Source organism: Mirounga angustirostris, unplaced genomic scaffold, assembly GCF_029215605.1.
Source record: "Mirounga angustirostris isolate CCGP_5_RB_7025 unplaced genomic scaffold, mMirAng1.0.hap1 SCAF_11, whole genome shotgun sequence".
NCBI lineage: Eukaryota > Metazoa > Chordata > Mammalia > Carnivora > Phocidae > Mirounga > Mirounga angustirostris.
The window spans coordinates 56,678,230-56,914,039 of record NW_026991719.1 but is presented as its reverse complement, the minus strand read 5'-3'; the positions used below and the strand labels follow the sequence as shown (position 1 = coordinate 56,914,039).

At 42.0% G+C, this 235,810-nt stretch overlaps 8 protein-coding genes across 11 annotated transcripts; 4 read left to right on the top strand and 4 right to left on the bottom strand.

The window, feature by feature from the left end:
• Positions 1 to 3,454: 3,454 nt before the first annotated feature.
• Positions 3,455 to 120,258, bottom strand: KIF4A (kinesin family member 4A). Of its 3 annotated transcripts, XM_064574206.1 has the most exons (32): positions 120,132 to 120,172; positions 119,900 to 120,027; positions 119,657 to 119,797; positions 119,432 to 119,546; positions 116,310 to 116,500; positions 114,842 to 114,934; positions 111,716 to 111,882; positions 111,382 to 111,476; positions 75,781 to 75,897; positions 74,984 to 75,159; positions 68,979 to 69,040; positions 59,820 to 59,952; positions 57,855 to 57,913; positions 57,644 to 57,749; positions 52,612 to 52,668; positions 51,427 to 51,612; positions 46,619 to 46,722; positions 45,290 to 45,434; positions 44,433 to 44,543; positions 37,009 to 37,092; positions 36,398 to 36,511; positions 25,622 to 25,777; positions 25,399 to 25,499; positions 20,124 to 20,253; positions 17,961 to 18,131; positions 17,481 to 17,588; positions 16,387 to 16,464; positions 15,950 to 16,048; positions 15,110 to 15,295; positions 6,185 to 6,301; positions 4,492 to 4,614; positions 3,455 to 4,216 (listed from the first exon to the last, which is right to left on the bottom strand). In XM_064574206.1, exons 3-32 carry the CDS (start codon positions 119,774 to 119,776, stop codon positions 4,013 to 4,015), a joined length of 3,708 nt encoding a protein of 1,235 aa, XP_064430276.1. In that variant the 5' UTR covers positions 119,777 to 119,797; positions 119,900 to 120,027; positions 120,132 to 120,172; the 3' UTR covers positions 3,455 to 4,012. The 3 variants fall into 3 exon arrangements, with proteins under 3 accessions (XP_064430276.1, XP_045735215.1, XP_064430275.1); XM_045879259.3 differs by lacking the exon at positions 119,900 to 120,027 and having other exon boundaries at positions 120,132 to 120,258; XM_064574205.1 differs by lacking the exon at positions 120,132 to 120,172 and having other exon boundaries at positions 119,900 to 120,121.
• LOC123847321 (ATP synthase subunit f, mitochondrial-like) lies at positions 19,384 to 19,800 on the top strand. The gene has a single exon (XM_045879258.3). The coding sequence runs from the start codon at positions 19,404 to 19,406 to the stop codon at positions 19,665 to 19,667; it is 264 nt and encodes an 87-aa protein (XP_045735214.1). The 5' UTR covers positions 19,384 to 19,403; the 3' UTR covers positions 19,668 to 19,800.
• LOC123847305 (large ribosomal subunit protein eL43-like) lies at positions 49,981 to 50,256 on the top strand. The gene has a single exon (XM_045879257.1). The coding sequence runs from the start codon at positions 49,981 to 49,983 to the stop codon at positions 50,254 to 50,256; it is 276 nt and encodes a 91-aa protein (XP_045735213.1).
• Positions 120,259 to 120,927: 669 nt separating the features above from the next.
• PDZD11 (PDZ domain containing 11) lies at positions 120,928 to 136,208 on the top strand. Of its 2 annotated transcripts, XR_010406146.1 has the most exons (7): positions 120,928 to 121,027; positions 121,478 to 121,561; positions 122,055 to 122,111; positions 122,429 to 122,527; positions 122,760 to 122,820; positions 122,986 to 125,203; positions 133,967 to 136,208. XR_010406146.1 is itself a non-coding variant. In XM_045879256.3 (6 exons), exons 1-6 carry the CDS (start codon positions 120,941 to 120,943, stop codon positions 123,018 to 123,020), a joined length of 423 nt encoding a protein of 140 aa, XP_045735212.1. In that variant the 5' UTR covers positions 120,928 to 120,940; the 3' UTR covers positions 123,021 to 132,097. The 2 variants fall into 2 exon arrangements, 1 of the variants encoding a protein (XP_045735212.1); XM_045879256.3 differs by lacking the exon at positions 133,967 to 136,208 and having other exon boundaries at positions 122,986 to 132,097.
• ARR3 (arrestin 3) lies at positions 128,383 to 141,211 on the bottom strand. Its single transcript, XM_045886810.1, has 15 exons — positions 141,138 to 141,211; positions 140,821 to 140,851; positions 140,610 to 140,670; positions 133,844 to 134,043; positions 133,657 to 133,716; positions 133,413 to 133,480; positions 132,620 to 132,755; positions 132,346 to 132,430; positions 132,008 to 132,080; positions 131,478 to 131,615; positions 129,838 to 129,921; positions 129,548 to 129,571; positions 129,306 to 129,358; positions 129,014 to 129,023; positions 128,383 to 128,476 (listed from the first exon to the last, which is right to left on the bottom strand). The coding sequence occupies exons 1-15, from the start codon at positions 141,209 to 141,211 to the stop codon at positions 128,383 to 128,385; spliced, it is 1,191 nt and encodes a 396-aa protein (XP_045742766.1).
• Positions 141,212 to 153,973: 12,762 nt separating this feature from the next.
• Positions 153,974 to 155,262, top strand: P2RY4 (pyrimidinergic receptor P2Y4). Its single transcript, XM_045895333.3, has one exon. It carries the CDS (start codon positions 153,974 to 153,976, stop codon positions 155,069 to 155,071), a length of 1,098 nt encoding a protein of 365 aa, XP_045751289.1. The 3' UTR covers positions 155,072 to 155,262.
• Positions 155,263 to 177,414: 22,152 nt separating this feature from the next.
• AWAT1 (acyl-CoA wax alcohol acyltransferase 1) lies at positions 177,415 to 184,599 on the bottom strand. The gene is made up of 7 exons (XM_064574836.1): positions 184,524 to 184,599; positions 183,246 to 183,353; positions 182,666 to 182,736; positions 181,466 to 181,670; positions 180,617 to 180,788; positions 177,978 to 178,177; positions 177,415 to 177,807 (listed from the first exon to the last, which is right to left on the bottom strand). Exons 1-7 carry the CDS (start codon positions 184,597 to 184,599, stop codon positions 177,653 to 177,655), a joined length of 987 nt encoding a protein of 328 aa, XP_064430906.1. The 3' UTR covers positions 177,415 to 177,652.
• A 20,436-nt stretch (positions 184,600 to 205,035) lies between these two features.
• Positions 205,036 to 234,198, bottom strand: DGAT2L6 (diacylglycerol O-acyltransferase 2 like 6). Its single transcript, XM_064574204.1, has 7 exons — positions 232,551 to 234,198; positions 210,462 to 210,572; positions 209,867 to 209,937; positions 209,350 to 209,554; positions 208,510 to 208,684; positions 206,096 to 206,307; positions 205,036 to 205,661 (listed from the first exon to the last, which is right to left on the bottom strand). The coding sequence occupies exons 1-7, from the start codon at positions 232,633 to 232,635 to the stop codon at positions 205,507 to 205,509; spliced, it is 1,014 nt and encodes a 337-aa protein (XP_064430274.1). The 5' UTR covers positions 232,636 to 234,198; the 3' UTR covers positions 205,036 to 205,506.
• Positions 234,199 to 235,810: the final 1,612 nt, after the last annotated feature.

The following is a 235,810-nucleotide window of genomic DNA, read 5'->3' as shown; positions in this document are numbered from 1 at the left end:
TGGAAAGTCAGTGGGACACCCAGGAGATCCAGCCTCTTTGCAGGCAGGATGCATACCCACCCTCCCCAACTCCTCCCCATTTAACAGCATCCATCCAGCTCTGGGGATATCGCGCTCGCCCAAGGGTGGGGACCCGGGAGAAAGTGCCCAGGGTGGGGCAAGTTCAGTTCGGCAAGTTGAGGCAGATCTGGCCAAGCTTCAGGCAGCCTCATGGTGGGGAGCCTTCCACCCCAGGAACCGAGAGTAACCTGAAGCAGAGGTTCTAGTTCTGACCTGGGGCTAAGGAAGGCCCGGCTAGTTGGTCAGTTGCTATGGATACAGAGATTGCACACACCACAAAGCCCTGACTAAAAGATTCTCAGTCTCCACCTCCCAAGGGGCAGGGGGCACTGTCAGTAAGAGGAAGACTGGAGGGAAAGAGGCTCCTGGGTCACCTCCCAGCCTTCCAAAGGGGCCCTTTTCCTGCCCGCACACACCTGGAAAATCCAAGCCCTTTCGCCCCAGTCGTGTCCCTTCCTGCCCAGTCACCCCCCGCCACCCCAACCAGGAACCCAGTCTCCACCTTCTCCCTTTTAGGGGCCCCACCCTCTGAGCTCGCTTGGGTGAAAGTACAACAAATATCGGTCAAAGGTGTGTGTGTGTGTGTGTGTGTGTGTATGCGTGTGTGTGGCGGGAGGTGTGGTTGCGTTGGGGCCGGGGAGTGTTAGACCTTGGGCTTTCGGGTCACACTGAGACCCAGCAGGCTTACGGATGCCCGAACTAGGCTGGGTGTTCGTCCTTCTACCTGAGAGGGTGTGTGATTTGTGTCAGCCTTCGTATGCGAGCGCGCGCTAGTGGCTGTCGGCGCTAATGGGTTTCTAGAGGACTTGGCGTGTGTAGAGGAGCCCCTGGATACACCCAAAGTGTGTGTGGTCTGAGGGACACGAGCCCTTGTCATCTGGGCTCCCTAAGGCTGTGGAGTCTTGGAGGGGGACACAGTGGCCGGACCCCTGAAAGGAGGGAGGGTGTGGCTGCCCCTGAAACTGCCCTCCTTACCCCACCGGGGCCTTGGGAAAGGAGGATTAGGGTAGGGAGTGGAGGGGTGAGGGGGCTGTAGCTGGGGGAAGGAAAACTCTCCCTTATCTGAGACCCCTCCCAGGAAAAAAAAAAAAGAAACATCCTAAAGGGAGGCCCCTGCTTCTTCCCATCCCGGACTGGCTCCTAGTAGCGGGCCCTGGGCTCCATCCACACTTCCTGCCTCCCTGCAGGTCCTGCCCCTGTATCCCAGACGCGGTCTTCCAGAGTCCCACCTCCCTCCAGGAGCTGTCTGTAGGCTGGGGTCAGGATCCAAGCCGTCTGAAAACCCCAATCAGGGGAGCTGAGCAGGGGTGCTCCTCCATCCCCGGGCCCGGTTGGAGCCGGTCTCCACACCCCTCCCCATTCCCGCCTGTCACCCCCAGCCTTCCCCAGCCTTCACACCTTGTCTCAGCGGCAGCTCTGCTCAGCTCTGCGCTCTGCTCTGCACTGCACTGCTTCCCAGCTCCTCTCCGAGTTTGTCTGCCTCCTCCCTCTTCTAGTCCTTGGCTCAGCCCCACCGGTCAAACAGGTGGCACTGTTGCCACCTACAGGAGGCTGTGTGGCTTATGTCCGAAGGGCTTAAGCCTGCTCTATGGCCAGTGCCCAGCCCTGGGGGTGGGGGGGTGGGAAGGGGGAGGGAGAGCAGATCTGCTTCTTTACTCGCTGCCGGTCAGGGGGCTTGGCGTGAGGAATTCCTTCTCCTTTGTGCGGCCCTCCCCATCCCTCTTGTCCCTCCTCCTGTTCCCCTCTCAGTCACTGCCGGGGCTTTGTCCCGGGCTCAGGGAGGCGAGGGCCGAGGGCACTGGCGGGCGGGAAGCTGGGGGGAGGTGACCACACAACTCTGCAACTTGGCAGTGAGAAGAAGGGGCCCAGCCAACCCCCTGGGAAGAAGGGGTGTGTGTGTGTGTGTGTGAGAGAGAGAGGAGAGAGAGAGAGAGAGAGAGAGAGAGCGCGCCTAGCATTTCCCTGAAGCTCCCTGGGAGGATGGCCTTGATTCATCAGCCTCCTTTTCCTCCTGGGAGCCTACTTCCACTTCTATAAAGTGCATCGAAAACTCTATACAGGGTTGCAAGCTACTTCCTGAACTCTGGGCAGCAGGTCGCCCTGTTTCTGGACCCGGGGTCCCCATGGGCTTTGTGAATCTCGGGTGACACTAGCAGCCTTCCCCTTCCCCCCATCACCCCAGACAGGAGATGATCATTCAGGATGTAGCGAGATGTGTGTCATTCCTGCGGTCTTGTCCCCAAGGTATCTAGAGTCTCTTTCCAGGAATCATCTGAAGAGTGGAGTGTTAGGGTCACAAGCTTTTGGAAGACGAACACGTGCAAAAGATGCTGTTACTATACATACCATCCACAGGAGAAGGCTGGCTATCATGCTATAGTCAGCTTAGTGCTAAAGCATAGGGCTCTCTCTGGGTGGGATGAGGGTTTGCGGGGGGGTGCTGCTGGCTTGACTGACCTCCCCTCTCTACCCTTTGGCTGATGCAATGGCTCAAAGCCTGGGAGGCTTCCACAGCGTTGGTGGGAAAAAACATCTTCTTTGGGAATAAACTCGCTTACCCCTCCCCCAACACGTACTGGATTTGGAACAGTGAGAAGGAAGACTGGCTCTCTTCTGCCAAGAGCTGGCCCCCCTCCCTCTGCCTTCCCATTGTATCCAGGGGCTCTAGTTGGCGACGGCAAGAGGCTCCCTTGCTCCCTTGTCATTAAAATGCAAAGAGAAGCAGGGCTGCTTGCTGGCGGGAGGCCAGGGAGGGCTGCCCGGCCACCTAGTCCTCCTGCAGGCTTCATTTTAGACAGGTTGTCCATCAGTTTCCTTCTCTTGGGGTCTGGTGGATTCTAGAGGAGTCCTGGATTTTGTGGACCCGGTGCTGGGGGGTTGCTCTGGGAGCTTTCAGTCAGGTGGGGGGAGGGGACTGGGATTCAGAATGCAGGGAGAGTTAGCCCTGGGCTCCCAAGCTCCTCAAATGGCTGCGAGGCCAGTCAGCAGTCTGTTTGGCAGGCCGGGGCTGGCCTCATTTTTTAGCTTTAAGCAGAGCTGGGGAACCCTGATGCATAGTAAGGAGTAAACAACACCCCCCCCTCCCCTTTCAAAGGAGACAGCAGGCAGCCAGGACTGTGCTGTCCTGGGACTGGGCAGCAGTGTGGTCCCACCGGGGCTAAGCCAAGAAATCGGGCTGCAGGGCATTTAGAACAGCTACCAATGCCACCCCGGAGTCACACAAGAAGCTTCGGTGTAAGCCAGCCCTGGGTTGGGTGCTTGCACTGATTCTCCTCGAGAGCCTTCCCAGGGGCTGAGGAACACAGGCATATTTCTGCTTCTGGCACAGAGGGCCTTTCCAAACAGTAGCTAGACTAAGATTTATTTATTTACTTAATATTAACATTTTAAAAGATTTCATTTACCTCAGCAACATGGAAGACAATTGAGGGCACTGTTTAAAACACTTAAGATCCAGAGATGGTCAGGGCAGGAAATATCCCAATATCACCTCCATTCCTGATGGGGAATGAAGGATTGGTGCCAGGCCTCCAACCTTGGCCAGGCTCTGCCATTAAGCTGAGACAACCTAGAGGTAAGACAGCCCTCAGCCTCATCCCCATCGGGGAGGTGGGGGGCAGGCAGCCTTACCTGCTCACAACTAAGAAAGAGCTAGATTGTACTGAGGTTTGGCTCCTGATGAGTCATCAAGAAGGTCAGTTGGTTCTTTCTTCAGCAGGTGGCTTAGCACCTTTCTGGAGAAGACAGAGTAGTAGTCTGGGGCTAGGGGGCTGGAGAGTAAGGGCCAACATCCAACAAAGATTTCCTCCCTTGTGGTAACATGCTGTCCCCCCTTTGTTTTTTTCCAACAGCAAGAACCCTGAAATCTAGAGGAGTCATTAAAGAAACTCCTTCTGGCTGCAACCTGAAAGCATCTCCGAAGCCAGACAGGGGAGAGATGATAAGTCCAACTTCAGTGGGCTTCTTCTTCAATAGGGGAGCAGCCGGAGAAGAAGCTGGTATTGCTGGCCAGAGCTCGTTTCTTTTTCTTCCCTGGAGCTTTATTTTCTTGGGATTCTGTTGCTCCGTGTTTCAATTCTGTGAGGCCAAGGGAGGAGGCAGCTGGGTTTGTCTTCTTTAACAGCACCTGCTCCACATCACACATCTCTTTCAGGATCTAGGAAGGGCAGAGACAGGTATGAAGAGATCTTGGGTCGGGGCAGAGGTTCTGCCCAGCCTTGCCGCTACAACTGCTCAGCACGTTGTAGTATGAGGTATCCCCCAAGATTGGTCTCTTGGAAAAAAAAAAAAAAGACTCTGGCCTATGCCTGATTCCCACCTCCCAGCAAGCTAATTATACCTCTACCCCCTTTCCTCCCACCACACTCTGTCACAGCTAATGCAGAGATGAATGCTAAGACAGTCGGAAATGCCGGTCTTTAGCCCACCTACCTTGCTGTTGGGAGTGGCACAGACAGGGTTAAAGAAGCTCAATCCTGGGGTAACCTCTGTGGGATCCTCCAGTTTGAAAGAGCCTTCGGAATCCTGGGTCCGCTCAACAGTGCCCAGGCCATCCTGAGAATCAGACAGGCATATTAGAAGTTCAGCTACGGAGGTTACAAAAATCAGTCTGCTCCCCTTTCACCAGTGAGGTACCAGCTCTGAGGCCCTCATCGGTCAGTCGAAGTAAGTCTCAGGGAGACCCTGCTTGCGGTTTCTTGCCGTTGCAATGCTTGAAGGCAGCCTCCGAAGGCAAAGGACCGGGTAGGGGAGCGGCTGAGGGGACATCACAAAGCAGCGTTTAAAACAAGGCCAAGCCGTGGTCATTTCTTTGATTCGTCTTTCGTCCTCTGTAATCTGCACTATCCTTTTTAGCATGTCTACAGGGTGTTGTCTGTATCAGTCTTCCTTTCAGAGAAGGGAACTCAAGGCCAAGAGTGAAAAGTTACTTAGGTAACAGGGCGACTCTGTGGTAGAGCTTGGATTAGAATTATAGCCTGTTGTCATGGCAACAGAAGTGGACTGAGAGTCAGGAAGCCCGAGGTCTAATCTTAGCTGTCATGCCCAGCTGGGTAATATTCGGTGAGTCACTTAAGCCTATCTCTGGGTCTCACTTTCCTTCCCCATATAATGGGAGCATGGGCCTAAATAAGTGGTTTGACAACTGACATCCTCAGAGGAAGCCCAGTATAGAAAAAACAAGTAGAGAGCAAGTTGCTCTGATCGACACCGGGTTGAACCGAGCCAGGCCATGGCCGTCTGTTCAAGAAGCACGTCCACGAAGCCACCGAAGGACTCCGGAACCTAAACTGGAAGAACCACGGGGACAGAGAATCCTTAAGGTCCCTGCTACTTCTACGATTCTCAGCCTGACCCCCAACTTGCCACATTAGTCCTCTAATGACTACCTGCCTCGGAAGTCATTTTAATGGAAGACCCAGGGCAGAACTGCTCATGTGCAGATGTTCAAGAAACGCACGGTGGAGGATCATTATACCAAGCTTGCTAGAGTTGTAGATCACCGAGAGAGCTAGAGGAACAAGCTTCTGCCATGGGCACAGGGAGGTGTAAGGCAGTCTGTTTCCCCGAGTTTGCTCTTCCCGGGAGCAATATAAGGAGGGCAGCTACAATTAACTTGGTCCACAACGGTGACTATTGGAAAGACCAAGCTCCTGTGGGTCTTTTCCTAGAGCCACGGGGTAGTTGGTTCCCATGGAGAGGGTCTAAGCAACTAATGTCTCAAGATGTCAGAAGGATTAAGTTCCTTCCTGGAAGCCGCCACGTGGCCCTTAGAGTTCCAGCTAAGCCTCTGGACTAGTTTGGTCCTGCATGTCTATGTGCCTGTAGTTGCCTGCTTCCCTGTTCTTTGTTCCGGCCTCAGAAACTGTACCCAAACTTCACAGCCAAGGCTGGGCATGGGGAGCTGCATATCTGGAAGTCTCCCGCGAAGGGCTGTGGGTTTCTGAAGGGGCTACGTCGACAAGGCTAGCAGAGAGCAAGAAGGACCGAGAAGTGAAATGGCTCTGGTTGCAGAGGGCGCGAGAAGGGTCGGGGGAGCTGTGCAGGAGACGCCAGGCTTTAGGGTGGCGGGAACCGGGGCGGGGAGGCCCGAAGGGATGGCGAGGGCCAACAGAGCCGGTCCTACCTTGTCTTGCGGGCGGTTCCTGCACTTTGTGGGGTCACAGCTGCAGTCCACGCCACAGTCTGACTTATGTCTCCTGCACCCGCACTGCTTATTCCCACACCAGCCCTTGCAGGAACACTGCAAAACCAGGTTTGGAGAAACACACGTCACTGAAAGGCCGAGAAGACCAGCGTAAAGTGCCTCCCCTTCATTTGCAAGCCTTTTTAGAAGACATGGAAAGCGGAAAATGGAAACGGAAACTTGGCCAAGCTTCTTTCTCCTCGGTCCCCTCTTCTTTAGGGAAACAGTGATCCCCAGAACCATGAGAGGTTGCCTAACCACATGTCATGCTAGACAAATCCATTTTCTTGTTTGGATTGTATACTTGAAAGACAGCTTGGAGGGATACCAGAATAATGCAGGGTAACTGGCAAAGCCTCTCATGATGATTTTTTTTTTTTAAAGATTTTATTTATTTATTTGAGAGAGAGTGAGTGAGAAAGAGAGCATGAGCAGGGGAAGAGCAGAGGGAGGAGCGGAGGCAGAGGGAGAGGCCTCTGCTGAGCAGGAAGCCCAATGTGGGGCTCCATCCTGGGACTCTGGGATCATGACCTGAGCCGAAGGCAGACACTTAATGACTGAGCCAACCAGGTGCCCTCACGATGATTTATGGTCAAAGCGACGAACTGCAAGTTGGACGGTAGTAAGGTCATAGGTGTGTATAAGGGCTGAGTATACTTGCTTGATATCTTTAGTTCTACCCAGCGGTAGTTTCACCCAACTCACATTTCTGCACTTTGTTCAGCGTCAGCCTGGGCTACGTCCTCAGCAGTTTAATCATTTGACATTTTAATAAATCACCAAGGATATGAAATAAAATCATTTACATTTGTATAGCACTTTACAATTTCCAGAGTCCTTTCATATATATTAATACCAAATCTCACTTGATTCTCATAACCAGTCTACAGGGTAGGCATGTTTATTGGCTGTTAACAACGGCACAAAACTGGAAGGATGATTAATAAGTAAGATAACAGAATCACAATCCAAAAATATTTTGACAGGCTGGAATTCTGGGCTGCAAGTCGAAGGAGAAGTTCTAACAAGGATAAACTGAAGTCTGGCATCTGGGTTCTCCCCACATCAGCCATATAAATATAATATGGGGGGCGAGCTGGCTTAAAAGTACTTGGTGCAAAAAGGGCCTAAGGATATGGGGTGTCAGCAAGCTCCATGAGTCAACAGTGTGAAATGGCTGTCCACAAGCAGATCAGTCAGGCAAAAATTGTCCAAGTTCATCCTTGATTATGACATCCAGAAATGAGCATCACTTTCTAATATTGGTATGGCCATTGGGAGGTAGGCGGACACAACACAACGCCCTTGTTTGGAAATCATGGGGAGCAACTGCTTCACTAGACTCTGGGTCAGTCAGACCCCATTTGATAGAATGTGCCGTATATTAGGGCATCATAATTTTTTTCGGGTATATAAAAGCACAGACAACAACGACAAAATCCACTCATGTTCTCACTCTTCCCTTAATAACTAAAATACAGATATAACTGAAACTTCCTACCTACCCTTTCCTGATCCCATTTACCTCCCTCTCTCCCCGAGGCAAAGTCTCTTGAATTAGGTGTTTATTAGTCCCATGCAGGTCTTTTTTTTTTTTTTTAACCACATATGAGTTTCCGTTAAAAAATAGAATGATCTTACATGTTTTGAAACTATATAAGTGGTATCTTATTATATAGCACTGTTATAAGTGCTTTCCATGTATTAAACCCACTTAATCAGTAGGTATGTTTCCCTGTGCACACATTCGGGAGTTTAGTGTGTGTATGTGTTTAATAAAGAGGACATTAAACAATAAAAAAAAGGCAGGTGACCAGTGTTATAGGAAGCAATGTTATAAGAGAAATGGTGGAAGAAGGGGGGATAGTTTGGCTTGGAACAAACATAGGTGGCAGAGCTCACAGAATGATGGATTAGAGCCAGAAGAGACCTTGGCGACCGTCTGGAGCCTGATTTGATGTCTGAAGCCCCTCTCTAATGTCCCTGGTCTAATTATCTGAAGCTCTATTTATCCTGAGACAAGGATAGTTTCTATATAACTTCTGACCACAGGACCCAGTTCTGCCATCTGGAATGATAAGGAATCAGTTTAACCACACTTGCATAGCATTCTTGTTCAAACCCTGAACGTAATTTCCACTACCCAGTCCCCCTCTGTCCAGATCTTCTCAAAGCTAAATATACGTAGCTTCCTCAATGATCCACCACATGACATGGTTTCCAAGAATCCTCACCACCTTGGTCATACACCAATTAGTCCAAGTTCATCCTTAATTGTGACATCCAGAAATGAACATAACTTTCTAATTTTGGTGTGGCCACTGTGAGGTAGACTGACACAACACAACTCCCTTGTTATGGACCCAACGGTCTTGTTCATGAGGCCTAAAAATCACAGTAGCTTTTTTTCCTTTGTCCTATCTTTGTGAATCCATACTGAGTTTACAGTTAAATACAAGCCCTTAAGTCTCTCTCATAGAACAACCATCATCGTTCTGTTAGTTGTAAAGGTAAAAGAAACCATTATCTTTTTTCCTGATTTTGAGATTAATATATATCACTTTAAAAATCTGAAAATCGAAACCATGATTTTAAATATTTAATAGCTGTAGTTTCTTCATGTAGAAATGTCCATGTATTTAACCAGCCCCCTAATGTTAGACATTAAGATTGTTTTCAAAGAAATTGCTTCCTATTACCAATCACATTACCATAGATTCCTGCTACATAAACACAATCTAAATCTTCCCGCTATCGACAAGGCTCTCCATGATCTGGCCCCTAACTACCCCTCTGGCCTGACTTTGACTACTCTCTCCCACTTTTCAATACTCTCCAGCTACCTTGGCCTTTTCAGCTGTTCCTTGATAAACCAAACCCATTCTTGCCTGAGGTCTTTGCATTTGCTGTTCCCTTTTCCTGAAATGTTTTCCCTCTGGTTCTTTCCCTGACTTGCTCCTTTACTTTGCTGAGATCTTTTTGCTTAAGTATCTCCTCCTTGGAGAGGCCTCTCCCAAGCACTCTTTTAAAGAACTCTTTTCCTACCCCAGAATTTTCTATGACTTCACTGTATTTTCTGTTTATCTCTTATCATCATCTAAAAATTACTTTATTTGGGGGCACCTGGGTGGCTCAGTCAGTTAGGCATCTGCCTTCAGCTCAGGTCATGATCCCGGGGTTCTGGGATCGAGTCCCATGTTAGGCTCCCTGCCCAGCTGGGAGCCTGCTTCTCCCTCTGCTTGTGCTCTCTTGCTCTCTCTGTCAAATAAATAAATAAAATCTTTAAAAAAAATAAAATTATTTTATTTGTTTTTCTGGTCATTGTGCTGTCTCTCTCCATAAGAATGTGTTTAGTTTCGGGGCGCCTGGGTGGCTCAGTTGGTTAAGCGACTGCCTTCGGCTCAGGTCATGATCCTGGAGTCCCTGGATCGAGTCCCGCATCGGGCTCCCTGCTCGGCGGGGAGTCTGCTTCTCCCTCTGACCCTCCTCCCTCTCATGCTCTCTGTCTCTCATTCTCTCTGTCTCAAATAAATAAATAAAAAAAAAAAAGAATGTGTTTAGTTTCATAAGGCCAAGGATCTTACCTGTCTTGTTTGTTGTATCCTCAGCACCTAGAAACAGTGCTTGATATATAGCTAGGTGCTCACAAAAGTTTTGTTGAATGAATACATCTTTTTACACACCAGTGACTATTTCCTTAGTATAAATTCCTATGTGTAAACTTACTGAGCCAAAGGACAGGAACATTTTTAAGATTTTTGATACATACTTTTTTATTTTTATTTTTATTTTTTTAAATATTTTATTTATTTATTTGACAGAGAGATAGAGAGTACAGGTAGGCTGAGAGGCAGGCAGAGGGAGAAGGAGAAACAGGCTCTCCGCTGAGCAGGGAGCCCGATGTGGGGCTCGATCCCAGGACCCTGGGATCATGACCTGAGCTGAAGGCAGACGCTCAACCGACTGAGCCACCCAGGCGCCCCGATATATACTTTTTTAAAAAAGATTTTTATTTTTTATTTTATTTATTTATTTTTAGATTTTTATTTATTTATTTGACAGAGAGAGAGACACATAGCGAGAGAGGGAACACAAGCAGGGGGAGTGGGAGAGGGAGAAGCAGGCTTCCCGCTGAGCAGGGAGCCTGATGTGGGGCTCGATCCTAGGACCCTGGGACCATGACCCGAGCCGAAGGCAGATGCTTAATGACTGAGCCACCCAGGCACCCCAAAAGATTTTTAAGTAATCTCTACACCCAACATGGGGCTTGAATTTACAACCCTGAGATCAAGAGTCACATGCTCTACCAACTGAGCCAGCCAGGTGCCCCAGATTTTTGATACATATTTTCAAGTTGCCTTCCAGAAGTACCCCAATTTGCATACCTAATAGCAATAGACAGGAATGCCCACATTAGTCACCCTTGCCACTACTGGACATTATAATAAAAAAATCTTGCTTCGTTGAATACAGGACAAAAGACAAGAGTTCTGTGACATGTCCTAGAGACACCTTACCAAGATGACATTGATCCATTGACTGCGACAGCCTGGGTATGGTCCTCTGACATTTACAAATTCATCTAAATGCCTCCAAAACATTCTATTATCCTGTCGATGTGTCTCTATTTTATCTAAAGGGATAATAGAATGAGAGTGGTATCCGAAGGGCTGTCATAAGGAAGAACAATTAGACTTCTACACAGTCACCCCCCATTGGGATGATTTATAGCATAGTACATTTTGGCTCGACAAGGAACAACCTCCTAACAGTTAGTGGACTACAATGGGCTGCCCTATGAGACTGTGAGCTTCCCAGTACTAGAAGTTTTCAAGCAGGCAGAGGCTAGATAAACACCTGGTAGTGGTATTATGGAACAGTCATGACACACATGACAGATGTATTCATCACATGAATGCCATTTCACTAGCTTTAACTTCATCCTGTTCTCTTTCACACCCAGGACCCAGATCAGAATGTAAGAGAGGGAACATGACCTTGCCCTGGGCATGACCTCAAATATATATGTATGTGGTACACGGTGTGTGTGTGTGTGTGTGTGTGTGTGTGTGTGGTGTCACAACAGCTGGCAACCCACCAGCATGTCCCAAGACCACAGTTGAGAACCACTATAATAGAGGGATTCTTTATATAGAGTGGAAAGTAGAGCTGAAAGATCTCTGGGGTTCCTTTAAGCCAGTGGTTTTCAACCCTGGCTACACATAAGAAATCCCTGGGGAGCTTTTCAAAAAGGCTAGATCCCACCTCAGACCAATTAAATCAGAATATCTGGGGGTGGGGTCCCAGGCTCCCTATGTTGAAAAGCTCCCTTGGGGATCCTAATGTGCAGCCAGGGCTGCGAACTATTGCTTTAGTCTGTAATTCTTCTGGCACTGATTTCAGTGTTACGCTGTGTCTGAGAATAAGATCTGGTAAAAACTTTAACATGAAGAATATCAGACCATGACTTGGGAAGAGCCACACATGCAGTCTCCCTTGGATTCAGCTGCCTCTGCCTTTTGTAACTCCTATATCTATATATGCCCCAACTGACCAATGTTGGCCCATAGGTAGGGGCATCTCTACGCCCCTATTCGGCAGGAAGAAGTTACAGAAGATGAGACCTTCACCCTCAACAACTTTAAAGATTTAAGGGTCAAAACTGTTAGAGGGGGATGATGTGGGAAACAAAGGCAGAAGAAAAATTATTAAATTTCCTTACTACCTACAGCCCACTTACAAGTCCTTGAAACAGGCAGAGTGATCTTCCCCTAGGGACTCAACTGTCTCGATGCTGACACTTTGCTAAGGGCAAAAGGCCATCCTAGCCTGAGCACCCCCCGCCCCGATCCTGTAAGTCTACTTTAACATATAAAGAAGTTTAGAAATCTCCTTTTTCTCTAAACCCCTCAAGATACAGGTTAGCAATCATCTCCCAAGCATATGGCCCACCGAGATACATCTGAAGGGTCTCATGACTGAGGTTTTATCAGACGGTAATAAATGACCTTTTCCCAACAATAGCTAGCCCCCTTAAGGTCCCGGAAACCTGGCTTCCAAAATTCCTTAGAGACTTATGCTATCCCTAACCCCCTCCCAACTTGAAAATATAGAATGGGCCACTCCTCGTGACCCCATTGCAGCTCTTTCTGCCCAAGGGTCCTGTCCCCGTGCTTTAATGAAATCACCTTTTTGCACCAACCCCCCCCCAAATAACCCAAAAATCAAAACAAAACAAAAACCCAGACTATGACAGGAGACCCAGGCTCTGGTCTTATATTTAATATTTGGTATGACCTTGGACAAGTCACTTCACTCAAGTTCCTCTCCATTCTTTCATCACCAAGGAAGAGATAAGAATTCCTGCTCCCTCTTTTCTGCCAAATTCTCATTCAAATGAGAATGTTTGTAAAATGCTTACCGTGCTTTAGTAACAATACCTGCATGATATTTTCTTCTTCACAAAGTGCTTTTGCATATATTCCTTCTTTTAACTACTCAGACACCATAAAGCACCATATACAGGTAGTATTATTAAAACTCCTTAATTAATTAAAAAAAATTTATACAACTTTGACTGTTACTTTGACTCAGGATATTAGTGCTGGAAGGGACCTTGCACATCATTGATTCCAGTCTAATCCCATCATTGCATAGGTAAGGAATTCGAAGCCTAGGGAGATTAAGTGACCTGTTTCAGGTCATCCAACTTAGCCAGTGGCAAACTCAAGACTAGAATCCATGTCTACCTGGCTTCAAAGCTATTACTTTTACTATAGCACGTGGCCTGTCCCTCAGCATCTCCTTAGTACATATAGGAAACATGGTTGAGTGAGGAAGCCTACTTTTTCAGCATTAGCTCTAGCCGGGTCATTAGTCTGGTGACTGCTGCAGTCTCCTTTAAAGCCATCTAGTGATAACGCCAGCCCATTTCAGCTGGGTTGGAACTACAGATAGGATGGCCTTCGTGCAAAGCATTAAGGTCTCCAGCTAATGTGTCTACGAGCAGCCTAATCAGAGAGCAGATAGCTCTCTGCTATACATAATACATAGCATCCATGTACTTTGAGGTTGCTAAAAGGAAGAAACTAGATCCTGTGCCTGTTCCCCTAATGCCCAGTTATATTCTCTTCTCAAGTTATTAAATCGGGGAAAAGCCTAGAAAAGAATAATCTCTCACGGTTTTAGACATAGATTTTATCACTGATAGCAAATACATACTTGCAATTTTTACTAGATTCCTCTATTTCCCTTTTATACGTGGAGCAACATTGCTATGATACACACAGTAAGCTTGCTTCGAGCACAAGTAAACACATATTTGCTTCACATTTGGACCCGTCTTCCCAGGGGTTTTAGGTCCCCTACCATTTGTTTCTGTGTGTACTTCTCAACTCCGCTTCCTATTACTTAGCTGACCCTCGTATCTACATTCAGCTCATGCTCTCTACTTGGGTCATAGTAGAGTCCGTAAACGTTTGTTGAATAACTGAATGAAAGTCAGACATGTTCTGCCCCATTTTCTGTAAGTGCCCCAACCCCCTGTCCTCTACAACTAAGTCTTTGCGATATGCTATTCAATGTGCCAGCAACGGCCTCCCACTCGCTTCCAAGACCGTATTTCCCTTTCCGTCTCATGATGCAGTAATAGTCGTCTCTTTTATGGTATCTTCCTAAATTATATCTTCTTGGTTTGGCCTTATAGTCACTCTTAAAAATCCCTCAGTCCGTCTCCCTGAGATGAATATGCTGAGGTTCTTTGGTATGCTTCTATTTCTTTGCCTGGTTTTCCCCCTAGATTATAAGCTCTCTGAGGCTAAGGATGAGCTCTTACTCCCACTAAGAGCATGTGGTATGTCACATCCTGATGACTCTTTCCAAATGATTTAATGCCACCATGACTAGCTATTCCTCACAACTTGCTTCGCTCCGGTGTTGTGGCCTTCTAAGGCTCAGTCCCCTATGTGGTGCTCAAGCAGCTAACGAAATTGAGTTAACCTTCCAGGAAGCCGGCTAGGATCCTTTATGAACTGTCCTCCTTCAGTGGAATGTGGCCACAGGGCACGGTTGGGGTAGTGGTGAATTCTAGTGCCTGGGAAGTTAATGTTTCAACATAAAACATCTAGGTTTGATAATTACGTAGGACTATCATTGTGGAAGTAAACAAAGCATGCCTCAAAGTCACTCTGTTCCTAACTAACCTTAACGTGGTGTGTTGGATCTTAATTATTAGCCCTTTCTGTAATTCCTATTGCCCCTTAGCCTAGGGAGCAAAATTACTCTGAGGCAAGGAAGATAAAGTTCCCACTTAGCTTCTGGTCTGCAGTTTTTACTGATAGAACCATGACATGGTAGAAACAAACTGGACTTGGAGTCAGAATATTTGGTTTCAAGTCCTGACTGTTCTTGGTTTTATGACCTTGAGCAAGGTCATTTCCCTCCTGTGGGTCTCAAATCCATCTGTAAAATGCAAACAATAAATACCTCACTGGATTTTTTTTTTGTGATGAAAAAAGGAGATAACCTATATGAGAATGGTTTATAAACTGCAAAGTACTATGAAAATATGAAGGATTATTATGATCGCTTTGGAACCAGCCTCAATGAAATGGTACAGAATACTACCACCCGTTCAGACCTCGTAAGAACCTAAAAACACAAAGAGAGCCATCTTGTGCACTCAGGCAGCCTTCTCTGCTAACCCCAGGTTCCATACAGAGCTGGCCCAACAAGGACTCCTCGGTGGAGCCAGTGCCTTTGAACGGGACCCAGGGGCTCAGGTGCAGGGCATGGGGCCAGCAAATCCCCACTGGCAGTGAAGACCAAGGACTAGAACCCCTGACAGAGATGAGAGCTGCCTCCTACCCCTTGGATGTTCTTCTTGGACACCTTAACTAATTTTGTTGGCTTCCATTCCTCATCATCCCCATCATCGTCATCATCACCAGCACTGTCCTCAGGCTCATTCACAGAATGCTCTGAATAATATTTTAGATCCTCGATGTCCATGCTTTGCTCCAGGAACTTTTCTTTAAAACGGGAAGGTTTCGGCTAAGAAGAAAGGTTTGGAATGATCAGTTAATAAAATTTTAAAAACACACGTAGATCAAATCTTCCCAGTAGCTGCTGCCAGCTATCTTCTCAGAGCCGAGATTTCAGACTCCCTCAAATACAGCCCCTTGGCTTTCCCAGTCAGAATTAATTCTGCTGTAGCCTTTGGCCTTACAGAGTCTTTGAAGGGATGGAAACTGAAGGGGTAGAGGCTGAGCAATCTGAGGGAGGAAAGAAGGACTCATGATATGATGAGATAAGTATCTTTGGATGGACAGCTGAACACTGCTCTTTTCTCCTGCTCCCCCTCCATTGTTACATAATGCCTCTACATGGCCAAAAGTCAGCCTTCTGGGGAGGGAGAATGCCTATTTTCCTCAAGAGTGGACTGTAGTTTTATTTGGGACTCCAGGGCAAACGGAGATGCTGGAATTTGGGATTTTTTAAAGATTTTATTTTTAAGTAAGCTCTGCACTCAATGTGAGGCTCGAACTCACAACCCTGAGATCAAGAGTCACATGCTCTACTGACTGAGCCAGCCGGGTGCCCTGGGGTTTGGGGTTTTTCACCCTCAACCTCTTCTGAAAGACGAATCTAGCACACTCACCCCCAACCATGGCCACACGAAGGTATGACCAGCACTGAGCAGTTTACCTTAGGTGGGATATATTCGAAAGAAGAGTCTGGAGATAGAAGGGTATCCTTAGGAAGAGGAGGTTTCTGTCTGCTGGCTACCTGGAGGAGGGTCAGTTTCTGTTTGAAAAGAGAATGCACAGTGTATACTGCAGGGCAGCTTCCGGGAGCGTTAATGGCTAAAACATAAGGATTCCTAAGTTAGCCGCATTGAAACCATAGTAAAGCGGGCTGGAGGACTCTCACTTTAGAAGATCAGTATTAGATTCAGAAAAGAGCCGATTAAAATATGTGTGTTTATACCATTTTGAAATGCACATGACCATATCATACGGAAAGTCGCTATAGACCTCAAAAATAGAGCCGACTCCTCATACTCGGGGCTGTTCCCAAGAGCTGCCCTCAGTTGCAACAGGGTCTCCCAGGGCTTATTAGAAGTGGGTGGGAAGCCGTGTTACCTGCTTGATGATTTCATTCTCTCGGAGAAGCTGCTGATTTTGCTCGCACACTTCTCGCATCTTCTCAAGTTCTTCATCCTATTTCCAGATAGCGCAGTGATAGGTGGGGTTATTTTCGGCACTACATGTGGGTTACCAAACAACTCACATAGATGAAAACACAGAGCTGCCAAGTTGCTGGAGCAGATGGTTTTTGCACAGCAGGCACCGGCACCCAGAAAAATGCCTGATTCCCACCAGTGCCGAGGTGTCCCGAATGCCACTTCTAGTCCAACGCTCCCAAGCGGTCCTGACCGCACTCAGAGGAGCCATGCGCTCTGCCCTAAATGCTCTCCTTATTCTCTTCTATTCTCAAGCCTTACGTCCCTTACACATTCACATCAGGATGCTGATTAAGAGACCCACATGGACGGTTAGCTTTGTTTCTTTCAAGTCTACAGATGCTTTTGTTTACCCTTCTAAACACAGACTAGGCAGTTTATTTGCTACTCTAATAACCCTGATTAAACTTCCTGGCACTTAAGACAACCAGATTCACAATTCGTGCATACGACTTTAACTAGTTTGGTTATGTCTTTGATGGGAGGTGCCAAGGAAACCCTAGAGACTTGTGCTTCAGGAAAAAAAAAAAGGATTCTAAGTTGGACAAAATAGTGTTCCAACATGCTGCTAAGGGGTGTGGTGTTCCCAGGCTCTGGGAGATATTCAGACCCCAGGCACTTTACAAACATGTCAGGTCTCAGCTCAGAACAGGCTCAAAAAGAGAAAGCTGAATGCCCTTAGGATTCTATGGGATGACTGAACTTTCTCAACCCTTTTGGAGCTCAGGGCTGAGGCAAGGAACCAGGAGGCCTCAAAGTCTGGTGTGGAGTACGTAATGTCATTTCCGTACCAAAAAGGAGGTTATGCTATGCATGGTTACATTCTAAACACCCCTAAATTGATCAAATAGGGCCCAAAGGCCATAGAGGTTACTATTATAAACCCCTTTTCAGTAGTTACTCTCCGCTGCAAGTACAATGGTGTAAATCAGCCAGGATTCGCAGCCGGGCTTGCGGACCCCATCTCTAGAGACCCTCGCCCCATTATCATACCTGGCACTTGAGTATGCTCAGCAGCTGCTGCTCCTTCTCACTCACTGACTCCTCTAGCTGCTTCTCTGCCATTTGGCTTTGCTGCAGCTGGCTGAGAAGGTAGAGCACCTAGAGAAAGACACGGCCCAATGGGACCAACAGCATGACAGGAGAAAGGAATTCCGGCTTAGTCCAAGCGGTGACCCAGAGGAGTCCTCTGACTTAGAGGTCCCTGCTATCTTTCCTTCTCATGGCTTGAAGCAGTAAGCGCAGCCTCGATGTTAATCTTGGTCTCAAAGGTGGAGGCTAAGAGCCACCGTGTGTGTCCGCTTCGACAAGTAATTTCTCTCTTTCGGGTTCCTCGTTTGCAAAATTTGGAAAAGACGACTACACAGGCCTTCGGAGGCAACTTCATACCCTACCCCTCACTGTCTTTTCAAAACTAACAACAAAAATGACGCTCTGTTTCTCAGTATAGCTTCTGGGCTTGCCAGAGCTTACCTTCTCTTGGTGCTGCTGTTCCACCCTGACCAGCTCTGCCTGTAACTCGGTCTCGATTTCGGCAAAATGATTTCGTTCCTCAAACAGCATCTTCTGCATGTCAGCGCAGCTGGCTTTGTTCTGTTTCAGGCTGCTTTCAAGCTTGCTGACCTGTATTTTGGAGGAGACCAGCTGGAAGGGATAAAAGAAGATGAGTTTATTTGGAGAATGGCCACCTTTCCCCATTCATTCGGCAGGAGAATGTCAGCTTTCCTGAAACGGACTGAGAAAAGTTCCTCCATGTCCCGAGTCCATTTTTTTCCTATGTCACATGGATTCTACCAGTGAATAGGAACAACGCCACCCAGGCCAAGAGTCCAAGAGTCCATATTTCTGTTGAAATCGAGCTCTTTGAGCTAGGAGCCAAACAGTATCTGACAACTCCAGATACTGATACAGTCAGGATACAAACAGTATCTGACAACTCCAAATTCTGATATTTAAGACTTTCTTCCTTCATTCTGAAGAGGAATCCATAGGACACACCCTTATGGCCAATTAGGTCCCATGTCAGAACATCTGAATTCGCGTGTTGAAACTAGTAGACACGTTAGCTGGTGCTGTAGGTCTGGCTCTTCAGGCTAGACTGATATCCTATGCTGGCCTGGTTTTATAGTCTCTACTAGCCCACACAGGGAACATCATAAATACCAGTGTTCACAAGACTAATCAGGATTTCCTACTTGGTAGGACGAATCTGCTAACCCCATCCAAAAACATATAAAGGATAACATTGCTCAAACTTCCAGAGTTGGAGTTTGTATGCTTGTCTCAAAGTGAAGATGCCTCAGTAACAACGTAAGATGATATATTATTATTATTATTTTTTAAAGATTTTATTTATTTATTTGACAGAGAGACAGCAAGAGAGGGAATACAAGCAGGGGGAGTGGGAGAGGGAGAAGCAGGCTTCCCACAGAGCGGGGAGCCCGATGCGGGGCTCGATCCCAGGATCCTGGGATCATGACCTAAGCCGAAGGCAGACGCTTAACGACTGAGCCACCTGCGTGCCCCGATATATTATTTTAAAGCCAGTGAAGATGTACTTTCCTTAAGATGAATATATGTGAAAAGATGATTAGGTTTCCTCTTTTCTAGATTGTACCTTAAACTTTTTGAATACACATCTCATAGGTGTTTTTTTCTTTTTTTTTTAAAAGATTTTATTTATTTATTTGAGAGCGAGAATGAGAGATAGAGAGAGCATGAGAGGGGGGAGGGTCAGAGGGAGAAGCCGACTCCCTGCTGAGCAGGGAGCCCGATGTGGGACTTGATCCTGGGACTCCAGGATCATGACCTGAGCCGAAGGCAGTCGCTTAACCAACTGAGCCACCCAGGGGTCCCTCTCATAGGTGTTTTAAAAAGTAGTGCAGTATATGCAGAGCGGACACCCAGGACTCCAAGATGGCGTCAGTCGTACCAGTGAAGGAGAAGAAGCTCATGGATGTGAAACTGGGAAAGCTGCCCAGCTGGATACTGATGTGGGATTTCACCCCTAAGGGCATTGCTGGAGCATTTCAAAGAGGTTACTACCAATATTACAAGTATGTCAATGTGAAGAAAGGGGGTGATGCTGGGATTTCTATGGTGCTGGTAGCTTATGTGCTTTTCAACTACTGTCATTGTTACAAGGAACTCAAACACGAGCAGCTACGCAAGTACCACTGAAGAGGGCCCAGTGTGGAGGCACATTCGGCATTCCTGACCATGACCTTTGCCTGGCACCCTTAAATCCTTTCATATTCTAATTCAGAATTAACATCCAATAAAAGATGACTGGTACTTGGAAAAAAAAAAAAAAGTAGTGCAGTATAATAGTTTATGTTTAACCAGTGGCCTACTATGGCATCCTGATTATTTTCCCAATAATAATAGCAGACATTTATGGAGCACTTGCTGTACGCCAGGCACGACAGGTATCAACTTGCAAGTCATATATTTTTCTATGTGACTGGCCTGTACTTGTTCACACCAACGTTTCCCCATAAAACTCTCTAATACTAGTGTCATTGCGGCTTCTACCATGAAAAGTGGCAATAACACTACGACGGTATTCCCGGCTAACATCTTATTTCAACCTATCTAGCCAGACCCCTAATTGCTGGTAGGAATAGTGATGCTTACCTCTCCAATTAAATATTTCAGGGCACACTTGGCTTCCAGGATGGTAGCAATATTCTCCCAGCGGTGTTTTGGCCTGTCTTCACTTTCTGCATCCAGCAGCTTTTGCTGTAGGTCAGCAATCTGAGCACTCCTTCAAGGAAAGAAACGGTGAGACTTACTGCTAGCATCCTCAACACCAAGGAGGAGAGCTCTGTGGGGCTCTTCAGATAGGTTTATGGATGGCGGTATGGGTGAAATAGCATTTAAATAATGACTGAATCGGGGCGCCTGGGTGTCTCAGTCGTTAAGCGTCTGCCTTCAGCTCAGGTCATGATCCCAGGGTCCTGGGATCGAGCCCCACTTCGGGCTCCCTGCTCGGTGGGAGGCCTGCTTCTCCCTTTCCCACTCCCCCTGCTTGTGTTCCCTCTCTCGCTGTGTCTCTCTCTGTCAAATAAAAAAATCTTAAAAAAAAAAATAATGACTGAATCATCTGGCTAGGATCTTATACAGTATCTCAAATCCTGACGCAAAAGGAACCTGAGAGACTATCCAAATGGTTTTATTTTATTAAATACTGGTTGCAATAAATGGGTCATATAGTGGGACTTGGAAAGATTTGTTTTAGTAGGGCTTCTGTTGCAGTGCATTGACTGCAATGTGACTTTGTCTTGAGGCCATGTAAGTTCAGAGTGTGATATAGTGGCTCAACTATGCAAGGAGAAGAGTCAGGTTGGAGACCTGAAGGAAAAAATTCTCAAATGTACAAGCACTGGGGCGCCTGGGGGGCTCAGTTGGTTAAGTGTCTGCCTTTGGCTCAGGTCATGATCCCAGGGTCCTGGGATGGAGCCCCGTGTTGGGCTCCCTGCTCAGCGGGGAGTCTGCTTCTCCCTCTGCCTCTGCCCCTGCTCGTGCTTTCCCTCTTTCTCTCTCTCTCAAATGAATAAAATGAAATCTTTAAAAAAACAAATAAAAAAAGGACAAACAGGTAGATGTTCTTTGCTGGAACCAAATACCAAATTGAGACCGATGGCTAGTGCTGTGAGAGGTTATCTTGAAGTGCCTACCACAGAACAGAGAAGTTTCTTTTTTTTTTTTTTTAAAGATTTTATTTATTTATTTGACAGAGAGAGAGGCAGTGAGAGAGGGAACACAAGCAAGGGGAGTGTGAGAGGGAGAAGCAGGCTTCCTGCGGAGCAGGGAGCCCGATGCGGGGCTCGATCCCAGGACCCTGGGATCATGACCTGAGCCGAAGGCAGACGCTTAACGACTGAGCCACCCAGGCGCCCCAGAACAGAGAAGTTTCTGAGAAGACTAGATACCCTGACCCCGGTTATAGCTTACAGATGCTTTCTGATCAAGTATGGCCTGAGAGCAAGGTTTACATAGTATTTCAGTTTCATTAACAGCTTCCTTCTCAAATTTGCAATGTATCCAGTGAGAGGTAGTATGCCAGCCTATGTGAAACAGACTGCTATGTAGGGTACTATAAAAGAAGATGGGGACCAAAATAATCTAAGGTAGCAGTTCTCAAATCTTAGAGTCTCAGGACCCTTCTACACTCTTAAAAATGACTGAGGACCTCTGAGAAATTCTGTTCATATATATTACAGTATTGAAGGTAAAACTGAGAAAAAATTAAACATTCATTAATTCACTTAAAATAATAATAATCCATTGTAATATATTTTATGAAAGATACATTTTCTAAAACAACAAAATAATTTAGTGAGAAGAGTGGGACTCTGTCACAGTTTTACGAATCTCTGTAATATCTGACTGTGTAGAAGACAGCTGGATTCTCACATCTCCCTCTGCAATCAGTCTTTTGTGACATGTTCTGGTTGATGTTAATAAAGACAATCTGGCCTCCCAGGGATATGTAGTTGGACCAAAGAGGAGCATTTTAATAGCCTATTCAGATAACTGTGGATATTCTTCTTTGAGACCACACTAAAACCCAACAAGTGGTAGTTCCTTAAAAATTAGTTGAAATGTGGCATCTGAAACCACTGCTAAGTAAACTTCTCTTACTTTCTTATATTAAAATCCGTTGGTCTATCTTGTAATCTGAATGGCTCTTTTATCCACACATGATTCTGTAACATATCATTTGTACAATGTTGAGTGATGCAAAGTCTCCAAATGTTAACACATTTCATTATATAATATAAAAAAAATAAACAACTCTTAGTAATCACCACTGGTCTCCTCGGAAAAGTTAAGAAAAACTGTCAAGCCCTTGGGGGCAGATAAAAGTTTTCCAGAATTCTAAGTTTTGCTTGAAAGCTCAATTCTATCTTTAGTGACAAACACTACCAGTTGTTTTTCTTGAAGTGACAAGCTCACTCTGTTCACTTTTGAAAAAATGCCTGCCAAGTACTCAAGCCTGAATAACCATAGTTCATCAGTGCTTCTTCCGAATACAACGGATGTTCCATGGAAAAAGAGGCCTATTGAGCTCACACCTTCAACAATTGCACAAGTGCTTTTCCTCTGGACAACCCTCAGACTTGAGCAAAACAGCACAAGTGCTCTGCGTGTTCTTCCTGTCCCGTCACAGAGAATACTAAATAGATTTGAACTCAAGGGTTGAAATTTAATAAAATTAACAATTTGTACTGCTTTATCAAAGCCATTCTTTTTTTTTTTTTTTAAAGTAGGCGCTATGCCCAATGTGGGGCTTGAACTCAAGACCCCGAAATCAAGAGTTGCATGTTCTACCAACTGAGCCAGCCAAGCGTCCCTATCAAAGCCATTCTTAGGTAAAAGTGATTTAAAGAAACAAACAAACAACTGAGAGTGTGTGGTGGTGAAGTACACAATGACCACTAGCACAGACTGGTGCCCACTGCTTTAATTCAAGCTATGGTATGAACATTTTTTGTCCACTGTTGCTTGGCACCATCATGGCAAATGTCGATGGAGTAAAAACAGCAAATGAAGTCTTCATATTATAAAAATCATTTTAATTGCTCAGAGACCCCCAGGGGTTGCAGACAATACCCCAAGAACTCTGGCCTAATATATAGTCCTTTCCTCCAACAAGCTTATGATCAATTTATATTGACAAGACTAATAAATGTAAAAAATTAATAAATATAAAGATAATATACATCCACTGTACCACATACACGATTGACTACTGTAAGTTCTGACAGGGTTTAGAGAGGAGGATGAGTGGGGGATGAAGTGTCAGGGAAGGCTTCTTGGAAGAGGTAAGCTAGAACACTTCAGGATTGTTGTCTGTCATATGGCCTTTCCTGTCTCCTCTGATAATTCATGTCCCTTAGGTATTTTTAAAATTTAGTTTATGTCTCAGGATGCCTGGGTGACTCAGTTGGTTGGGCGTCTGCCTTCGGCCCAGATCGTGATCCCGGAGTCCTGGGATCGAGTCCTGTGTCAGGCTCCTTGCTTAGGGGGGAGCCTGCTGCTTCCCCTGCTTGTGCGTATTCTCTCTCTCTGACAAATAAATAAATAAAATTAAAAAAAAAATTCAGTTTATGTCTCATCAACTTTAGGGAAATTGCCTTGATTAAACTCACTTCTGTTTAATTGCTCTCTACTTGGCACCTGCCTAACATTTAATCATTTAATTATGCACAGTGGTGTGCAGGTGAATGTTTCACAACCAGCACTTAAAAAACCAGACCCGATTTGTAATTTTGCTATTTCTGTGGTATAAATGTGGTAAGCTATGAAGGGTTCACAACATTCCTGCAATTTTAACAAATGATTCCAACACACCACTGTGGCATTATACTATTTCCACTTGAGAGCAAGGGTGATGCCACCTACTTTCTATATATCCCAACTGCATGCATCCAGTGCAGCATAAAGCAGACACTCAAATGTTGGGTGACTTATAGATGTATCCAAAGATAAACAGCTAGTACGTGTTGCTAGAAAAAAATTTAAATGATCATTAAGGTCTTCTGGGCACTACAAATCTATTATCCTAAGACACTATAAAATCTCTGTGAAAGTTCGATTCCTTCTAGATTTCACAGATACTTAGAAGACAGTAATAGTGATTAGAGCAGCATAATTTCTGGTCTTAGAGCCAGAAAAGGAGAAAGAGAGAATGTTCACTGAGCACTTCTAATATGCCAAGTATTTGCTATGTGCTTTACGTACTAATCTAATGCTCATGATAACTTTACTTATACATTATTATATCTACTTTGCTGATGATCCCTAACGTTCTCTTCCTTCTGTACTGTTGCTCTTCTGCCATCAGTTCTTGATTTCCTCTAAAGTTTTGTTTTTAGCCAATTCTACATTTCAGAGATACTAACATGTGGTGCAACATAAAGAGCATGGGCTTTGGAATTAGATAGACCAGGTTTTTTTTTTTTAAGATTTTATTTATTTATTAGAGAGAAAGAAAGCACAAGCAAGGGGAGTGGCAGGCAGAGGGAAAGGGAGAAGCAGGCTTCCCGCTGACCAGGGAGCCCAATGTAGGGCTCGATCCCAGGACATGACCTGAGCCAAAGGCAGACGCTTAACCAACTGAGCCACCCAGGCGCCCCGATAGACCAGGTTTTGAATCCCAGCTCTGTATAACCTTGAGCACGTTCCTTAAGATTTCTGAACTTGTGGGGCGCCTGGGTGGCTCAGTTAATTGGGTGTCCAGCTCTTGATTTTGGCTCAGGGCATGATCTCGGGGTCATGGGATAGAGCCCTGCATTGAGTTCTGTGCTTGGCAGGGAGTCTGCTTGGGATTCTCTCTCTCCCTCTGCCCCACTCCCCTGCATACTCTAAAAAAAAAAAAAAATTAAGAAAAATAATGAAAAAAGATTTCTGAACTTCTGTTTAAATCTTTAAAGTCAGAAGAATGATACTTAGGGGCACCTGGGTGGCTCAGTCGGCTGAGCATCTGCCTATGGCAGCTCAGGTCATGATCTCTGGGTCCTGGGATCGAGTCCTGCATTGGGCTCCCTGCTCAGCTGGAGAGTCTGCTTCTTCTCCCTCTCCCTCTGTCCCTCTCCCCACCCCCAGATCATGTGCTCTCTCTCTCTCTTACTCCCTCTCAAATAAAAAAATAAAATCTTAAAAAAAAAGTGATATTTACCTCGTAAGGTATAATAATACTTCACAGGGAAGGATTAAATGAGAAAATGTATCTAACGTGTCTAGTGAACTGTATGGTTCAAAAAAATTGCTACGTTTTCTCACTTCTCTATCATCACAAAGCCTTTGAAAAACAAGTGTTTGAATCACTGGATTGATAGGTTCTATTTTGAGTCCAGGCATAGATTTTTATAAATTACAATGCCTTAAGAGATAGTCACATTACCTGAGTTCCATTTCAGTTTCTAGGCTTTCAATCTGCTTTGTAATGGAATCCTCTGACTCAGAAACTTGACCACGTAGTTCAGCAAGCGAGAATGTGCGCCTCTGTAAAGAATAGTGGGAATGAGGACGAAGTGCTAAAAGGAAAGTAATCCTCCAAAGTTGTGAGGGTTTCTGGGGGGTGCAGAGTCTGATTATTGGTAATGTATTTCCATGAGGGTGCTTACCCGGAGTTTAGGAGGTGGATTCTCCCCAGATTCCTTTTTTTCTTTGAGTTGAGCCACATCCTGAGCCAGGATCTTTCTATCTTCAAGAAGGTCATTCAGATGGCGTTTGGCTTCCTCAGTACTAACCATAACCTCAATTTCATTTGCAAGCCAATTCTAGAAGAGAAATTGGTGATGTTGGGTTAGGGATGAGGGATCTCTGGCCCATGGGCTAGATTCAGCTCCAGACTTAATTTCACTCAGAACAGAGCCCACACAAGTAGAAGTGAGATTTCCATTCATGCCTACACTCACCCAAAATTGTAATAGCTCTCCAAGAGCTCTTAACAGCAATATCCTAAAAGGTCATAAGAAAGGCTTTCTGCAGAAAATCTTTCTCTAGATAACCCTAGTATTTCTAAACACTGTCTTTGCCTTCTCCATTTTCTCCTTGACTTGTCCTTAACTAGTCATGATAAGGAATTGAAATATATTTTGATTATCTGTTCTATTTAATACACAGGCACCCATTCTTTTTTAAATTTTTTTATTTGAGTATAGTTGACACATAATGTTACACTAGTTTCCTGTGTACAACATAGTGATTCAACATCTCTATATGTTATGCTGTGTTCACTACCAGTATAGCTACCATCTGTCACCATACAACGCTATTACAGTATCATTGACTATATTGATGCTATTCTTTGTATTCCTGTGACTTCATTCCATAACTGGAAGCCTGTACCTCCCACTCCCCTTCACCCATTTTGCCCATGCCTCTACTCCCCCTTTCCCTCTGGCAACCATCCGTTAGTTCTCTTTATTTATAGGTCTGATTCTGCTTTTTGTTTGTTCATTCATTTGTTTTTTAGATTCCACATATGAGTGAAATCATATGCTATTTGTCTCTCAGTCTGACTTATTTCACTTAGCATAATACCCTAGAGGTATTAGGTCCATCCATGTTGTCACAAATGGCAAGATCTCATCCTTTTTTTATGGCTGTGTAACATTCCATTGTGTGTGCTGTGTGTGTGTGTATCATATCTTCTTTACCCATTTATCTATCAGTGGACACTTAGGTTGCTTCCTTATCTTGGCTATTGTAAATAATGCTGCAATACACATGGGGTGCAAATATCTTCAAGTTAGTGTTTTCATTTTCTTTGAGTAAATACCCAGTAGTGGAATTACTGGATCATATGGTATTTCTATTTTTAATTTTTTGAGGAACCTCCATACTGTTTTCCCCAGTAGATGTACCAATTTACATTCCCACCAACAATACACAAAAGTTCCTTTTTCTTCACATCCTTGCCAACACTTGTTATTTTTTGTCTTTCTGATTTTAGCCATTTTGACAGGTGTAAGGTAATATCTCATTGTAGTCTGATCTGGTGAGTAGTGATGTTAAAGCATTTTTTCATGTGTCTGTTGGCCATTTGTATGTCTTCTTTGGGAAAATGTCTATTTAGGTCCTCTGCCCATTTTTTAATTTGATTGCTTTTCTGGTGTTGAGTTGTACAAGTTCTTTATATATCTTGGATATTAACCCCTTATTGGATATATCATTTGCAAATATCTTCTCCCATTCAGTAGGTTGCCTTTTTGCTTTGTTGATGGTTTCCTTCACTGTGCAAAAGCTTTTTATTTTGATGTACTACCAATAGTTTATTTTTGCTTTTGTTTCTCTTGCCTTAGGAGACATAATTAGATATGCACTCTTAATCTTTAAAGTCAATGAATGAAATTTTTTAAGCAAACAAAACTAAATTTATTTTCTAAAAAGTAACCATCTCTGAGAACATTTTCACTTTTTTTTTTTTTTTAAAGATTTTATTTATTTGACAGAGAGAGCACAAGCAGAGGGAGAGAGAGAAAGAGAGAAGCAGACTCCCTGCTCAGCAAGGAGCCCGATGTGGGACTCGATCCCAGGACCCTGGGATCATGACCCAGGCCGAAGGCAGCCGCTTAACTGACTGAGCCACCCAGGCGTCCCCATTTTCACTTTTGATGGAGACATACAATGCTTAAAAGTAATCAAAAGGAGGGTGGAGTGAGTGAATATATTAACATCAGATAATGTAAAATTCACATCAAAGACTATTACTGAGGATAAAAAAGATTATTTCATAGTGGTAAAGGAGTCAATTATTCAAAAGGACTTAATCCTTAATGTTTATATCTATAATTTAAGCACCAAAATCATACATAAGCCAACAAAGGAGATAATATGAAATCACAAAAATACTCAGTTGATCCAAAAGAAGCCAGAAAACAAACAAAATAAAAGGAATGATGAACAGATGGGACAAATAGAAAATAGCAAGATAATAGAGTCAAACCTACCCATATCAATAATCATAATAAAAGCAAATGGTCTAAACACCCCAATTAAAATGCAGATTGTCAGACTGTATTATAAAAGCTAGACCCAACTATATGCTGCCTAGAAGAAACACATTTTATTTTTTTTTAAGTTTATGTATGTATTTTAAATAATCTCTACACTCAATGTGGGGCTTGAACTCATGACCCTGAGATCAAGAGTTGCATGCTCTTCAGGGCACCTGGGTGGCTCAGTTGATTGAGCATCTGCCTGTGGCTCAGGGGTCATGATCTCAGGGTCCTGGGATTGAGCCCTGAATAGGGCTCCCTGTTCAGTGGGGAGTCTGTTTCTCCCTCTGCCTCTCCCTCCCCCTGTGCTCTCTCTCAAATAAATAAGTAAATGAGAACCTTTAAAACAAACAAAAAAAGAGTTGCATGTTCTTTTGACTGAGCCAGCCAGATACCCCGGAAACACACTTTAAAAACGAAGGCACAGATAGGTTAAAACCAAAGGGATTAAAAAATATATACCGTTTTAGGGGCGCCTGGGTGGCTCAGTCGGTTAAATGTCTGCCTTCAGCTCAGGTCATGATCCCAGGGTCCTGGTATGGAGCCCCATATCGGACACCTGCTCAGCAGGGAGTCTGCTTCTCCCTCTCCTCTCTCTCTCCCTCTCATGCACACATTCCCTCTCTCTCAAATAAATAATCTTTTTGGGGTGCCTGGGTGGCTCAGTCAGTTAAGTGTCTGCCTTTGGCTCAGGTCATGAACTCAGGGTCCTGGGCTCAAGCCCTGCGTCGGGCTCTCTGCTCAGCGGGGATTCTGCTTCTCCCTCTGTGCTCTCTCTCTCTCTCTCTCACAAGCAGGGGGAACGGGAGAAGTATATATATATATATACACACACATACATATGTATATATATACCATTATATGTGTATATATATGTATATATATACCATTCTAGCATTAGTAAAAAAAAAAAAAAAGCTGGAGGGCCTACATTATTATCAGAAAAAGTAGATTTCAGAACAAAGAATATTACCAGGAATAAAAAAGATCATTTCATAATAATGAAAGGATCAATTAATCCTAATTATTTACACCCCTAATAACAGAGCGTCAAAATACATGAAGCAAAAGTAGAACTACAAGGTGAAAAAGACAAATCCATAATTCAAGTTGGAGATGTGAATACCCACTTCTCAATAAATGATAGAATAAGTAGGCAGAAAATCAGCAAGGATACAGTAGAAATGAACAGCATAATCAAATAGAAAAGATTGACATTTATAGAACACTCTCTCCAACAATAGCAAAATACATGTTCTTCTCAAGTACACATAAAATATTTGCCAAGATTGACCATATTCTAAGCCATAATAAGCCTCATTAAATTTGAAAGGATTCAAGTCACACAATGTTCTCTAACCACAATGAAATTAAATTAGAAATCATAACACAAAGATATCTAGAAAAATACCCCAATATTTGGAAACTAAGTAACTCACTTGTAAAAAACCCTTGGGTCAAAGAAGAAATCAACAGGGAAATTAGAATGCATTTTGAATTGAATGAAAATGAAAATATAAGTATCAAAATTTGTGGGATGTCATTAAAGGATTACTTAAGGGGAAATTTATAGCACTAAATGCCTATATTAGAAAAGAAGAAGGGGCACCTGGATGGCTCAGTCGGTTAAGCATCCAACTCTTGATTTCAGCTCAGGTCATGATTTCAGGGTTGTGAGACTGAGTCCTGTGTCAGGCTCTGCTCTGGGCATGGAGCCTGTTTGGGATTCTCTCCCTCCCACTCCCTCTGCCCCTCTCCCCGCCTCAAAAAAAAACAAAAACAAAAACAAAAAAACAACCCTCAAATCAATGACCTCAGCTTCTACCTTAAGAAACTAAAAAAAATAAAAGCTAATTAAATCCAAGCCAGAAGTAAGGAAATAATAAAGATCAGATTGGAAACTAATGAGTTGGGGTTTGGGGGACATTTTTAAAATTTTGGTAAAATACACATAACATAAAATTTACCATTTTAACCATTAGTAAGAATGAGCTGGTTCTTTGATAAACCTCTAGCCAAACTGATCATGAAAAAGGAAAAAGGCACAAAATATCAATAACGGGAATAAGATATTACCACAGCTTTTACAGACTTTAGAAGGATAATAAGGGAATATTATGAATAACTTTATTTGACAACTTAGATGAAGCACACAAGTTCACCAAAACACACAAACTACCAAAGCTTACTTAAGAAGAAATATATAACCTGAGCAACCCTATATCTATTTTAAAAAACTGAATTTTAGTTAATTTTCACCTACTCCCCAAAGCAAATCTAACAAAAAAACCCTTCAGGCCCAGATGACTTAACTTGTGAATTTTACCCAACTTTTAAAGAAGAAACAATATTAATTCTATACAAACTCTTCCAGATAATTGAAAAAGAAGGAATACTTCCCAACTAATCCGAAGAGGCCAACATTACTTTGATACCAAAACCAGATGAAGACATTATAAGAAAACAACAGACCAATATCCCTCATGAACAGAGATGCAAAATTTTACACAAAATTTTTATTTTAGAAAAATTTTAATTTTATATACTGCTGATTTCAACAATACATAAAAAGGATGATATATCACAACCAAGTGGAGTTTATCCAAGGAACGCAAGCCTGGTTTCATAATTGAATATCAAAACACAGAATAAAACCTTACAACAAATTAAGAATACATAAGAACTTCCTCAATCTGTGGGGTGCCTGGGTGGCTCAGACGGTTAAGCATCTGACTCTTGATTTTGGCTCGGGCCATGATCTTGGGGTCCTGGGATCAAGCCCTGCAAGGGGCTCTGTGCTCAGCAACTCTGCTCCTCCCCTACCCCCCGGCTTGTGCTCTCTCAAATAAATAAATAAAATCTTAAAAAAAAGGACTTCCTCAATCTGATAAAGGGTATCTATGAAAAACCTACAACTAACATCATACTTAATGGTGAAAGACTGAATCCTTTCCCCAAGATCAGGAAAAATAGAATGGTTTCTACTGTCACCACTCCTATTCAACATTATCCTGAAGGTCCAAGCTGATGTAATAGGACAAGTAAGAGAAATAAAAGACATACAGATTAGAAAGGAAGAAATAAATCTGTATTTACAGATGGCATGACTGTTTGTGTAGAAAATCCCAAAGAACCTACAAAATAGTTACTAGACTAATAAAGTCAAAAGACAAAAGTTAATATACAAAAATCAATTGTATTTCTATAAACTAGCAATGAACAACCAGATAAACAATTTGGCAGTTTCTTATAAAGTTAAACATACACTTACCATATGACCTAGCAATTCTACTCCTAGGTATTTACCCAAGTGAAATGTTTACCTATGTTTACACAGAAACCTGTATATAAATGTTTTTATAGCAGCTTTATTCATAATCACCAAAAACTGGAAAAAAGGGGCGCCTGGGTGGCTTAGTTGGTTAAGCATATGCCTTCCGCTAGGTTCATGATCTCAGGGTCCTGGGATGGAGCCCTGCATCGGGCTCTCTGCTCAGTGGGGAGTCTGCTTTTCCCTCTCCCTCTGTGTTCTCTCTCTCTCAAGTAAATAAATAAAATATAAAAAAGATTAAAAAAAAACTGGAAAAAAACTCCAAGATATCCCTTAATAGGTAAATTGATAAACTGTGGGATATCCATACAATGGAATACAACTCAGCAAAAAAAAAAAAAAAAAAAAAGGCAGAAACTACTGATTCATGCAACATTTATAAATGAGTCTCCAATGCATTATGCTAAGTGAAAGAAGTCATGCTATATGTTTCTTTTTTTATATGTTTCTATTTATATGACACTGATGCAAAGGGAAAACAATTATGACAGAATATACATCAGTGTTTGCCAACGGCTAGGGTTGTGGGAGGAGCTGATCACAAACAGGTAGAGAGGAATTAGGGAGGACAATAAAACTATCCTATATCTTGCTTGTGATGGTGGTTCTACAACTGTATGTGTTGTCAAAACTCTCAGAATTGCATACTACAAAAGGTAAATCTTACAGTATGTCAGATATGCCTTAATAAAGTTGAAAAAAATCAATGTCATTTGCCATACTAACAGAGTAAAAACAAACCATAAGATCATCTCAATAGGATTCAGAAAAAACTTTTGAAAAAACCCCAACATCCATTCACGATAAAAACTTTCAGCAAGCTAGGAATAGACAGGAACTTCTTCAAACTGATAAAGGACATAAACTGAAACCTGTAGCAAATATCATATTTGATGGTGAAGGATTGAATGGTATCTCCCCAAGATTGGGAGAAAAGCAAGGATGTCTCTTTTCACCTACTCAATTAAATATTTTACTGGAGGTTCTAGCAAGTGTAGTAAGACAAGATCAAGTTAAAAAAAGGGGCATACAGAGCTAATAAGTAAATAAAATTGTCTCTATTTGCAGATGACATGATTGACTATGTAGCCTCTATAAAAAAGCTGTAAGAGGGGAGCCTTGGTGGCTCAGTCAGTTAAATGTCTGCCTTCGGCTCAGTGTCATGATCCCAGGGCCCTGGGATTGGGCCCCCCATCGGGTTTGGGGTCCTTGCTCAGTGGGGAGCTTGCTTCTCTCACTCCTTCTCCCTCTGCCTGCTGCTCCCCCTGCTGTGCGCTCTGTCAAATAAATAAATAAAATCTTAAAAAAAAATTTAAAAAGGGGGCGCCTGGGTGGCTCAGTCATTGGGCATCTGCCTTCAGCTCAGGTCATGATCCCAGGGTCCTTGGATAGAGCCCCACATTGGGCTCCCTGCTCGGCGGGTGTCTGCTTCTCCCTCTCCCACTCCCCCTGCTTGTGTTCCCGCTCTCACTGCCTCTCTCTCTGTCAAATAAATGGATAAAATCTTCAATTAAAAAAACCCAAAAGAGCTATAAGAACCAATGAATATGTCCAAACAATTGGAAATTGAAAAAAACATTTCCGATATCATAAAAATATGAAATACTTAAGAATATATTTGACAAAAGATGTGCAACACCTGTATACTGAAAACCAAAACACTACTGAGAGAAATTAAAGATTTAAATAAATGGAGAGATGCATGGTGTTCATAAATCAAAAGACTCAATACTGTTAAGATATAAATTCTCCTCAAGTTTATATATAGATTCTATGTAATCCTAATCAAACTCCCAGTAGACTTTTTTATGGAAATTAACAAGCTGATTCTAAAATTTATATGAAAATGCACAGCACCTAGTTTTCCCAAAACAACTTTGAAAGAGAATAACAACTTTGGGGGGCTTATACTACCTGATTTCAGAACTTATTACAAGGCTAGTCTGATGAAACATGTTGGTATTCGTATAAAGATAGGTCAATGGAATAGAATCTAGAAATTGATTTATGGACAATTGATTTTGACAAAGGTGTCATGTCAAAATGAATCATAGACTTAAATGTAAAGCTTAAAACTGTATAAAATAAAAAGCTTTTGCACAGCAAAGGAAATAGTCAACAAAACTAAGAGGCAACCCACAGAATGGGAGAAGATATTTGCAAATGATATTACAGATAAAGGGCTGGTATCCAAGATCTATAAAGAACTTCTCAAACTCAACACCCAAAAAACAAATAATCCAGTCAAGAAATGAGCAGAACACATGAACAGACACCTTTCCAAAGAAGACATACAAATGGCTAACAGACACATGAAAAAATGTTCAACATCATTAGCCATCAGGGAAATACAAATCAAAAGCACAATGAGATACCACCTTACACCAGTTAGAATGGCAAAAATTAACAAGACAGGAAACAAGTGTTGGTGAGGATGTGGAGAAAGGGGAGCCCTCGTACACTGTTGGTGGGAATGCAAGCTGGTACAGCCACTCTGGAAAACGGTATGGACGTTCCTCAAGAAGTTAAAAATAGAGCTACCCTATGACCCAGCAATTGCACTACTAGGTATTTACTCCAAAGATATATAGTGAAAAGAAGGGGCACCTGCACCCCAGTGTTCATAGCAGCAATGTCCACAATAGCCAAACTGTGGAAGGAGCCGAGATGCCCTTCATCAGACGAATGGATAAAGAAGATGTGGTTAATATATACAATGGAATATTACTCAGCCATCAGAAAGGATGAATACCCACCATTTGCATCGACATGGATGGAACTGGAGGGGATTAGGCTAAGTGAAATAAGTCAAGCAGAGAAAGACAATTATATGGTTTCACTCATATGTGGAACATAAGGAATAGTGCGGAGGACCACAGGGGAAGGGAGGGAAAACTGAAGGGGAAGAAATCAGAGAGGGAGACAAACGATGAGAGACTCTGGACTCCGGGAACCAAACTGAGGGTTACAGAAGGAGGTGGGTGGGGGATGGGGTAACCGGGTGATGGGTATTAAGGAGGGCATGAGCAATAGGTGTTATATGCAACTAATGAATCGTTGAACACTAAATCAAAAACTAATGATGGGGGCGCCTGGGTGGCTCAGTCGGTTGAGCGACTGCCTTCGGCTCAGGTCATGATCCTGGAGTCCCGGGATCGAGTCCCGCATCGGGCTCCCTGCTCAGCAGGGAGTCTGCTTCTCCCTCTGCCTCTGTCTCTCTCTCTCTCTCTCTGTCTCTCATGAATAAATAAATAAAATCTTTAAAAAAAAAAAAACTAATGATGTACTGTATGTTGGCTAATTGAACACAATAAAAAAATAAAAATTAAATTAAATTCAAACTTAAAAAAAATTCTAGAAGAAAATTTAGAGGGAAATCTTAGTGACCTTGGGTTTGGCAAATATTTCTTAAACAGGGCATAAAACCCATTAAGCATAAAAGAAAAAATGTCAATAAATTGGATGGCATCAAAATTAAAAAGCCTTGCTCTTCAAAAGACCCTGTTAAAAAGGGGAAAGGCAAGCTACAGACCAGGAGAAATTTATAAAACATAAAAGTCCTTTGTTGGATATATCTAGAATATATAAAGAATTCTAACTGAAAAGTAGTAAAAAAAGATAACCCAATTAAAAAATGGGGAAGGGGGGGTGCCTGGTGGCTCAATTGGTTAAGCATCCACCTTTGGCTCAGGTGGTGATCTAGGGGTCCTGGGATCTAGCCCCTCTCCCTCTCACTCTGCCTCTCTCTCAAATAATAAATAAATAAAATCTTTAAAAAAATGGGGAAGATTTAGGGCGCCTGGGTGGCTCAGTCGTTAAGCATCTGCCTTTGGCTCAGGTCATGATCCCAGAGTCCTGGGATCGAGCCTCATGTCGGGCTCCCTGCTCAGCGGGGAGTCTGCTTCTCCCTCTCTGGTTGTGCTCTGTCTCTCTCTCTCTAAAAAAAAAAAAAACACAAAAACAAAAAGCAAACCAAACAAACAAACAAAAAAATGGGGAAGATTTGAACAGATATTTCACATAACATACGTATGGCAAATAAGCACATGAAAAGATGCTCAACATCATTAGTCATAAGGGAAATGAAAACTAAAATCACAATGAGGTACCACTACCCATTCACTAGAATACCTAAGATTTAAAAGACTGATCATACTCAGTATTCCTAAGAATGTACAGCAACAAGAACACTCATAAATTGCTAGTAGAAAGGTACAACCACCTGGGAAAACAATTTTTGCAGTCGCTTAAAAGTTAAAACATACACCTACCATATGAGAGAGCCAGCCAGTCCACTCCTAGGTTACCTACCCAAAAGAAATAAAAACCTATATCCACACAAAGACTTGTATATATAAATGTTCAGTACAATATTTGTAATAACTAAAAACTGGAAACACCACAAAATGCCCACCAGCAGGTGAATGGATAAATGAATTGTGGGACAGCCATATAACAGGATGCCATTCAGCAATAAAAAGGAAAGACGTATTGAGACACACAACCACAGGGATGAATCTTGATATAATTATGCTGAATGAAAGTCAGAAAAAGAAAACATACTGTATGATTAATTTTTTATACATAGAAAATAAAAACTAATCTATAGTGACAGAAAGCAGATGTAATGGTTGCCTGGAGATTGGGAAGAAGAGGGGTGGGCTGGGGAGGGGAGAAAAGGATTACCAAGGGGTACAAAGTATGTTTTGGTCATGACGGACGTTGACATTGTCTTGATTGTGGTGCTGATTTCATGGGTGCATCTGTGTCATAGCTTATTAAATTGTACACGTTAAATATGTACGGTTTATTGTAGGTCAGTTGTACCTCAGTAAAACTGTTAAAAAAATTAACTGAACTTCAGTGGAGGCAGGGACGGAAAGGGTTCTCTACTCTTGGTCTTTAACATCTGTTCAAAGATATTCAAAGGTATCATTAGGAAATCAGGCTTTCGGGGAGAACTTCAGATTTTGAAGTGTTTAATTCTGAACCAAAAGAAAGCTATTTTCCACGTCTTCCCTATCCCCAGTGTAGATAAGAGAAATGGCAGCGCAAGCTGTCCATACCTTCACTCGAGCTGCAGTGCCTTCCATTCCACGGCTCTGAGTCTCTTTCCGCTTATCTGCGACCTCCTGTTGTTTTTGGAGAGCATCCTTGAGACGCTTGTTGGCAGCTGCTGCCTAAATAAAAATGGCTCACAGTAATGTTGAATTGAAGGTTGACCAAAAAAAAAATGTTTTAATTTCCATTTTACTTTCTTAGTAAAGAAAAATGAAAAAAATTCTATGGGTTTGAGTTCCTATAGGAATCAACTTTTAAGTCTCCGTGCACATAATACTGGAGAACAGCTACTGCTTTAGAGCCTAGGAGAGGTACACATTTCAAAGAAGTACTGTGGACTGAAAGTGTCTGGCAATGTCACTTCTCAATATTACTCTGTATTTTTTTTTGGAAAGAAGAAAGCCCAATTGGAAAAAAAAAAATCCTTATTTGAACAGTACAATTTTCTTCAGATTTTTATCTGCTCACAGTTCATGACATATAAACAGGGATTAAGACTTAGGAATTGCTGGCCAAGATTGGTATCACTGGTTTCTCAGGACACTGGCTCATTTAAGGGATACTACTTTGTCAGCACCTAAGCCTGAAGGTGACCTAGTAGATTGGATTTTCTTACCTCCTCAGTTTTACGTCTGAGCACATTAGACTGTTTCTGGAAGTTTCTTTCAAGTTTGAGCAGTTCATATTGCCTCTTACGGTCCTGAGAAGAAAAAAGTCAGACTTTTAATTGCGATTCAGCTAGCTAACATAAAACCTTATAACATAACTAAAGAGTCTTTCAATGTAACAGTCATTATGGAAAACATTATGGAGGTTCCTCAAAAAATAAAAATAGAACTACCATACAGTCTAGCAATCCCACTACTGGGTATATATTCAAAGGAAATGTAATATGAAATCAGTATCTTGAAGAGGTATCTTCATTCTCATATTCATTGCAGCATTATTCATAGTAACCAAGATATGGAAACAACGTAAGTGTCGACAGATGAATGGATAAAGAAAATGGGGCATATGTATACAATGGAATATTATTCAGCCACAAACAAGAAGGAAATCCTGCCATTTGCAACAACATGGATGAACCTAAAGGTCATCATGGTAACTGAAATAAACCAAACTAAGAAAGACAAATACTGTATGATCTCACTTACATGTGGAATCTAAAGAAGTCAAACTCATAGAACCAGAGAGTAATGGTGGTTACCAGGAACTGGGGGTGGGGAAAATAGGGAAAAGTTGGCCAAAGGTACAAATGAGTAAGTTTTGGGGATCAATATATAATAGTGACTATAGTCAGTAATACTGTATTGTATACTTGAAATCTGCTAAGTGTTAGGGTTAGTGTTCATCTTAAATCTTAAGTGTTCTCACCACACTGAAAAAAACTATGTGAGGTGATGGATGTATTGCCAACAGGAAATGTGACATCTCCAAACTTATTCTTCTCTTTCAAGACTGTTATGCCTATTCTGGATCACTTCCATTTCCATATGAATTTTAGGATCAGCATGTGAATTTCTGCAAATAAGCCAGCTGGAATTTTGATAGAGATTGTACTAAATCTGTAGATCAATCTGGGAAGTAGTCCATCTTTTTTTTGGGGGGGGGGAGAGTATTCCATCTTAAGCATATTAAGTCTTCCCAGCCATGAACATGGGCTATCTTTCCATTTATTTATTTCAATGATGTTTTATAGAATTTAGTGTATAAGTTTTACATTTGTTAAGTTTATTCCTAAGCATTTTATTCTTATTGATGCTATTATAAATGGAATTGTTTTCATTTTCAAATTCGTTTCTAGTGTAAAGAAATACAGCTGACTTTTGTACATTGAACTTATATCCTCCAACCTTGCTGAACTCATGTATTAGTTTTCCTAGTTTTTTAGTAGATTCTCTAGCATTTTATTTTTATTTTTTTAAAGATTTTACTTATTTATTTAACAGAGAGAGAGACAGCGAGAGAGGGTACACAAGCAGGGGGAGTGGGAAAGGGAGAAGCAGGTTTCCTGCCGAGCAGGGAGCCTGATGCGGGGCTCGATCCCAGGACCCTGAGACCATGACCTGAGCCAAAGGCAGTTGCTTAACCGACTGAGCCACCCAGGCGCCCCTCTCTAGCATTTTATACATACACAATCATGTTACCTGCTAATAGAGTTTTGCTTCTTCCTTTCCAATCTGGATGCCTTTTATATATTTTTCTTGCCTAAGTGTCCTGGCTAGAACCTTCAGGACAATGTGGAATAAAAGTGACAAGAGTGGATATTCTTGTCCTGTTCCTGATCTTAGGGGGAAAGTATTCTTTCTTTCCCTATTATGATGTCAGCTGCGGGTTTTTCATAAATGCCCTTTAACAGGTTGAGGAAGTTCCCTTCTACTCCAAGTTTCCTGAGTGTTTTTATTATGAAAGGGTGATGGATTTTGTCAAATGCATTTTCTGTCTGCTGAGATAATCATGTGGTTCTTGTCCTTTATTCTACTGATATGGTGTAATATATCAACTGACTTTCAGATGTTAAGGAAGGCTTACATTTTTTTCAGATGAACCCTACTTGGTCATGGTGTATCATTCTTTTTATATGTTGCTGGATTGAATTTGTTAGTATTATGTTGAAGACTTTCACTTCTAGGGGCGCCTGGGTGGCTCAGTTGGTTAAGCAACTGCCCTCGGCTCAGGTCATGATCCTGGAGTCCCGGGATGGAGTCCCGCATAGGGCTCCCTGCTCAGCAGGGGGTCTGCTTCTCCCTCTGACCCTCCCCCTCTCATGCTCTCTGTCTCCCATTCTCTCTCTCAGATAAATAAATAAAATCTTTAAAAAAAAAAAGACTTTCACTTTTATATTCATAAGAGATATTGGTCTATAGTTTTCTTGGGATGTCTTTGGTTTTGGTATAAAGGAAATATTGGCCTCATCGAATGAGCTGGGAAATGTTTCCCCTGCTTCTGTTTTTTGGAATTGTTTCCGAAAATTTGGTATTATTTCCTCTTTAAATGTCTGATAGAACTCACCAGTGAAGCCATCTGGGCCAGGGCTTTTCTTTCTGGTAAGTTATTCATTCATTCATTCATTCATTCAAGAGAGCGAGCGCACACAAGAGTGCAGGGGGATGGGCAGAGGGAGGGGGAGAGGGAGAGAGAGAATCCTCACACAGACTCCCTGTTGAGCGCGGAGCCCAACTCAGGGCTTGATCCCAGGACCCTGAGATCATGACCTGAGCCGAAATCAAGAGTCAGACGCTTAACCTACTAAGCCACCCAGGCACCCCCTTTCTGAAAAGTTTTAAACTAGTAAATTAATCTCTTGTTATGGGTCTATAAAGATTTTCTATTTCTTCTTGAGTCACTTTCAATAATTTTTATCTTTCCAAAAATTTTCCCATTTCATTTAGGCTATTTAATTTGTTGGCATACAGTTGTTCATAGTATGCCCTTATAATCCTTTCATTCTGAAAACCAGTAGTGACATCCCCTCTTTATTCCTAATTTTAGTAATGAATCTTCTTTTTTTCTTGTTAAGCCTACCTAAAGATTTGTCAGTATTTGTTGATCATTTCCAAGGTCCAATTTTTGGTTTCACTGATTTTCTCTATTATTTTTTCCATTCTCTATTTCATTAATTTCCACTCTAACCTTTAACATTTCTGTCTATCTGCTAGCTTTGGGTTTAGTTTGCTCATTTTTTTTTTTTCAGTGTCTTAAAGTGGAAGTCTAGGTTACTGATTTGAGATCTTTATTCATTTTTAATATAGGCATTAACAACTACAAATTTCTCTCTAACACTGCTTTAGCTGCATCCCACAAATTTTGGTATATTATGTCTTTGTTTTTATTCATCAAAAAATTTCCATGTGATTTCTTCTTTGATCCATTATTTAATTAGGACTATGTTGTGTAATTTCCTCATATTAGTGAATTTCCCAAATTCCTTTCTGTTATTGATTTCTTATTTCATTCCATTGTGGTTGTAAAATATATTTTATATTATTTCATTCCTTTTAAGCTTATTTTTTTCCTTTTAAGCTTACTGAGGCATGTTTTATGGCCTAACATATGGTCTATCCTGGAGAATGTTCTACGTGTACTTGAGAAGACTGTATACCCTGCTGTTGGAGTAGTCTATAGATGTCTATTAGGTCTAGTTAGTTTATAGTATTTTTAAGTCTTTGATGTCCTTGCAGATCTTGTGCCTAGTTGTTCTATCCATTTTTGAAAGTGAGGTATTGAAATGTCTAAATATTATTATTGATTTGTCTATTTCTCCCTTCATTTCTGTCAGTGTTTGCTTCATGTATTTTGAGGCTTTGTTGCTAGGTGCATATATTTTTTAATAATAGTTAGCTTCCTAATGGGTTGACTCTTGTATCATTATAAAATGTTCCTTTCTATTTCTAGTAATATTTTGTGTTTTAAAGTGTATTTTGTCTGTATAGCCACATCAGCTCTTTTATGGTTGGTGTTTGAATGGTAGATCTTTTTCCAACCTTTTGCTTTCAACTTATTTGTATCTTTGAATCCATCATGTGCCTTCTGTAGACAGCATATCTTGTTATAGATCTTGTTTTTTTTTTTTTAATCCAGTCTGACAATTTCTACCTTTTGAATAGATGGTTTAATCTACTCACATTATGTTTATTGATATGTTTGGATTCATCTTTTCAAGTTTACTTTTTTTAAAATGTCGTATCTTTTTTGTTCCTCCATTCTTTCCTTACTGTTTTCTTTTACATTAAGTGAATGAGTATTTTTTAGGGTAGCATAGTGATTCCTTTAATGATTATTTCACCCTATTTCTGAGCTATTTTCTTTTTTAAAAGATTTTATTTATTTGACAGAGAGAGAGCAAGCGCACAAGCAGGGGGAGCGGCAGGCAGAAGGAGAAGCAGGCTTCCCGCTGAGCAGGGAGCCCAACGTGGGGCTCGATCCCAGGACTCTGGGATCATGACCTGAGCTGAAGGCAGACGCTTAATGACTGAGCCACCCAGGCGCCCCTTGAGTTATTTTCTTAATGATTGTCCCCGTACTTATAATAAACATCTTATCAGAATCTACTTCAGATTTATATTAACTTAATTCCAGTGAAATATAGAAACATTATTCCTATACAGCTCTGTTCTCTTCCCTTTTTGTGCTATTATTGTTATGTAAATTATATCTAGATGTAACCACATAATTCATTATTACTATTACTTTATATAATTTGTTCTCTAAATAAGCTGAGATGAAAGAAGAGCAAATATATATTTATAGAATTTGTTCTTATTTACCATTTCTGGTTCTCCTCATTTCTTCCTGTAGATTCATGTTACCACCTGATGCCATTTCTTTACTCAAATACAACTTTGCTCCCAGCCACCTCCTTTGTCAAATATATTACATTTCTATGTTATAGGGTCCATCAATATAATTATATAAACATTATTTTATATAATTGCTTTTTAAATCAGTTAAGAGAAGGGAGAAGAAATACGCAACTATACTCTCTTTTAGAATTACCTACATAATATCTTTACTGGCACTCTTTGTGTTTTCTGTGTGTGTGTGTGTGTGTGTGTGTATGTGTAGATTCAAATTACTGTCTGATATCACTTGCTTTCAGTCTAAAGTTCTTTTAGTATTTCTTGTAAGGTAGGTCTGCTAAAAACAAGATCACTTGGCTTTTGTTTATATGGAAATGTCTTTATTTTTTTAAAGATTTTATTTATTTGAGAGGGAGTGAGAGTGAGAGAGCACAAGCAGGCAGAGGGGCAGATGGAGAGGGAGAAAGAGACTCCCCACTGAGCAGGGAGCCCGAGTTCGATCATGACCTGAGCCAAAGGCAGACGCTTAACTGACTGAGCCACCCAGGTGTCCCTTGTCTTCATTTTTGAAAGAAAGCTTCGTTACCTATACAATTCTTTGTTGATAGTATTTTACTTCAGCACTTTGAGTATGTTGTCCCACTGTCTTCTGGCCTCCATTGTTTTTGATGAGAATTCAGCTGTTAATGGGGCGCCTGGGTGGCTCAGTTGTTAAGCGTCTGCCTTCGGCCCAGGTCATGATCCCAGGGTCCTGGGATCGAGCCCCGCATTGGGCTCCCTGCACCGCGGGAAGCCTGCTTCTCCCTCTCCCGCTCCCCCCGCTTGTGTTCCCTCTCTCGCTGTGTCTCTCTGTCAAATAAATAAAATCTTAAAAAAAAAAAAAAAAATTCAGCTGTTAATTTTATTGGGGTTTGCTTGTATGTGATGAGTCATTTTATTTTGCTGCTTTCAAGTTTTTTTGTCTTTGTCTTTCAACATTTTGACATAATGTGTTTTGGTGTGGATCCCTTTGCATTTATTTTGGAGTTTATTGAACTTCTTCGATGTGTAGATTTTTTTGCAGCAAATTTAGAAAATTTTCAGCCATTATTATCTTTGAATATGTTTACTGTTTCACTTACTGTTCTTGCGGAGCTACCAGTTTCTTAATTGCTCACCACCAAAATTTCCATTATTTTTGACAGCTCCTTTAGGTGTTAACTTCCCCAAACTCTGTCCCCAAATAAAGAGAGCCCCTTAGGGAGGGCTGCATTCCTATGGCTGTTCCAATGGCCTGCCTCTCCCCCCACGACAGAACCTCTGTATCACTGCTCAGGACTGACTGGGGAGTGGGGATAGTAGCCCACTTCTCTGAGTGACTGCTCTGTTCTATGAGTAGGGTGCTGGGCAGGGGCAGTACGCTCTATTTTTCTTGGCTTGCCTCTCCTGACATGGAACCTATATCCTACCATTAGATGGGTTGGGGTAATCAGGCCCCAGCATTCTTGGCCTTTTGTAGCAGGAGTAGAGCTTCTGCCCTACACATAGGGGCTAGGCAGAAGAAAGGATCCCTAGACCATCTTGGTTGCTCTTGCCTGAAGTGGAACTTCAACAACCTGGAGCTATGGGGGATGAAACAGAAGAAACCATGGCCACAGACTGGAAGGTGAGGAGTGAGGGGAGTGCCACGGACCCTTGCTTCTTACTGAGGTTTAGTAGATTTCCTTGAATAGAGTTTCTTTGCTATATGCCCTTCAGAACATATAGAGACTTTCAATGCCTGTTTTTATAAATTTCACTAGTTAGGCTTCTTTTGCCAAGAGTGTTCACAAAGCTCCTCTTGCCACCATTCGAAAAGTACCTCTCCTCATTTCTTGACCCAATGCATCACATTCTGGCCAATTCTAGTATATGTGCTGCCCAAGCAAGCACAACATTCTGGCCAATTCTAAAAATGTCCCCATATCAATGTCCTTTCCAAGAATACTGTTACTACTCTAATTCAGGCCCTTACTATCTTTCTGGATGACATAATATGTTCTTAACTTGTGTTCTGCCCTCCAGTTTCTCAGTACTTCAGTTTGTTAAACACATTACTCTCAGATGTATCTTTTTAAAGCAGTACTTGGCTGATATCACTTTGTTTCTCAAAAACCTTAAAAATCTTTGCACTGCTAACAAAATAAAGTTCAAACTTCTTAGATCTTTAACAATCCAGCTTCATTTTGTCTTTCTGATGGAATCTTCTACCATCCTTCATCCCACCAGGACCATTCATCACTCCTTGAATATGCTTATAAAGTTGTCATCTCTGTGTCTTTGCTCCTGCTGTTCCATCTATCTGGAATGCCTGCACCTGTCTCTATCAAAGTCCTCCCTATTATTCAAGGCCTGTGTCAGCTGTCATGTTTTCACTCTAACTGGAAATATGCTTTTCTTTCTTAATTACCTTGGTGTTTTAGGCCATTTGTAAAGCACAGATCTCTTTATTCCTTCAATTAGAGAAAACCATGCTTATGCCTCACCTTCCCCTTTAGATTAAGACATTCTTCAAGGGCAGAGCTCATATACTACTCATCTTTCTATTTTCCATGGTATCTAGTGGGTAGCACCTGGCACATGGTAGACGTTTAAGAAATACCTGTTAAATTCATGAATGTGTCACATTTTTTGGAGAGAACCAGTTGTTTGAAGAAAAGCTTTAGTGTTAGCCCAAAGAAGGGTTTATTAGGTAGGCCTTTGAAAAATTGTAGTTACTTACTCGTTCTTTTAACTGGATTACTTCTTTGTCTTTTTGTTGTTTCCACTGTCTAAACTTCTCAGCATCCTCTTTCATCTGACGCATTAACTGTACCCGCTGGCTTTTCATCACCTGTAAAAACAAAACCCCGTACAAGTATTAGTCATCTGCACTTACTCTAGGCTGATGTGCAGATGGATAGACTAACTATTAAGAAGAGAGAAAACCCAGAGCTAAGCTGAGAAGGCTGCCAACAGATTTTCTGATTAGGCTTGCAATACCCCTTGCTATGCTTGCACAGGGTTTCCAAGTATAGACTACACAAATGAACATGCTGAAGAAACTTAAAAAAAAATGTACCGACAGCTAAATCCAGCCCTAAATTCTTTGTATATAAATGAAATTTCAAGGAAATATCTACTAAGCCTCAAGGACAAATCCACCTAGCAACCAGTGTATTCTAAAGGTGCCAGTATAAGCGGCCTGTGACTCCACTTTGCAGATGTCAGAAGTCGAACATTCAAAAACTGAAAATATTTTCCAGGTGTCGCCACTTTGCAACTACTCTACAAAATTATTCTACATAATCATGGAAGGTGGTCAGGTATCACCACAAAATATCGAGGTATCTTTCTCCTTTGTTTTCTGAGACTCTAACATTAAGCTCTGAATGCTCAAGCAGGGTTTTGTTATTCAGATTCTAGATGACTACCAGGACAATGTCCTGTAAAAGGGACATTGGGGGAGAGTCACACATTGGAAATGATGGCCCTGCCTCCTACTTTCTCACCTGACAATGCCTCTGTAGTATAATTCTAAATGGAACACCTATGTTTGTAAGTTTTAATGAAATAAACCCAAGGATGAGAGTTTATTACCCGTATCTCCTGGTTCAATTTGGAAACGGTATGCTCTGTGGATTCTTTCAGCTTCAGAAGTTTGGACTGCTCATTCAGTTTCTTCTTCAGATCGGCCATTTGACCCTCTAGGTCCTGGAGACGTTTACGGCGGCGCTCACTCAACCTAAAAACAGATGCTACAGGAGTGAAGACTAGCAGAGTGAAGCCTGACTTCAAAAGACAGAGCATTCGACTCCCAGGTTCACAATCCTGATATATATAAAATAGGTGATCAGTCACATAGCCATCTTTAAATAATGAATAACCACCCAAACAACCAAAACCGTCTCAATTAACGGGAGCTCAATAACAAAGAGTAAAACAACAAATTTTTTGAGTATATAACAACGCAATTGACTCAATACATCACTCCCCACCACTATGTTAAAAGGATGGTTGAGGATATTTCACTTTAGTTTAGCTGTAAAGGAATAATTCTGATGATTATTACACTAGTCTGAGATTATTACTCTCGGTGGGAGGCCTGCTTCTCCCTCTCCCACTCCCCCTGCTCATGTTCTTGCTCTCGCTCTCTCTCTGTCAAATAAATAAATAAAATCTTTAAGAAAAAAAAGAACATGAACTTGAGACTCAACAGAGATAGAGTCACTGAGTAAAAAGAAGGTAGAATAGCCAGTAAGGAAGAGGTCTGAGGAAGAGTAGGATATTCTGGTTATCTGTCTTGGTTTTATGCCCTTTTTTTTTTTTAAGTAGGCTCTATGCCCAGTGTGGGGCCCAAAGTGGGGCTTGAACTCATAACCCCAAGATCAAGACCTGAGCTGAGATCAGGAGTCTGACGTTTAACTGACTGAGCCACCCCAGGCACCCCTGTCTTGATTTTATTCTTAACTGACTAAGGGATGGCTAGACTGGTTTTTCATTTACTAGCCTGGACATTAATTCTACTGACAAGCTAATCTGCCATCAGTGCAGGGACAAAGAAACGGTAGCTGTCTGGTAGGTCTGATAATCTTTCAAAATCCAGCTCAAATGCTAACTTCTCATAGAGACTTTCTTGATCATGCTGGGCTAACCTGCTATCTCCTGACTCTGAACTCTTAAAGCAATTAACCACCTAGGAAATTTATCTAGCTACTAATCACATGCTGTTATGGCTTTCTTTTACTGTCGTTAGGAGGTACTGTTTAAAATCTCAATTAACTTTTCTTTTGTTTAGATCTCCTCTCCACAACTAGGTGTAAATCCTGTGGGGGGCAGGAAATGGCTCTTTTACTTCTCTATTTCCTTTTGTAACTCCTCACACATAGTAGGGACTTGAAAAATAATACTTATTGGATGTATTCTCACTTGGCTTGGTTGACATCCTTCTTTGTTGTCTGGAGTTCAAGAACCAATTCTTCTTTTTCCTTTTGCAGATTGATGACTTCCAATTCTAGATTTTTTATGTTATCCTAGAAATGTTATAGGTCAGAGAGAAAGCATTAAAAGGCACGGGAAGAAAATCACTTAAAATAAAGAAAGTCACTTCAACATTCCACAGCTTAAGGAACTATGTATTCAATTTTACCACTTCAATCGCACACTATAAACATCTGTACTTGATTTAAGGAGATTAAAGTTATGTGGAATCCAAAAGCCTGGGTTTGAACCTTGAGTCCAGCACTTAATATCTAAATATCTTAAAGGAAGTCATTTCATCTCTTTTTAGCCTTAGTTTCTATGCAGAAAAGAGTTAATATAGCCCGAGATTGCTGTTCTTAAAAAAGGGCTGCTTGCAAGATTGGTCCTCGGCTCAGGTGGGTCTTGGTAGGGTTTCCATCATTTTGATAAGAGTGGCTCATTATGCCAAGAAACAGACTCTTAACCAGAGAGAACAAACTGATGGTTACCAGAGGGGAGGTGGGTGGAGGGATAGGTGAAATGGGTTATGGAGATTAAGGAGGGCACTTGTTGTGATGAGCACTGGGTGATGTATGGAATTGTTGAATCACTATATTGTACACCTGAAACTAATATGTATGTTAACTAACTGGAATTAAAACTTAAAAAAAATCCCTGGACTCCTAGACTCCAGGGAGCTTCCCTGATAGACAACATTTCACACATGTTGTCACAACCCATTGCTAGAGGAATTAAATTCATATTGTGTTACTCCACTGGGAGAAGACTCTTAGAAGCTTGCATCTGGTTTCCTTCAGACTTTGCCTTTTCCCTTTGCTGATTCTGTTTTGTATCCTTCCACTGTAATAACTCATAGCTGTGTGACTATATGCTGAGTCCTTTGAGTCATCCTGGCAAATTGTTAAACCTGGGGGTGGTCTTGGGGACCTCGGAGAGTTTCCCTATCTATGTAAACAATTAACAACACCACTTACTTCACAGGGTTGTTGGGAAGATCAAATAAGATAAAAAAGGAATGACATTTTGTAAATAGTAGAGGGCTGCACAAACATCCTTATATTCAGAACTTTCAAACATATATATTCAATACCAAGTGCAGTTCTGCATGCATTTAGGAAATGAATTCCAGAAACTGAATTTTAGTAGTTTCCAAGATTAGAAAAATCCAATAGATTCCTTCCTGTTCTCATAACCAAAAAATTAAAGGAAACTGGCTGAATGAGTGGTTGGTAGCCAAGAAGATTCTGTGCAGGTCTTAGACCAGTACTGAAATGACACAAAGAGTCACGTTAGGTGGGGCTGTATCAGAGAAGCTTTCTAAATAGGCAAGAGCTGTTTTCCACAAAATCTCCTGGCCATGCTAGTACCCAATGAAAATCAATCTCATTGCTTTATAGTTACCCTGCATATTTAAACCAGCAATAGTGTGTGTGTGTGTGTGTGTGTGTGTGTATACTTAGGGAAGTAACACATGGAAACATTGTGGTAAAAAATAATCCAGATAATATATATAAAGGGCAAGTTCCTCTGCTGCCCTACTCTTCCAAAATTCCAGTCCCCTATCCAGAACTAACCACTGTTATCAGCCTGGTCCAGATCTTCCAGACAATTTTTCTAGACATTTACACATATATGTAAATACCTTAAAATATGTGTAGCTAATAAATACATAAATATATTGTGTCAAATGTCTATAGTATTTATGTAAATAGATACAAAAGTAATATATACATACACACATATACATGTGCATATTTGTGTGTGTACCTATTGAAATGTGTTAAAGATAAGTAGAATTACACTATATGTATATATTATTCTATAACTTGCTTTTTTCCAGTCTTAGAGATTTATTTATATCATTGCATATAGATCTAACTCCTGTTTTTGCCATAATGAAATATTCTTGTGCATGTCTTCTGTGCATATGTGCAAGGTTTTTCTAGGGTAAGAACAAGTGGAATTACAGAGTCATGGTGGTACACACTTTTAATCTTAATAGATACTGCTGCTAAATTTTCCTCTAAAGTGGCTATTCCAATTTACACTCCTGCTAGCTGAGTACTTGTGTCCTTGCACCCTTACCAACATTTGATATTACTACACTTCAAAATTTTTACCAATCGGATGGGTGAGAAATAGTATCTTTTCATTATATATGCCACATTTAGTCAAAACTGTCTGACTCCACAAAGGGAGTTGAGTCCTGGGTTACTATAACTCATGGCAATCTTCATTAATCAGAACCTATACCTCCTCAAATTTTTCTTTTCTTTCTTTTTTTTTTTTTTAAAGATTTTATTTATTTATTTGACAGAGAGAGACACAGCAAGAGAGGGAACACAAGCAGGGGGAGTGGGAGAGGGAGAAGCAGGCCTCCCACAGAGCAGGGAGTCCGATGCAGAGCTCGATCCCAGGACCCTGGGATCATGACCTGAGCCGAAGGCAGACGCTTAACGACTGAGCCACCCGGGCGCCCCGTTCCTCAAATTTTTCTACAGCAATTCTTCAGTGATAGAAAAAATACTTAGAACAAGAAACTACCTTTATTTATTAGAAAGAGATAGTGATTTACATGTGATGAAAAGGTACTGTTTACAATAAGAATTTGTTTCCTCCTTTTAAAAAATATTTTATTTATTTACTTGACAGAGAAAGAGAGACACTTGACAAGCAGGGGAGCGGCAGGCAGAGGGAAGGGGAGAAGCAGGCTCCCCACTGAGCAGGAAGCCCGACATGGGGTTCAATTCAGGACCCTGAGATCATGACCTGAGCTGAAACCAAGAGTTGGTCGCTTACCTGACCACGCCACTCAGGTGACCCTATGGTAATTTTATTTTTAATCCTTTGAGGAATCTTTATACTATTTTTCCCAGTGGTTGTGCCAGTCTGCATTCCCACTAACAGTGCATGAGGTTTCCTTTTTTTCCACACCCTCGCCAACACTTGTTGTTTCTTGTGTTTTTGATTTTAGTCATTCTGACAGGTGTGAGGTGATATCTCATTGCAGTTTTGATTTGTAATAATGTCTAAAATTTTTAAATTAACGTATTATACTACCAAATCTTCTCTACAAATATAAGGTAAGTGTCAGAAGGAACAGCTTTAAAGAATTTGAAGTATAAGCCTAGGGAACAGGGGAGAAGGTAGTAGGGCAGGAATTGCTTTTATTTTACTGTTTGGCTTTTACAAATGATATACATGCATCTGCCATAAAGAAAAATTAAGTGTAAAAAATGTTAAACAAGACTGTAATAAGAAAAAGGAAATAAAACCGCTCTCTGGGTTCAGACCTAGTTTGCAGCGACATGGCTAAATGCACCAAGAAGGTCGGAATCGTGGGTAAATATGGGACCTGTGAGGGTGCCTCCCTCAGGAAAATGGTGAAGAAGATTGAAATAAGCCAGCATGCCAAGTACATTTGTTCCTTCTGTGGGAAAACCAAGATGAAAAGAAGAGCTGTGGGGATCTGGCATTGTGGCTCCTGCATGAAAACCATAGCTGGTGGCGCCTGGACCTACAACATGACTTCTGCCGTCACAGTAAAGTTCATCAGAAGACTGAAGGAGTTGAAAGACCAGTAGAAGCTCCACCATTTGAAACACTGCTAGCCTATGGGGCGCCTGGGTGGCTCAGTCGTTAAGCGTCTGCCTTCGGCTCAGGTCATGATCCCAGGGTCCTGGGATCGCCCTGCTCGGCGGGAAGCCTGCTTCTCCCTCTCCCACTCCCCCTGCTTGTGTTCCCTCTCTCGCTGTGTCTCTGTCTGTCAAATAAATAAATAAAATCTTAAAAAAAATTGTTAGAAACACTGTTAGCCTATAATAAATGGGTTAATTTATGTAACAAAATTACTTTGGCTTGTTGTTAAATTTATTAATTAGATTTTCAATTTGTGTTGCATTAGTTTTGCTTTCTCAAAGGATTTGGAAATTAAAAGTTCTTCTAATTTTTATTGGAAAAAAAAGGAAATAAAACCTCTAATGGCAACTCAGCTATTATTTTGGAATACCCAAGGGGAATTCTCTACCCTAAGGAAAAAAAGCGTTGAAAATTCTTTGGGACAAACACTTTTCTTGTTTTTAGGGGAGCCTGTGGTAGAAATGCATGAATACTATCAGGATTTCTTGATTACCAGCATATAGAACCTGAGGGTGGTAGGATATAGCTAGACGGGGAAACAATCAACCCTTTCCTCTACCAGCACAGCCAACATCATTTTGTGGATGGGAAACACTGAGCTACAATGGAAAATAAGGTCTGAAGCAAGGGTAACTCTGTGGAATAACCTGAAAGCCAAGTCTTAAAGGCCTGATTATTAATTAGCAAGGGCCAGATAGAACTACCACTAGGAAAACCAGTTTAGTCATTTGCCAAGTCAAGTGATATCCATTATAAGTCTCTTCCTAATTCACACTATAACCAAGGCCATCTACTAAGAGATCTATCTTCCTTAGAATGTCAGTACGGTTATTAGAACAAAATTTCTCCACAAGTAGGGACCACATTTATTATTATGTTATCAAACTATTTATTAAATACCTATTGCATAAGGTAAGGTATTAGATTAAATGAAACAGAATTGCAGGTTCCCTATCCTGAATGTATCCTTTTTTGGAAAACAACAATGCAACTCCATGTATACTAGGCACATTATGTTCTCTCATCATCATCAAGAACAGTGTGCCCATTCTCTTCCCATACAATTAAAGAGAGATGGTAGACATGAACAAATGCTGCTCTTGTAAATATTTTACCTGGTACTGGAAATGAATGGGCTGTAGTTGGCTGTCATTCTGAGTCATCTTTCTGGCTAGGGCCTCTTTCAGTGCAAGGGCTTTATTCAACTCAACCAGCTCCTTAGACATCTGAGCTTGACGTAGGGCATGCTGAGTAGTGAAAGCATCAGAAGATCTACTGGTCTCTGGACTGGTTTCTACTTGCTGGAAAAGATCAGGATAATGATTTGTAAGAGAAACAAGCCATTGGAGTTCCTTAGGTCCTGCTTCATCAGGTCTCACAGCCACTTCTCCATTGTTAGTACCTCTGTTCTTTTAAAAATATGGCTTCTCATACATTTGCATTAAACATATAAGATGAATCGAGCCTACCTATTTTCCCGCTCTCACGGCACCTTATTTCTTATATCCTTTAACTGACTCTTCTAGAGTAAACTAAATTTCTTGCTCTTTCCTTTATTGATTGGGCTAACATTTCTTAACTTTGACGTCATCCTAAGGGGTCTTTACAGGAGAAAGAGTTCTGGAAGTGGCACTTTAGGAATGGTGGAAATGGAGAAGAGGCTTTGTTTATTCTTACAGAGCTTGCCTCTGGCACCCGATTTATCTCCTATCTTTCTTCTTTCAGAATATAAAAAATACCGATACATGTTTGTTTCAGGGGGAAAAGACGTCTCAAGCAAACCATTGTCTAGCCTTCCATTTTGACTTTACTCTATAACCTTTAGCCAACATCTAATACGTTTTATCTATTCTTGCAACGCAAACACTCCAGATATTCTCCTTGGTTCTTTTAGCTCCTACCCATCCCAACCATAGAAAAAGTATGATGAGAAAAAAATCTCTTCCATGTCTTCTCTGATGCTTTTTTGACTTTGCCAGAATTTCCTGATTTGTTCCTTTCTTCATTCCAACTTGCTAGACAGCTGATGCAGAATACTAACATCTAACAAGGAATCGGTAAGCCAGATTGCAAATAAAGACAATGACATCCCTGAGATGCCCTACCAGTTATACTACTAGACATGGATCCTATGCAATTTAGGGTTTTCCAAAGCTGACATTTACACTCAAGATTTCTGGATTTCCAAGGTATTCTATGGAGGATGGTAACCACTGGGGACACTCATCCTCAGCTGAGTGATAAATTACAGGAAATGGCACAGTTAAAGCTCCCAGTTCCACACAAAGCCAATTACTTACAGCTTCTGGTTCCACTGCAGTATCAATGGCTGCAGCCATGCAAGCAACAGTTTCGTCCTGCAATGACAAATGATGTTTCAGTTTAGGAAAAGACTCTGAAGTGAAGCTTACTAGGGGATTTTATATTGGTTATTCAATTTTTTTCAAGTGTATATAGAGACCGTTTAAGGTGCTGGGCCCATTTTGTGCACACATACACCCCAAACCACAGATTTCCATGTCCCACCTCTTAAGAGTCTATCCTCGTTACAAGGTCAATTGTGTAGTCTTTGTAAAAAAAAAAAAAAAAAAAAAAAAAAGGGTCATGTGGCAATTGACCTATATCTTGCACCTCTCCTGCTCCGTCAGAGATCAATGGGCCAGAGTGAAACATTAGCCGTGTTCTCACAGACCAAAGTTCAACCCGTTTTATAGATTCTACTCTTTATGTTTTTACCACTAAGTCTACCTCTGTAACGTACAGGTCTAGCCAGTTCTCATGGACATACCACCCTAAAAACAGACATACAAAATAAAGGCAATGCAGTAGAAAAGTGAATAGAATGAAAGGTTATTTGGTATTTTTATTTTACAGTCAGTCAAAGTAGCAAGAGCCTACTCTAGAAGGAAATACATTCCACAGGTCGACACCCCAGAAAGATGTGCTCGTGAAGTCAGACAAATATTCTGCAGCTCCTCTCCCTCATATACAGAAGAACCAAGCAATCATAGGCAGCTATTCCAGGTAGTGGTTACTTGAAGGGAAAGGGTAAGCACGGATTCCCTTCCAGAGAAGGGCTATTCCTCTTCTGGGCTCTGGAACAAAAGCCATCTAAAAGGGAAACCTAAAACCACTTATTGGGACTAATTTGTTTATAGGCTATCATACGAGCAAGCTCTGTTCTCCCCACTGGAATTTAAGCTTTATTTGGCATTGGACCATATGGATTACCACCTCTGTTCAAGTGATTCTGCAAGCCCTGGGAAGAAAGGATTCTTTCCAGGAAGTCACATGATTTTTTTTTTTTTAAGATTTTATTTATTTATTTGACAGAGAGAGACACAGCGAGAGAGAGAATACAAGCAGGGGGAGTGGGAGAGGGAGAAGCAGGCTCCCGGCTAAGCAGGGAGCCAGACGTGGGGCTTGATCCCAGGACCCTGGGATCATGACCTGGGCCGAAGGCAGACGCTAAACGACTGAGCCACCCAGGTGCCCCCAGGAAGTCACATGATTAAAGAGGTCATAGGTCAAAGAGCTATTGGCTCAGTAGTAAGGAAAGAATTTAGGGTGAGCACACGGAGTGTCTGCATCGGCCCAGTGAAAGATTACATAGTTGTTGAAACTTGAAGCTCAGTACCTTCAAGGCAAGGAGCAAAGAGGCCTTAGTAAGTGCTATTTGTAAAGCACGTCTCTTGCCCAGAAATTCCCAATCAGTGAGACTCAAAGAAAATTCAGAGGAAGCTCCAGTGTTACCACATGCCTTCTCCTCATGATTTACAATACTGGTGATTCTCCAAGGGCCAGACATGAGATCCTTCTTGACAAATAGCACTTCGATATACTATACGTTAATGGTTACCCTTTCTTCCCTCCCATATTTTCGGTTTCAGTAAATGGACTACTTACAGACCTATCCTAGATTAGTAAAGCCTGTAACACTGGCTTTTGGAGACTTTTTAGTCTCCAAAAGACTTTAGACTCTAGTACCTTCCAGGGGGTCAGGATCAAAGTAGATGGGTTAATCTTTGAAGAAGACATGTTACTGTGGGTTTACCTTTTGGTCTGTGGCCCAATAAAATTTTATAATGCGAAAGTTTAAGCTTTGGTGACATGTTCTACATGAACATGGTAGGATTCTGTCTTCATAATCCTAAATATAAATATGTAACAATAGGATTTATTTCAATCTAACAGTCTCTCTCTCTCTCATTCTAAGGCTGCAACGGAGAACCTCTTGTAAGGTAAAAATACATGATTTGCTGAAGGCGATGGTCAAGGAAACAAAGCTAGGGTACGCTGAGCTATATTAACCAGCAATACCTTCCCATATGAATTTCGCACTTGGAGGCTGTAGGCAATACCATTACTGGGCATGCAAAATGCTTTTTATGGAACTGGTCTTAGAGGAGGGAATAAAAGCAGCAACAACAAAATTTGATTTTGTGGGAACTGAAAGGACTGCATGAATTTCCTCACAGGTGACTGTAGCAAGGAGGTTTGTTTGAATTGTATTTTAAAGGAAGAAATGGTACAGTTTAGTGCTTAAAGCCCCAGGAGGAAGATTCGGGAACAACGGCTGCCTTCATCACTGAAAAGGGGGTGTTCACCCGTCACTTAAAATAAAAATAGTTTTAATCCAGAACGAAGGGCACAAGCACTTACATTTGAAACATTTTGCTTTCACTGTAGTGAGTCTTAATAAAAGCCACAGGATACATTGTTGTGTATTTCCAAAAAATATATAGCTGGGAGGGTCCCAAACAATAGACATGGAGAACTCTGATTCAAGAGTCCAGCAGGAGCTCTGGGCCAAGGGGTTTACTCTGCCTAACTGTGACAGTGGAGGGAAGCCAGGGACTTTATCAGCTTGTGGCAATCTTTAGTACCTTTGTGCTTCACGAGCCAAGTGAATGTTAGTGGCAGAATTCAGTGATTCTACAGAGTTCCTCTGAGTCAGCCCCCACTAGCAACTTCCTCTAGAGGCACACCAGGCACCAGTCGTATCACCAGATCCTCACCGCAGATATGCCTTCTCTTCTGTTAACAACTTGTTTCCATGGGTTTCCTTCATCATTCCCACGTGACTCGAAGCCCCAGAAATGAGGTGGTGGGAAATCCTCTAAGATCGGTGTGGTGGCCATGAACAACGGTGGCCTGGGTCACTCTTCTGTGATCATATAAGCTTTAGCTCCAGTACGGTCCCACAGCCTAGATTATCTTAATTCCGAGGCAGCTCACACAAGGTGTTCATACATCATATGTTTCAGCTATATTTAAGTGGAATTATCGATGGTGAAATTTCACCTTGTGATAGCCATTCTCTGGTGTACACTCTGTAATTTAGCCACAATGAAGTCCTTATTATGTTCTAAACTTTCATCCCTTTTCGCTTTGCCATATACCTTTTTCTTTACATAGATTGTCTTTTTCCCTTTGTGGGACAAACTTCTATTCATTTTTTAGAGCCCAGTTTCTTCTGTACTGACTTCTTCAGTTTTCTAGGCAGTTAATCACCCTTTGCTCATACTGCTAATGTAAGAGGATTAAAACAGAGAGAGAGGGTTCTTAGTTTTCCTTGCCTCCTTTCCCCCTTCTTTGCCACCTCTCCCACTTGTGTACCTTAACCAACGAACAAACTTTAAGGCTTGCAAGAACGACCCTTGAAAATAACTGGACAGTTAGCAGGATGGGGTTGCACCAATGTTCTTAATTTAAGCAAGAGGCACGAAAACTGGAAGAGCCTCCAACCAAAATTTCATGGCAGTTAGCCAGAACTGCTACCTGAGCCAAACCACAAGGACACCCGCCCCTTCTCGCCCTACAAAACTCCAGTCCTGCTTTGACTCAGGGAGTTACCTGGAGTTCAGGAGCTCCCCAAGTGCCTTGGCCGAATAATGCCTTCAGCCGCTTTTGGAGCCACTTAGACTATTTTCTTTTGGATAGTAATACAGTACTTAGCAAGGTCACACAGCTAGTGAGTGGCAGAACTGGCTTCCAACCAGGGTCTGTCTGGCTCTGGAGCCCAGGTTCTCAACTGCTGTGGTCTGGGTGTTGGACAAATGAGCTGTCATCTCGGACTGCTCTGAACAGTTTTGTACAGTACTACTTGTTCTAAAACACTGCTTTCTAGTTTTTTGGGGAGTTTACTCATTTAATTTATTGGCACTCATCCTAACCCTTCCTCCCACAAGACTGCATGGTATTTTTTAAATTTACTCTTTCAGAGTAAAATGCAGGTGTAGATGATTCTGTGATACTGTTTTGACAAGTCTAGGAAACACTGGGCAAGCCCTGAGATGAAGAATCACTGTTCTGGTAAAGTTAAAGCCTCTCCCCAAGAGCTAGAAATTACCACCAGTCATTTATGAACATGTCACGGGTTCAGAATGATAAACAAGAGGGTATAGATGGAACAAAATCAACCATAACCCCTTAACCAACCATCGTCCCTTAACATAACATGATTTCAACTTCAAAAAAAAAAAAGTATATATGTCTAAGGGCTAAAATAGAGAAGGAACACCAACAATAAAAGGTCTTTAGGGTGGTAGGATTCTAAGAACTTTTCTTCTGGGAAAAACAAGAAATAACCGCCGCCCAACCCCCTCCCCCCCACACTACTACTATTGTAGTTCTAAAACTAAATAAAAATGGGAACTTCTAGAATGATCATTCAAACTAATTTATTACTGGTTAGAAAGGAGAGCTATGGTATTCCCTGGTTGCTCTAAGTTATCTGTCAGAAGAACCCAGTGTGTTTAAAATTGAGGTATGGCACAAGGCCTCTTGTTAAGCTAGCCTACACTGAAGGGACAGCAAGTCAATGACCGCCGCCCGGGCTACTAGGCAATTTTTTTTTTTTTTGAAGATTTTATTTATTTATTTGAGAGAGAGAGAGAGAAACAGCATGAGAGGGGATAGGGTCAGAGGGAGAAGCAGGCTCCCCGCTGAGCCGGGAGCCCTATGTGGGACTCGATCCCAGGACTCCGGGATCATGACCTGAGCTGAAGGCAGTCGATTAACCGACTGAGCCACCCAGGCGCCCCAACTACCAGGCAATTTTGCAACTGCTCTGTTGCTGCATCCAGCATTTGATTCAAGCACTGAAATACGAATGTGCCATTGCATATGTAACCTGTGAGTGTCTTGATTTAACGAATTCAGTATTCAGATCATATCCAATGATCCATGATCTCCATCCTCCAACAGCTCACAATCTAGTTGTTTCGGCAAAAGGCAGAGTTAGATATGTTTATATGCAGCAAGAGAAACAAACGAAAGCAGTAAGTCTATTTACACTGCCTCCCCGCCCCCCCCGCAACCTTGGCTTACCGATAGCTGGGTAATCACTTGCTGCAGGTTACGAATTATCTCTACGTTTTCTTTTAATTCCTGGTCTTCCAAAGTTTCCACTAACTTTTGAAGATCCACTTTGAGGCTGAAAATTCAAACAAAGGCACCTAAAGGTTAATCATACTGCAAAGACCAGAGGATCGATGATTATATACTAAGGTCACTAACAGACATTTGGTATGAAACTTACGCTGCATGCTGCCTGAGTTCCTCTAGCTTGGCGTTCATCTTTTCATTCGCTTGTTCTGTCTGCAACAGAGATCCAGGAGATCATCAGTGATGATGCCTGACAGCTTCACTTAATTATGTCCTCTCTCCTACCCCTAATGCATTAAAACCTAGGTAGAGGTTGCCTCCTTTGCTGTAATCAAGGATTTAGTGGGCTTTGGTGATCTAGTGAGAAATGGTATTTTTTTTTTTTAACAGTCATGGAAATTAGCCCTTCAGTTAACATGAACTACTAAAAATAGCATCCAAGCAGCTGGGTCTTATGCTTGCCATGAAGCTCAGACTATGGTGTGGAGTGTGAAGCCTTAATTCCATATAGAACTTTGCAACTGGGGGAAAAAGCAATACTTCCTGGCACGCTACTCACCGCTGTTTGCAAAAAACCCACTTACTTTAAACTGCCTCCTACACTATACAGTTCCCTAGCCCCAGCATAAGGGCACTGAAAATGTAAAAGGGCCTCACACTGAATTATGAGCTGAGCTTTTTTTTCCAGTTACACTATCTGATATGGTAGGCTGGTTTTAGTAAGAGAAAGCAAGAAAAAGGGTGAGGCACAAGAATATGGCCGAGAAGAAATGGCAGAGGGAGACACATTTTGGGAAGGGTGATTGATATTTTCCATTTTATCTCACTCACAGGATCTGTAACATGCGAGACGCTGCAACAGATTTGGGAAGGACAGCTTACAGAGGACAAAAATGTTGTTCTTGTTATGACATTTAAAAAAAAAATTATTTATTTATTTATTTGACAGAGAGAGAGAGATAGTGAGAACAGGAACACAAGCAGGGGGAGTGGGAGAGGGAGAAGCAGGCTTCCTGCCGAGCAAGGAGCCCAATGTGGGACTCGATCCCAGAACCCTGGGATCATGACCTGAGCCGAAGGCAGACGCTTAACGACTGAGCCACCCAGGCGCCCTTGTTATGACATTTTAATGGGACATCAAGCAATAAGCCTTCCCGTAGCCATTATAGCAACCTTATAAAGTTCAGATGGGTATGTGGCTAGAGTAACAGGTTCCATCTGTTACGTCAGCCACACTCGCATATGTGTGAAACACAGCTTCTAGAGTTACTTTAAAGGTACAGAATGCAGCACTGGAGACAGAAAACTGTATATAAAAATCCTCCAGTTCCCATTTTCACCCTTCCAGTAGCAATGGACAATGGATATAGAATTTGGTCCCCTTTAAAGAATCCTGAAGCAGCATACGCCTCCTTGACTAGAGAGCGCATGGATGCGTGAAGGCGTGTAAATTACAGATGTTCAATTACATTTTGGTGGAAACTCATTTTCGCTTTTGGCAATAGTTTGCACAATTAAAAACTGAGTTGTATTTAGACTAGTAGAAAAATGTTAGCGGCAGAGCCAGCACGCACTGATCCGGGTTACTTTCAGACAGGTAGTAGATACAGAACTGGAGTAATCAGTTGAGTAGTGATCCACTATTTGGAAATTAACCATATGTGAAAGGAATTAACATGAATTTCCTAGCTGTTCTATCTCACCATGGCAGCTGTTAGGACAGAATATGAAATATGACAACATTAGGGGAAAGGAGGTACAGAAGACCTAAAATCTCACTGAGGGGATAGTTACTTGATATTACGGATAAAGATTAGGCAAGACTTTAGGTGACAGAAGGACCTGGTTCTTTCCTCTCTGGTATTTTAGAACAAATCTACTTTAAAATGAGATCCATGTGGATTCTCTGTGGTGGATTTATACGATTCTTTTAACTTTTCTGTATGTTTGATTATAAGCCTATGTGTTTACCCTGGAGGGGCTCCATGGCGGATATGGTGATATTAATCCATTCCTTTCCACATAACTTGTCTCTCATAATGAGAAGCATGTTAAATATTTCAGAAACCAAAGCTAGTAAGTGTCCAGATTGCTAGTGGCTCAGTCGTGGGGGCCTCACCAAAATGATCCTCTCCAACATCTGGGCTGTCTGACCAGCTGCCTCGCTCAGACCACGACTTAATTTTTCATTCTCTTCTACCAGGGACTGATTCTTCTCCATCAGGGACTGTAGACTTTCTGATGGTTCCACACTAAAACAAAGAAAGTAACATAAGAAACAGACCTGTTAATAACACCGATATCAAAGGTGGATAAAAATATATCCCATAGACCTTTTAGGTGTGTGTGTGGGGTTTGGTTTAAAATTAACCCCCAGGGGCGCCTGGGTGGCTCAGTCGTTAAGCGTCTGCCTTCGGCTCAGGTCATGATCCCAGAGTCCTGGGATCGAGCCCTACATCGGGCTCCCTACTCCCCGGGAAGCCTGCTTCTCCCTCTCCCACTCCCCCTGCTTGTGTTCCCTCTCTCGCTGTGTCTCTCTCTGTCAAATAAATAAATAAAATCTTTAAAAAATAATAAAATAAAATAAAATTAACTCCCCAAAGCCTGGAAAAAAGTGTGTCCATTCCAATTCCAGTCAGGTCGTATACTGAATGAGTAAGAAACATATGCCTGAAATACTTTGAATTAATGGTTTGCAGGAAGGTAATAATTCAGAGCCAGCCATAGTGCAACAGAAATGACTAACCTCTACCCTTAGCTCTTAGTTTAAGATCTTTCTATTTGTACCATGTAGCTAAGAAGTGAAGGCTAAGCAAAATAAGTCAATCAGAGAAAGGCAATTATCATATGATCTCATTCATATGTGGAGTTTAAGAAACAAAACAGATGAACATAGGGGAGGGGAGAGAAAAATAAAGCAAGATGAAATCAGAGAGGGAGACAAACCATAAGAGACTCTTAACTCTAGGAAACAAACTGAGGGTTGCTGGAGGGGAAGGGGTGGGGGGATGGAGTAACTGGGTGATACACTCTATGTTAATTGAATTTAAATAAAAAACAAACAAACAAAAGAAGTGAAGGCTAACTGTAGCTAAGATACATGTGTCTCCCTCCTCTTCCCACTCTCAATCCCTCATTAACGATTTAGGGCAGCAAGGAAGGAAGAGGTACGGAGGACGCAGAAGTGACTCCGCTCAGGGCTGAAATTTAACCTCATCAATATAAGTCAACTACCTATTTACTGAAGTTTAGGGAAACAGCAATTAAGAAGTCAGAGATTTGATATAATGACCAGTGGCCACTGACAGCACATTTCACAATTCTCCATAAATGTTCCCTTCTAAATGCCTGCCTTGCTTGAAACCTCTTGTTCATTTGTCTATCAATTTTAAATTGCTTAGAGTGGGTGGTGGCAACAATGGTGTCCATATCAAGTAGGAGTGGAAGGGAGGAACAGAAATAGCTTGAAGGAATACATATAGATAAGAACCTTTGGAACTTATGCAGATTACTTGGTATCAGTTCCAGGCTAATGGAAAAGACCAACAAGATGGACAGTTTTGTTTTGTTTTGTTTTGTTTGGAATCCACTGGGATTCCTTGTTCAAAAGACTGGAAAATAGGACTGGTGAAAAAAGATCAGAAGAAATATGAAGATTTGGATCTGAAGGAGACTGAAGGGAAAAATGAATAGTTGTCAAGGCTATAATAAAGAGAAAAAGAAGGACAGGGAACAGCTGTTCTCAATCTCAATAAAGAACTGAAAAGGATTTCAGGAATAGATGCCCTCTCACCCAGCTTAAGACCTCCAGGAATTCTTAACAGAAAATCTTAGCATGCTCTTTATCATGAAGTTAATAGCAAGGCCACAGTATAAGGTCTAAGGTTATACTACTGAGAATTTACTAAGACTCTTTTTAAAAATTATTTTTAATTAAATTTTTTTTCTTAAAGATTTTTATTTGTTTATGTGAGAGAGAGAGAGAGAGAGCGCGCAAGTGCACAAGCAGGGGGCTGAGTGCAGAGCCTACACGGGGCCCGGTCTCACCAACCCAAGATCATGACCTGAGCCGAAATCAAGAGTGGAACACTCACTAAATGAACCACCCAGGCGTCCCGAGAATTTAAGACTCTTATGAAAGAATGTTCAGTTAAAATGTGGATTATAAAGATAAACAATTGGCAAATTTAGTGTTCTTTTAGATTGCTCTGATATTTTCTTATTGTTATTAAGCTGAAAACTTCCATGCATCATTTATGTAAGTTGACAAGCTCCAAAGTAATGATACTTTTAACTCAATAGTTTTTTCTCCTAAAAATTTCCAGGGTTTCTCTAAATGGGGGGAAATACAATGGAAAACCAGTGTTTCCTCTTTTGCAGGCTATTTAATTGTCAATGTTTGGAATTCAAGTTAGCTGAGCATATGCATATTGATAAATGCTCACAGAAAATCAATGCAAAATCTTCCATGACACACATTCAAAAAGAAAAGAATATAATCGTAGGACAAAAAGCAAAAAAAAAAAAAAAAATCCATTTGTATGAACTGTACATTTTGTAAAAAGCCTTTATGAGATGTCTCTTTTTTTATTTGAGAGAGCGAGCGAGTGAGAGAGCACAAGCAGGGGGAGGGGCAGAGGGAGAGGGAGAAGCAGACTCCCCGCTGAGCAGGGAGCCCGATGTGGGACTCGATCCCAGGACCCTGGGATCATGACCTGAGCAGGTCATGCAGGTCAAGCAGGCAGAGGCTTAACTGACTGAGCCACCCAGGCACCCTGAAATGTCTCTTAAAATATACATTTTTGAGAAAAGAAGTAGTATCTTTATTTCTCTGTAAAATGTTGAACAGCTGAGTTCACTGTTTGATTCATCAACTGTTTCTTAGAATCTATCTTTGTGTAGCTGAAACTATATCCTGTAGTATATTCTTGGTGGTTGGAAGTCTGGAATAGTTTTCTTTTTCTTTTCTTTAAAGATTTTATTTATTTATTTGACAGAGAGAGACACAGCGAGAGAGGGAACACAAGCAGGGGGAGTGGGAGAGGGAGAAGCAGGCTCCCCGCAGAGCAGGGAGCCGGATGCGGGACTCGATCCCAGGACCCTGGGATCATGACCTGAGCTGAAGGCAGTCGCTTAACCAACTGAGCCACCCAGGCGCCCTGGAATAGTTTTCATTAGTCTTGTGTTCATTAGTCTTGTCTTACATAAAACAGGTCTGTGCTAAACTGAAAGGAAAGGAAGATGGGTCAGTTGCTTCTAAACTGGTTAAACTAGGGGCACCTGGGTGACTCAGTTAAGTGTCCGACTCTTGATTTCAGCTCAGGTCATGATCTCAGGGTTGTGAAATTGAGCCCCGCATTGGGCTCTGCACTCAGCGGGGAGTCTGCTGGAGATTCTCTCTTTCCCTCTCCCTTTGCCCCTCCCCCTGCTTGTGCTCTCTCTCTCAATAAATGAAGTCTTAAAAAAATAAAATAAAGTGGTTAAACTAAATTAGGTCTTTAAGAGATCCTTTAAGAGATCCCAGCTTTCCTCAGTTTCTTTATCCAACATTCTTAAATTATTATCAGGAAACCAAGATTAAATTACCCAAAGAAGGAAAATTACAAAGAGAAGGGTGGTCATCTTTGGGTGATAAAATTATGGCAATTTTAAGAGTTATTCTTTATACTTTTCTAAATGTTCTACAAGAAGCAATGTACCCCTTTAAAATGAGAAAAAATGATTAAGAGTTATTGAAAATAAGGATATCAAAAGAAAATAAGCTCACACATACATAAGAATAAACTCCAAATGAAAACATGAAATGTAAAAAATAAAACCAACATAAGTTCTAGAAGGAAACATGGGCAAATGCCTCTTTAACCTTGGTGTAGGGAAAGGCATTCTAATTATGAATCAAAATCCAGAAGCATGAGGAGGATGTAAACACCAGAGCCACTCTGGAAAACAGTTTGGCAGTTTCTTGAGAAGTTAAACATGCAACCCAGCAATTCTACTTTTAGATATCTGCCCAATATAAAAGATATGTACATACAAAAACTTGCAAGTAAATGTTCATAACAGCAAAATTCATAATAGCTGAAAAGTTGAAACAACTCAAAAGTCCATCAACAGGTCAATGGATAGACAAAACGTGGGTTATCCAGACAGTGGAATACTACTGAGGAATAAAAAAGACATGAAGTAATTATACATGCTATAACATGGACGAATCTGAAAAATGTTATAGGTGAGAGGTGAGCATAGCATAATGTTTAGAGAAGTTGAATCACTATGTTGTACATCTAAAACTAATATAATATTGTGTGTCATCTATCCTCAAAAAAATAAGAGATGTAGTCTATATATACAAGGGAATATTACTCAGCCATAAAAAAGAATGAAATCTTGCCATTTGCAATGACATGGATGAAGCCAGAGGGCATAATGTTACGTGAAATAAGTCAGACAAAGACAAATACCACTGCTTTCACTTATATGTGGAATCTAAAAAACAAAACAAAACAAACAAACAGAAAGCAGAAACAGACCCACAAATACAGAGAACAAACTGTGGTTGCCGGGGCGGGGGGGGGGTGGCGAGAGTATGAGTGAAATAGGTGAAGGGAATTAAGAGGCACAAACTATTCCACCTCTGGGTCTATACCCAAAAGAATTGAAAGCAGGGTCTTAAAGCATTCATGGCAGCATTATTCTCTATAGCCAAAGGGTGGAAGCAACCTATGTCCCCTGACAGATGAATGGATACACAACATGTGGTATACATGTACAATGGGATATTATTCAGCCTTTAAAAGAAAGGGATGTATGGTGATTAACATAACATAATAATAAAAAAAATTTAAAAAAAATAAAAGAAAGGGAATTCTTTTTTTTTTTAAAGATTTTATTTATTTATTTGACAGAGAGAGCGAGAGAGGGAACACAAGCAGGGGGAGTGGGAGAAGGAGAAGCAGGCTTCCCGCTGAGCAGGGAGCCCGATGCGGGACTCGATCCCAGGACTCTGGGATCATGACCTGAGCCGAAGGCAGACGCTTAACGACTGAGCCACCCAGGCGCCCCAAAAGAAAGGGAATTCTGACACATGCTACAACATGGATGAAACTTGAGGATATTATACTAAGTGAAACAAGACAGTCACGAAAGGACAAATACTGTATGATTTCACTCATATGAAGTGCTTAAAATAACTAAATGAAAGTAGAACGGTGATTGCCAAGACTGAGGGGAGAGGGGGAATTGGGGTGTTATTGTTTAACAGGTACAGACTTCCAGTTTTGCAAGATGAAAAAAGTTTTAGATGATAGATAGATGGTGGTAATAGCTGTACAGTATTGTGAATGTACTTAACGCCACTGAACTGTATACTTGAAAATGGTTAAAATGGTGAATTTTATTTTATGTATATTTTACCACATTTTTTTCAAAAGGTCCAAAGGATCAAAAAACCTGATAGAAAAATGGGACATATGAACAGATAATTCATCAGAAAGAGATAAAAGTGGCCCTGAAACATATGAAAAAAAAAAAAGCTCAAATCTGCTCATAATTAAAGAAATGAAAATTAAAACAAGATACTGAGATAGCATGTTTCACCTATCAGACTGGCAAAAAACTGAAGAAGTATGACAACACATTCCACTGGTGAGGCTCTGGGGAAACAAGTGCTCTCATACATTGCTGTTGAGAATGCAAATTGGTATACCCCATATTCTGGAGGGGAATATGGCAATATGGCAATATCCAACAAAATCACACATGCACTTACCTTTTGCCTCAGCAATCCCATTTCTAGAAATCTACCCTGAAGGTAAATCACTAATAATATGAAAACTGAATAACACAAGGTTATTCATTGCAATGTGTTTGTAATTACAAAATACTGGAAACATATCTACGTCCATACCACCCTGAACGTGCCCTATCTCGTCAAAATACTGGAAACAACCTAAATGCCCCTACATAGGAAAGCTGTTGAATTAATATGTTTGGCACATTTACACTAACAAGAGTACCATGCAGCTGTAAAAAAGAATGAGGAAGACATCTAAGAACTGGTAAGAAATGATTTCCAGGAAATGCTGAGAAGAGGAAAGCCACAAAGACTATCTGTAGTATACCACCATTCATATATGAAGAGGATATGAAAAAATATAGAAGTATATGCTCATTTGTACAGGAGAAATACAGGAAGGCTATGCCAGAAACTAAAGAGAATGGTTAAATACGGAGGAGGGAGAAAAGTGGTAGAAATAAGGGTGTGATGGGGATAGGGTGGCAGGGATGAAGAGGGAATGACATTTCATCGAATATTTTTTTTTTAAGATTTTATTTATTTGACAGAGAGAGACACAGTGAGAGAGGGAACACAAGCAAGGGGAGTGGGAGAGGGAGAAGCAGGCTTTCCGCTGAGCAGGGAGCCCGATGTGGGGCTCGATCCCAGGACCGACCTGAGACGAAGGCAGATAAACGACTGAGCCACCCAGGCTCCCCTGAATATTTTTTTTTTTAAATATTGTGGTAAAAAACATGTAACAAAATTTACCATCCTCACCATTTTTTAAGTGTATATACAGTTCAGTAGACTTAAGTATATTCACATTATTGTGCACTGGATCTCCAGAACTTTTTCATCTTGCAAATCTGAAACTTCGTACCCATTCAACAATTCCCTCCCTGTTCCCACCCCCACCCCAGTCTATTCTTTCACAGTTTTCTGCCATTGCTTTTATTTCTACACTGTTCTTTATGTTCCCCTATATGGACATAGACCTTTACCTATGTTTTCCTCTAGTTCTTTTGTGGGTTTTTCTGTTTTTAAAAAAGTGTGTAAAAACATATAAAACTGGGGCGCCTGGGTGGTTCAAACTGTTAAGCGTCTGACTTTTGGTTTCAGCTCTGGTCATGATTTCAGGGTCATGAGATGGAGCCCTGATTCAGGCTCTGTGCTCAGTGGGGAGTCTGCTTGAGATTCCTTCCTTCTCTCTCTGTGCCCCCCACTCACTCATGCTTTCTCTCTCTCTAAAATAAATAAATGAATCTTTAAAAACAACATATAAAACTGTCTTAACCACTGTTAAGTGTACAGTTGAGTAGTGTTAAGTATATTTACATTGTTGTAAAACAGATCTCCAGAACCTTTATCTGGTAAAACTGGAACCCTATACCCATTAAACAACAACTCCCTTTTTGCCCCTCCCCCCCAGCCCCGGCACACCACCATTCTACTTTCTGTTTCTATATCTCATATAGGTGGAATCATACAGTATTTTTTTGTGACTGGCTTATTTCACTTAGCATAATGTCTTCAAGTTTCATTCATACTGTAACATGTAATAGGATTTCCTTCCTTTTTAAGGCTGAATAATATTCTACTACTACACACACACACACACACACACACACACACCCCATATTTGCTTTATCCATTCATCCACTGATGGACATTTGTGTTGCTTCTACTTCCTGGCTATTGAGAATAGTTCTGCTATGAACATGGGTGTGCATATATTTCTTTAAGACCCTGCGTTCAATTCTTTTGGCTATATACCCACAAGTGGGATTGCTGGATCATGTGGTAGTTCTATTTTTAACTTTCTGAGGAACCTCCATACTGTTTTCCACAGCAGTTATACTATTTTACAACCCTTCCAGCAGTGTACAAAGCTTCTAATTTTTCCACATCCTTGCCAACATTTGTTATTCAGTTTTTTTAAAGGTTTTCTTTTATTTGAGAGAGAAAGAGCGCATGAGCAGGGGGAGGAGCAGAGGGAGAAGCAGACTCCCCGCTGAGCAGGGAGCCAGATGTGGGGCTCAATCCCAGGACCCTGAGCCAAAGGCAGATGCTTAACCAACTGAGCCACCCAGGCGCCCCTCAGTCTTTTTTATATTAGCCATCCTAATGGGTGTATGGTGATATTTGATTGTGGTTTTGATTTGTATTTCACTGCTATTTCTTTTTGTAGAATTCTGACTCTTAGAGCATTATAATATTTCATATACCCTTCACATACCTGAAACAGAAACAATTAAAACCAACCAAGTCGTAGGGGGAACCCTAAAATGGAATACAAATAGTAACTGTGGGAACCAGTATCTTGCCTGGATACTCTAAGCCTAAAGACAAAAAGAACTGTACATAAATGCTGTAATCTAGTTCATAAAAGTGTTTCTCACAGGGGTATGGGCTAGCAATTCTGAAACTACTTTATGTGTATACTGGAACTGAACAAGTCAATAGATTGCAGATAATGAGAGCTGGTTTCTCACTGTTGGAAAAAGGAGTTATAAATAAGGGGAGGAGGAAGGCTAAAATGGACTCTGTAGTGTTGGACTGGAATCAAAGGTATCAGTATAAAATCATGGCCTTTAATATATATACTGATGGATATGAAAATATACATATGAGTGTATGTGTGCATTACTAGACATACAGATATTTCCTAGCTCTACCCACTGAGAGGGCCTCAGTGACACCCTAGTAACAATGAGCACACCTAGCACCCAGATTGCGTTTATAAACACTATTTTCCAATAAAAAAAAATCAGGGCTCTTTGGAGATATGGTTGATTCTAGAACTGGGGCAAGGAAAATATAAGATCGGTGTGGAACATCTCCTGAAAATGCTTAAAAACTAGAGGGTGGGGGAGCCTGGGTAGCTCAATTGGTTGAGTAGCAGACTGTGGATTTCGGTTTGGGTCATGATCTCGGGGTCCTGGGATTGAGCCCCACGAAGGGGCTCCACACTTGGCAGGGAGTCTGCTTGAGGATTCCCTCTCTGTCTACCCCTGACCCTCCCCCACTCATGCTCTCTCTCTCTCTCTCTCTCTCTCTAGAATGGATGAACAAATCTTAAAAACAAAAAACAAACAAAACTAGAGGGTGTATTAAAGAACATAAGAACCACCCTGAGAGAGCTCCTACTGGACAAAGCAGGAACACTTTGAGCAATAAAACAAATATTGATAGTATTGGATGTTAACCCATAGAATAAAATAAATACCCATGTGTCTATATGGATATAAATAAATAATCAAATAAATGGGGGAGAAGAAGCAGCTCTTCCTCACAGTAGAATTCCAATGAATGAATTTCTGAGGCCAGAACCCATGTTCTTTCTATCACATCAGGCTGCCTCAAAGCTAACTAGCAAGTTTGACAAGATCCTTACCTTGATACCAAGTGCTATCAGAAACTTGAGTATATCAGGGGAAAACAACTATCAGGAGAAATGGCCTCTACTAGAATATACATTTAAAATTAATCTATAACTCTTACGTTATAGATCCAGGCAGGGTACCTCCATGGGCTTGTAGCAACAAGACCTGTAGCTGTTGTACCTGGGAAAAGCAAAGAAAAATAGTCAGCTAATCACCAATCAAAAGCTACTTATCCCTTATCAGCTAAATTACTACAATTAGCCATACAGTAATTTTACTTGATACCTATGAAATTGAAAGCATATCTTAGGCATTACAGAAAGCATCAGGGTTGATGATTCAATGACAAAAGTCCAAACAGCATTATATGAATGACTAGTACTTAGAAGATGAGTTGTCCCTTTTACCCAAGCATCTTAATGACTTTTTATTGAGCATCTATTTTTTTAAAAAACCAAACTCAGCACGGGGCTAGGTAATGTGTGGGGGGGATATGAGAATAAACTCTCATGTTTTTTTTTCAAGTTTACAATCTAGTTGACAAAGACAAGCCTAAGGCTTGAAATGGTAAGAAACAATACAGGAGAGAAGATGCTAATTCATAAAGTACAGTTAAGTACTCTAGGGTTCTGAGAAGAAGCAAAGTAATGAAAATTCCAAAACAGTCAAAAGGAGGCTTCCTGTGGCTGGATGTTAAACTGGAGTGCACGCACGATGATTCTCTCCCATTCCCTCCTATGGCAAAGGAGGAACTGTTCTGCCTCCTATGACCAGTCTCGCTGCTTACACTCTGGATCCCAACTCTTCTTGCCTCCTCATGAATCATACTTTGTTATCCCTTCTCTTTTCTGTATCTTCAACTTCTCCCTTTCTACAGGATCCTTTCTATTAAGATTAAAACATGTTCGGGGTGCCTTGGTGGCTCAGTCGGTTAAGCGTCTGCCTTCGGCTCAGGTCATGATCTCAGGGCCCTGGGATCGAGTCCCTTGTCAGGCTCCCTGCTCAGTGGGGGAGTCTGCTTCTCCCTCTCTCTCTGCTCCTCCCCCCGCTCATGTGTGCACGCTCTTTTTCTCTAATAAAAATTAAAAAAGAAAGATTAAAACACGTTCACGTCTCTCCCATCTTAAAACAAAGCAAAGGCACCTTTCCCAATCCCATTACTGATCTTTTTTTTTAAATTTTATTTTATTATGTTATGTTAATCATACATTACATCATTAGTTTTTGATGTAGTGTTCTTATGATTCATTGTTTGTGTATAACACCCAGTGCTCCATTCAATACATGCCCTCTTTAATACCCATCACCAGGCTAACCCATCCCCCCACCCCCTCCCCTCTAGAACCCTCAGTTTGTTTCTCAGAGTCCACAGTCTCTTTGCCCTATTTCTCCCCTTCACAAAGTTTGAGAGAACAGTCTAAACTCACTGCCTCCATTTCCTTTTGTTCACCCCTCACACTTGCTCCTCAAACTCCTCTAATCTGATTTCTGCCCATAGCATTCCACTAAAATAACTCTTGCTAAGGTCACCAATGATCTGCATGTCACTATATCCTCTGGGCATTTTTCAGTCTTCATTGTACTTCACTGTTTGGTAGCATTTGGTTTACCGGACACCATGCTTTCCTGCCTTTCCTTCTATTCTTCCAGCTGTTCTTCTAAGGCTCTTTCTTGGTTAACCTTTGTGCCAACTGTCCTTTAGATGATAAACCCTCAAACCTCAGTATCAGTCTTCTTGCTTTATACTCTCTCCTTCAAGTCTCCTCTCTGCCTGATGGTTTCAATTACCATCTGTAAACTGGTGACTCCCAAATTTATCTCAAACACAAATCTTTCTGAATTTAGAGCTTTATATTTAACTATCTACTTAATATTCCCACTTAGTTGTCTGCTATCCCGAAACCTGGCCCTTTTCTAGTGCACTCCAGGTCAGGGAACGTGCAGTTTCACATGCAGAAATCTGGGTGCCAAACCCTCATCCCCTTATCTAAGCCACTGGTCATTTCTTTCCATCACCGCCACCACCACCCTAAGTCTGAGCCACCATTTATCTCTCACGTGGACCACTGAGTAACTTCTTAACATCGTCTCCATGAATCTACTCTTGCTCCACTATAATCCATTTCTACACAGTAGCCAGACCATCATTTCAAAATGTAAATTATCACTGTTACCACCCTGCTTATCATCATTTTTAACACTGTCCATGAGGCCTTGATCAGGTCTCTGCTTCTTCTCCAGTCTCGTATTGGAATACTCTTTCCTGGCTCCCTCAGCTCTAGCCACACCGCCATTCCTTCAGTTCTTCAAATGCACTATATACCTTCCTAAATCAGGACCTTTTCAGACTTGCTATATGCCTGGCACTGTTCTAAGTGTTTTCTGTGTATTAATTCACCTAACCCTCACAAAAACCCTACGAGGCAGGTACAATTATTTCCATTTTATTTTATATATTTTTTAAAGATTTTATTTATTTATTTGACAAGGGAGATAGAGAGAGCCAGAGAGCACAAGCAGGGGGAAATGGCTGAGCAGGGAGCCTGATGCGGGGCTTGATCCCAGGACCCTGGGATCATGACCTGAGCCGGAGGAGGCAGACGCTTAACCGTCTGAGCCACCCAGGCATCCCAATTATTTCCATTTTATGGATAGGGTAGCTGAGGCACAGAGAACTTGGCCAGGGTACATAGCCAGTGAGTTATAAAGCCAGCATTTGAATGTGGGCAGTCTGACTGCAGTGTCAAAGCTCTTAACCACTACACTTTGCCACAAATGCTTTTTCTTCTCCCAGGAAGCCTCTTCCTTCTTTTCTGCATAGAGAATTCCTACTCAATTCCTCAGATCTCAGTTCAAACATTGCTACTTCAGGGAACCCTTCTCAGCTTCGATATATAACAGAAGACCCTATTCCATAATGTCATACTACCCTAATATAGCACACTATCTCATATGTTGGTATGCTTATGTGTTTGGCATTTGCTTCTCCCACTTAGGCAGTAAGTTCCACGAAGGCAGAAACCGTGTCTGCTTTGTTCAGTAATGTATCCCAACACAGTACCTGGCACATAGTAGTGTTCAATACATATTTATTGTTGGAATGAATGAACAAATAAGTGACTAGGAAGAAGAGCATTCTTGGCAATAAAAATAGACGTGAAAGAAAGCAGAGGGGCAGGACTGAGTATGGTTTTTTATAATTAAGATGGTCCTTTTTTTTTAAATATTTTTTTTTTAAGATTTTATTTATTTATTTGAGAGAGAGAGAGCATGAGAGGGGGGAGAGTCAGAGGGAGAAGCAGACCCCCTGCCGAGCAGGGAGCCCGATGCGGGACTCGATCCCGGGACTCCAGGATCATGACCTGAGCCGAAGGCAGTCGCTTAACCAACTGAGCCACCCAGGCGCCCCAAGATGGTACTATTAACAGGTAAATTACTTGTATTTTCTATAGTGACCCCTAGGAGGGAGGGAGGGAGGGAGACAGAGGAAGAGAAGGGAAGGGGAAGCTTTAGACTAACTGAATAGTAGCTCTTACCACCAAGGAGGAAGGCCAGAGACGGAGTAAGCAGTACACACTGGAAAGAGTACTATATCCTGGAAGGCAAGAAAACTTGATCCCTCCCCCAAGCCTGGGTCAATCCAACTACCTCCCTTCTCATCTCCTCTACCAGAGCTACTGAGTTGTTACACAACAATTTATATTGATACCAGCACAAATGCATGTGCCTAGTCTGTTACCTCTTCCATTCCCATGATTTTAAGCCTCTGGTCTCTTCAATCCCTCTACCCTATTATCTGGTTGCTTGCTTGTAGAAGATGACTTTGCCTCCTACTACACTGAGAAGGTAAAAGTTGTCAGGCTGAAAATCCCTCAATTTCCCTTCTTCTCCCTCTAAATTATTATCGCTGTAGTCTTCCTATCCTGACCTTTTTTCTTCGAGTCTTGGGGGCAGGTCTCCCCTTGACTGTCTAAAGCCAATCCCTCTTTATTTGTGCTCAGGATCTCAACTACTTAGAGATGGTCCCTTAGCAACTAGCCCCTATTCTCAGTTTCAGTCTCTCCCAACTGGTTCTTTCACTTGTTCAAGTTTCTTCCATATTTTTTAAAAACAAACAGATATATATCCTTTGGTCCTTGACTATCTAGCCTTTGCCTTCTTTTATCTTGCCTTCTCGAAAAAAGAGCCTACCAGCTTCCTTCACTTCCCTATCTAGCATTCACTGACCAGCGCACAACAATCTGCTCCTGTCATTCCCCTGACCCTCTTTCTCACCGAGGTCACCTTGTTGATAAAAAAAAAAAAAGCAAAAAACCCCCACAAAATCTGGGGCGCCTGGGTGGCTTGGTTGTTAAGCGGCTGCCTTTGGCTCAGGTCATGATCCCAGGGTCCTGGGATCGAGCCCCACATCGGGCTCTCTGCTCGGCGGGAGGCCTGCTTTTCCCTCTCCCACTCCCCCTGCTTGTGTTCCCTTTCGCTATCTCTCTCTCTGTCAAATAAATAAAATCTTAAAAAAAAAAAAAAGGACACTTTTCAGTCCTTATTTTACACTTTATAAATTTGTACTTTTGATGGTCCTCAAAACTTTCTTCCCTTGTCTCCCATGATATCATTGCTTTTCTTCCTACCTGTTGGCTCCTTCTTAGTCTCTCTTTTTGTCTTCCCTCTTTTCCCCATTCCTTAAATACTGCTGTTCCCCCAGAGTTCTGTCTTTGGCCCTCTTCTCTTCTTGGCCATTCACTCATTCAGCAAATATTTAGTGAGTACCCTGAATGTGCCATGCACTTTTTGATGTCGTCCACTCTGTAATTTCAGATTCTATCTAAATGCTAATGACTCAAATCTGTTCAGACCTCTCTACGTTAAACCCAAATGGCCAGCTATGTTTGAACAACTGTACTTAGATGTCCCCCAAGCTCTTCAAATTCAAAATGCCCCAAACTGAATCTCATTGTTTCAATTTTCCCACCTGACCTTGTTTTTCCTCCTCTATTCCCTGACTCAGTGATTGGTACTACCATTTAATCAGTTGTCCAAGCAAGAAATCCAAGAACAGCCTTGATTCTCCCTGCCTCCCCTTCCACCTCAAATTTGTTACCAAGCAAGCTCTATACATTCTACTTCCTTGGTTTTTTTTTTTTCTTTCTAATTTGCATTCTTCTCTTTATTTCTATGGCTACTGTCTTTAGTTCAGGCCATAGTTCTCACCTGGGTTATTATAATAGTAGATCTGTGGGGGATATGTTCCAAGACCCCCCCCGCTCCAGTACCTGAAACAGTGGCTAGTACCAAACTCTATATATACTATGCTTTTTCCTATACATACATATCTATGATAAAGTTTAATTTAGAAATTAGGCAAGTAAGAGATTGACAGTAATAACTAATAATAAAATAGACCAATTATAATAATATTAACAGTTATGTGACTGTGGTTTCCCCTCTCTCAAAATATCTTATTGAGATACTGTCCTTAGCCTTTTTCTTGTGATGATATGAGATGATAAAATATCTATGTGATGAGTATCTAAGTGAGGTGAATGACATAGGCATTTGTAGTGTTAGGCTACTATTAACTTTCTGACAGTCCGTGAGAAGGAGAATCATCTGCATCCAGACCATGGTTGACCATGGGTAATTGGAACTGTGGAAAGTGAAACCATGGATGGCCGGGGGGGTACTAGTGTAATTTATTTTCTTACTTCTAGTCATACCCACTTCTAATCTAATTTCTCTACACTTGCTAGAGTGATCTCCCTAAAACACACATTTCACCATTCACCCCCTTACTTAAAATCTTTCAATGGCTCCCCACAGCTTTCAGGTTGTATTCCAAATCCTCTACTAGGTCATATAAGGACTTTAAGGATCTGATTCTTGCCCACTTCTCTTGCCTCACCTCTCACTGTTCACTTCTTTATCTGCAAAATCTCCAATGCCACCCTCAAACCTTACATATGACGATAAACATGTCAATAGGAATTACTTTAAGATTTTCCCAAACTAAAGGATGCTTAGCTATCATCTCTAAACCTCTGGCAGAGGAGAAGCTGAGAAACAGAAGATCCATCATTCCACTCACATACTTACAATTTTTCCCAACAAATTTTAAGGCCCTTGTACCTGTTGCTTCAGATGATTAAGTTCGGCTGTCTGGGGATCAATATTAACAACAGGTTTGTTCTTGATTTTTCTTGCTCTGTCAGCATAGCGAAGGGTATTCAATGTTTCTTCTAGATTGGAGTCAGCAGGACTCACACAGGCTATCATAAGAGTATGGCTATTACCTCCTAGAGAATCTGAAAAAGAACAACGGGAGGAAATAAAATCAAACAAGTAGGATGCAAGCAAAGCTGTCCATTTGGGTTGGTGGCTTCAAACTCAGAGCTCTAAGAAAAAAATTCTTAAGAATCTGCAAATTTCCTATTTGTGTCGATAGAAAAACACTAAGATTTTTGGTGTGTAAATGATACAGTTTAGAATCCTATTCCATGTGTCCCCACTGTTAAGATTGTGATTTCAGCACTCAATCAATTTAAAATAACTGGGGCCTGACCCAAGTAAGTTAGCAGCCACTCTTGGAATTAAACATTCTTAGGATGCCCCCTCTAGGTAGGTTTTAATTCTTCAGGGAATTCTGCTTAACAGGCACTAATAAAGAGTAATCAAGTTCATTTTCAGGGACAGAGGACTAAGCACTGTTGTCATTCTATAGATTGCTTGGCTCGCAAAGCCATATATGAAGACATCTTTCCAGTATCATAGAAGCCTGCTTGCCAACAGGTCTCTTGCAAAGCTCTTTATCAGTTAGACAGCTCTGTATGTGATAGTCCAAAAATCTGTTTGCCTGTCCCATCTTCACCTTCTCAGCACCATTATTCTGAGTTACTCTCTTATTTTTAGAAACACTTTGGGCTTACCTTGAAGCAGTCGAGTCAACTTGGAATCTCTGTAGGGCACAAAGCCACCCTTTTTGTCATCTCCAAGAGCACTGATTACATTTCCCAAGCACAGGAGGCCTCGGTTAATATTAATACCTAATAGCAGGAAACAAAATTTACATTGCTTGGTAAAGCATCGAACACATACCTGCACAAAATAAAAAGCCTGCAGAAATATTAAATCGTCAATCAAGGAAACTTCTTGATCCTGTTCACTTTTCTGAGGACAAAAGTCTAAATGTTGGATAGGCACACGGAATTTGCTGGCACTTCTTGCCCTTTCCCATGGAAACAAAGTATACACACAGATAACTATCACCATGACAACAATATTTATATATTTACTTTTTATATACATTATCACATCTAATTCTTAAATTAACACTGAGTAATTAGATGAATAGCTGTTTTTTTTTATTGTCATCTTGCTAAAATATTTTTACTATCATTCTCACCTTACAGATAAGGAAACCAGCACAGAGGTTCACTGACTTGTCTAAGGTCAAACAGCTGGTGAGTGGTAGGCCTGACATTCCATTTCAGGACTTCAGTTAAGTCCTATGCTCTTTCTATGACACCACACAGGAATACATTTTCTCTTGTTGCTTTAGAAAGGGTAAAGATTCTTTTCCACTTCTTTAATTCCAAGGTTTGCTTTTTAAATCCTGTAATAATCTCTGAGGTCCTTCTAAAGCCCCTGATTTTCCCATGATTACATTTATTGTGTAAAGGCTATATAGTATAGTGGTTAAGTGCATGGGCTTTGGTGTCAGATAGACCAGGTTCTAATCCTGGCTCTACCACTGACTACCTATATGATTTGGGTAAAGTTCCGCTCTAAAATGAGGCAAATATACCTACCTCATTGGGTTGTAGTGGGGAATTAAATAAGATACTCATACAAAGTTAAATGCTAAAGAAATGGGATCATTTTTGTTAAACTTTTACTTACTCAGCCATACTTTGGACTCCCCTATAACCAGAAACAATCATATCTACAAGATCCTGAGCTCCAGAATTCCTGACTGCATCCCACAATCCTTTCATTTCTTTCATGAATCCTGTTCTTTACCCTTACTGTGACCACCAATTTACTGACACTTTTTTAAAGATTTTATTTATTTGACAGAGAGAGAGAGAGCACGCACAAGCTGGGGGAAAGGCCGGCAGGGGGAGAGGGAGAAACATGCCCTCCGCTGAGCAGGGAGCCCGATGCAGGGCTTGATCCCAGGACCCTGGGATCGTGACCTGAGCTGAAGGCAGACGCTCAACCGACTGAGCCACCCAGGCACCCCTGACACTTTTTTTAGAAGATTTACTTTATTTATTTGAGAGAGAGAGAGAGAGAGTGAGTGCCAGTGGGGGGAGGGGCAGAAGGAGAGGGAGAAGGAGAGAAATCTCAAGCAGACTCCCCTCTGAGTGCAGAGCCCAACTTGGGGCTTGATCTCATGACCCTGAGATCATGACTTGAGCTGCAATAAAGAGTCGGGCACTTAACCGACTTAGCCACCCAGGCGCCTCTACTGACACTTTCTTTCTTTCTTTTTTTTAAAGATTTTATTTATTTGAGAGTGTGCAAGAGAGTGCGTGAGAGAGAGCACAAGCGGCGGGGAGGGGCAAAGGGAGAGGGAGAAACAGACTCCCTACTGAGCAGGGAGCCTGACGTGGGACCCGATCCCAGGATCCCGGGATCATGACCTAGCCAAAGGCAGACGCTTAACTGACTGAGCCACCCAGGTGCACCCTGCCACTTTCTTTTCCTTTTTTTTTTTTTTTTTAAGATTTTATTTATTTATTTGACAGAGAGAGAGACAGCGAGAGAGAGAACACAAGCAGGGGGAGTGGGAGAGGGAGAAGCAGGCTTCCCGCGGAGCAGGGAGCCTGACGTGGGGCTCGATCCCAGGATCCTGGGATCATGACCTGAGCCGAAGGCAGACACTTAATGACTGAGCCACCCAACCACCCCACCCTGCCACTTTCTAATACTCCCAGTAGATCATTCTCTCCTGGGCCTTAAACTGGACCCTGTGATCAATCATTTCAATTAGGCTTTCCCAAACACTCACCAGACCCATGACCTTCTGCCTCCCTATCATGTTAACTCCCAGTCACAAGTTAAATCAAGTATGTGTGTGTGTGTGTGTGTGTGTGTGTGTGTGTGTGTGTAAGTTTCTGTAGGCTGCAATGCTGAAGAAAGTCACATAACCAAATGGACTAGATCCATTCATTATAAAACATTGCTATCTGATTTTAGGTGAACCTTTCGTCAATTGAAAATCTTTTCTTCCTCATCCCCTACTTCACCACGGCAGCTATTCTAAACATTCATCATTTTCAAGACTGTAAATCCCCTTTCACTCTATTAGTGGATGATTTCAACAAATACACTGTGGAGATCAAAGTTATCCACAAGGGAAGATTTTCCCTCTCCTCAACTCACAGTCTTTTTCTTTGCAGTGGTTCATTCATCCCTCTCCTTGTTTCAGAGGAGTAAATAACCACCTTTATTTCCCCTTCAGCCTCTGCTGGTTTGTTTCTGTTCCTTCCATTTTCTCTGGGACGCTGGATCCTTGGATCTTCTCCCTCTCTCTTAGATCTTCAACTTATTTTCCCTTCATGAATTCCTTCTTTTCAGTCTATATACATGCTCAAATCACCCCAATCTCAAACAAAAACAATTCCCTCAAGCAACCATTCCTTTCTTTTCCCTTTATTGCTAACTGAAAGGGATACCATTTTCAGGGCCATTTAGCCTATCCAGGATGTGAAGGAGAGTCTGCGGAGATTTACCAAAGCTGCTCGCCAATACCTGTACTAATTCTTGTATTAGTTCATTCTTTTCTTTTCTTTCCCCTTTGAGCCACACAGAACACTGTGCCATCTTATTGGCTCATATCCCATCTGGGATGTAAAGGAGAGATGGGGAGGTTTTTCAAACGTGCTGAGCAAAACTTCCATCTATAGTTTCATGCAAAAACAACAATAAAAAAATCTAGATGAACCCTGAGAAGAATCTATGGCAACTAGGATCTAAGCAAGAATCATACACTTGGTATGTATAAATAGGCTGTTTTTTTCTTCTTCAAATGAGAATCGGGGCTTTGGGATAGAAAGGAGCAAGGGAAATGAATCTCTAGAAGGAAACCATCACAAAACGGGATTTGATTTCCTGTTGTTAAGAGATTTTAAAATGACAAATTCTTGACATGGATGGAGTACACATCATAAAGACTGGGAAGCACATGTTTGCAGAGATTTAAATTTCTGATCGAGGACGGGGTATGGAGAAAAATGTCCAGATAACATTATAAAATCAGAAGGTATTCTCTCTAAGACTGAGAACAGATCAAACAAGGAGGATCAAGAATACTATTTGACATTTTTGGGTATTTATTTACTATGGCAACAAATAAATAATAGAGATCTTAACTTAAAAGGGAAATATAACTTGTATCATGGAGGCATGTTGCAACAGGTTTCAGAACTAGAACAGAAGTAACAGGGGAGAACAACCAGGTAGGAGAGAAATGAAGTAGCTCCATATGCAGCAGCTCTCAAATGGGGATACTTTAGCTTTTTTTTTTTTTAAAAGATTTTATTTATTTATTTGACAGAGAGAGAGAGATCACAAGTAGGCAGACAGGCAGGCAGAGGGAGAGGGAGAAGCAGGCTCACCGTTGAGCTGGGAGCCCGATGCGGGGCTCGATCCCAGGACCCTGGGATCATGACCTGAGCCGAAGGCAGACGCCCAACTGACTGAGCCACCCTGGCACCCGATACTTTAGCTTTTGAAGGGATATTTGGCAATATCTGAAGACATTTTGGTTGTCACAATTTGTGGGTGGCAGTGAGTGCTACTGGCATCTAGTGGGTAGAGGACAAGGATGCCACTAAACATCCTACAAGGCACCAGACAGCCCCCCAAATTATTTCATCTAAAATGTCAATACTGCCACAGCTGAGAAACTCTGCTCTATAGGTGAAGAAAATATCTGTGAGCCTAAGGCAGGTAGCCGAGTAAAATAGGGTGAAAAACAGAAGTAATATTATAGTATCAATATGGTCCACCTAGTTAGAGAGAAAGGGAATGATCTGTTACTGCAATGGCTCACAAAACTCACAGGAATAAATACTGAGAAGGGATAGAGTGAAAGGGAATTTGATTAGGAGACAGAATCTGAGTTCAAACTCTGCCTCTGCCACCTACTGATATGTGTGACCTTGGACAAGCCACTGAAACTTTCCTTTATTCATAAAATAGGTGTAATACATACCTTACCACATTTTCATCCAATGTGATCTACAAAGTGCTACCTACACATAAGTTTTTATTAATAGGGTGGACAAACTTGGATAATTTGGGTATCTACTAAGCTATGTGAGGCTGAAAGTAGAGCACCTGATAAATTCCTAATCCACTCTGACGACCGTTTCTTCACTCAAAAGATACTGTGAGTGAGTAAGGAAATGGCTGCTTTGGTCTTCAAGATGACACACACAGAAGAACTGCTTATTTAAATAAAATGATGGGGATCTGTTTGTTGGGGACCAAGGGGCATGGTTATACACCAGTATGCTAGCTGTTATGAAAACAGATCTCCAAAATTTGGGGAAAAGGCAGCCAACTTTCTGGGAACAGGATGTCTAAAGGGGAAAAAAGGACACAAGGCTTTCAAAACACAAAACTGTAATTATCTAGTCACAAATTATTTCAATAAAAAAAAAATCAACGTATTGGGGTGCCTGGGTGGCTCAGTTGTTAAGCATCTGCCTTTGGCTCAGGTCGTTATCCCAGGGTCCTAGGATGGAGCCCTGCATCGGGCTCCCTGCTCCGCGGGAAGCCTGCTTCTCCTCCCACTCCCCCTGCTTGTGTTCCCTCTCTCGCTGTGTCTCTCTCTGTCAAATTAAAAAAAAAAAAAGAAAAACCAACATAGTTTCATAGAAATCAACGTGGCAAAGAAACTCACACAGAAAAAGAACACAGAGCATCATAGGAAGTTCTGTTCAAACACAGGAGATTGGCCACCAGCATTTCTCTCCTCTCCCTCCTAAAACACCACTAAATGGTTTTTTTTTTTAAAGATTTTATTTATTCATTTGAGAGAGAGAGAATGAGAGAGAGCATGAGAGGGAAGAGGGTCAGAGGGAGAAGCAGACTCCCTGCTGAGCAGGGAGCCCAATGTGGGACTCGATCCCGGGACTCCAGGATCATGACCTGAGCCGAAGGCAGTTGCCCAACCAACTGAGCCACCCAGGCGCCCCACTAAATGGAATTTTAAAAGTACTTTACCCACCAGATCACAGAACATAGGAGAGAAATATTAGTAGACAGGAGGTTTCAACATATTTTTAGAGTACTGGTAGATAAGCAATAACTAACTTAGCAAGATAGAAGAAGCTTCAATCTAAAGAACCTGCAGGGGGACAATAATGGTGATAGTGATAATAACAGCTGAGTTTATATAGTGTTTACATAAGCTAGACACTATTCTAGGTACTTTATACATAGTAACTCATTTCATCCTCACAACAGTCCTATAAAGTATGATTATCGTTATACTGACATATAGGAGAGTTGAGGCACAAAAAGGTTAGGGAAGTTGCCTAAGGTCGCACAGCTAAGAAGTGGCTGAGTCAGAATTCAAATATAGGCAGTCTGGCTCCAAAGTCCATGGTCCTAATCTCTATGCTCTATGGAAATGAGCTGATAGGGTCACTCAGTGGCAGCACCAGGTACATTGGAAATCATTCCCAGTCTCCTTATGGGATTGTTTTTCTAACACCCACCCCATTAAATGTTGATATTCTCTTGAAACCGTCTTGAGCTCTTTTCTCCCTATATATACTCTCCCTAGGTTATTTTATACAGCCTAGAGTTCCAATAAAAACTATAATGAATGAGTTACACATCTGCATCTCCAAACAAGACCTCTTTCCTGTTGCCCAAAGCTGTATGTTGGCTGCCTACTGAATAACCTCCAGTAGGCTGTGCTCACAAGGCATTGCATGAAAATACCAAACAAAACAGAATTCATCTTTCAGTGCCAATCCATTTCACTTCCAGCACTGTCCTTTTTCATTTTCTTGCCGTCTAACAAGTCATGCAACAACCAGCCAACCTGGAACTCTTCCTCTTCTCACCCCACACATCTGAGTCCTTTTCATCAAATACTTAGTGAGTAGGTACAATGTTCTAGGCACTGTGCTACTTATTAGAGATACAAAGATGACTAAGTCACAATCCCCACTCTCAAGGAGTTCATAAATTAAAGGGAGAGAGGGACACAAACAAAAATAATTGCAAATAGATAACATTAAAGGAAGAGATATGTATAGTAAAAATGGGTTCTTGTAAGAGGGAGTGGTAAATGTTACCCGGGAAGGTAAAGGAAGGCTTCAGCAAAGAATTAAAAATTTGAGCTGAAATGCGAAGGATGATTAGTAGAACAGTGCCAATGGAGGAGAAAAGGGTAGGAAAGAAGAATGTGAGGGCATTCCAGACAGAGGGCATTCCAGACAGAGAAAGTAGCACATGTCAAGGCACGTATTTGTGAGGAACTATGGGTAGTTCAATATCAATACAATGTGCCTAGGTAGGAGAAGAAGAGTGACAAATAAGGAGGTCAGAGGACAGCTAGGGAGAGATCATAAGTGCATGACAGATATGTCAGTCTCAGGTGTGTGTATTTATCCTGTAGGTCAGTGGTTTTCAAACAGTGTTCCTCAGAACCTTAGGGATACTGTAGGGAACAGCAGAGATGCTTCAGAGCTTCTGCAACTGTAATTCGCCTTTTGTTTTTTAAGCTTTTTTTATTGTAGTAAAATATGCATAATATAAAAGTTACCATTTTAGCCATTTTTAAGTGTACATGAAGTTTGGTGGCATTAAGTACATTCACACTGTTGCATAACCATTACCACTATTTACAAATATTTTAACTATTTTAAGAACTGCCTTTAAACAGCTCACTCCAATGTGCTATATTTCAAATCTCAACATACTGGAGTCTACCAATACATCTTGTGCGGTGAGGTTAGTTAAGTTTCCTGCAGTCTTTGAAAGTACCTCTAACATTTGTGCATACGTTTGACTTTTCTGCAAATGTGGATTTTCAGGTTATGGCTTTGCATAGACTCTTTCCTGGTCACATGCTCGCGCATGGAAAATTGTGCAAGTTATCATACCACTATACACGAGTTTGTACTGAAACACCAGACAGAGCAGTTCCTCAATTCATGCACTCTTCACTGCGTCATGGTCAGTTGCATAGTACCAAATGGATGTTCGCAATCTACATGTCCACCGATGGATGAATGAATACACAGAATTCCATGCGTGCACACACACATGCACATACACGTACAATGGGATATTATCGAGCCACAAAAAAGAAGGAAATCCTGCCTTTTGCAACATGGATGAACCTTGAGAACATTATGCTAAGTGAAATAAGTCAGATGGAGAAAGACAAATACTGTAGGTTCTCACTTATAAATAGAATCTAAAAAAGCTGAACACATAGAAAGAGAGTAGAATGGTGGCTGCCAGAGGCTGAGGGGTAGGAGAAATGGGGAGATGTTGGTCAGAGAATATAAACTTCCAGCTATCAGATAAATAAGTTCTGGGGATCTCATGTAAGGCATGGTGACTAAAATTAACAGTACTGTATTCTATACTTGATAGTTAAGAGAGTAAATCTTAAATGTTATCACCACACACACACACACACACAAATGGTAATTATGTGAAGGAGTGTGTTAACTAACCTTATTGTGGTAATCATTTCACAATATATATGCATATCAAATCATCACACTGTATACCTTAAACTTGCATATGTTATATGTCAATAATATCTCACTAAAGCTGGAAAAAAGATTAAATGAGATCATGCATATGAAGAACTTAGCCAATGGCACTCAAAAAAAAAAAGTTTCAGTGCTTCTTGTAAACTTTGCAAGTATCCTGTTAGGCATTTATAGTTATTACATAACATAAACTAGGGAAGGTATTGCTAGTGATACAACTTTGGATTTAAATGTCCTATCATTTGAAACTCCTGGATCAGTTTAATAACTGAATTGAATCCTGAGGTTGTAAAGTGGGCTGTTAAAAAGTGTTTATAATTCACAACTACATATCAGTATGAATCAGGATTTTCTTGATAATGTGTCATCAGAACAAATTATAGGAAAAATTAGAGCGAAACCTTAATTAAGATTCTGTCATCCAGAATCCCCATCAATGTCATATACTAAGAATTAAGAATGTTCACTAGAGCTTAGTTTGTAATAGCAAACGTCTGGAACCAACCTAAATGTTCATCAGTAGGGGAACGGTATAATAAATATGATGGTATATCTATACAATATATAGACATGAAAAAGAACATGGTAGAGATGTGTAAGTTAACATGGAACAAACTCCAACATATATCATTCAGTGAAAAAAATAAAGGGTAGACTAGAATAGACTACCATGTATGCTTCCATTTGTACAGAAAGAGAAAATATCTAGAAATGTGGATTAGAGATTTGGGAAAAGAGGAAAAATTACTCTTCATTATACTACATTTAAAAAAAGCTTTTATTTCAAAATAATTATTCAGATTCACAGGAAGTTGAAATGTATAGGAAGGTCTTGTGCTCCATTCCCCCAGCCTCTCCAATGGTAACGTATTGCACAGCTATAGTTAACGTTGGAAAGTTAACATTGGCACAATCCTGAGCTTATTCAGATTTCAGCAGTTTTTACAGGTACTCGTGTGTGTGTGTGGTTCTGTGCAATTTTATCACATGTATAACTTCATGTAACCATCACCAAAATCAAGATACAGAACAGTCCTATCACCACACGGCTCTCTTGTGCTACCCTTTATAGGCATACCTACTCTTTTACCCTCCAATGCCCAACCCCTATTGACCATTAATCTGTTCTCCCCCATAATTTGGCTATTTCATGAATGTTTCTTTTTTTTTTTAAAGATTCTATTTATTTGAGATAGAGCAAGAGCAAGAGCAAGCGAGAGAGAGAGAGAGAGCGCACACAGGGGGAGAGACAGAGAGAGAGAGAGCATGAGTGGGGGGAGCGGCAGAGGGAGAGGGAGAAGCAGGCTCTCCACTGAGCAGGGAGCCAAATGTGGCTCGATCCCAGGACCCTGGCATGACCTGAGCCGAAGGCAAATGCTTAACCAACTGAGCCACCCAGGCACCTCTATTTCAAGAATGTTTAAATGGCATCATACAATATGTAACCTTTTGAGACTGGTCCCCCTTTTTTTTTCCAACTCAGCATAACAATAATCCATCTAAGTTGTTGTCTGTATCAAGAGTCATTCCTTTTTACTGCTGAGGAGTATTACATGGCATGGATGTACCATATTTTGTTTAACCATTTGCCTACTAATGGACATTTCAATCATTTCATTTTTCGTCGTTACAAATACAGCAGCTATGAACATTCATGTACAGATTTTTGTGTGAACATATACTTTCTCTGGGATAAATGTCCAATAGTGCAATTGCTGTATTGTTTGATAAGAACATATTTAGTTTTAGAAAAAACTGTTTTCCAGAGTAACTGTACCTTTCTACATTCCCACCAGCAATGTATGAGACATCTAATTTCTCCACATTCTTGCCAGCACTTTGGTACTGTCACTATTTTTTGTTTTAGCTATTATGAGAGGTGTGCAGTGATACCTCATTGTTGTTTTCATTTGTATTTCCTTTTTTTTTTTTTTAAAGATTTTATTTATTTATTTGAGAGAGAGAGAATGAGAGAGAGCACATGAGAGGGGGGAGGGTCAGAGGGAGAAGCAGACTCCCTGCTGAGCAGGGAGCCCGATGCGGGACTCGATCCAGGGACTCCAGGATCATGACCTGAGCCGAAGGCAGTCGCTTAACCAACTGAGCCACCCAGGCGCCCCATTTGTATTTCCTTAATGACTAAGGATACCAAACATCTTTTCATGTGGTTATTTGCCACCTGTATGTCCTCTTCAGTGAAATATCCGTTTGTGTTTTTTGCCTACTTTGTAGTTGGATTGTTTTTTTACTATTGAGTTTTCAGAGTTCTTCATATATTCTAGATACAAGTCCTTTGTTGTACTGTATTTTTTATCATGGAAAATTTTATGATATACCAGTTAATATAAAGAAATAAATTGTGATTATAAACTAGTTATAATATTCTTATTGTTTGAAGACTTACACAATGTTATAAACCTGAACTTATAAATTTATGTGAATATAAAACCCATTCTTTGATTTATTTCAACTGTTAGAATTTGTTGTAAGATTTCATTTAAAAAAAGAGTTCTTCTGCTTTAAAGGGAAGGCAGATAAAAAAAATCTGCTGTAGATGATGGAAACAAATGAAAGTGTTTTGGGGGGGAGGGGCAGAGGGAGAGAGAAAATGTTGAGCAGGCTCCACGCCCAGGGTGGAGCCCAACCTAGGGCTCCATCTCATAACCCCAAGATCATGGCCTGAGCCGAAATCAAGAGCTGGAAGTTTAACCAACTGAGCCACCCAGGTGCCCCACAATTGAAAGGTTTTAAAGAGGGGGTATACAGGATCGAATTTGGATTTTATAAATATGACTTTGGTCGTCAGTTGGAAGGTAGATTTGGGAGTCAGAAACTGGTGTTTAAGAAACCATTTAGCAGGTTATTTTAATAGTTCAAGTGAGAGATCTCTAAGGACTGGAACAATGGAAAAGGAATGAAGGAGATAGAAGTCAAAGGTATTTAAGACATAAAAATGACATGACCAAGCAACCTTTTCAATGTGGGAGATGAGAAAGAGAGAGAATGAATACAACATGTGCTCATATTCTGGGAATAAGGCAGATACACATTCATCTGGCCAGCCAACACTTACTGAGCACCAACTGTGTACCAGGCACAGTGCTTGGCACAGGTGGCAGGAAAATAAGAACCAATCTTTCCGTTCAAGGAACTCAAAGTCTAATGGGAAAAACAAACAAGTAATTACAACGAAGAAAAGAGAGGATGCAGTGAGACTTGGCAGGGTGGCAACTGACTGGGAAGGGAAGTAATCTATATCATGATAAGATTTTAGGTTATAGGCTTTTAGGTAAATGCCTTTGTCAAAACCCAGCTAACATACAGTTAAAATTTGTGCTTTTCATTATAAATTCTACATTAAAAAATATAAACAAATATTAAACCCCAGTTAATAACATGTACGCTTGAGTATTTAGGAGGAAGTGTACTAATGTGTGAAATTTACTTTAAAATGCATTTAAAGGGGCGCCTGGGTGGCTCAGTCATTAAGCGTCTGCCTTCGGCTCAGGTCATGATCCCAAGTTCCTGGGATTGAGCCCCACATCGGGCTCCCTGCTCCGTGGAGAGCCTGCTTCTCCCTCTCCCACTCCCCCTGCTTGTGTTCCCTCTCTCGCTGTGTCTCTCTCTGTCAAATAAATAAATAAAATCTTTAAAAAAAAATAAAATGCATTTAAAAAAGAATATGGCTAAATGAGTGGATAGATATGTAATAAAGTAGATATAGTAAAATGCTAATGGTGGAATCCAGATGCTAGGTATAGGGCTGTTCCTGTAAAATCTTTTATACTTTGCTGTGTCTTTGAAAAATTTCATAATGAAATGTTAGGAAAAAACACTATGGAACACCAGCTGATGGACTGACCCATATTAGAGGTTTCCTAGGTGGGTGACATCTGAATTGTGAATCGAAATATTAGTAAGAATTGTCAGTCAGACCAAAAGGGAGGAAGAACTCAGGCATTCAATCAGGACCAACTATGAGTCAGGCACTATGCTGGGCCCTAAGGATTCAAAGACGAATAAAACACCTTTGCCTGGCTTGCTGTCAAGTCAGCCATTTTAGGAGATGACAGTATTACAGAGTTGGGTTAGTGTTAGTGCAGCAAAGAGGTAAGCACGGGATGCGGGTGGGGGATTAAAGGTGGTCAAAGAGAGTTTCTTCAAGGGGATGAAATCGGAGCTGAGTATTGAAGGGCAAAACAAAATTAGCCATGTGAAGACAGAAGGAAGGCATTTCCAGCAGAGGGAGCAGAATGTACAAAGAAGCATAGAGAAGAGAGAACTTGGCACACTTCGAATGGCTAAGCAGATTGCAAGGAAGGGGTGGGGAGAGGGGAAGCTGGCCAGGTAGGCAGGGCTAGAGCACAAAGGTCATGCCAAGCAGTGTGATACAAAATGAGGAGCTATGAGAAGAGCTTTAAGCAGGGATATCCAGTTTGGGAAAACATCTTGGCTGCTGATTGGTAGATGGCTTGGAAGGGTGCCTGGCTGAAAAAGATAGGGAAACCAGTTGGAAAGCTTGCTCTAAGCTAAGAAATGCTAAAGGCCTGAACTAAGGTAGTGGTAGTAGGGTCAGAGAAAAGAAAGTGATTTGAAAGATGAGAAAGTAAGGGCGCCTAGGTGGCTCAGTTGGTTAAGCGACTGCCTTCGGCTCAGGTCATGATCCCGGAGTCCCGGGATCGAGTCCCACATCGGGCTCCCTGCTCGGCGGGGAGTCTGCTTCTCCCTCTAACCCTTCCCCCTCTTGCGCTCTCTCTCTCACTCTCTCTCTCTCTAATAAATAAAAAATTAAAAAAAAAAAAGATGAGAAAGTAAGACTGAAAGAGATTGGTGACTGATGGGATTGGGAGGAGGAGCCAGAGTGCAGGAAGAGCATGGCTTGATGACCCGGTTTCAGGCATGGGTGACTGAGGGGATGTCGGTGTTATATACTGAAGGTGATGGAAAGGGCAGGTTTAACAGAGGCAGGGAGAGATGAGGAGTTCAGTTTTAGGTATGTGGAATGGGAGCTGTCTATGGGACATCCATGAGATGCCCCACAGGCAACTACATTTATAGGCTGAAATGTAGCTGTGAGATTTGGGCTGGAGATAAGAGGTTTGGGTGGGGCAGGATATAGGCAGGAGTTATAAGCATCTAAGTGGGTGAGACCACCTAGGGTGGTGCAGAGGTGGCAAGGTGATGGGCCTGAACAGTGGGAAGAGAAAGAAAAAAATTGCAGGACAGAACCTGGGCTGTTGCAGGTATGGGTGGATGGAAGAAGAGGAGCCTGAGAGAGTCCTCAGAAAAGAGGACACCCAGGAGACGGCAGTGTCACAGATCTGAGGGAGGAAGGAGACTGTTCAGATGAAGGGGCAGGGTGCCAGACACTGTGGAGTCACCACGTAAGAGAATGACTAAAAAGAGCCTAATGGATCCAGTCTTTCAGGTCACTGGGTGACCTCAGCAGGGACAGTTGCAATGAGATGAGGATGGAGGGCTGGCAAAAAGGCAAGGTGAAAGGTAAAAGGAGAAGAAGAGTAGTATGAGGAGGATGAAGGATTTTGTTTTGTTTTAAAATGGGAAAAATACATTAGAACACTTCTATGCTGGGGGGGAGGGGTGAGGGAAAGCCAGTAGACAGGGAGAGGTTAAAAAGCACAGGAAGAATGAGGCACTTGATGGAACCAGATTTGCAAGGCAGTGGAGAGGGAAAAAACCCAGCAGAGAACATCATACAAGTACAACGGCACTGAGATCTGAAATAAGAGTGCTATTTGGAAACGATGAGTAGACTGCTGTGGTTGGAACCTTGTAGTCCATAGGCAAGTGTGGGAGGTAAGCCTGGAAATCTAGAGGGGCCAGAAATTGCCAGTGTAGTCCCCTGGTACTATACAATCTCAAGGAGAAAAAATTACATTAGAAGATGAAATGGTTTCAAGGGCCACATTGAAAATCTAAGACTTCTGGTTGGACCTGGAAAGATGGCTCTATTGTAGATAGTCTGATGGGGGAGGAGAGGATGACTGCATTCTGGGAGAGAAGAGATGGCTGTGCTGAAAGTGCACAGAAGCCAGAATTAGCAGGGCATGTTGTGAAGGCTGTGTAGCTGGGGTGGAGTGTGGGCAGAGGAAGCTGTGAAAGACAGCTGAGGAGGTAGGCTGGGACCAGGGTACAAAGGGTCTGGAAGGCCTGGCTATGGATTTTAGACTTTATCCTGTAAGCAGTGATGTGCCACATCGTTTCTAATCAGGGAAAGTACCATGTACAGAGTGGTACTTTAAGGAGGCTAATGTAGGTATGGTATTTAGAATGGAATGCCTCCTGGGAGCCAAAGTATGAGGAGGCTCTTCACCAGGTATGCAGGGTGAAGGCACGGACTTTGTAGAGGCAGCAGGAACAGACTGGAAGTGGGCGCATCTCTACAATATTGCTAAGGAAGAACTAACAGCAGGTAGTGAGTACTCATTTCTAATCAAGGAGATCATGCTGGGTGCAATAATTGGCATAAGGGAATAGGAAGAAAAAGCAAAAGAGAAGGAAAAGGAATAGCTCGAGTTAGGGAAAGAACTAAGAGAATGATGATTTATGAAACAGAAGTTCCAAGAAGGGTATGTTCAAATGTCAATGCCACTAAGAGGTCAGGTAAGATGGGCACTGGAAAGAACCAATTCGTTTTGGTAATTAAGATATCACTGATAATCTTTTACATAGTGGTTTTAGCAAGGTGGATAAATACAGACTATCAAGAGAGTGAATCAGGTTCCTAGATAGACAAAATCAATATTAAAAAATAAATTTTATATCCATATGCCAAAAACAAAGTCAGAATATAAAATTTTTAAATATTCTACTTAGGCTAGTTACATGGGTTTGTTCAATTTGTGAAAATTCAGCAAGCTGTTTGCTTATATGTAATTTCCTAGTTTTAAAGATTTTATTTATTTATTTATTTATTTATTTATTTATTTATTTGAGAGAGAGAGAGAGGGCAAGTGGTGGGAGGAGCAGAGGAAGAGGGACAAGCAGACTTCATGCTGAGCGTGGAGCCCAACGCGGGCCCCAGTCTCATGACCTTGAGATCATGACCTGAGCTGAAATCAAGAGTTGGACACTTAACCAACTGAGCCACCCAGGTGCCCAAATTTTCTGGTTTTATATTACACTTCAATAAAAAAGTTTTTGAAATATCACTTCTAAACCCATAACTATATGGTCAATTAATCTTCAAGAAGCAGGAAAGAATATCCAATGGGAAAAGGACAGTCTCTTCAACAAATGGTGTTGGGATAACTGGCCAGCAACATGCAGAGAATGAAACTGGACCACTTCCTTACACCATACTCAAAAATAAATTCAAAATGGATTAAAGACCTAAATGTGAGACCTGAAACCATCAAAATCCTAGAGGAGAACACAGGCAGGAATCTCTTTGACATTGGCCATAGCAACTTCTTTCTAGATAAGTCTCCAGAGGCAAGGGAAACAAAAGCAAAAATAAACTATTGGGACTTCATCAAAATAAAAAGCTTCTGCACAGCCAAAGAAACAATCAACAAAACTAAAAGGCAACCTATGGAATGGGAGAAGATATTTGCAAATGACATATCCAATAAAGTTAGTATCCAAAATATAAAAAGAATTTATAAAACTCAACACCCCCAAAACAAATAACCCAATTAAAAATGGGCAGAAGACATGAATAGACATTTCTCCAAAGAGGAGATACAGATGGCTGATAGACACGTGAAAAGATGTTCAACATCACTCATCATCACGGAAATGCAAATCAAATCCATAATGAGATACCACCTCACACCAGTCAGAATGGCTGAAATTAACAAGTCAGGAAAGGACAGGTGTTGGTGGGGATGTGGAGAAAGGGGAACCTTCCTGCACTGTTGCTGGGAATGCAAACTGGTGCAGCCACTCTGGAAAACACTATGGAGGTTCCTCAAAAAGTTAAAAATAGAACGACCCTACGATCCAGCAGTTATACTTTGGGTATTTACCCAAAGAATACAAAAACACTAATTCAAAAGGATACATGCACCGCTATGTTTATAGCAGCATTATCTACTATACGGAAGCAGCCCAAGTGTCCATCAATTGATGAATGGATAAAGAAGAAGTGGTATATATATATACATATATATATATATGTATATATATATGTATATATATACACACACACACACATACACACAATGGAATTTTTTTTTAAAGATTTTTTTAAATTTATTTATTTGACAGAGAGATAGCACAAGTAGGCAGAGTGGCAGGCAGAGGGAAAGGGAGAAGCAGGCTCTCTGCTGAGCAGGGAGCCCGATGCAGGGCTTGATCCCAGGAGCCTGGGATAATGACCTGAGCCGAAGGCAGCCACTTAACCGACTGAGCCACCCAGGCGCCCCAACACAATGGAATTTTTATTCAGCCATAAAAAAGAATGAAATCTTGCCATTTGCAAGGAGGTGGACGGAGCTACAGAGTATAATGCTAAGCAAAATAAGTCAGTCAGGGAAAGACAAATACCATATGATTTCACTCATATGAGGAATTTAAGAAAGAAAACGAGTGAGCCAAAGGGAAAAAAAGAGAGAGAGAGAGAAACCAAGAAACACACTCTTAATTATAGAGAACACACTGATGGTTACCAGGGGTAGGGGGGTGGGTGGGAGGATGGGTTAAATAGGTGATGGGGTTTAAGGAGTGTACTTGTTTTGATAAGCAGCAGGTGAGGTATGGAACTGTTGAATCACTATATTGTACACCTGAAACTAATAGTATATGACTGTATGTTAACTGGAATTAAATAAAAATTAAAAAATGTATCACTTCCAAAACTGTCAAAATACAAATTACCTCTGAATAGAACAAAAGATGTATAAGACTTCTACAGGGAAAATTACTGAGAAATATTAAAGAAGTCCTAAATAAATGGGGAGATATATTATGGACATAGATTTGGAAGATGTAATTTGACTTAATGAAATGGAGTGCCCAGAAACAGACCAAGGCATATTTGGGCCTTAACATATGACAGAAGTGGCACCGCTCAGCAGTGGGGAAAGGGCGGACTTTTTATTAAATAGTGCTCAGACAAATGGGTATGTATGTGGAAAAGTGAAATTGGATCCCCACATCATACCATGTACAGAAAACAGTTCTAGGTGAATTAAAGAGTTAAATGTGAAAGGCAAAACTGTGAAGCTTCTATTAGATAATATAGAAGAATATCTTCAAGACGTTGCAGTACTGAAGTATTTCTTAAACAGGACACAAAATAAAGGAATCATCGATGAAAAAGGAGTGAAAAGATAAGCCAGAGATGAGGGAGAAGATATTTGCAAAACATGTGGGAGTGGGGAAGTTTGCAATACATATAACTGAACAGTGACTAGAACCTATAGTATATAAAAAACTACTTTTTAAAATCAGTAACAAAAGGACACAACAGAAAAACGGGCAAAACTAGGCCAGGTATTTTATAGCAAAGAAAATGTATGTGGCCAGGGCGCCTGGGTGGCTCAGTCAGGTAAGCGTCTGCCTTCAGCTTGGGTCATGATCCCATGGTCTTGGGATTGAGCCCGGCATCGGGCTCCCTGCTCTTTGGGGAGTCTGCTTCTCCATCTCCCTCTGCTCCTCCCCCACTCATGCACACACACACACACACACACACACACACACACTCTCTCTCTCTCTCTCTCTCTCCTCTCTCAAATAAAAAAAATCTCTAAAAAAAAAAAAAAGAAAGAAAATGTATGTGGCCAAAAAACCACAGAAAAAGGTGATCAACCCTTTTAGTCCCTGAAGTAATGAAAATGAAAAGCACTATGAGGTTTATCACTCCACACTCACTAGACTGGCAAAAACTTTAAATTCTGACCAGTGTTGGGGAATGTGGAGCTACAAGGACTTTCATACCTTGGAACACTTTGTAAGACAGTTGGGTGTGTACCCTATGACCCAGTAGCTTTATTTCTCAGTATTTACCCCAGAAAATCCTTTTTAAAAATAGTTTATTTAAATTCAAGTTAGTTAACATATAGTGTATTATTAGTTTCAGTGGTAGAATTTAGTGATTCATCAGTGGCATATAACACCCAGTGCCCTCCTTAATGCCCATCACCCAGTTACCCCGTCCCCCCACCCACCTTCCCTCCAGCAACTCTCAGTCTATTCCGTATCGTTAAGAGTCTCTCATGGTTTGCCTCCCTCTTTGTTTATTTATTTATTTTAAAATATTTTGATTATTTACTTGACAGAGAGAGAGAGAGAGCACAAGCAGGGGGAGCGGCAGGCAGAGGGAGAAGCAGGTTCCCCGCTGAGCAGGGAGCCCGTTGTGGGACCCTGGGATCATGACCTGAGCCGAATGCAGCTGCTTAACCGACTGAGCCACCCAGGCACCCCTCCCTCTCTGTTTCTATCTTATTTTCTTTTTCCTTCCCTTCCCCTATGTTCATCAGTTTGTTTCTTACCCCAGAAAATTCTTACACATATGCATCAAGGTATATAAACAAGAATGTTCATAAGGACGTTGTTAATAATACCCCTAAACTGGAAACAAATGAACTCTCCAGCAACAGTAGAAAGAATAAATAGTGGTATAGTCATATAATGGAATACTATACTGAGTTGGAAATACAGGAACCACAACTATATGCAACATAGATGAATCTCTCACACACAACGTTGAACGGAAGATGTAACACACAGATGATTACATACAGCATGATTCCATTTATATAAAGTTTAAAAATAGAACAAAACTATGCTACTTAGATATTTATACAAAGGTGGCACTACCATCAAGGAAAGCAAGGGAATTCCCATCACAAAAGTCAGGAGTGGTTACCTCTAGAGGCAAAGGAGGAGGTCATGACCCGACAGGGGTATACACACAGGTGCTGGAAATCTTTTGTTTTTCAACCTCCGTGGTACTTACATGACTGTGCACTTTATCATTATTTATTAAACTATATACATGATCTATGCAATTTTCTGTACGTATCCTGTATCTCATCAAAAAATGTAACTAAGAGTGAATCACATGTGTTGCTAAGCAGTGTTAACTTTTCTGAGGAGCTTGGCTCTAAAGGGAAGGAGATAGGGTAGCAGTTACAGGAGGATTCAGGAATGAAGGAATTTGGGTGCATATGTTCACCAAAATACATATACAAGAATATTCATAGCAGCACTATTCATAGCAGCCCCAAACTGGAAAATACCCAAATGTTCATCCAACAGTAGGAAGGATAAATAAGCTGTGGTATAGTCACCAATAGAATATGCATAGTGATGAAAATGAATGAACTACAACTACATGCAATAATATGGATTAGTCTCAGAAGCATAATGTTGAGTCAGGGTTACTAGATTTAGCAAAAAGAAAAAAATACAGAACATCCAGTTAAATTTGAATTTTAGATAAATGATGAATCATTTTGCATGGAACATACTTATATTAAAAATGATTCATCATTTATCTGAAATTCAAATTTAACTGGCCATCTTATATTTTCTCTGGCGACCTTATATCGAATGAAAGAAGTCAGTCACAAAGGTTACCCTCTGGGGAAGCTAGAGACTGGAAGCTGCATAAGTGGTACTTCTGGGATGCTTGTAATATTGTTTCTTCATCACCACTTATTCCTCAAACTGTATAATTATGATTTGGGCATTTTTTCTGTATGTATATTATACTTCAATTGAATAATCTATGTCATCCATGTGTAACTTATTTATAATCTATCTGGCAGTGATCTGAATATGTTTTATATTCAAAATCACAACAAAAAATAGAGATAATCTTAACAAGAAATGTACAGCACCCACACTGACTAAAGGGAGAAAAATACTTTGAATGGGTGATTTAATCCAGAATATAAATGGTCTATAAATATACAAGTATGTTCAACTTCACTAATAACTATAGAAATGAAAAGGAGATGCCATTTTTCACTTATCAAATTGGTAAAAATACTTAGAGAAGTTAGAAAACTTTAGAAAAATGAATAATCTCATGCCTTCACGGGAATTTGATAGTATATTTCAAAGATTTAGATGGAGTTTGGGAAGATGGTAGGTTAAAGATATCCCCGAATCCCTTCTAGTCCCAAATCGGATCCATCCACTCTGTTCTTGAGCCCAGCAGGTGTGCTGGAATCAGCCAAGAGAATGAAGGCACAGGATGGGTCTGAGACCTGATAGCAAGGGGGTGATGCAGAGTTTTTGTTCTCTGGAAGAGACGAGGACTCTGAGCCAAGGGCTTAGGGTCTGATGTAGTAGAGCCAAGGCAGAAAGGTGGGAACATGGCTTCTGGTGAAGGCTTGGCCTGCAGGACTCTCTGAGTTCCTGTCGAAATTGTCGGTATTGTCTGTGTGAGTATGCCAGGTTTCTCTGGATCTGAAAATGCTGAGAAGAAACTGAGGAGCTGGGTTGCGTCCTCCCCATCTTGAGATAAAGGCAGCACCAAGGAACAAGAGTGCAGAGAGGCTTCCTCTTGATACCTCCCCAGGGTGTGAGCAGCTTGCTGACAGCACGCCTGCCGCTATGGTACTGGTCATGGGCAGAAACCACTGGGCCTTGGCCGCTCGCACAGCTGCTAGGGCTTAAGGCACTTGAGCCTCAGTGAACAGACACAAGAAACTAACAATCCACAGAAGGGGACCCCGAAGCCAAAGAGAGGCCAAGTGGAACACTTTCAGCAAACAGAGTTGCTGAAAGAAACAAACAATTCAAGCTTAAAAAAGATCTCCCTCAGAGATTAAAGCACAGCATAAAAAAGACTTTTTGGAACTAAAAGAATTACATACTGCTTACCAAAACCAGTAGCAATTATCATTCCAAATATTAAAACACTAAAACCATTCCAATTCAAATCAGAAACTAGATCCTCCTGAAGAAAGCAACTTTACAAGCCCACGGTGTACCCTTCAACATCCTTCTCCTTTCTAATGAACAAAAAGTAAGAGAATTAATAAGAGGAATAAATATTGGCAAAGATCATTTTCTTCTTACTAGTATGATTTTATACCACGAAAACCCCTGACTCCAGTTCAAAGAAACTTAGAACCGAGCTATATGTATCAGGATGAATTGATCTCACACACGTAACACTGAGCAAAAACAAAAAACAAAACACCAGTGACAAAAGAACACCTACATTATGAAACAACTTATGAAAAGTTTAGAAAAAGCAAAACGCCACTGTATATTGCTAAGGGATACAAGAATACGTAAATGAATGGATGGTAGTTAAAGTCACTCCCCCACCTGCCTGATGCAACCTTACCACTCGAATGACACGGCTCTGGCAAAGGTTACCAAAAATCTCAATGGCCAAATCCACCCCTCTCTTCTCAGTCCTCACCTTATGTGACCACTCTGAAGCATCGGACGCAGGTGACAATCCCTCTTTCCTAGAAACTCTTATTTTGGTTTTTACGCTACTACTATTCTCCTGTGCCTCTTCAACCTCTTTAATTGGCTCATTTACTCCTGACTAATATTTAGTGTCGGCTGTCTTATTATCTAGTCTTTCTCTACACAACTCTCCCTGGGCAAACTCACCCACACATTCCAAATATTTATCCAGCCCAGATGTTGGTTCTTTTTTTTTTTTTTATTTATTGGGGCGCCTGGGTGGCTCAGTTGGTTAAGCATCTGCCTTCAGCTCAGGTCATCTCAGGGTCCTGGGATCGAGCCCCGCGTTGCGCTCTCTGCTCAGCAGGGAGTCTGCTTCTCTCACTCCCTCTTTGCTCTCTCTCTCTTTTTTTTAAGATTTTATTTATTTATTTATTTGACAGAGAGAGACACAGCGAGAGAGGGAACACAAGCAGGGGGAGTGGGAGAGGGAGAAGCAGGCTTCCCGCCGAGCAGGGAGCCCTATGCGGAGCTTGATCCCAGGACCTTGGGATCATGACCTGAGCCGAAGGCAGACGCTTAACGACTGAGCCACCCAGGCGCCCCCCTCTCTCTCTCTCTTAAATAAATAATAAAACCTTTTTGTAAAAAAGTTTTATTTATTTATGTAATCTCTATACCCAATGCGGGGCTTGAACTCATGACCCCGAGATCAAGAGTCACATGCTCTTCTTACGGAGCTAGCCAGGCACCCCCCAGATGTTGCTTCTAAGCTCTAGTTCTGAATTTCCCATTTCCTCCCAGACTTTTCTAAAATGCATTTCAAATCTGACATGTCCAAAACCAAACTTACTATCTTTCTGCAGTCTGCTCCCTATAGACCTAGGTCTTGTTTTCTTGCTAATTTCCTTCAGCATCTCCCACTTGATCTAAGGTCATGATTTTGTCATAAACTTCTTTGCCTCACAAATCAAATCTACTTGAGTACACTGCCTTCCTCTACCTCCAGTAATGCAATAAGCAACAAAATTCTGATGGGCCATATCCACCCTCTGAAAATATCCAAGAGGGGCTAGCAACTATCTTAGCTCTCGGTAGTTAGAAAATGATTCCCTTGCAACAGTGAGGAGTTTGGCTTTTGGAATGATATTTTGTTAACTAAAGAAAACTTAATTCTGCTGGGACAAGTCACACCCCGTAAGCCTCTTCCACTCTCAAAATCTACCTCAAATGTTGACAAGCACCCTGGCCAGCTCCTAGGGTTCTTAGTTCAGTTGGGCTTGTCTATAAATACCAGTAAGGCCCCTATCCTCCTTATTAACCACCATCCAGAGCAAGGGAAACACAGAAGATGGAATCGATAATTATCAAAAGGCTACTATATAACAGGAATTACAATGCTTATTTTACACATATGAATTCACTTAATTCTCACATCTCTGTGGGGGTATATATTCAAATCCTATTTTACAAATGAAGAAATTGAAGCTTTGAAGCTAAAATGGGTAACTCAGAATGTGGACGCGAAACTCTAATGCAAATTAATGAAAATCCTTTGAGAGCCCCTAAAAGTCTTTGAAGATGCTGCCAAGTGACAAGCTACCAACCACCCATGAATCTATCACTGGTGGACTGGAAACTGCAAAATTCTTGAGAGATTGAAAGCAGATGTATAAGAGTAACAGAAGAAAAAAATATACAGGAGAGAACCACTGTGAAAAGTGGCACCAACACTAGGGGTAGTGCAGACTTGAAGGTAGTGGATTCAGCAAACAGGAGGGAGCCTTGGGATAGGAGTCCATGGTAATTGGTAGGAGTAGGTCCCTGGCCTGGTAGCCAATGACATGGCGGGAATAAGTCCAAACACAAACATGAAAATATGCAGAAGAAAACCTTTTGTTAAAAGAGAACATCGGGGGCGCCTGGGTGGCTCAGTTGTTTAAGTGACTGCCTTCGGCTCAGGTCATGATCCTGAAGTCCCGGGATCGAGTCCCGCATCAGGCTCCCTGCTCAGTGGGGAGTCTGCCTCTCCCTCTGACTCTCCCCCTCTCATGCTCTCTCTCTATCACTCTCTCTCTCAATAAATAAATAAAAATCTTAAAAAAAAAAAAAAGAGAACATCGGATCTGGTACGAATGAATGAATGGATGAATGAAATCAAGCTCCATGACTTCGATAAGGGATGCAAAAAGACATACCAGGTAAGGGCTAACAAAAAGAAGGTAAGTGAAAAAGTATTAATCAGATAAAATAGATATAATCCTCTGAGAAGATACATCCATGATACTTTATGCAGCTAGCAACATAGCTTCAAGATATATAACTGTAATGACACTGTAGAGTGACAGATGGTAACTACACTTATCAGGGTGAGCACCGAGTAACGTAAAACTTTGTAAAAAAGTCACTGAATCACTATGTTGTACACCTGAACCTAATATAACATTGTACGTCAACTATGCTTCAATAATAAAAATGTAATAGCTGCAAAAAATGTGTATATAATGCATAAAAATCCATATATATAATGCATAAATAAATACAAGGAGAAATTGACAAATCCTTGGTCATACTGTCACAAAATAACATACTAAGTAAATAACAAGAAAGAACATGAAAGAGCTGAATAATATAATTAAAGAGTTTATCTCATAGGCAGATATAGAACTACATACCCAACAAAAAACATACTTTTTTCAAATGTACATGGACTATTAACAAAGACCAAACAAGAATCAGGACAAACTTCAAAAAGAAGAAATCATACATATTCATTGATCATAATGCAATAAATCAGAAATAAACAACAATAGGATACATAAAAACACCTTCTACATAACTCTCAGGTTAAAGGAAAAATGAAAAAGGAAATATCTAATTTAGAAATTAATAGAGGACTATTTCTCAAAATTATAAGATTATATCCGGTGGTACTGAGAGGAAAATGTATAGTTTTAAATGTATCTTTTTAGATAAGAACAACTGAAAACAAATGAGCTATGCTACCAAAAGAGAAATAATCAAATGGCATATTCAAATAAAAGAAAAAAATCAATCCTGAATGTAACTTAGCCTCTAGATCCAGTTACCAATTTGTAGGAAATACAGAGGAACAAGAAACATGTTAAAACTACCTGGGGATATGCAATTAGCAAAATTCAGACTATAAGAAATTCTGTAAGACAACCTGATTTCTTCAATAAATAAATTACAGAAAGTTGAGGGGTAAGGAGAGATGGAGGAAGTATCTACAGATTAAAAGAGACTGAAAAGAACCTATCAAGTAATAGCAAAGTGTGGACTTTGCTCCTGATCCAAATAAATAGATCCTGATCCAAATAAAATCAATGAGACTATTGGAAATGTGAACACTGACTAGATATTTGATGATGTTCGGGAATTATTAATAATTTTTAGGTGATTATATTCTTAAAAGTTCTTTTTTTTCCAAATACAAACTGAAATTTAAAAAATATATATATATATCTGGGATTTGCTTCAAAATAATATCGGAGGGAGAAAGTGGTTAGGATACAGATGAAACAAGACTTGTCATAAATTTGTCATTGTCGAAACTGTATGACAGGTATTTGGGGATTCATTATACCATCCTGACCTCTTGAAAAGCTTTAAAAAAAAAAAAGAGAGAAGAACAAAGCTTTCAACTCAGGAAGCAATACAATGAATATAACAAAACAACTTAGGAGGAAGTCATTGATAGAGAGTAAAAAAACAAAATACAAAAAAAGGACAGTTAATAAACAAATCTGTCAAATGTGGTAGAAAAAATAGAGAAGATAAATAATAATCGATGAACTAAAAGTAGAGACATAATTACAGATATGGGGATTAAAAATATACAGTAAATCTATATGCAAAATTATGCCAATAAATTTGACAATCTAGACAAAGTGAATTAATTCTCTAAGAAAATATAAATTATCAAAACTGGTCCCAGATATAGAGAACCTAATATCCAAGAAACTTTCAAAGAGAATTCCCATGTTACATAAACTGTATCAGAGCATAGAAAAAAATCAAAAGCTTCCTTCCCGACTCATTTTATACAGTTGGCAAAACCTTCAAACTGAAACTGGACAAGGGGAGCACACATAGAAAACAAGTTATAGGCCACTATCTCATACGAACATATATGTAAATGTCCTAAATTGAAAACTAGTACATGAAACTCAGCAATGCACAGAAAGAATAATTTATCATGGTCAATAGGGGATGATTCAGTGATAGAAAAGTTATTTTTACAATTCACTCTAACAATAAGTTAAAAGAAGAAAAACTACATGATCATTAATTCCCAATCAATGATAAAACTCAACACTCATTTCTTATTTTAAAAATATGTACTTCTGGGGCACCTGGGTGGCTCAGTCAGTGAAGCAACTGCCTTCGGCTCAGGTGATGGCCCCGGGGTCCTGGGATCGAGTCCTGCATCGGGCTCCCCCTGCTCTGCAGGGAGTCTGCATCTCCCTCTGCCTGCCACTCCCCCCTGCTTGTGTGCACTCTCTCTCTATGACAAATAAATAAATAAAATCTCTAAAAAAATATGTACTTCTGGGGCACGTAGGTGGCTCAGTCAGTTAAGCGTCTGCTTTCGGCTCAAGTCATGATCCCGGGGCCCTGGGGTCGAGCCCCGCATCAGGCTCCCTGCTCAGTGGGGAGTCTGCTTCTCCCTCTGCCTCCCCCTGCTTGTGCTCATGCTCTCTCTCTCAAATAAATAAATAAATAAAATCATTTAAAAAATAAAAAAACTGAAAACATGTACTTCTTAGCAAACTAGGAATAAAAAGTCACTTCCTTAACTTGATAAAGGATATCTGCCAGAACTGTAGTGATAATTAAAGGTGAAACACTAGCAACATTATGGCTCGAGTAAAAACAGAAAAAAATGAGAATGGCTACTCTCACTGGTACTATTCAATCTTGTACTGAAAAAAGAAATAAGGTATAAATGTTAGGAAGAGGCCAAAGTGTCTACTTGCAAATAATATGAATATCCACCTAGAAAATCCAAATGATGAGACACTAAGAAAGCGTGGTGCCTGGGTGGCTCAGTCAGAGCGTCTGACTCTTGGTTTTGGGTCAGGTCATGAACTCAGGGTTGTGAGACTGAGACCTGCACCTGGCTGTGCAATCGGTGGGAAGTCTGCTTGAGATTCTCTCTCTCTCTCTCTCCCTCTGCCCCTGCCCCCACTTGCGTGCTCTCTCTCTAAAATAAATAAATAAATCTTAAAAAAAAAAAAAAAACTAAGAAAGCAATTCAGCAATGTGCCAAGATACAAGATCAAAATTTGAAAAATAATACTTTCCCTAGACAGGATTAGAAAATAAAATAGAGGGGCACCTGGGTGGCTCAGTCAGTTAAGCGTCTCTTTTTTTTTTTTTAAAGATTTTATTTATTTATTTGAGAGAGAGAGAGAATGAGAGACAGAGAGCATGAGAGGGAGGAGGGTCAGAGGGAGAAGCAGACTCCCTGCCAAGCAGGGAGCCCGATGTGGGACTCGATCCAGGGACTCCAGGATCATGACCTGAGCCGAAGGCAGTCGCTTAACCAACTGAGCCACCCAGGCGCCCGCGTCTGACTCTCGATTTAGGTTCAGGTCATGATTTCAGGGTCGTGAGATTGAGCCCCACATCAGGCTCTACGCTGGGCGTGGAGCCTGCTTGAGATTCTCTCTCTCCCTCTCTCTCTGCCCCCCCACCCTCACTCGTACTCAAGCTCAATCTCTCTTAAAAAAAGAAAATCAATTTTTTAAAAAAATAAAATGAAAAAGAGGTATTCAAAATAGCAACACAAACTATAATATGCCAGAATATGCCTACCAAGACAGGTGGTGTAAGAATTATACCAAGAAACCTGCAAAAGTTTACTGAAAGACATGAAAGACTTGAGTAAATATGGAGAGATCATGTTCCTGGATGGGCAGGCACAATTCTCAAGTTAATCTATACTTTGAATTCAGAATTTATATAATTTGTATTTTGTAATTTTTCATAGAACTTGACAACCTGATTCTAAAACTCATCTGGAAGAGAAAGTAATCAAAACGGTTCTGATAAAAGAAAAGTGAGGAGAAATTTGCCCTTCCAGAGATGAAAATATACTATAAACTACATCTATTAAAGGGTTTGAGAATAAACAGATACACTAATAGGGCAGAATAGAGCCCAGAAATAGACCCACACAGATCATCAACTCAATACACCTCAATACTAAGTCAAGTCAGTGGCTAAAGGGCCTTCTTTTTAATAAATGGTGCTAGAACAACTGCATATCCATGTGAAGTTGGGGAAATGATCTTCAACCCCTATCTCACTTTATAACCAAAAACTAATTCAAGATAGATTACAGAACTATGTAAAAGCTAACACTGTAAAGCTTCAAGCAGGAAACATAAGAGATTATCTTCATGACTTTGGGTAGGCAAAGATTTCATGGACAAGACTCCAAGTGCTCTAAGCATTAATGAAAAGAAATGGTAAACTGGACTTCATAAAAATTAAAATTTCTGCTCATCAAAAGCCATCATGAAAAAGACAAGCCACAGACTATAAAAAAATATTTGTAACATACATTATCTGACACTTCAATCCAGAATATATAAAGAACTCCCACAAATCATCAATAAAAAGACGAATACTTCAATGGGCAAAAGACTTGAATAGACACTTCAAAAAAGAAGATACATGAATAGATAGTAAGTACATGAAAAGAGGCTCAACACTATCATCTTTGAAATGTAAATTAAAACCATGATGAGATGCCATTTGACACCCACTCTAATGTTTCTAAGACATCTTTTCTTAAAAAAGATTTTATTTATTCATTTGAGAGAGAGAGAGAGAAACAAGTGGAGGGGTAGAAGGAGAGGGAGAAGCAGACTCTCCACTGAGCAGGGAGCCTGACGTGGGACTTGATCCTGGTACTTGGAGATCGTGAGCTGAGCCAAAGGCTGACACTTAACTGACTGAGCCACCCATGTGCCCCGACATCTTTGAAGATATGATAAGCTGGAACTCTCATACATTGCTGGGATATGAAATGGTACAAACTATGTTAGAGAATTATTAGGCACTTTCTTAAAAAGTTAAGCATACATCTACCTCCTCTACTCTGACGTATTTTCCCAAGAGAAATGGAAACATATATTAACAAAAAGACCTGTACATGAATGTTCAAGGCAGCCTATTCATAATAGCTAAAAACTGGAAATAACCCAAATTTCTATCTACAGGAGAATGGAAAAACAAGTAGTGGTATAATCATATAATGGAATATTACTCAGCAACACAGAGGAACACATTATTAATCAAAGCAAGAACATGGACAAATCTCAAAAAAAAAAAAAAACCCAAAACCCTAACCACATTATGCTAAACAAAAGAAGCCAGACACATAAAAATTTATGATTCCATTAATATGAAGTCTAAGAACATGCAAAAATAACCTATGGTGACAGAAGTCAGAAAGAAAGTGGTTGCTTAAGGTGGAATGTGGGTAGGGTGGATTGACTGGAAAGGGGTACAAAGGAACTTTGTGGGGTAGATGGAAATGTTCCATATCATGTTTTGGGTGATAGTTACACCCAAACTGGGTGATAAGTACATATACAACTATCAGAACTCAACAAACTGAACATTTAAAATATGTGCGTTTTATTGCATATACATTTTACCTCAAGAAAAAAAATAGGAAAACACACACACATAAAACATAAATGAAAAGATTACAAAATTAAAAAATGAGACTGAGAAAAAATATATGTAATATACATAACAAGGTATTAATAGCTAGAATATATAAACAACTTCTAAAATCAACAAAAATACAATCTGAAAGAAAAAAATAAGCAAAGGGTATGAACAGGCAATTCACAGAAATGGAAAGAGAAATGGCCAATAACATGAAAAAATGCTCAGTTTCACAAGTAATTGGGGGAAATACAATTTTTTTAAATAACATGCAATGTTCAAGATAGAAATAAAAAAGGTCAATAATATCTAATATTGTCAACAGTACAGGGAAACATTCTCATATAGTGAGGTGGCATGCATACCGGGACAGACATTTTAGAGAACAGTATTTAGCAGTATTTAAAATCTCAAATGTGTGTGCCCTTCACCCTAGCAATTCCTCTACCCGGGTATGTAATCTAGAGAATACTCTCAAGTATATATCACATACAAGGCTATTAACTAAGGCATCATTTTACAATAGCTAGAAACCGGACAACCTAAATGTCATTCAAAACAGGAATAAATAAACAAGGTAGACTTTGTACACTGTGGAGTCCTATATAGCACTCATAAAAATGAGGCAGATTTATACAGTGGTACAAAAAAATTTCAAAGATATTATTTTTAAAACATTTTTTTAAAGATTTTTATTTATTTGATAGAGTACAAGTAGGCAGAATGGCAGGCAGAGGGAGAGGGAGAAGCAGGTTCCATGCTGAGCAGAGAGCCCGAGGCAGGGCTTGATCCCAGGACCCTGGGACCATGACCTGAGCCAAAGGCAGACACTTAACCAAGTGAGCCACCCAGGCGCCCCTCAAAGATATATTATTAGCAGACAAAAGTTGGTTGAAAAATAGTATGCTGATGATAGCATTTGTCTTTAAAACAATAGGGAAACACCAGGTTAAAAAAAAAAAAACAGGCAGGTGAAAGTGGTTACACCTAGATTAGGATTGGGAGGGAAATCAAGGCGGGGGGTGGGGATTTGGGGGGGCATGATTTATCTTCGTCTGCATTGCTTGTGTTTTATATTAGGAATTTATTCATGTATTACTTGTATAATTCAAAGGGAGTAAATTAATTTAGCAATACCAAAATTTTAAAGGCATATAACAAATATATTACTACATATACATGCACACTTATGTATAGAAAAATATCTGGTGATGATACACAGCACACTTAATAGCCACAGTTAAACAAGAGCCTGCTTGGAAACTTAAAAGGAAGGATGTGGGGAATGAAGTGTCCACAGGAGGCTTTAAAAAGCTCTGATATATTTCTGGAAATCTAGAAAGCTGTGTGCATGCTCAGGAAAGACCTAAAAATGTCAGGAAAGACCTAAAAAGCCCTTATCTTGCACCCCCTGGCTGACGCTGAGGCCCTGTTCAAGAAGTGAAGACTAAGATAGAGTTGTAAAGAGCCTGAGTGTTAGAGACAAGCCCCAACACATAACACAGAGCCCTAGGCAAATGCAGAAGAGTTACAGTTCAAGGCATTTAAGGAAGTCTGAGACAAATGATTAGCTAACCACTAAAGTAACTAAGCACACACTTCTGTGACTGCACACTACTGGGAATTATAGAATTAGTCCGAGAAAGTCACTAAACATAAAAAGACAACAAGTTAGGTTTATTCTAGGAATACGAGATTGGTTTAACATCCAAAAATCAATTAATGCAATAAACATAATCAACAGGGGCACCTGAGTGGCTCAGTTGGTTAAGCAACTGTCTTCGGCTCGGGTCATGATCCTGGAGTCCCAGGATCGAGTCCCACATAGGGCTCCCTGCTCAGCGGGGAGTCTGCTTCTCCCTCTGACCCTCCCCCCTCTCATGCTCACCCTCTCTCTCTCTCAAATCAATCAATCTTTAAAAAAAATAAACCGAATCAACAGAATAATGAACAATAAAAAACAATAATGTGATCATGTCAACAGATGGTGAAAAATCATTTGACAAACTCAAGATAAACACACTCAACAAACTAGGTATAGACAGAAATTCCTCATCCTGGTAGGGGCATCTATGAAAACCCCATAGCTAACATCATACTTAATAGTAAAAGACTGAATGCTTTTCCCCTAACTCAGGAACAAGACAACAATATCCATTCTCACCATTTCCATTCAGCATTGTCCTGGAGGTTCTAGCCAGGACAATTAGGCAAGAAAAGGAAATAAAGGCATCCAGACCAATAAGGAAGAAGAAAAACTATCTCTGTTACAGATGACATGAACTTGTATACAGAAATCCTAAAGAATCCATTAAAAACCTATTAGAACTGACAAGCAAGTTCAGCTAGGTTGCAGACACGAGATCATTATACAAAACTCAATAAACAATTTGAAAATGAAATTCAGAAAACAATTCCATTTACAACAGCATTGAAAAGAATAAAGTATTTAGGAATAAATGTAACAAAAGAAGTGTAAAACGTAAACATTATTCAAAGATATTTAAGAGGACCTAAATAAACAGAAAGACATTTGAGGGGCACCTGAGTGGTTCAGTAGGTTAAGCGGCTGCCTTTCGGCTCAGGTCATGATCCCAGGGTCCTGGGATCGAGTCCCACATCGGGCTCCCGGCTCAGCAGGAAACCTTCTTTTCCCTCTCCCACTCCCCCTGCTTGTGCTCCCTCTCTCGCTGTGTCTCTCTCTGTCAAATAAATAAATAAAATCTTAAAAAAAAAGACTGAATGTTATGATGGCAATACTTCTTCAACTGATATACAGATTCAACACAACCCCTATGAAAATCCCAGCTGGCTTCTTTGCAGAAAATGACAAGCTGATCCTAACATTCATACGGAAATGCAAGGGACCCAGAATAGCCAAAACAATCTTGAAAAAGAACCATGTTGGAGCACTCACACTTCCTGATTTCAAAACTTACTACAAAGCTATGGCAATCAAGACAGTGTGGTACCAGCATAAGGACAGACATACAGATCAATGGAATAGAATTGAGAGTTCAATTGCTTCTTGACAAAGATGCTAAGACAATTCAGCGGGAAAGAATAGTCTTTTCTTTCTTTCTTTTTTTTTTTTAAGATTTTATTTATTTATTTGAGACAGAGGAATGAGAGAGAGAGAGCACATGAGAGAGGGGAGGGTCAGAGGGAGAAGCAGGCTCCCCGCCGAGCAGGGAGCCCGACGCGGGACTTGATCCCGGGACTCCAGGATCATGACCTGAGCCGAAGGCAGTCGCCTAACCAACTGAGCCACCCAGGCGCCCAAGAATAGTCTTTTCAACAAACGATGTGGGGATAACTATCTACATGCCAAAGACTGAACTTTGGACTGCCACTTCACACCATATACTAAAATTAACTCAAAATGGATCAAAGACTTAAATGCAGCATCTAAAACCATAAAGCTCTTAGAAGAAAACAGAAGCATAAATCTTTGTGACCTTGGATTAGGCATTTTCCATAGGTATGACACCAAACACATAAGCAACAAGAGAAAAAAACTAGATGAATGGACTTCATCAAAATTTTTTAAATTGTGTGCTTCAAAGGATACCATCAATAAGTGAAAACACAGGGCGCCTGGGTGGCTCAGATGGTTAAGCGTCTGCCTTCGGCTCAGGTCATGATCCCAGGGTCCTGGGATCGAGCCCCACATCGGGCTCCCTGCTCAGTGGGGAGCCTGCTTCTCCCTCTGCCTCTCTCTCACTCTCTGTCTCTTATGAATAAATAAATAAAATCTTTTAAAAAAATAAAAAAAATAAGTGAAAACACAACCCAAAGAATGGGAGAAAACATTTGCAAAGCATATACCTGATAAGGGGTTAGTATCCAGAATGTATAAAGAACATACATAACTCAACCATAAAAAAGATAAATAATTAAAAAACGGGCAAAGAATCTGAATGAACATTTTTCTAAAAAGATACACAAATTGCTGATAAGCACACGAAACAATGCTCAACATCATTAGCCACTGGGAAATGCAAACCAAAACCACAATGAGGTATCACTTTACACCCACTAGGATGGCTCCCATTAAAGACATAATAAAAGTAAGAATATGGGAAAATTAGAATCCTAATTTTAGAATTAGAATTCTAAGGATAACAATCCTGATAATGTTAAAGTGGTGCAGTTGCTGTGAAAAACAATCTGGCAGTTCTTCAAAAAGTTAAACACAGAGTTACCATATGATCCAGCAATTCCACTCCTAGGTATATACCAGAGAGAAATGAAAACAGATGTCTACTTAAAAATTTGTACAGCAATGCTCATAGCAGCATTATTCCTAATAACCCAAAGTGGAAGCAACCCAAATGTCCATCAATGGACAAATATATATTAATAAGTATTGATAATGAATGTGTAATAATAATAATATATTCATGTAGTAGAATATTATTTGGCGATAAAAAGGAATGAAGTACTGATACATGCTACACAACATGGATGAGCCTTGAAAACACTGTTAAAGTGAAAGAAGCCAGTCACAAAAGACCATATATCATATGACTAGATGTGTATGAAATGTCCAGAACAGGCAAATCTGTAGAGACAGAAAAAGCGTTAGTCACAGATAGGTGGGGCCGAGGGTGTGGCAGAAGGAGGTTGAGGAAAAATAGGGAATGACTTCTAATGCGTGCAGGTTTTCTTTTTGGGTGACGAAAACATTCTAAAATTTACTGTGGTGATACACAACTTTGTGAATATCCTCAAAGATTACCAAATTGTACAGTTTAAAAGGGTAAATTTTATGGTATATTAGTTACATCTTAATTAAAAAAAAAAAAAGAAACTTAAAAGTTACCATATGACCCAGCCAGCAATTGCACAATTAGGTGTATACCTAAAGGGAAATTACAACATTTGTCTACACAAAAACTTATACACAGATGCTCACAGAGCAATATTCAAAATAGCGAAATTGGATACAACTGATGAATGGACAAACATTCATACAAACATACAGCTGATGAATGGACAAACATTCAAAACGTATATCCACACAATGGAATATGATTCAGCATTCAAAGGGAACGAAGTGTTGCTACACACTACAACACGGATGATCCTTGAAAACCTTATGCTGAGTGAAACAAACCAGTCACAAAAGACCACGTATTGTACGATTATACTTATATAAAATACAGGTCATGGTTGCCTAGGGCTAGAGAAGGGGCTAGGAGTGCGGAGTGACTGCTAAATGATATGGAGGGTGAGTTTCTTTTTGAAGGTGATAAACATGATCTAAAATTAGATTGTGGTACTGGTTGCACAACTCTGTGAATATATCCACAGAAGTGTACAGTTTAAATGGGTGTACAGTTTAAATGGGTGAATTTTATGGTATGTGAATTATATCTCAATAAAGCTGTTAAAAAAAACTCAGAACTGTAAACCTAAAAAAAGAGGCACAAGAACCTTTAAAAATAGTATTAAGAAGGCTAAATCTCACAGCGCAAACACAGAACAAAAAGGGCACTTTCAAATACATTCAGAACAAAAAGCTGAATGAGCAAGAACTAGGTCTCTGCCCTGTGCTAGCAGTATAATAATGATATGTGACAGAGGTAAAATTCCTCAATTACTATTTTTGCTCCTGCATTCTCAGTTTCCAAGAGGGAAGTGCAGCCCAATATGAGTAAAGAGGTAGTAAGTGAGAACTCGACTCCTTTAACAGGAGTTCAAATATCTTGGAGCAGATGAATTATAGCCAAGGAAATGGAGAGTACTTTCAAATGAGAATGCTGAAGCTATGTCAGCGATCTTTGAGGGATCACAGAGAAAGATGTTCCAGAAGACTGGGCAGATGTAATTTCAATTTTCAAAAAAAAAAAAAAACAAAAAAGAAGAAGAAGAAGAAATAGAAGTTAATTCCATAAATTACAGACCAGTAAGTTTGATATAAGTCTTCTAGATTATGGGATGGATGATCACAGGGATGGCTTGCAAGAACCTAGAAACGGAAGAATAAGCACTAGAAGCCAACTTGAAGTCACTAAGAAGAAATCAATTTAGGCTAATCCTTATTTCTTTTTTGTAATGTCATTAAACTGGTAGCTAAGAGAAATATGGCAGACTTCGTATATCTGAACTTTAGCAAGGCATTTAGCAAAATCTTTTACGAGATCCTTAAGCACAAAATTGAGAAATAGGGGCTGGTTGTTAACTTTTGTTAGATTAATAATCACTTGAAAGATCATTCCCAAAGCATGCAGATTACCAGGCCACTATCATGCTAGACTAAGGTCTCTAATAGCAATCACCATGGGGTTCTTCTAGCCTTAGGAGCTTCATCGTTTATATCCAACAGCTTAAATGAAGATATGGAAACCATGCTGATGAGGTTTATAAGTGACAATATCTGAGAAGGATAGTGAATACTTGAGATGACAGAATCAGGAGACCGATTTTAATCATAAGTAGTTGGGGATAAAACCAAACCAAACCAAACCAAACAAAAATAAAACTTGCCTGGACCAGATGAAATCAAACCAAGGGCCAGATCCAAATCTCATACCTAAATTAGAAAATGAGTGCAAGGGAAAGAAACAGGTTTTCACTATTTCTGATATCAGCCTTGAACTTGAATTGTAGCTACTGTTAGAATATGACCTCAAATATTTCTGTCAAGACACCAATGACACAATAAGAGTACTAGAAGTTTTCATCTACAAGTGTAGCCTTAAGCTCTCTCACCCTCTTTCAGACGGTCCCCTTCAGCCTTGGTTTTCTTCTGTCTTTCTGATCCAGCAAGGTCTACAAGATGCAGCTTGGAGCGAAAGCTGCTATTCCTGTGATGACAAGAAGACACAAATGAGAACGGCACGTGAGCTTGAGGGTGGCTGAGTGTCAAAGCCGACCTGCTGGCTCTGGTTTTCTTTCAAGTCAGTCAAAATGGCTCCACTGGTTACCAGTGCTCAGGGTACTGATGGCCGATGATTCGTCAAACGCACTGAAGAAGCAACTTAATATTCAACTTTGGTAGAACTGTTAACAATCTTGACTCTTTAAACTGTGAACTGCAACTTACTTGTCAGTCTTCCTTCTTTGCTCTATGGAGATTGTAAAGATGGCATGAGATCGGGATGACTGGGAGTTCATAGCTGTGGAGGCCACAGTCCTACAGTTGTTGCCCTGCTCCAAACAGGAAACAGTGTCCAGGGCGACTACAACAGTCTTCTCAGTGAGTCCCACAATCTAATTCAGAGAAAGAAAAAAAAAATGCCCTTAGGATTCTGCTTTACATACTTCATCAGAGATAGAAGGACTGGTAGGTTAAAAAATAATGCTTTAAGGGGCACCTGGGTGGCTCAGTCGTTAAGTGTCTGCCTTCTGCTCAGGTCGTGATCCCGGGGTCCTGGGATCGAGCCCCGCATCAGGCTCTCTGCTCGGCGGGAAGCCTGCTTCTCCCTCTCCCACTCCCCCTGCTTGTGTTCCCTTTCTCGCTATATCTCTCTGTGTCAAATAAATAAATTAAAAAACATTTTTTTAAATAATGCTTTGATGTTCCAATAGAACCTCAATAAATAGGACAGTTGTGGTGATAAGGACTGTTTTAACTAACTCTATGATCACAGCAAACCAAGGTCCCTAATCTCCCCTAGGGACTTCCAAAACAAGGGTACCAGACAACACTAGAGCTAGAAGAGATCTCTAGATTTTAGGATAGAACAACGGATAGGTGCCCTCTGGGGAGCTCCCAAGTGAAGGTAAGCTTTGGCCCCAAGAACAGCAAGGGCAACACAAATACTTACAGTATTTCTCTTTGCTACTTTCTCCATGTGACCCTGTGCCCCTCCCTATACCTCTGACCGGTTTTAGACTTCATTTTCACTACGGGAAACAGCAGGAAAACAGGGTCCTACGCTTGGTACTGTATCTACGCAAGATAATTTGTACACGTTAAAATCTCTTGGAGCCTCTGGAGATTGAACTAGATGATTATGAAGACCCTGCTAGCCCAAATATGCTATTGTTTTATTACTCCATAGCTCCCAGATCTACATCTGTGTAGTCCTTCATTTCTAGTCCTTCATTTCTAATTGCCTGCCACTTATACTTTGTAAACAGTGAATTATAAACCAAACTCATCTTCCCTCCACCAGCACCGATTCTCTCCACTTCTGTTAATATCTCTATGCGCAAAACCTCAGATTCACCTTCAATTCCTCTCCTCCCATTTCGCCATACCTCATCTGTCACCAACTCCTAGCCATTTTTCTTTTGAATCCATTGCTTCCTTTTCCTTTCCACATCTACCTGCCTCTTCCAGGCCGATCTTGCTTCATGCCTGAAGAAGAAGGCAAAGTTTCTCCAACTGGCCTTCCTCATCCCAGTCTATCTCCTTTTCAAGCCACTTGTGTTTAGTCTTCCTAAAATCCTGCTTCTGAAAATGTCACCAAATTACTAAGTTCTGTGCTAGATAATGAGGATCCGAGGAGATTTTAAGACACTCTCCTAACGTCCAGCAGCTAACACAGTTGGAGAGAGATACGCATAAGATAAAAACTTGGTAAAAGTGGCCATGGCAGTCTCGCTTATATACTGTCCACAGGGATGGAACACATGAAGCTTTAGCCTGGCTTCATAACCTGGTCCTAACACATCTATTACTTCTCAACCCAGAGCCTCGAATCCAGACAGACTGGTCTAGTCTTACTAACCCAAGGAGTATATTTTCTGCTTAAGCTACTCCTTACACAAGAATACCCTTACTTCTTTTCTCTCTACTTATATTCCATCTATCCCACCTGAAGAGTGTTCACAAACTTGTCCTTACCCACCCCGATTTAAATCAAAAACACATACTTTTTTGTATTGAAAATTGTACCTCAAATAATGCTTGGGATTTAATTCCTGCCTTGGCATGGGGCATATAAAAGATCTTGGAACTGGGTCAAGACCTGGCTCAGTACCAACATTCTTTCTGGTGATACCATGCATTTTGCCCAGGTTTCTTATCCCCACTATCCAAATTGTCTTCCTGTATTCCAAGTTTATCAGGCTTTTTTTTTTTTTTTTAAGATTTTACTTATTTATTTGAGAGAGAGAGGGAGAGCAGGGAGGGAGAATGAGAGGGAGAAGCAGACTCCCCACTGAGCAGAGAGCCCAACTCGGGGCTCGATCCCAGGACTCTGGGATCATGACCTGAGCCGAAGGCAGATGCTTAACCGACTGAGCCACCCAGGCACCCCATCAGGCTTTCAAAATAGGTCTGATCCTTCAAGCCTTTATTTTAATACCTGGCTAATGACTTAATAACCCAGAAGGAAAAAAAAACCAGAAGCACGCCTGTTCTTCAAGCACCTGTACCCTAAACCTTCATCTTTCCATGCAGTGAAGAGAGGAAGGGGAAGAAGATGGGTAAGACACTATTTTACCAAGTTTTCCCATTTATATAACCTACTCTCATCCACTTCCAGCCCTGGATTCTCTCCCTGAATACTCAAGCTGGAGCTAGACCCAAACTCTGCCTGTTTTCAATACCGGCTTCTGGATTTGGTCTACTCCCATATATAAAACTCCCAACCTTGCCTCAAATTTTCTGTTTAGCTATATAGCTCCTCATCCTGCATCTAAACCATACGACAGAAGCCTCTCATATAAGTGATCTCTTCTTCCTGTGGTAACTTATGAATTTTAAATTTTTTATATTATTTAATTTTTTCCTATTTAAATATCATCCCAAAGCCTAGCATGTCTGTTATAGTGCTGGCCCAACAGAATTTTCTGTGACCATGGTCTATATCTGTACTGTCCTATAGTAGCCACAGCCACAAGTAGCTATTGGGATATGTGGCTAGTGTGACGAAGGGACTGAATTTTAAATTTCATTATATCTTAGTTCCCTTAAGTTTAGCCATTTGTGGCTAGTGGCTATTGTACTGAATAGCCCAGGCTTAGAACTCTATAAATAATTAATGAATATTTAGTTGATATTAGCATTCCTTCCACAGGGAACAGGAAGATGATAAAACTTCCTTCCCCACAAGAGCTCCCATCTAGGAATTCTAGATTAACAAGGGAAATTAGGATCACACGAAATCTGAAAGACTGAGATGTCAGTAGCCATTTAAAACCACAGTGGCAAATAAAAGGGATGTGAACTTTAGCAGTGGCCAACATTTTTCAGTAACAACAAATGAGACAAACACACCTTTATGCCTTCTTTAGGATCCTCTCGTATATTTATTTGAGAGGCTTTCTCACGAGATGGGCATAGAAGATCCAAGATTTCTTCGTTGTAAATCTGGTATTGTTAAAAATGAAGTGGTAAAAACAAGATGTTAACAGTGGTAATCTTGGGGTGGTGGGATCATAGGTGATTTTTAAAATTCTTTGTGACTTTCTGTATTAAAAAATAGTTTACAACATATTATTTTTATAATTAAGAAAAGGCCTTTAATCTCACGTGTAACCATTTGATACTTACAAGAATGAATTCACATATTCATTGTAACAAAATTGAGACTGCTCTCTTAGGACAGTTTCTTGGGAATAGCAGACACAATGAAAAGTTACCTGAGTGCCCAAATTCAGTTCTTTGATGGTACCATAACAGCATCATCTTCCCTGATTTTGCTACAATGTTTAAGTAACGGGTCCTCAGTGGAGGGTGGAAATGGGAAGCACATGGGAGAAGTGGCAACCAATATTTCAACCACCAGAACTTTAAGTATTTAGAACAGTGTTTAGCACATAGCAAGCACCATATTTGTTTGCTATTATTGCTGTTGCTGCAATTTAACCTACCAGGTTCTTAAGTAATTTTTACATTTGATTACCTGACCGTAACTGGGTTAATCAAGAGATTCAAGAAGGCTAAATCCTAATGATGTTTAACTCCCTGCCTTCCAACTCTATACCTCCAATACCTATTAATGTATTAAGATTCAACTCCAGGAAGGAGTATTCACATACAATATATAATTTCATGCTTACATTATATAAGTTTAATCATTGCTCGTTAAAGATATCACTGCTATGGAACCAACTAGCTAGTTTCCCAAAACCCATAAATTTCCTGAACATGTGTTTGAGGTCACGAGGTTAGATATAACTGGTCAATCCAGTTGTACAGTGACATTCACTAGAATGAAAACCACACAAGGGTAGGGATTTTTATGTTTTGTTCACGGATATATTCCAAGTACCTAGAGCAGGCCCTGTAACACAGTAGGTATTCAATAACATCTGTTGAATAAACACATTCTATTATCACACAGCTCAATACTTCACCCATTTTTTTAACATTCTTCCTGAAGTAGAAGCATTATCACTCAGGCCTCAAAACAGTAAAGGAAAATCAAATATTTTTCTGCAGACACTACAGGGAATCAGCAGCAGAGGCCAAATTGGAATTAAAGAACTCCTATCATCTTTTTATGCGGCAATGCCAACTCCTCCAACAATCAGATTAAACAGACTATTCTGACAAGAAAAGAACTGGGCAGGAGCCAGCTCCAACTGAGCCAGTAAATTTTCTCTATCAATTTATTAAAATGTAATTTACTAAAAATGCAATTTACTAATTTGAGTCATGCCAGGAAAAAACTCAATTTGGATTTATTTTTTCTATCCAAAGATACATTTGAATTCAGTATAATTAAAGATAAATCATTTACCTCTAAGTATGACACTTTCAGAGTAAATTCGATGTCACTCTTTTTATCAATTTCTTTGAAGAGCAATTGTATTACCCTAGGAATGACCCCAACTGTTGGTTCATTCTCTTGCTCTGCGGTGTATGCACCTCCCATTGAATAGGTTTTTCCAGAGCCAGTCTGCCCATAGGCCAGGACGGTTGCATTGTATCCTGGCAAAATAGAAATCACATGCATAGTGGTACTCAAATATTTTCATCCAATCAATATACACCATTTCCTTCAGCAATTACTTGCAACAAAATTGAGACTGCTCTCTTAAGACAGGGGTCTCTTAGGAACAGCAGACACAGAGAAAATTTATATGCATGCCAGGATTTTGCATTTCTCCAAACCAGCAAAGAAGAAAAATACCAGCCCCAGAATGTGTGCCCCTCTTCATTGCCCTTAAAAGCTAGGAAGTAAAACACTTAAAGATAAGACTGAGATAATGAAGGTGGCCGACTCACTGCCAAAAAGCCATTCAGAGCTTTATAATTCTACTTTTAGCAATTCTAAATTATGGGAATTAAATGAAAGTCTTAGAAGTTGCATAAATAGAAGGGATTCCAACATATGTTTTTGATGACCAGTCTTCATCTGAAAAGGCAACAAAGTTGATTTTTACGATCAGTGAAAGCATCCACTCCTTATCTAAACTCTCAGACTGCATCTGGACCATATTATCAGGCTCCTTGGCACTTTTTTTTTCTTTTTAAAAGAACTTGTTTGTCTAAATGAAGACCTTCCTTGATATTCTGAAAGATCATAAGATGTTACATCAAGATTTCCACTGTAATAAATAGCTAGTATCACCTGGCATGACCATGAGGCAAAAGAATAATATTCCATAATCTTCTACAATACCACAGATATGTGTACATAGTAATAACTGGGGAAACCAAGTTTCAGTACTTTCCCCAAAATATTCAGGGCTCTCTGGTATTGGGAATTCAGAGTACAAGAGGATGATGTTGAAAATATTGGCTGTGTCTTTGCAACTGAGAGCAATGTTAACCAAACATATATATTGGAATCACTATCTACTTCATATTCCTCTAAAGTCTATAATTTAATTCTCAGATTCCCAAGTTAAGATAAAAGTATAGAACTATAGTGCTCTTACTGAGCTGTGAAGCAACATTCTGAGGAAGATGACCAGATAATGAAGGGTCTGGAAACCATACTGTTTCCAGAATAGCTGAAGCAGACAGGGATGGTTAATTAGAAGAGACTTAGGCAGAATCACATAATTGTCTTCCAAATGTGTAAATAGGAAAAAGATTAACTTTATAGTGGAGAAGCCTGGCAGATAACACTGTAATCGAATAATCAAAATGAACATCAGCAGTAATAAAACAAATCATCATGTGCTGGCGATAGGATTCAATGGGAAGAATACAGCATCATTTCTGTGATATTCCTGGTACAGATATACAACCTGAATCCAATCATAAGTAAACATCAGACAAACCAAAATTGATAAACAGTTTACAAAACAACAACTGGTCTTTAAGAGTCAGGATCACAAAAAAAAAAAAAAAAAGACTGAAAAAACTTTAGAATGAAAGAGACTATAAAGAGACAGCACAACTAAATATAACAAGTGCTTTTGAACCAGATTCTTTTACTCTAAAGGATGTTATTGGGACAACTGGTGAAACCTGAACAAAGTCTGAGGACTAGATGGTAGTAATGTAGCAATGCTAATTTCATGATTTTGATGCTTATATGCTTATACTGTAGTTATGTAGGAGGAAGTCCTTGAGTGTGGCAAATATACACTAAAGTATTCAGGAGGCATCAGGTCAACAATCCATCTCAAATGATTCAGGAAAAAAGTTTTTTATGCTGTTCTTGCAACATTTCTCTAAGTTTGACATTATCACTTTAATATTTTAAAAGTTTGAAACAAAGTGTTCAGTGTGTCCTGAGCCATAACATCATTTTAAAAAGTGGGAAAAATATGTGAATTTGCCTAGAGGGATGAACTAACATCACTGGGTAGAAATTATAGGGAAGCAAATTTCATCTCTATATAATCTAGTGCAATTGGAGTTGTCCAAAATTCAATGGGACCACCTTGTGAGTCAGTGAGTTCCCTATCAAAGGAGAAAAAATTTAAATAGACGCTAGAAGTTCACTTAGAGATATTGCTGGAAAGCATTTTTCTTTCAATGCAAAGTAAGACTACATAATGTACAAATGTGTCTTTTATCTTTAAGGGACCGGTGTGCCGTGGTTCAACTTCTTTTACATAGACCTCTGGTTTGAATCCTGAATAACCTCTGTACTGGAATAACAATAATTAAACATCTCTCAGGCACTGCTCCCTTCTTTAGAACCCTCCTATACTGCTATGGTCTTCAACAACACTAAAGTCTTAGCTTCTTCAATAAAGATTATTAACTGGTCAGAGTACTCAGGGGTTTTAGGAAATATTCTTCTTCACCTAAAAGAATTCTATTCATCATCCAAGATCTCACTCAAAGGTTCCCCATGCTGTGAAATTCACCCCTAATCCCCCAAGCAGAGTTAGTGCCATCCTTTTGGTTTTCATAACACTTGGAAAGCAGTGCTACTTCTATAGCAGGACTTACTCTATTGTGTATTTTTAACTTTTAAAATATTTTTTCTTAAAGATAAGTGCAAAAAGGTTAAAATTTTTTATGTACTTAAAATTATGTATGTAGTCATCTACTACCACTCCCACTCCTGGACTTTGAACTCCTCCAGGGCATGGAAGCTATGTAACTTTTCTCTGAATCCTCAACAGGCTTCAGAGTACCTGGGCCTTAAGTAGGTTGGCAGACTGATCATCTTCGGCACCCATGAAAGAGCTTAGAACTGAATGAAGTTCCAGGACAAACCAACAAAAATATATATACAAGTCAAAGATGGGCTGAACCACAGAAAGCAAATACAGTATAAAACTAGCATCAAGGGTACAGATTTTCGCAAATGATACTGAGTTAGTTCCCAGGCTGTGGGTTCTTTGAAGGCAGGACTCATGTTTCATCTATTGCCCTATTTGCAGCACCCATGTACAGTGGCTGACACAAAACATATGCTCGAGAACCGGTGGAAGAATTAAATAGCCTTACCTTTAAATATGCCTTTTATGAGTGGTGCTACTGCTGTATTGAAGACCTCTTCCTGTTCCGTAGAGGGGTCAAACACAAAATCGTAGGTAAAGGATTTGTCAGTACCAAGCACCACCTAGAGAAGGCAAGGGACAAGGAGTAAGAAAACTTGAAAGGCGAGACCACGCCCCTCACTGCCATTTGGCCCCAGCTGTTCAGAGGCAGGCCCAGGACTCTCGTACGCACCTGAGGCTCCCCGGGTACGAAGGAAAGGCACATCTGGCAGCCCTCACTAATCTCTTTGGGGACCAGAGGGCGACATCGCAGTGCCACTCTTACAGGAATTCCCTTCACCTCTTCCTTCATGATCCTATCGCAGCACCGTCTCTGCGGGGGGAAAAAAAGAAAAGATACTTGCTGATGAATCTTGGTAGGTTGGGAGGGGTGGGAGTTCCGGCCCGCCCTGGAGGGTGGGATGGGTTACGGAACTCAGCGGTAGCGGTGGCAGCCTCCCCGTCCCAGCGGGATCGCTGCCTCCGGAGAGTCACTGTCCCTCAGACTTGGCCACGACCGGACAGCCCGTCAAGCCCTACGCTCTGAAGAGAGCGAAGTGGAGTCTGAAATGAAAAGGAAACCCCCAGCGGAGATGACGACAAAGAACCAAAACCCCAGCATCCCGGGGAAGGCAGATCCTGAGCTAAGGTGTGCTCCCTTAACTCACCGAACTAAACGTCCCTTCCCCGGTCTCCCGCCGCCCTGTCCCAACCGGAGCTTTAACCGCCAAGTTTCAAATCGGTCCCTGAGGCGCCAGCCAATCGGAGCGCAGCCAGATTGCTGGCAGAGCACGCACGTCGGCGCGCGCAGGAGTACGCGTTGGGAAGGGGAGGACCTGTGCGCCGCACCCTGAGCCCGCCCTTTCCGACCCACCCGAGCATCCGCTTCCGGTTTCCAGACTGAATTGGCGGTGAGCGGAGCCTGAGGTTCCTGCGGCCTGCGGGTGGGTGAGGCGGTATGGCACGGACCGCGGCTTGTGCGCCGGACTCCAGCAGAATGCGGGGCGGGGACCTGGAAGGTGGCTGGCGGTGAAGGAGGGGTCGTTCTGGGGACCCCCACCATTACTGATCTCATCTAGGGAATGTGGGGCGGTGCCTTGCCCCGAGTCCCTGTGGATAGTTGGAGGCAGCCCTCTCTTGGACTTCGGAAATTAGACGCTCCTGATTTCCTCTTCTCTGGAATGAAGACGGTAACATCTATTTTGCAGGATTGTTGTGAGAAAGGAGATTGTCTCTATGGAGTAACTAACAGGTTGCTTGGCATCCAGGTGTTCAGCAAAGTTACTTGCTTTCTTCCATCTTTTTTCTTCTTTCTCTCTCTCAGCCTCTATCACCAGGAAGTGGGCTGAGCCGATAGACCGACAGCCTCAGGATGGAGTGGGGTTGTTTTTTGAAACTTGCTGGACTGCTGACCCTTTTGAACCGTTTTTTATCAGCTTCGATTCACCCTTCCTTCCATTCCAGGGCCTTGCTGGAGATGGACAGCCGGATTCCTTATGATGACTACCCCGTGGTCTTCCTGCCTGCCTATGAGAATCCCCCAGCATGGATCCCACCTCATGAGGTGGGAATGCTTAAGTAGGGGATTTATCCTTGTGGGCATGAGATGGTATATGAAAGGTAGGATGATGCCAGGGTTAGAAAGCTCAATGGAGGGTGAATTCTAGCCTTTGTTGTAGCCAGGGGACCCAAAAGTTGGATTCTGAACAACTGGGCTCTTTGGGAACTTCTAATGGAATCCGCCTGCCAGAGTCCATTCACACCAGAGAATTCTGGAAATTCAGAGCCCTAGTTTCTATTCTTTCAAGGTAAAGAGGTGGGGAGCTACTGGGCTGCTAACATTTCCCCATGCTATCCATCTACCCATTTGGACAGCGTTATCTGTTCTACTTAACAACGAAGCCCATGACCACACCTTTTCCTGACTTTAAGGTGATGCATTTGTAGTCCAGATGAAGGTGGGTATAAAATCTAAGGCTGGTAGTAAGATTTCTGGGGTTGCTGTGTCTTGCAGAGGGTATATCACCCAGACTACAACAATGAGTTGACCCAGTTTCTGCCCCGAATTGTCACACTGAAGAAACCCCCTGGAGCTCAGGTGAGCTTATGGAACAATTGTGGTTTTTTTTTTTTTTTTTTTTTTAGATTTTATTTATTTATTTGAGAGAGAGAGAAAGAGAGCATGCGCACACATAAGTAGGAGGGGCAGAGGGAGAGGAAGAAGCTGATTCCCCAGTGAGCAAGGAGCCCAATGCGGGGCTCCATCCCAGGATCCTGAGATCATGACCTGAGCCGAAGGCAGATGCTTAACCGACTGAGCCACCCAGGAGCTCCAGAACAATTGTGTCTTATTCCAGGCTAGCTTTGTCTGTACCAGGCCCAGAAGTTGACAGTGGTTGGGGGGATGGATGGGAAAGCAGGTAGGGAGGTAAGGAAACTTTTTACTGGGCAGAAAATCTGAGATACCACTTCCACAACTTCTGACTTCTCTCTGAGGAACACATAAGCCAAGCTATCATACAGTGATGCTATTAGATGTTCTTGTGTGCGTGATCTATATTGAACCCCCCTTCTGTGCTCTTATCTTACAGTTGGGATTTAATATCCGAGGAGGAAAGGCCTCCCAGCTAGGCATCTTTATCTCCAAGGTATGTGTGCCTGGTAGGCAATATGGATTGCTAGTTCCCTTAGTTAAATTACCAGATTGCAGAACCCTGGTGTCCAAAGGCCTGGGAGAAGAATGATACAATAGATCTACAGAAGGGGCATCATGGGGACACCCTTTCCCATTTAAAACTTCTCACCCGGCAAACTATCTGTTTCCCTACATTGTCTCACACACACACACACACACACACACACACACACACACACACACGCTAGCACCTTACATTTGAATAGCACTTAATTTCACTTGCAGCCTTTGAAATTCTCTCGCCTCAATCTATTTTCTCCTTACCAATAGGTGATTCCCGACTCGGATGCACATCGGGCAGGACTTCAGGAAGGGGACCAAGTCCTAGCTGTGAATGATGTGGATTTCCAAGACATTGAGCACAGTAAGGTGAGCACAGCATCTGGGCTGTGGTAAAGCGAGAAGCCATCCCGGGTAGGAAAGGTTGGACAGGATTAGCCTGGTCTGTAACTTGGTAAGAAGGAGTTTCTGCTCAGGAGGTCCATCAGGAGGAGGAAGCTAGTAGTAACCCCGAAGGTTAGAGTAGCAAACTGTTCTTCTCCTGTTATGATACTGTCCTGGCTTGTATCTTCATTTGTACAAGCTGCTGTGTTCCTTCCAGGCTGTTGAGATCCTGAAGACAGCCCGCGAAATCAGCATGCGTGTCCGCTTCTTTCCCTACAGTAAGTGCCACTCTCTTTTTCATTTACCTGGTGGGGCCCTGGGTAGGAACTCTTTAAATACTGATTACTAAAGCCTCCACCCCCCAAGTTGGGGATGGGGAATTGGGAGCGCAGGCCTGAAAGTAACCTGTTCTTGTCTATCCTTTTCTTTTCTCCTTTCCCCAGATTATCATCGTCAGAAAGAGAGGACTGTACACTAGAGAGTTGCAGTCCATAGCCCTCCACAGGGAATCTTCTAGGACAAGCTGGTTAGGCCTCAGGGAAGCCTCTTGGGAACCTCAACTCTCAGCCCCACCCTGGCAGAGTGGCGTGGGGAAGATGGGGACACTGCCACCAAGCCAGCTAGCCAGCTGCATTACCCAGAGCGTACTGTACTCCTTGTTCCCTCGTTCTGTAGGTGAGCTTCATTCATTCCCTGAAACGGGAAGGATGGAGATACCTAGGTATAGCCTGTGGAGAGCCCAGCTAGAAAAGGCAACTGACATTTATTGAATATCACATGCTAGACAACTACACACGTGTCATATCATGTTCATCAGAGTCTAGAAATCAATAGAAAAAAGAATCTTGAGGCAACTGACGTTTATTGAATACCACGTGCTAGCCAGTTACACACGTGTCATATGTTCATCAGAGTCTAGAAATCAATAGCAAAAAGGATCCTGGGGGCCTTCCATCTCATCCCTTCATTGTACTACCAGTCTCAAATCACTCCGGAGACTCCCTGGGACTGCCCCCTCCCCAACTCCCTCCTATCCTCTCTCCCCCAAAATAGTAAAAGGCAATGCTGAGGAAATGTCGGTGTGACTTTTGGATGATACTGACTGGGTTTTAAATGCTATTGAGGCAAAAATAAAAGCTCTTGCAAAGAGAGGTGCCAGTGGAAGTAGGAGCAACCCTCTACCTCCCTCACAACTGTATCTGGCCAGTCCGTCAGGGAGGCCCAGGAACCTTAACTTCAGTGTAACTGAGGAATGGTATAGGGTGAGGGGGGATACTAGAAGACACCGTGCCCCTTCGCTCTTGAGCTTTGGACATTTCTCTGCAAGGAGGTGGTGTTAATATAATTGCCTTCTTCCCCAGAATCTTTGATCTGGAACACAAATGAAGGGAGAGGCTTGGATGCATTCCTTTCAGGGACAGCAGTAAGAAATTGGTTCCCAACTTCCAGCTTGTAGGCTGAGTGGTACTGTTGACTTTCCCCCTTTTCTCCACCCCAGCCCCCAGATGACCTGCCACCGTCTTTGTTACCAGTCCACTGTTAGCCATTCCAGGCCACACCTTATGCCCTTTCCATTGGCATCTCTGAAATACCCATTCAGAATAGAATGGTTTCTAATGAGGTACGGGGTGAAGTGCCCCCATGATGAAAGTCCCCAATTTGCCTTGAAAGAATCCTGGGAAGCTTAAATAATGTATTTCCAAGGCCCTGCCCCTGGAGAGTGATTCTGTTGTTCTGGGGTCTAACCTGGAAATCTTGAGTTTAAAAAAAAAAAAAAGTCTTCAAATGTGGGAAACAGTTCTAAATAGTATATCGCTATGAGGAAGTTCTGGCTCTCTCTATAAATCCCACCTCAGCTTTACTATGCGCTGTTCTCCGGTAGCTACATCCTTGTGAGTAGAGGCAAAGGTAGTCTGCTTCCTGGGAAATCCTGTTCCCATTCTGTGCTCCTATTTGCTGTGCTGCCCCCCAGTGGCCATATGGAAAAACTGGAGGCTGAGATACTTGCCCAAAGGCATATTGCCTGAGTCTGCTGAATGTTGAGGTCCAAGACTCTGCCTGCTGTTAACGGGTTTTAAAACAGCTCATCTAAGAAGTGTGGTAAATGTAAAAAGCCCCAGCTAGGTGCCATGGGCCTAAGAGGCCAAAAGCCTCCTACCCTAAATTGGTTCTCACTTTGAGGTACCTAGAATGGGTCTTTGTTGGGACACTAGCATGATGCAATTGCATTGTAAAGGTCCAGGCATAGCATGGAGAAGACAAGCAATAACAGGCTGAGGCAAAAGGACCAGTCATTTATTGAGGGTGTAGATAAGAAAACACGGGGAATGAACTGTTTCCGCCTTTGAGGTATCCCAGCTGCTGTAGGACTGCATCCCCTATAGATGGCTTTTAGCAGTCAGAGAAGGTAAGGTGGGATTCCTGGGCCCTGCAATAACTTTCCACCCCACAGCTGCGAGACGCAGTCAAGAAAGAATGATAGCATTTTCAGGGGTTCTGTTAAAATTTTTTTTTTTTATTTTAAGTACACTCCACACCCATCGCGGGGCTGGAACTCAACGACCCTGACATTAAGAACCACATGCTCCACTGACTGAGCCAGCCAGGTGGCCCTCGGGGAGTCTCTTTTACTCCTAAGTTCAGGAATCATATGAAACCTTAGTAAGTAGCCAAGTATTTATTTTTAAAGATTTTTTATTTATTTGAGAGTGAGAGAGAACACAAGCAGGGGGGAGGGGCAGGGGGCAAGGGAGAAGCAGACCCCCCCCATGCTGAGCAGGGAGCCTGATGCAGGGCTCGATCCCAGGACCCCAGGACCATGACCTGAGCCGAAGGCAGACACTTAACCAACTGAGCCACCCAGGAACCCCAGTAGCCAAGTATTTAAACCTTAAATCTGAGGGTGAAGGAGATGGATTACTGGGAAGCCCAAATGCAATAAAATCAAATTAGACAGAGACCAAGTTATCAATAGGAACAATGGCTTTTGATGCCTGACTTTGTGGAAGGCTCCAGTTGGATTTCAACCACTGAAGTGTGTGTTAAGTTAAGAGGGATGTAGCTGGGGTTAAATCTCAACTACCAGGGGGGTAGCTTCTAGGAAACAGAAGAAGAATTCTGATCTTACCTCTTTTGCCTGAAGGCAGACCAGGGAGCTACTGTTGGCTGAGGTTAGTCTCATTTTCCCTTAAATATCAGTCAGGCCTGGCCTTAAACTCAGCAAAGGAAGTCTGCCTTCTCTGCATTACACTCCCTAGCCCAGCAAAGCTGGGAGAAAGGATACTCCTCTTCATTGGAAATGAATTCTGGATGGAAGGGCAGAAGCCATGTGCTGGAATAGCTGTGAGTGTGTGTGCACGTGCGCATGCGCATGCGTGTGTGCACAAAAGGCCAGATTCAGAGACAATTCCAGGCCTTTTTACTGCATGATGGGGAAATGAACCTTGTACCCACCCCAAGATAGGACAAGGCAAAATTATCCAAAAGAGTGAGCAGTGGAGGGTAGCTAGAGAGAATAGTTCAACGGAAGTATCATAAAGAGAAATGAGTATTACATATTCCACATTATAACCGGTTTGGGCACTGGTTTCAAACATCACATTGAGGGCTCTGGATTTTTCCTTCCCTGTTATCTGCAGAGACTTGACAAATGAGAAATGATAGAAGGGACCAGATAGTGGTAAGTGGTAACTCAAAGTGAATAGGGACGGATCCTTCTGAGGTGTAATGATGCCTCCCCAGGACATGAACCGTAGAAGCCTTGAACCCATCACCTTACTGTTCCCTGAAACTGGTAAACTCCTCCTATGTAAACACAGCACAGTAGACCCTCCCCATAGGGATTGAGCTCTAGGTGTGCCAGAAGAAGTTGTACTTACACCTTACCTTTTGTTGTTCTGATCAGTGTTGTTACCCACTAACACGATGATGATACCACGTCTTTCTGCTCCTACATCTACCCACTTAACGTGCCTCCTTGGAAGCATTGATGTCTACAAGAGAATGTGTTGTGGAGAGTTGAAACATTTAGTAGAGGTTTAGAGAGAATAACGTACCTGTCCTTCCTCTCTGCTAGTCTTACCAACCTCCCTATTGTTTCCCTCAATCCCTTTTTCGAATAAAACATGGCATAACACCCACTTGTGAAGTCCCAGACCAGCCGCTACAACGGTTGAATCATGTGTGTAGCTAGAAATTTAGGCTGCAAAAGCACTCTTGGCCAACCGTGTCCCATAGCTGCCGCTGAACCTGCATAAGAAAATGTTTAGAGGGACGCCTAGGTGGCTCGGTCGGTAAAGCCTTCGGCTCAGGTCATGATCCCAGCCAGGGTCCTGGGATCGAGCCCCGCATCGGGCTCCCCGCTCAGCGGAGAAACCTGCTTCTCCCTCTGCCTGTCACTCCCCCTGCTTGTGCTCTCTCTCTCTGACAAACAAAATCTTCTAAAAAAATGTTTAGAAGGGAAAGAAACGTACCTTTTAAAGGCTAGAACTGAAAAGGCAAACCACAAAGTATCAAGGAAACCGTGTCTCTGCAAAGTGGCTGCTATGGCCACAAAGCAAGCGGCCTACCATCCTAGGACAGATCCAATCTCAATGTACTGTTTTGATTAAGAAAGACCCTGTAGAGCCGCCAGCTTAAGGATTCAAAGCCTTTTGGACTTCGTGTTACAGGTGGAGATTAGACGAAGGCAGAGAAAACGAGAAACAAAGCAGGGTTTGGCCATTTGGGGAGGCTCCATATTTTTCTTCCCCTGCTTTATCCACAGGTAATCCAAGATGGTGCTGCCTTACCATTAATGACTAGGCCTCAGGGGCTGAGGTATAGGGTTAGTGATATGAGAGTAAACACTCAGTATTTGGTCCTCCCAAGCGTATGATCTTAGGAAGTCGATTCCCACGATCGCCTGCAACCCAGAGTCAGATACTCTGCACCCCTCCTCTACTTCCAATACCAAGCAGTCTTAGACCCAGAAGTGGGGAATGGCCCTTGAGCAGGTTGTCCTGGCTCAACTTCTCAACGCTTACAATAGATCACCTTGATAAGAATCCCTAGGGGAGTTGGCAGAGGAGGGGGCAAAAATGTACCGTGTGATGCCTTGGTGGTGGGCTCACCTGGCAGGTGCAGTTGACGGTGTAGTACAGGAAGCCCTTGAGGAGGGGTATCTTCCCCACTGTGAGGTGGGTTAAGTAGGCCCCTCATCACCCTGAGCGAGGAGGAGGAAATTGTTCCCCCTGCCTCCAAAACTCTCCCCACACTCCATACCAACACGCCTCCCTATCTCCAAAGCCCCACCCAGATACCCTCCTCGCTCTGCTCCCCCAGGCACATGAGTTTGGATTTGTGCAGAGACCATCTTAATGGTTTCCAGGAGAAGCCTCTGGCCTCGCCGTGGGCCCTGCGTGCAAGGGTATACATCGCGGCAGGTGGATGGTGTGCTCTCTGTCCTTCTGCTCATCGCCTTGCTCTCTGCCCCAGGCCTGGGTGCACGGCCACGCCCCCCTCAGGCCCTGCCTGGAGCGGCGGGTGATCACGGCAGTAGGGTGGTGGGGGTGCTGCCGTGGTAGGGTGGGGGCAGGGATAGCCAGGGCCCAGAGGGAAAGTTGAAGGACCCACAGAGGGCGGGTGGCCTGCCAGAGGGAAGTCGGGGCTTGCTTAGGCTCTTAGCATGTAGCACATGCTACAGAATTGTCACTGACGGGGGCAGAGGGTGCTGTTCTCTGTAGTGCCATTACCCTCCCGGAGAAGGAAATACCAAAGAGATTGCCAGGCACGTCTTGGACAAACTGATTTATTAGAGCATTACAGTGGGGCTCCTGCCCAGAAGCACTAGAGCGAGGTACTCAGCTTCCCTCATCCCCCTCTGCCACAGCCTCCTGGCTCTCCTCCCCGCGGTGCTCCTGCCGAGTAAACTCCTCAATGACTATGTCCTCAGAGCTTGCAAAGCAGCAGAGGGGAATGCAGGATTAGGAACAACATTCTGGGCATCGTCCCTGTTCACTCGCTTCCTGTGATCCCAGAAAAGTGACCCCTTCTCTGCTTCCCAACTCAGATCTAAAGCCCCCTCTGGGGAGCTACCCCCCTCAACCCGATCAATCAACCACTCTGTCTTGTTTCCCTTCGCTCCCTCCCGGGTTTCCCAAAACAAAAGTCCCCACACACCCACCCAGAGTGCTGGAGAGGAAATAAGAATGGAGGGTGGGGAAGAGGGAGGGGATCGAAGAATGAAAGACGGAAGTGGGGGCGAAGGAAAAAAAAATGGAAGGGATGAGGGGGAAGGAGTCTTCTGAGAAGAGCAGGGGGTGGAGTGTGTATGAAAAGCACTGAACTATGACACGAAGCTAAACCATGTTTCCACTGCACAGTATTGAAAGCACCACTCCAGGGAAGCATTTTTAACATTTCCATCATCACAAAATGGAGGGTGGCAATGGGGAAAGGGGGATGGGGCTTCCAGGCCTCACATTTCCTTACCTTGCAGCCTCTGGAGCAAGCGTGGAGAGGGAGGGAAGAATGGAGGTGAAGCTTCAGTTCCATGAAGAAATGTCTCATTTCTCTTCCCCCTCCCTTTTTAACCCCCTCCTCCCTCCCCTCCCCCAACTTACACACACACACACACACACACACACTGAAAACCTAGGAACCCAACCTGCCTATTGCTATACATTCTCTACCCAAACAGCCAGTCCTTGATTCCTGAGATCAGAACTGCTTGGTCCCCGACACTCAGGCCCACCATTCCTATCAGTGCCACCTGGTCACTCACCGTGTGATGGCTTTGGATGCATCAGGATCAGGGGCAGCTCCACACCAACATCACTGCAAGGATCCCAAGGGAGAGTCACATATCTCCCACCGAGGCCACTCCCTGAACCTCTCCCCCTCGGTTTTCTGGTCCCTGGGATGTCCTCAGACTCTCCTTTGGAGCTCTTTCAGTCTCCTTAGCTCCTCATCCTCCCCTTCTTGCTCCGTCCCCTCCCCCCACAGCTTCCCCATAGCGTCTGTTACCTGGCTATCAGGTCACCTAGGATGCTGAGGGTAGAATGACACCGTAAAATTAGCAGCTGGAAATGGAAAGTGGCAACCTAGTTTTCCTGGGGGATAAGGGATCATAAGGCCAACTCAGCCACAGAATAGGTTTCTGGAAGGGAAGGTGGCTTGCTCACTGGTCTCACAGGTTTGGGAAACTGGTCTGGGAGAAGGGGTGGGGAACAGCTTGGTTGGGTCAGGCCAGCCAGGGAAGAAAACAGAAGTGGTTCCCCGGCCTCTGCCCAGACAGACCATGAACCCTCACTCACCCTCCACCAGACACCATCAGGTTGACTTTCACTTTGTAGGACACCAGGATCCCCAGGAGCTCCTTGTTCATTCCAGGTTGAAGACTGGAGGTGGTAGTAGTCATTGTTGTGTGTTTGTTGGGGGGATGGGGAGTAATGCATTCAGTCCCTCAGTCCCTTCCTGTGCACCTTTTCTAACAGGCCTTCCATACTCATCTCTCCTACTCATTGAAATCACATTTCTGTTCCTAAAGTACCAGTTTTACCAGTCACCCTCTGCTCAAGAGCCTATCTCTCTGAGTATAACTACTCGGTGTGGCTTTCACGACCCTTAACGAACTGGCCCCACCCAGCCCCTCTAACCTCCTCTGCCCTATCTCCCTAACACCTGGGATACAACCTGGGACCCATCCTCTCTCCATGCTCAGGACACGCCTTGCAGATAACCACCTTCTGGCCTTTGCCCATGCTGTGCTCCCAGTCTGGAATGCTCTTTCCTTCCTCTGTTGCTATCTAGATCCTACTCGTGCCCCAAGATCTAGCTCATTCAGTCTCCTCCAGAAACCCCACTCCAGCTATGCCGGCTTCTTTTCACTTCTATTGAATTTCTAATCTGAACCACATGTATAAACATTTAACCTTTAGACTGCATTTGTGTTCCTCTTTGTTCCCCACCTAGGCCATAAATTGACTGAAGGCAGAGACTGTCTGAAACTTCCTTGTATCCTCCCACGTTGCTTAGCATAGGAATGAGCATGTTAACAGGTGCTCCATGAAAACGCACTGATTGGAAAATAAGACACAGAAAACTGTATGATACTGGGAAAGTCTCTTCATGACCCTGGAATACTGATCCTTTATAAAATAATGCTGTTTGGATGATTTCTAAGGGTCTTTCTAGCAATAACAATCTATAGCCACAAGATTGATAAGGCACGGAGAAGGGCAGGGGACAATTAGCACTCATCAGGTGGCAGCAGATGGCTTTTGGTGGGAGACGCATCTAGCACTAGGGCCCCCAAAGACATAGGACCAAATGAATGATTGGATAGAATTCTATCAATTCCTATTATATCGTTCTCCTTTTTTTGGTCCTCCTCATCCTCCTCCATTTCTCATTTCCTAGTCTTTTCACTCCATTTCTGTCTTTGCTAGAGAGTAGCTACTCTAGAGATCATAGTGTTAGAGCCAGACGGCATGTGGTAGAATCCTTTCCACCTCTGCCACTTTCTAGCGATGTGGGCTTGGACCAGTTCCTTCATCTCTCTGGGTCCTTAAATGTAAAATGGAATAAGAACACATATCCAGCCTACTTTAATGTGATTCTTATAAATAGTATGTATATATATACATAGATATATGTATATATGTATAGATATATATGACCTTCGTGAGCTGTGAAATATTATACAACACAGGGAATTTTCCTCACTGCTTTTTCCTTTCTTGCTGCCTGTGACCTAAGCCTGGGCATTGGTCCCATGGGCATTATTTAGCTTCCTATTGGCCCTCAGGCCTGCAGGGGTCTCTGAACACTGGCCTAGGGACATTTAAAAAAATAGGTAGGCTTCCTTAACAGTGAAAGCTCAGAACTGTATACATAGCATGGAGAATGGGTAAGGGGATAGAAAATGGAGGTTGGGCATCACATTTGAGCTTACATTGTGCTAGAGGCCAGATTGGTATCACCATGTTTGGGTTTGCCATCCAGCGCCAGGCCCTGTTTCTGGCAGTTGGCAGCCAGGAGCGGGGTTACTGCGAAGCTCTTAGAGAAGCTAGAGTTAGCAGCTATAGTCTCCCTTCAAAAGGAGAAAAGAACTTAGGCAAGGCTTGCCAGTTAAGTGTACTTTCATTCCCAAGACTGTCTTGCACAATTCCACAAACCTACTGGAGTATCCAAGAGAGCGGGCATGTCCCGACTGTGGAGAGTGGGAGCAATTCACTCCAGTGGGAAATCCTTATGCCCCTGACCTCTCTCAGCATTTTGACGGTCCTCTTGTGGGTATCCACCCTCTGGTTCTCCTGGGAATCCCTCCCCTCCTCTACACCAGCCCTCACCTTGACCTTCCTCAGTCCTGGGTTCTTAGCCTCTTCCTTCTTTCCCCAACCCCCTCCTTTGCCTCCAGTCCCCGACCCTTTTCCCACCAACCCACCCCTTGGCTCTCTGACCCCGGCCCCGGTGCCAACTCACGTGAACTCCTGAATGAACACGGTCTTGGTGTACTTGTCTAAGGAATACAGGACAACATCTGTGATCTGGTCAACTGAACAGCCAGGAAAAGCACATGACTATAATCAATCAGTCATCCTCAAGACCCCAACTCACTGCCCTCAGATGTGACCTGATACATGGGTACACTATGCATGGTGCACTAAGATGTGCTTGTGGGCAAACAGAGATAGGCCCTTAGATAAGCCTGCATTAGAGAGAAGGTCTAGATGAATGCAGACTGGGTAAGTGGGGCAGAGATTTGGAAAAAGACCCGCGGATTAGGGACCGGTGCAGGGGGAATAGGAAAAGAAGCTCACTTGAAATCTTGATTTTTTTGATGACCTTGTTGGTGCAGTTGTTGATAGAAACATTGACAGAGATGGGTTTGCCGTGGTAGTGAACCTGAAGCAGGGGGAGAGGCTCATCACAAGGTTGGAGGGAGAACCCCCAGATCAAGACCTAGAATTCTTGTTTCCTTAGCACTGTTGCCGCCCTGGCTTCCGTCTCTGTCTACCCAAGTAGGAAATCAGTGAAGGATCGGGGTTTCGGAGGGGTTTCAGGGTGAGGGGTCAGGAAGTGGGGGTCACAAACCTCCCTGTCCATCCAGGCCTGCAGCTGTAGGGGCTGAGCTGACAGAAGGAAGCGGTGGGTAGTCTGGGCACAGGGGCCAGGGCCTGGCTCCGTGGGTGCAAACTGTATTTTCCGAACCACCAGCCGCACGGAGTCTCTGAGTAGAGGCCAAGAGGTTAGCCAGAACATCTCCTTGGGGACTCACAGACCTTTTCCATGCCAACCCCATGGCCCGGTCCTTGCTTGGGGTGGGGGTGGGTGGAGGTGGGGTAAAGCCTCCCCCCAGAGAATTCCTCTAGACCATCAATGGAGGTATCCAGACCATGGGTCGGCTCACGATGGCTCACTGGCCAAATCTGGCCTGCTGCCTGTTTTTGGATGGCCCACAAGCTGAGAACGGTTATTGCATTTTTAAATGGTTGAAAAAAGTCAAAGTACGATATTTCACGACATGTGGAAATTATATAAAATTCAAATTTTAGTGTCTATAAATAAAGTTGTATTGGAAGACAGCCCAGCTCATTCATTTACATACTGTCTGTGGCTGCTTTCACACTACAATGGCAGAGTTGAGTAGTTGCAACCGAAACTACAGGGCTGGCAAAGCCGAAATATTTATTTTTTGGCCCTTTCCAGAGAAGTTGGGACTGCCCTGGAGCAAGGAAGAGAAGCCAGAGGAGAATCAGAGCTGGACCTCTGAGTTGGTGGCGACGGTACTGGGGAGGTTACAAGTAGGGCTCTTTCTGTCCTGAGATTGAGATCTGTTTCCTAGCACAGGCTGGAGGCAGGGATTTTGGAGAGGACCGAAGATTACCTCTTGGAGATTTTCTCCTCCAGATTTTCAGCACAGAAACTCTTCACTTCAAAATCAATCCCACAGGCCTGCAAGGGGGCAGGGGCAAAGAGAGAACTCATTTCCAACTAACCTCTCCTCTTGGGTCTCTAAGGAAATGCCTGACCCCATCCTTTAGCTATCCGTTTCTCCAGTCTTGTCCCTTTGTCCCCCTGTCCCTCTTCCTGGCACTATTTTTCCCTCTTTCTCGGAACCCAGACCTCACCTTCCCTGCATCTTCAGGCCCTGGCTGCAGTGTCACCGAACAGGGGAGGTTAACAGCCATCTGGGGAATCAGAAAGAGGTCAGCAAACAGGAGAAATAGGGCCCCCCTTCCTTTGTTTTCCCTCTTTAGCTTCGCCTCTTAATCTCCCCTGGAAACCTTGCCCGGGACTGGGGGGAGGGGTCAGTACCTGCAGGGTAAAGGGGTGGGCATTGTCCCCCAGCTTTTGCAGCAGTCGCTCCTGTAGGACTGTGAGGGACCCTTGGGGGCTGGTGGACTCACGTGGGAACACTTGCTGCACCTGTACGTACAGATCTTTGCGGAACGTCAGACCAATCACATCCAAGTCATCGTGGCCATAGCGGAAGGCACATGTCAACGTGACAAACACTGCAGGCAAAGGAAGAAGAGAGTGACCTGTCATGCCCAAGGGAGAAAAGAAGTTCTTAAATGGCTCAGAGGAAGGCACAGAGAGACAAGGGAATATGATTGAAACCATATGGCCATGAAGAAAAGGATTAATACATTAGACTACAGTAAAATTTAAATCTTCTTTACATTAGGAGTCTTTATAAACAACGAAACAAGCAAAAGCCTGGGAGAAAATATTTGCAACATGCATAGCAAACAAAAGTTTAGCCTTCCTAACCTGAAACTAATGAACGTTGTGTGTCAACTATACTTCAATAAAAAAGCTTCACATTTGTCACATATAAAGAACTCCCGCAAATCAACAGTTTAAAAATCCCGATATAAAAGTGTGTAAAGAGTATGGAGAGGCTCTTCGCAGAAGCACAAAATAGGCCAATGAGATATGAGAACATGGTGGGTCGCCTGGGTGCTGCAGTCGGTTCAGCATCTGACTCCTGGTTTTGGCTCCAGCCATGATCTCAGGGTCATGGGATCGAGCCCCACGTTGGGCTCTGCACTCGGTGTGGAGTCTGCTCGAGATTCTCTTTCCCTCTCCCTCTGCCCCTTCCCCCTGCACGCTCTCTCTAAAATAAATAAATAATAAATCTTTAAAAAAAGGATATGAAAACATGTACAGTCTCGTTAGCAATCAGATAAATGCAGATTAAAACTGCAATGAAATAACATTTCACACACATCAGGTTGTCAAAACATGTAAAAGTCTGACAGTACTAAGGTTCACTGCACACTGCTGGTGGGAGTATACATTAGGACAACCACTTTGGAGAAACTCCAGATTGAGTAAAACTCAATCTGCTTATGTATTACGATCTAAGAAGAATTTAGAGGAACTCTTGCTCATGTTTATTGAGGAGATACATATGAGAATGGCCATTGCATCAATATTACATTTGTCGTAGCATAAAATTAGAAATCATTTCAATATCAGTGAAAGAATGGGTAATAATAATAAGGTACAGTATATTCATATAATAGAATGCTAAGCTGAGGTTAAATTAACTAGAGCGCCATGTATTAACATGGTTAAGTCTTAAACTATTGAGTCAAAAGAAAGCTAGCTTCAGAATGATACGCACAATCCAATACTGTGTATATGAAGTTTAAAAGCGTGTAGAACAACGCCAGAGTTGCTTACAGATACATAAATATGGAGTAGAAGTATAGAAACAACATCGGAATAATAAACTTCAAATGCGGGATAGTGGTTCCCTGGGGTGGAGGCTGGGAGAGAAGGAGGGAAGGAGGAGAGGGAATGGGATTAGGGAAGGACACATGGGAGACCAGTTTGTTTCTGTAGTTCTTTTTAAAGCTAAGTGGTGGGTACTAGGTATTTATTACATAATTCTCTAGGGTCAGACTACCTGGGCTTGAATATGACTTGTATGAATCCCTCGAGTTCTCTGAGCCTCAGCTAATTTGCCTGTCAATAGTGGGAGCTCTACATATGTTATTTAGACTTCACAACAATCCTCTGATGTGTCATTATTATTTGTTAAATATTTTATTTTCTTAAGCAATTTTTACATCCGATGTGGGGGCTTGAAATCATGACCCCGAGGTCAAGAGTCACACTGGCTCCCCCCTCTTCTGGAGTATTATTATCTCCAATTTACAGGTAGAGAAAATGAGCTCAGAGAGTGATGGCCCAGGGTTTCAACCCAGGCCTGTGTGACTCCAAAGCCCAGACTTCTGTATGCCCAACCTAAGTCATAGGAGTTCATGTGAGGAGTTGATGTATAAGAAATCCCTTTGGAAACTAATTATAGATGTGAATGATGATAACGGTCATGGGAATATTGGTAGAAATTGGATAGTTATAAATGAACTCATACGTATGCAGCTGGTACCTAAGAGTAGGGGCAAATAGAAAGCTGCATCAGTGAACTAGAGGAATGTGGGATGGGGTGCAGAGTCATACCTGTCCAAGGACAGAGTGACAGAGATTGAGGGAAGGGAAGGAAAGGAAGAAGAATCTTACTTCTATCAGGAGCCCTGACCCACAAGGAAAGAAAAGTACCGACAGCCACACACTAGGAGACAGCAACTTGTTTTAGTATTTTTAAGAGATCAAAATACTGAACAGCCAGATACCTGCTTTTAAAATTAAGAACAAGGAAAGTGAATCTATATTCAAAAGATACAATGAAGACTGAGAGTAATGATAATGGTAGTGTTTATAAGGACTGGGATAATGTCAGCCTCGTATATTGCAGGAGGGAAAGTTAACTGGTACAATCATTTTGGAGGGCAGTCTGGCAATAGAAAGCTTTAAAGATGTGTGAATGCAGGATGCCTGGGTGGCTCCATCGGTTAAGCGTCTGCCTTTGGCTTGGGTCATGATCCCGCGGTCCTGGGATTGAGTCCCACATCGGGCTCCCTGCTCAGTGGGGAGCCTGCTTCTCCTTCTGCCTGCCGCTCCCCCTGCTTGTGCTCTCTCTCTCTGACAAATAAATAAAGTCATTTAAAAAATATGTGAATGCTCTTTAGCAATTTATTTATTTATTTGACAGAGAGAGTGAGAGAGCACAAGCAGGGGGAGCGGCAGAGGGAGAGGGAGAAGTAGGCTCCCCACTGAGCAGGGAGCCCGATGCGGGGCTCGATCCCAGGACCCCGGGATCATGACCTGGGCCGAAGGCAGATGCTTAATCGACTGAGCCACCCAGGTGCCCCTGGCCATTTGTTTCTTCTCTAGGCATTTAGTCTAAAGAAATAATTGGACAAGTATGAAAAATATATATGTGTGTGTGTGTGTGTGTGTGTACATACACAGACAAGTATGCACTTCACAGGGTTGTTTATAATAGCCAAAAAAGTCTGATTGAAGATTGGCTAAATATATTATGGTACCCCCATGTGGTATACTACTAGACCTGAAAAATGCATAGATTTCTACATATTAACATAGGTGAAAAAGAAGGTTAGAAAATATTATTTATGGTATTGCATTTAAATAAAAATATAGCTATTTTTGCATGGAAAATATGAATACATATGAACTAAAATATTATTAGTGATTATCTTTGAGTGATAGGATTGCAGGTCTCTTTCTCCTTCATCTGTACTTTCTAATTTGTCTACAGTGGAGACAAACTTCACAACTTTCAGAAGATGTGACAAATAAATTCCCCTTGGCTTTCAATTATGGCCAATTAAAGAGGGTGGAGAGAGGGAGAAAGAAAAGGGAAAGGAAAGAAGGAGGAAAAGAAAGGAAAAGACAGAGAAGGTGAGAAGGAGAGGAAAAGAGGTGACTGGAAGGAACCATGGGAGGGAAGAAATGAAAGAGACGAGGAATAAGACAGAACAAGATCAAGAGGGGTGAGGCAGAGGGATATGTAGTAGCCCCTGAGGTGAGGGTGGCAAACGGATGGTTCTGGCACATCCCCCTGTTTACAAGTGGGGAGGGCATCACCTCCCCCCCTTCCTGGTTCCTTAGCAGTTTAGGATCAAGCTTTTTGTGTGCTAGAAAATAGCTCGTTTGCATTTTTAAAAATCCAACATCTATTCTAAAGTTATTAATTTATATTTGTGTCTGTTAGACGAATAGTACCTCTTAATTGTGTGAAAACCAGAAAATACAAACAAAAAGAGTAAATCAGAGCTCTGCCATCACACATCATATTGCAAAGATAACTGCTGTTAATATCTCTTCCACCTGCTTCCCCGCTTCGTGTCTTTAATTAAACATAAGGCTACCTTAGATATTTGTGCCATTGCCTTTTTGAAAGTGAACTTTTTATTTTGAGAGCACTGTAGATTCACATGCACTTGTGAGAAATAATACAGAGAGATCCCAGATAGATTTTTGTTAAATAATTCATCTATACTGCCTTACAATTGGCCTTTATCACTCAGTAGTGTAGTATAAGCACGTTTTACATCAACAAATGAAACTTGATAGAAAAAAATATTAGAAAATCTGCAAATAAAATCATCTTCATAAAAGTAACAAAACATGTAAAAGAGCCAAGGAACAAAGTGAGGAAATAGACACAACTTAAATGAAGAGTAATAAAAAATTCTACTAAGGAACATAAAGAAAGACTCAAAAGGGAAAAGACATCTTACTTCTGGATCAACATGCATTTTCTAAACTAAGTATTTCCTTCTGTAGGTTATTCTGAAGATTTTGTAGGAATGTGAAAAAATGATTTAGGTTTTTTTTGTTTTTGTTTTTTTTTAGAATACAGAGTAATTGAGAGTCTTAAATTGGTTAATTTACCAGCTATTCCCCAGAATTCCTCTGATATTTAAAACTGGCTGGACTGCTTATCCACACTGTTTAATCAGAAAGACTAAGGTTATTTTATCTCACGGTATCTAAAGGTTATGTTTGAACTAGTATTCATCAATTTGTTCTGAGCCTTTTTTAAGCCAAACCCAATTTTCAAACTTATTAAATCATAGAGTAAAAAAAAAATTCTTAAAAAGCAGTGCAAAACAGCAAAGGAAACGGTCAAGAAAACCAAAAGACAGCTGACAGAATGGGAGAAGATATTTGCAAATGACATATCAGATAAAGGGCTAGTATCCAAAATCTATAAAGAACTTATCAAACTCCACACCCAACAAACAAATAATCCAATCAAGAAATGGGCAGAAGACATGAATAGACATTTTCCCAAAGAAGACATCCAAATGGCCAACAGACACATGAAAAAATGCTCAGCATCACTCGGCATCAGGGAAATCCAAATCAAAACCTCAATGAGATACCACCTCACGCCAGTCAGAATGCCTAAAATTAACAAGTCAGGAAACGACATGTTGGTGAGGATGCGGAGAAAGGGGAACCCTCTTACACTGTTGGTGGGAATGCAAGCTGGTGCAGCCACTCTGGAGAACAGTATGGAGGTTCCTCAAAAAGTTGAATATAGAGCTACCCTATGACCCAGCAATTTCACTGCTGGGTATTTACCCCAAAGATACAAATGTAGTGATCCGAAGGGGCACATGCACCCTAATGTTTATAGCAGCAATGTCCACGATAGCCAAACTATGGAAAGAGCCTAGGTGTCCATCAGCAGATGAATGGATAAAGAAGATGTGGTGTATATATATACGATGGAATATTATGTAGCCATCAAAAATTTGAAATCTTGGCATTTGCAACGATGTGGATGGAACTAGAGAGTACTATGCTAAGCGAGATAAGTCAATCAGAGAAAGACATCATCATGTGATCTCACGGATATGAGGAATTTGAGAAACAAGACAGGATCATAGGGGAAGAGAGGGAAAAATGAAACAAGACGAAACCAGAGAGGGAGACAAAGCATAAGAGATTCTTAATCTCAGGAAACAAACTGAGGGTTGCTGGAGTGGAGGGGGGTGGGAGGGATGAGGTGGCTGGGTGATAGACCCTGGGGAGGGTATGTGCTATGGTGAGCGCTGTGAATTGTGTAAGACTGATGAATAACAGAACTGTACCCCTGAAACAAATAATATATTATATGTTAATAATAATAAAAAAAAACAGTGCAAAAATATTTCAGTGTAATGTTGATCTATGGTACTGTGGCCAGAGTAATGTCTCTTGTTGTTACTTGGTGGAGCTATTGTTTTCTTTGTTTCTTTACTTGGGATCCCCTCCCCCCCCAAAAGATAGGGGGTTTCCCTACACAGAAGGAGAGGTGGAAAGATATATACCAGAGGTTGCAAAATGTCAGTCTGAGGGTCACATCCAGCCTAAGGAAAAATAAATTTTTTTTAAATCTATCCAGGCTTTAAAGAATGTTTTAGTTAGCTGCCAACATTTGAAGATCAGGAAATTTGCATGAAAATATGGATTTCTGGAGCACTGGATCTTTCCATAGCCAGTCTAAGCCCATGTTCAGTTTAGCAACAAAGTAAGAGGACCACCAAAAATAATAAAGAAAATCAGAAATTTTAGAAAGAAACTATTTTAATTCCAGCACACATGTAAATGTTGTATACTTTTGAAAAATAAAATTTCATTTATGTTTTAGAAATATATCTATGTTGAATATTATTTGGGGAAAAGGTACCATAATCTTTTTAGAATTTGGGCTTCTGAAGGTCTTATTCTGAGCTTCATTTCCAGTTCCATTCCAACAGTTGGAAAATTTGGCCACACTGGGCTAAAATTCCCGGTTGTTTGCCCCCACCAGAAAAGGCATTCACAGTTCCCACCACTTTTTGGTTTTGTTATACCCCTCTGGTCCACTCGTCCACTCTACTCATTCAAGTTACTTGTCTGGCATGCGTGACATTTCAGTTTGGGGTCCCTGGCACATACAAAGGCCAAGAGAATTTTTACTTACTCTTTTGATCTTTTAAGTAATCAGGGTCAACCAGGACCACACCATCTGTGTAGAGAGGGAGAGACAGCACCGCGGTCAGGAAAAATCCTTAGACTGTGAAACAGAAGTCAATCCCTGAAATAGCTCCTCCCATTTTCCCCTTTAATTGGCCTCCTCTTCTGCATGTTCCTTTCTTGGCTTTCTTTTAGTTCCTGGCTCCCATTCCCTTCTCCCCAGGCGCTTTCCCTTTTTGGACTCACTGACCAATGGGATCCACCATGTCCACATGGTCCACGAAGTCCCGTTTCCCCAGGTAGAGGGCAAGCTGTTGTGGAACAACCTGGCATGTTATTCTCATAATCATCTTTGAATGGGTTCCCCTGAGGCCCCCAACGCAAACCCTTGAGACCTTGAAGGAGGTACCCACCTATCCCTTTTGCCCTCTCATTTGCCAGGCTAAGCCAGGTTCTCTCACCTTCCCATTGGAGCAGGTCTTCTTATACACCCTATAAAGAGAAAATCAGAAAGAAAATAGGGAAGGTCATTGGGAGAGAAGGGAAGAGGAAAAGAAGGGCGAGGAGAGGAAGGGAAGTGGTGGAGAAAAGGAAATATTCCTAGGATTAAGAGAAGAGGCCCAAGGAGCATGAAATGGTACAAAGGTGGAGGTAATTGGTAGAGTTCAAATTACAAGTTGAGGAGAGGTTGGAAACTCCTCTACCCCAAAGGCAAGCACTTGGGTTTGGGTAGGGGACAAGTCACTGATTCAGAGAATTAGAAGGGGTTCTTACTTACCTTGAGCTCTTGGCCATGGAGTTGATGTTGAGCCTTTTCTGAGAAGAGAGAAAGAAGGAGGAAAACTCAGTCATTTGGTCTCTCTTCTCCTTGCCCCACTCTGGGATACCATCCAGACACACCTAGTGTGCAACCTTTCCCCCTTAAATAGATACCTCTCCACCATAAAGTGCCTTATATTCTCCCTTCTGCCAAGGGTACTTACTCAGTCATGCTCTCACCCATCCCAGGCATGGGAAAAAACAAAACAAAACTATTTTTACAAATTGTCGACTAACCATACTGTCTATTCTCAAGAAAGGGCATGGCTTCCTGGAATAGCTGGGGCACTCTTGAGTACCTTCACAGAGAAGGAACTTGTCTGGAAGGGGGCTGGAGAGAGGCCTTCATCCAGACAATTTGAGGAAAATTGGACTGGATGAGGCTGGACATCACCTGGCACACAGTAAGTGTCAAGACATGTTTGTTAGATACACGAATGAATGAATGAAGAAAAAATGGATTCTGTCTGCTTTTGCACCTACAATGGATTCTGAGCCTGAGTTCACCTCAGGGTGGCCTTAACTCTCAGCTAAGAGAGGAGAAAAATGTTGGAGAGAAGGGGTTGGTGCCCTCATGCTCTTGGTGGTTGGGGGCAGAAACCTCTATGGGGGTCGGAAGCCTTCCTTGAATCTATTCGTCGTTCTCTTCGCCTTCCCCCGATTTTCCCATCTTACCCCCATCCGTGTCCCCAGGTGCTAGGCCTTGGAGTAGGGACCCTTAGAGAGAGGGAGATGTGTGTCTAGTGCTTCTCTTGGATGCATATCAGGTCTGGCCTGAGGGGTGAGCTTCGGGGAGCTTCCGGAGGTCTCTCATAGGGTCTCTCAGCCCAAGTGCCTGCTGCTGTGCCCTCAAGTGCTCCTTGATATATTCATGGGGATGCTAAAGGCAAGGGGTATGGACCTAGTATGGGATAGAAATAGAGGACTTTGGACTATTACCTGGGGAGAGAGATGAAGCTCACATCCGTCTCCAGCTCTGGTTGCTGTGCTCACCTCCCCAGCCTCTTATACTTAAGGTACTTTGAATGTTTAGACTGGTGGGGGTCAGGGAAGAAGAATGGAGTTGGGGGGGGCATAAAACACTGCTTTATAAATAGCTCAGGTGCCAAGAGTTTGGAAAGCAGATTAAAGGCTAAAAGATTAGTGGCTAAGGATTAGCAGGTTCTTGCTGCTGGGACAGGGTGGGGGTAGAGGGTTGAATCTGATGGTGTTAAAATCAGGGGAGCTTGATAAGGGAAACTACAGGGTTTTGGCCTTATGAGGCCTTGAACCTCAGGACTCAGATCAAAGGAGAGTCAGAGACATTAAAGGAAAAGCATGGTGAAGGATAGAAATAGGAGGGCTCAAAGTATGGGCCTTTGTGATTCTGAAAGGAGAGCCTTGTGTCACACTTTAGTGTTTCTATAGCTCTTGATCAGCTATTACAGGCCACACAAAAGCTAAGAGTATGGGAAAGAGTACCCCTTCCCCAGTCCCCCACCACGTGGGACTTGGGACTCTTGAAGCCTACTGTTTAGAAACGCTGATTATCCCAGCTTATGTGCACAGCAGGAGTCAATCTCCTGTAAGTGGGGGTGGTGATTGGGAAGAGGAGGCTGAGTGTGTTGAGCTGTGTGTGCACATGTCTGTGAACCTTGAATATTTCTTGATGGAGAGGAAGGTAACAAAGGATTCTTGGCCCAGGACAGGTACTCCTGGAAAGATGTTGCATGTGGAGGGAATAGACAATTGACATCTGTTTCACTCCCACCTAGAGTAAACCTTCCCACCTAGTTTTTGACTCTCCCCAATCCCTGAAACTAAGTCCATGTTAGAGGCTCTAAGCAGCTTCCCTTGCCTCATATGACCACTCATGGAATTAGAGATATTTCTGTCCTACAGCTGCCAGGACCCCCACAATGGCAGCAACAAAAATAATCTTCCTTTCTTGGCTGTCCTTCTCACAGGGCCCAGGTCCAGGCTTTGTGGACATAAAGAACGTAGAGACAGACCTCCAAACTCTGGGGGTACAAGACCCTACCCTGCCTCCAACCCCTCATAGATCTGGCTGGTCTTTAGTATCTATCCATAGATGCCTGCCCTCAATCTGCCACAACAGGGTGTCCATTCCTCAGAGCATGGCCATGACTATGGCTCAGAGGGCTGGGCGTTCCCTACCTCCTGCTCCCTACTGTGACTGCTGCGCAGCTATCCTGTATTCCTTTTGTACAGCTAACTGTGTTAGCCTTTGCCATTCCTTGCCAATATACACCCCAGGAGCTTGTCTTTTAGTTGCTATGACTCTGCTCTTCTCAGGGATTTTCAGATAGAGCTAGAAGCCTAGACTCTGCAGGGACCATAGTGGGACTGAATCTAATGCTGGACATACAGGAAAGAGTTATGTACTTGCCAAGGTTGGTGTCTGTTGAGAAGGCAAGACTTCAGAATCAATGTACTTTTGGACTAGGCTTCAGCCCATTTTTGTCTTCAGACCCACACTTAAAGTGTATCCCCTTTTTCAGTTCAGATCCATGGTCCTCTCAGCAGGAAGAAAATAGATCTGGTAGGTCTTTAATTCATTACTACGATTGAACTTAAATCATTATCTCTCTTCTAGGAGTATGTGCCTTTCTTGGCTGAGGGATAATTTACAAACAGCAAAAGGCACAAACCTTTAATTGCACAGCTTGGTGAATTTTTATCTACTGTGGTAGGCTGAATAATGGGCCCCAAACATATAGGGTCCTAATCCCTAGAACCTATGAATGTTACCTTACATGGCAAAAGGAACTTTGCAGAAATGATTAAATTAAGGCTCTTGAGATGGGGAGATTATTCTGAATCATCTGGGTGGGCCCTAAATAACCACTAGTCTCTTTATATATAAGAGGAAAAAGAGGGAGATAGAAGGAGATTTGACTGCAGAAACAAAGCAATATGAGAACTGAAGCAAGATGCTATGTCACTGGCTCTGAAGATGGAGGAAGGGGCCACAATCAAGAAATGCAGCTCTGGATGCTGGGAAGAATGAGTGCATGGATTCCTCCTCCCCTCCCTACCCCCCCCCCCCCATAGTCTCTTATGGTCACAAGGTGGCTGTTGCAGTTCAGGTGCAGCCTGGCTGATGCCTGAATTTTGGTAAAACTGATTTTGGACTTCTGACCTCCAGAACTATAAGAGAATAAGTCTGCTGTTTTAAGTCACCAAGCCTGTGGTAATTGTTTTGCAGCAGCAAGAGGAAACTAATATACCTGTGTGTACACACAAGTAACCAGTACCTAGATCAACATATAAAACATTTCCATCTTTCCCCCAAATTCCCTCATGTCCCTTTCCAGCTTGTAGTCCCCAAGAGAATTATCACCATAGTTTCATTTTGAGAAAGGGTATTTGCATTTTCTAGTGATTTATTCCTGGGCTGCAAGAGTGGTTCAATATTTGCAAATGAATCAACGTGATATACCACATTAATAAAAGAAAGGGTAAGAACCAGATGATTCTTTCAATAGATGCAGAAAAAGTAGTTGACAAAGCACAACGTCCATTCATGATAAAAACCCTCAACACAGTAGGGCTAGAGGGAACATACCTCAACATAATAAAGGCCATCTATGAAAAATCCCCAGCTAATATCATCTTCAATGGGGAAAAACTGAGAGCTTTTCCTCTATGGTCAAGAACAAGACAGAGATGTCCACTCGCACCACTGTTATTTAATATAGTACAGGAAGTCCTAGCCACAGTAATCAGACAACATACAAAAAAATAAATGAATAAAAGGCTTACAAATAGGCAAGGAAGATGTCAAACTTTCACTATTTGCAGATGACAAGATAGTCTATATAGAAAACCCAAAAGACTCCACCAAAAAATTGCTAGAACTGATATACAAATTCAGTAAAGTTACAGGACACAAAATCAATGTACAGAAATCTGTTGCATTTCTATATCAATGATGAAGCAACGAAAGAGAAGGCAAGGAATCAATCCCATATATACAATTGCAGTCAAAACGATGGGGTATCTAGGAATAAGCCTAACTAAAGAGGTAAAAGACCTGTACTCTGAAAACTATAAAACCCTGATGAAAGAAATTGAAGATGACACAAAGAAATGGCAAAACGTTCCATGCTCATGGATTGGAAGAACAAATATTGTGAAAAATCTATATTGCCCTAAGCAATCTACACATTTAATGCAATCCCTATCAAAATACCAACAGGATTTTTCACAGAGCTGGAACAAACAGTCCTAAAATTTGCATGAAAGACCTGAAGAGCCAAAGCAATCTTGAAAAGGAAAAGCAAAGCTGGAGGCATCACAAAACTGGACTTCAAGATATATTACAAAGCTGCAGTGATCAGGACAGTATGGTACTGGCACAGAAATGGACACATAGGTCAATGGAACAGAATAGAAAACCCAGAAATGAACCCACAACTATATGGTCAACTAATTTTTGACAAAGCAGGGAAAGAATATCCAATGGGCAAAAGACAGTCTCTTCAACAAATGGTGTTGGGGAAACTGGAGAGAAACATGCAAAAGAATGTAACTGGATCACTTTCTTACACCATACACAAAAACAAGTTCAAAATGGACAAATGATCTAAATATGAGACCTGAAACCATAAAAATCCTAGAGGAGAACACAGCAGCAACCTCTTTGACATTGGCCATAGCAACATCTTACTAGGTATATCTCCTGAGGCAAAGGAGACAAAAGGAAAAATAAACTATTAGGACTTCATAAAAATAAAAAGCTTCTGCACAGTGAAGGAAACAATCAACAAAAATAAAAGGCAACCTGTGGAATGGGAGAAGATATTTGCAAATGACATATCTGATAAGGGGTAGTATTCAAAATCTATAATGAACTTATCAAACTCAACACCCCAAAACCAAATAACCTGATTTTAAAAATGGGCAGAAGACATGAATAGATATTTTTCTATTTTTTTTAAAGATTTTATTTATGTGACAGAGACACAGCGAGAGAGGGAACACAAAGGGGGGAGTGGGAGATGGAGAAGCAGGCTTCCCGCGGAGCAGGGAGCCCGATGCGGGGCTTGATCCCAGGACCCTGGGATCATGACCTGAGCCGAAGGCAGATGCTTAATGACTGAGCCACCCAGGCGCCCCTAGATATTTTTCTAAAGAAGACATCCAGACAGCCAACAGACATATGAAAAGATGCTCAACATCACTCATTATCAGGGAAATCCAAACTACCATGAGATATCACCTCACTCCAGTCAGAATGGCTAAAATTAACAACACAGGAAACGACAGGTATTGGCGAGGATGTGGAGAAAGGGGAACCCTCTTAAACTGTTGGTGGGAATGCAAACTGGTGCAGCCACTCTGGAAAATAGTATGGAAGTTCCTCAGAAAGTGAAAAATAGAACTACCCTATGATCCAGCAATCGTACTCCTAGGTATTTACCGAAAGGATACAAAAATACTGATTTGAAGGGATACATGCACCCGGATGTTTATAGCAGCATTATCAACAATAGCCAAATTATGGAAAGAGCCCACATGTCCATTGACCGATAAATGGATAAAGAAGTGGTGGTATATGGGGCGCCTGGGTGGCTCAGTTGGTTAAGCGACTGCCTTCGGCTCAGGTCATGATCCTGGAGTCCCAGGATCGAGTCCCGCATCGGGCTCCCTGCTCAGCAGGGAGTCTGCTTCTCCCTCTGACCCTCCTCCCTCTCATGCTCTCTGTCTCTCATTCTCTCTCTCGCAAATAAATAAAATCTTAAAAAAAAAAAAAAAAGAAGTGGTGGTATATATATACAGTGGAATATTACTCAGCCATAGTGAAGAATGAAAGCCTGCCATTTGCAACAATGTGGATGGAGCTAGAGAGTATTATGCTAAGCAGAATAAGTCAGCCGGAGAAAGACAAATACCATATGATTTCATTCATGTGTGGAATTTAAGAAACAAAACAAACAAACATAGGAGGGAAAAAGAGAGGCACGCCAAGAAACAGACTCCTAACTATAGAGAACAAACTGATGGTTACCAGAGGGGAGGTGGGTTGGGGGACAGGTTAAATAGGTGATGGGGATTAAGGAGGGCACTTAGAGTGATGAGCGCCCTGTGTTATATGGAAATGTTGAATCACTAAACTGTACACCTGAAACTAATATTACACTGTATGTTAACTAACTGGAATTTAAATAAAAACTTGAGAAAAAGGGTATTTGCATTTTCTGAGAAAGCAAGAGTAAGAAGGCAAAGGAATGCATCTCTAATTATGGAGCTTCTGGCCTCTATGATATATTGAAGGGAGAAGTATTTTCAGGTCCTTACCCACCTCACTTGCACATCCCAGTGATTTTTCCCAGCCAGGCCTTCCAGTTAGGAAGTGATGATCAGATCTCTAAGTGAGGAAAGGGTGGGTTATTCAGTAAGGGGTTGTAGCAGACAGAATTGTTTGTCAACTCACCAGCCACCTCCCCCTTCCTTCTTATGGGCAGAATCTCCATTTCCTAAGCCGGTCATGGCCATTTCATCCCTCTTGCCAGTGATTGATTTAGTTATAGGCATGAAGAAATTCTGGCCACTGAGATGTGAAAGGAAGTGTGCTAGGGAGATTCTGGGAAAGGTTTCCTGAATAATAACAGTAAACCCACAGGAAGAGAGGCCTTCTTCTCCTACCATCGAATGTTGTCATGTTTGGATGCAATGCCTAAAGTGCGTCTGCCATCTTGTGACCCTGAGAGTTGCTAAACCAACATGCTGAGGGTTGCAGATCAGAAAGATGGAGTCAGGGGATGCCTGGATGGTTCAGTTGGTTAAGCATCTGCCTTCAGCTCAGGTCATGATCCCAGGGTCCTGGGATCGAGTCCCACATTGGGCTCCTTGCACAGTGGGGAGCCTGCTTCTCTCTCTACCTGCTCTGCCTGCTCTGCCTGCCGCTTCCCCTGCTTGTGCTCTCTCTCTCTCTGACAAATGAATAAATGAAATCTTAAAAAAAAAAAACAAAAAAAAAGATGGAGTCAGAATTTTTTGTGACATTGTTGAGTTGGTGAATTAGACAACCCAAAGCGGCCCACTCCTGGACTTAGATGCAAGATAATAAATTTCCTCATTTTAAAATCAGCCGAGTTGGAATGTTCCATTATTGCAATTGAAAGCATATCAGCGGACTTAAGTGGGAGCTGGACAATGGCATTGTCTCAGTGGGGGAGGATAGAAAGGAGACTGAGGAATCAAATGGTAGAAACAGAGATTTCCTGTGCTGTCCTAGGTGCTGGATACAGCAGTACTAGTCTCTACTCTAAAGCTTTTAACAGCCTTGCTGGAGATAAAGAACGAAAGGGCACACTATCTTGGACACAATTATATGCAGCCAGTCACTTTCCCCTGATTTTATTAATAAGCTTGGATTATCCAGAGTTTCAGAATTTTTAAAGATTTTATTTATTTGACAGAGAGAGAGACAGCGAGAGAGGGAACACAAGTGGGGGAGTGGGAGAGGGAGAAGCAGGCTTCCCGCAGAGCAATGGACCCGATGCGGGGCTCGATCCCAGGACCCTGGGATCATGACCTGAGCTGAAGGCAGACGCCCAACGACTGAGCCACCTAGGCGCCCCAGGGTTTCAAATTATAGCTCCTTGCTGTCAAGCTTGAGTGACTGTCTTGTTCCATTCCACACTGCACCTTATTCTCAGCAGGTGACCATGTCATTATTTCACGTCATAAAGAAAACCTAGGCAACTGGAGTGAACTTTCCAATCTCCAACACCCTCCAAATTCACCTGTATTTTCATTCCTGGTGATGAAGAGGATGATAATCACCAGACACGATGCATTACATGCATTGCCTCTTTTTCTCCTCACAACCAGATAGGTGCTAGTATCCTCATTCCACATATGAGGACATGGAGGGTCTGGAAGACTTAACCTACAGTCATATAGCTAGCGGGTGATGGAGCCAGGGTTAAACTCTAGGTCTGACTCCAAGGCCTGCAGTCTCCCCACTATTTCACCTATCTTTTCTCCCTCATTTCTTTCCGTCCCTCCTTCTTTCCTTCTTCTGTTCCTCCTCCCTCCCTCTCCTTGCTTTCTACCCCCCTACTCAGAGAAAGGGATTAGAAACCATGCCTTTCCCCACTTTCCCTCTTTAGGCCCTAAGGAAACAGCAAACATTGCAGAGAAACTGTCATCAAGACATGAATATTAGATGTGAGGCGCCAAGAGGAAGAGGACTGGAAAAGACTGGAGGAGTAGGGGAACAGAAGGATAGCAGGAGGGAAGAAGGTAATAAACTGCCTGACATACTAAATTCTAGATTATCAATGAGATACGCAAGTGGGTTTGTCCTACAGTAAACAATATATACAGGCCTTAGCTGTGGGAATCATTCATTTCAACAAAGTATAACTGAGTCATTCATTCATCCATTCAGTAAACATTTATTGAACACCTACTATGTGCAATGTATCTATTTCCTTAACTCTAAATCGGAAGGCATTTTTTAGACAGCAAGATGTAGAATTTGGAAAAAAAAAAACCCACCTGGAACATATGTTTTTTTAAAAATTTTTTATTAACATATAATGTATTATTTGTTTCAGGGGTACAGGTCTGTGATTCATCAGTCTTACACAATTCACAACGCTCACCATAGCACATACCCTCCCCAATGTCCATGAACATATGTTATTATAACTTTACAGGGAAGGCTTTGGGAGAGACAGAGATAATACAAGGTGCTTGTCTCCAAGGACCTCTGGGTCTGGTGTGCGGCTGGGAAAGGTGGGAGAGAATGGACAAAAACAAAGGAGTGGAATTCTGTACAGTCTGTGGTATGTGCCATAAGCTCAGCAGGAATCAAATGTGGTAAGAGTGTGAGAGAGACGTACATTTTGATTAGAGAGACATCTCTATGCTGGAGTCTCATTGGTCATTGTAATTATTTTGAACTTCTAAGTTAAATCATGAGAGTGGATGTTGAGAGAGAGAAAGAGGGAGACCGGGAAAGATAAAGGGTAGAGTGAGGAAGAGGAAGGAGAGGAGGAAGAGGGGAAGAGAAGAGAGAAGAGAAAAAGCTCTAGGGGTAAGCCTTGGGGGCAAGGTCACCTTCGGAGGAGGGAGGACAAAAAGGAGCCAGGGAAGAGGTCAGAAGGGACAGCCAGAGGACTAGGAGGACCAGAGCAATGCAAAGTCACAGAAACAAAAGTGAGGAAGACTTTCACAGAAGCCAGCGAGTCTGGCCTGCAGCATTTCCTAAGGCACAAATCCTTCCTTTTGGCCCAGGCGGTGTCGGGCGAAGGCTTTTCCTGAAGTAGCCACTGGGCGGCAGTGGCGGCAGTGAGAGCTGGAGCTGAGCCAGCCTGAAGCAGGAGCTTCTCTAGTGTGGAGGACACTGGAGGGAGCCCTTGGGTGTATGCCACGCCTCGAATCACACGTGTTCGCCTCTGAAGAGATCAGCTTCATTCCTAGGAGCAAAGGAATAACGCAAAATACCTTATGATTAGAAGCATTTCATGATTGGGGTGCCTGGGTGGCTCAGTCGGTTGAGCATCTATCTGCCTTCGGCTCGGGTCATGATCTCGGGGTCCTGGGATCGAGCCCCGCGTCGGGCTCCTTGCTCAGCAGGGAGCCTGCTGCTCCCCCTGCTTGTGCTCTCTCTCTCTGACAAATAAATAAATAAATAAATAAATAAATAAATAAATAAATAAATAAATAAATAAAATCTTAAAAAAAGAGAAGGATTTCATGATTTACAAAGTGTTTTCACACCTACTGACCAATTCGATGTTCGGGAAACCCTACAAGGTTGGTATTATTATGCCCATTTCACTGGGAGAGAAAACTAAGTCACAAAGAGGTGTCCAGCATCACACAACTAATGCTTGGGAAAACAAGGATTCGAACTCCTGTCCGTCTGCTTCCAAACACCTGGGCCTCGTATGCGATATCATGGCAGCCCGCTGTCCAGGACCCAGGCTATGACTGCTTCCTCCACGCCTCCCTTTTATCACGGCAAGGATCTCCATGTTTCCCCTATCCAGGTTCCTGGGCCTCCAGGAGATCTAGATCCCAGATTCTAGAGCCTCCCTTGCAGGCCTGCCGCCTCCTCTCACTCCCAGAATCCAGCTGGGCAACATTCCCAGGAGCCTGAAGATCAGGTTCAGAGTCCCCGTTGCTTCCAGTTCCCTGCAGAGTGGATTCTGCCCAGACTGCACCTCCCTCCCCAAGAGCACTACTCACCTCACCCTCAGAGTCCTCCAGGCCCAAAGCTTGCCCCCTCTGCCGAAGACCCCCACGATCCTGGAAACTTAGTTAGCCCCAGGAGCCCCAGATCCAGAGCTCCCAACAAATTGGCATTCTTGGGCACTCAACTCTCAAACGTCTAGGTTTGGCTTCTGTACTTTCTCTGCTGTATTCAGACTGGAGTCTCCTGGAGTGGTAGAGTGAGATGAGGGGTGGTGTGTAGGAAGGGGTGGGGTCTGTAAGGGAGGCATGTCAGCTAGCATCCTGGGGGAGGAGTGAACTACCTCGTCTCCCCCTCCTCTGACGTGTGCAGTAGGCGTCTGGAAATTGACAGGCTGAAAAGTGTACCCCCCAGTTTTCCCCCAAACCTGCTTCTCTCATAGCGTTTCCCATCTCTGTCAACAGTAACTCAATTCCTCCAGCTCCTCAGGCTGCAAACCTTGGAATCGTTCTTGACTCCTCTCTTTCTTTCACACCCCACATCAGTAAATTGTGTTGTCTCTACTTTCAAAATCTAGCCAGAATCTGACCGCTTCCCATCACCCTCGCCAACCTGGTCCAAGTTACCATCATCCATTGGCAACAGCTCCTGTTTGTCTTCCTTCTGTTTCCCCAGTCCTGCAGTCTATTCTCAACATAGAGCTAGACGGTGACCCTTTAAAAGTACAAATCAGGGGGCGCCTGGGGGGGCGCAGTCGGTGGAACGTCAGACTTTTGGTTTCCGCTCGGGTTGTGATCTCGGGGGTCGTGGGATCGAGCCCCGGGACTGGCTCTGCCCTCAGCGGGGTATCTGCTTGGGTTTCTCTCTCCCTCTGTCTCCGCCACTCCCCACCCAGGGATGTGCGCTCTCAATCTCTCTCTCTCCCCATCTCTCTCTAAAATAAATAAATAAAATCTTTTAAAAATATATAAATTAGACCCCAACACTTGTCTCTTCTAAACCCTCAATGGCTTCCCATTCATTGAAAGTAAAAGCTAAGCAGTCCTCGCAATGGTTCCTGAGGACCTTCATGATCTGGTCCCTGCCAAACTCTCTGACCTTGTCTCTACATTTCCCCTTCCTCCCAACCACTTGCTCTTTATCTGAAGTCACCCTAATATTTAAAGAAACAACCCTCTCTATTCCCCTGTCTTCTCTTCTCTAGTCCCCATCCCACCTTTATTTTTCTCTATAGCAATGATTACAATCTATATATTTTACTTGTTAATTTTCTTTTCTTTTCCCTCCCACTAGTATGCGGGCTCCATTAGAATGAGAGTTTTTCTCAGTTTTATTCACTACCGGTGAACTACCGGTACCTAGAACTGGACCAAGCACACAGTAGGCTCTCAGTAAACATTTGCTTATCTTTTTCCTGGATTATGGCCAGTGACTTCAGAGAGGCAACTAAGCATAGCGATTAAGTACATGGAGACTAGCGCCTGGGTCAAAGGCAGGCCTGCCTGGGTTCAAATCTTGACTCTACCACTAAATAGCAGAATAAATTCTCTGTGCCTTAGTTTTCTCATCGGCAAAGTGGGGCAATAATTGTACTTATAGAGAACCTATGGGGCCATCAATAAGTGTAAAGCACTTAGAATAGTGCCTTGCACATAGTAAGTGCTATATAAGCATTTTTATAATTATATGCACACGGACTTAAGATTTATATCAGTAGTATAGGTTTTCTAAAATCTTTCCGTGTGTTATCTTGCATTTCTGCCCATGTTAACATTCATTCATTTCCCATGTTTCTGCTCACTTATACAGATTTATATGATCTCCCTGTAGTTTTAGTCATCTCCTGTGGCCTGGCTCTTGATCTATAAACGTGGATGTTTCCTTATGTACTCCGTCCTACAGTCATTTAGAAACTGTTAAATAGTAATCTCGCCGGGCCCCAGTCTATACAGTGAGTAGGTTGGACTAGATAATCTCGATGGGCCTTTCTAGCTCTGAGGATTTCCCAGGCCAGGAGGAGGGACAGGCCCCACCCCCAAACCCGCCCTCTTGGATATGCCCTCTGGCTGCCAAGAGGAAAGGTGACAGAGTCAGCTGGGCTCAGCTTCAAGGGGACCAGGTAGGAGACATGCCAAGTTTCTTGGGTGAGGGTGGCGATGGGGTTCCTGGGCTGGACCAGGCTGGGGGAAGGCGTCAAAAGTAACTATAGTGTGGAGACACTGGGACCAGGGTGAGGGGAAAGGTAAAGCCACCATGTGGACAAATGTTGGAATGGGCTAGGAGACAGTCTGGGTCCGGGCATATTCGCCCATGGAATAGTCTCGATAGGCCTCCACCCTATCTTGGCTAGCCAAGATCTGAAGGACAGAGTCAGCTGCAGGATGAGAATAACCCAAACTCACTGCCTGCCCTGCTGGGCCCCAGCACCACGTGCTGCCCATCATTCCCCAGGCTGGACCAGGGGGGCTTGGGCAGGGGCTGGCCTGGCCTGAGTTGCGTGCGGACATACTCCTCTCAGCTACTCCTCATGCTTCAGTCATGGCCCTCCTCATTCTCTGCTCTTTGGCCTCAGGTCAGGGCTGGGAGGCCTGGAAAATCCAGCCGCCCTCACTTCTCCCCTTTCCACCTCTAGGGGGACCATGGCCAGTGCAGGGTCCTCTCTGCTCACAGCCCTAGGCCCCAGCCCAGATCCTGGCGACAGTGAGGCAGAGCTGGACTGCCGTTTTAATGAGGAGTTCAAGTTCATCCTGCTGCCTGTGAGCTACTCGGTTGTCTTTCTGTTGGGCCTAGGCCTCAACGCCCTGACCCTCTGGCTCTTCCTCTTTCGCCTCCGACCCTGGGATGCAACGGCCACATACATGTTCCACTTGGCCTTGTCAGATACTTTGTATGTGCTGTCACTACCCACCCTCATCTACTATTATGCAGCCCGCAACCACTGGCCCTTTGGTACTGGGCTCTGCAAGTTCATCCGCTTTCTCTTCTACTGGAACCTCTACTGCAGTGTCCTCTTCCTCACCTGCATCAGCATCCACCGCTACCTGGGCATCTGCCACCCACTGCGGGCACTGCGCTGGGGCCGCCCTCGCTTCACAGGCCTTCTCTGCCTGGCGGTTTGGTTGGTCGTCGCCGGCTGCCTCGTGCCCAACCTGTTCTTTGTCACAACCAGCACCAAGAAGGACACCATCCTGTGCCATGACACCACTCGGCCCGAGGAGTTTGACCACTACGTGCACTTCAGCTCGGCCGTCATGGGGCTGCTCTTTGGCTTGCCCTGCCTGGTCACTCTTGTCTGCTATGGGCTCATGGCCCGGCGCCTATATCGGCCCTTGCCAGGGGCCGCCCAGTCATCTTCTCGTCTGCGTTCTCTCCGCACCATCGCTGTGGTGCTGACCGTCTTCGCTGTCTGCTTCGTGCCTTTCCACATCACCCGCACCATTTATTACATGTCAAGGCTGTTGGAAGCTGACTGCCGGGTGCTGAACATTGTCAACGTGGTCTACAAAGTGACTCGGCCTCTGGCCAGTGCCAACAGCTGCCTGGATCCCGTGCTCTACCTGCTCACTGGGGACAAATATCGACGCCAGCTCCTGCAGCTGTGCAGGTGTGGGGGGTCTCAGCCCCCCACGACTGCCTCCTCCCTGGCACTGGTGTCCCTGCCTGAGGAAAGCAGCTGCAGGTGGACATCCACCCACCAGGACAGTGGCTTCCCTGCCCCTGGGGCAGATAGATTGTAACCCTGGGAGCCAGGAAGTGAGAGGAAAAAGGGTGGGTGCAGGGCAGAGGTGAAGGAACTTAAGTTACCCCCAATATGGCTGCTTCTTCCTCTTTCCCAGACTCTGGAGAGAGGCCCACACCCTGAGGATTAAGAGGAACCAGGTACATCATGTGTGACCCCATCTCTCATTAAACCCTTCAGTTGCCCTCCCCTTTTTAGCCAAAGGCAGTAACAGCCACTGTTCTTTCTCTTTGCTTCTGTCTCCTTCCTGGGGCCATCAGTCCTGTCTCTTGATCCTACAAGGTTTCCTAAAATTCTCACGCAGTCTCCACCTTTTCTCCACCTTTTCCCCACACACATTTGTATAGCATGTGTTCCTTCAGCCAGACCCGAGCATTAGACTGAAGAGGTGGAGAAGCTGGGGTAATCTCAGGATTGGTCTGATGTATCTGATGGTGATAGCCAGAATCGGGAAGTGGGGAGCACCGGCATATCACAGATGCCAAGGATGACATATGTGACGCCCACACCCACTTCCTGGTTTCCTCTCAGACAGGATAGTCTTGCCTACCAACGTGCTGAAATAGGGCTCAATCCCAGACAGCCTGCAGACCAGGGTCCCCACATGCAGCCGGAGGCATGGCACTGTTGAACTGGTGTATAGCCCTGGGGTACAGAGGGAGCCCTGAGTCTTACCATGGGGAGGATATCCTACCTGGGGGCAGGGCTCAAGCTGACGTTGGCCTTTGGAACAGGACCTCCTTTATGATGTTTGCTGAGAGCATACTTAACAGTTCTCCTGTACTAAATGCAAAGAACAGCGGAGGGCTTAGAAAGAAAAAGAGGCGGCGGGGGTGGGGGGTGGGGGGTGGGGAGGAGCTCTCATGTTTGGCTGTAAGTTCCAGCACCAAGGGGTAGAGCAGGTTTGTACAGAGTTTAGAGTGGCGACAGGAACTGACACCCAGAGCTGGCTCTTCACTGCTCTCTCCCCTTTCTCTAGCTCCTGCCCTGGGTGAATAATAAATCAGTCACCAACTCTTTCAGATCAGGCCTTAGGGCTTCAACGCCAGGGCAGACAGAGCATGGGGACGAGGACAGCTCCCCTCAGAGTCTCGCATCCAGTCACTCCTCCCCAGGACCATCTCTGTACTTATGGGCTTTCAGGAATTGGGAATAGGTATGGAACTTGGGCAGCTAACCCCCAAGCCTCGGGAAGTAAGAGTTTCTAGGCAGGCATTCATCAGAAGGGTGGGCTTACACTTCTAGGCACCTCCCTCTGAAATTGCCTTCTAGCCCACTGGTCTCCTGAGTCTCCAGCCTTCCTTTTCTTTTGCCCCACTCCTGCTGACCTGTCTCTGATCTCTTACTTGTCTACTGGCATCTAAGGGGTCCCTCTGGAGAGTAAGGCTGGGGTTAGTCTTCAGAAAAAAAATGACTCTGATGCTCCTGAGTCTCCATGTTCTCCGTCTCCCTGCTTCCTACCCAGGACTCCTTCCGTTAGGAGTAAACATACTGGCCTTTTCCTTACTAGTTTCCCGGGGTCATGGCCACTGCCTAGACTGTTACATATCCTAGTTTTCATCTGTACTCTCTCCCTTTAATTCCTATGACCACAGCCTCCTTGCCCACCACTTACCTCTCCTATCCACCGGCCCCACCAGGTAAAGCTGCTTTCTCTATCACAGCTGACCCAGCCTCCTCTATTTCTCCAGTCCATTTAACCCATATCAAGACTCATTTAACCCATTACCAAGACTCACTGCCCAGACTGTGTGGTCTGCTACTTTAGGGCTGTCTTCCCTCCCACTCGAACTTTAGTTAAAGTGGGGACTTACTTACCTTTCTCCCAAGAGAGTCCCTTGACTCTCACCTTCAGCCAATTTTCTCCTCTCGCTTAGACTGACGGAGATTGCAGATGAAGCCAGAGCACAAGGCTGGCTTGACCCACTGAAACTTCATGTCTTGGAACTTCTTCTAAGCTCCTACTTTTATTAGCTTGCTGAGTTCCTAGTGAACATTCCAGAGCAAGTGTTTTCTCTCTTTTCTACCTTCTCAAGACTCCAACCTCATCCTACCCTATGACCTTCTAAGAGTTACCTTGCCTCCTGGAAAACTGAGAAGATCTAATTCCTCAACGTCTTTCTGCTTCATTCATGATAACTCTACTTTTACATCCATCTTGTCCTTCTTCCCTGTAGACCCAAAATAAGAGGTGGCCCTCTTACTTGTTCCTTGGTTTATCCTTTTTCATCATTTTCAGTCTTTCCATAACTGATTTCATATCATCTTTTAAAAAACACACACAACAAAACCCAACCAAACAAAAATAAAGCATTATCACTGATACCATGACCCTGCTGTCTCTTGTAGCTAACTTTCTATTCATCGTATTCATTTCACTGTCAAATTTTAGAAAAAGTACCATAACCTCATAACCCCATTTCACCACTACAAAGTCACCTCTTAACTCTCTGAAACTGGTTTCCTTCTGTACCTGGAAGAACACAAATTAATCCAAAAACAAGATCTTTAATGATATTTCCTCTATATTCATCCTCTTTGACAATCTCTAGTTCATGTTACCCTGTTGCATATCTTGTTTAAAATTTTTTTTATGAAAACAACATTTAAAAATTCCACTATGACAACATTAAAGGAAATTTTGAAAGAAAATATTCACCTACACTTCCAAACCCCAGACAATGGTTTTCATTTGTCTATGTTCCATGCTTTTTCAGATTGCATAATACTTATATTTTATGGAAGTGCAATCACAGTGTACATATATTTTATCTTTTTGCCCTAAGAAACTTTTATTGTAAATACTGTCTTCGTGCTATAGTCTTACATATTTATCATTTCAATAGCCACATAAAATTATATCCATTAGTAGATTATATTTTATTTGACTATTCCCCTATTATTGGACATTTAGTCAACTCCCAATTTTTCTGTGCTTTGAACATCTTAATGCATATGGCTTTTTTCTTCTTTACAATTCTGTTCCTAGGACAAGTTCCCAGGAGTGGGATTACCAGATCAAAGGGTATAAACATTTTTTATGGATCTTGATTTCCAAAAAGACTGTACAAATTTTCAATGCCACAATGGCACACAAGTGTTCCAGCCCCTTTGCAGCTCTAACATTAGACTTTATAAGAAATCTTTTTGGATGGCTTAAAACATTATTTTGCTCAGTCGGTTAAGTGTGTGCCTTCACCTCAGGTCATGATCCCAGGGTCCTGGGATGGAGCCCCACATCTGGCTCTCTGCTCAGCGGGGTGCCTGCTTCTCCTTCTCCCTCTGCCTGTTTCTCTCTCTGCCAGCCCCTCCCCCTGCTTGTGCTCATGCTCGCTCTCTCTCTCTCACTCTGTCAAAGAAATAAATAAAATATTTTTTAAAACCCAAAAAACAAAAAAAAACACATTAATTTGTTAACTTCACTTTTTTGATTACTCATGGGATAGAACAATTTTCCATATGTTTACTATTTGTATTTCCTCTTGTGGGAACTCTTCATATCCTTCACCAATTGGCATGAGTGGTCTTATATATATTGGTGATCTTATATATCTAAATGTATTCTTTATTTAACATACATGTTAACACTTTGTCATATTTGATATACACATTTCTTCCATTTATTGTAATTTTTGCTTTTAATTTTAGTCCCTTATTTTATCCTCTTGCTTTAAATTTCTCTCCTCCTGCTTTTACTTATTACTTCCTCTCTCTTCGCTGGCTTCTCCTCTTTTACTACTTAAGTAAACAGAGTTCCAAGATCTGTCATAGTCATAGCATTTGAGGTTTATTTAATCCACTCCCCGCCCCATCTGACCCTTGATTTTCTCCTGGAGAGAACATATGTGCACGCATATGTTTAATTTCCAACATTAAACAATTCAGTTGACTTAAAGTCCTTGAGAATACCTCAGAAATCCTCCAGGGCCTAGTGCCCCCTCACTTTACAGAACAGGAAAAGAGCCCAGAGATATGACTTGCCCGTTACTTAGTAAGTTAGTGACAGAGGAGGAACTAAGCTTAGCCCCCAGGTCCCCTGACTCCCAGACCTCCTTTCTTTACACCACGCCAACTCAGTTCTAGCCTGTCCTTTCTCCCAAGTTCCACCTCTATATCTTCAATTGCCCACTGGACAGTTTCACTTGGATCTTCCATTGTTACTTCCACCCCAAGATGTCAAAACTCCCTAAACCAGTTCCCCTACTTGTCTTGATCATTTCTTTCCACGCCATCTTCTTTCCTCAAGTCGCCTAGGCTCAAAACACTCAGGTAACTTCAATTCTTCTATTTCACGAGATTCTGACCTTTCTTTAGTTATCATGTCAATTATAATCAGCTTTCCTTTATGATCCCAATGCTACCATTCTAATACTGACTATTATCACCTTATCCCTGACTGACTGTTACAGCTTCCTAACTGGTCTTTCTTACATCCAGTCTATCCTCACACAAATGCATCCTATATAATGCATACTGCCAGGTTAATCAGCCCTAACACTGCTCTCACAGTTTCACTCTCTTACTTAAAACTCTCTCATCGTTCCTCATTGTCTACAAGACAGGTTGAAATCCTTTAGTCAGAAAATAAAGAATTTTCAGCCTTATTTTCCATTCTTCTCCAGTACAAATCTTTCTTTTCCCACTGTCCTTTTCCTACCTAGTTTCCAAGGCCAGACTTAAGTCTCACTTCCTCTTTGAGGCCTTGTATGGTGACTCTTACCCACAGTGACCTTCCTGGTCACTCTTACAGTAATTATTGTCTATATCAGTCACTTGGCACTTTTATTGTCTTTCGAAATTATACTATTATTGCTAATTAACTCTTTATGTATGTTTGCTGTGAGTTCCCTACTGTAAACTCCTTGAGTTACTGTGATAGAGAAGAAAGAGCATAAGACTGAAAATCAGAAGAGCCAAGTTTGAGCCCTGGTTATGAAAGTGGGGCTTAGGTGTGTCACTTGGGTGAATCACTCAGACTCTTTGAGCCACAATTTCATCACGCATAAAATGAGGATCATAATCTCAGCTTCAAGTACTTCAGATTGTGGTAAGGCTTTGCAAATCTAGAGAGCTAACCAAATATAAATGGTTGTTATTATATCACCCTATTTGCTTAATAAATGGTGCTTAATAAACATTTGCTGAATGATTACATGTCAGTAAATCAGTTTAGTGTTTCTGTTCCTGGGCCTATTTCCATGTTAAGAGGCCACAGGAACCCCAAGAAACCTAAAGATCTAAGGGCACTTTAGCAACAGTGGAGATAGAGAGGGCATTGGAAAGATATTGTGAAGGAAAGTAGGCCTGTCCAGCATCTCTCACGCCGCACGACACTGGCTACTCACTAGTTGGCCTACCCTAAGGCTAATCTGGATGTGGAGAGGAGAAGATGGCACATCTGAGATTTCACTTTCCTCACATTTTCTACTACCTCATCCCATAATCCCCAATGAGTTAAGCCAAATGCTTCACCCAGGATGCACCTAGGACTCTATTCTCCTTCATCGATGTGATGAAAGCCGGCTTCTTGGTGAAGAAGGTGATGAGAAGTAGTAGAGAGAACAAACAGTTTGAGTCAGATAACCAGACTTTGCTTTGAATCTTCAATCTGCTACTCACTAGTTGCATGATCTCAGACAAGTTACTTAATCTCTTTGAGCTTCAGTTTCCTCATTGGCAAACTGGGGATAGTAATACTCATTTAGCTGGGTTGTTGTGAAGTGTCAATGAAGTAATGGATGAAAAAACATCACTTACAGTTCCTGTGGGTGGGAACCCCTTTTCAATAGTTCTCAACTTTAGTGTAGTTAGATGAGGAACCAGAATTCTAGATTTGGATTTGGTGCTGCTTAGAAGTGATAGTTAAGATCACGACGAAGACCGAACCCTTGAGTGTGAGAAGCAGAAGGCTAAAAACTGATTATTGAGAGATGATCACAGTGATGACCTGGGAGGAAACAGATTGAAACTTTGGCATTGCATCAAGGGAGAAGAGAATTTCAAAGAGAAGGACTTATAAAAGTTATTTTTAAAAACCCTTTGAATGAAAGGAAAAGAAAAGAAAAATCAAGGAAGTAAGCAACAGTGAATGTATAAGAGAATTCGGGGAAGATGAGACTCTCAGAAAGATAATAATAAAAAAAAAATACTTGATTCCTTGCCAACCTGCATACAAAAGATATTAGCCAATGACATTGACTAAAGAGGCCAATCTCAAATAGCTTTTGTAATCAAGATCTGTTTACATGTATTTATATTCCTCCTTCCCTTTTAGTTCCTATATGACTTTGCCTCTTTCCAAAGATTTCAAAATCACCCACTGAATGAGTTACTTGCCATACCTAGAGATTTTATATTTCTAGTATGAGCTGAGATGTGGTTTGTCACCAAAAGGGACTACAAAAATAACTTGAGTACAACCAGAAAGTGAGTCTGTCTATGGGGGCAACTCAGTGTATGTTTGATTGCCAGAATTTATATACTTAGGTCACAAAGTGGGAAGGAGACAAATTATTTTTCCTTGAGTCAAAGGGTAAATTATTAAAATGTGAGAACTCTTCGAGACAAATAAGATAAAATGGGGGCTGGCTGGCTATTACTGTACATTTTGTACCACAGTTTGAGGCCCTAGTCATGCTGTTGGAACTACTGATGGGAAGAAGAAACCATATGTATTTGGAAAACTAAAGAGATAAATCAACTAATGCCCTCTCAGAGCATTTTAATGCTGGCACCTGCTCAATTTGTTTACTTCTCACTGATATTTAACTTACTGCTCATTGTAAGCCTCGTCCCCTTTACTACAACAATAACTCTTGATCTCCAGAGTGAATAAAACATTGCTTTTTACACCCGCTGATCGTGCTGGATTTCTTTCAGAGGGTAGCCGTTGCTCTGGTTCTTTGAAAATGTAAGCTAGTTTGATTTTTTGTGAGTTTCTGTCTTTATTCATTTCTCTATGGCAGTTTCCCAAAGCACATATTCTGGGGGCAGTAATCATATTACTGAGTTTTTAAGGGGTTGGATTAGAAGGGAGGGTCCAACATAGTGACATGGACAGACCCTGAACTGACTTTCGTCCATGGAAATCTACACTTACGTATAGAGCAATTCCTCCTGAAAAAGAATGGAAGGCTGATTGAACAGCTTCAGCACAACAAAGGATAGAGAGACCACATAGAGAATGCAAGAGAGATTGGGATACAGCAACAATGGGAACCTCACTCCCAATGCTGCAAACTGCAGTGGGGAAGGATAGCACTGAGGAAACTGCTCATAGATTTGCCTGCCATCAGGCATAGAAAAAAAGCCACGGCTTAAAAGGTAACTAGACTATAAGTGAACTAATGCTAGAACATACCCTAAATGGCAGGAGAACTGCTGGAACACTCTCTAGGGTTGGAGATGCTGGTGAGCACCATTGTTTACATCCCCCCCCCCACCTTGATGCTGCAGATAGGAATGGGGTCTGGGCACTTTAGCCAGGCTGCCACCTCAATGAGCCCAGGGACCCTAGCCCACACCAGCTCCAGTCATTCCCCCAAGGCGGCCTCCCCTACTCTTGACTGCCTGAGCTCCAGTCTTCCCACCAATGTGGCCCCAATGTGGTGTATACCAGGACACTCCTGGAATGTGTCCATTACAACTCCAACCATCTCACCTAGGTGGCATGGGTACAAAGCTCTCTAGCACACTCCAGCCTTTTGCCCACTTCAGCTGCAGCCAACTTGCCAAGGCAGCCCCTGCATGGAGCATCCTAGAAAACCCCCTCCCACCTGTGTCCACTTCACCTCCAGCTGTCCCATTAGGACAGTCCCAGTGCAGAGTGCCCCAGAACTCCCAGCCTGTGCCTGCTAACCTGGGGAAGGAAACACATCCAGGTGCAGGAAGCAAAGAGAATCCCAAACAAGATGAACCCAATCAGGTACACATCAAGGCATATAATAATTAAAATGTCAAAGAGTAAAAATAAAGAGAGAATCATAAAAGCAGCAAGAGAAAAGCAACTAGTTACATACAAGGGACACTACATAAGGCTATCAGATTATTTTTCATCAGAAACCTTGAAGGCCAGAAAGGAGTAGCATGATATATTTTCAAAGTGCTGAAAGGAAAAAAACCTACAACCAAGAATACTCTACTTGGCAAGGTTATCATTCAGGATTAGAGGAGAGATAAAGAGTTTCCCAGACAAACAAAACTTAAAAGAGTTTGTCACCACTAAACCAGCCTTAAAAGAAGTGTTAAAGGGACCTCTTGAAGTGGAAAAAAAGGTCATAACTAGAAGTAAGACATTATAAAAGGAAAAAATTTCACAAGTAAAAGCAATCATATAATAAAGGTAGTAAACTGATCACTTATGAAGCTAGTATGAAGGTTAAAATACAAAAGTAGTAAAATCAATTATATAAAAAATTAGTTAAGAGACTCACAAAATAAAAAGATGTAAATTATGATAGCATATACATAAAACATGGAAGAGGAGAGTATAAACATAGTGCTTTGAGATTGTGTTCAAACCTAAGTGACCATCAACTTAACATAAAAAGTTATATACTTAAGATGATATATATGAACCTCATGGTATTCACAAACTAAAATTATAATAGATACACAAAAAATAAAGGGAAAGGAATCCAAGCATAATAGTAAAGAAAGACATCAATCACAAGGGAAGAGAGCAAGAGAAGAAAGGAACAGAGAACTACAAAACAACCAGAAATCAATGAACAAAATGGAAAAAAATGCATACCTATCAATAATTACTAGATGTAAATGGTCTAAATGCTCTAATCAAAAGACATAGGGAGACTGAATGGATGAAAAAAAAAGACTCATCTATATGTTGCCTACAAGAGAATCCACTTCAGACCTAAAAGTCTGAAAACTTCACAAACTGAAAGTGAAGGAATAGAAAAAAAATACCATGCAAATGGAAATGAAAAAAAAAAAAAACAAAACACCAACAAACTCGGATAGCAATACTTACATCAGACAAAATGGCCTTTAAAACAAAGATTGTAATGAGAGACAAAGAGGAGCATTACACAATGATAAAGGGATCAGTCCAACAAGATGATATAACAATTGTAAATATCTATGCATTCAACATAGGAGTACCTAAATACATAAAGTAAATATTAACAGACATAAAGGGAGAAATTAACAGTAATACAATAATAAGAGGCTGTAACACCTCACTTACGTCAATGGATAGATCATCCAGAAAGAAAACCAATAAGGAAACAGTGGCTCTGAATGACACATCAGACTAGATGGACTTAACAGATATATACAGAACATTCCAACAAAAAAACCCCAGCAGAATATACATTCTTTTTTTCTTTCTTAATTTTTAAAATTCATTTTAATTTAATTTAATTTTTAGTTAAGTATATTCTTTTCAAGCGCATGTGGAACATTCTCCAGGATAGATCACATATTAGTCCACAAAACAATCTTAAAAAATTTAAGAGATTGAAATCTTATCAGGCATCTTTCCAAACACAATGGTAGGAAATTAGAAATCAACCACAAGAAAAAACTTGAGAAAACACAAACACACAGAGGCTAAACAACATGCAATTATACAACCAATGGGTCAATAAAGAAATCAGAGGAAATTTAAAACTTCCTGGAGACCAATGAAAATGGAAACAAGATGTTATAAAATTTGGGGGATGCAGCAAAAGCAGTTCTTTTTTGAAAAAAAAATTTTTTTTAGAGAAAAAGAGAGAGAGAGCACAAGTTGGGGATTGGGGAGGGGCAGGGGGAAAGAGGGAGAATCTTAAGCAGGCATGGAGCCTGACACAGGGCTCGATCCCAAGGCCCTGAGATCATGACATGAGCTGAAATCAAGAGTTAGATGCTTAACCAGCTGAGCCACCAAGACACCCCACAAAAGCAGCTCTAAGATGGAAGTTTATAGTGATACAGGCTTACCTCAAGAAACAAGAAAAATCTCAAATAAACAATCTAAGCAGTACATAATTGATGAATTGTGTGATGATGAGTTGTACGTAAGTGATGAATCCCTAAATTCTACTCCTGAAACAGTTATTACACTGTATGTTAGGTAACTGGAATTTAAAGAAACTTGAAACTAGAAAAAACAAAAAAATTAGTTTTTAAAACTTAAATGATAAAAATAATTCAGAATTTTTCAGCTGTGGGGTTTTCCTCCTACCTTTTGGAGTTTTATTTCTAATTCATTTTTAGACAGTTATGCCAGCTCTGCTGGTTTGACAATGTCTTCACAAATTAAAAATGAAAAAAAAAAAAAACGCAAAGTTTGAAAACAAAAATGTTTAAAGATTCACAAAAGTTTGTAAAAACCATGTCTGGTTTACCAAAATTAGCAATATGTGAAGAATCAGTAATATACTGCTTTTGTCTTTTTTATAAAAGATTTTATTTATTTATTTGAGAGGGAGAGAAAGAGCGTGGGAGAGCAGGGGGGAGTGGCAGGGGGTGGGAAGAAGCAGACTCCAAGCTGAGCAAGAGCCAAGTTCATGACCCCGACGTCACAACCCCAACATCAGGACCCAAGCCGAAATCAAGAGTCAGATGGTTAGCTGACTGAGACACCCAGGCGCCCTAGTAACAAACTGCTTTTGAATCAATTGTTGACTCTCTCTGTTTTTCTGCTCTCTTCTCCCCTGGCAAGCTGATCCCTGCCTACTATGGGGCTGGATCTTCTTGGATAAATTAGAGCCCTGATAGGTCTTCTTGGACACTTCAGATATTTACTAATTTATTCACTTCATTCAGCAATATTTACTGATCACCCATTATGTGCTAGGCACAGGGAGAACATAAGTCAGACACCTACCCTGTCATCAAGAAGTCTATTGGATAAATATTCAAACACAGTTGACAGTTATTAATGTTGATTTACTATGTAGCAAGCATCGTTGCATGCAGATGGTATAAAGTTTTCCATGTGAAAGAGAAGTGATGATGTCAGGCTACAAGAGAATCTACGTCAGGAGTACAAGACAATGGAAAGATTTATGTTGTTTAAGATTAATTAGGTCCTTGGTTTTCAAAAGTTGCTTAAGTCCATAATAAATATGATAAAAATTATATACTGTTAATCCTGTTTTTGTACTTGAGCTCTTTCAGAAAGGACTTTAATGTGTTACAAAAACTTACTATGGGAAAACCAGTTTTTAAATCAGAAGTAAGCCAAGCAATATGTAATGGACTCTGACAGTATCTTACCCAATACCCATTATTCCAATCTTCTTTACTCAGAGAACCCCAATTTTGTTTTGGGCAGCAATAAACCCAACTTCCTAAAGGTATACCTCAGGGTGGCCACATGACCTAGCTCTAGCCAATGAGATTTAAGTAGAAATCTACTGGGTAGGGTTTCTAGAAGAGCTATTGTTTTCCTAATAAAGGAAAACAATTTAGTTTACTAGATCCTTTAGCTTTTTGCCTTATGCTTTTTAGCCCTTTATTCCTGTGTAGAACACAGACAAGATGCTTAGAAATTGAGCAGCCATTTTACAACCATAAAGACATAAAATACACACTAAAAAAATTGTGAAGCAGAAAGCTGTAAGGATTATCTTGTGCAACTGGACCCACCCTTGGGCTGGCTACCTTGAATTTTTTTTGTTAAAAGAAGGGCCATATGCACCCCAATGTTCATAGCAGCAATGTCTGCAATAGCCAAACTGTGGAAAGAGCCGAGATGCCCTTCAACAGATGAATGGATAAAGAAGATGTGGTCCATATATACAATGGAATATTACTCAGCCATCAGAAAGGATGAATACCCAACTTTTACATCAACATGGATGGGACTGGAGGAGATTACGCTAAGTGAAATAAGTCAAGCAGAGAAAGTCAATTATCATATGGTTTCACTTATTTGTGGAATGTAAGGAATAGCATGGAGGACATTAGGAGAAGGAAGGGAAAAATGAAGGGAGGGAAATCGGAGGGAGAGATGAACCATGAGAGACTATGGACTCTGAGAAACAAACAGGGTTTTAGAGGGGAGGGGGGAGGGGGGATTGGTTAGCCCAGTAATGGGTATTAAGGAGGGCACGTACTGCATGGAGCACTGGGTGTTATACGAAAACAATGGATCGTGGATCATCACATCAAAAACTAATGATGTATTGTATGGTGACTAACATAACAATAAAATTAAAAAAAAAAAACAACACCCAGGGGTGCCTGGGTGGCTCAGTGGGTTAAGCGTCTGCCTTCTGCTCAGGTCATGATCCCAGGGTCCTGGAATCAAGTCCCGCATTGCGCTCCTTGCTCAGCGGAGAGTCCTCTTCTCCATTTGCCCCTCCCCTACCTCTCATGTGCGCGCGCACGCACGTGCTCTCTCTCCCTCTCTCTCTCAAATAAATAAAATCTTTAAAACAAAACAAAACAAAAAACACTTATTTTGTTGAGCCACCACAAAAGGGTTTCTGTTACATGCAGTCAAATGCAGTCCTAACTGATATACTCTACCTCAAAAGGGAAAGGTTTGCAGGAAAAATATTTTAATTTTTATTAGGAGAATAAGGAAAAGTCTTTCTTCTGATTTGAAAAACAATGGGATTTCCTGCAAAATGAAAGTACTTTTCTTTTCTTGATCTGTATCTGCCTATGGTGGAGAGCAAGATATCTAGGAGAGCAGGAAATATAAGCTAACTCCTGCCCCCTGATCAAATGAGATCAAGATATTAGCTTTTGTTTACTAGAGCAGTGTCTCCTAAAATGTGTCATAGCACAGTAGGTTTTTGAGATGTACCTCAGGAAAAAAGAAAAGAAAAAAAAACCTGTTCTTGGTCAACAAGTTTGATAGATATTGAATATAGAACCCCTTCATCTTAGTAATTCACAGTAGGCATTATGATGTTACAAGCTCTGGATAAATCCTGCAGTAAAAAAAATAGGCTTAACATTTTTTGACCCAACCCCTTAATAAGCTATTTTTTAATTGAAGTATAGTTGACATACAATATTATATTAGTTTCAGGTGTACAACATAGTGATTCAATAATTCTCTATATTATGCAATGCTCACCACAATAGATGTGGTTACCATCTGTCACTATACAAAATTGTTGACTATATTCCCTATGCTGTACTTTTTATCCTTTTAACTTATTTATTTTATAACTGAAAATTTGTACCTCTTAATCCCCTTCACCTGTTTCACCTATTCCTCATCCCTCCTGGCAACCACAAGTTTGTTCTCTGTATTTGTTTGTTCATCTCTTTTGTTTTTTTTTTTTTGTTGTTGTTGTTTTTTAGAATCCACATATAAGTGAAATCATATGGTATTTGTCTTACTCTGTCTGACTTATTTTACTTAATATACTTTAGGCCCATCCATACTGTCACAAATGGCAAGATTTCACTCTTGTTTATGGCTGAGTAATGTCCCATTGTATATATACCACCTCTTCATCCTTCTGTTTATCAATGGACACTTAGGTTGCTTCCATATCTTGGCTATTGTAAATAATGCTGCAATAAACATAGGGAGGCATGTATCGTTTCTAATTAGAGTTTTTGTTTTCTTTGGGTAAATACCCAGTAGTGGAATTACTGGGTTATATAATATTTCTATTTTTAATTTTTCAAGGAACCACCATACTGTTTTCCATAGTGGCTGCACCAATTGACCTTCCCACCAATTGCACAAGGGTTCCCTTTTCCCCACACCCTTGCCAAGACTTTTTTTTCCTTTGAGTATAGTTGACATGCAATGTTACATTAGCTTCAAGTGTACAATATTTCTTGTCTTTTTGATACTAGCCATTCTGACTTGTGTGAGGTGATATCTCTTTGTGGGTTTGATTTGTATTTCCCTGATGATGAGTGATGTTGAGCACTTTTCTTGTGTCTGTTGGCCATCTGTATGTCTTCTTTGGAAAAATGTCTATTCAGGTCTTCTGCCCATTTTTATTTTTATTTTATTTTTTTAAGATTTTATTTATTTGAGGGAGGGGGAAGAGAGAGAGAGAGAGAGCACAAACTGGAAGGAGGAGCAAAGGGGGAGGGAGAAGCAGACTCCCCGCTGAGCAGGGAGCCTGACGCGGGACTCCATCCCAGGACCCTGGGATCATGACCTGAGCTGAAGGCAGACACTTAACCGAGTGAGCCACCCAGGCACCCTTCTGCCCATTTGTTTTTTTCAGAATTTTTAAATTTATTTATATGACAGAGAGAGAGAGAGCACAAACAGGCGGAGTAGCAGGCAGAGGGAGAGGGAGAAGCAGGTTCCCCACTGAGCAAGGAGCCAGATGTGGGACTCTATCCCAGGATCCTGGGAACATGACCTGAGGCGAAGGCAGTCGCTTGACCAACTGAGTCACCCAAGCGTCCCCCTTCTGCCCATTTTTAAATTGGATTTTTTTGGTTTTTTTTTTTGTTGAGTTATATGAGTTCTTTATATATTTTAGATATTAACCCCTTATTGGATATATCATTTGCCAATATCTTTTCCCATTCACTTGGTTGACTTTTCATTTTGTTGATAGTTTCTTTTGCTGTGCAGCTTTTTTGTTTGATGCAGTCCTATTTGTTTATTTTTGCTTTTGTTTCCCTTGCTTGAGCAGACAAATCCAGAAAAATGTTGCTAAGGCCATTGTGCAAGAGATTACTGCCTATGTTTTCTTCTAGGAGTTTTGTGCTTTTAGGTTTTACATTTAGTTCTTTAATCCGTTTGAGTTTATTTTTGTGTATGGTGTAAGGAAGTGGTGGTCCAGTTTCATTCTTTTGCATGTAGCTGCCTGGCTTTCCCAACACCCTTTATTGAAGAGACTGTCTTTTCCCCCCATTGTATATTCTTGCCTCCTATGTCATAGGTTAATTGACCATATAAGTGTGGATTTATTTCTGGGCTCTCTATCTTGTTCCATTGATCTATGTGTCTATTTTTTCTGCCAGTAGTGTACTGTTTTGTTTTTTTTTTAAAGATTTTATTTATTTATTTGACAGAGAGAGAGATAGCAAGAGCAGGAACACAAGCAGCGGGAGTGGGAGAGGGAGAAGCAGGCTTCCCGCCAAGCAGGGAACCCGATGTGGGCCTCGATCCCAGGACCCTGGGATCATGACCTGAGCCGAAGGCAGACGCTTAACGACTGAGCCACCCAGGCACCCAGTAGCGTACTGTTTTGATTGCTACGGGTTTGTAGTAGCTCTTGACATCTGGGATTGTGATACCTCCAGCTTTGTTCTTCTTTCTCAAAATTGTTTTGGCTATTCAGGATCTTTTGTGGTTCCATACAAATTTTAAGATTATTTGTTTTAGTTCTGTGAAAAATACTATTGGTATTTTGGTAGGGATTGCATTGAACCCGTGGATTGCTTCGGATAGTATGGACACTTGAGCAATATTAATTTTTCCAATCCATGTGCATGGTACATCTTTTCATTTGTGACATCTTCAATTTCTTTCATCAATGTCTTATAGTTTTCAGAGTGCAGGTCTTTCATTTACTTGACTAAATTTTTTCCTAGGTATTTTCTTTGTGGTGCACTTGTAAATGGGGTTGTTTTCTTAATTTCTCTTTCTGCTACTTCATTATTAGTGTATAGAAATGCAGGTAATTTTTGCATATTAATTTTGTATCCTGCAACTTTACTGAATTAATTTTTTTAAGATTTTATTTTATTTATTTGAGAGAGAGAGAGAGAGACAGCTAGAGAGGGAACAGTGTGGGAGTGGGAGACGGAGAAGCAGGCTCCCGGCCGAGCAGGGAGCCCGATGCGGGGCTCGATCCCAGGACCCTGGGATCATGACCTGAGCCGAAGGCAGACGCTTAACGACTGAGCCACCCAGGTGCCCCCTGAATTAATTTTTTAGTACTAATAGTTTTTTGGTGGAGTCTTTCAGGTTTTCTATATATAATATCATTTAATAGCATGTCATCTGCAAATAATGACAGTTTTACTTCTTCCTTTCTGATTTGGATGCTTTTTATTTCTTTTCTTCCTCTGTTTGCTGTGGCTAAGATTTTCAGTACTGTATTGCATAAAAGTGACATGAGTGGACATCTTTATCTTGTTCCCGAACTTAGAGAAAACATTTTCAATTATTTTCCCATTGAGTATGATGTTGGCTGTGGTTTTTTCATATACGGCCTTTATTATGTTGAACTATGTTCCCTGTAGACCTGCTCTTTTGAGAGCTTTTACTATAAATGAATGCTGAATTTTGTCAAATGCTTTTTCTGCATCTACTGAAATGGTCATATGGTTTTTCTTGTTCATTTTGTTAATGTGGTATATCATGCTGATTGATTTGCAGATATTAAACCATCCCTGGAATAAATGCCACTTTATCATGGTACATGATCCATTTCATGTGTTGTTGAATTCAGTTTGCTAATATTTTGTTGAGGAGTTTTGCATCTAAGTTCGCCAGGGATATTGGCTTGTAGTTTTCTTTGTAGTGTCTTTGTCTGATTTGGGTATCAGGGTAATGATCATAATAGGATGAAGTTTGAAGTTTTCCTTCCTCTTTATTTTTTGGAATAGTTTGAGAAGGATAGGTATTAACTCTTCTTTAAATGTTTGGTAGAATTCACCTGTGAAGCCATCTGGTCCTGGAATGTTTGTTGGGAGGTTGTTTTATTACCAATTCAATTTCATTACTAATAAGCAGTCTGTTCAGATTTTCTTTTTCTTCCTGATACAGTCTTGGAAGACTGTATGTTTCTAGAAATTTATCCATTTCTTCTAGGTTGTCCAATTTGTTGACATATAATTTCTGATAGTAGTCTCTTATAATCCTTTGTATTTCTATGATGTCAGTTGTTACTTCTCCTTTATTTCTTTTTTAAAAAGTTTTAATTTTAATTCTAGTTAGTTAACAGTGTTATAGTAGTTTCAGGTGTACAATATTTCAACAATTCCATATATCACCTGGTGCTCATCACGACAAGTGTACTCCTTAATCCCCATCACCTATTTAATCCATCCCCCCACCTGCCTCTCCTCCGGTAACCATCAGTTTGTTCTCTATAGTTAAGTCTGTTTCTTGGTTTGCTTCTCTCTTTTTCCCCCCACATATTGATCTGTTCTGTTTCTTAAATTCCATATATGAGTGAAATCATATGGTATTTGTCTTTCTCTGACTGACTTTTTTTTCACTTAGCATTATACTCTCTAACTTCATCCACGTCCTTGCAAATGGCAAGATTTCATTCTTTTTATGGCTGAATAATATTCCATTGTATATATATACCACTTCTTCTTTATCCATCCATCAGTGGACACTTGGGCTGCCATAATTTGGTTATGGTAAATAGGGCTGCTATAAACATAGGGGTGCATATATCCCTTTGAATTAAGTGCTTTTGTATTCTTTCAGTAAATACCCAGTAGTGCAATTGCTGGATCGTAAAGTAGTTCTATTTTTAACTTTTTGAGGAACCTCCATACTGTTTTCCACACTGGCTGCACCAGTTTGCATTCCCGCCAACAACCTTTGATGTGTGACGAATACATTCCAGAGCATGTACCGTGAGACCAACAGTGCATGAGGGTTCCTTTTTCTCCACATCCTCACTAACACTTGTTTCTTGTGTTTTTGATTTTAGCCATTCTGACAAGTGTGATATCTCATTGTAGTTTTAGTTTGCGTTTCCCTGATGATGAGTGATGTTGAATATCTTTTCATGTGTCTGTTGTCCATCTGTATGTCTTCTTTGGAGAAATGTCTGCTCATGTCTTCTGCCCATTTTGTAATTGGATTATTTGTTTTTTGGGTGTTGGGCTGTATAAGTTCTTTATATATTTTGGATACTAACCCTTTATCAGGTATGTCATTTGCAACTATCTTCTCCCATTCCGTAGGTTGCTTTTTAGTTTTGTTGATTGTTTCCTTCACTGTGCAGAAGCTTTTTATTTGATGTGGTAGCAATAGTTTATTTTTGCTTTTAGTTCCCTTGCCTCAGGAGACATATCTAGAAAAATGTTGCTACGGCCAGTGTCAGAGAAATTACTGCCTGTGCTCTCTTCTTCTATATTCATTATTTATTTCTAATTTTACTGTACTGAGTCTTGTGACTATAGTACGTGGAATTTCTGCCTTTTATATTAAGAGCATTTTGAATTCAAATACTGAATAGTAGTTGTGAAAGATTCATGTGCACTTGAAAAGAAAGTCTAATTCCTGTCCTAATCATTAAGTTCTTATCACTTGACAGTCTAGTCTACATTATTTATTGTATTAGTCAGCTCCATACTTTTTAAAAATTAGCTTTTTGTTTACTTGATTTGTCATATTCTAACAGCCGAGTGTTGAAGTCTCCAATCACACGATATGACCTTTGATGTATGAGGAATTCCAAAGCACATACTGTGAGACCATATGATTTTCATCCATAAATGCAGAGAAAGGATTACTGAAAATTTCCTCCTTTACACCCTTAATGGGGTTAACCATAAATAAAGACTGACAAAATCGAGTTCTCATTAGTAGAGCCAACAAAACGCTATGGAAGAATGGAGCAAGGGGTTATTAAATCTTCCTGGTGAAGGCTTCACTAAGGTGATATTTGATGTGGACTTAAAACACGAATACGCTTTGCCATGTAGAGAGAACATGTGCAAAAGCAAAGAAAGGTGAAATTATTCAGAAAACATGAAGTAGTCCAGTGTACTACTTTAGACCATGATAGGGAGTGATTGGAAATTCATAGGGGTCAGAGTATGAAGGGTCTTTGTTGAATTCATGATGGACCTATTATATGTATGGGGAAGCATTGAACTCTCTGACAGTAAGTACGGATCTTCCCTCTATGGGGCAGTGCTCTGGATATCACTCAAGTACTCTGCTCACTTTCTGCCTCCATGATTACCTCTGAAGGTCCCTGTACATTTGGCCCACTAGGGTCACCAGCCTGGCCACTCTTTGTAAATGTCCCTTGCTTGCCCTCACATTCCATGATCAAGTCTTACTGATTAGTTCCTTTGATGATCAGCTCATACAAAGTTATTGTGACATCCAGAGTGAGGAGCAAAACCTTAGAGTATTAGAGTATCTCAAAAATATTCAGGGAGGGAGGAGGAGAGATAGGGAGAACAAGAGATTGCATTGTGGTGTAGAGGCTGAGGGTGAAGAGAAAAGATATGGGGGAAATGAATTTTCTAGAAGGAGCATGTGGCTGATGCTAATAAGAAAGCAAAGGCTTTTTTTTTTTTTTAACTCTTTTAGGTATAGCCTCATTCCCATGTGTGTCCTTGAGATTCTTTTCTGAAAAAAATCTGCTGTAGTTTGCTCTTCCTGGACAAACCAAACAGGTGAGAACAATTCAAATCCAAGTCCCCCCTTTATTCAGTTACCTTTTCATTACCTCATGAGGTTTTGACCCATCCAATCAACCCCAGTGACTCCTACCATGACTTCTCCCAATCTGATAGGCTCCCAAATCAGATCAGCCACTTTCTCTATATTACCAGCAGCCTTCTCTGCCATGCCAAGGGGTTTGAACTTTATCTTGTAGACCAGCATTTGCAAAACTGTATTTAGAGAAACACTAAATGTTCCATGTGATGGTAATAAGTGTTATTTGAAACAAGGGTTCCATTGTCAGGTAAGTTTGGGAAATACTAAATACTCCTTCTTGGATAGTCACAAAGCCCATTAGTGTAGTGAAGATTCTGAAAATATTTCAGTAAATACATCTGTCTAATTTTGTTTAATCCAGCATCTCCCACAGTTATTTAACCACATAATCATTTTTTCTGTGCAATATTTATTAACATCTATGGAACATTAATGGTACCCAGAACATAATTCAGGATATGCTGGTATTTCAAAGTAGAGGACTAACAAGTCAGATTTAAGCATTAGTAAGAGCACTCTGGCACCAGTGTGATGAATGGATTGATTAGAGAGGACTCTAGCAGAAGAAGTGGCAATTGTCTAGGAATGTTGGTGAGGGCTTTGACAAGGTTGTGACAGTGGAGAAGGGAAGAGGACACACTGGATTAATATTGAGGTGGTAGAATTAACAGGATTTGGTGATAAAAAGTCAGATTGGGAGGGGGAAGATGTTTCATCTGCTACCGGTATGTTGATGTTAAAATGTTTGTTAGAGATTGGTAAGTTGGATATATTGGTTTTGAGGGAAATCACTTATGAGAGAAATCTGGGTTAGAAATGGATATTTGAGACTGAAACAGTATAAAGTGAGAATAGAGTGGGCCCCACCAAAACTGAATATTTAAGAGGTATGAAATAAGAAAAGTAAAAAAGGCTAATCTAAAATTTCCCCCCTTTTTCACTTTATTGAGATATAACTGATGTATAACAGTGTGTAAGTTTAAGGTGCAACATGATGATTTGGTATACATATATTGCAAAATGATTACAGTAAGGTTAGTTAAGACATCCATCACCTCACATAATTACAATTTCTTGTGGTGAGAACACTTAAGATCTACTTTCTTAGCAATTTTCAAGTATTTCAAGCATTATTATTAATTATAGTCATCAAATTGTACAGTAGATCCCAGAAATTATTCATATTATAATTGGAAATTTGTACCCATTGGCATTGGCCAACATCTCCCCATTTCCCCTATTTCCTAGCCCCTGACAATCACCATTCTATACACTGTTTTTATGAGTTTGGCATTTTTTTTTTCTTTTAGATTTCACATGTAACTGAGATCATACAGTTTTTGTCTTTCTCTGTCAGACTTATTTCACTTAGCATAATGCCCTCAAGGTCCATCCATGTTGTTGCAGATCGCAGGATTTCCTTCTTTTGAATGATGAATATTATTCCATTATATCCACATCTTATTTATGCATTCATCCGTCAATGGACACTTAGGTTGTTTCCATGTCTTGGCTATTGTGAATAATGTTGCAAAGAATATGGGGGTGCAGGTATCTCTTTGAAATAATGATTTCATTTCCTATGGATACCCACATGTGGGATTGCTGGATCATATGGTAGTTCGATTTTCAATTTTTTGAGGAACCTCCATCTGTTTTCCGTAGTGGCTGCACCAATTTACATTACCACCATTAGTGCATGAGGATTTGCTTTTCTCCACATCCTTGCCAACACTTATCTTTTGTCTTTTTGGTAGTAGTCATTCTAACAGGCATGAGGTAATATCTCACTGTGGTTTTAATTTTTCATTTCCCCGATGATTAGTGAAGTTGAGCATCTTTTTATGTACCTGTTGGCCATTTGGATGTTTCTTTGGAAAAATGTCTATTTAAGTCCTCTGCCCACTTTAAAATCAGATTTTTTGCTATTGAGTTGAATGAGTTTTAAAATAGTCTTTTAACTTTTGTTCTTTTGCTAAGTGTTGTTGTTGTTGTTGTTTTTAGTATAGTTGAAACATAGTATTATGTTAGTTTCAGGTGTATACCTTTGCTGTGTTTCTAAGTGTGTCTTTTGTTGGTTGCCTTGTGAAGGAACAGACATCTGTGTTTTTATTTACTCTTTTAAAATTCTCAGAATACAGCTTTAAGAAAACTTTTAAGCAGAACTTAGTAAGACTTTAAAATATGGATATAAAGCGAATTTCCCATAGTAGACTCAGGATGGCAGCAAATACCTTGGGGTTATGGTGTGAGAGGACCATCGTGACAAAATGACCCATGTGAAATGCCTCTGCCAACTGAAAAGTAATCTTAAAGTTGTGTTTGACTTATGTAAAAGGCATGATTGTTAGGTTAGTGTTGTGGAGATAAGGGAAGCCTTTATATTTGGAGGCAGCAGATTACTACACAAAAACCCATACATGAGTGTTATCCATAGCAGCCCAAAAGTGGAAAGAACCCAAAAGTCCATCAACTGGTGAATGAACGAAAACTGTTGTATATATGTGCAACGCAATATTATTCAGCCATAAAAAGAATGAAGTACTGGTACATGCTACAACATGGATGAGCCTTGAGAACATGCTAAGAGAAAGAAGCCAGTCCTGAAAAAACCACATAGTCTATTATTCCATTTATATGAAATGTCCAGAAATGGCAAATCCATAGAAATGGAAAGTAAATTAGTGTTTGCTAGTGGCTGGGAGAGATGACGGAATGGGGAGTGACTGCTAATGCGTAGCGGCTTTCCTATTTAGGGTGCTGAACAATGTTCTAAAATTAGCGGTAGTGGTTGCACAACTCTGTGAATATACTCAGTACTACTGAATTTTACACTTTAAACAGGTTAAACTTATGGTATGCAAAAAAAAGTCTCAATTAAAAAATGCATTATGACAAAATAGCAACAGCAACCACCAGAGTGGTGGCTACTTGGGCTGTTTGGCTATCACTTGAGTCCTTCAGGACCTGGGGGGTTGGGCTTAGGGAGGAAAGCCAGTAGGGAGCAAGGAAGGAAGCATGTCTGTGCCTAGGGTGCCCATGGCTGGGCCTGAGGGGCCTCAGGGTGCCCCCTTTTTGTGGAGTGACTGAGTGAAGCTTCTTAGGACAGCAACTATGAGGGCTTTGTGGCAAGGAAGGAATTCCTAATGTCCTCCCCTACCACACATAGCCTTCCCTTATCTCCTTTTCTCCCCCTCTTGGTTAGCAGCAAATGAGTCTCCTCTTCAAGGTACATGCTCTTGGGCACGCAAGCCCATTCAGTCACAGGAAAATCAGCTTTTGGGTCTCTGAGCAGCCACACTGGGTCTTATGCTGGTCAAACAGTTTGCACAGGGCATCCATATAGAGTGCATGGTATTTGTCCACCATTTCCTGGCTTGGTTTTTCAATTTTGGGCAGTGGCAGAGGCTCCCCAACTGGAGATGGGAAAAGAGAAGGGACAAGTGTTAGAATCTTCTCTTCCTTTAACCTCCTTCTTCCCTGGGCCGGATTCTCTCACTTGCCAAGTCAACTCCCTGATTCTCCCTCTCTGAGGTTGAGGTCAGGAAAGAGCTGATGTGGACTTGGGGCTGAAAGCAGCACTCACCCACAGTGACGATAGGCAGCGAGTATGGCAGGAGCCCATAGGAGCCTTGGCAGAAGCCTCTTCCATAGAAGACACAAAAATAGAAACCAAAGATTCTGCGGAAGGAGCTCTGGAACTTGTACATCCAGCTGTCCTTATGGAATTGCACCTGATCATATACCTCAGTTTCTCCAAAAGTGAAGGTGGGGACCAGATGAGCCCTGAAGGAAAATCCCGATTTATTTCTTAAACACAGGCTAGGATGAGAACCACTCAGGAAGAACATTTGTTCCTGGCCAGGCTCCCAGCTATATAAAATCCCTGCAACATAAAGCATTTCTTCTTGCACTAAACAGGGCTCCCATATTTACTGTCTCTTGTCTTGAAATGTTCAAATCTAGTGAGAATGCTATCTCTGGGCCAGGATCACAAGGGCAAGATATGGGGTATAGGGAAGGAAGAGGGTTTTGGGCAGAGATCCCCAGAAACTTATATCATGGTAAAGAAAAGCTTCCAGGAATTGTCACGCAGGGAAATATCTGACTCTGTTTCTACTAGTAGGAAGCATAGAGATGATGATAATATTGCACAGATGCATATATTTTAATATGCCCATCACCCACGGGACTATGCATAAGGTATTCTGTCCCTTGAGATTAGAGAAGAGAAAATTTGTGTCCCTCTTGGGCCATAGGTAGAGAATCAGGCTCCTGAAGTCTTCCTGTGAGAGAAGAGTAAAGAGAACATGGCCTCTCTTATACAAACCTTTGTGAGTTACTAGTAATTTCTCTGCACTTTGATATATGTTACCTTACTGGATCCTCACAGCAGAGACAGTGTGGGGCACAGTGGAAGGTGGTGGTATTTTCTTTATCTTACAGATCCAGAAGTCCAGGTTCTGAAGGGGAAAGTTCACTCAGGCAGTCAGTGAATGGCATGACCTGGGCTAGAACCCAGGATTCCTTCCTCCCAGCTCAGAACTCTCTCCCCTACATTATGCTCCAACCTGATGAACAGGCCACTCAGGCAAGGTCCTTAGGCGAACTACTTTTCTCTGAGTCAGAAATAGGACAATTATTTCTGTGTTCAGTGGGCTGGCCTCCTGACCTTATGGTGCACCCCACAGTTCCAGCCTTGGGCACCTGCCCTTTACCTCCCATCTCTATCCCTCAGTTAGAGTGGCTAATAATTATCTACCACTTACTGTGTGCCAGACACATTTGGTGTTTTATGTGGATGACTTCATTTAATAATCAAGTCAAAAAATGGGCAGAAGACATGAACAGACACTTCTCTGAAGAAGACATACAAATGGCTAACAGACACATGAAAAAATGTTCATCATCATTAGCCATCAGGGAAATTTGAATCAAAACCACATTGAGATACCATCTTACACCAGTTAGAATGGCAAAAATTGATAAGGCAAGAAACAACAAATGTTGGAGAGATTGTGGAGAAAGGGGAACCCTCTTACACTGTTGGTGGGAATGCAAGTTGGTACAGCCACTTTGGAAATCAGTGTGGAGGTGCCTCAAAAATGTAAAAATAGAGCTACCCTATGACCCAGCAATTGCACTCCTGGGTGTTTACCCCAAAGACACAGATGTAGTGAAAAGAAGGGCCACATGCACCCCAAGGTTCATAGCAGCAATGTCTGCAATAGCCAAACTGTGGAAAGAGTTGAGATGCCCTTCAACAGATGAATGGATAAAGATGTGGTCCATATATACAATAGAATATTACTCAGCCATCAGAAAGGATGAATACCCAACGTTTACATCAACATGGATGGGACTGGAGGAGATTATGCTAAGTGAAATAAGTCAAGCAGAGGAAGTCAATTATTATACGGTTTCACTTATTTGTGGAACATAAGGAATAGCATGGAGGACATTAGGAGAAGGAAGGGAAATATGAAGGGGGGAAATCGGAGGGGGAGATGAACTGTGAGAGAGTAAGGACTCCGAGAAACAAACTGAGGGTTTTAGAGCGGAGGGTGGGTGGGGGGATGGGTTAGTCCGGTGATGGGTATTAAGGAGGGCACATATTGCATGAAGCACTGTGTGTTATACGCAAACAATGAATCATGGAACAATACATCAAAAACTAATGATGTAATGTATGGTGGTTAGCTAACATAATAAAAAAAAGAAACCCCACAATTACCCTATGGAGTAGGTACAATTATTAGTAGCCACATTATGAAAATGAAAACACCAAGACTCAGAATGGTTAACTAATCTGTCTCAGAGAGTAACAGTAAGTTATGGAACCAGGATTCAAATCAGGCCCCTGACTTCAGATTCTGTGCACATACTCACCATACTGTACTGCCTGCCCCTTGCACTTACCATTAACAAACAGATATAGATATTGATATTGCTAGAGATGATGTGGGCATCATCTGTATATTAGGAGAGTCCTAGCCAAGCCCCCTGATAATGAATCTGGGTTTCTGGTTTGGCTTCCTGAGAATTGGTCCAGCTAGTTTAGAAGGAGTGGATGACATAAACCTTTTAAAAATGCTATGGCCATCTCCCTTATGCACTAGTAAGTTCCACGAGGGCAAGACTCACGTCTGATTCATCTTGGCATCACCTAGCATGTGATGCTGCTCAGAGAAGGCCATCCACCCCTGCCCTGGGAGGAACACCTACCCATGCTGGAGGGCCGTGCGCACAAACCCCTTGCGCTTCTGGAGGATGAGGGTGGTGGTGTTGGGCACACTTTGCAGGGCCTCTCCCACCCCTCCTACTACGATGCCCACAAGGTTGCCAGTGCCATGGCTTAGCAGGTAGTCGATAGCTGGCTGACTCACGGAGCACACACCTAAAGAGAATCAAAGAGCAGAGAGAGGAGCAAAATAAGGGGAGGGGGAAATGGCTGAGAGGGAACACTCTCTGCTTACTCCTCATTGGCTTGTCCATGTGCCCTCTGTTCCCATGAGTCCCAGAAGTAGAATCAATGAGATGGGACCAAGGGTGTGGAGAAAAGAAGGCTGAGGGCAAACCCAGCATGTTTCACTTTGAGGCAATATCTCCATTCATAGGAGACATTAGGTTGAAACTATAGTAGGAAGGTTTCCAGTGGGATAACCAGAAGAACTTTCTGAATCTCAACTATGATCTTACTCTTTTCTTTTCCTCTATTGCCACCAAATAGCAAAAGTTATTCTTTACTGAGCATGTACTCTGTGGCAGGTACTATATTGAACGCTTTACTTGTATGATCTCATTTAGCCGTCACACCAAATCTGAGGTTAGACTATTATCATCAGCATCTCCTTACAGATGAAGAAAGTGAGACCGGTAGCTTGCTCAAGACCACACAGTAGGCAGCAGAGCCAGGATTCAAACCCAGTTTAGCTCCAGAACATATGCTTTTAACTACTATGCTTTGATGGTTTTGGGGGAGAGGTGATTGAGAGGTAGGGGATGGGGCTTAAAAACGTGAGTCTCCCAGCAGAGAAATGGGCCAGAAGCTCCAGTAAGTATGGTCAGAAGTACCTTTGGCCATGAGGTACTCCCTAACAAAGGGGATCCTGAAGAACCAGGACAGTGTGGCCAAGTGGGGAGTGATGCCTGGGAAGATCTTCGAGAAGCCTGTGGCTTCAGTGCAGAAGTTGCAGAAGGGTCCAAAGGTCAAGAGGCCATGAGGGTGAACCCCCATGATGTAGTTGTGCTCAGGTGACAGGTCTTTAGTCTTCAGGATCTGCAGCCATGAAAAGAAGTGCCAGAGGTGGTGAAATAAGGTCACATGAAGAAGCAAAGGTGAAGACACTTCAGGGATCAGGGCGCTCTCTAAAGCAGAGCTTTTCAACAGCTAGGCCATGAGTGGGTTTCAGGGGGCCAAGATATCGGTCTCCTCAGCCCCTGGAAAGCCAGGAAGGATCTGGGGCAGCTAGAACTGCTGGACCTCTGCCCCATGGGTGGTTGCAAGTAGTTCCGGCCATTTATCTCAATGCGCTTTATGCATAGTATCATTTTGTACCAGTGTTTAAGTGAAAAGGTCGGCAAGTTCTGCTCTAAAAATTGGGGCAACGTTTGTTGTCTACTCCAAAGAATGCTCAGAGGACCAGCATAGCACTACATTTCTAGATCGTCTTCCTGATATTTTCTCCTCCCAACCCCCTTCCAGTTTCTGCCTAAGTAACTTCTATTGAACTTGAAAACCCTGCCTAAATATCACCACGTCTGTGAAGCTTTTTCTTTTCTTTTATTCTTATGTTAATCCCCATACATTACATCATTAGTTTTAGATGAAGTGTTCCATGATTCATTGTTTGTGCACTGTGAAGCTTTTTCTTACCCCTCATCTGAACTACTTGTGTACCATGTACCAAACTATAAATACATACTTGTCTGTCCTTCTCATTAGATGTGAGCACCTTGATGACAGATTGCATCCTACTCACTTCTCTGTACCTCTAACATGTAGTACAGAGTAGGCTTTCAATCAACGTTTGTTAAACTGAACTGAACTGTATTTGCGTTTCTGCCTGTGTCATCTGGTAGGTCATGCCAAGGGTGTACAAAGTATGCTAGCAGAGTAGCAAGTACCAGCCACAACGTTGGGTCTTGAAGTATGTCTAGCCTGCCCTGAGACTTCTCTGGTATGCTCATTTTCCTTATGGACAACCCTAGTTATTTGGCATAAATGCCTAGTATTTTGGGAACTGCTGGGGATGCCGGGAAAGAGACACTTACCGTAATGGGAAAATAGTCCCTGAGGTGGGTCCAGATACACAAGTTCCTTACCCAGCCTGAACGCCTGCCACCTGAGAGAGAAATATCAGTGGGGGATGGTGTCTGTGTGTGCCAACCCCATCCTTCCCACTCACTCAGGGCTTTCCTAACAGCATGGAGGGGCCATGGCTCTGCTAGAGAGGTGGAAAAGGAAGAGACCCCAAGACGGTCCTGGCTGGCCCAGGTCCTGTGACTCTGAGAACTTGGATGAGAGACCTTGGATATCCAGGAGTGGGACTCCCTGGTTACAGGTTAAGCTGGAACATTCTTTTTTTTTTTTAAATAAGTTTTTGTTTTGTTTTTTAAAAGATTTTATTTATTTATTTGACAGAGAGAGACACAGCGAGAGAGGGAACACAAGCAGGGGGAGTGGGAGGAGAAGCAGGCTTCCCGCGGAGCAGGGAGCCCGATGTGGGGCTCCATCCCAGGACCCCGGGATCATGACCCGGGCCGAAGGCAGACGCCTAATGACTGAGTCACCCAGGCGACCCTAAGCTGGAACATTCTTAGGCCATGTTCTTTCTAGGTCCACGAGTCTTACCTTGATCTGGGGTCTTTCGGTCCAAGAAAAACCAGGCAAAGTAAAGCACTGGCAGTGGCCACAAGGATGTAAACAGCAAGTAAATGAACAATGGCTGCAAGATAAAAACTGATGAGGGAGCAGGTCAGACCAAAATTGTTCTGCCAGCAGAACTTGCCCATGTACATCTGCATTAAGAGCCCCCCAAACTACCCAAGCTTCTGGTCCTGGCCTTCTGCACAGTCTAGCTCCTGCCCATCCTGCATCCATGTCTACTTGGCCTTCAAACATTTCCTCTATCATCTACCATACACCAGCCCTCTTTCTCTAATTCCCCATCATCCCTGTCCACTTGCTTCCTCAGCCACTCACCATCCCTCTACTCCTTCCTCCTCCCTGCCTGCCACCAGCTTTCCTCCCTGCTCCCATTCATCCACCATCTTTCCCTTCTTGTCTCCTGTCTCCTTTGCTATTCATCATCCCCAAACCCTTGTTAAACCACTAGCTCATCATCCTTCCTTGCCCATATACTATCCATATCTCCCCACACCCTGCACACTAAGCATCTGCATCCCTCTACTTCTTCCCATTCACCATTCTTTTTTTAAAGAAGATTTTATTTATTTATCTGACAGAGAGAGAAAAAGCGCACAAGTAGGGGGAGCGGCAGGCAGAGGGAGAAGCAGGCTCCCCGCTGAGCAGGGAGCCCAATGTGGGGCTCCATCAAAGCACCCTGGGATCATGACCTGAGCCAAAGGCTGATGCTTAACCGACTGAGCCACCCAGACGCCCCCCACCCCTGCCATTCACCATTCTTGTCCTCTTGCTCATTCACCATTCCTTCCATTGTCACTATCTCCCCACATGCTACCACCCCACCCCCTCCCAGAATGGAAAACTCTATGGTTTAAACATAGGCTATACTTCTCCAAGTCTGTAATTCTAATGCTTCTTCTGTCCCACTCCCCGTGCTTTATGCTCATGGACATATCATGCCTATTCCCTGGGCCTCATTTCCCCTTTCCAGATAGTGAGGGTTAAGAAGTGGCTGAAATTAGCCCGATCTACTCATATCCATCATGACCCTGTTCTACTCCTCTGCCTGCTCTCACTGCCTCCTGTGGCTCTATCTCTTCCTTCTCCAGGGTGTTCGTGGGACTCAAGACTCCTTGGCTTTACTCTGTAGTACCATCTGAGATGACCAAAGGTTAGATATGAGACTTCCCATGAGCATGAAGAAGATCTGACCCTGGCCTCTGACTCTGGCTTCTTGCCGTGCACTCTAGGATCAGTACTCACCTATGGCAAGGTAGCTCAAGGGCCACTGCAGAAGTAGCAGACTCTGGAAGTGTGTAGGCTGCTTGAAACAAGGCATGATGCTCAGGAGCCTGAGGAAGACAAAGATCCCCGAACACTCTTCCAACCAATGGTGCCACCAGCCTCTTGAAGCGTGCTCGATAGTGAATGCATATGATCAGGAGGATTTTCACCTGCCCTTTTCCTTCTTTGTCCTGCCCCACACCTACGACCCACTGCAGGAGGCAGGCTTTGGAGTACCAAGGACTGTCCTATCAGACCTGAGCCCTGGGCCCTGGCCATTTGCCCTTTGACTCTTTCCTGAGATTATTAAGACATCAGGATGAAGAAAGGTAAGAAGGACTGCCATCTAGTCTTAGTGACTCAGAGATCAAGAGAAGGGAAATACCTTTAACAGGCCACTCTGAGACTATGCGGGTTGTGATCTCAAGAGGGAGCTCTGGGGGGTTTGTGGGGTAGGGAGTAGGTTTTTGTTGAGAGAGACTATTGCCCTGAGGCAGTCTGGCTTGGGATGTCCCCCTCTTTTAACTTGCTATTACAATAATTTCAAAATTTCCAAATATTCCAAAAAATTTCCAAATACACACAAAACTAGAGAATGCAACAAATTTTTACCTTTATGTTCATGTTTTTTTGTTCATCTTCAATAACTACTAACATTTTGCAATATTTGTTTCATCTATTGCCCCCATTTTTTTTTCTTGGAGCATCTTAAAGCAATTCTAAGATATCATGTCATTTCACTCTGAAATACTTCACTGTGCATACAAAAATATGAATGTTTTCTTCCATAGTGATGCCACTATCGCCCTTAACAAATTTTGTAATTTTTGAATAATACCTAATATCCAGTCCACATTCAAATGTCTTTTTACAGTTGGTTAATTTGAATCAGGATCCAAACAAGGTTTACTGATTGTATTTGAATGTTATGTCTCTTAAGTCTCTCTCTCTCTCTTTAATTTTTCATTGTAAAATAAAACTTAGATACAGAAAACCACCTAAAACAAATGTTTGGCTTAATAAATTATTATAAGACAAATACCTTGCAGCCACCACTACATCAAGAAATAAAACCCCAGAAGCCTCTCATGTGCCCTATTTCAATCACAGCCCTCTTCCTCCTCCCAAAATAACCATTATCTTAACATTTTTTTTCCTTTTTCAAAATTGCTTTGGCTAGCCGGGGTCTTTGTGGTTCCATACACATTTTAAGATTGTTTATTCTAGCTCTGTGAAAAATGCTGTTGGTATTTTGATAGGAATTGCATTAAATCTGTAGATTGCTTTGGGTAGTATAGAAATTTTTTAAAGATTTTTACCTATTTATTTGAGAGAGAGAGTGAGAGAGAGCACGAGAGCGGGGTGAGGGGCAGAGGGAGAAGCAGACTCTGAGCAGGGAGTCCTAAGGTGGGGACGATCCCAAGACTCCAGGATCATGACCTGAGCCGAAAGCAGACACCCAACCGACTGAGCCACCCAGGTGCCCCTATCCTAACATTTACAGTAATCTTTTCTTTGCATTTCTATGGTTTTATTACGCAAGCATACTTCCTTAATGATTATGATTTAGTCTTGCCCATTAAAAGAACTGATATGTTCCTTAAATTTTCTCTTTTTTGAACTTTTCATTTTGAAAAGTTTTAGATTTATGGGAGAGTTGCAAAGACAGTGTGGAGAGTCCCCTATACCCTCCACCCAGCTTCCTCTTATGTTAACATCTTATGTAATCATGGTATAGATATCACAGCTAAGAACCCAATACTGGTACATCACTGTTAACGCCAGAGTTTATTTGAACTGCACTAAATTTTTCTCCTAATGTCCATTTTCTGTTCCAGGATTCCACCAGGTCTCACACTGCATTTAGTAATCATGTCTCCTTAGTCTCTTCCAATCTGTGATAGTTTCTTGATCTTTCCTTTTATGACCTTGGCAATTTTGAAGTTTAAGTCTGTTTTCATTTACAGGTTTCCCCTTCCATCCCTTTCTTTTCCTGACGTTACTTATGTCTTGAAGAATCCACATTTGAGGGGCACCTGGTGGCTCAGTCGGTTAAGTGACTGCCTTCGGCTCGGGTCATGATCCCAGGATCCTGGGATTGAGCCCCACATCGGGCTGCATGCTCAGTGGGGGCCCTGCTTCTCCCTCTCCCTCTGCTTCTCCCCCGCCTGTGTTCTGTCAAATAAATAAAATCTTAAAAAAAAAATAATCCACATTTGACCCGGAGAATTTTCCACAGCCTGGACTTTGTTTACTGCATGCTCATGGTGCACTTCAGTAGATTCTTCTGTATTTCCTGAAGATTGACATCTGGATTCAAGAACTGGATCAGACTCAGGTTTGAGCCCTTTGGCAAGATCTAAATTTGCTTTTAATACAGAACAATCCTGGGGTGCCTGGGTGGCTCAGTCTTTGAGCGTCTGCCTTCGGCTCAGGTCATGATCCCAGGGTCCTGGGATTGAGCCCCACATCGGGCTCCCTGCTCAGCGGGAAGCCTGCTTCTCCCTCTCCCACTTCCCCTGCTTGTGTTCCCTCTCTCTGTCAAATAAATAAATAAAATCTTAAAAAAAAAAGAACAACCCTCCTTCCCACCCTCTTATTTCCCATGTCATTGGCCTGTTGAAGACTAGTCTCGCTTAGAGTAAGCCAGTCTTCCAGGCCTCAGCACCAGCTCCACTAGGCAGGGGTGACGGTGTGGAGCCTTGTCCCTAAGTTGGTCCTAAATACAGGCTAAAAAGCGAAGCCCTCATTCCTCTCTCTGACTCCTGTCTCTTACCTTGTTGTAACTTCATGTCCAATGAAGCAAATTGAGTTGTAGGTTTGTTTTTATTTTTGTTTTTTGCTTTTCACACTTGAAGACTGTATGCCTATAAAGGGGTAGGGACTATACCTAATTTGTCAGGGCCTCTGCCCCTAAGGCCCTTATTATTGAATGAATGATCAGTGAGTGAGTATCTTCGTTTGAGATCTTGTGATCGGGATGGTTTCTTATGGGTAATGAAATCACTGGAGTCCTATGGAGTAGTGTAACCTGGAGACCTGAGAGGGGGCCAAGAAGCTGTGCAGAAATAGAAGATAAGGGACACATTACAAAAGGGGAGAGGAAGAATGAGAGAAAGGAAAGGCAGCAGCTGACCTTTGAGTTGGTATGGCAGAAGATGTGGAGGGCCCTCGCCACTCCAGGTCTTCCTGCTCATTGGATACCAGCCTGGTCCTTGAGCAAATCCTAGCACTCAGGTGTTGCAGCATTGTAGCCTACATAGGTGTTGACATCTTTGTGGTTGAAGGTGGGGACTAGCCTCTGGCAATATAAGAGAGATTTAGCCTTCTGTCTTTCCATAATAGAATTTTAGGAGCCAACATCAACTCCCTCTCCACGTTCTTTCATCCTTCTAAATTGCCTTCTCCTGGGACTTCTCTTGGATTAACTTTTTTTTTAGTTGTTTTGTAATTTATTTATTTATTTTTCATTTAAATTGAATTAGCCAACATAGAGTACATCATTAGTTTTTGATGTAGTGTTCAGTGATTCATTAGTTGTGTATAACACCTAATGCTCATCACATCATGTATCCTCCTTAATGCTCATCACTCAGGTATCCCATCCTCCCACCCACTTCCCCTTCCACAACCCTGGATTAACTTTTAATAATATGTGCATTTTCAGTTTTTCCCCTCTATTTCCTCCCATCGCTTCTGAGAAAAAGGTGGTAAGTTGTTGAGAAGACACTCAGGCTACAGAGCTGACCCATACATATATTTTTCCTTGTAGCAGCAGATCCCATCCCTTGTTTTAGTGTTTAAAATGTATGGACTTCCACATGATAATAGTGGTATTTTTAATATTCATTGATTGAGAAATATGGAATAAACTCAAACACTAGGAGTATACACCATGACAGTATACAACATGTCATTTGGAAAATATATGTGCAAATATATTCATTCTAGACAATGCTTGGGTCATGTGGGAATTTCCAGAACCCTTGTAATAATTAAATAACTCTCCCCTACCACCCAGCAATTTGCCACCTACAGTTTGGAAACAATGGCTGTTCACTTTTTTCAAAATGGAAATTAATTTGTTGTTTTTCCTGATTATAGAAATAATCCATGTAAATCACAAATATTTCAGACTACTCAGGAAAGCATAAAGGGAACAAAAGTAACTCATAATCCCATCACCCAGAAATAACCAGTTAATGTTAACATCCTTGTGTTTCTCTCTCTTAACTTTTTTTCTGTACAAATATAGACACAGATATAGTGTCACTGTAAAGAGTTTGGGCTCTTGAGTCCAACATATCTAGGTCTGTTTCTCAGCTCTGCCACTCATGTGAACTATGGCAAATCACTTACCCTTTTCCTGCCTAGTTTCCTTATCTGCAAAAAGACAAGTATAATCCTTATTACCTACACCATAGTGTTGTCGTGAGGATAAAGTAATTAATGTAAAGCACTTTATTCAGTGCTTTGCTCATATATATACTTATATTTAAAGCTCAGTAAATGTTAGTTATTATGTATAATTTATTAACCAAAAATGGAACCATAGTCTCTGTACTGTTTTGTAACTTGCTTCTTCACCCAGCAGTATACTGTGGACATTTTTCATGTCAATTTTCTTCTCTGACAACATATATAGCATTTGTTGTATGGATATGCCATGATTCATTCAACTAATCTCCTGTTATAGAGGAAGCGCAAGTTTTTAGACATGCCTTTTCCATTATCTGGTCAGACTTCTAGGTCTTCTACTAGGGGGTGATCAGAAACTCTCATGTACCTGCAGATTTTTCAGTGGTACTGCTCAGTTTCCTTTCTTCCAAAATTTTTAGGATTTACTGGTACAGAACATGGGACACTTTCTCAAACCTTTGTTAACCTGGGAGGTGGTCAAGGACCAGGAAACTTCGTCAGCAGAATCAGCCTCTCTCTCCAAGGAGATGACTGGGCCTGAAGAGAGGGCTTGACCTTTTTCTCCAAACAACTCAGGAAACAGGGTTTCATGAAGGTCCTCCCAAATCCTATTAGACCCAGCAGGGCTGCTGCTTAGATTCACCTCAGCTCCATCTCAGGGAATGTTTAAATGTAAGCCAAGTCTGGGGCTGTGATGACACATTGAAAAGTGGGACTTGTAAGCTGTGGATCACTGAAATCAGCCTGTATCCAGGAAAAACTGGGGTAAGAAATCTGTTTTATCAGTCTGTTGGTTTCTATGATTTTGTATTGTTTTCTTTTATTTTGGAGAAAAAAAAAATTAATCTCGTCTCACCTGAACTAAGGGTGAGAGTGATTGTAATTTCCTAGCCCAGAAACTTTCTTGGTATGTGGGTAGTCCTGGCCACCCTGAATTATATCAAAGAAAATGGAGTGATGGCCAAAAGAAATTAGGAAACCTGGGAATGTAAGAACGGGTTGTTAGTAAGCATACTGATCTTTTCTTGTCTTTCTCTCTCTTTTTAAATGCGACCTTACAGAATTAATCATAAATCCTTGTAATGATATACTCTTATCATTGTTTCATGATGTCTCTCTTCTCTATCTTATCTGCCTATATTTGTTGAATCGTTTTTCCAGTAGGGATTTCCCTCTTGAGTAGTGTCTTGTCCCTGGGTCACAATTCAGCAGCTAATTGTATGGTCTTGGCCTTCACTTCCTTTTCAGAGGCCTGAAGATATCTTCTTAATGCCAGAGCTTTGGTAATAGAGTTCTTCTTTCCCTTATCTTCTGGCCTGGTAAGGATTTATCAGAACAGCATCAAATCCTCAAGTGAGTTCTGTCACCATAGGGTATTTTTTTTAAAGATTTTGTTTATTCATTTGAGACAGAGAGATAGAGAGAGAGCATAAGCAGGGGAGAGGCAGAGGGAGAGGGAGAAGCAGGCTCCCGTCTGAGCCAGGAGCCAGACATGGGGCTCGATCCCAGGACCCTGGGATCATGACCTGAGCTGAAGGCAGATGCTTCCCATCTGAGCCACCCAGGCGCCCCTCACCATAAGATATTGACAGAAAATAGCCAAAGCAGATCATAGAGAAGGATGAACAGGCATGAGTAATTCCCCAAGCAAATGGCTGGTCATATGGAGATCTAGATATCAGAAACAAGTTGAAGTTCTAAGATCTGGGACCTCAACAAGATGTGGAGGTCAAGGCAAGAATAAACCAAAAAGCAAAGCCATTCCAAAAAGTGACAGGGCCAGTGGAAACCATTCAGTTCTGGTCTTAGGTCAAAGGTGAGTGGGTATCAGAAGAATAAGTCATCTTGATCTCTCTGTCCAGGTGATTAGAACAATCAGACAGGGGTATTGTCATTTCCCCACCTGCTTTGGCAAGCCAGTCCATCTTGTCGTGCAGTGTCATTGGCCAACCTCAGCTTATCCATCAAGTGACACTGTCTGCCTCTGGCTATCTGCCTATTCCTTCTAATCCTGTTTTGCATTCTTAAACAATTGGATGAATTCATGTTGTATGGTGTGTGCAGAAATAGCCAGGCAGGGGGTGGCAGGGATCAAGGATTTGTTTAGTGCAGTGTGTTAGCTGCGGGAGTGAAAACGAGAGTTTGCAAAGAAAGAAACTGTCATCACAGAATATGGGAAGACAAATGCTAACTGGGAAGCTGCTTCAGTTTCTCTAATGTCATTGAACTCTGAGCAACTAAATCCGTCAGTCTGAAGACGAATGGTTTATGGACTACAAACTTTCTGGTGCCTACGCACCCACCCTCAAGGGATTTTTTTCTAACTCACAAGTCCAGGCACAGGTAACAGGAGAGCAATTTATCTCAGAGATTATATACCGATACAGTAGTTTACCCCCACTGGCCCCTTGATGTTGCTGAAAGATCTTACTTTCCCATCCTTTTCACCTTTGGTGCCAGAGAGACTACAGGAGTCATAAAGAATCATAAAATGCTTCATCTTATCTTCTGGGAGAAGCTAGCTGGTGTGGCTTGACTTTTTCAAGACCCCACCTATATCTTACAAGGTAAAGTACAATTGCTAAAGTTACTGTAGCTGCTGGAGGGCTTCCCTCTCCACTGCAGGGTAGTGGTGAATTACATCAGCTTGCATTGTCCTTAATCTGTTATAAAAAAACCAAAACTTCATGTATGGTTTATTCAGCTTACAGGAATGAGAGAAATGTTTGTTGTCCCAACACCATGACCTGTTTACATTTAGGCAACAGGGAGATCTAGGAGGGGCCAAGATCAACAAGCTGAGCCACATATTACAAACTCAAATGTCTCTAGGGAACAGAGATACTAGAAATGAGGGGACAGGCTGAGAGTTACAATAGGGAATGGTGGGGATTGGGGTGAACTAGAAAGGGCAGTCTCCTTCTAAAGCCTCTCAAAGTTGGTTTTTCCAACTTTTTTTGTAAAAAATTTCAAACGTACAAGAAAATTGAAAGAATAGAATAATACACACTTGTTTATCATCTACCTCTTCAACTCAACAATTGCCAGTACTTTTCTTGTTTATATTATCTCTCTATATTTGAGTGTATGTACATAGGTATGTGTATGTGTGTGTGTTTTCGTTTTCTGAACCATTTCAAATTTTATTTTTTATTTATTTATTTTTTAAAAAGATTTTTTAAATTTATTTGATAGAGAGATACACAGCGAGAGAGGGGACACAAGCAGGGGGAGTGGGAGAGGGAGAAGCAGGCTTCCCGCCGAGCAGGGAGCCCGATGTGGGGCTCGATCCCAGGACCCTGGGATCATGACCTGAGCTGAAGGCAGACGCTTAATGACTGAGCCACCCAGGCGCCCCACCATTTCAAATTTTAAAAACAACAATAACTGTACTGTCTAAACAAAACACAACTGCAAACAGATTTGGCCCAAAGGCTGGTAATTTGTGACCACTGGGGAAGAACTGGTATGAAGGGCACACACCAAGGGTGGGGTGCCTAGCAGTCTAGTCAACATCAAGAAGTCTGACATGAAACAAAGGGTGGGCCAGCAGAAATAGGCCTGGGCTGCCGGCTCCTCCCCAGCCTTCTTGTCCTAAAAAGAGTATATAATACTTTTCAGATTGGATAGGGTTTTTTTTCTTTGTATTATTGTGAAATACATCATAGGTATAAAAGAGTTTGAAAGAATAATTATGAGAACACATGTGTATTTACCACCCAGCTAAAGAAATAGAATGCTGGGCGCCTGGGTGGCTCAGTTGGTTAAGCGACTGCCTTCGGCTCAGGTCATGATCCTGGAGTCCCTGGATCGAGTCCCGCATCGGGCTCCCTGCTCGGCAGGGAGCCTGCTTCTCCCTCTGACCCTCCCCCCTCTCATGTGCTCTCTCTCTCTCTCATTCTCTCTGTCTCAAATAAATAAATAAAATCTTTAAAAAAAAAAAAAGAAATAGAATGCTATCTGTAGCTTTGAAGGCCCGTACCTGCCTCTCCCTAATATTCCCATCTCCTCCCCCACCATGAAAAACCACTATACTGATGAGTTTGCTATTATTCCCTTGCTTTTATTGGTGGTTTTATCATATATGTATATATCTGTCCATAAACAATAAAACATTGTTTAGTTTTGCCTATTTTTATATATATGCACATATATAAGATGGTATTCTGCTGTGGCTTGATTGTTTTCACTCAACGCTAAGATTTTGAGATTTATCTTTGTTGATACATGTAACTCTGCTTTCTGTATTCCAGTGTATGAATATGGATGGATGTACCATGATTTATTCATCTGTGCTCTTATTGATAGATATTTGGGTTGTTTCCAGCTTGTTTTTGTTATTACAAACCATGCTTCCAGGACATTCTTATATATAAAAGTTTTTCTAAGATACATGCCTAGGAGTAGAACTGCTGAGTCATAGGTTCCGTGCATATTCAATTTTACTTTAACTGACTTTTGAATTTTTGGCGATTGGTTTAGTGTTGAATGCTACCTTGTAGTGGTTTTAACTTGTATTTCCCCAATTATTAAAGAGGTTGAGCATCAGTTCATAGATTTATGGGCCATATTTCTTCTGGAAAATACCTGCTTATGTCTTTTACTCATTTTTCTGATGCTTGTTTTTCTTTTACTGCTTTGTAGGAGCTCTTTGATAAAATCCATATTCTAATCCTTTGTCAGTTAGGTGCTGTGAATGTTAATACACACATCTGTAGTAACGTATAGAGGACAAAGCCTCTGGAGCCAGACTGCCTGGGTTCAAATCCCAGCTCCACCCTTCACTAACTGTAATCTCAGGCAATTAACTTCTCTGTGCCTCAGTTTCCTTAACCTCTTCATTTTTCTTATCTGTGGAGTACCTAACTCATAGAGTTATTGTGCCAATTAAATGAACTGATATATGTAAAATACTTAGAATGGCACCTGCCCTGTAGTAATTAACATATATTTCAATAGAATCATCCCCAAGGGCAGGGATTTTTTATGTTGTTTTGATTTGTTCATTGATTTATCCTAAGGACCATTACCAGTGCCTGGCACATAGTAGGTGCTCAATAATATTTGTTGAATGAATGATCTTTCTCTTAGTTTGTACAGCAAGTACAAAATCCCTGAGGCAGGAGCATACTTGTTCCAGAAATTTATTCAAGAAACAGCAAGCATGTCAGTGTGGCTGGAGCAAAGTTAGCACCAAGTAAAAAAAAGTAGTAGGAAATACAGTCGGAGAAGTAGTGGTAGTATTAACCATGGTCAGTCTTTGAGGAAATAAATTATTTTGGCTCATCAATGACTGCCCTTTGGGTAGAAGCGAGGCCTGGAGTGGATTCCTATTATAGTTTCCTGGTCTCTGGTTTTTCTTCCCTTCTATACTACTACCCATTTCATCTTTTGAAAATTCATTTTGTACTTGCCACTTTCAGGTGTTTTCTGTTGCTTGTAAGATAAAGGCCAAATTATACAATCTCTGAAACCTCACACATGCTGTTCCCTCTACCTGGAACACCTTCCTACCTCTTCTTTGTTCGTCACATGACCAATACAGTCAAGACAAGAAGTCAGCTATCTTGACTCCCAGTGGTAACAATCAGAGCTTGTTAGAACTAGAATGATTTGTATTAGTTAGGATGTAGGTTCAGTGCATGTGACGGGGATCCAAAGTAAAATGTAGCCTAAATAAGGTAAAGATGTATTTCTTTCTCTTTCGGACACCATGAGGTGTTTGAGCTGTTTTGCAGGTCTACTCAATGAAGCTGTCAGGGGCCCAGACCCCTCCATCCCTCACTGGAGTAGTCTACATTTGCATCATCAAAAATGGCTCATCTTCCTAGACTATTGTAGCAGCTTTAAAAAATTTTTTTTTTATTTTTAAAGATTTTATTTTATTTATTTGACAGAGAGAGAGAGACAGCTAGAGAGGGAACACAAGCAGGGGAAGTGGGAGAGGGAGAAGCAGGCTTCCCGCCGAGCAGGGAGCCCAATGCGGGGCTCGATCCCAGGACCCTGGGATCATGACCTGAGCTGAAGGCAGACGCTTAACGACTGAGCCACCCAGGCGCCCCTGTAGCAGCTTTTTTTAAAAGATTTTATTTATTTGACAGAGATACACAGTGAGAGAGGGAACACAAGCAGAGGGAGTGGGAGAGGGAGAAGCAGGCTTCCTGCTGAGCAGAAAGCCCGATGCAGGGCTGGATCCCAGGACCCTGGGATGATGACCCGAGCCGAAGGCAGACACCCAACAACTGAGCCACCCAGGCACCCCTTGTAGCAGCCTTTTAATGATCTCCTTGCTTTGGTATTTGCCCTTTTAATTAAATTAATTAATTAATTAATTAGTTTTGAGAGAGAGAGAGAGAGTGGGTGGGTGGGGTTGTGGGAGGGAGAGGCAGAGAGAATCTTAAGCAAGCTCCCCACCCAGAACAGAGCCCCGCATGGGGCTCGATGTGGGGCTCCATGCAAGGGTTCGATCTCACAACCCCAAGATCATGACAAGAGCTGAAATCAAGAGTTGGAGGCTGAACGGACTGAGCCACCTAGGCGCCCCTAATATTTGCCCTTTTAAATTCTATTTTTCACAAGGCAGTTTAGAGGGAGGCCTCTAAACTTCAAGGCAGATTTTGCCATTCTCCTGTTCAAAACCAGTGATGAAGAAGATCTTCCTCCAATGATGTAGATCGGGAGACACTGATATGGAATGATTTCCAGGATATATCTAAGTGAAAAAAGAAAGATACAAGATAGCATATACAGTAATGCAACCTTTTATCAAAAAGGACAGGGATACAAATATATCCATACAACATACAAATGTTTCTAATTGTAAGAACTCTAGAAAAAACCCTCAAATGAACAGAAATGCTTACTTGTAGAGAGAAGGAACAGGTTAGAGGGAGTGGAGTTGGAAGGGAGATTTATCAATATACTGCACTATGTGAGCCAGTAAGTGTGGATGGAGTGATAGAAATAGAAAAACATCATTGTACAACCTCTGATGAAATAATTGTGTCATGCAATGATCATCACTGACTGCTAAAACCACGGCATGAAAGGTTGATGTGGAATGTTACAATGAAAAAATTAGGTTATCAGCACACATATTTTGGATCAATCTTAGAAGCACTATAAGGAAGATAACCCCAGTGTACAGTACCTACCTATACCTACCTACCTTTAAAATATTCTCCTCTCCAAAGGTGAACCTGAATCTATAAAAGCCTCTGGCTAGCTTCCAGTTTAGAGAAAATAGGAGAAATAAAGGACCAAGTTAAAAGACACCATGAGGAGTCTAATAGACAAATCCAGAATTTGGGACCTTATATAGGACAGTGATCTAGTTTCTTCAAGAAGTCAGTGGTATAATAAATGGGGGAGGGGAGAGGTAATGCTGCTTTAGATTAAAAGAATTTATTTAAAATAATTTAAAATATATTTATATCATAAACCAACAATAAAAAACATTTTGAAGGCAATGAGGGAAATTTGACTATGGACTAAGTATTAGATGGTACTAAGGAATTATAGTTAATATTTTAGGTGTGATAATGACTTTATTGTTATATAAGAAAATGGTAATTTTTTTAGATGTGACATTTGTAAAGGTGAAATTTACTTTAAAACACTTCAGCTAAAACAAAAAGGAAAAGTTGGAATAGAGGAAGGAAGCAGCAATATCTTTAATTAAATTAATTTAATTTAAGTAGTCTCTCCACCCAATGTGGGGCTCAAACTCACGACCCCGAGATTAAGAGCTGCACACTCCACCGACTGAGCCAGCCAAGAAACAGCAGTATCTTGGCAATTGTTGAATCCCGGTGATAGTTTATAAAGGTTCATTATACTATTATCTCTAGATTTATATATGTTTAAAATTTTTCATAACAAAAATAATTGTAACCCTTCCAGCAACATCTCATCCCACTTAGTACAATATCCTAAACCATCACATTGGTCTCTGGAGTCCTACTTGATCTAGCTCTTGTCCACTTCTCTCACCTTATCTTCCATTCTCTCCCTGTTCATTCCACTCCATCCAGTTACCAGGAAATCTTGCTGTTCCCTGAACATGCCAAGTAGATTTCCTCTCAGGCTTTTGGCTTTGCTGGTCCCTCTGCTAGGACTCTTCCTCCAACATCAACATGGCTGGCTGCCTCACTGTAGTCAGATCTCTATTCAAATAACACCTCTCCAGGGAAAGCCTCCCTCACCAGCCTCACTGAAATAGGACTCCCCATCACACACTGGTCCCTTATTGGCCTTATTTTTCTTCATGGCCGTTATCATTATGTGATGATGTTGCTTGCTTGCTTGCTTATCTGTCTCCCCCAGCTAGGATGTAAGCTCTGAGAGGGCAAGGTCTTTGTTTTATTCACTACAATACCAGCATCTAGAACAGTGCCTGTCACTTAGTAGGAACTCCATAAGCATTTGTTAAAATATTGAAAAATGATGTTATGATAGCTTGAAAGCACTAGCGATATGGGACAAATAACAATTTAGGCCAACACACTTGCTGAACTGCTAATCCTCCAGGAACAACATGTACTATAATGACCTATATATGTCATATGGTATGAGAGATCCTCGGGATAAAAAGTGAGGCATCTCCCAGACTCTGCTAGTCTTCAGGGAGGACTTGTTTGCACAGATGTTTTTGGGTTGTGTCACTTGGCTTACCTCCAGGCAGTTGGGTTTGTCAAGGGGGTGGAGTCCCCCTCCAGCTATTAGCGTAACTGCTCTGTTTTCTGACTCACCCATTCCTTGTCCTAGGCCATCCCTAAGCTGAGTTTTCTTCCAGTTACTGGGGAAGAGAGGAAAACTGGTTATTGAGATAAAGCTCCACCAGGTCCTGAGAGCCAGAGATTAGGCTCAAAAAACGTTTTAGTTTTTCCTCAGACATTATGCCTTGAGACTGTGGTGGTTTCTGTAGTGGAGGCCCAAGAAAGGTGGGTTCCCTATGGTAGTCTTGGACCTGGGGGCAGCAGTGAGTCTGAAGGTCCTTGCCCTCCCCCTAACAAGGAACATTCTCCTTCATCTATTTCCCTCCAACCTCTCTCCATTGTCCCTCCTGATGCTCTCTTATTATGCAGCCACTTGTCAGTAGTGAGCTTGGGTCTGTGGCACTTGAGGGAAGCCCGTTTAAGGATGCCTGTGCAGAGACCCCATTCAATTCTTCAGCTCAACAAATTCTGAGGGAACTTGACTTTGCTGCACACTCAGACAATAGTGTTGTGCCATTGGGTTGGGGTCTTGCTTTATCCTAGAAAGCACCAGGACTAAGGAAAACTCTTTCAGCCCTCTTATTTGAGTAACTTACTGCTGCCTCCTAGCTAACACTGGTACTATTCTCTTTTAATGTGAATATTTATAATGTGTTTTAACATCTAGTTATGCTAATTCTTAGTTTTCAAAAATTGTCTGGTTATTTATTTTTTTTAAGTAGGCTCCACAATGCGCATGGAACCCAACGTAGGGCTTGACCTCACGACCCTGAGATCAAGACCTGAGCTGAGATCAAGAGTTGGATGCTTAACTGACTGAGCCATCCAGTTGCCCCTGCCTGGTTAGTTTTTGACTGCTTATTCTTTTGGATGAATTTTAGAATAGCTTTCTTAAGTGCCAAACAAAACTATTAGGATTTTAATTGGAAGTGCATTAAACATTAAACTTAATTTTGAAATAATAATTCTTTTTGGAAAAAATAATTAATATCTTCACAATATTGAGTTTTCTCATCCAGGAACAAGGTTTATATCTCCATTTATTTACCCATTCCTTTACATATCTGTTTTTGTACTCTTTTTCCTATTATAGTTTTGAATTGGTTTTTATTAGTATACAGGAAAAATTGATTTGGCATATATTATTTTGTATTTAGCCATTTGACTGAACTCTCTTATCAATTCTAACAATTTCTCAGTTTATCCTCTTGAGTTTTTTTAAATTTTTAAATTTTTTTAAAGATTTTATTTATTTATTTGACAGAGAGAGAGATAGCGAGAGCAAGAACACAAGCAGGGAGAGTGGGAGAGGGAGAAGCAGGCCTCCCTCTGAGCAGGGAGCCCAACGTGGGGCTCGATACCTGGGATCATGACCTGAGCTGAAGGCAGATGCTTAACGACTGAGCCACCCAGGTGCCCCTATTCTCTTGAGTTTTTAGAGTAAGCCATCATATTGTTTGCAAATAACTTGTAGCCTATTGATTCCTGGACCAAGTTCAGGCATTAAGATGTCATAAGGTAAACTCATATCCTATTGGTGCAATATAATACATTGTAATTTGTTCCTGAAAATTCATCTCACACTGTAAAAATACCAAAATTGGTAATGAAAATAAATAAAAAAGAAAATCGAAATATATGCTTTTAAAAAACTCTAACTCTATAAAACAAAACACAAAATAGAAATGTTGCATCATAAATGTGTCTTCTGGGGGTTTATTTTTCCTCAGGGGCTGGCCTAAGATGTCCATTGTGAATATATGAAAACCACTGAATTGTACACTTTAAAAGGGTGAATTATATATGTGAATTATATTCCAATTTTTTAAAAAACCAAAAATGCAAGTCCTTGAATTTCAGAATGAAGTTGTCATATTTTTCTGCTAAATATTCCTTAAGTAAACATAGGCATTCTTTATTACTCTGAGGACCTTTGAGTGCATTTTAAAATAAGGTCATCTTTCTGGAAAGTTTTTGTTGTCAATGAGATGTGTATCGACATGTGACAAATCTTTGGAGCAGGATAATTTCTGGGGCATCTCTAACAGTGACCCTTTGCTCTCCTATTTCAATGAAATCTTTATGGCTGAGTTCCTTTGAGAATCTAACCACTCAACCACCTTTGATTTATAACCAAGCCTTGATTTGTATTTCTTGGCATTGTAGATTTGTGACAGCAAAACATTAGAAAAAGTCCTGTTTCATTGATATTAGACACTTGTTTGGAAATAGTAGCCTTCATTTTCAATAATTTCATTTAACTTTGCCAGGAATTTCATTAATGCTTCTACAGATAACTCCTCCCCCAGTTCTGATATTACAACAAATGGTTTTCTTCCTGTAGCTATTAAGTCAGGAAGTACACTCTGCTCAGGAAAAATATTTTCCTTTGATATCTCACTCTGCCTATTTTTATGTGTTATTGAGAGACAATATTTTTGTCAAAATTGTTGCTCAGCTTATTTTGTGTTATGGAGTCAAAAGTCAAAATACCATATTTTAGTTTTAAGTTATGGCTCTTGTTTTTTAAAATTGATTTGGCATTTCTTTTCTCATATATTACAGAAAGTGAAAAAGCCACTGTAATGTAATGTGTTACAGTTGCAATACTAAACTGATAGAATTCATAAAAGAAAAATTTGGTAAATTCAACTTCACCAAAACTAAAAATATTTTCTCTGTAAAAGACCTGTTAAATAAGAGGATAAAAAGCTAAGCTACGGACTGGGAGAAAGCATCTGCAAACCATACATCCAACAAAGGACTAGTATCTAGAATATATAAAGAATTTTCAACAGTAAAGATCTAAAATGGGCAAAAGACATGAAGAGAGATTTCAGTAAAGAGGATATATGGGGGTGGCTCAGTCGTTAAGCGTCTGCCTTCGGCTCAGGTCATGATCCCAGGGTCCTGGGATGAGCCCCGTGTTGGGCTCCCTGCTCGGTGGGAGGCCTGCTTCTCCCTCTCCCTTTGCCCCTGCTCGTGTTCCCTCTCTCGCTGTGTCTCTATCAAATAAATAAATTAAAATCTTTTTTAAAAAGAGTATATATGGACAGCAAATAAGCACATGAAAATAAGTTTAACATCATTAGCCATTAGGACAATTGCAGTGTAAGTGCCTGACAATTAGCTTTTGGATTGCAACATAAATGCCTGGCATTAAGCTTTTGATTGCCAAAACATCCATATCAAAGACATTCATCTCAGATAAACACATTACCAGCCACACAATGAGATAAAGAGCCAGGCGACACCAACCATGAGGTTCCCTTTTAGAAAGCCCTGGTGACCTAGATAACTGACTGGTGACCCTACTTTTCCCTTCCCAAGCTTTAATTCCCACTCTTATGTCTTAAATTCACCAATTAAGAATGAAGCTATGAAGCCCTAGGCACCCTACCTTTGACCCCAGTAAAGGCAGAACCCAGCTCTGCATGCTCTTTCTCTCTATTTTTACCCATGACCTCACTGTGTGGCACCTGGTATGCTCTGTACTCTCCAGAACCTGAGTAATAAGCCCTGTTTTTTCAAAGTTCCCTGATGGTTGTTGCTGAGGTGTGTCTTGAAATCGTAATAAAAACCACAAAAACCGAGCCAGCCATAGCATTGACTCCAGTGAGGAAATGTCTTTGTGGGCTTGCCCCAAGTAGTCTGGGCCCAGGTGAGTGCCTCCAGGCATTTCTAGCTGAGAGACTGATCTAAAACAAAAATGCAAATTAAAATTACAATGAAATATCACTACACATTTATCAGAATGGCTAAAATTAAAAAAGAAAAACAGTGATGATACTAAATACTGGCTAAGATGCAGAGAAAATTAATCCCTCATATATTGCTGATGGTAATATAAAGTGGTACAGCCACTCTAGAACATAATGTGAGTTTCCTATAAAACTAAATGTGCAATTACCATATATCCCGGCAATTGTACTCCTAGGCATTTATCCCAGAGAAATCAAAACTTCCATTTCTACAAAAACTTGTACATGGATGTTAACAGCAGCTTTACTTGTAATAGTCCAAAACTGGAAACAATACAGATGTCCTTCAATGGGTAAATGGTTAAACTAACTCTGGTGCATCCAGACCACGGACTCCTGCTCTGCAACAAAAAGGAATGAACTATTGATACCTGACGACTTGGATGGATCTTAAGGGCATTGCACTTAATGGAAAAAACCAGTCTCAAAAGATTACATACTGTATGATTCCATTTATATAATATCCTTGAAATGATAAAGCTATAGAGATGGAAAATAGATCAGTGATTGCCAGGGCACAGGGATGAAGGCAGAGGTGTGTGATTATACAGGTGGGGTTGTAGGTAGTTACTCTATGGTGATGAAAGAGTTCTATGTCATAAGGGTAATAGGGGTCATACAAATCTGTATATATGAGATCAAATTGTATGTATACACACACATACACACACACACAAATGAGTGTGCATAAAAATGGTGAAAACTGAGTAAGCCTATGGTCTAATTAACAGTATTGTACCAGTGTCAATTTCCTGTTTTGATATTGTACTCAATTATGTAAGAGTCACCATCGTGGGAAGCTGGGTAAAGGGTCCAATGGGTCCAACTTCCTGTGAATCTACAATCATTTCAAAATAAAAAGTATTTTAAAAAATTTATTGTGTATTTTTAAACTTTAATACAACTTTTAATACAACCCACACATTTTTCCTTAAATTAAAAGGCTGATTTTTCTTAAACATTACTTTTTCCAGGTATAGTTATATACTATAAAATTTGCCAATCATGGGGCACCTGGGTGGCTCAGTCAGTTAAGCATCTGCCTTCGGCTCAGGTCATGATCCTGGGATCGAGCCCTACATTAGGCTCCCTGCTCAGCGGAGAGCCTGCTTCTCCCTCTCCCTCTGTGGCATTCCCCCTGCTTGTGCTCTCTCTCTGTCAATATAAATAAATAAAATCTTTAAAAAAATTTTTAAAAATAAAATTTGCCAGTTTAAAGTGTACAATATGGTGGGTTTTAGTTACTCACAAGGTTGCACAACCATCATCATTATCTAATTGCACAAAATTTTCATCATCCCCAAAAGAAACTCCATACCCATTAGCAGTCACTCCAATTTCCATTCTCCCCCAGTCCCTGATAACCACTAATCTACTTTATGTCTTTCTGTCTCTTTATATTTGCATATTCTGGACATTTCATAGAAATGGAATTATGTAATAAACAACCTGTGTTTCTGGCATCCATGTTGCGGTATGTATCAGTATTTCATTCCTTCTATGGTTGCATAATATTCCATCACATAGGTATACCACATTTTGTTTACCCATCCATCAATTGATGGGCTTTTGGGTTGTTTTCATTTTTTTTGTTATTATAAATAATTGTGCTATGATCATCCACGTACAAATTTTTGTGTGGTGATGTATTTTCAATTTTGGGAGGTATATATGTAAGAGTGGGACTGCTGGGTCATATGATAATTCCATGTTTAACCTTTTGAGGAACTGCCAAGTTATATTCCAAAGGGGCTGCACCATTTTACATTCCTAACAGGAATGCCTGAGGGTTCTAATTTCTCCATATCCCTCAATAATACTTGTTATTGTCTGTCTTTTTTATTACAGTCATCCTAGTGAGTGTGAAATGGTATCTCATTGTGGTTTTGATTTGCATTTCCCTAATGATTAATAATTTGAGCACTTTTTCATTTGCATATCTTATTTGGAGGGATGGCTATTCAAATTCTTTGCTCATTTTTAAAAAGATTTATTTATTTTTAGAGAGAGAGACGCTAGGGAGAGAGAGCGTGCATCTGCCTGTGTGTTGGGGGGAGGGGCAGAGGGAGAGAATCTCCAAGCAGACTCCCCGCTGAGCACAAGCACGGAGCCCGCCTGGAGCTTGATCTCCTGACCCATGAGAGCACAACCTGAGCAGAAACCTAGAGTTGCACACTTAACCAACGTTGGGTGACCGAGTCATCCAAGCACCCCCCTTTGCTCACTTTTAATTGTGCTGCCTTTTTGTCATTGAGTTGTAAGAGTTCTTTATATATTCTGCATGCTAGACTCTTATTAGACACATGATTTGCAAATTTCTCCTATTCTGTGGGTTTTCACTTTCTTGATAGTTTTCTTTGAAGCACAGAAGTGTTTAATTTTAATGAAGTCCAACTTATCTATTTCTTCATTTGTTGTTTGTGCTTTTGGTGTCTTATCTAAGTATCCATTGCCAAATCCAAGACCAGCAAACTTTACTCTTCTGTATTCTTCTAATAGTTTTATAGTTGTAGCTCTCACTTTAGGTCTTTGGTCCATTTCAAGTTAAATTTTGTATATGGTTTGAGGTAGAGTTCCAACTTCATTCTTTTCCATGTGACTATCCAGTTGTCCCTGCATCATATATTGAAAAGACTATTCATATATTGGAAAAACTATTCTTTCCCCCTATTGAATTGCCTTGGCACCTTGGCAAAAATCAATTGGCCATTCATGTATGGGTTTGTTTCTGGATTCCCAGTTCCAATTTATTGGTTTTTTAATGAATAAATTATTTTCCCTGAGGTCTAACCTGGATCCACTCTGAGTAGAATCCATGTCACTTGGCCCACACTTATGCACTAACTTCAGTGGGGTACCATGGGTCCTTATTTAGGAAAATGAAGCCAATTAATAGGTCTCTAGGAAATGAGGAATGGGAGGTGTGGTGGTTGATGTATTAGGAAGACCTTTGGATTAGAATTAGCAAGACCTGGGGTTGAATGCTGCTTCTATCCAAAGCTGTGTGACTATGGGCAAGTTACTTCTTTGAGTTTTAGCTACTGTGAAATGGAGATGACAACAATGTCACAGGGTTGGGGCTGGCATTAAGAGACAAAGATTGTGAAAATGGTGGCATAATCCCTGTTACACAGTAGGTACTTGACATAAAGTAGACTCAGTCTGTGCATGGTCTTGTGGCTCCCTTCTTTCTGACCCATGATGGTTATGTGGGGTTAGGAGAGATGGGTGACTCAGTGGATATCTATGCCAATTCTCAGTTTTTCTCCTGTCTCCTACACTGTGTAGCATAGTTCTGGTTCCTCTCCCTCACCTTTTCTGTCAGAGGACGTATAAAGGATGGAAGCAGAAAAGGAAAATGGCTCTCCACAGACCAGCTTCCTGGCCGGGTTGGAGGGGGAAGCCCAGTAGTGAACCACAGTAATTAGAAACTAGTCATAGCCTGTTTTACATATCGAGAACTTTATTCTTTTTTTTTTTCAAATTTTAACTTAATTTCTAGTTAGTTCACAGTGTGATCTTGGTTTCAGGAGTAGACCTTTACTTTTATGGAAGAGACAGCATAACTGCACGCAAAAGTTTTTGCCCATGTAGAACTGGGTCACAAGTGAGGGAATCCTTTCTGCTTGGATCAGGAACTACAGGTCCCTGGTTTACCTTGTTGTATTTCCCAAATTGTAAGGAGGAGGAGGAAACAAACCATTCCTGTTCTCAACAAGGCTTCTAAGCCTAAAGCTACATCGTGATGGTGTCACTAAGCCTTGGGAGGAAGGAGCAGTGGTGTTCTTTGGCTCCTCATTGCTTTGATCAGAGAGCCGGCTGGAGTCAGGGGGCACACAAGGTCTGTGGATTCACAAGACTCTGTTTTCTAAAGTGGGTTGTTCCCTACTCTTCCTCTGCCCCTTGGTTCCTTCCGCCAAGCCAGATTCATTAAGTACTTTCTGGCTTGGTTGGCCTCTCTCATGCCTGAGATCCTCCTCTCTCCCCAGATTCTCCCTTCTGCCTGGCTCTACCTGGATCCCTCAATGCTCTAGGAGTTTAGTAATGGGGGAGACCTAGTTCCTGTTATATGATTGTCAGCTCCTGGCTCTCAGGAAGGCCATACTGAACTTTGTGCTGGTCAAACAGCTTGCGCAAGGCATCAATGTAGAGTGCATGGTACTTGTCCACCGTCATCTTGTCTGGCCTCTTAATCTTGGGGATTGGCAGGGGCTCCCCGACTATGGGGAAGGAGAAGAGACAAGTATGAGAACCTCCCCTCCCCAACTCAAATTACCCATCCCTCAGAAGGAGCCACATACTGAAACTCAGTATCTGTGTCCCCTCCCCTTCCTTTGTTCTTTCCCTCTGCTCTAGCTCCATCCCATCCCATATTCTCCAAATACCTAATCTTATGCATGCTGAAGAGAATGAGAACAAGCTCACAAGAGTTATGAAGGAATGCTTGCGAATAAAGATGTTCTCATGGCAGCTATTAAATGGCCGCAACTCTTACCTGTTTAGTTGTCCTGCCCACCTTGCCCTCAGCCATATTCCTCTGGAATTCCCATTGCCCATCCCAGCTGTTTGCTGAGCCTCCTGGACTTGACTGATGACCTGGGTTGGGGGCAGGGAATCAACAACGAGGGTGGTCCAGAGGTATTGGAAAGCTTACCAACAGTGGTAATGGGCCGATTGAAAGGAAGGAAGCCCCAGGATTCTCGAGTGAGGCCTCGGCCATGGAAGATACAAAAATTTAGTCCCAGGATTTTTTTGAATGTGGCCTGGAAGGTTTTTTGGAAGAACCTTATCCATGTGCCCTCAGGGAATGTCTCTTGATTGTGAACCTCATTCTCTCCAAAGGAATAGGAAGGGACAAGGTATGCTCTGCAAAGAAAGGAGCAGAAGTATTAGCTCTCCCAGGCCCAGCAAAATCCTCTCCAAGATATGAAACTTTTCCAATCTTCCCATTATAGGACAAGAACCCAAGCACCCAAACATCTTCAGCTTTCTTGCCAGGCTCCACCCTTCCAACTGAACCCTTTGGGGGGAGCTCCTGCACCTTGTCCTCTGATAGGAAGAAACTAATCTTAGGCAATCTAACTGTTTTCATTGCACCCAGCATCCAGAGTGATCTTCCTAAACTGCGTATCTGGACATGTCATTCCTCTCTTTAAAACTCTTCCAGAGATCCTCACTTTGTATCATGTTGCTTACCGTGGCTTTTGTGCTCTAGCTTTTGTGCTAGCTTCCCCTCTCCCCACCCGTTTCTTGCAATCTGCTTAGCCATACTGAGTGTGCCAAGTTGTTTCTTGTCTATGCTTCTTCGTACATTCTGCTCCCTCTGCCAGAAATGCCTTCCTTCTGTCTTCACATGGCTAATTCTATTTTGCCCTTCAGTGCTCAGCTCCAATTTCAATCTCTTGAAGAAACTTTTTTTGACTACCTCCAATTCCCTCCCCCACAATATGAATTAGGTACCCCACACTAACACTATTCTAACCCAGTTATTACAGTTATCTCCTTACCTGTCTGACTCCCTAGTTGTCTGTCAAGCTGATTGAAGGTGGGAAATTTGTCATTCATCTTTGGATCTCTAGGTCCTCGCATAGTGCTTGATATGTTGTAGGTCCCCTGAGTTCTTTCTCCCTTTTGGTCTGACTGGCAACTCCTACTAATATTTTTGCTCATAATTCAGATGTCACTCACTTATGAAACTACTTGGAGAGTGAAAGTTTTTCCATCAGTTGTTGTTCCCATAGGACTTTGTATATATCTCTATTATAGCACATCATTCATTCAACAAATATTTATTGAGCTCTTTCTATGTGTCAGCACTGGTTTAAGCCCTAGGGACACATCAGTGAACAAAATGGATTTTAAAAAAATCTCTCGCAGTTTTTCTTGAGGGAAGACAGATAGTAAACAATAATAACAAATAAACAAAAAACCAGATACATAAATAAATAAAATCAGTGATATATAAGATGATAAATGCAACAGGAAAAAAATAGAGCAAGATGATCAAGATAGACCTTACTGAGAAGAAACATTTGAGCAAGTACCTGGAGGAAGTAAAGGAATGAGCCAAGCAGTTATTTGGAGGAATAACATTCCAGGAAGAGGGGACAGCTAGAGCAAAGACCCTAAGGCAGGAGCACATGGCTTGTTTGAGGGACAGCAAGAAGTCTACTGTAGCTGTAATAGAGTGAGCAAGGGGGAGAGCAGTGAGTGATGAGAGGTAGCTAAGGACCAGATTATTTAGGGTTTTGCAGGCCCTCGTAAAGACTTTGGCTTTTGCTCAGAGTGAAATGGGAGCCGTTGGAGCATTTGGAGTAGTGACATAATCTCACGTTTAATGGAATCATCCTAGCTGCAGTTGAGAATAGATTCTTGGATGTGGGGGAGGCAGAGAAAGAAGCAGAGCAGTTAGGAGACTGTAATAATCCAGGGGAGAGGTGATGCTAGTTTAAACCATGGGGGGTTATAGTTGAGATGATAAGTGGTTGGCTTCTGGATATATTTTGTAATTACATGTGCATATATCTGTTGTTCCCATGGGACTGTCAGTTTCTTAAAGGCAAGGACCAGGTCTTATTTATTTTTACATCCTTAATGCCTAGTACTATGCCTGACACACAGTGGTGTTCAGTAACTGCTGAATGAATGCATTCTATTTTTCAAACCAGATTATATGCTCTTTGGGGGCAATAACCATGTCTTCTTTATTTTTGCAATCCGCACAGCCCCAAGCCCAGTGCCTTCCTTGCCCTGGGTAGGTCTTCTGGGCCTCTTAGTTAGTGGGTTGATTAGAATAAAGCTCCACTTCCCCAGACCCCCAGCTAACTAGGCTAATGGGCAGAAGGTAAAGGTCTTTTCCTACTGTTCTTTCTCCAACTTCAAGTAAAAGAAGTGCCTACAAATGTATCTAGAGCCCTATACGCAGTTAAGACACAGTGTGAAGGAGCAGAGGACAGCAATCAGAGTGAAGAGGGAGCCCCCTCTAACAGGCTTCCAAAAGAGGGACCCATTCTGGAGAGGTGCTACAAAGTACCTATGGCACCCTGACAATAGGGCACCAGGACCCACCCTGTCTTCAGTGCCAACTTCACGAAACCTTTACGTTCTTTAAGGTAGATGGTAGAGGCTCCTGGTCGGCACAAGAGGGCTTCAGCAGCTCCACCCACCACAATAACCACAGCATTTCCTGTGCTTTTCTGGGTCAGCAAATACTTCAAGGCCAAGCCACTCACTGGGCACACACCTGTGAAACCAAAAAGTCAAGTGGCATAACAAACTTGGTGCCTGAGATTGGGGAAAGGGGTTTCTCTGTGCTCTTCATGCTGGAGACAGTTCTGTTTCCTAACTATCATTGTTTCCACTCTTCTGTCTTTGACCTCCACATCCTGGGTCAGCCCTAGCATGAGGTTGGTCCCTAGGGTCAACTGCTTGCCTTGCGGGGGGCGGGGGGGCGGTCTGTGATACTGTAGTTGGGCCTACATTGAGTTCCTCTGCTTGCTGTCTCTTAGATCAATAGTATCTACTCTCCCCAGTCTTACAGCTCTGGAAACTGTCCAGAGTTCAATATCTCGGGGGTGATCAGGACTAGCCACTAGCCACCGCCAAACTTCTGCCTTTCCACTTTGGCTTTGATCCTGAACTCCAGCTTTCTGCTCCTTCTTCTGAAAAGATTCCTGGCAACTCTTATAAATGCCTGTAACTTTTCCTACTGACTAACTAAACTCCTACCTCCCAGATCTTAGACAGAACCTGATGCGTGGCCGCATACTCTTGTTACTGGCCCAATGTGTTCTGGACTAATTTTCTACTAAGTCTTCTCCCAGCAGGATGTGAGATGTGGACTGTCAGGGCTTATTCGGGTTGGAGCTCTGAGGTAGGTCAAAGAATGGAATGATTTCTTATACTCACCCATTGACATCACATAGTCTCGCACAATTGGGAGCCAGAAGATCCATTCCAAGGTCCCTACGGAAGGAGTGATGGCTGGGAAAATCCGAGCAAAGCTAGTGGCCTCAGTAGCAAAGTTGATGAACACACCATAAGAGACAATGCCATGGGGGTGACTGGCAATGATATAGTTGTGTTTGGGAGAGAGGTCATGAGTCTTCACCAGCTGTTAAAGGGAGATTAAGTCAGAGCAGTAGATACGAAGAACAAATCCCTGTTCCTTGGGATGTCATCATTGTCGTAGGATTGCCAGGGGTTATGATGCTCAGAGAGGCTGACCTGGGTTTGCCACTGTGAAGAAAGGCTTCTATCCATCCATCTCCCCACCTGCCCATCCATCTTGGATGCCTACTCTGCATTATGCTTTTGGGCCTTGACTTTCACTGTTGGTCACTAAAGCCTTTGAATACATGGAGCTGAGAGGGGAGAGAGAGTCTGGGCCACAAGAACCAAGGGCACCAAAAGGAAAGGTAGTTACCTTTATTGGGAAATAATTTTGAAAATACTTCCAGAGGGTCCAATTTCGTACCCAAGCTGAACGCCTACCACCTGTGGGTACAGGAGGGAAGGAAAGAGCAGGTAAGACACTGCCAATCCCTCAAACCTCTCCCAGAGGTGGAGGGTTCTTCTTACATTCCTCAGGTCCACAGAAGAGGTCCCCTTTTCACACTTCCATATTTCTAGAGCACAGAGCTGTAGGTACTGCCTCTGAATCCAACCCCCAAGAAGATATAGGAGGACCCTGATCCCCTGTAGCCAGCCAGGAAAGTGATAGGAAAACATCCCAAGGTTGGGAGCACCTGCCCCCAAACCTCTTAATCCTTCCTGGGAAACCTGGGAGAGATCTCTGCTCCTGGCTGAGCTATGCTCTCCTCTCTCCTTCTCCTTCCCTCTAACCCTATTTGCTTCTTTCCCTTTCCCTTCCAACTTCTTTTCCTTTCCTTTTCCCCTTCTTTCCTCTTCCCACCCCTTCTCTCTCTGCTTCTCCCACTCTCTCCCTCAATTTCTCTCTCCCTGTGGTTCCATCCTTGGCACAGACAGGGACCACCAACCACTCTTCCTCTGTCTCTTACCTTGATTGTGGGTATTCCAATCATAGGCGAGCCAGGCTAAGGCAAGCACAGACAAGATCCAGAATTTAGTGAACACCAGAAAGTAGGGTATAAGAAAAACAGGAATCATTCCTGCGGGGACACAAAGGTTCAGTTTCCTTCAAGTTTAATATAATTCTAACTCCCATCTCTGCTCTATACTGAAGGAGCAGGTCAAGGCTGGTGTGAGACCCATCTCTCCCTTTCCCCTCGCAACCCCGTCCAGCTCTGCTGTAGTCTGGGCCGACCTCTGTCTGAGTCCTTGGACCTGGGTCCCTTCAATGGCTGAGATCTTAACTGAGGAAACAACATAACCACGACATTCTCAGAGCAGGCCCTCAGCTGGGGTTGAACGACAACTCTGCTTGGCAAGTGGCTTGGCGAGAACAGCACCTTGAACCAGTGGCTGACATCCCCATTCCCGGACCTCAGGAATTCCTTTCTAAAAGCTTGACCCTCCTTTCTTTGTGGAACTGCTAAGTCAGTACATACCAGCGGAGAGGGGCTGCCTGTAGTATACAGGCTGTTTGATGCTGCGAAGAAAACACATATTTAGAAAGTGCTTTTGGCCAACAGACACATGAAAAAGAGCTCAATATCGCTTGGCATCAGGGAAATCCAAATCAAAACCTCAATGAGATACCACCTCACACCAGTCAGAATGGCTAAAATTAACAAGTCAGGAAACGACAGATGTTGGCGGGGATGCGGAGAAAGGGGAACCTTCCCACACTGTTGGTGGGAATGCAAGCTGGTGCAGCCACTCTGGAAAACAGTATGGAGCTTCCTCAAAAAGTTGAAAATAGAGCTACCATATGATCCAGCAATTGCACTACTGGGTATTTACCCCAAAGATACAAAAGTAGGGATCCAAAAGGGTACACGCACCCCGATGTTTATAGCAGCAATGTCCACAATAGCCAAACTGTGGAAAGAGCCAAGATGTCCATCGACAGATGAATGGATAAAGAAGATGTGGTATATATATACAATGGAATATTATGCAACCATCAAAAGGAATGAGATCTTGCCATTTGCAACGACGTGGATGGAACTGGAGGGTATTATGCTGAGCGAAATAAATCAAACAGAGAAAGACATGTATCATATGATCTCACTGATATGAGGAATTCTTAATCTCAGGAAACAAACTGAGGGTTGCTGGAGTGGGGGGTGGGGTGGGAGGGAGGGGGTGACTGGGTGATAGACACTGGGGAGGGTATGTGCTCTGGTAAGCGCTGTGAATTGTGCAAGACTGTTGAATCTCAGATCTGTACCTCTGAAACAAATAATGCAATATATGTTAAGAAAAAAAAAAGAAGAAGAAGAAGATAGCAGGAGGGGAAGAATGAAGGGGGGGAAATTGGAGGGGTAGACGAACTATGACAGATGATGGACTCTGAAAAACAAACTGAGGGTTGTAGAGGGGAGGGGGGTGGGAGGATGGGTTAGCCTGGTGATGGGTATTGAGGAGGGCACGTTCTGCATGGAGCACTGGGTGTTATGCACAAACAATGAATCATGGAACACTACATTTAAAACTAATGATGTAATGTATGGGGATTAACATAACAATAAAAAAAAGAAAAAAAAAGAATAAAAATGATGGCTACCAAGTCGGACTGCTCAAAAAAAAAAAAAAAAGAAAAGAAAAAAGAAAGTGCTTTACTATGTTCAGTTTTGTCACATTCAAAACCCAGAAGGGGGAATATTATCTCTGTTAGCAAAGGGCCACAGTAGGCTTTGAAATATAAACATGACACAACTCACAAGCAGTGGGAATTAAATTCCATTTTAAAATCTGCATTCATAGGGTGCCTGGGTGGCTCAGTCATTAAGCGTCTGCCTTCTGCTCAGGTCATAATCCCAGGGTCCAGGGATCGAGCCCCACATTGGGCTCCCTGCTCCATGGGAAGCCTGCTTCTCCCTCTCCCACTCCCCCTGCTTGTGTTCCCTCTCTTGCTGTCTCTCTCTCTCTGTCAAATAAATAAAGTCTTAAAAAAATAAAATCAAATCTGCATTCATGAGAAAGAGGGGCTAAGTACACATACTGTGAAAGAAAAAAAGACCCAGTTAAGGGAATGACTTCTTTGGCCAGGTAACCACACCATGGTAGATATAATTTCCAGAGAAGGGAAAGAAACTCAAGAGTTACTTAGCAGTGGGTTTGCCTCTTGCATTTTGGACATAGATGAAAATAACAGGAAAAAAAAAATAACGAAAAAGATGGAGTGGGCCTTTTAAAAAAAAGTCATGTTATGGAGTAGAAGAAACCTTAGTGATAGGGCTGAATTCTCTTTGCAAGAGCTGGATGAGGTGGTTGTTAGAAGCATATGCTAATTAAGTAAGAAATAGGGGTGGGAGGAATTTGACAGGAAGCTTTTCCATGGATAAATGTCCTGCTACCTCTGACCCTCATAGAAGATGAGAGTAATTTGCCAGGTAAGCTTCAGAAGAAAACTCAGCAAGAATCATTATTAATTAAAGGTAGCGCAAGTGTATCATTTCTTTTATATCTTGCGTCAAATAAATTTAGTTTGTATCCTCAGTATTTAGGACCGTGCCTTGCACGCAGTAGGTGTTTAGCAAATATCTATAGACTGACTGAAAGATAAAGAAATGTTTTCTCTTTTCAGTAATAGGTAAACTTAAATGATTAGTGTTTAGGCAGCATTTGTGCTGTTTAAATGTGATGCTATTTAAAAATCATAGATGGATTGTGTGCCTTATATCTGATCTCTTTCCGTTATTCACAAGTCCTAATGGTAATCTAACCAAGGGCTATACTTCCATAAACACTATCCCCCTTGTGGAATCTATTTTGAACTGCAGGTGTGGCACCTCAGGAGACCATAAATGTCCTTTGAGGACAAGTCCGCCAAACGCAGCCTGTTTGAGTGTTTCCCTCTGGAAAGTGTCACTGGTGTCACAATGATGGAAGTGCGATTTAAAGAGATAAGAGAAACGGAGGCCAAACATGGAAGAGCTAAAGCTCAAGGAACAAGGAGTTTTGTGACAGAAAGCAAAGGTATCTGAGGCAAGAATGATGAAGAACAGCCATTTGTGCATATGGATATGTGACCTTCCCTTAGATATCATGCCCTGACACCAGGAGAGTCTTCCAAAATCTTGTCTGTGTTCAAGTGAGAAGTCTTAGTGTAAATTATCAAGGAAGACGTTCACATAAGGCAGGCTCTTAATTTAGTTTGTACTGAAGATGGCCAAGCCATTCTAATGGATGTGTAGTGTGGTATCTCATCATAATTTTAATTTGCATTTCCCAAATATCTAATGATGCTTAACAGCTTTCCATGTGCTTATCTGCCTTCTGTATACCCTCTTTGGTGAGGACATCTTTATTTCACTTTGGTCCATTTTTCAATTGGGTCTTTTTGTTTTGTTTTGTTTTTACTGGTGAGATTTAAGAGGTCTTTATACATTCTGGATACAAGTTCTTTGTTGGATATGCGATTTGCAGACATTTTCTCCCAGTCTGTGTTTATTTTTTTATATTGTTCTCTTAACAGGGTCTCTCTTAGAGCAAAAGCTTTTAATTTTGATGAATTCAAATTTATTATTTTTCCCCTTTACAGATTGTGCTTTTGATGTAAAAATCTAAGAACTTTTTACCTCACTTAAGGTCATGAAGGTTTTCTTCTATGTTTTTTACTAAAAGTTTCACAGTTTGTATTTTACATTTATGTCTGTGATCCATTTTGCGTTATTTTTTTTAGTAAGATGTGAGCTTTTGATCAAGGTTCATATAGTACATATGGATATCCAGTTGTTCCAACATCATTTGTTTAAAAGACTACCCTTCCTCCATTGAAATGCTCTTGCATCTCTCTCAAAGATCAGTTGGCCATAGGAGGGTTCAAGATGTGGTATAGAAGGATCTTAAACTCACCTTCTCCCATGAACACAACAACTCTGCAGCTACACAAGGAACAATTCCCTCTGGAAAGGACCTGAAAGCTAGCTGATCGGGGCCTCTATGACAAAGGATAAAAGAGCCACACTGATATAGGTAGGAGAGGTGGAGACACAGTCTAGCAAGAAACCCCCACATTCAGGAAGAGTGACCCACAGTTGGGAGGGGGTCTTATAATCTGGAGCTCGTCCCTAAGGAGTCAGGGGTTTGTGCCTCCTTTCAGGCCTCCCAACCCTTGGGAATTGCACCAGAGAGATGAGACCCCGAAGTGTCTGGTCTTGAAAACCAACAGGGTTTACTTCAAGGAGAATGATAGGAAATGGAAAATTCACTCTTAAAAGGGCCTGCACACAGACCTGCTTGCCCTGGGACCCAGCACCAAAGCAACACTCTGAAAGGCGCCTGGACCAAATGTGGAGGAGTCTCACGTATTCATCTTAAAGCACCTGCTGGAGAAAAAGAAACCTGTTTGAATGCTCTCCAAGGACGGAGGCACCAGTCGGTGTCATTTTTGAATTCTCCTGCTTTGTTGGTGTTGATACTAGCAGGTGATTTTTTCACACCCTACCTCTAGCATGCTAGCTCCGGTAGGACTGCCACCTGCCCCCCATGCACTGCAGGTGCAGCCTACCCCACTGCAGCTGGGCTGGCCAAGTGCCCCACCCCCATGTGCCACAATCATGGCCCACCAAGCCACAGCCAGCAAGCACATGCAGCCCATACAAAGGACACCCCTTGAGCACCTGGCTCTCTTGGCCAGGGGAAATGCATTTCTGGGCCCCACAAGTCCAAATCAATTGGAGAGAGAGTCTTTGGCAGGCTACCACCCACAGGGCACTGCACAAACAGCAGACTGAAACAAATGCCTAGTCTTCATGTGAAAAAGTTTTATTTTCTTGTCCTGAAGCTTCAGAATGAGGGGCAAGCTTCAGGTTTGCCACACATCCAGGGGCTACGGATGAACCCCCCAGGGAATACAGACAGGGAGACACCATGTTAGTGCCCTCCCTTTTCCTCCCCACAGCTGGCTGATACCACTCAGGCAGGAACTTAAAACCTAAAGCCACAATTTTTGCAGCTGTTGCCCAGGGGACACCTCCAGAGCTTCTTGTCTGGATATCGGCAGAGTTTATATTATAGACTCACAAGACTGTATATATTTGCCTACCTTAAAACTGTTGCCTGAAGATCTGGTTTATAATTAGCATGAAACTAAACTGTCTGAGATCTCTCTCTTTGGAACACTGACAAGTATTGGTCTACCCGCAACAACTGGAACCTATCAAGAACAAATCAGGCTACTTAAACAATTATAAAGGTCTGAGGAACAACCAAAAGCTAGAGAAAGGCTGAATGATAAATTTAATCTCCCACACAAGGCCACTCTTTAAGACTGGGAGAGATAGCTTGGGAGAGATAGCTGTTACATAGAAACAATCATAGAGGGTCAAGCAAAATGAAGACAGAGGAATATGTTCCAAGTGAAAGAACAAGACAAAAACTCAGGGAAAAAAGCCTTAAAAATGGAGATAATCTACCTGATAAAGAATTCAAAGTAATGGCCATAAAAATGCTCACTGAAATTGAGAAGAATGAACAAACACAGGAGAGCTTCAGCAATGAGATAGAAAAAATAATAAAGTACCAAACAGAAGTCATGGGGCTGAGGAATACAATAACTGAACTGGAAAATACAGTAGAGGGGCTCAACAGCGGACTAGGTAAAGCAGAGTAAAGGATCAGTCAATTTCATAGGGCAGAAAAACTAACACCAAGCAGCAAAGAGAAAAAAGTGAAAACAAGTAAAGGTAGCTTAAGGGATTTATGGAACAATATCAAGCAGACTAACATTTGCATTATATGGGTCCCAAAAGGAGAAGAGAGAGAGAAAGGGGAAGAAAACTTATTTGAGAAAATAATGGCTGAAGACCTCCATAACCTAGGGAGGGAAATAGACACTCAACTCTAAGAAGCAAAGAGTTCCAAATAAGATAAACCCAAAGAAATCTATATCAACACACATTATAATTAAAATGTCAGAAGTTAGATAAAGAGAGAGTATTAAAAACAGAGAGAATAGCCAAAGTAATCTTGAAGAAAAGAGCTGGAGATATTACAATCTCAGATTCCAAGATACTACAAAGCTGTAGTAATCAAAACAGTATGGTCTTGGCACAAAAATAGACACATAGATCAATGGAATAGGATAGAGAGCCCAGAAATAAATCCATGCTAATATGGTCAGTTAATCTATAACACAGGAGACAAGAATATACAAGGAGGAAAAGAGTCTCATCAACAAATGATGCTGGGAAAACTGGACAGCTACATGCAAAAGAATGAAACTGGACCACTTTCCAACACCATACACAAAAATAAACTTAAAATGGATTAAAGACCTAAATGTGAGACATGACCATCAAAGTCCTAGAAGAGAACACAGGCAGTAATATCTCTGGCATGAGTCATAGCAACATTTTTCTAGATACATCTCCTAAGGCCAGGGAAACAAAAGCAAAAATAAACTATTGGGACTACATCAAAATAAAAAGCTTTTGCACAGCAAAGGAAACAATCAATAAAACATTAAGACAACCTACTGAATGAGAGAAGAAATTTGCAAATGACATATCCGCTAAAAAGTTAATATCCAAAATATATAAAGAACTTACATAACTCAACACCAAAAAATAATCCAAATAAAAAATGGGCAGAGGGCATGAATAAGCATTTTTCCAAAGAAGACATACAGACGGCCAACAGACACACGAAAAGATGCTCAACATCACTGATCATCAGGGAAATGCAAATCAAAACCACAATGAGATATCACCCTATACCTGTCAGAATGACTAGAATAAAAAAGACAAGAAATAGCAAGTGTTGGCAGAGATGTGGAGAAGACAACATTCCACTGTTGGTGGGAATGCAAATTGGTGTAGCCACTGTGGAAAACAGTATGGAAGTTCCTTAGAAAATTAAAAATAGAATTACCATATGATCCAGTAATTCCACTACTGGGTATTTACTCAAAGGAAATGAGAAACACTAATTGGAAAAGATATATACACCCCTATGTTTACTGCAGCATTATTTACAATAGGCAAGATAGAGAAGCAACCTAAGGGTCCATCCATAGATGAATAGATAAAGAAGATGTTATATGTATGTATGTATATGTGCATCTATACATGATCTTGCCATTTGTAACATGGCTGGACCTGGAAGGTATCATGCTAAGTGAAAGAAGTCCGTCAAAAAAAAACAAGTACCATATGATTTCACTCATATGTGGAATTTAAGAAACAAAACAAACGAACAAAGAAAAAAGATACCAACAAAAAAGAGACTCTTAAATACAGAGAACAAACTGGTGGTCACCATAGGGGAGATGAGCGGGGGGTGGGTTGAAATGGATAAAAAGATCAAGAGTACATTTATCTTGAGTAATGAATAACGTATAGAATTGCCGAATCATTATATTGTACACCTGAAACTAATGTAACACTGGATGTTAATTAATCTTCAGTGAAAAAAGAAAACAAGCAAATAAAACCGAAGTGGTGAAAGGGAGAAACGTTCAACCAAGAAAACTCTACCTGGCAAGGTTATCATTCAGAATTGAAGGAGTGGTAGAGAGTTTTTTACACAAGCAAAATTAAGGGATTTGATCACTACTAAACTGGCCTTACAAAAAATGTTAAAGGGACTTCTTTAAGCTGAAAAGAAAAGGCACTAACTAGGAATATGAAAACATGCGAAAGTAAAAATCTACCAACAAGTGCAAATATATAATAAAGGTAGCGGATTAACCACTTAAAAAGCTAATATGAAGTTAAAAGATATTTTTTCTGTTAAGAGCAAATATATGATAAGTACTTCAGCTGCTCGGTGCACTGTGGGGAGTACTTTTTAGAGTACTGCAGGAGAGCACAGCCCAGGGATGGGGCCTGGAGCAACTGGTGCTCCACTTGAGAAGCATACAGGTATACTAGGCAAATGTATCCTACCATGACGATCACTGTCTTTGTTACCTTTTTTTGAACAAGCATATATCCATCCTGCCTAACCCTGACTTTTTGGAGCACCACAGTTGTCCTGGGAATTAATTGCATCCCATAGGTCATCCGACTTCCCATTTCTAAAATGGGGGTTCAGACCCTGCTGAACACTACAGGTAAGTCGATCTCTTGGAGTCCACTGGTGGAGAATGTCGAGTCAAGAGACTTACTACCATGACACCTGATTGATGGGCAGAGTGGGGAGCTCCGGAACGTGGCCTGATTGTGACGGGCCAGTAAGGACGGCCCTGAAATGTCTGTGGCCAACCTCTGGTACAAGAGTGGCCCACGGTACCATTGAGATCTGCCAGCTGTGGCTACAGGTTCTCAAGGGGGCATTCCAGAATAGAGTAGCCCATGTTGTCTGCCGTGCTTGATGATTGAAAATGATTAAAAATAGGGGCGCCTGAGTGGCTCAGTCGTTAAGCATCTGCCTTCGGCTCAGGTCATGATCCCAGGGTCCTGGGATGGAGCCTCAAATTAGGCTCCCTGCTCAGCGGGGAGTCTGCTTCTCCCTCTCCCTCCGCCCACCCCCCCAACCCCGCTCATGCACACTCCCTCTCTCTCTCTCAAATAAATAATCTTAAAAAAATAAAATTACTAAAAACATTTGAAGATATTTAAATTGTGAATCTATTGATAAAGGAATATTTATAAAAACTGAAACATAATCCTGTACTTACCTCCATGCATTAGCAATGTTGACTGTAATTAATCCTACATTAAGGAAACTACTGTGGGGTGAGTGTCCCATGGGGTGCACATTTCAAAGCTTGATTAATAGACACAGGCACCATGTTCCATCCCCATCATGGTGAGCCAAATGAATTGGCCTGGCTACCGCTGTGGTCACATGCTACAGGTTGAGCAAAATGATACCATATTTTGATGTGTGTGGGGACAACAATGTGGAAGCTAAAACTGACATATTTTATGTAAACTGTGTCTATTCTTTGATTATTAAAAATACTTTATTTGTTTGTTTATTTATTTATTTATTTAGAGTGTGAGTGGGGGTAGGGGCAGAGGGAGAGAGAGACTCTCAAGCAGACTCCATGCTGAGCACAGAGCCTGACACTGGGCTCAGTCTCATGACCCTGAGATCATGACCTGAGCCATAATCAAGAGTCAGACACTGAACCAACTGAGCCACCAAGGCGCCCCTTAAATTTCTATTTTCAACTGTTTTCTGCTAGTATATAGAAATGTGATTGATTTTTTTAAAAAAGATTTTATTTATCTATTTGAAGAGAGAGAGACAGCGAGAGCAGGAACACAAGCAGGGGGAGTGGGAGAGGGAGAAGCAGGCTTCCCGCCGAGCAGGGAGCCTGATGCGGGGCTCGATCCCAGGACCCTGGGACCATGACCTGAGCCGAAGGCAGACGCTTAACAACTGAGCCACCCAGGCGCCCCAAGGCAGACGTTTAAATGAGCTACCCTGGTGCCCCTAAAATGTAGATTCTTTTTTTTTTTTTTAAGATTTTATTTATTTGACAGAGAGAGACACAGCAAGAGAGGGAACACAAGCAGGGGGAGTGGGAGAGGGAGAAGCAGGCTTCCCGCCGAGCAGGGAGCCCGATGCGGGGCTCGATCCCAGGACCCTGGGATCATGACCTGAGCCAAAGGCAGATGCTTAACGACTGAGCCACCCAAGCGCCCATGATTGATTTTTATGTGTGATCTTGTATCTTGTAACTTGGCTAACCTCCTTTGCTAGTTCTTGGAGTTTGTGTGTGTGCGTGTGTTTTTAATAGATTCCTTGAGATTTTCTACAGACAATCATATCATTCAGAAATTAGGGCAGTTTTTTTTCTTATTTTTCAATTTGTATGCTTTTCTTATTTTTCCTTCTTCTTGTCTTACTACACTTGCTATGACTTTTAGTATGATGTTGAGTACAAATGGTGAGAGTGGACATCCTTGCTTTGCTGCCAGTCTTAGGGAGAAAGCTTTCAGTCTTTCATCAAATATGATGTTAGCTACATGGTTTTTTATAGATGCTCTTTATCAGGAAGTTTATTGAGGAAGTTTCCTTTTATTCCTAGTTTGCTGAGAGGTTTTATCATGATTGAAATGGAATTTTGTCAAATGCTTTGTCTACATCAGTTGATATGATCATGTGTTTTCTCTTCCTTTGTTAATATGGTAGTTTATATTGATTTTCAAATATTTTCACTTGCATTCCTGGGATAAAGCCCACTTGGCTGTGGTATATTATGCTTTGTATTGCTGGATTCAATTTGCTAGTGTTTGAGGATTTTTGCATTTATATATATATATATTTAAAGATTTTATTTATTTATTTGAGAGAGAGACTGAGAGAGAGAGAGCATGAGAGGGGGGAGGGTCGGGAGGGTCAGAGGGAGAAGCAGACTCCCCGCCGAGCAGGGAGCCCGATGCGGGACTCGATCCAGGGACTCCAGGATCATGACCTGAGCCGAAGGCAGTCGCTTAACCAACTGAGCCACCCAGGCGTCCCTGCATTTATATTTATGAGGAATATTGGTCTATAGTTTTCTTTCTTGGACCGTCTTTGTCTAGTTTTGGTATCAGGGTCTGGCCTCATAAATGAGTTGGCAAGTGTTTCTTCCTTCTTTTTATTTTCTGGGAAAGGTTGTGTAGAATCTGTGATATATCTTCTTTAAAATGTTTGGTAGAATTTGCTGTTGAAACCAGCTGGGCCTGCCGTTTTCTGTTTTGGAAGGTTTCTTATTTTCCAAACTTATAAATTTAATTTAATTAATAGTTATGGGTTATCTATTTCATCTTGTGTGACTTTTGGTTGTCTATGGTTTTTGAGGAAGTCTCCAAATATCATTGTTAGTTTGTCTATTTTTCTTTTCAGTTCTGCCAGCTTTTACTTCATATATATTGAAGCTCTATTGTTGGGTGCATCTACATTTGGATAGTTATATCTTCTTGGTAAATCGACCCTTTTAACCCTGGTCCTGGCTTAAAAAAATAAATTTCAACTTGTAAAGCCTCCAATTACTATTGATTACTAGCTTAAGTTAAAGATGGTACCAATATGAACTTAAGTGTGTCCTTTCTTCAAAATATCTTTGATTCATCTTACCTGCTCACTTTCCCCATACAGTAATAGCCAATATTTACTGTACACTCATCATGGAAAACTAAGCATTTTACATGCATAGTTTATTTAATCTTCAGAAAAACTCCATTAAGACAGCAACTAATCTCATTTAATACATGAGGAGCCCAGGTTTAGAGAGGTTAAATAACTACCTGAGGCCACAAAGCTAGCTTGTGGGTGAGCCAGGGTTGAGAACTCAGACTGTTTTACTCCGGAGGCTGCACCTTAACCTCTAAGCTCTAATTATTTTTCCCTTTAGTCAGTTACCAATTCCTGGCAGCTCTGTTTTCCAAACACCTTTCAAATGATTCTATTCTCCACTTTCATGCTACCACCCAGTCCAAGCCACCATTATCTTTCCTAGATGACTTTCAATGTCTTCTAAATCTTTTTTTTTTTAAAGATTTTATTTATTTGAGACAGAGAGAACGAGTGAGAGAGAGCATGAGCAGGCAGAGGGAGGAAAGCAGACTCCCCACTGAGCAGAGAGCCTGATGCGGGGACTCGATCCCAGGACCTGGGATCATGACCTGAGCCAAAGGCAGCTGCTTAACTGACTGAGCCACCTAGGCGCCCCTTCAATGTCTTCTAAATAGGCTCCCCGCTTCCATTTAGGCCCCGATGCAGCGAGCATGCTAAATGCAAATCTGACTGTCGCTGTACAGCATTTAACCAAGAACATGACTGGCTTGTCAAAGAGGCATTTCTGTAGCTTTGAAATTACTTACTGGGTCTAAATTGACTGTAAATATAAGAAGGTTTGGGAATAAATGGTAATTTAATAATTCAACATCAAACGTGGCTTCCAATGACTCCTAAGGTGAAGGCTCTTAAGGTCTTGTAATCTTGGTTTCGAAGGCACTCTGTGGTGGAGCCCCTGGCCACCCCCTTGTTTTCTGCATTCCACCATCCTGCTGTGTCTGTTCCTCCAACCATTCTGCTCTCTAGCCTCTGGGCTTCTGCGCATGCTATCCCTTTCACCTGGAAGAATCCTTCCTCAGCTCTTTCCTGGCTAGTTCCTATTCATCGTTTTGGCCTCAAAATAAATGTCACCATTGCAATATTTTGGAGCTCTCTTTGACTTCTTTCCCTTTCCAAAAAAATCTCTCTTCCATTCATTCTCCTGCTTCTATCTCCATTGCTACTGCTATGGTTGAAGGCTCGACCTCCTCTGGTCTGGACTGCAGTCTTTAGTCTGCTCTTTTTGCCTGCTGGTGTCTTCGCTTCTGGTCCATTTCCCATGCTACTGCCAGATTTTTTTTTTTTTTTAAAGCACAGTCATAATGCTGTTTGCCTTAGAAACCTTCAATATTTTCCCACTGCTGGCAGAAAAAAGTCTAAACATGTTATCCTGACGTATGAGGCCCTCCATGGACTATCCCCACACACCTTCCTAGCCTCATCTCTCACTACCTGTCCTGAAACTGCTTATGCTCTAGCCCACTATTTCTCAAAGCATTGTTCCCATACCACTGTAGGTATGCTAGGTGGTCTGAGGTGGTATACGGATGGAAAATTAATTTAATGTACAGTGAATAAAAGTGAACTTATGGTAGTAATATAAAATTTCTGTTAAAACACATTAATTTAGGGGCACCTGTGTGGCTCAGCCTGTTAAGTGTCCAACTCTTAGTTTTAGCTCAGGTCATGATCTTGGGGTCCTGGGATTGAGCCCCGCGTCAGGCTCTGCATTTAGCACGGAGTCTGCTTGACTGAATGAGGAGCCTGATGCGGGGCTCCATCTCAGGACCATGAGATCATGACCTGAGCCAAAGTCAGATGCTTAACTGACTGAGCCACCCTGGCACCCCAGAAGGTTACATTATTGATTTGTGATCTTTCTTCTTCTTCTATTTTTTTTATTATTTTTTAAAATTTTATTTCTTTTTTTCTAACCTTCCTATGTTTTTATTTTTATTTTTATTTATTTTTTTAGTATGTTCAGTTAGCCAGCATATAGTACATCATTAGTTTTTGCTGTAGTGTTCAACGATTCATTAGTTGCGTATAACACCCAGTGCTCATCACAACATGTGCCTTCCTTAAAAAGACTTTATTCATGGGGCGCCTGGGTGGCTCAGTCGTTAAGCGTCTGCCTTCGGCTCAGGTCATGGTCCCAGGGTCCTGGGATCGAGCCCCGCATCGAGCCCCGCATCGAGCCCCGCATCGGGCTCCCTGCTCGGCGGGAAGCCTGCTTCTCCTTCTCCCACTCCCCCTGCTTGTGTTCCCTCTCTAGCTGTCTCTCTCTCTCTGTCAAATAAATAAAATCTTAAAAAAAAAGACTTTATTCATTTATTTATTTTAGAAAGAGGGTGGAGGGGTAGAGGGGGAAGGAGAGGAAGAGGGAAAGAATCCCAAGCACACTCCGCACTCTCCCTCTCACCCTCCTGCTCATGTTCTCACTTTCTCTCTCTCAAATGAATAAACAAATCTTTTATTTCGGTAACAGCAATGAGTCAATTTGGAAAAAATGGTAAGCCATAATAGCACAGGTAGCAGCCAGCTGTGGAAAAAAACAGAGGATGGGATGCGAATGGCTGAAATAGGGGAAACAGAAGCGCAGCCACTTTAGTCTACTCCCCAGTCCCTTAACCCACCGTGCATTTTCACATCTCTGCCTTTGGAGATGCTGTTGCTTTATTCTGACTATCCTCTCCTCAGCTTTCTGCCTATCAAAATTCTCTCAGCCTTCAAGGATTAGCTGAAATGATACCCCCTTAAATGATATTTTTGGTGATTCTGTGCTTGGAATTAAGGGTTCCCTCTTCCACACACCTACGGCACATTACTTACGCTTCTCTTTGGTCCTGTTTCATTCTGCTGCTTGTGTAGTTAGTAACTCATATGTCTGGCCCTCTCCCTATTAGACAGTAAGCTCCTTGAAAACAGCCTTTAGCACAGTGCCAAGCACAGGGAGATGACTCATGATAAATATTTGTTACATTAAATTGTAACTCATGGAGAAGTTCTTATTTCAAAATTCACCAAGCAGCAGATGAAAGCTAACAGGGACAAAAACCACTAATGCTCTTATTCCAGACAAGGAAAGGCCTTCTGGGGTTCCAAGGTGTGTATGTGTGTGGAATGCTATAGGCAAGCAGCCAGGGTGAAGCAAAAATCCAGTGTCCTAAGTGGCTGGCCCACAGCCTTTAGAAATCCAAGAATGTGGTTAGTTTATCACAGATGAATTCCTGTGACTTTGTGATTACTTATTAGATCTACATTAACCATAAATATAAGAACTTGTGGAAATAAAATGTAATTTAATAATCCAACAAACTTGGAGGACACTTCATGTGAAATCTCTGTGCTAGAAGCCATGGGGACATGGTTGGGGACTGCAAGAAGGAAGGTGAAGAGAATAAATAAGGAAATGATGAAAATAATATACATGTGGTCATTGATACCATGTATTGAGCATTTATTATTAATAAGCACTCTGTTCAGCACTTAATATACATTATTTCATTTAATTCTCTCACAACCCTGAGAGGTAGATAATTTTCTTTCCTTCTTAAAGATGTATTTATTTATTTGAGAGAGAGAGAGCGAGCGAGAGAGAACGCGCATGAGGGAGGGAGGGGCAGAGGGCGAGGGAGGGAGAGGCAGAGAAACAGATTCCCAGCTGAGTGAGGAGCCTGATGCGGGGCTCCATCTCAGGACCATGAGATCAGGACCTGAGCCAAAGTCAGATGCTTAACTGACTGAGCCACCCTGGCACCCCGGAAGGTTACATTATTGATTTGTGATCTTTCTTCTTCTTCTATTTTTTTTATTATTTTTTAAAATTTTATTTCTTTGGGTCCTTTCTCTTTTCTTTTTTCTTAACCTTCTTATGTTTTTATTTTTATTTATTTATTTTTATTATGTTCAGCTGGCCAGCATATAGTACATCATTAGTTTTTGATGTAGTGTTCAACGATTCATTAGTTGCGTATAACACCCAGTGCTCATCACAACATGTGCCTTCCTTAAAAAGACTTTATTCATTTATTTATTTTAGAAAGAGGGTGGAGGGGTAGAGGGGGAGGGAGAGGAAGAGGGAAAGAATCCCAAGCTCACTCCACGCTGAGCATGGAGCCCGATGCAGGGCTTGATCCCACGATCCCTGGGATCATGACCTGAGCTGAAACCAAGAGTTAGAGGCTTAACCGACTGAGCCACCCAGGCACCCCAGGTAGGTAATTTTATTATCCTCATTTTAAATATGAAAAAAGTGAGGCTCAGAGTGCAAGCTTTGGGGAAAATAACTCCAAGCTTTAGGGAAAAAGTCCATAGCATTTGTGCCAAGAACTATTTTAGACACTCTGTGTGTGTTAACTCATATTAATACAGGTAGAAAAGAATGTTTTTGTCTTCCAGGAACTCACATTCTAGTGGGGAAGATTGATACCATAAATAATGGATACATTCCAGGGGGTGAAAACTATATAAGTCAGGGTTCAAATGTCATTTTTTAAAAAAGGTTTTATTTATTTGAGAGAGCAAGACAGATTGCGAGAACGCGTGGTGGGGAGGGGCAGAGGGAAAGGGAGGAGCAGGCTCCTCAGCAGGGAGCCCGACGACATGGGACTTGATCCCAGGACCCTGGGATCACGACCTGAGCCGAAGACAGATGCTTAACCGACTGAGCCACCCAGGAGCCCCTCAAATGTCATTCTATGGGAACCCAAGCAGAAGACCATTCCCTACTACTGGGGAACCTAGAAAAAAGCTTTTTGTAAAGGGTAAGATTTAAGTTGGATTTTGGAGGAAGAGCAGGATTTTGACAGAGAGATTAGTGGAGAAAAGGCCTTCCATGCATGAGGAAGAACTCAAAGACCTGTAGATGGAGGAGTCCGAGGCCTATAACACCATAACCTGCAAAAGTACAGGGAGCATGGGAAACCATGGGGTAGGAGATGATGGAACTGGGAAGGAAGCTGGGGAGATTAGGCCTGATGCTAGAGGGAAGATGAAGCCAGTGAAAGTTACTAAGCAGAGGAACAGCATGATCATATCTGTGTATCAGGAAGATAATTTGGGATAACTGGTAGCAAGAGAAACTGCAGGCAGGGAATCAGCTAAGAGTTGCAGTAATTTAGATGAGAGGCAATGGGAACGTGAAGTAGGTTACTATTTATCAAACCAATTTGAAAGGTACTAGGAGGGAGAAATTTCAGAGTTTGGCAGTTGATCAGATGTAGGGGATGAATGAATGGTGCCTTGAAGGAGCCTGTGGGAAGACTGGGAATGTATCAAAGTCTCTGTTTGCCTAATTTTCTAGGATCTAGTTACTTGTTATTCTTCCTGAAGGTGTAATGAAGTCAGAACTTAAGGTGCCTGTCTCAAAAGTGATTGTCATTCTTCTGTTGATCAAATGGCAAGGTTGGCAGTGTCTTATGAGGTGGGGTGGCTGGGCTCCAAATAATGTCAATTTCTATAACAGAAAGGAAGAAAATGAACATCTATTGAGGATTTTTTTTTTTGCCTCTTTGATCTTCACAATAGTCGTTAGAGGCAGATATTATGTTCTGTTTCTACAATGGGGGAGAATGAATGACTTACTTGTGAAGGTCACGTAAAAAATAAAGTGACTTACTTGCACAAGGTCACATAGCAAGCAAGTGGCAGACCTGGCCCGTCTGACTCCCAAGACTGTGTCCTATTTTATGTAGTATCAGAAACCAGAGAAAGAAGGAAGGCCTAAAAAAACAAACAAAACAAAAAACAAACCAAAACCGAAACACACACAAAACAAAACAAACAAAAAACAAAACAAAACAAAAGGATGACCAGGAGAGAGAAAAAAGAACAAGAGATGGACTTAAGGTCTCTACTGAGGAAGAAGGAATCTAGAATAATCATCAATTTATTTTATTTTTTTAAAAGATTTTATTTATTTGAGAGAGAGATAGAGATAGCAAGAGAGAGCATGAGCAGGGAGTAGAGAGAGAAGGGAGCCTGACGCGGGGCTCAATCCCAGGGCCCTGAGATCTTGACCTGAGCCGAAGGCAGACGCTCAACTGACTGAGCCACCCAGGTGCCCCAGAATCATTAATGTAATGTCAAGCCTGGTTTTGTGAGAAATATAACCATGACAAGACCTGGCTCCTGTTCTCATGGGGCTTATTGGATAGAGGGGGCAAAGGATATAAGGGCTGTTACCTAACCTATTTTTACAAATTGCTTCGGACTTTCAGAGGTGATGTAGTCTTGGGTTGTCTAGGAAATGTTGCAGAGAAAACATGACTTCAGCAATATCTCAAAGGAGGGGTTGTCCATGATTAGTCCAGCAAGAATGATCAAAGCATCTTTCTAGTGGAGGGAATAGTCAGAGCAGAGGTGAAGGAGTGGGAGAGTACCCTTTACATTTGTTCTGTGAATAGCCTGCCTGGAACACAAGCTTCATATAGGGGAAGAGTAGGGTGATGAGCTGGTAAAAGGTTAGAGCCAGAGAGTGGAGGAGGGCCTTGAATGCCCAGGCTAACACATTTGTACTTCACTGAGTAGGCAGTGGGAAAACACTATTTTTGAGCAGGAGAGGGCTGTAATCAAAGATGTTTTCTAAAGGCTCTACTGGAAGCAAGCAGTGGAATAGACTGGAAAGGGTAGAAAGTAGGAGGTAGAGGGCCAGGAAAGAGGATATTGCAACAGTTTAGGTAGATGGTGATATAAGCCCAGAAAAGAAGAGACAGATGGAGAGTCATCCTCTAATGGAAGCTGGCCCTCAGGAGGGCTGTCAGGGCCATTGCCTAATTCTAAGGTTCATGAGTATTTGTATTTCACATCTCCTGCAAACTGTCTTTCCATTCCTCTCTTCTCACCTTTCCCCTCCTTCTTGTCCGTCTGCCCTTTTTTCTCCTCTTTCCCCCTATTTTGTTTCCCATTACTTTCAGTGACGCTCAATAATCAGCCATGATTCTGAACATCATTTGGGAAGGAGAGGCACTGAGGGAGGCTCTGAGCAAGACAGAGGAATGAAGGAAAGCGGGTGAGAAAGAGAAGAAGGAAATGAAGAAGGGAGGGAGAGAAGAGAGAGAGGCAAGGAAGGGAGGGAGGGAGGAACACTTTTCTATATGGAGCATTTACTGTAGACCAAGCTGAGAGGATAGGGATACTGAGGCTTAGAGGGATCATAATACTTGTTGGAAGTCACACAGCTAATTGTAGTCCAAGTTTGACAAATTCCAGAATCCACGTCCTGTTCACCATGTTTCGCTGTTTCTCTTTTCTGCCTTCCTGAGCCCCTCAACTTGGTGTAATGTTTTTTTCCCCCTGAAACCCTAATATTAATTCACTGTGACCCTTTCTTTCACTTACTACAGTCTGTCTTCCATTGTAGTGACTTGTGTATGTGTCCAGCATGATGCATAAACTGTGTACAGCGGTGGAATTAATGATTGCTTTATCTTTGTTCCTAGATAGTAAGGAGTTGGTACTTGACTCACTGTAGGATCGACATGGACAGTCGCTGTCTTATAATTAGTATTTGCTCTATAACTCTTGAATAGATGTGAATATCCTTAGGCACCTCTATGGGCATCTCACACTGTTAGGTGTTACAGCTACCTTGGTAACCTCCAAGACCCAGGATTCATGTTGTAACTTCTAGCATAATCACTAAAATAATAGAAACAGGATGTCTAGCGTCTAAACTAGTAGAGGAAGACAAATGGAATGATAATCAATTTAAAAGTAGTCGAGACAAATGGACAACAAGCAGACAGGCATACGAAAAGATGCTCAACATCACTAATCATTAGGGAAATGCAAATCAAAATCACCATGAGATATCATCACATTCATTAGGATGGTTCCTGGTAAAAAACCAAACAAACAAAAAAAACCCCCCAGAAAATAAAGAAGTGTTGGAGAGAATGTGGAGAAATTGGACCCCTTGTGCACTGTTGGTGGGAATGTAAAATGGTGGAGCTGCTATGGAAAATAGTATAGCAGTTCATCAAAAAAATGTAAAATGGAATTTCCATATGATCCAGCAATTCCACTTCTGGGAATATATTCAAAAGAATTGAAAACAGGATCTCAAAGATATATTTGAACACCCATGTTTATAGAAGCATTATTTACAATACTCACACAATGGAATATTATTCAGCCTTAACAAGGAAGGAAATCCTGTCACATGGTACAACACAGGTGGAACTCGAAGACATGGTAAGTGAAATGAGCCAGTCACAAAAGAACAAATAGTGCATAATTCCACTTATATGAAGTACCCAGTGGAGTCAAGTTCACAGAGATGGAAAGTAGAATGGTGGTTGCCAGAGGCTGGGGGAAGGGGAAATGGTGAGTTCTTGTTTAATGGGTAAAGAAGTTTCAGTTTCACAAGCTGAAAAGAGTTCTGGAGGTGGATGGTTGTTGGTGATGGTTGCACAACACTGAATGTATTTCATGCTTCTAAATGTACACTTAAAAATAGTTAAAACGATTGATTGGATGTTATGTGCATTTTACCACAATTTTTAAAAACGTTCAAAAATACAGGCGAAACAAAACATTCACATCTGTTATTAGTGTTTTCACTTGAAGACACGTAGGTGCCATCATTGGTCCCTAATATCCCCACTCCACACCCCTCCAGCTCTTCCAGGATGACGGGAGCCTAGTAAGATGGGGGGTGGGCATTATTAGGAGGCTGTTCTCCTAGGTTCTCACCTCTGGGCCCTTACATATTCAGTGTTGGATATGCCCTCTATCCTCATCCCTGTCTAGAGACAGTGTCCTTTGAGATGAGGAGAGGAAGAGAGAAAAAAAATACTTAAAAACAAATCATTTTGTGGTCAAAAAATGAAAACATTTTATTGAAGAGAGCTTTCTAGAAGAGCCAGACAGACCCCACCCCTATAGGATCAACTTACACAGTTCTTCCTCTCTGGACCTCTTTTCCCTGCTCTCTAATCCCCATGTTTGCCCACTCTTTCTGGGATCCAGACTTGAAATGGTGGCTGTCACCGTGATGCCAAGTCTTTTAGGACATTCCTGTGCCCCTCATTTTCCTAATTGAGGGCTGGAACTTTTTAAAGGGGTCTGTCTGAGGAAGTTAAGATAAACGCAAAGGGAAACAAAAAGAAAATATGAAAGACTAGAAACAAGTTTACAGAAATATCGCTTCTTTTTAAAAGATTTTATTTATTTATTTATTCATTTGAGAGAGAGAGAGAGTACACCCGAGAGGGGGGAGGGTCAGAGGGAGAAGCAGACTCCCTGCTGAGCAGGGAGCCCAATGCGGGACTTGATCCCGGGACTCCAGGATCATGACCTGAGCCAAAGGCAGTCGCTTAAACAACTGAGCTACCCAGGCACCCCAAAATATCACTTTTTTTAAAAAAAAGATTTTATTTTATTTATTTGACAGAGAGAGACACAGCGAGAGAGGGAACACAAGCAGGGGGAGTGGGAGAGGGAGAAGCAGGCTTCCCGCAGAGCAGGGAGCCCGATGCGGGGCTCGATCCCAGGACCCTGGGATCATGACCTGAGCCGAAGGCAGACACTTAACGACTGAGCCACCCAGGCCCCCCTCACTTTTTTTTTTCTTAATACAGTTAGAGGTAGGCCATAGATAGACTAAGAGCTCAGCATGATTTGATTTCAATAAGGCTCAGTAAGTCATCACCTTTTGGAGGTCACGGACCCCGTTGGCAGTCTGGTGAAGCCCAGAGACCCCTTGTCCGAATAATCTTAAATACCCAAAATAAAATATACAGACTTACAAAGGAAATGCATCATATTACAATGCAATTCTCAAAACATTACAAAAAAAAGTGATATAGTGACCTGGGCTTCTTGGTTTATGCATTAAATAACCAGACCTAATGGTGGTTCCAATAACTACTGGAATTTTGAGGTAGTCATGAGCATAAATGAAATTTCGAGATGCCTGCAACAACTGGCATGTGAAAATGCAAACCTGTGATGTCTATTAGTGACAAATTCACTGGTACTGCTAACATTTCTGTGGTTAAGACCCTCTGCTCTAAGGGACCGTATAGCCTCCCATAGACTGGCATTGGCTGCCTTCAAGATGACATTTCTCCCCATCCAGTTTCTTTCTTTTTTTTTTTTTAAGATTTTATTTATTTATTTGAGAGAGAGAATGAGAGAGAGCATGAGAGGGAGGAGGGTCAGAGGGAGAAGCAGACTCCCTGCCGAGCAGGGAGCCCGATGCGGGACTCGATCCCGGGACTCCAGGATCATGACCTGAGCCGAAGGCAGTCGCTTAACCAACTGAGCCACCCAGGTGCCCCATCTCCCCATCCAGTTTCTAAGCTTGGTCCTTGTAATTGGCTGCTCATGAAGTACTAGTTTCTGGCTGGGAAAAGCTGAGCGCTCACAACCCATTTGCCCAGCACTGATAATTGCCATGCTTTGAGTCCACCGCACAATTGGCACTTTATTAAAATTCTAATGAGTCACTCAGGCAGCTCCCAGACTTCCCAGAATTTTCTCACCATAGTTTTATACTGGAAAATCACCTTCTGCCTCCCTAGTAACACCAACTCTGCAGGCCACCGCCACCTCTGCTCCCATCCCTGAATATGACTCTTTCCAGCTAGGTCGGAGAGAGATGGGCTAAGTGGGTGATAGGTATGAAGGAGGGCATTTTTGGGGATTAGCCCTGGGTGTCATATGTAAGTGACGAATCACTAAATTCTACTCCTGAAACTAATATTACACTATGTGCTAACTAACTGGAATTTAAATAAAGACCTGAAATAAAAAAAGAACGGGCAGTCCTGAGAAGGCTGCGGTGATCTTTAAACCAGAACAACCACAGCTTCACTCATGGCCTTCAGGCCCCTCAGCTGGAAAGAGAGAAATCTAATGAACTCAACAGTAGCCGTCTCTCTGCGTGGGGAGGCACAGTCCTTCCCAGAGAGAGGGGACCGGCCAAATAAGCTCTTTGGAGCCTTCCTCATCTGGGGGTTCCTGGTCTTTTTCTTGGCCTGTTCCCATGTGCTCTCCAGCCCCTGGGATTCACTCACCTAAAAATACGTAGACTGGGAGCCACTGCAAGACAGACAGGGTTTGGAGGCATTCCCGAAGATCTAGTCTGGAGAGGGAGGCCATGGCCGTGGTGTTCTTCTGCTGTGGCAAGAAGCCCAAACAGAAGGCCTGCACCTCTAAAGCTGAGCTGATTATAAGGTGCTTCGCTCTAGTCTCTTATCACGGAGCCCCTTTAGCTGTTGAAGATTTGAGGTTTGACCTCACCTTTACTCCAGTCTTCCCTTTTGTCAGCCCTGACCCCGCCCCAAGCTTCCTACACATACCAGGTTTCAGATCACCCCATCTAATCTCTCTAATATCGCTCTAACATCTAGCCTTTCTTCACGTGTGTTCCATTATAACAAGGCAGATCTGGCCTTGGGGAGTTTCTGGCGGTGTGTGGGGAAGTCCCTGATAAATGAGCGCAGGAAAAGAGACCATTCTCTCAGAGACCTCCAAGAGACCTCCAAGAGGATCTCTGAAAAGCAACCTACTTCCCTGCTTAAGGAGGGAGACCTGGTGATGATACTTGTTTCTGCCCTAGATGCTGATCTTTGGCTCCTGTCTTCTGCGGAGACCTACCCAGTCAACCTGGGCCTTTTTCTGCACAGATAGCGAGACTTCTCAGATCCGTCCTGGCGCCTCTATTCCCAGGGGCTCTGTGTCAGCAGCCAGATACCATATGATAGAGCGGGAGGAACATTTCACAGAGCGCAGACCTGGGTTCCAGGCCCGCCTCCACCATGTTATTCCTGTGACGTCTTCGCAAATTGCTCTCTCTCTCTCTAGATCTCAGTTTGAGCATTCGTCGTGGGAAGGCAGTGTAGTGGTTAGGGACATGGATTTGAGAGCCGGATAGCTGGGGTGCAAATCTCGGCTCTGCCGCTTACAAGTTGGTGAACTTCTGTGCCTCAGTTTCCCCATCTGTAAAACAGGGATAGTAATAGTAGCTTTTACTACTAATAGTAGTAATAGGGCTTTTCTGAGGATTAGATGAGTGAATGAGTGGAAAGTGCGTAGCATAGTGCCTGGCACACAATAGGCACCGTGTTAGTGTTTCCTGTTATTATTCGTTGAGTTGAGTTAATGCCTATTGAACATCTACTATGTTTCAGGCTAAGAGGCTGCTTCTACGCACTGCCTTTACAAAATTAAAGACCGTCCCCAGGTCCCAAGTCCTCTGGATTTATTATTTTTTTTCTGTAACTGTCTACTGAGTGACTACTGTTTGCCAGGCACTGCCGTAGGTGCTGAAGATTTGGCGGGGAAGAAGATGGAGATGATTTCTGCCTTCACTGAACTTATAGTCCAGTGGAGGAGATAGACATTAAGCAAAAGAAAATCACAGAAATGTCTATGCACTTGAATGTGTCATAAGTGTCTTAAAGGAAAAGGCCAGGATTCTCAGCGTAAGGTCTTGAATATAGAAGGTGCTCAAAAAAATCTTTTGAATGTAATCAAAAAGGTTGCTAGGAAAATCAAATACAAAAGCGGTATCAAGTATCCTACAAGTGGGAAGAAACATTGATTCCTTAGCCTTTTCCAGGGAGATTAGCAGAATTCTGTCTTCCTCCCTAAATCCCACTGTGGTTCAGAGCTCCCTAATTAGACTGACTAATGGGATGTTTCAGAGTTGGGACGCCTGGGTGGCCTAGTCAGTTAGGCGTCTGCCTGCCTTCGGCTCAGGTCATGATCCCAGGGTCCTGGGATGGAGTCTCGCATGGAGCTCCTTGCTCAGCGGGGAGCCTGCTTCTCCCTCCCCCTCTGCCTGCCACTCCCCCTGCTTGTGCTCTCTCTCTCTCTTTCTGACAAATAAATAAATAAAATCTCAAAAAAAAAAAAAAGACTAACATGTTTCAGAGTTAAGCTTAGGGAACTTTCTTGGTATGCTGCTGGGGTGTGCTTTCATTCCCCAATGTACCCTAGATGGCCACCTAGCATGTTACCCCATTTGTCCACTTCCTCTTTGCTTCTCTTCCCCTAGCTACCTGGGGTTCTCAAACTGCTTATTGGGGCTACTTGGCCACATACAGGGTGAGATGTATTGGAGCACATCTGCTCAGAATTTTCACGAGAAGAGGGAAAGAGGTAAGTGAGGCAGGCCTGGGTCTTCTAGGGGAAAGCGCAGATGTGGAGGGCTAGAGTCTCCAGCATGGACAAGATCCACAATGTTGAGAGCTCCACATCTCCTTATAGATCAGCTCTCTACCCTCCTTCACTTTCAGACGGGTAAATGGAAGAGGCCTAGAAAGGACTCAAGGTCACACAGGGCGCCAGAGGCAGGGCAAGGACAGATCGATTTCCATTTCTGTCTCCCTAACGTCCAGCTCAGGGCCTCAAGTACAGAGTAGATCCCCAAGGAAATGCTTGTGGGCCAAATGAAGGTGATCTGGTCTCCTGGTTCCTCAAGCACGATGGACAGGCAGGGCCGGGCCAAGCCCCTGACTGGCCACTCTCTTCTCCCCAAAGCAGAGAACATGCTTCAGCGCTGGCATTTTCTACAGCCACATGGACAAGTGTTACAGAGATAGCAGGGAATGTAGAACAAGCAGGAAGAAGCGAAGTAGGCCAGCAGACAAACCCTGAACAATCAGCACTCAGGATTTCCCAGTTACAGTTCATCCAGCCAACCAACAAAAGCCTAGTTGCCTTAGATTAAGCAGTAGCAAGAGAAAGGTGGCCGAGAAGCACAAAGGTGGGCCAATTTCATGCGTAAAACATTTAAGGCTGATGGGATTCTAACCCTCAAGAAACTCACAGTCCAGGGTGCGAGGTAGACGTAATCACCGACACCTGTGGGGTACTGTGAGGCACGCAGAAGAGAGAAGCACCCACCAGCCCGAGGAGATCAGAGAGGGCTTTCTGGAAGAGGGGATGCGGCGGGGAGGGGAGATGGACTAGGTGCAAAGGACACGAAGGGCTGTCCAGGAAAGATGGCAACCAGCTTATCAAACCAAAACGAATGGGGATCTGGGATAGGCCAGCAAGCTAAGGAGTTTCTAAGGAGCAACAGAAAAACAAAGAAAGGAGAGAAATGGAAGGAAAAGAAGATTGAGGAGACTGGGGAGCTCAGAAGGAATGGTGGAAGTTAGGGAAGCTCAGAGACAGAAGCAGCCCCAGGAATCTTCCTCCTGGATTTGAAGGTGCACCGTCAGCCTTCAGAATGACTCATTTCCAGAAAGCTTTGGATAGCTGAGGTTTTGCCATCACGTGTCATCTTCTGATCTTTCCCCTTCTGCCATACTCTTATTGGGCTAGG

Excerpts from the sequence above, each read along its gene's own strand:
- LOC123847321 (XM_045879258.3), top strand. The coding sequence starts at position 19,404 with ATGGCGTCAGTCGTACCAGTGAAGGAGAAGAAGCTCATGGATGTGAAA.
- LOC123847305 (XM_045879257.1), top strand. The coding sequence starts at position 49,981 with ATGGCTAAATGCACCAAGAAGGTCGGAATCGTGGGTAAATATGGGACC.
- KIF4A (XM_045879259.3), bottom strand. The coding sequence starts at position 119,776 with ATGAAGGAAGAGGTGAAGGGAATTCCTGTAAGAGTGGCACTGCGATGT. Across the intron at positions 17,589-17,960 it reads AACAGCAGCACCAAGAGAAG|GTGCTCTACCTTCTCAGCCA; the intron begins GTAAGCTCTGGC and ends GTCTTTCTCTAG. Across the intron at positions 4,615-6,184 it reads GGAACCGCCCGCAAGACAAG|GATGGCCTGGGCACTGTTGA; the intron begins GTAGGACCGGCT and ends TCTGATTCTCAG.
- PDZD11 (XM_045879256.3), top strand. The coding sequence starts at position 120,941 with ATGGACAGCCGGATTCCTTATGATGACTACCCCGTGGTCTTCCTGCCT. Across the intron at positions 121,028-121,477 it reads CATGGATCCCACCTCATGAG|AGGGTATATCACCCAGACTA; the intron begins GTGGGAATGCTT and ends TGTGTCTTGCAG. Across the intron at positions 122,528-122,759 it reads AAGACATTGAGCACAGTAAG|GCTGTTGAGATCCTGAAGAC; the intron begins GTGAGCACAGCA and ends TGTTCCTTCCAG.
- ARR3 (XM_045886810.1), bottom strand. The coding sequence starts at position 141,211 with ATGACTGAGTTTTCCTCCTTCTTTCTCTCTTCTCAGAAAAGGCTCAAC. Across the intron at positions 140,671-140,820 it reads AGACCTGCTCCAATGGGAAG|CTTGCCCTCTACCTGGGGAA; the intron begins GTGAGAGAACCT and ends GTTCCACAACAG. Across the intron at positions 129,359-129,547 it reads CTAGGTGACCTGATAGCCAG|TGATGTTGGTGTGGAGCTGC; the intron begins GTAACAGACGCT and ends GGATCCTTGCAG.
- P2RY4 (XM_045895333.3), top strand. The coding sequence starts at position 153,974 with ATGGCCAGTGCAGGGTCCTCTCTGCTCACAGCCCTAGGCCCCAGCCCA.
- AWAT1 (XM_064574836.1), bottom strand. The coding sequence starts at position 184,599 with ATGCCTTGTTTCAAGCAGCCTACACACTTCCAGAGTCTGCTACTTCTG. Across the intron at positions 183,354-184,523 it reads CTTGAGCTACCTTGCCATAG|TTTTTATCTTGCAGCCATTG; the intron begins GTGAGTACTGAT and ends CTCCCTCATCAG. Across the intron at positions 182,737-183,245 it reads CCGAAAGACCCCAGATCAAG|GTGGCAGGCGTTCAGGCTGG; the intron begins GTAAGACTCGTG and ends TTTCTCTCTCAG.
- DGAT2L6 (XM_064574204.1), bottom strand. The coding sequence starts at position 232,635 with ATGGCCTCCCTCTCCAGACTAGATCTTCGGGAATGCCTCCAAACCCTG. Across the intron at positions 206,308-208,509 it reads AAGTTGGCACTGAAGACAGG|AGCATACCTTGTCCCTTCCT; the intron begins GTGGGTCCTGGT and ends CTTTCTTTGCAG. Across the intron at positions 205,662-206,095 it reads TCGGCCCATTACCACTGTTG|TCGGGGAGCCCCTGCCAATC; the intron begins GTAAGCTTTCCA and ends CCTTCCCCATAG.